The following is a 288,358-nucleotide window of genomic DNA, read 5'->3' as shown; positions in this document are numbered from 1 at the left end:
CCCTCCAGTGGACTCTCTACAGCAGTTCCCTGTCTCTCTTGGACTGGAGAGTCCAGAACTGGACACAATACTCCTAATGAGGTCTCGCCAGGGCAGAGTAGAAGGAGTGGAGAATACTCTTGTTAATGCATTCCATGGTGCCATTGGCCTTCTTGGCCACAAGGCACAGATCCTGGCATTTGAGCATTAACTCTTGCTCATTCAGACCCATCTTATGCTCTCCCTACTCTAGAAAAAATACACTGGCACTTCATGCATGTGCAAGCATCTGATAATTCTCTCATGTCATAAGTCTGCAAAATAGAAGGATAACCTGAGTTTGGGAGGGACTCACCTTAGTTTAAAGGGAGATATCTCCTGCAGCAGCCCAGCACTAGCTGCTCCATCTTGCTGAGGTCACCACTTTGGTCTGGGACCCAACAGATTGGCATTATGATAAACTTAGTACCCTGTAGCTCTGTTCATAGGTTTTAGAAAGCAGAATACATGACAAAAGCCTTAATTCATGCAGTTACTTTACACATAGTTGTGAATGGGACCATTATTTTTTTCAAGCGAAACAACTTTAAAACAGATTAATCTGACCCCTCAGCCTCATAGGTACCATATGTTGGATGAGATAACTGATTTTGGGTTCCAAGAGCCAGGTGAATTCAATTTATATTCACTTATTCCCAAAGCAAAAGGAGGTGTACAGTTTAAAAAATAAGATATTACAAAGTATGCTTTAATGGCCTAATGGCATGGTATAACTGCGGCAGACAGCCTTTACTTTCTATCACTAAACACTAGATTAATGACCAATTAAAGAATCCCCTGAACTAGTACATTTGCTGATAAGAGTTAAGCTTTTAAACCATATTTTAGAAAACTAAGTCGTTATCTCACAGAATATGGGAAAATACTGTGCAGCAAAATGATCTATGTCAGTAGTAATAAAAAGATAGTAAAGTCACAGCCATTCGCTCAGTTATACTTCAAGCAGCACTCGATGCTACCTCAGGAAAATCAGATCTGGAAAATTAAACACTTCCTCTTGAAGCAAATGACAGAAGTGGTACAGATGTGGGTAACAGAGGCATCAACGTGCAGGCTGCTGAGGGGGCTATTTATCATAAGGAAGAAACTGAAAGAACTTTCAGTCAGTCCAACAAAAGCCTGTTTTTTCCTAAGCCTTGCTTCACTGAAACAATTATGGATACAACTTATACCAGTGCCCATGTTCTTAGTCTCAAGAGTTTGAGTGATTCCAGGGTACATTGTCAGTTATTGCCAAAGTGGAAGGATACAAACAGGTATCAGTCTGAATGTAGGATACAGAGACTCATGCACTTCTGCTTTTCTAACCAAAAAAAAAAAAAAAAGGCAGCCTCAGCCACAAAAGGCTCTCAGCTACAGACCTCTGCACACCAGTTTTCTTAGAAGTTTCTTCACCCTACTGCTCTCTGAGCCCCAGAGGGAGCAGTGGGAAGCACCTTGGCTGGAGTCTCTGGTTCTCACAGTTGATTGACTGATAAACTGACAGGAGACACCTGCCATCTTAATGCAGCTCTACACTTACATTTTTGGCCTTTAGTGCAGAGCTTCACAGTCTTGACCTGCTCATCAGCACTCAGCTCGTGAGCAGCCAGCCTGATGGTTAGCAGTGGCAATGGCATTTGTTGACATCAGTGCCCAAGCCCTGACTTATCACTTGCCCCACCTCCTTTGAGCTTCTCTGTCAGTCCCCATGTTCCTGCAGCACAGCCACCTAGCCTTCCACCTCCCTCACTGTTTTGATCTATTTCCCTGCAAAGAGTAAACTCTCTGGGGACCTAAGCCTAACCCAAACCAACTGCCAGGTCAATATGAGCTGATGTGATTTCTGAAAGATTTATAGTATGGCTGTGTTCAGGTAGGGAGTTCAAGCACTTCATTGCAAAGACTCTTCAGGCTGGTATCCAGAATACGAGAACTTGCCAGTTGAGGAATTCTGGTCATCTCTTCTTCCTCATTGCCAACAGGTCTACCTTATTTCCGGAGCTTGTCTGAACTTTCTGTGGAGTCTTTTTTTTCTTTTTCTTAGAGGATCCACTTGAGGCAGGTATTTAGAAAGGAAAATGCCTGCCTACAAATTTTAGTCAAAACAAGGAACTTCTGGAGAGAGTCCAGCACAAGGCCACCAAGATGATCAGGGGACTGAAGCATCTTCCTTATGAGGAAAGGCTGCAGGAACTGGGGCTGTTTAGTCTGGAGAAGGGGAAACTTGGGAGGGGGAAGGGGAAGGGGGTGTGGATCTCATTAATGCTTGCAGGTATGTAAAAGGTGTGTGTCAAGAGGATGGGGCAGCGCTTCTGTTGTCTCCAGCAACAGGACTAGGGGTAATGGACAAAAGCTGGAACACCAAAAGTTCTCATTAAACACAAGGGAAAATTTCTTTCCTATGAGGGTGAGAGAGCCCTGGCACAGGCTGCCCAGGAAGGGTGTGGAGTCTCCTTGTCTGGAGGTTGTCAAACCTGTCTGGACACATTCCTGTGTGACCTAATCAAGGTGAATCTACTTTAGCAGGGGGATTGGACTAAATAGAGGATCCCTAAATGTTCCTTCCAACCCCTGCCATTCTGTGATTCTATGCTAGTGAACATCAACTCTTAAAATAGGAAGTTTCAGACGAGCTCAGTACTGGTGCTGTAACCACTCTAGTTGATATCACCACTGTTTCATAGGTTAGTGGGAATGACTTCACAGGAGCTGTAAAAATGTGTTTCCCCGTGAATGGTTTCATTATTTAATGGTGGTAGATACATGGAAAGTAGAACAATGCCAACCATGGGACAGTTTCTCTTCAAGGATCACTTTCTGAATAGGTTATAAAAGCAGACACTCACTACTGGCATCAGTGGTTTGCAAAGGGAGTTTGTGTGGCCATTAAATGACACTTCAGAGTACATCTGTGTCATGGTTTGACATGACAGCCTTTTCTGGTAAGGGGAAGAGCCTGTAAAGATGGCTCCTATAAGAAGTTCCTCGAAAGTCTCCCCAGCTCTGAGCCAGACCCACTTCTGGGGCTGAGCCAAGTAGACGCCTCCACGATCACTATTTAAGAAGAAGCTGGAAGGGGAGGTTTCTTCCTCCATCTTCTTTCCTTCTTCTGCCCCTTCTTTTTCTTCTGGATGGTGGTGGTGCAAGTAGGAACAGTGAGAGAAACAACCACGTGGACGCCAAGGTCTCTGATGAAAGAGAGGAGGAGATGTGCTGGAGCAGAGACTCCCCTGCATTCTATGGAGAGAAGTGGGGAAGCAAGAGATTTATTTTCATTTCTTTAAAGACCCCACATCAGCGGTAGAGACTCATTTTGAAAATGAGCCCGCATCAGGGGCAGTGACTCGTTTTGCTAAAGCTGACCCCAGATCAGGGGCAGCGATTCACTTCATTAAAGGCCCCAGCCAGGGACAGTGATTTTGGCCAGAGGAGGCCGTGTCCCAAAGGAGGGGCCTTTTATTACTATGGCCGGAGCAGGCCGTGTCCCAAGGAAAGGACCCAATATCCACAGCTGTAACTGTGGGGAGGGAATCCACAACAAAGCAGCTCATTAAACTTATCCCCAGAAGAGGCCTTGTCTCGAGAGAGGGACCCTGTAACTGCAGAAACTGCAACTGTGGCAAAGAATCCACGCCAGAGATATTCACCAAGGACGGTGTCCCATGGAAGGGAACCTGTATCGGCAGAAGCCGCAGCTGCTGGGAACAACTCACACCGGAGAAGTTCGTTAAGGACTGTGTTCCGGGGGAGGAACCCCGTGTTGGAGCAGTGGAAGAATGCCAGCAGTCGTCCTCATCTGAGAAGAGAGAAGCAGCAGAGCCCATCTGTGAGAGACTGACCGCATCCCCCATTCCCTGCCCCCCTGAGCCATTGAGAGGGGAGGAGGTAGAGATATCGGGAGCAGTGAGCTGGGCCCGGGAAGAAAGGAGGGATGGGGGAGGGAGATCTTAAAGTGCTGGTTGTAATTTTTTCATCATCCTACTCCTTTTTTTTTTTGCTTTTATTCCATTCTGTTTCTTGCAGAATAATCTTTCCTACTTTCCTCTCTAAGTCGAGTACTGGAGTCTGTTTTGCCCAGAACCATAATTGGCAGCGAGCCCTCCCTGCCCTTGTCTCAATCCACAACAACCTTGCTTATCTTTTTACTCCCATTTCACTGGGGCCTCCGCCATCCTAACGAGGGTGGGGGTGAATGGTGACACTAAGCAAGAGACTGTTGTGGTGCTGCTGTGCTAGGTGGGCCAAACCACGGCAATCTGCTACATGATGCACAGTGCTCTCTTCTCCAGGGTATGAGCACTTCTGTTTTGTAATATGCCCAACCTCAGCCAACTAAAAGGCAATAATGAAAAGACAGACATCTTTTTTGTGTTTCCCTTGTCTCTTCTCAGCTGCTTCTCCAATTCCTCGAACTTCCCTTGCCCAGAATATTGTCTCAGAGGGAATCCAAACTACGTCTGTCTTCACTATCTCCTCTAAAAATACAGTATTTTTGTAACAGGTTGATAAACCAGTGCACCATATGTTAATATAAGCAGCAGAACTGGAATTTATAGTGTGTTTCATATTCATTGTCCCTCAGCTAATGGAAATTACTTTTACTTCTCCCTTATACTAGTATGTGACACATCCAATGACCAGCCAAGTTCTGATGGAGTTGCTCTGCCTTTGTTAATCTTTACGTATCCCACTTGATAGACAAAACAGTGGCATCAACAGTGTTCAGCACAGCTGCACAGTTTCTGGGAGCATTGTCATCTTTGTGATGAACTGTAGTGCCCCCTGAAATACACTGTAAATGATAGCACATCACTTTCAATCAGCTAACCTTTCTGACCAAAGGTTTGAATGGGGAAAGAGATTCAAGAAGTGTCCTGACTCAAAATATGCCGGAGTCATCCAAACCGAGGCCTGCTGCCACTGACTTGTTGCTATAACTAACATCAGTTAGTTCTCCTTACCAGCAGTATAAAATGGAAGTAAACCCTATCATTTAAATGAACAGCAGTAATGGAATGAGGGTCACAGAATTCCTTTCTAGCTTTTTTAAATTCTAATTCTATTATTTTCAGAGAATATTCAGAGAATATTCATTACTTTCTAGAGCTGAGCTTTTTAATACTGTTGCAAGATTTTCATCTAGGGACTAGAATTTTTGAGGCTTCATTTTATACTCCTACGTACTCCTTATAGACAAAAAAAAACCCATAAGGTAAGCATCACTTGAAGAATAAACTCAAAGCAGCCTTCACACTCAGAAGCCTGGGACACTCCATCCCATAAGCTCCCTTAGATCACAGGTTTTTCAGGTGGGGTGTGTGATGTATATAAGTTGTAAAACAGCTTAAAGATAGTCTGAACATAGTCAGCCATGTAACAGCCTATTCACTGCTCTTTAAATCCTTGAATGAAATCAATTTCTCTTTCACGGTTCCATGCTGCAGTATCAGGAATCATAATTTCTCAGAGGTGTACTGCAGCTTGTCCCCAGTTGCCTGTGAGGACTGGAAAATTTTCCATTTGTGAGCTAGAATGGTAAGCTGACGTAAGAGATTTAGGCCCTGAAAGTCATCAGAGCTGCAGCTATCTCTGATGATGCCCTAATTCAAGCAAAATACTGCTTATCTGCCTTTTCACTCTTGTGCAACTTATTAACTGTTTCGGTTTTGTATTCTTGGACCTCATCTCTACACCTGATGAACCATGCTAAGCTATGAACAGTCCACAAAATAGATTTCTTTCTGACCTGAACTACAATTTGCCCTGCAAAGGTCAAATTTTTGTTATAAGGCTTTGTTAAGTCTTTTAACACACTAATACCTTTACTGACCTTTTACAATCTTTGCCTCGAGTTGAATGTTCCAGATTTACTCATACTTAAGAATTGATCACTTGTCTTTACACTGCATAGGATCCTGTCCCAATGTCTTTTACACATGCAGACACAAGAGTACTAGTAGAGCACTATGAGCCACTCAGCACAAAGTGAGGAGAAGGGCAATCCTGTGAACCACTGATTCTCTTCTGCCCATGGATCTTTCCCATCTGTATCTCCTGAGACACAGAGAACTTCTCAGTCTTCCACATTTTCTAAATGACTGTCCTGTTCATTTGGCTTTGTAGTGGGTTTGCATGGTTAGGTTTTGGTAGCAGGGGTCTACAAGGGTGGCTTCTGTAAAAATCTGCTAGAAGCTTCCCCTCTAGCCAACAGGGCCAGTCCCAGTTGGCTCAAAGACAGACCTGCCACTGACCAAGGCTGAGACAATTAGCAATTGGCAATGCAGTTAGCACATCTGTGATTAACATGATTAGGAAGGGGGAAAAGTTACTGCACAGATGCAAAACAGCAGCAGAAGGGAGGAGTGAGAATAACATCTTTGCAGACACCAAGATCTCTGCAGAGGGAGGGAGAAGAGATGCTGCAGGTGCTGGAGCAGAGGTGCCCCTACAGCCATGGAGGCCACAGGGGAGCAGAGACTCACCTGCAGCCCATGGAAGACCACACACCAGAGTGAGTGGATGCCCAAAGGAGGCTGTGACCTTACAAGAAGCCCACACTGGAGCAAGTTCATGGCAGGACCTGTGGACCCATGGAGAGACAAGCCCACTCTGGAGTAATTTGCTGCCAGGACTTGTGACCCTGCTGTGGGTGACCCATGCTGGAGCAGTCTGTTCCTGAAGGACTGTTTCTCCTGTGGATGATATCCATATTGGACCACTTTATGAACAACTGTGGCTGATGGGAGAGATCCCACAGTGTAGCAGTGGGAAGTGTGATGAGGCTTCCCCCTGAGAAGCAGCAGCAAAGTCCTTCTGTAATGAACTCCCATCCCCTGCACCCCTGAGTGGGGAGGAGGGAGAGGCCCAGGAAGAAGAAGGGGTGAGGGAAGGTGTTTTAAGATTCAGGTTTTGTTTCTCATTTGCCTACTAAACTCTGCTAGTTAATAAATGAAATCAGTTCTCCTCAAGTTGCATCTGTTTTGACCATGACAGTAATGGCTGAGTGATCCCCCCGTCCTTACCTTGACTTGTGAGACTTTTTGTTATATTTCTCTCTCCCTTGTCCAGTTTAGGAGGGAATGTGATAGAATAGCTTTGATGGACATCTGGTACCCAGCCAGGGCTAAACCACCACAGGCTTAATCCGAAATAAAAGAGTGAAATACAAAGTTATTTATCATGTGTAAAAGACATAATGAGAAGCTTTTGGCATTCTGCAGGGGCTAACACAGAGGATAATGAGTATCAGCACTCCAGAATGTTTATGCGGTCTTTGGAGCATCTTCCTCTGTGACTATAGTTCTATTCTTCTACAAAGACATATACATCCTGCCTACTTCTGACCCAACCTTATTCCACAACTAAACCTCTTGACAAGCAAAAGGTTCCTGCCTTTGACAGAGACAAGGAGAGCCAAAGTTGATGCTGCTTTGTATTGCATCCCAAAACATCTGATCCCTCAAGGAAACTCCTCACTGGCTTTCCTTCTATATGACCATTCTTAGTAAAACAAGCTCCCCATCTTTTACAATTGGGAATGGGATTCTTGAATTAACTAACTTATCTAAAGAAACATGATTTTAATGAAAGTGAGAACCAAAAGCAAATACAGTCAGTCAAACAGTCATGTGATGTTGTTCATTTTGCTTCACTAAAAACTGAGCAATGCTCACCTGCATTTTGGCTTGATATTTGCAAATATTATTTCAGTATTGAGAGAAGTTATTCTGATCTGCGAACTGCACGTGTTATTCATTTATCCTCTCCTCAGGATGGATTGGCAAATCATACTTCTTCTACCATTCTGCCATGAGCAGAACTGATTCACAGGTGGTACAAATTAAGAACTAAGATTTATACTAGCCTTACACAAAAATAAAAGATTTGTTTCATCACGGAAGCAGTGTAGTTTAGGTTGGAAAGAACCTTCAAAGATCATCTCATTCTAACCTTCCTGCCATGTGCAGGAATACCTTCCAGTGGACCAGGTTGCTCAAAGCCTCATGCAACTTGATCTTGAAAATTGCCAGACGTGGGGCATCCACAGCATCTCTGTGAAACCTCTGACAGTATTTCACCAACCTCACAGAGAAGAGCTTCTTCCTTACATCAATCTAAACCTACCCTCTTTCAGTCTAAAGCCCTTACTCCTTGTCCTGTTACTACATTCCCTTGTGAAAAGTCCTTCTTCAGCTTTCTTGTCAGCCCCTTTAGGTACTGGAAGGCTGCTGTAAGATCTCCCTGGAGTCTTCTCTTCAGCAGGCTGAACAACACCAACTCTCTCAGCCCGTCTTCACAGGAGAGGTGCTCCCGTCCTCTGATATCTTTGTGGCTCTCCTCTGGACCCCTGCTCCAACAGGTTCATGCATTTCTTGCCCAAGAGAGCCCAGAGCCAGAAGCAATACTCCCAGTGGAGACTTTCCAGAGCATCGTTTCTTCCATGATCAATACAGAGACTTTTTTTTTTACCTAGTAATATCCATGGGAGAATTGTAGAACTGTTTCCATATTGGATAAGTAAATCACATTTCAGTGTATATGTAAAGTTACAGGAATCAACATGATCAGAACACGAATTAAAACTTTAAAAAAAATCCAGGGGTACGCACTATTTACCCACACTTTTAAAACCGTGGCTAATTTTTGGGATGTATTCCTCGTGTAGAAAATGGGAGGGGGGCATTTCCCATTCATCCATGAGTCAGAGTACCTACCAACCAGTGAGGACAGATCAAACCAAACAAAACTCATCAGAGAGCCAATGTCAGAAATCCAGACATGTGCCTTCTCTGTCAAACGTGGTAGTGGCAGAAGTAGGACTCTTGGCTTACTGTACACACATAAATTTGTGTACTTTTCATGAAAAGGATAAAGGTTTGCTGGTAATATAGTGGATTCATTTTCACTTACTGAAATGTACACTTCACCGTCAGTTAAAGAGTCTGGCTGTTGCTGTTAAATGAGCAATTTCCTTCCAAAGTAACGCTGTAATTAAAACTAGTGCTGAGGTGCATACAGAACATAATGGGACTGCTTCTCCGATCATTATAGAGACATAAAGAAGCACTTGAATGGAGATTTTTGTTCATCTGCAGTTGTGGTTACAATATGGATCAAGTAAGTTACACATTGGAGGTTCATTGCACGTCTGTGTAGGTGAAGTGAGAGCTCAGTTCTACCCTCATGTTTAACTGATATACCCAGGTCTGTTCTGCCACGCTTCCTGCTCTAGCCACATTTTTGCTACATCCCTTATGTTGACATTAATAGCCATGGAGTTACAAAATAAGCAGGACCCTTCCTGGATAAGGAGCACAGGGAAGCAAAGCAGAGGCTACCTCTTAAAGTGATTCTAAATTGTACACCAATAGGCAAAATGGCTTGTCCAAAGTAACAACATGATCTTGTATTGCGTTCTATGTTTTTCTTATGTTTCTATTCCTCTGCTTTAGTTTTTATGCAACCTACTTCCAAAGCCTTGCAATTCACCCTCCCATTCACCAGCTGCCACCCTCCATCTCTAATGTTACCCAATGCTTCCTACAGAAATTACACAGTATATAGGCCTGCTGCCAACATCTCTCATCCTTTCTCTTCCCATGATGTAGGACCCCTCACACCACCACAGCAATGTTCTGTTGTACCTCAAACCACTTCACATCACTAGTCAGATATAGGGAATTTTAGACAAACTTCTACACCATACCAGAAAGGAGGAGTTACAGTTTGGATGGCTCACTAAAATATCTCCACAGCCAAAACCTTTAACTTGAGTCACACACAACACAGAGTACAGAGACATCAAGTGAAGCACAATCACAACTGCAAAAAGCACTAATATCCTCCTAGTCCTAAGGTAGGAGGCTTATAAAAATGTGTCCAAAAGCAGTGTGATTGGAGCTACTCTGGTAGGAAATAAAAGCTATGAGACAGTGTAACCCTACCCTGGCAGGGCAGTGCCAGCCCACAGCTAAGTTCTCCAGCTTTTATAATTCCATAGTTCTGGTTTGTCTGCTACAAAACTTAGCACCAGAATTTGGAAGTTTCATATAGTTTGTTTCAAGTCCAAAATGTACTGCTTACACTGCAGGAGAACATTTTTTTTCAGTAATACAGCAAGAAGTGTTTATAACTATCACCCTTAGTTTTAGAAATGTCTCTCTCAAATGTCTTCCATTTACATTATGGAACTAAAACACAAATCATACTCAGATTTGCTCATTATATTACAAACTAATTATAACTAAGCAGTTTAATGGTAATTTCTTTTACAATAGTTTAGCAAATTTCAACTCTTGTATGATTTCCTCATATCCTTTTTGTAATTAATTCATTTACTAAAATATTCAATTTTTGCTTTTTATGCATTATGTAAAAATAGGAGATGATTGTTTCTGGGATTTCAAAAACTGTATAGCTTTTGGTTTTGTCTCATCAAATACACATTTATTCCTTAGCTACTTAAAAAAAAAGTTAATACATCTTCACAAGCTACCAGCTCTTGTATATATCTCCTTGCATTTCTTTGATCATGCTCCTCCAACCATTCAGTAATCCATTGATAATTAGAACTTCTTAGCTTCTTTAGCCTAAAAGGGACCAATTTATCATAGACTGCCATGAATCCTGATTTTAAATTATCAGGAGTCCAATTACCAACAGGAATGGGGATACATCCTTCCAATTAAAGTGACTGATTTCATGTAAAACCTTGTAAGATTTCACTTTTTAATTAGGTACATCCTTAACAAATGTGAAGAGGTTCACCTTCATTTTATTTTTTACCCAGAGAATGAAATACAGTGAACATTAATCATACACCAATACAGTGCTAGGCCTAATAATGCTCTCAGCACACTTTCACAATTTCAAATCCATCAGTGTGTGTTGTCTTTTATTCCTGCTTAGTTCCAAACGCTTACTTGAAAGTCAATACTAGGCCTAAACCTTTTACATCTAAACATCCTAGGTACCTCTAACAACATTAAGATAACTACAAGTTGAACAGAAAAACAGAATTAGTTTAAAAAAGGGGGAAAAAAAAAAGTGAAAATACTGAATGTCAGCTGACACAGGGACAGGACTGTCCACATTAATCATTTATCTACACTTGTATTACTAGTTAAATAAGGATGTGGCAATCCTTACTTCACTATTTAATCCTTATTTAATAACTCTAATTCTTGTTTAATTATTTTGTGCCAGGCTTAAAGATTTAATTTAATTATTTTGTGCAGGCTTACCTCAACTGCCACAGAAAGACCTGGTCCTTGACAATTGACAGGAGTCCTCTGGAAGAGAACACTTTCCTGATGTACTGTTTTTTTCCCCTGGGGCTAAGGCCCTCCTCACCTGACAGAGCAGGGACAGAGGGAGTTGAACAACCTCCCCAGCAGCTTTCCTTCTAGGTCATGCCTGGGAAAGATGCTGGCCAGCAACTCTAATACCATAGAGAATGCCAGCAACTGCTTTTGTGAAATCAAAAGCTAGGAGATGGACCAGAGAGAACTCATTGAAACAGGTATTAAAAGCACTGATCACTGAAAAATGTCATCTTACTTTTCCCTCTCTACACATGAAAAAACTCAAGATGAGAATAGTGTTTTAGTTCTACTTTTCTAAACATTTGAGAGTCTCAGCAATATTCATATAAAACCTAGCAAATCCTTGCTTCCAGACACTGCAGTTTCTGACCCAGCTTGGAGGTGCTGACACGCAGCAAATAGGCCAGGACTCTCAGCAAACTGCTGAATCTTACTTATCTGATGAGGGGAAGGGGGATTTCTGTCCACCATGGCTCATCATCTGATTACATCTTTCAGAGATGCAACTTGGAAAGGTAACGTTGCACAGATAAGTCTGAAACAAATCTGAAGTAACTGATTTCTTCAGCACATGCTCCAGTCTTCCCAGTATTCCTGTGTCCCCCTCGTGATATTCAATCAATCACTGCCTGCTAATGGAGTTTTCACTCTGCATTTTGCTTTTACACAGTTTTTTGCCTTTCTGGGTTAAAATATTGTTTTTAATTGACATGATTCCAGGCACAGTGAGAAGCAGTACAGAGGTTCCCTGTTGGGTTTATGAATCAGCTGTCTACAACAGTACAAGCTTTCTTGCAATCACAAGTTAAAACATGCCTGCCAAGAGGAATGTAACACTATAAAAAACCAGAAAGGTTTACTAACTTCTGGAGACACATGAGCCACAGCTACTACCGAAAGAAAAGTACACAATTCAGAGGAAGAAGAATTTTAGAAAGTCAGAAAGCTTCATACTGCATCTGAATTAAGATCTTCATGATTGGCAGGGCAAAGAGGGTTCTCAAAACCTTCTCATAACAATGCTCTTGTTTCTACGCTAGTTGGAGAGATGACTATTTTCAGAAACAAAGAAAACATACCAGAGGGAAGCTTGTTTTTTTAGGGACAACGACAACACTGTAAAGCAAATTTCTAGCACACATTATGGATGACTTCTCATCCTTCTGAAAGTAACAAAACCAAAAGCTTCAGACACACTGGTACCTCATGGCATGCTGTGATTATATTTTATTTTCTTCACCCAATTTGTTTAATTACATTGAGTTACACTAAGCTGACAAAATAAATCTCAAAACAGTAGTCACAAAATGATGACTTTTCAGAGAGGAATGTAATTCAATCCTAGCACAATTTCACTGACTTGCTGTAGGGTTCCACCACGAAAGAGATGGTCTGTCATTATTAAATTGTTACCACCGTACTGGTGTCACATAGAAATTAAAAAATCCCAATCCTGTACCAAAGAGCTTCAAGTCTAAAATGATCTGCAGTAATGATGCTAAACACTGTGATGTTAACAGATAGCATCTATGTAAGTTAAAATCTAAGGAATGTGTCAATATCTCATCATTGGCAGTAAATTCACACAATGAGAATTAACTTGAGGGTACTATCACAGAAGATGTTCTTGAGACCTTTGCATAGCCACAATTTCCTTTCTAGTCCCAAGTATCAAAGCCTGGAATAAGCCAGAAAAATCAAGTGAGAAAGCTTAACTAAAAGTGGTGCCAGGAGAAGGCACAGAAGTCAAGACTGCAGCTGGGCAAAGCAAAGCCCCATGTACAAAATGCTACAGAACGGATACAACAAAAAGGCAGAGAAAATATGTAATCAACCAGAGATGGAAGACTTTTAAGAAGCACCAGGCAAGAAAGTCTCCTGCATTTCAGGCTAGGAAGTCAGTGTACAGAAAGTTACAGATCCATTGAGTGGAACACAGCAATCCAGTTTGGCACAAGGTTAACAAATTAAAAACAAATTTTTGGCAGGAGCAAATACGCATATTCCAAAATAAGAATATAAAATTAATAACCTAGAGAGGTTTAATATACAAAATGTATAGAGAAATAAACATCTTATAAATTGATTTAATTACAGACTCATGCATCCTAGCTTTAAGCCAATAAATGAAAATATGCAAAAAGGCCCAGTCCTACAGACTTTAATCACAATGGCCATTGGCACATGAAACTGTTAGGATAGTCTGCACGACAGCAGAAGTCTGAAGGCAAGGTCCTCAAGTTAAAAACACCAATATTAACTCCTAAATAGTGTTGGAACATATCTGATAGAGCAACCAGATATCCTAGAGAACACTTAATGTTAGTTATAGCTTAACTGTGCAGTCAGTTTATTTGTAAAGCATTAAAGAAACCTTATGACAAGTTTTGCCTCCTTTAGTTTACTGAAAACAAGGCATTGCTGAAGCCATTTGTGACTAGAAGCAGGAAACAGACTCAGATCTATTGCACCTCATAACACTACTCAGGTTTTAACTACATGTTAAGAGTACTGGTTTGAAAATCTTGGAACCAAATCTTAACCAGTTTGGAGGTCCTCACCTTCAGTGAAGCCAAGGCTGTCAAGTCATTGCAAGATTGGGCCTCAATCCCCATGAGTTAACTAAAATAGCTACAGGAACTAAAAGACAATATAACTTGTGCGCTATAGCTGTGCGGTACCACCGTAACTTTTAAACCCTTTAGCTTCTATTTCGCAGATGTGCAGCAAGGCTCTAACCCATAGGCATTTATGATTGATGCATCTTCATGAAGCTTTTCATGAATGTTGAAAGCTTCTCAACATCTTCTACAGTTACTGCATTATATAAAGAGGCACGGATTCCTCCAACAGATCTGAATTGAAGAGAGGAGAAAAAAAATAATAAAAAGGTTTAGGATGTTCTAAAAAAATACATTAATAGCATCCACAAACATTTAAACTTACCTCTACTCCAAAGGGATAAATTTTACATTTTATGTGAATTAAAAGCAACAGTCAATTCTTCAAGGCAAGCTTGCAATCTGGAGAAACTCTATATTTACTAATTACAGCTCTGGGAGAAGCTCTGTATTTACTGTTTACGGCTCCACTGCTGTAGCCCTATGACATCAAAAAGCTATCCTTTTTAACCTCACAGACACAACTAAACATGGGAAGGAACTCTTGCAATCAGGTACACAAGCCATGTAATGAAAAGCTTTATACAATGACAGAATCTGACCTCAAGAGTCACTTTCTATTGGCATTTGCCCAGAGCCAGATTTATGAAATTGGAGAAAAAAAGCAGAGCTAAGGAAAAAGGTCTCTGAGCCGCAGCATACCTAAGCAACAGTTGAGCCACCAGCAGTCTGATTACAGTCTCTAGACTGCTGTTCCCAAGTGATGCCAAACCAGTACGAGAACAGCTTCCAAGTGGAAAGGGCTGGTAAGTCAATACACAATGCCTGCTGCTGCATCACTGTAGTAAACTTACTCTGCACAGGAAAGGGACTTATCTGCCTAATACCTACCGATGTCCCTTCAGAGATATCATGTTAAGTTCCACAGCTTTCTCAAGAAATTTCTTTTCCAGTGCTTCATCACCCTTGATGCTGCCAATACGGAAAGGGACATTCATTCTGCTTTGGTTCTTTTTCTCTACTGGACACCTAGAAAAGTTGCAGGATGTAACAATTAACCTATTTTGTGTTAAATTTACATTTTCATCTATATACAATAATTGCATCTGTTTAGCACATACATAACTCTTGCATGGTTGAAAAGATGATTACTTTCTGTGAAAGAAAGCAACTTTCTTTTTTTTAAGCCAAGTATAATAACAGAAACAGTTAAGTGGGAGGCTTATTAACTCTTCCTGACATACTCAAAGTTTCCCTAGAGGAATCCACAGGAGGACTGTAAACAGATCTAATTAAAAAAAACCGCCATACCCTAATAAAAACCACCATCTCACCCACAAGTCTCCGTTGTATTGCCTATGGTAAGTGAGGTTAGTTACAGTGAACTTTAACTGAGTATGAAGCAACCTCTTCTGTCTTCAAAGAGTGACATACTTATTTTTAAGTAGCCACAGTGCTACCAGAATGGAGCTTGACTCAGCTAAGCAGAGACAAAAGTAAGAATAAGAACATCACATAAAGAAATGTCTATGGACATTAGAGACTTATGTTAGCGGTTTCAGTCTACCTTCTACATTAGTGTTACTCAGAATCATGAACATGTCAAGTAGAAAAGGTATATCCCTAGAACAAATCTTGCACAACGCACATGGCCATAATATATATGAGGTACACTACAGCTCTTTAGTCTCTTAAAATCATCTTTAATCTAAAGTAGAAAATTCAAGATATATGAAAAGCAAAATTTCTCAAATACTTTGCAAAGGTAAGAATCAGGCAGAAGGGTGGGGAGGTGAGGCAGCTAAAGGATTTCCTGTGTAACTAAAAGCCCTAAAGGAAAATGGAGCCTCCAGATTGACTGTTTCCCAAGGCTGTGATGTGGATTCTTGCAGAGCGATTCATTAGGAGCAAGTTTTCTCATAACCTGCATGTAAACTTTGTACCTATTATTACTCTATTTGGGAAAGAATGAGTATTGTTCTTTTTCAGTTCTTTCCTTGTTCCTTTGTACAGATGTCTCCATTATGAGGATTTAAAAAAAAATTGTAAAAATCAGTCATAATATCTGCCTTTGCAAATGTTCTGCTTTAGGTGCAATCAATTAAACATTCTTGATAAAGGCCTATGCTTGTAAGCATTCCCATATTTGGGTAACTGTAACTACACTACAGTTTTTAGAGGATCCAGTTGCTATTAGGCACTCCAGTGTAACTCAGTGCACAGACTTTGGGGAGGAAACTGCAAACAGCACACAGCACTTTGAGGAAGAAAGTTTCCTTTCACTAAAGAGCTCATCACACCGCTTACCCAGCGAAGTGTGACACAGATTAGGTGGCACATTACATCTGGGAAAGCAGCTTCAGATAAGCCTCCCTTTTCGTCATAGATACAATTAAAAAAAAATGACCAGTCTTTTAACTGTGTTGCTCAGTAAGATGCACTCAGCTCAGTTAGCAAAGCTTGCTTTGGCTTCCCAGTTGACTATTTACCATCCCATCTGCATTGCATTTCCTGCTCAGCGCTACAGAGCAGCTTTCCAGAAACAGATTTCTATCTGTCACAAAATGTTTTTTAAGGCTTCATTTGCTTACTGAGGTTTATGAAAAGCCCTCAGGATTTCAGTAGGGTAGGATCACAATCCTGATCATGGCACTGCTAAAGGCAGAGCTGTTCTCATTAACGAAATGGATAAGCAGAATGTATTAAAAGTTATGCTGAAAATATATCCCTGCCAATTAAGGTTGCAACCAGCTTTAATTTTAAATCCAGATTTACTGTGCCCTATCCTAACTTTGACTTGAAAGTTAATTAGGTCTCAAATCTGTTGATTTAACAACTGAAAGTGAAGGAAAATATTTTGCAGTTTCACCATCAATTACTAGTTTTTTAACTTTATTAGAATTATTTTGAATTACAACATCGGCTTTTAACTACACATATTTTGGATCCTGTGAGCTCAAAAATACCTCAGAATACATAAAAAGAAGATGGTTAAATCTGCGTCAGAAAACCATCAAAAATAACTGAAGAAAATAAACTGTACATAAAGAAAATGTTTTACATTTTGAATACGTCTAGGTCTGATCTTCCTCTTCCTATTTCAGAAACCATTTCAGAACTTTGTGTGATTAGCTAACAAAAAAATCTCTGCTGGACAGAGGAAAAGCAGAGTGTTTAACTACTGAAAGAGATGGCAGAAAGAATACCATGCAAAAGTGTCTCTACAATTTCTGACAAACTACTTCCTCTGTTCTGGCCCAAATTTCTGCAAGAGATTCAGTGAATTGTACCAGAATCTGCATGTCTGGTTTTTGCATCCTGTTCTCCTAGGCTCCTGTGTTCTATTACGTTTAGAACAGATGTTATTAATATGCTTCACAACTGACCTACCCAGGATAACTTAAAATAAATTCCTACTTGGATGAGACTGATCCTTGGATAGTTATCAACCAAATGGTTTGCACAATTCCTGTAGGAATCCTCAATTTTTTTATGTGCTAAAATGAATATGTTTGTCTCTGCCATCAAATACTGAAAATAAGGAGGAAAACACAGCAACTTACACATAGAATCCATTAGATTTGTCTATAATATCATAAATCATTCGTGACTTGATCAAACTGAGTTTATCCATAGCTGCAGCTCCACCATTATTCTTTATCCATTCCAGTACCAATCCCATGATATAAATACTGCAAAAGGAAAACAACATTTTTCAGTCAGATTATTTTCAAAGAGAGAAAAATAACACAGTCCTGTTTAAATAGTTCACAAAATGTTTCGGCAACAAAATGTTACGTTTGGCATTGGGGTACTTAATATTTCTAACTCCAAATCTGTACTATTTCACAAATTGTGACATCTCCAAGCAGGCAATGTCTTTTGATCACAGAAAAGCACCTTGAAATTCAAATGCTACACAAGCCTGTCAAACCAAGCACATTCCTTTGTCCCACAGGAAGACAAGTTTCATGGGTGGGGCTCTCAGACACAATGCACAGGCTGTCAGTTCTGACTACAATCAGGTCCTAGAAAAATCCATAGTGCAAACATCAGTAGCAGGCACCTTGTTGCAGTTTCCTCAGCAAAGACAGCAGGGTGAATCTCAAATGCATGTACATTAATAATGCCAGAAATATAAAAACATTTTTACAAATGATAGTAATAAAAACTGCACTCCCATTTCTATCTAAAAAGATCTGCCCACATAAACAGTGAAGTTTGGTGAAACATTTATCACACTTTACCATTCAAGTTTCAAGTAGAGATCTGGAAGCCTGCTGCATCATGTGGCTTGGGACCAAGTATTTCAAAGCTAGTTACTAAGTGCAACATAAAAAAGTTAAATCCCTGAGGCCTTTTGCCTTTGTGCTTTCACTGCAACACTCAGCTTGTTCAAGTTCAGGCATTTCCCACAACTACAATACTTTACATTAAAAAAAAAAAAAAGTTCACAAGTTTTTATGGCATATTTCCAACAAGCTTGCTTTTATTAATCCCCTCATTACATATTCCAAGGGAGTACTTAGAGAACATTATCCTACAAGTTTCCTTAACATGAATCTAGCAGGAGGCTGTTTTAAACTTCGTTACTTTTAATTTCTATGGGGATGTTAAGATCAAATCTTTGAACGCTGCAGAAAGACTGCAGAATAACTGAAGTCACAGACTGCCTTTTATACAATGCACCTTCTAGCTCTGAGAGCACAACTGCACCATATTTATGACAGCACACCATCAGGTACGCTGTGTAAAGGACTTCAGCATATAGCTCACGCCCTAGCCAAATACACAGGGCCACTTTCAACTCTTTCTCTCACTTCTTCTTGGACAAGTGAAGTTTAAAGAAGTAAGCCTTAGTCATTCACAAAACTTAGCTAGCTAAAGATTTTTCTCTTTCTTTCATGTCAGTCAAAATAATGTTTCCAGACCAATTTTAAATGCATTCTAGTGCTTGGAAATGAGACTTTTATAGCAAATTGATTGTTAAGCAGGCTAGGGTCGAAGAGTCAAGCTCTGTAGTATCAAGAAGTTAAAGCCATTAGCATCACCTTAATTTAATTTAACATGCTGCTGAAGTAGCTTTTGTAAATTCAGTTAATATTTCCTGCCTGTTTGCCAGCAAACCATTTGGGAGTGCACAGAAAACAGTAAGGAGAAAGAGAACTAAGAAGCTTTGCCAGTTTCTTGTAAAAACTGGAACAGGCATTTGGAGACAAGTAAACAGATGTGCACCCTGCCAACATTTCAATCTGTTTCATTTTGGATTCTAGAGTGTACTCCAGTGTGGGTCTGTAGCATGAAGTGAAATCTGGCAAGACAGCAATCAGAAAGTAGAAAGACTGTAGCTCAACTTCATTATCAGCTCTCAATCTCCCACTACCCCCTTAATGTCACTGACAGATACTGAGTTACAGCTAAAGCAGCATTTTCTTTTCAGAAGATCTTTGCAGTTAGCTAAAATAAAGCTGCAGAATTTAATTTGTTTTGTTTCTCAAACCAGAGAAGCAACACTGTATTCAACTGCTTAGACTAAGAAGAACATTGGCTTTTCAAATGGAAATAACTTTGTATTTGGAAAACATGAATGGCTGGATTGAAAAGCTCAGCATGTGCAAGTACACAGTGTCCAAAACAGTATGTGTGACTTGGCAGTCAGGAAAATAATTGATCGTGAAACAGGGGCTTTATCACTGGGGAGGGGGGGAGGCACACATATTGCCTATGTTAAAGCCACACACAGAAAGAAAGAAAATATCTGTAAACATTATAAGGTTAATTCTTTTCTTAACAGCAGACACTAGGTGCACCCAGCCAATTAGGCAGACAGGCTGACAGCAAGAGTACATCATTACTATATACTCTGCAGTATGTATATTCCTTGGGAAAACTAGTTCTGCCGTGTAAAATCTGGAATAGACACATGCTCGCAAGATTTACTTTTCTCTTGATAAATTAAGATAACCGCCTCTATCACTGCAACAGAGCATCCCATAGCAGGCATCAGTAGACTCAGAGATACAAATGGTGTAAGTGATGTCACTGCACTGTATACATAGGAATCATTATAGTTATGGCTACACAGTGCATTGAACATCTGTCAGAGATCATCAGGAAATTTAACTTTGGGAATTCTGGTACATATGAAAAGGCTATAAGAACTGAGACTAAACATCAATATAAGAGTGCGCTATCAAATTCTCTAAATCAAAAGTAAATCTTATGTTTAAATCATTTTCTTCAAAGTAAATTTTTAAAACTTCTGGGAAAAAGGATACCTGGATTTCCTTTTCTTTTAAGTATTAGTTTTAGTGGACACTGGTATATAAACGCTCTAGTTTAAGAACAGGTATATACTACTGGCTCAACGCATAAATATTCCAATAACAAAAGTTATTTCACTAGCTATCAGAAGCTAGGAGATAGTAGTCACAAAAGAACAAGTTGTAGTCAGTTCTTCTTGCATACAGGAAGTCACCAGATACATAAAGTTTATGACCTTGATTGCTAGCAATGACTACGAAGTGGGACCAATCTTATTTTTGGACATCAGGCCAGACACTGAAGCACTAGTAAAATATTAGAAGTTGTAGCAGAGGATAAAGTAAATCAATGACTACACAGTCTTTAAAAAAGTTTCAGTTTTGAAAAGAAACTTACAGTAGTGAATCATGTAGCTAGAACAAAACATTAAAAAACTAAAAGAGCACATAATCTTTTATTATTTTATATTACTGAAGGTTTTAATAACAATAATATTTACTGTTTTGAAGCACAGGAAACCAATAGGAATCTGGAGGTTCTATTGCTGAACAATACTGAGAACAACCTCAGGAGAAATTAAATCAAATCCATACTGAGAAGACCAAGTGCCAAATTACCTGCTCACAATGACAGAAGCATCGCCACTGAATTCACTACAGCTGTGTTAATGTGCATCAGAGCTGGACCCTGAAACTTCTACAATAGAATGAACAACATAGAATATTTACTTTTAAAAGTACTACGTCCCTTTTGACTGAGTCCCTCTAGGCAACCTCAAAGCCTACTGCCGTTACACGGCTGGACACATTCCACGTTTTCCCAGGAATCCCGTGAAAAACTCCAACGTTTGATCAGTGACTGGATGTCAAGTACTCGACTACTGAAGCTCTTCTCAGTTGCAGCAGCAGATGGCAGCACAGCAGCTTTCTGACTAGGAAATACTAAACGGCAAGGTATGTTACCTGTAGCACGGCGGAGTGTTATACAAGGAACCATTCGTTGCTTGTGTTTTGTAATCCAGTACTACGGGGCATTCTTTCAGTGCAAATCCCAGCAAGTCCTCACGTACTATCACAACAGTAACTCCAGCACAGCCAATATTCTTCTGAGCGCCAGCAAAAATCACACCAAACTTTAAGATTAAAAAGAAAAGAAAGACGTGTTACATGCATTCACTAGTACATCTTAGAACCAATCAATACACCAGTATCATTATACAACAGGTGTACAACTCAGCTGAATGGCTTGCAGAATGTGTTGAAAATGAGCAAGCCGTATGTCAAAGACGACTTAGGAGAAGTAATGATTTCAAAGTGCTCTTACAGCTACAGTTGTTACCCCATGTATGTCTTATCAGGGCCACGTATCTTCATTCAGCTGTAGAAAAACACGGCAAGTTTTCCAATGATTCCCTAAATATCTGCTCATTAGCCACAAATAATTCTCAAGACAGCCTGTCTCAATCTCACACTACTCCAACCAAGCATACTAAAAATAAATTCATACACAGATCATGGTATTTTCAACTAATTGGGTATCTTAAAACAGGCATCATAAAACCCACCTGTTCAAAGAGGCCGATCAGGAAAGTCCAAGATGAATGTACAGGAAATTGCCCCTCTTTTTGCTACCCACAGGCAAGAAAGGCCAAACACTCAGCTTCACTGGTCAGTAACACACCCCACTCATAACACACTTTACAAAAATAAGCAAGTACTATATTCTGCCTCTGTATAATCTATAAAACAGACACAGTAACTGTGAGGCACTGGAAGTTTTAACCGCACAAAGGAGTTATGGATTTTCCAAGGAATGTGCAGGATCAAAAATTCACATTTACAGCCCCCTGCTATAGCCATAAATACTATCTACAGACTAAATATGAATCAGAAAATATTTGTCAGCTACAGCATCAGTAAAGATCATACATGAGACAACCCTGAACTGCTATTAACATGAAAAATTTCAGCACAGTTCTGTACGTTTACAATGACCGAAGGACAACAGAAAGACATCGAAATATCAGACTTTACACTTTGACATTATCCACCATCAGATACTCAATTAACAAAATATGTTTTTCTTAATTTCACCGCTCAGCATCTCTGGCCATCCAGACACTTCAAAGTGCCCAATTACATACATTCAAGTTGGAAAATGCTTTGACAGCCACTGTGTCCAATACCATACCTTGGAAACATCCACAGGTCTGGATAGGAAGTTTGATGACATATCACAAACCAAGACTGCTCCTTTAACATCAGGTACAAAGTCAAACTCCACACCATGAACAGTCTCGTTAGCACAATAATAGACATAAGATGCATCTGGATTAAGATTCCAAGTGCTTGGGTCAGGAATGTCTGAGACAGACAAAAAAAGAAAACCAAAGGTCACTGGAGACAAGTCATTTTCCTGACATGCAATTTTACTCAAACATGGGACTTAAGTGCAAGCCCAGAACAATTCTGCAGTACAAAGCATTAATTATTTTGTTACTAGGAAGATGTAATTTATATGCAAAGAAAATATACCAGTGCATTCCCAAAATCCTGTCGTGAACCATCATTAAACTTGCCAACATCCTTCTGGTTTTCAGCCCTTATTCCTCAAGGGACTTCCATCAGGTTTGAAATCCCAGACTACAAACTACTAACCTAAGGGCCTAAAACAGCATTTCAGAGGCACTCAGGCATTGAGTCTGAGAATCCTTGTACCTTTGGAATCATTGAAGCATCCAAATTCTCACTGGCAAAGTTCTCTAAAGTTGTGTTACTCTGCATTTCCAGAAGCATTTCAGTCTTGCCCAAGCTGAACACAAGGTTAACTACCTACCCTCCATTTAAGCTTTGCAACTGATTTACAAAACCAAGATTTCCTCTGTCAACAAGGGAACATGCAGACATGCCCTGACAGCACAGAACAGGTTTTGAATGGAACAAATGGTTGCTCTTCCTCTCTTCTCTCCTCCAAAACGTGAGAGAGAAGACGTACTGCTACTGCCTCCACCATTATTTACTGCCTCTCCCCTTATCTACAGCTGACAAACAAACGCAGTGAATACACTACTTTAGACTGGGAAGTTGTAGGTTCTTCCTCCCTGAGATAGATACAGATACTATATGTTGATATTCTTTATCTGTGCTGTTACCACTCTTCCCAGTTCAAATGCTATGATTTGGACCAGAGAGAAGAAAAGTGTGCATGACTAGCAGAATTAAAAGCAGAACTTGAGCATTCCTGCTCCAAGGTTTTTTTTTACGTGTATCCAATGAGAAACTATATATTTTAAATGCTCTTTAAAAATATGAGGCTCACAAGAATTCCCCAGTGCCTCAATTACAGTTAACACGTTTTTTGTAATTCTAAAGTGTGGTCATTCAGATATATGCTATGTCCAATATTCTAAGCTCCAAGGGTAAGAGTTGAAAATGCATCTTCTATTCCAGAGACAACTGCCTGTTACGACACGTGGATGGTGAAGATAGGTATTTGGGAAGCCTTGAAAGTAGGTAACAATGCAAGTTGCCCATCTCCTGGGACAATAAGGTTAATAACTCAGACATACTTCTCAATTCCAGAACAACCTCACTACTGGGTATACCTGAAACTGAAATACCTCACATCCCTGCATGTAGCTTAAGAACTCAGCTAAATCAATTTTTAAAATAAACAAAAAATCTCAAAAAATCCACAAAAACCACACAAAACCCAGACACCCCAGACCATTTCCCTACTGACACACATCTTCTTATTTTCTGGGATCTGCTCAGCTTAGTTTCTCAAGTCTTCTCTAGGGGAGACTGTCTGATTTTCCAGTGATGAACATAGATGTGGCATTAGTCTTTGGAGTGCCAGTCAGACAACTCTGTAACCTTCAATAACCCAACAGCCTAGTTGGATCAATTTTCAGAAAGACTCAAAAAGCTAAGCATTCATATGGATGGATGTAATCATCAACTTACTTGTATAGGCTCCTAGTTTTGGATGGACAATATTCACTTTTGCATACTTCTCCGCTTCTTTAGCTGCTTTTGCTGACCAAGCTCCAGTAACCACATAATCTGCATGTCTTCCCTCTTTTAAACCGATAAGATTAAGTGGGACTGCACTGAACTGACCAGATCCACCTCCTTGGAGGAAAATAACTTTGTAGTTTTCTGGTATATTTCTGCATGAAAGAAATTGCCATTTATATTATTCCCAGAAGACACAGGATGCATCTCAATACCATGCATTTAACAGCAAGTGAGGAAGAATATTGTCATTATAGAAGACTTTTTTCCAAGAGGTTATACCAAATCTCATTATCTTAGCTCAGCATTGATCTTGAGTAGCAACTTAAGTATTTAGTGCTATACATTTTACCAATAAATTTTTGCTGAAAAATCTTGTTCTTCCCTTGGACAGCATTAAACAAACTGATTTATGAGTGGCTTTATCATCATAGTACACACAAACTTAAATGATATTCTAGCAGAAGTAAATGCTCATTTGTAATTTTGTCTACTGCTATCTTCACTGCTCTTCTGTCAGGTTAAGAAATTCACATTGAAGTGTTTACAGTACAATTCAGCTTTGAGACCCTTCAATTTGAAAGTGAAACTGCTTAGTACAATGTATATGCAGAGCAAGTGCCATAAGGAGCTGTTCATACAATCAAAAAAGTGACTTGTTCAAATTACTCATTGAAATTGCCCTGATAGTAACTCTGGCTGTGACTGAGAGTCAAGTTTTCATATGATGTGACCAACATCATTAAACTACTATGAGAACATTAATTCTAATACACAACATATTTATTTCAAACTTCTTAAAATGTGTCACACTACAAATAGGAAAAGGGATTCTTATCAGTGATTCTAAAACACATCCATAGGGCTTATGTTAATAAAATCAGACCAATGAGTAATGTACAGACCACCTCTGTACCACTAGAGAACTGATTTTTATTGCTTCCACCTATTTTTTGAAACAAGTTGATGCAGTTCATGAATATTATGAAGGTGACAAAAATTAAAGTTTCAGAGGAAAGTCAACTAGTCAGTGTAAAGTAAACACATAAAAAGCATCTTAACCTAATGTCACTTTCAAATACATCTGCATCAGACAAACAGAAGATCAATGTCCTCTCCAAACATACAAACAGATGCTTTCAAGGAAAGGTCTCCATGTTAGTCATTATTGGTGCTGCTAGCACAAGCATAAAATAAAAATGAGCAGGAAGTAACTCACAGCAATTCACGCAGGAGATTTTCAGCTGTATTTAAAATTTTTGTGAAATCTGAGGTCCGATGGCTCATTTCTTCGGTGGAAAGGAACAAGGAAATAACATGAAACAAAATTATAACATATGAATGTGATGTTAAAACTCAGTTAAGCTTTAAACCTTTTACACTATAGATTCAAAATACCTGAAGGCTCCCATTTCCCTTTCAAATCTTTTCCCTTTGCTGAGCCTTCCTAAGTACTCACACAAGACTTTTGCCTTCAGCCTTGTCCAGACCCAGGCAAATCCAGCCCATTCTCATTTGGCATCCACATGACCTCACTACTTCCAGGACGAACCAAATTTGCATGAAAATATATTCTCTAGAAAAGCTTTCCCTCACTCCATGAATCCATTATGCTACTAATGCAGTAGAAAGTATTGAGTAAGCTACAAGGTTTTGTTTTATTCTTTTAACAAGGCTTCTTCATGCAGTAGTCCTAATGAAACACTGAGATCTCTTAATACTATTTCCTTTTATTAAATTCAGATGCATTCTCTCCATCTGCAAGGGTGTATCATTTAAACATAAATCCCAATTCTGCAGAGACAGCTGCACATTCTACTTTTAGCAAACAATCAGTTTCACAGAGCTAGTACAATGCTGACCATCTTCTCACATAAATTCTGTGGGGCTGAAAAGCTAGTCAGCTACCATGGCACAGAAGATATTTTCTTCTTATGACTGGCAGCATAAGAAGAATGGGAAGGATGCTATACTCTAAATATATTTGAAATATTTTGCTACATACTACATAAGATTCTACATATGGTATCTCTATACATACACACACATATAGTATGTGTATGTCTGTGTATCTATGTGTACACATATACAGTATGTTATAGATACAAAATCTTTCTTGCATATTGCCTATATCTATATACGTCTATACATACACACATACATCCCTGCCCTAACATTCAAAATTATTGATGTTTTACATATGATTAGTTATCTTTTTTGTCTCTAGTCCTTTGTTTTGGATCACTCAATGTCTGTTTATGCATCACTCTATGGTCTCCAGACAAAGCATAGAAAAGCAGTACAAAAAAAAAAGTATTCTCCAGACATACATATTACCAGAACAAGGTTTGGAAAGGAAAAGGAGCTAAAACTCTTGGTTAAATATCTTCATTCTGAAAAAAACCCAGAATTTTTAAAGACTTACCAAGAACACTTATACCAAGTCCTTTGTAGTCTACCAGTTCTCTCTGTGCTTCCAACAGCACCTAACAATTGAAAAGAGCCACAAATAAAGGAATTTTCCACTGTCTGGAGTCACTGATGCACCATGCACATATGCTAGCTGCTCCATACTGCAGTAACCTGACACTTGTCCAGTGACATTTAGAGTAAGCAACAATATGATGATGTCATGTCTAGTAGCTGAAGACTGTTCAGAAGACAGCATAATTAAATCACACGCTTGTTGTAGAAGCCATGTTTTAAGTTACTGTTTCAATTCATATTTCCAGATTTCAGAATGATTCCTAGAAGTCTGATGAAACTCCCAGCCTTCTACAAAACATTTAATGTTTGCATGTGTACTTTTATAATCAAGCATCTTAAATACCCACCCTCATGCCTCCTCTTTCACTTAACTTTTACAAATAGGACAGCCAAGGTATAGAGGAAAACAAAGAAAATAATCAGCTTGGGGAACTGGGTAATTCTGACTCAAGAGGACAGAGACTGGTTCCACAGAACAAAGTCCCACATGTTTTGAAGATAAGCCTTCTCTAAGTAATTCAAAGTTAAGAAAGAAATGAAGCAAAATTTTGAGACAATCCAAAAATAAAAAGAGAGTAATCACTCCCAGGAGCCTTAGCCAGGTAACCTGCTGCTTCAGCCTTTCATTTTTCTTTCTTCTCTAATAGCTCTCAAATATCAATAAAGTGGAACTAGTTTCTAACAACTGGATCTGCAGCTTCCTACTTCAGTAAATTCTGGTGTGAGAATCGGAACAATCTTTTCTCCTCCTAAAGGACAGAGGAGGAGAGGGAGTCTCATCAGAAAAGTCATTCAAATAAATATTGTATATGCATGTGCCTCACAATCTGCCAAGAAACCACATGCTCTGGACAGCTGCTGCAGGAAGGAATCACTGACAACATATCTGCATGGCCCGTCAACTGTAAAATCTGGTCACCAACAGGTCAACCAAAAAAACTGAGCTCCTTTTGATGTTAGAGACGGTCAAGTTTCAACAATCACATTCTTTGCATGCAAACTTATCCAAGTCCGAGGAGTAGGAAGAAAAGGACAAAGGAAACACAGAAACTATCAGAAAGTGCTTGTTAAACTGCTCGTAAAATTTATTAGCAACACTCCTTATCTATCAATCTGCAAATGCCTCGCAATAGATATTTATGATATGGCTTATAATAGCCCTGAAGAGCTCTGCCCATCTTCTTGCCTCGTTGAGGCTGAGCACTTCATATGTGGCATCAGATCACAATCAAAGGGAAACAGTCAAGTGATACCATAGTACACACAAGACTATTGCATTTTCAAGAGAAAAAACTGATTAATAACCCGGAGTTCAGCTGTGCTTCCCTCAAAGCCTAAACTCTCTGTGGGAGTTGCATGCTGCAGCAGTTCCAGCAAGACAGAACAAATTTATTTGCAGCATAGTCTACAAAGGACATTTCCAGGAGAAGAGTCTAGGAAAGAAAAAAGCTCATATAAGCAAATTGGTCAACCTAAAGAAAAATTATAAATAACACATATAATAATAAAGCCAGCTATGAAAGAAACTAAGAAAATAATGTTTCCCACAATACATAACTCTTAAGTTGAAAGTCAAATGCATACCACTTGAAAGAAGCCACCCCCTCTCCATGTGTAACTGGATAATCTATGGTTGCTGATGCAATTTTCCAGAGGGTTGAGTACACATGACACTCACTATCTTGCTTTAAAGAAAGACTTCCCAGGGAACTACCGGGTTACTTATCAGCCAACAAGTAACACAGAGTTGTCCACCCGAGGACTCACTTCCCATCCTGAAACTGATACAGCCCTTGATGCACCGGAGTCAGGAAAGTTGCTCTCCGGGAGAGCAATCCCAGCGCCACGTAGAGTGCGCTTCCGTAAGGCTGATCTTCCCAGGGCATTCAACTGAGTGGTGAGCGAGGGAAGAAGAAAAGCAGCTTCGCTGCTACGTGTGTCATTCTTTTCCTTAGTGTCCTCTCGAGCCTCCCCGGCCCTCTCTGTCTGTCGGCACCCCCGCAGAAGCCTCTACGACGAGCGGTTGCGCCGCCCTGTCCCGTCCCGCCGCCTCAGCCCAGGACGGCCCAAGCCCGCGGGAGAAGCCACTTGCCCCCGCAGCGCAGGGAGCGCCAGCACGCCAGCACACCCGCCCTCCGACACGCCACGGGACCCGGCTGCTACTCACCGAACGCGGCAGCTTCGCCGGCCCGGCCCCAAAGTTAGCCACCTGCCGCCCTCGCTCCATGCCTCCCGCACTGCTGCCGACCCCACAGCACAGCCGCGGCGGCCGCAGCCCCCGCCATATAAACCCCCCGCCTCTGGGCCGCCGATTGGCTCCTGATACACACACGCCCAGGGGGCGGGACTCCGGCCGCGCCTCCTCGCCCATTGGACCCCGCCGGCAGCGCCCCGGCCGCCTATTCGGCAGCGCGGCCACGAGGAGGCGGCGTGACCAGGCCCGCAGCGGCGCGGGGCGGAGCGCGGCAAGCGAGCCTCCTTGACACAGAATGTCCATTTTTGCAACATGCAAGCGATTACTAGCTTTTCCAGTTGGAGAGAATGAAGAGGAATAGCAAAGGTCACGTCAAGAGCTTTGTTTCTATTGAATTTTCTCCTGTTTTTATATCATAATTTACTATTTTAATTACATCAGAAACCATAAATTAATTTTATCGATATTCATAATCACCAAATATAAAGTATGAGCTTTCAAAATCCAGGAATGCCTCTGGCTTCTAGCGTTTGATAGAGAACTTGATTCTTCAAGGGCCACAAATCCCTGCAGACTAATGTGAATTTGCATAGTTAACATAAGAGTAGAGAGAGCTGTATTCACTATGATGTGTAACTGGAAAACCGAAAGAAAAGAAAAGTCAGAGAAAGTGTATTTAAATACAGGTTCAGAGTTTTCAGTGAACTTTTATTGGGTTCATTGTTATTTCATGTTATGCTGAACAGAAAAACTTTCATCGCCTATTGCTGGAAAAGAATCAGCTCTCTCAAGGAGAACAAGCACACGAGCGTTCTCGGGTACAATAACTGACAAACTGATGTCATTCTCCAAAGACAAATAATGCTGATCACATAGCAATCTGGCAGCTGTTTCAATAGGTAGCTGTGATGTCTCGTCCAGCAAACTGATGAGACTAGCAAAATTTTAGTGGGACTTGAAACGAGACACAGATAGTTCAGCCAAGGATCTGGAATTCTCTTGTTTTCCAGTGATCTAGAATCAAATAGGATAGTTACCAAGTGTGAAAAGTAATTCTTGGGAAGCCCAGATGAAGTGAGAAAAAAAAGCTTGAGCTTTATAAGCAAACAGTAAAATGTTCTCTAACAGTGAGTCTATTGATTTCAGGGGCTTATGTCAAACAAGAACACAAATACGTAAAGCATTAACTAACAGCAAGAGGTTAAAACAGTTTACATCCAAATTCAGGGTAAATGGTTTCATAATCATTAAAAATGTATATATATTTTTTTAATTTTTTAATGTTTCATTAATATACGTTATTCCTAACTATAGTTCTACTTTTAAAATAACTCAAATTTACATATACAAAATATTTCGTGGAAATGTATTTTTTAAATCCTCAGTAAAAACCTTGCATTTTATGAAATATCCGTGATAGCCTTAAAAAGTACTTCTCCCCCAGGTAACTTACACCCAGTATCTCCAGCAACTTCAGATCCCATATTCAAGCCAGACAATAGCACCAGCAACGAGACCAGAGAATCAGCTCTCATGTTTCCAATTCAAAAAACCCCAAGTACTAATCTCATTGACAAATCATTTGCTCATCTAAGTGACATATAGCATGTTCAATTTTTCTTTAAATGATTATTTTTGGCACAATTCATACTATTGACACAATTCATACTAGTCATACTGTTTGACACAATTCATACTAAGCAAATACTATTAACATAAAAGGTATTTTATGCCATCTGATTGTAGGCATAGAATGCATAAATTGTTTCACGTTCTTTATGGTATTCTTAGGGACAAATATCAGATTTGTTATTCTTAACCTCACAAATCTGAACACTTTCGAATTTATAAATTTTACCCACCATTTCACAGGGACTAGTTTCAGTTTAAAAAAAAAAAAAAGTGTAATTTTACGAAGAAAGTAATTGCATGTAATTGTTCAATCAAAAAAAAATCACAAGCAAAGAATGACCGACACAATAGACCTCAAGCATTTATGAAAATATGTAAAAAACAGTATAGATTAATATATTACCTGCTATTACTCTGAAGTGACAAAGTCTGTATAAATAATGTTCTTTCATTGTGCAATCACTTGTGCAATATTGCAATAGCTAAGGTAATCTCATGCTATTTGCTCAATAGAAAATGTCCATTTGAGGATTCATGAATTTCTTCATAATTGTCAAGCAAATGGAATCAGTAATTTCTACAGATGTCCTATGTTCCAGAAGACTCAGCACAGATAACTGAGTAAAAACTTACACAGTATTCTTCTCCTCCTGCCTGATACATCCCCCTGCCCCATTTCAGCCCATATCATATTGCCCATTTCAGCCCATATCATATTGCCACTGTCCCCTTCACCCTGCAAGTGGAATACACAGTGCCAAGAAAAAAAAAAGTTCACATCAAACAGGTTAAAATACTGTGATCATTCAAAATCTCCACTAACGCTGTAAATAGAGGCAAAACATTTAAATTTTATCTGTTTAAAAAGGCAGCTTTTCATGACCACTACACAACGTGTTGAATTTTCAACATTTTAACTTCTCATGAAGATTCTACTACCAATTTCCTTAGGTCTGCTACTGCAATTTCAGAAATGTCTTTTAAATCAGGGTCAGTCCTGCACGTGAAAGTCATGGAAATAACCTATTTCAAAGAAATAAAATAGACTTTTTCATTTAAAAACAAAATTCACTCCCAGTGTTGAACCAAATGACCTAGACTTAAACCCTAAACTGAAAGTTTATTTTTCCAAATGCAAATTTTATGTTGTTTAAAAACTTTTCCTAAAATATACTTACATGTTTAATATTTTCCTTATTTCTACAACCCTTCCTAATAAGTTTAATTTTACAGAAGTCTCATTTGTATAGAAAACAGTAGCTGAAGGAAATATACAATTACTATATTAGGCTCTTGACTGATTGCCTTCTCATGGCACTCAGGCAAGTGTACAAATATAAAAACAGGATACTGCTTTATTTTTCAGGGCCATGCTGAAGTGCATTGTCTTATTCCTGGTGTAAAAACAAAAATATTTTCTGTGGCACGAGGCAAACCAAAATCTATATTACTCTGTGCCATAGTTCAGAAGCTGAAAATGAGCTGCCTATGCAAAAGGACAGAACTGAGGGCAAACCCCAGGAGTTTTAAAATAACAACAGCCTTTTAGTTTTATGATCTCACCCTTCTCTAGATCCCAGGAGCAACCTAATTTAGGTGGGGCTAGACACCCTTTCAAGGTCCCTTCCAGTGTGTATTATTCTATAATCTGCAGCCACAGCAGTAAGGAAGAATGGCTGTATTCAAATATTTCTTGTTGAGTTGCTTCTGGGCTCATTTTTTAATTTGAAATTTCCACTGCCTTTGGGAATGTCAGATGCACGCACTGTTAGGTAGGAACTGATGTTTGCCCTAACGCCATTTCTTCCACTTCCATTGCAATACACTGGAAAAAAAATGTACTCAAATTAATTTTATTAGCTCAAAACAGTTTACACTCTGTAACAAGATCTGTGATACACAATAAAATCCATACTCCAGTAATTCTTTGTGTGTAGTACAAACCATTCTACCAGTGCAATACATGTTTCAAAAAATAAAACTCTAGTGATGATTACAGATGTGACAACTCTAGGGACAACAATGCAAACATGAAACAGGAATACTAAACAGCATGCAATGCTTTGAAAGGTTACAAATTCTACATTACTTCACAAAAAAAATCACCAACTATACTGAGGCATCCAAAATTTATTATTAGTCTGGTAAGTGTAAAGAACAGTCCAAACATTTTATAATCACTTCAAATGCTGCTAAGACTTTTGATACTTTCTGGTATTTCAGAGCCTGATCCTACAGTATCAGTGCTAGAGTGGTTTACTGCCTGCTGTCTGCTTTGGTCTCCTCTTGCTCCATCATTTGGAATTGCCATTTCATTTGTTGTAGGGATGTATTTCTTCAAGGAATAATTTTTGCTGTTTTCACTAGATGCACTACTGAACGTTTTGCTACCATTACTTTTAATATGTACACTGGATTCAGGAAATGAATGTAGACTGGTAACTAATTGCCTCCCTGAGCGGTGTCCTTTTTCTTGTTCATTTTGTTTGACTCTCCTCTCTGAGAATGTTGGAGTACTATTTCGAGGCTTATCATCTTTATTTTCACTAACAGTTTGCGCTTCAATTTCATTCTGTGAGCCTGGCTGGTACTGCTGCCCAGTAGTCTGTAGCTCCTGTATTTCTCTAAGAGCAGAGAAGGCATTATTCACAACTGTCTGGGCTTGAAACATGCCAGGAAGAGAAACTTGGATGTCCCCAGCTCTGTTCTGAAATAAAAAACTCCAATGAAGTTACTGATGCAACTAGACAAAAAGAAAAACCTGTATTTCAACTGCCATATACTAAAAATCTGCACAGAAAAAAGAAGTTTTTACATAACATAGAAAAGATTCAGAGATAATATCAATTATCCAACCTTTATTACTTTTTAAAGAGAGCAAGTTTCAGAAGATTGCTAAGATGATAATGACACAGAGTACGCATATTACAGTTTCATATCAAACTTGAATTTTACTCTACAGAAATGTTGTCAGTTATATTGAAGCAGCCAAAGTCCAGTCATGTCTATCATTCTGAAATACCTGCAGTTCATTACATTTGCTCATACACTAGTCCGGTCTCAATAGCCTGTCCCACAATATCTAGTTGCTTCGAGACTCTGAAGTAGTCAATACTTGGAGATAAGGCTATCTACAAGGAAAGGCTGCAGGACCTGGGGCTGTTTGGCCTGGAGAAGGGGGTACCTCATCAACACAACTATTTAAAAGGTGTATGTCAGGAGTATGGGGCAACACTTCTTTCTGTATTGTCCAGTGACAGGACATGGAGTAATGGACAAAATCTGTAACACAAAGAAGTTCCACTTAAACACAAGAAAAAAAACTTCTTCACTGCAAGGGTGAGGGAGCCCTGGCACAGGCTGCCCAGGGAGGGTAAGGAGTCTCCTCCTCTGGAGGTTTTGAAATCCCCTGTGTGTGACCTCATCTAGGTGGACCGGCTTTAGCATGGGGTTGGACTAGATGATGTTTAACGGTTTCTTCCAGTCCCTGCCATTCTGTGATTCTGAAAGTAGTGTCAGTGTTAGTTGAAGCTTTTTGTAAATATCCTTTGCCAACTCATCTTTCTAAATGTAGCTGAATTAGAAAAACTATGATTCAAACAAACTGCATAAACAAGTCACAGTGTAGAAGAGTCCATCAGCTGAAAACACTGTGGCAAGTCACACTCTTAACAAATGGCAAAGAATCTATAATGAGAATTGTTGTATTACTCTGAATAACTTTAGGAGATTCAAACTGCAAAACTTGAAATTGCCTTTGACACCATTAAAAAAGCCACAACAGTTTTTACAACTATGCTTTAGAAGTTCATGGTATTCTTTAGGAATTTCAAACACTTAACAGGTAAGACATTGGATGTAGAAAACATACCGGAGTTATTCTTAGCATGACATCTTTACCCAACTTGGACAAAGATGTGGGCTGCCAGTATCTTAACTCTTAATTGCCTTAAAAAGTCTTTTTTTTTTCAGGGAATTTTACTATCTCCCTTGAAAAACCCCGAAAGTTTTCTATTGACTTCAGAATAGGAACAAAAACCTTATGTTGTTAATATTGCAAATTTGTGGTGGCCCGAAATTCATTTCATGGCCCACACAGAAATCTAACAAGTCTGGACATATACATTGCAATCACTTAAAAGAAAATCTGTGCTTTTCAACAGGTATATTGTACTAGCTTCTGTACAAGCTAGTACAGACTAAGCTTTTAAACCCATTATACTTCATTGTTAAATATTTGTAAAAAAATAATCACGATATTTTCCCTTTTTAATAGTTGCATGTGAGTACTGAAACTTCATATTTCAGAAAAAGAAACAATATAATTTCCATCAATACTTTCTTTAGTACATTATAAAATACTACAATTTCTGTTTAAAATGATAATTACTTTAAAAGTTTACTTAACTCAATTATTATGATCTGTATAAATACAGCTACAACAAAATATTGCAATTACAACTTCATGGATCATTTGGTAATAACTACTTTCAGTCAGAGGAGGATAAGAGATGAAAAGTACATTAAATAGCATCAAGAACATTGCCATTAGCACTCCCTCAATAGGCTTACTTTGCTGTTCTGGATACGTTCTTGTCTTTCTTCTTCAAAAGACTTCTCCTTTAACACATTAGCAGGCTTAGTGACAGTAGAATTCATTTGTGGTTGCCCCAAAAGACCAAAATCTGACTGGTTTATTCCAGCTAATACAGCAAGTTGGCCAAGTCTGTAAAGTAAAGTTTAATCGAAAATGACACAAGGAATTCTTATCCTGTGAAATACCTAAACATTCAAAACCAATGCGCTCAAAACCAATGTGTTTGAAGCTTTTTGAGTTCTCATGCTATCTTCTGAGAAGCCCAAAATAGCTTAATAGAGATGAAAACGAATACCTCACAGTATTTCCTTATCTTTGCACAAATTACCCTGCAGCTTCAAAACTGTCAGTCTTCACTCAGTGTTATGAGGCTAAGAACAAACTTCTGCCAGTTAGCATTGATCTCAGACAAGGATGCTAGCAAGCAGATTCCTTGTCAAACAGAGCAAAGATTAAAACTCTCATTCAAGAAGACTGTTGTGCAACTCCCAAACTAGCATAATTCTAACAGTCAAATCCAATTACATGCTTCACAAATATAGTTATGTTGTTTCATCTGCCAGCTGATGGCATGTTATACATAGAAGCTTACATAGAACAGTCTCTGCGACTGGGATTCTGTAACTTTCAGAGTAGCTCTCTACTAAAGACATAGGGCTCGTGAAAAAAAATTTCTTTTTTATGTAATGAAAAAGCATTCCTCTTCCTCAAAAGTTTGAAATTCATTCTTCAAGTAATGGAAACTATCAATCGACTGGTGCAAAACCAGAATAGAGCCTCAGGGTGAGTTTTACATTAAGTTACATTATTACAATCTTGAGATGGACACAAGCAGGAGGTAGGGAGTGCAAATAAAAACTTTTGTGGTCTTCTCTGAACATGCAGAGTAGACTACAATATATCTTCATATTATTCCTTCATTCTCCTGGATGAGATTGTCATACCTGGGCTAGGTAAGCTTTACAAAAGAGGTATGAGAACTTAAGCTAAAATTCCTTGACAAACCGCAGGCACTGTGGTAGAACCTTAAGACGAACTTTAATCAATACTCTCTAAAATATTCCAAGAAATAATAATCTAGAATTTAAGTACAGAGGCCAGATTAATCCACACAGTTTTCTGTGCTTAATTTAGCAGAAGTGAGCCCAAGGCAAGAGAGTATTTTCTGAAGCCAGTTCAGCTGCATTTCATTTTGAGCCTCTCATAACACGGGAACACTAACAGCCACAGGTGATCCAATAAAGACTGGGAAACGTGCATTAACAGCAGCTTTCTCCTCTTTTGGATTTGGCTTCTTGAAAGCCTTTCCCAAGAACAGATATATTAATTCACGTGGACAGTGCTTGGATCATGTATTTCCCACCAAGAAAAGATTAAAGAGTAGGTACACAGTTAATTTTCTTTCTTTGCAAGTACAGGCCTAGAGATCCAAAAGTAAGAAAGCAGCCTGCTTCATTGGTAGGATAATTTTGGGAAAGATTTCAGCAGACATAGTAAGATTATAAACTGACAACCTACCCAGCATCTTTAAGGAGGTCTAAAAAAGCATGAAACTTTTGGAAAGAGTTCTCAATGCTGCCTAGAACACCATCATCTTCCAAAATCATGTTGGTTAGTGACTGCTCATGAAGAATCTCAGATAGGGATGTATTTAGATTCCTTAGTCTTGCATTTTCAGTTTCCAGCTATAAATAAAAAAGAAATAAAAAGGTAGTAATTTCTATAGTTGTCAGAATAAAATAACCTCAAATATCCAACTCCACCTTTGCAAGATTATAAAGCAGTATCACAAAGAAATATACAAAGAAACTGATAAAATATAGAGCTTCCTGTACCAGAAATACTTAGGGCATTTTTATGTTGAGATCTGTGTAGGTTTGTTTATGCACATATTGCAGTTCTGTGCTACCATAGCGAAACTGCTGCAGGTTCTCAAAACTGTTGTCTCAGCACTCTCTTCAGTATGTACAGGATATTGCAGAGCAAATGCAAACAAAAAATTACCTTTCATATCATGTTATTTTATAGATACTATACAACACATTAACATCAAAGAATTTACTTCTCTATCAAAAAACCTTAACGAAGGCCAATGCTCTCCTTACATTCGCCTCCCTGTATCACAGGGAATGTATACTATTTTATCTCTCCCTTGCACTGTGCATCCCAGAACTGAAAGTTTAAGATGATCTGATTTTTCTCTACATTGAACATTAATCAACTTAATGACAAACTGAAAGTTGAATCATAACTGCACGTGTTGTGTTTGAGGGAAATATTAAATGATTGTCTAAGTTAACATTACAGTCATGCAATCACTGCTACCACGGGCTATCCTGCTTTCTTCTTTTATGACAGAAGGACAAAAAAATTACAGATCTGTGTAGAGCACAGTAGCTGTCAAACTAGCATCAAAATGAACAGTTTTAGAAATTATTGCTATGTGCTTTATCCCTTGTCCTTAGACAAGGTGCTAGATCTAGGCAGTCTAGAATGACATAGAAAGATTTCTTGCAGTGGGTATTTAGCCTAAAAAACATCTAGGTATTCAAAGAACAGATATCCAGCAGAGCCCAGCAATACACTTCACATGACAGCAGGATGGAGATGGTCACACCAGAGGACTACAATAGACCTTGTTCTGGGTATCTGCTCCCTGGACTGTGGGGTCATACTTGTGGCTCAAGTTCCAAAGGCTACCACTACTTCCATCCCACTGTAGATCACATCTAAGAACCAAATCCATTCATTTACACCATTGCACATTCAAATTTATTACAAGAAAGTCTGTATATTAATACTTTTTAGGTTGGTAACAACCAATGGAGGGGAAATAGACCTCAGAAGTTAATTAACACTAGCAAGTTGCTAGTTTGGTTCTATTAATGCAAAACTGCACTTTACAAATGACAGCTGTGGCCAGCATGTTATGCAAAAAAACATGCAACACTTTTATTACCTACAGAAACAAAACTTAAAAGAACAGAAAAAGCCAAATTAAATAACGTAACAAATAGCTTTCTAGCACAAGTCATGATAAATAAGGTGGGAGACCACAAATAACTACCCATCTGTTGCAAATTGTGAACATATTTAATCACTCTCTCAAAGGCAAACATCAGGATGCCTCAGAACATAACTAATACATCAAGTGAATGAAATACACTGAAAGAGTAGCTTGTCTGCCCTGGAGTTCAAGGCTCTGGAATAGGATCGGGAGAACAAACACGTATTACTAAATGCAGATTTCACCATTGCCCTTAGGCTAGTAAATGATCCATTTGACTTTGAACTGAATCTCTGTAAGCTACCACACTAGAGGTCATTGATAATTACTCCTAATTAAGGAACTGGACAGTTTGATTGGTGCTTCCTTTAAAAGCAAGGATGATTAATAGCTAAATATCATTACCTCCATTATCCGTTCCTCAGCCTTTATTCTGGCTCTTTGTTCTTCCCTTAATTTCTCCATGCATTCTTCCAGCTCCAACTACCATAATACAGAAAAACTATCATGAAATTTGTCTCAAAACACCAAATCAACATGCAGTACTACACAAAAACTTAACACGTCCATAAACAACTAGCACATGGCATTCCAAGTAATAACGTATATTCTCCAAAAATACATGACAGAAGCCTACCAGTACCTAACTTTAGGATGCAAAAAAATAATACGGGGAAGCAGAAATAACTGCGATTCACTTAACAGATTTCCAATATAGATATTGATGAAATGACAGCCCAAGTCTCTTGGGCGTATGACATTACCATCAAGAATGTATGTTCTTCTATACCTCCTGTTCTTCACCTTTACCTTTTCAAACATCATTTTAACTAAATACTACTACCTCATCAAAAGCTCATATTGGGCTCAAAAAAATCTTTAGTAGGCATATCTAGATTTTCAGAATGTGCTCACCATCCAGGATTTTGAATACAAATTTCCAAATGATAACAACTGTACTCTCTCCAATTAGTTTCACTTCTTCAGTAGAGAAAAGTAAGTTTCTCACAGTCCCGAGTTGTCTGAGTGAGTTAAATACTTAGTGTTGTGGATATCTGCTCCCTGGACTATGGGGTACCACGTGGGACTCCTAGCTTAGTGTTGAATCAACAACAAAACCAAACCCCAACAGGTAACAAATACATTTTAGTCTTATTCATAAGATACCTACACTTATATTTTAATTCTCGGATTAAGTGAACAGTAATCAGGACTTAATAAGCATTACCATATTTTCTTCTACCATAGCAAAGCATCTGAATTGGAAGAACAAATTGGATTTTTATCCTTGCATGTATTAACAATCTTCTGGTTCCAAATGTGAAAACAATTTTCCAGAGGGTAATCTATATTAATTAACACACAGTTTCTTCTTTTCTCTATACAGCTTGTATACAAGCACATACATGTAACATATGACACTGTATTTATTGTACACACCTTATCAATCAGTCCTACAGAGGAGCAAAGATCCAAATAGTACTGAAATGCTTTTGTTTACTATCAAAAGCTTATTCCAGAGCATACCTCTGCACTTCATACAAGCCATCAATTAAGACTGGTACCTACCAATGTAAAAATACTCCTACAAATGCAAAGAGATTCTCACAAGTCTTGCAAGATGTCAGACTTTTGCATCTAATTTGAAGATGCAAGTTCTAAAATATTCTAGATATAGCCCTCCCAGAAACAATCAGGGTGAAGATTACAGGTTTGTCACTACTGTTCAGTAAAGCTCACTGCTAATATGCCTAGTATCTAAATGCCATAATGTAACAAGATCACCTCCAGGCATACGGTGGGTGCAAATCTCTAAGAAACAAGACTCAACAAATACCACAATCTTACTGCAATCTACCTTGGAATGTGTGGAAAGAAGAGGAGCTAGAAATGGTTTTACAGATACAGATGCAAAGCACAGAAAGTAGTGATCATAGCGTTCAACATTGACAAGTCAACATGTAAGCTAGAATCCTGTAGCCTAGCTTTGAATATCAGTCACAGTTGCACAGACTTGAAAAATTCTTACATTCCACTTAGTGTGTGCACATAAATATATATGGGTGTGGAGGTTTTTTGCAAGTAATTTCAGAAATGTTATTTCTTTAGTATTTCTGTTGTGGACAGATTTTAGGCAATTCAAAAGGGGTCAGTATTGATCTTTTTCTTCAAATTGATGGTTCATATTTTCAAAGGGCAAAGGCTTAAAAAATACTTTTTTAGGTCTTTTTAAACCAGAATTCAAAGGTACTGTATTTTGTTTAAACTTGACATCATATTGTAGATGTACACAGTATTTGACGGTTATGGGCTGACTTAATAAAAAAAAGTGACATACATTGCCACTACCTCTCTTCAGAAGCAGTATCAGAAGCCTACCTGTAAATAAAGATCTGCACCTGTGTAAAAATAGACACCATCAAGTTAAATGTACTTGTAATTTATTTATTAATTGACTTCTTTATTCATTAATTTGCTTTTGAGGAGTTAACTAGCTTACATAATCACTTTGTGCAAAAGTTGTTTATTAACATCAGAGAGGCAAACAGTACATCCACACTACAAGACTAAGTCTTCTAGTAGTGTCATCCAGAAAGACAGCATTCACAGCTCTTAAGGCGAAGCTGAATAGCAAATATATCTGCAGTCCTCAAGAATATCGTAATATGTCTACTCAACACTAGACAGAGGGATAAAGCTAAAGTTTAGAAAACAAAGTTAATAAAGCTTTTTTATATTTTATCAGCCATGTTTTTCTACTTGATTACATAGCTGCCCTTACTCTTAAAAAACCTAGTGCTACTAAGTTTTTTATTCACCATTTCTATGTACTTTAGATGGTATTAATGTGTAGAAAGAGTTACCCTACTAACTATATTAAGGGTGAAGTTCACCGTTTCTATCCTTACAATTTCAAAATCTGGGAGTTTCTTCAACTACATTCTCCATCGGATTCAGTTCTGACACTTTAGATCCCCAGAGTACAATGAAAGAATATTTATCAGTTCCAATTTGCCATTTAAGCAGAAACTAAGCTTTTCATTGGTCAAAGGATTTTAAAAAAAATACTAATAATATTGTTTTGCTAAACAGTACACTTAAAGCCCCTTTTTCAGCAGAAGGAGGCAGAGAAGTTCTCAATGAGTCAACATGGTTTCACCAAGGGGAAATCCTGTTTGATCAACCTGAGAGCCTTCTATGAATGCATAACTGTCTGGCTAGATGAGGGGAGAGCAGCAGGTGTCATCTACCTTGACTTCAGCAAGGTTTTTGACACTGTCTCCCAGAACATCCTCATCACAAAGCTCAAGCAGTGTGGGTTGGACGAGTAGACAGTGTGGTGGATCGAGAGCTGGCTGAATGACAGAGCCCAGAGGGTGGTGATCAATGGCACAGAATTGAGTTGGAGGCCTGTGGCCAGTGGAGTTCCACAGGGGTAGGTTCTGGGGCCAGTCTTGTTCAACATCTTCATCAACAACCTGGATGAGGGGACAGAGTGTACCCTCAGCAAGTTGTCTGAAGACACCGAACTGGGAGGACTGGCTGATTCCCCAGAAGGCTGTGCTGCCATTCAGCGGGATCTCGACCGGCTTGAGAGTTGGGCAGAGAGGAACCTCATGAGGTTCAACAAGGACAAGTGCAGAGTCCTGAATATGGGAAGGAACAACCCCATGCATCAGTACAGGCTGGGGGTTGACCTGCTGAAGAGCAGCTCTGCAGAAAGACACCTGGGAGTCCTGATTGATAATAAGCTAAACATGAGCCAGCAATGTGCCCTCGTGGTCAAGAAGGCCAACGGCATCCTGGGATGCATCAAGAAGAGTGTGGCCAGCAGGTCAACGGAGGTTCTTCTCCCCCTCTACTCCACCCTGGTGAGGCCTCATCTGGAGACCTGTGTTCAGTTCTGGACTCCTCAGCTCAAGAGGGACAGGGAAGTACTGGAGAGAGTACAACACAGGGCCACCAAGATGATCAGGGGTATGGAACATCTTTCATACGAGGAAAGGCTGCGGGAACTGGGGCTGTTTAGTCTGGAGGAGACTGAGAGATCTTATTAACATTTACAAATATCTAAAGGGTGGGTGTCAGGAGGTTGGGACATCCCTTTTTTCTATAGTAGCTAGCAACAGGACAAGGGTAATGGGATGAAGCTGGAACACAAAAAGTTCCACTTAAACATAACAAAAAACTATTTCACTGTGAGGGTGAGGGAGCAGTGGCACAGGCTGCCCAGAGGGGTTGTGGAGTCTCCTTCCTTGGAGGTCTTCAAGACCCACCTGAACATGTTCCTATGTGGCCTGATCTAGGTGAACCTGCTTCTGCAAGGGGGTTGAACTAGATGATCTCTAAGGGTCCCTTCCAATCCCTACCATTCTATGATTCTAAGAAAGCTGTTAGATAACTGTAAATTCCAGCAACTTGTGAAACCTTGAAAATCTCTCTGAACAAAAGTTCTAGAGAGAAAAAGGAGAGTGGCAAAGTATATATCAGTTGAAAAATAAGGAAAAAAAGGCAGATAGTTATACCTTCTTTTGCCTTCCACAGTAACTCTAAGCCACCCTAACTCTCCCATCATATATACTCTGCAACCACTTAAATTTCAAATTCACTTAACTTACATAAAGGCAGCTGTATGTAATATTCATACACATGAACAGCTCATTCACCTAGTGTGGTGCTATATAATAACCAACACTAGAACTGGACTGACTATAGGTCTCATTTTTAGCAGTATTCATTTGGAGGCAATGCAGATTATCCAAACAAAATTCAAATCACGACACTTCAGAAACAACCCAGTTATTCTGCCCAAGAGTGTTACTTCATAATAGTGCTAACTCCCTCAGGAGCATCACTAAGCCACTGAAATACATCCTGTGTTTTCCATCCCCAGTAAAGACATTTGTGGCAACAGTCAGTCTCCCTACTGCTAGAGTTTTTTCAGATCAAAGGAGTAGAGGGAATAATAAAAAGCAAATGAAAAAATTTTGTTACCAAGCTCAATTGTAAAATGAAGTTTTAACACATCTACTTTCTAAATTATTTTTACACAACAATCAATACACTGTAGCTCTTAGAAATAACGTTACATAACATTAACAAAGGAAATATCTGTAAAGAAATACTACAGACAGTAATACTGTTCAGAAGATTTGTGAACCATGACTCAGGACTGGAAAAGAGAAATTACAGGTATTGCAGCTGTGTGTATTAAGTGAAGTTCTTCCTTATTGTGGCCCTGGACAATATGCTTATAGCATACACATCTTCATTAGATCTATTCAGAGCCTGGAAATCCAGTTTTGAAACTGAAGCCCCTGTGACATAACGCAGGATAATTAAAAATTATTCCAAAATCCTACTCCATGACTGCTTATTAGTTTAATCATAATTTTCTGAATAAAACACAGTTAGTTGATATTATTTGCTTTTATAGAGTTCACAGCTCAGAACATGCTTCCTACCTGTAGTCGTTGATACTTTCTTACATTAATCTTATCTAATGATTTTGCCATATCAAAGTGATGGATAACATCATCTGAATCCTCTGTGTCTTCGGTTTCAGATGTAGAAGCACTTTCTACTGTCACTTTCACAGGAACACCTGTCTAATTACATCCAAAAAGAAAAACACACTCACTCACAGCATTACAATGTGCAATAAAAATTAAAGATTCAATACCACCAAAAGCTTAACTTGAATGTAATGATTTCCAAAAATTCCTCCTTATAATGCATATATAGTGTCCACCTATGCAATTTTGAAATAAATTTGCATAAAACAACACTAAAAAAGCCTCATGTGTGCAAGTATTGGGTATATGTGGCAAGGATTTAAGTAGCAGTGATCTGCAGGGGCAGCTCCTGTGAGGAGACACCAGGGCTGCCCCACACAAGACAGCCAAGCCCCTCAGAGGACACGGCAGCACCTCTGTAAAAAAGTATTTAAGAAAGGGCAAAAAAAGACAGAGAGGCAGAAGAAAAAGGACAAAAAGAGTGACAAACAACAGAGGGAACATCAGGCTCAGAGGAGTGAGTGCCCTATGGTGGAGCTCATACACACACTCCAGCCCAAGGATGGCCCTATGCCACTGTAGAGGAATGGGACAAAGGCACTGCAGCTTGTGGACAGCCTGTGCTGGAGCAGCTTTTCCCCCTAAAGGACTGTAGACCATGGAGAGCTTATGTCAGAGCAGGGGATAAGGGTGCAGCTTCAGCAACCGTCAGACCCTTCTGCATGCCAATTTAATTCACTAGTACACACACACTAACGCACTTCTGCTTTTCTCTGGTGGGTGGGTGGGAGATGGAAATGAGATGAAAAGGAGAAGGAAGAAAGAGGGGATTAATTTTCCCCACTAGTATTTACTACAGCAGTTCCCAGATGGATGTAAACACAAGTATGTAGTCCAAAAGCAAAAGGAGAAGAGAAGAAGGCAAGTGCAGAACTTATCAGAAAAAAAATGCTGTTCATTCTTCTTATTGCCTCTGGATAGACTGTTCTTGTACTCCAGCTTGCTCATAAGGCTAAGAAATCACAAGTTAACAATATAGAAATGGGAATAAACCACCTATCAAAAAAGATTTAATCAAATGCTGATGTAAGCTAATAATTTGCACTTCTAGGTTTAAAAGTATGTTCCAGTCTTATCTTTTAGACAGTAAAATTATCTTGAGAACATTTTCAGTTTTTTTCAGGCATTCATCTAACTAAATAAACCATCATATGAGAAAGAGTACCTCAATCTTCCCTGGTAATTCTTCAGTACTATCCACTGGCCCTCCTCTAAAGTTAGAAAAGGAAAAAACACTTTTGAGAAAATTAAGTTTATAAAGTCACCATTGCTACTTCCATTTCCAAATAAATATTCTAGGACAGGTGAAGCAGTAAGAGTAAAAACAGCATCACCCACAGCACTGTATCCTTTTAACATTCAGTACCCTCATTTTGTTCTATCAGTACTCCTACTTAATCGTGAATTAGAGCAACATTACTGGATTCTAACATTAGTACATTTAAGCAAGATGTCTATTCATTATTATCAGCTGGAGTCAACAGGAGAATTTGGTGTTCAGTATTTTGAAAAAATAAATTTAATTAAAGATAGTTATGATAGAGCATTAAGTAATTTTTTTTTTTTAGCTTCAATTCTGAGAGGCCAAAGTCTAGGGAATACATTAAAAGAACATTTAGAATTAACCAAATTAAGCAAATCAAAAAATTGTTTCAAAAGGATGCATGATAATATTATGGCTTCCATGTGTAACTTTTTTTTTATTTCACACTACTTAGATGATCACAATAATTATGTTTGCATTGAGGGAGATGGAGCAGAAAGAAGAGGTGGAAAAAACACCTAGGCATCTCAAATTGGATGCTAAATAAACTACAAACTTAGAAAACTGAACTGCATCTTCAGCTATGGTAACTTGTATAAGTCATTAGTAACCACAGAACACAAAGCAAAGTAGTTTTGTTTGCAAGGGATTTTTTTTGCTACACCTGAATATTTCTATGGCCATCAAATTGTATCTTGCTGTGTATTTTATAAACTTACTGCAATAGAATTTACGTAACATCCTCAAAATTTATGTAACAGAAAAAAAAAATAGGGATGCTATACGAAATTCTGTGTGCAACGTTCAAATGTATGTTTTTAAAAACTAATACTGCTCTCCTCTATAGTTATTATACAGGTTTTATGCTTCTAAAATTTCCTTTGTACTGTGAAAACCTCACCTGAGTCTCTTTGCACGTTCTGCAGTACGCCAAGGAAGGAAGCCATTTGTGCCTGGTGGTAGTGGTTTTGGTGAGTAACTGTCTTTCACAGATATAGTTTTTTTCCCAGGACTTAAAGACTTTTTAGATGGTAATCCTAGATTGAACAGCATGAACGGGAGAAAAAAAAAACTCATTACACATAGCTATTGATATATAAATTCACAGCTTACTGTTCATAAGTAAAATATCCTGTGTAATAAAGGGGACTGGAGGAAATCTACCTTTCAATCTAATTTTGCTGAATAGTTCAAAAACTTACGGTTTGCTTCTCAGAAAGTGGGGTGGATAGCTTATCTGCTTGTAATTATGAGCAGGTATAATTAATTGCTATGTTAGGTTGATGTAAGAAAGGCATACTTATTCAAAATAGAAAGCAAAGTTTAGCTACAGGTTTATTCACATTACTAATTTCAGATACTGAGTAAGGTACCTGCCTCAAGTGGCAGCTTAAAAAGCACAAGTACACAATAATGATATCAATATGCTTCGAATTGCCCTCTAGTGGCTTTTAAGAATGTTGGGTTTCTAACTGCCAAAATGCTTGAAGCTAAAGCTGGTAATCAAGTTGATCACTTCTACAGAACACAGCAATATCTTCACTGAAGAGGAATAGCAATGAAAAGTCATGTTCCTTAGTTCAGTCTTTGGTTGTTAAATCATACACTATCACTCATTGTAAATTCAGACTAAATACCTAATACAGATGACCATTCTACGCCAGGTCCTGAGTAAGTCAGAAGCTAACAAGCCCAGGAAATTGTACACTCAGTATTTCATAGTTAAACTAGTGAGAACTCAGGTTATCATTTCCCTGAGACCAGCAAAACGACTAAAAACTAATGGTATAAAAACCTACAACTGTGGTACTGGGATTCCAAATTTCAGTTTGTTCTCAACGGGAGGATAGTTTTCACCTCCTGACTCCTTCTCTTTAAAAAAAAAATACAGAAAAACAAAAAACCAAAACACCACAACTACATTTAAGTCAAGCATCTTCTTCTGCCCTCACCCTGATCACCATAGTTTATTTGTACAAAAATGTCAGTTTGATTTATGCTTACCTCTCTGCTTCCAGATAACTAGAGCAAAGATGAAAGACAGACAAATATATTACAGTACTTTTTTTACTAACTTATTGAAAAATATTTACTGTATCACCATCGGTAATGAATTATAAATATTCACAGCACCTATGTTATTTAAATGTACTATTTTATGTTTACATGACTTTAAAAACTTATCTTAGAACATTTTGTGCAATCAGTCAAAAATGGGTGCTTGTTTGTTCTGTCAGAGGACTGTCTGCTACAGAAAGACTGCAACATTAGAAGAACTAGGCAACTTACTACTGCCAAGCTTCCTCAAAGTGAAAGCTTGTGGAGACAATGCACTCAGGATAAATACATGCAAACTTTCTACACATTTAATTTTGCATATCCTACCACTTTTCCAGCCACATATCTATCAGCACTAAAAACAAGAGCAAGATTCCTGCAGAAACCACTGACAGTAGAAGACATGTTATTAAATTAAGTATAAATGGATTGTTTTTTTTTTTAAAACACGTATTCTGCAAAACACTGACATTTTGACACACTGTATTTTCTGCAATTAAAGCTCTTAAACATTAGAAGATTATTTTATAGACAAAGTTCACTGCAGTCAGAGAAAATAAAGACGGTATTACCGATACGCATAGTAGCTTTTCCTTTTCGACCACTTCCTAGGACAATAGTTCTTTTCTTTGGTCTAGTTTTCAAAGCATCCTTGGAACATGGGGATATCAGCCACTTATACTGGATTTTTTTTTAAAGAAAGATAAACAATTTCAGTAATTGATATTTACAGAGGTACTCAATTGAGATTAGGGAGGCTTTTGCCAGATACATAGAAAAACATTGCTAGTTACAGAAAATTTAATTATAAACTGTAACATTAAGGAGAAACAAAAATCCCACACAGTTCCAATTCAAACACGACTCAATGTCAGTCTGAGTGCTACATTATCAGAAAGTGTCCCCAGAACACCACTATAATAACCTACCCGTTTTTATTCCTTTCTCCTGTGCAGAACTTTTCTCCTTTTATAGTAAAAAAAAGGGCAACAACCCTATAAAAAGGAAACTCCAGATTCTGCAGTTTCTCTCAGAAAGCTGGCTTGCTAGGAATGACCGTCTCAGGCCAAAGTTCTTCAGAGCAATAAAAGCTTCCCCAACATGACTTTGCATTGACAAACTAGCAAGTCTAATTTCCATTGCCTGTAATGAATACACTTCTTTACACAGTACAAACCTCCAGAGTAAAATTACAGAACAGTGATAATCAAAGGCAATGGCTGTACTTCAAACTTCATTTCCATACATGACCAGCTCTACTCTAAAGGGGTCCATTTTCTCCAACAAAATTGTTTATTATTCCAGGTACATATTCCTGAGTTCCGTTATCACTTGTTTTTCAGCATGTATCAAGTTATAGTTAGTAAAAAGTCTGTCGCTGAAGCAGCCATCATAGGAAATGCAGTTGATATTAACACAAAGCTTCTCAGACAGCCCTAAACCCCACATCAGAGTACCAGGAATAGTATGTCAAAGTTATAAAAATGTCATTGCTATGCTCCAACTAAGCAAGTTTAGTCCAAGTAGGTTTGGGTTTTTTTTAACTTTGGACTCAATCCTTGTGTAAGTTTGGCTGGGTCTAGAGTGGTTCTAGCTCCTGTAACAACTGGTTTGTTCATTTTAAACTAAAAAATAGAATAAAAATTAAGGCCTAAACTTCTAAGAGCAAAAGTATCTTGACTTTGTTTTACCACACACAGAAAAAAGCAGCTATATCAGATCAAACCTAAAGTTCATCAGTCCCAGTAACCTGTCCATTGTCCAGATGCCTGCTGTCTTTCCATTTAAGAGTAAAGATGGCAAACATATTAAGACAGTGTTGAAAAATTAGTAAACTGAGACTATGAAAGCAATTTGTTTTATAGACAGATTCAGGGCATTTTTCTTTCAAGTAATTCAGTTTCTCTCAGAATCTAAACGAAATGTCACCACCTATTACACCCAATCGTATCTACAATTCAATCCACTGCAGTAGCTACACAGTGCTGCTAGGATAATACAGCTTTCCTGATTTAGCTGCCAATCAAATTTAAAGGCATCAGTTAGCAGCAGGCAATTCCTCTTGCAAACTTGAAAACCCAAGCCAAAATGTAAGCACCTACCTGCCACTGAAAAGCAAAGGGAAATAATCTTGTTTTACACAGAACAGAAGGACTGCTGTGACTGGTATCCTCTGAGTATGTGGTGACAGAACATCACAGGCTCTTCGTGGCAGCCAAGACATGATCTTTTGTAGTCATGTTGGCTTATTATTATGAGGCCATTCAGAAGCCCACTAAGCTTCTCTTTGTAAAGCAACATGGCACCAACTTGATACATTTTCTGTGTAATCAAAACCAGACTTGTGAAACAGGTGCCATGATTAGATGGTAGAGAAGGTAACTCTGCCACTTCTCAGATACAAAAAAAAAAAATCAACAATTATACTGAGTTTTAATCATGAGAATTATGACAGCTAGCCTTTTGCAGGATAAAAAGACAAAACTAGAGGAAGATGAAACTGGAGGCAGTACTAGGAATGCTCATTCATGCAACTCTTTAGTTACCAGTGAAATACAGTAGTTAGTACAAGTTAGGCAACTTGCTGCCACAATTTGAAGTAACAGAAGTTTCCCATAGAAAACTACAACTTACACCTTTGATTCAAGAAGTCTATACATATAAGCTGACCTTATTCAATTCATTCTTCATTTTCTAACAATATGAAATCCAGATCCCTAGCAACTACAACTCCACTACAAAAAACGGACCAATATATCTTTTTAAATCTCACAGGTCTGAAGCCAGTACACAGATGACCAGAGGAAGCAATTTAGATGCTGTATTGTGTTGACAGGCTTAAGCTATAAGAAACAAATATTACTTCTTTATATTAGGTAAACTTAAGTCTACAATGGATCCTCCAATGAAAAAAGAAAATACTTGAAAAAATACTGGAAAAATAAAAAAAAATTACTGAAATTTTACTATGCTAAAGCTTGTTAAAAGTAGACAGAACTAGCGTGACAGTTACACCCAGACATTAGGACTCGCAGATACACTCTGGATTTTATTTGGGCGTTGTTTTTTTTAAAATTGTACAGCTGAATTTTATTACTGACAGAATGAAAAAGCAGTCCTTGTAGTTCTCTCTGCAACAAAGCTTAGTGTCAATTTTTTTCTTCATTAACATCTATGATCTACTATTTTACACCCTGAATTTTGACTCCTTAAAAACAAAGACACAACCAAAAAAAAGACAAACCACAAAACCACACACCACTGACACCCGTGCCCAATAAAACAAAACCCCAGATTGCTGGCTTTCAATACAGAGCATATTATGACACTACCTGAAAGAAACTCAACTGTTTTTCTCTTCATAATATCCAGGCTTCTGCAATTGACCTCAAAATCAACTGTAAATCCTAGGTTAGGGTAATAAATGTTTCAGTTTTAAAAGCATGTCAACCTCATCAAATGTTTGCATTGGTCTTGCTAAACACATGGATTATCCCTTTGAGTGTCTTCACTGTTCCCATAATAAACAGCAAATGTCAATTTACAATGGCCTACTCACACAGCTTACCAAACAAAAAATCTAGCACCTATGCTGCTTGTATCTGCAAAAGAAGCATTTACTTAGCAAACTGGTGGTCAGTCTTTTTTCATTTGTACTGTTAATGAGATATGAAGAGTTACTAGACTTCCCTGTAAGATTTAAGACACTGCACCATCTGGATGAATATAAAACCATTGTCTTAGCATATGGGAGATAACCCAAGGTGTTTATTCTTTTCATGGTTCAACTTTCCAATGATCTTGAGCATCTTCAGGCAGATGCTATTTTCATGTGATCCCTGCCAACATTTTGAAAGTGCTGACTGCATCTGGCAAGAAGAAAAAGCACTCCTTCACATCCAATCTCAATTTCTCAAAAAATGTCTGTAAGAGACTGAAGTGAGGAACTGTACTAATCACAGAATCACAGAATGATAGGGGTTGGAAGGGACCTTTAAAGATCATCTAGTTCAACTCCCTTGCAGAAGCAGGGTCACCTAGATCAAGTCGCATAGGAACATGTCCAGGCAGATCTTGAAGACCTCCAAGGAAGGAGACTCCACAACCCCTCTGGGCAGCCTGTGCCACTGCTCCCTCACCCTCACAGTGAAATAGTTTTTTCTTATATTTAAGTGGAACTTCTTGTATTCCAGCTTCATCCCATTACCCCTTGTCCTGTTTCTAACTACTATAGAAAAAAGGGATGTCCCAACCTCCTGACACCCACCCTTTAGATATTTATAAATGTTAATAAGATCTCCCCTCAATCTCCTCTTCTCCAGACTAAACAGCCCCAGTTCCCACAGCTTTTCCTCATATGAAATATGTTCCAGTCCCCTGATCATCTTGGTGGCCCTGTGCTGGACTCTCTCCAGAAGTTCTCTTCCCAGTTTATCTGATACTACCTACAGATCCACAGTTCTGACTTTTAAGCCTTTTTCAAAGGTGAGAGAGCAGTAATTTCCAGAATAAGAACTGGGATTGTTGCAATTCTGTGCAAGTGTACACTCCTTTGTTCAATTTATGTATTAGAAACAAAAGACTTGATATTTAACCAAGTGTATTTATCTAATCATAATGGTCCAGATACTCAGATTATGCACATTACTGTAAACTCTCCATAGTCTACTAGATAAAGACAGCAATGAGTACTGCACTTGAATTAAACTCTGATTTCTTAGATGGTTATCATCCAAAACAATAGTCGAGTAACTTAAAAAAATCTTAATATGTAAACTATCAACCAAAAGCACGTTTCAAGAGAAATTATGTTTTAAATTTTAAACTGTGATTTAATTTACTTTTTAATAAAGTTATTATTACCACATCAATAGAATAGACAGATGTAGTGGAAAACTTTCCTGCAGTGCAGCAGCAGTATTTACTTAATCTACAGTAATGCCCAACCATACACACACATATCCCTTTCTCTTTTCATTAAAGGGATAGCCTGGTTTTGTTACATATTACATCTTAAATTACATAAGAAAACATACAAAGTGACCAATACAATATGCAGCTGCTGGTGTTTTTAGTTTTTCCCTTCACAGTGGTTTTTGTTTGTTTTTCAAACTCCTTGAGAGTCACACTTCTGTTTTTAACTAGAATAGCTATTTTAGATTCAATCTGAACAAAGCTGTCACTCTTTTTAAAAAAAAAAGCTATAGCAGCTGCAAAGAAAACCCCAAAGTCACTCCAAAATGTGTAACACATACCTCTGAATTAGTACTATTTCCATTCATAAGAACTCTTCCAATAATGTCTTTCATCATAACGCGATCTAGAATGAGTTAAGATATCTAGTTAAGAATTTCCTGTATAAGAAAAGTATCTATGCAAACAAATAGATTCTTTAATAAGCAGTACATGTTATCTACTCTGCTCCCATCTCCCATTTTAAAAATATTTATCAAAATTCTTTATTCTATTTTTCTTTAAAAGTGGTTCATTTTTTCCCCTTAGGGTTACTGAAAAAAAACCACAAACCTTAACAACTCACACAGAGGACAAAGCCAAATACAGATACATACCAATTAATGGATTTTTTCTTATATCAAGTACCACTAATGTCGTATTAGTTTGAAGAGCCTCTAGTAATGACCTTGCTCCTTCGTTGGATATTCCACACTGCTGCAAATCAAGTGCTAAAGGAGATTAAAAGAAAAAATTCAGTGGCATAACCTGTAATCAATATCTAACACAACTAATCCACACCTGTTGAAAAACCCCATTTCCTAGAACATAAATCATGAGAAAAAAGGATATAACATCCCTGTAGAAAACCAAGACTATTTCAGAAAAGAAAACTAGAAATTTAGATCAGTATTATAGATGAACATTAAGAAATAACTGCTAAATAATTGCAAAGGCAGCATTAAAAAAAACTCTTAAAAAATATTCACAGTTAAGTCACTGTACTTGACAACTCCTAGTAGATATATAATATTCCCAGGCACCAATTAATTCAACTGCCCAAGGTAACATCATTTGTGAAAACATAAAACTTACATCTAAAAGTATGTGTCAATGCTTCTACAAGGTCACTGCATGCATCAATAAGTTACACTGTCACCTGGAAATGGCTCTGGCATTTATTCAACGTTGTACACACACAGTAACACAGAGCAGTAACAAGAAAAGCTAAAGCCCTCTTGGACTTAAATCTGGCAAAGGATGTAAAGGACAAGAAGGGCTTCTTCAAGCCATCAGCCACAAAAACAAGACTAGAGAGAATGTGAGCCACTGCTGAATAAGGTGCATGCCCTGGTGACAGCAGATACAGAGCTACTGAATGGCACCTTTGCTTCAGTCTTTAATGCTAAGGCTGGCCCCTTGGGAAGCCCAGTCCCTGGAGTATAAAGTATGGAGAAAGGAAGATCTCTTGATTGAGGATTGTGTTAGGGATCTACTAGGCAAGCTAACACCCACAAATCCATGGGTTGCACTTGATAGGACGCACCTGCTGGGTGCTGAGGGAGCTGATGGAAATCATTGCTACCTGCTCTCCATCATTTTTGAACAATCATGGAGGATGGGTGAAGTGCCTGAGGACTGAAGAGAGGCCAATGTCATTCAGGTCTTCAAAGAAGGCAAGAAGGACCTAGGAAACTACAGGCCAATCAGTCTTACCTCCATCCTTGGAAAGGTGATGGAACAACTTATCCTGCATGTCATCTCAAAACACGAGGGAAAAGACGGCTGTCAGGGGGACTCAACATGGATTCCGCAAGGGGAAATCCTGCTTGGCCAACCTGATAGCCTTCTAAGAGAGTATAACTGGCTGGCCAGATGAGGGAAGAGCAGCGGATATCATCTACGTTGACTTCAGCAAGGCTTCTGCCATCATCTCACAGAAAATTCTCATCAGAAAGCTCAGGCAGCATGGGTTGGATGAGTGGACAATGAGGTGGACTGAGAGCTGGCTGAATGACAGAGCCCAGAGGGTCATGACCAACGGAGCTAAGTTGGAGGCCTGTGGCCAGTGGAGTTCCACAGAGGTTGGTTCTGAGGCCAGTCTAATTTTTGTCAATGACCTGAATGAGGGGACAGAGTGTACCCTCAGCAAGTTCCCTGACAACACCGAACTGGGAGGACTGGCTGATTCCCCAGCAGGCTGTGCTGCCATTCAGTGGGTTTTCAATTGGCTTGAGAGTTGGGCAGAGATGAACCTCATGAGGTTCAACAAGAGCAAGTGCAGAGTCCTGCACCTGGGAAGGAACAACCCCCTGCACCAGTACAGGCTGGGGACTGACCTGCTGGAGAGCAGCTCTGCAGGGAGAGACTTGAGAGTCCTGATTGACAATAAACTAACCATGTGCAAGCAATGTGCATTCTTGGCCAAGAAGGCCAATGGCATTCTGAGGTGCATCAAAAAGAGTAGGTCAAGGGAGGTTCTGTTCCTTCTACTCTGACCTGGTGAGGCCTTATCTGGCCTATTGTGTCAAGTTCTGAGCTCTCCAGGTCAAGGAGACCTCCAGTGTTTCAGTCTGTCGCTACTTTTCCCCATGCTCTGTCACCAGGCACTACTGGAAAGAACCTGGCTCCATCTTCTTTACAGTCTGTCTTCAGATATTTGTATATCTTGATGAGACATGCCTTGAGCCTTCTCTGTTCCAAGCTAAACAGTCTTAGCTCCCTCAGCCTTTCCTGAAATAAGAGTTGCTCTAGTGCCTTCATCATTTTATAGGTCCTCTGATGGACTCTCTCCAGTAGCTCCATCTCTCTCCTGTATAGGGGAATCCAGTTCTGGCCTCACCAGTGCTGAGCAATAGGGAGAATTGCTTCTCTCAGTCTGTTCATAAGGTCTCTGTCTCAGCCCAGGACACCCTCCTTACCACAAAGGCACTTTGCTGTCTTATGGACAGCTTGTTGTCCACCAGGATGTTCAGGACTGTTCCTGCAAAGCCAATTTCTAGTCACACAACCTACAGCATGTTCTGGTACATGGAATGATTGCTTCTCATGTGCAAGACCTGGCACTTCCTTTTGCTAAAATCCATCAGGTTCCCATCAGCCCACTTCTCCAGCCTGGGAGGTTCCTCTGGATGGGAGCACATCCCCATCTTTCCAGAGCTCCCAGCAAGGCTGAATGGTGTGTAGTTCCCCAAGTCCTTATTGCCAGTCTTCTTCAAGACAGGAGTTACATTTGTTGTCCTCCAGGCCTCAGGCACCTCTCCCAACCACTGCAACCCTTGGAAGATTATTGAAAGTGGCTTCAAAATTACATCAGCCAGTTGGCTCAGAGCTTGTGGAATCCCATCAGGGCATATGGACTACTGTAGGTACAGTTTGCTTAAGTATTCTGATCCTTTGCCATTGGTATGGATTGCATCTGTACCCTGTGGAGAAAAAATGAGGGAGCATGGACATGGATCCCGGGGTATAATGCTAGGCCCACTGGGGCAAGGCAGTCTGGGCTCTAGTTATATGGATTTGGTGCACAATCAAGACCAGAGTAAGAGGCATGATTAAAGTAGTTGCTGTCACGTAGACAGGAGGCCACTTTCTATTCCCTCAAGGTCAGACTGTTCTGGCTAAAGGTGGTAGACAACTTCGAGGAAAAACAAGATGTAAAAAAAATGAGGGAGCTTGCTTATCGCAGAAACCGTAAGGAGGATGAACATAAAAAAAAATGTAACCTATCAGTTCCTGTTGCTGAGCTAGCTTGAAGCCTGCAGTGTATATAAGTTAGAGCCTGCTTTCAATAAAGTGAAGATTTCTGCTATCACTCATATTGAGTAGGACTGGATTTCTTCCCAACCAGCTGAGGATCGGACCCTAGGCTAAGAGCCGCAAAACTTCCCAACAGTACACCTGGCTCAAACTATAAGCAATTTGAATGGTTAAGTATTTGATGCCATGTACAGAATCTTATAAGTTATACCACTACCATTAGTCATTTTGTACAGATACACTGTAGAACGAATTACTTCTCCGAAATATCAGAGGACAATACCAGATGAGGCAATAGTATTCACACACTTTGACAACTCAAAAGAGGAAGAGAACACTCTTTCCTAGTTAAATAGTGATTTACTCCTCTGTCCACATTTACTATAGTTAAAAATTTTAAATTTTCTGATTGCCACTATGTCTGAAGAGTCAATAGTGCACAGTACCTTTTAGCCAAAGGTTTTCTCCTAAGCAGTCTGCAATGGCATTTGCTCCTCTATCTCCAACAAGCATGTTGCAGTTGAAAGTAATCCGTCTCAAGCCGGTCATATAGTCAAGGTCAGGTGTCCTGTAACGCAGGCTTTCAGCCCAAGCTTCACTATGTCTTTTCATAGCCTGGTGCTTTAGAAACAAAGAAGCTGTTACCAAGTGCAAAGGCAAAGACACTATTAATGACAAGATCACAAGAGTGCTGATATAAAATACACAGTTACTCCACTATCGACTTCATGAAATACAAGCAATTTTTAAACATTACAGTTAAGTGATGTTTATTCTAATCATTCAATTTGTAATGCAAATTATTCAATAAGGCTACAAAACATCTTATTACCTTCTTTAGGCAGGCAGATGCTTTCAACACATCCTGAATAGGAAATACACACTAGGAAATTATATGCTTTCATGCAAACCAATGTTAATGTTAATTAGAACACTGTACTGTTCATAAGCCTACTTAATTAGTATCTTTAAAACTATAAACTCAATTACTTTTACTCAATGGTTACGAACATTTAAGACATTTTTCAAAATTTGTGACAATGAAAGAAGTGCTCCCCAAAACAGGTGTCAAGATATTTACAGCCCTAATCATCATTTAGATTAAATGTATCATTCTGAACTGTTATTTTTTTAACTGATGTTTACTAAGAAATGCGATATTCCTTTTATAAACAAAGCTACATTTGGCACAAAAATAACATTTCAGAAGTGTCCACATGCTTAACTTCAGTATTCACATATTCTGTTTGCAAAGTGCTTTGACGGATTTAGGTCTTAAAACTAACAGAAAAAAATGAAACGTATTTCCATCCTTGTGAACATTTGGTTCCAAGAAAGGTGATTAAATTACCTTCAATACATTTGCTATATGTTCTGCCCCTCGCCATGTGAGGTTACATCCTGTGAAGTTTACAAATCTGAGAGTATCCGAATTCTTTACACTCTGACAGATTGCTGAAGAAAACAAAAGCATGCACATCATCTACACAAACCACTAGCTTCAACAGGCAAAAGAAAGCCTTGGCAAAGAACTAGTTTTGGAATAGAAAGCATATTTTAAATACATGTAAAGAATTCTAAGAGTATATATTTCTAATGCAAGCGTTTAGCAAACAAAGCATATCATATTTTTTTCTTTACTTATGTAAACATGAACAAGTCACGAAAGAGTTAGCCTCAAACAAATATTAGGACTCATGTTTTAAATAAAAGTATAATTACTTTATAAAGTAGTAAGGCTATTTACTAGTATCACCTGAAGAAATTCAAGTCTTTAAATGCTATTATATAGACTAAAGATTGTTGTTTCAATCACAACAGACAAATTTAAAACAGGACTGGAAGTAATGAAATACTTAACTATCTAAAAAGACTAAGTATATATACACAATTTTGATTCTGAACTTACTTTCTAACCCTCCATCTCCAATTGGACAGTGGGCTAAAGAGACACTTTCCAGAGATGAAGCTGTGGCCAAGCCCTTCAGAATAAAAACAATGTTCTGTTAATTGGCATGAAAAGCAAAAATATAGAGAAAAGATCAAGTCACCCAAATTACTCTTTGTGCTCCCTACAAGAAACTCTAGGGGGTTCAGACAAAGGTCAAAACAAGTAAGCAAACCTTAAAGCTCTGTTTAAGCCAGTTCATTTGTCTAGCACAGGAAGAGCTATGAGCAAGAAGCAGCAGCCTCCTTTTCTCAAAGATGAGTGTTCCAACAACACATCTTGACGGTCTGTTTTTATCTCCATGGTGTCCCGCAACTTTCCTTTTGTCATGCACATGTATGGAGTTTTCAGTCGTAACTGTATAAGTTATGTGCCCCAAATACATGGCAGAGATGTTGCCAAGAACTTTCTCATAAGCCTTGAAGAATCAGCGCAAGGCAAGGTTATGCGATTTTGACAGGTTCAGTAAGGCTAGGTTATACTAAATACCTGAGTAGAACCACCCATATGATGGATATCAAAGATATCTTAAAAGAGGAACATTCTTGTCTGTGACAAATATCTATAAAATGCAGTCACTACTTCTCTTCGTTCTGAGCATCTTTTCCATTGATTTGCATACTAATATATTCTCACCTTTGTTAAAAGTATTAGATCTCTCTCCCTCAGAAGCAAACCCTGCAGTTCTAAATTTTTTAGTACATCTGATATGCTGAGACAGCCTTTGACAGCTTTGCATAGCTGGCCAGTCAAGTCTTTTGAGCGAATTGCTGGATTTCTCCTTCTAAAGTAAGTTTTATATCTTTCAACACCTAGTAAACAACAAAAGTTACACATGAGTAAAATACAGTCCCTATTGACCCAAAAGCAATCACAATCACAGCTTGCTTTTCATAAATAGACATAATTCCTTCAGTATAACAATTCCTCCTCCCATGTATCCAATCATACAACAGTTTTACCGAACAAATTCTAACATGCACGTATTAACATACTAGTCTTTCACAGCCATTACTACAAACCTGATTCTCCAAGATCCCGTTGACGAAAACTTCTTATTGCAATAGAAGTCAGAGTCTTATCATGCCTGATAGCATTCAGAATTGGTGCCCAATCAGCAGCTTTGATGCTATCCACAATTAGATCAAGAGCACCCTGACTCAGGTTAGCCTTCACAGCTTTGAGTGGGACAGAGCCTTGAAGAACACAAAGATATTCATAATGCGAGTAGAAATCCATCATGCACTGTCTTCTTATTTTGACTGACTCCATCATTTCTTTTATGTGATAAATGTCTCTAAAGTAATGGAAGGAAAAAAAAATAAATTTTTTACAGCGTATAACTGATTTCACATCACAGCCTCAATTCAATATGCATATACTCAAAACATGACTATGTTAATGCACTGTTGAATAGCGTTTACACGTTTGGTATGGCAGCTAAAATGATGTCTTCTGATGCTCACTACCTGTGAGAGTACAGCAAAATGAATGAGGAGGTGAAGAAAATACAACAAATATGCATTTGTATTTTCTGACACGAATAAGTATAGCCAAAACACAAAAGGCCTAATGTTCAAGCACTGACTGCTGTAAAGTTCCTCTTTCCATCTTAAAATTTAATTTTGAGGTGTCAGGGCCAACAGACTTCAGAAAATCTTGGACACTTACTGTCCCAACATTAAGGGATACAAATCACTGTTCCATAGGGAACTAGCTGTGAGCTTCTCCATTACTTCAATCAAAAGTCTAAATTCTCATAATACATAATAAAGTGTGTGCTTTCCTAAATATTTTTGCTATTGGACACCTTATACAGTTCCCTAGTAAATTTAGGAAAGTGCTTTTCAGGCACAAGTTTTTGTTACACATGAGTACCCATGTAGTAAAATAGTACTCCAAGCAGAACCTCAAAATGCTGCTATGGCACAGCTATTAAGAATACGTAACTTCATGGTCTCATAAGGAACATCTGTCGGTATATTTAGAGGACCAATTTTTTAATCTATTTATTAATTACTCTATACAGCATCAAGTATCAAACATCAGATATCAAACATTGTGAACACTGAGAATATTTTTAATATTGTTTAAGACTAGAAAGTTTCAGCCAATATTCTGAAGCACTCTGTATGTCAACACGAGACTACTGGGTATGTATGTGCAATCATCTGAGGGCCGTCATTTATAAGAATATAATTCGGGAGTGAAAAAAAAAAATCACATTAGTATTTGGACAACTGAAACTGTAATAATAGTAGGAATAGAAATTAATAACCCTTCCCCTATGCCATTTTATTTTTGCTTTGATTTACTAGTATTATTTAACGACCACACTGTGGTCTCAGGAACAGAAATGACTAAACTATAATCCAACACTTCAGCTTCAAAAAGAGACCATCAACTGTAAAACATGGCTGATTTTGGGTACTGATGCACAACACATTCGACTTTTAACTCCGGAGCTTAAGCAGTGTTCTTCCACTGTGGTTTTCATTGCAACACCTGAACACCACACCTCTAACTGAAGAAAAGAAAGGAGCTCCTGGCCATAGCACTGCCTTCCAACTCAGAAACAGCTATGTAAACTAGAACTTTTCTGCATGGGAGTCAGTACATAAACCCTGAATATCTTGACTGGCTGTGAGAATGTGCACGGGAGACAACTATCGACTCTCTTTCAATGCAGAAGACACTAGCTGGCAACTTATTTAAATGTTAAAATAAACAGAGTGTATGGTAAAACTGAGAAACACACGTTTAATGCTAAGAGTTTTTAGGAAGCTGTAAGCTTACATCGATTCAAAACAATAGCTGGGTAGATTTAAAGGAGACTACAGAAATTCCTTACAAGTGAGAGACCACAGAAACTGTGACTGTGCCCACACCCGGAGCTGCACTAGTCGCTCGGGTAGCTTAGTTAAAGGCTCACTCTGTGCCTGCACAGGTTATGAAGCACGGCTTCGCGACCTGCTGGGGCTTAACACATTTTATTTGACCTCCTGGACCGCCGCATTTAAGCACAGAATACAACATCCAACTAACACACGCAAATAAATCTGGTTATAATTGGAGTTAAATAGTTTGGTACCTTTCACGCCCTCAATGAACCACCGCAGTGCTCTGCTCACCCAACAAAAGACACCACTAGACCAGCATGCCTCGGCCAGGAGCGGGGCGGGAGCAGCGACACTCGCTCCCCCCGCCCCGTACGCGCACACGCTCCCCCTGTCCCCCGCAGGGACGGCCCCACTTCCCCAGAAGTGGCCCCGCCGGCCGCCGCCAACCCTGCGCTGGGCACTCAGCCCCCTGCCCACTCCGGGCACGACCGCGCGGCTCCGGCCTCCAGCCCGCGAGCAGCTGCTGACGCCTGCCGCTGGCCTCAGCGAAAAAAACCTCACACCTTCTCCCGGGCCGGCGCGCTGCGACGCACCGTTCCGCGGCCGGGAGCCGCAGCCTCCGCGCGGCGCTGCGATCCCAACCGTCGCCGCCCGCCCGCCGCCACGCGGCGCGCAAGGCAGCCGCCCCGATTGGCTGCCGCCCCCCTGTGTCCGCCTTTATGTATTCAAAATGGCCGCGCGCACGGGCTGCCTCGCGCCTGCCGCCCGCCGCCGTCACTGCCGCCCTGCGCGCGGGGGCGGGGCATACGCTCGCTCTCGGGCCGGCGCTCGCCCCGTGCCCACGGGCCGGTCCCCAGCGGGCCGGGAGCGGCTGTCGCTTGCCGGCACCCTCAGCGGCTGGCGGCTGAGCGGGGTGCCTGGGTGCCGCCCGAGGCCGACTGGCAAGGCCGGGGTAGCCGTTGTGCTCTGTCGTTACTGCCGTCTACCTGCTCTTGCTGCGAGTAGAAAAAGTTTAATAATTCCTTTCCCTTCCTTGGACATGGTGTGTGTTTGTAGACCAGAGGTCGAGAGGAGGGGTCTAGAACCAGCAGAGGTTTTAAGTAGATATTTCACAGCTAAACATGAACTACTGTTTGCCTCTTCTTTAAAAAAACAAAAACCCTTTACACACAGCGCTGGAAGAAAGCAAACACAGACTGTCCTGCAGCGGGCTTTCATATGTACTGTGCAGCAAGCATAGGCTTCAGGGGCTGCACAGGTACCGAAACATTTTGATCTGCAGCAGTAGCTGCAGTCGGCTGGTATGAGCCGTCTTGAGATGAAATGTTCCTCTTTGACAGCTAGTTTCTCATAGTTTACTAGGTCATTTTATACAGATAGGACTTCAACTGAAACCAGAGCATTACAAGGTGTGTCGCATAAGGCAGGATGTCTCAAATGTAGGACCATGCACTAGTCCTAGAATTTGCAGTTCATTCACAGATGGGGACGCCAGCTACTTAAGAAAATTAGTGTAGTATTAGTATTGATGACTAAGAAACATTCAATTATTTTAAAAGTTAAGCTTCTAGTCTGCTTGTTGGGAGCAGGATTTAAACTCTACATCTGAACAAAGTCCAGGGAAGTTAAAGAGGTTAAGGCCCCCAGAACATGGTGAGAACATTGTACGTTCACGTAGGTGTAATATTACAGAGTCTTTAACTGACAGCAGGGCAACTGAACTAGCCTGAGTGCTATAATCAAGTGTGCCAGAACAGGAATTATTTCAGTAAGTCTGAGGTCAGTAACCCTCCATACAAGTTGTTTCACCCTGACATTTTGTGAATTGAACATAGAAGCTAAGTGGCAAGCAACTGCAGGTTTCCTTTTTTGACAGTGTGACAAAACTATTGCTGGTACTTGTCATAGCTCTGGATGCCTCAGACTAAAACAAAAGAAAATTTAAATATTATCAAGATTCTTTACTTGAAAAGATTTGCTGTTTGTGCTACTTAGTTAAGTCACTTTTTATCAGGTTGGGGGTAATGGATAGGGAACTACACTGCTAGTCCATGTGCATTTGAAATTTTGTCTTGATTAATGTGTCACAATCACTTCTGTAATTTTTTAAAAATTCATTTACAGATTTTATTTCTCTGGACGGTCAGTCAATGCTTTTCTCTAGTATAAGGTGACACACCATCTTTTATCTACAAATCAAAGGTGTAAGATAATAACCACAACTAAAACTACTTCAGGATGGAACTTTTTGGCACATCCCGGTTTGGCTTTGAAAATTAATCTAACATGCTTGATATGATATTTCAGAAGTAGCAACTTTGAATTCTATCAGTTTTAAGGTAGGAAAACCAGAAATTCATAATACTGCAGACAACCTGCTCCCAGTTGGTCCCTGTTCTTTAAAAAATAATGCTGAGTGTACCTTTCCTCAGCATTTGATTCATTGTTTTTGCTTTCCATTATATTTTCTCCTCTAAAGTTTAAGATTTTTTTTTACATCTTTTTTTAAAAATCTGATTTTGGAACATATGACACAGATCTGCCAAAAGGTCTGGGGGCTGAGGAAGTATCAGAGGTGTTGTATCTCCACGAATCTTTGTGTGGGTTCTAGATGCAGGCCTTAGCAGCAGGCAGCTGTAATATGTGTCATGATGAATCTACAGCTGATGTCTTTGTATCCCAGTTGTTCATTTGTGGGGTTTTCACAGCCTATAAACTGAAGAAATCCTGTTTTATAGCCACTGTGTGCTTTGACATTAACAAAGTTTTGGATCATTGATCAGTTGCTAAAAAATGTAATGAGATGTGGTCATTCAAGATTTGATTTCCAGGGGAAAAAAAAAGCTATATGGGCAAGCTTTGACCCCTTCAGCCTGAACCCCACCGTATTAGGTGAATGAAGTACCTAGTACACTCTCATTTTGCAAACAATATAAAAGCAGTATTCCTGTCTCTAAAAAGTATTCCTTAGCCTTTTTCGGTGACAGGCTTCCAGGTAGTCTCATACACTAGTCTCATACATGTAGAAAGATCGGAAGACAGAAAATAAACGTGTTAGAGCATTATGGTTTGCCACAGTTGACCCTCCCCAGTACTTATTCAGGACACTAGAAGAGAGGCTGATTTACAGTATGAGTGTTTGACAAAGTACTAACACAATGCATTTTTAATAGCTTTTCTTCATTTCTTGCATGCTTAGCAATGAGACCTTTTTTGCTTCCTAGTAACTATCCACATAGTTAAAGTACTATTTAAATATTCTTAGGCATGTAATGTATATGACATGCTTCTAAAAACATACATTTTAGGGTACTAAGGTCTTGGAATAAGCCACCATTTGCTACAAATTGTTCAGTCTTGTTCACTCATGCCTGCATAGCATTTCTGTCAATATTCTCACAACACTATGAAAGCTATTTAGAAAATTTTGTCTCATTCAAGCACTGAAAAATGAGACCTGAATTTTTTACCTGTAGTGTTTTCTCCTTGACTCTATTTCTCATGTAAAATGTCCTGTATTTTGTGGCTATAAACATTACTTGTTTTTTTCAGTCCAAGATAGTTTCCATTATTGTTTTAGATCTTAAAAAAGTTGAAATGATTTGGTGATATACCATATGTTTCTGCTATAGAGAAAAGTCCCAAAAGAGACCTAATTCTGTCACTTTGGCAAATCATGTTTTCTTCACCAGTTGTCCTTTTGCTGAATTTGTTGAACTAATTCTCACTGTTTTCTTCCTGTATCTCTCTAGGCCATACACTTTTTTGGATTCCATTTGTCTGTTTAATGTATACCAATTGTAATTTTTTATTCAATATAATGCTACAAGCATTTGTCAGCCTCACACCATAGCCAGCGTTAGCTTTCTTACAGGCCTTACGGACCAAAAAAAAAAGGCTTGTGTACTCTGTGCACTCTACCTTGCCAGTGTATGGGCAGCAGAGAAGGTATCCTGCTCAACTGGTATTCTTCTACATTATCCCCTACCGCACAGTACGTGTTAAAAGAACAACTAAACCTTTTGTCTTTGTTTTTTGTTATAAGAAGTTTAAATATCTAGCCTTTTGAAGTCTGCTTCCAAGACTGAGTAGCTCACAATTTTCATCTGTTCTGCAAAATGCCAGGTGGGATAGAATGCTAAGTGGCAAAAGGACAAAGACAAAATTTTCCAAACCATTTGAAAGAGTTTTTAAGAGTTGCTTCTTGAGCAGTTCTTTACTGTTTTTGTCCAGAAGCCTGAGAGGCTACCATGTTGCTAGGTGGCAATGTTTTACTTAAAGCAAGGAGACAATAATTATTTAATTGTGCCATCATTAGACAGCTTTATCATCTTTTTCTTGGAAGCTCATGATTGTGTAAAGACAAGTGCATGGTGTTGTTATTTGCATTATACTGTAACAGGACATAGCACTTTAACACACATAGAACCTAAATGTCTTAATTCAGGGCAGCCAAAGGCACATCAAGTTAAATACCAAAAAAAGAGCAATTGATTGTGAATTTTTACAGTAAAGCATTCAGAGAGATCGAAGGAGGTATGAAACTTGGTATAAAGATCTTCTGATAATAACTGATTGCACAAAGACTCTTGAAACATGGAGTGGGCACTGCAGACTAAAGCAGCTGTAAGTTGATAGGCTTTGGACAACCTGAAAGGAAAGGAGAGAGCTGGCCAAGATGAAAGTACAAAATATGGACTAAGGAGAAAACAAAAAAAAACCTGCTAAGAGTACAAGGGTAGATATTCTTTGGTTTAGAAATCTTGAGTTGGATGTAGACCAAATAGATCCTGTTCTTTTCTCTCTGCAATGGCCATCCATGCCATGGATTAGCAATCACTTCCACAGACTTGGGAGCTCCAAGTCCATGTAATGAAACCAGAATGCAAAACAGAAGTTGTTTAGTGGAAATTTATTTTCTTTTCCGTTTCTCTACCACTCGCTTGCTTTTTGTTCTCAAAAGCCAGGTTTCTAGTCTCTGGTATCATTTGGTTGTTTCTTTCTGTCTCACTGTCAGAAATGTACAAAAATCCTCTTCTCTCTTTGTCTCTGTTCATTCATTGTTGTCTTGTAATTTTTTTTTTCTTTTCTGTTTTTCCAAATTGCTGTTTAACCAAATAAAACATTTAGGTACAAAAGTCTTCAAATATCAATCGTTGTACCGAAAACTATCTAAGTTCAATTCAAAAAGTCATATATTGTTACAACTTTAACAAGACGCCATGATGAAAATATCACCCAGAAAATTAAATGTCCCAAAGTTGGGAACTGACAATAGGATATTATCAGAATGAGTGTGGAGAACACAGAAAGCAAGCATGAACAAAAATAGCAACATAATTTACTGTGTGTTGAGATACGTGATACATTAAATATCATATACACATCATTGTATACAGCATAAAATAAATATAGAAAATAAATATGTGAAACAATACATACAAAATAACTGTTTTTTTCTGCTGAAAACAGATAATGAAGTAGGAAAAAATTATGCTATAATGAATGTATAAGAAAATAACACACTTTTATCTAACTGTTCTTGCCCTCAATTTCTCTCCTACCTTGCAAGCCATTTTCTAGGCTTCACTGCACACAACAGTCATGCTGTTTTGATTCACTACACACACCAGCACAGCTTGAGCTGCCACAGTAAGTTATAGTAACAGGAGTAATTACTATATACTCATTTTAAAATATATAGTAATTTTGAATATCAGAGTTGAAGGAGGATGGAAAACGTGGTCTTTCATTAGGGTAGCTTTCAGATATGCTCTCTGCTGATGAAGCCTATGGATTAAAACAGACTCAGTCACATAGAATTAAATAGTTGAAAAGAGAAATATTGCCTATCCTTATTCCAGCTTTGTAGCATTCATGGAGAAGATGGTACTGCAAGGGCATCCTAATAACTGACAAACACTGAATTTTCTGGATAAAGTGTCTCCCAGGAGGCACAGACAGAAACTGAGACAGGCAGGTAGCTACTGCCCTTGGCACTGCTGCTCAACTGCCAGGTACTCTCTCTGAATGCCTGCCCATCTCAGCCTGAAGAAGATCAGGCAGCGGCATCCGGCAGCACAGAATGGAGCAGAATTTGGTTGTTAACACAGCATTCATTACCAGGCAAGCCTGTACTTCGCTGTACAGGGTAAGAGAGCTAAATGTCATTGAATGAAGTCAATGACATCAAATTAATTCTTCAAATATTTAGTGCATAATTACAGTAATCTGTTTCTTCAGTTCAGCTTTCCATCATTACTAGTTTAATCACTTCTGACACATCACTCAATATATAACGAATTCTTATTTTCTGTTAAGAACAATCCCCATGTGACATTAAATGAAGATTGCTCAGACTCTCAATTTTTTCATACTTAAATAGGTCATCTTCTGTCTTTAAATTTTAGTAATTTTCTGTAAGGGTAATCCACAGACCACTTTATCCTTCAAGATACAAGTTCCTCTCAAAAAGCGATAACTAAAAGATCCAGAAATGCTTTTGGAGCTGGATAAATGTATTCTTGTTTTTGGACTGAAGTAAAGTTTCAATGTGTATTTTACTAAAATGTAGGAGGCAGATAGATTTATTTTTGCAGTATTTTCCCAGAAACTCTTTTTATTAAAAGTTTGTAACAAAACTCATAGAAATTCAGATCTTTAGAAAACATTGCCTAGTCTTTGGAAACTTCATGAAAACTGTTAAAAAAAGGGCATTTACTATTTTATATTGAAATAACATTTATCTGCCTATTTCACTAGATCATTTATAGTTTTCCAAGAATTAACTACAACTTCATCTTGGTAAGGTTTTGTGCAGTTTTCTAGGTATCCATCTGTATTTGTCTCTAAATTTTAAAGTTTGGAGAGGTGTGTATTGGAAGCTTTAGATCAGGACATTTTGGGGAGAGAACACACTATGAAATCTGGGTCATGATCTATTTTGACAACAACGCTCCATCACATGTTCCCATTACATGAAAAGTTTTATTGGTTTAGTGGGCTATTTGTTGTTTGGTTTTTACATTTCCTTTGCAAATAGCTGCTTGTAAATAGTTCAGCTGAATTGAAGGCCATTTTTAAAAAACTTTTGATCAAATTCAGTGCAAGGGAAGAATATTTTTTTTATTTAAATCAAATTCTGCTTTTTCAAAAGCACTGAAATTGTCGTATGTTAGAAATTGCTTTTAAACTATTCTCAGTAAAGTTCATCAATTTCCACAAGAAAGTAAATTCTCAAAGTAAATTACTCTTTTAAATTAAAGATTTCTGCTGGTTTTACAGGGCTTTTACATTATATACATATTTACATAATAATATATAATTATGTACATATTAAGATCTTAAGTAACATGTTTTCTATTTTGAGGCTCTTACTAAAGCAACTTTTGTATCTGTCACCTGAGAAAAATGCTTTGATAGTTCATAATACATACAAATGCCTCCAGAAATATAGCAAGTCTTCCAAAGTATGCAAACCATGAGCATCAAAATCACAGAAATTCACTCTTGCAAATTCTCTTTGCAAACAGCTAGCCAAGGCACTGAATCTGACACTGAGTTTTCTAAAATGCAAATAAGATTTTGTTAACTTCCTAAAAGCTACAAAAATATAAAAGGGTAATCACAGAATCTTAAGGGTTGGAAGGGACCTTGAAAGATCATTTAGTCCAACCCCCCTGCCAGAGCAGGACCATCTACACTAAGTCACACAGGAACTCATCCAGGTGGGTGTTGAATGTCTCCAGAGAAAGAGACACCACAGCCCATCTGGGCAGCCTGTTCCAGTGCCCTGTCACTCTCACAGTGAAGAAATTCTTATTTGTATTTCTTTGGAACCTCTCATGTACCCATCGCCCTTTGTCCTATCATTGGACAGCACTGAGAAGATCCTGGCTCCAACCTCCTGACACCCAGCCTTTACATATTTGTAAACATTAATGAAGTCACCCCTCAGTCTCCTCCAAGATGAAGAACTCCAGCTCCCTCAGCCTTTCATAAGGGAGATGCTCCAGTCCTTTCATCATCTTTGTGGCCCTGTGCTGAACTCTCTCCAGCAGCTCCCTGTCCTTCTGGAACTGAAGGGCCCAGAACTGGACACAATATTCCAGATGTGGTCTCACGAGGGCAGAGTAGAGCGGCAGGAGAACTTCTCTTGACCTGCTGCCTACAGCCCTTCTAATACAGCCCAGGATGTCATTGCCCTTCTTGGCCACAACAGCACATTGCTGGCTCATGCTCATCCTACTGTCCACCAAGACCCCCAGGTCCCTTTCTCCTACACTACTCTAACAGTTGATTCCCCAGACTGTTTTGGTACATGGGGTTATTCTTTCCCAGATGCAAGACTCTACACTTGCCCTTGTTGAATGTCATCAGATTTTTTTGTGCCCAACCCTCCAGCCTGTCCAGGTCTCGTTGGATGGCACCACAGCCTTCTGGTGTGTCAGCCACTCCCCGCAGTTCAGTATCATCAGCAAACTTGCTGACAGTGCCCTCTGTTCCCTCATCAAGATCCTTAATGAATATATTGAACAGTAATGACCAGTAAAATATATTGAACAGTAAAATATATTGAACAGTAAAATATATTGAACAGTACCGACCCCTGAGGGACTCTGCTAGACAGGCCTCCAACTAGACTCTGCCCATAATGAAAGCAAGCTTGATAATTTTGTAATGCCAGTAACTTAAGTAAACCAAAGAACTTTTTTTTTTGTTTCACAAAGCCAGGTTTATTTCTCAATATCAAAACAGTTCTAATTTTTATTACATGTAAGACACAAAAGCAATAAAAGAATGAACTTGCATACTTTTAACCCAGACTTAATAAATTACACGACTGCACTGTAATGACAAGGATAGTATTGCTTTCAAATATGTTAGTCAAAGACTGCTCATATCTTCAGAATGCAAAATTCATTTCATGAGTGAAGGACATCGCAGGAAGAATGACTTTCTACCTTCTGCCTTTGAGAGTAGACCTCAAGAATGATTGTACTGCGTGAAGAGTGTATTTTGAGGAAAGAAAGTGACATATTTAAGGATTGTAACACTAAATCAGCAATATTAGAAAATTTTACTAGGTTTTTGTGTAATGAATTTGTATAAATTATTCAGAAAACTGTGCTATTTGAAATCATTCTTTACCTTTACTAAAATGACAGTGCACTTAAAGAATGAGTAATGGTAGTTCATCATTAAGGAAGAGTTCATAGAACTACATTTTTATAGTGTGAAGTTTGATTCTCTATTGAAAAACGCTTACAGAACAATGCAAAAATTGTTGCACATGAAATAATTTCAGGCTTCATTAGCAAGTTCCATAAGTTCAACACCTGTTATGCTAGAACTTCTTATTTTTACACAAAATCTCCAGGTTGCTTCATAAAATTCCTCTTAGTTCTGCAAATGTGGGATTTAATTCATAACAGTTCTGCAACCATCTTCATGATGTTGTAAACCACAATCATCCTCAATGAGGCTTAGCTTCTCCAAACTGGAGTCTAGGTCCTTCAGATTTGTTCTTGCAAAGCAGCTGTTCCACCACATGATTGGTTTAGTTACCCGAGTTTTCTCTAACTCTACTACATACTTCTTGAGATGTAGAAAACAGAACTGGACATGGTACCCACAACCCACAGGCTCACTGAGGTTTAGACCACAAGGAGATGCCTCTGACCTTTTTCAGCACCCTTTTGGTGACTGCCAACATCCTGTTGTATTCTCAGTTGCTAATTCACACTGGGATAATGACTTACAAGAGGCATCGGTGATGACTCGAAGAGCTCTCTCCTGAATTGGAAGTAAATTTTTACTGTGAGGATGAGGGAGCAGTGGCACAGGCTGCCCAGAGGGATTGTGGAGTCTCCTTCCTTGGAGGTCTTCAAGACCCGCCTGGACATGTTCCTATGCAACCTGATCTAGATGGACTTGCTTCTGCAGGGATGTTGGACTAGATGATCTTTAAAGGTCCCTTCCAACCCCTACCACTCTATGATTGTATGATAAATAGCATTTAATTGTGTGCTTAGCATACCTCTCATTCTGAGAAGAATCATGTTTTCAGTGCTGAATTTCCCTATGCTTCCTCAGCCAAAAAGAATAAACCACCATGTGTACTGATTTCAAAGCAGGAAATACCTCTTCTGTGGTAGTTTTCATCTTTGGCCTACACTTCATGGAATGCCATTTGTGTGAGTTCAATACTGAAAGACAAAATCATAGTAGAAAAACTTTTTAATATAGAATGACTTTTCTTCATATAAAAAACAAATTTCCTGTTATCTCTCCTCCAGGGAAGACTGTCCTTTTTATTTACTATTAATCTTTGACATTACACTGTATGATGCTTCAGAGGTCATACAGCACTACTTAGGACATCCATCTAATATGTGTAACTATTAAAAAGAGCCTGAAACAATATAATTTGGGAATCACTTGTCTAGATGAAGTGGCTGGAATGAAGCAAAAAAATTAAGGAAGAATTTTAATGTTACTCAAGAGCTTCAGAGAAGTGAAGTTTTGCAGAAACAAAAGCTGGTATTATTAGTAATTCACACGTGTTCTACACAATTCAAATTTAAAGACTACAGACAAAATAGATAAGGAGGCTTTATCTATTACAGTAAGAAAACTCACATGACTCACTAAAGATTCTGCAATACTGATTGAACTTTCTCAAGATGATAGTCATATAGGAAGCTGGAAGACTGGGAGTTAGACAAATACCTGCAGTGTATAAATCACAGAATCACATTCCTGGCTAATGGTCATCCTGCTGTCCACCAGCACCCCCAGACTCCTTTCCCCAACACTACTAAGAGTTCATTCCCCTGCCTATAGTATTTGGGTGTATTCTTTCCCAGATGCAAGACTCTATACTTGCTCTTGTTGAATTTCATTAGATTTCTCTCTGCCCAACCCTCCAGCCTGTCCAGGTCTCATTGAATGGTAGCACAGTCTTCTGGTGTGTCAGCCACTCCCCTCAGTTTAGTACCATCAGCAAACTTGCTGACAGTGCCCTGTGTTCCCTCATCAAGGTCATTAATATCTTGCATGGTACTGATCCCAGCACCAACCCCTTAGGCTGTGGGAACTGGGGCTGTTTAGTCTAGAAAAGAGGAGACTGAGAGGGGATCTTAATATTTACAAATATCTAAAAGGTAGGTATCAGGAGGATGGGACATCTCTTTTTTCTATGGTATCTAGCAACAGGATAATGGGTAATGGGATGAAGCTGGAACACAAAACATTCCACTTAAATATAAAAAGATCTCTTCTCCTGTTCAGGTGAGGGAGCCCTGGCACAGCCTGCCCAGGGGGGTTGTGGAGTCTCTTTCCTTGGAGGTTTTCAAGACCTGCCTGGACATGTTCCTGTGCGACCTGATCTAGCTGGACCTGCTTTGGCAGGGAGGTTGGACTAGATGATCTCTAAAGGTCCCTTCCAATCCTACCATTCTATGATTCTATGACTTCACAGGCCTCCAACTAGACCCTGCCCCAATGCATTTTTTCTCAAATTTCACTGCCATTAATGTATCAATTGGGAAGTACATTGTTCTTGTTTCACACATTTTTCCACTGTTCTCCTGAACATTGCTTCATGCCCTTTCCTCCTGCTTGCAGCTCCAAAGCTCTATTTTGATTTTCTCTAGAGAAATCATAAATAAATCATGTACTGGCAGAGAAAAGAATCAAGCAGGATTGGTGTTTCTGTATGTTCTCCAACACACATATGATGAATATAAATTTATAATTAATATAAATTTACTGTAATAAAATACACACTTTAGTATCTTTTATGTTAATTAATAGATCAGTTTGTTTATATTATGGAGAGCCAACTGGTAGTCTGCAAATCCCTATTTCCTACCCACGAGGAACACTAGATACAACCCACTGTTGCTGATGCAGTTTGAAGGTATGATGACATAACAACACAGGAATTTTTAGCTATCATTTTAACTATATAGTTGTTGCATACAGTGCCTGCTAATTTTCCATTTTCACGTGAAAAGCCTAATAAAGATAAGTTTTACAGTGGCACATGGCCTAAGACACTACACTGCCCGTGGTGGGTTGACCTTGGCTGGCTTCCAGACCCACAGCCAGATGCTCTTCTTCCTCAACAGGACAAGAGAAAACAAACTAAGATGGAAAAGACCATAGGCAAGATAAAGACAAGGAGGTTGCTTACCAATTGTGGGCAAAACAGACTTAACTTAGGGAAGATTTATTTGCTGCCAATTAAAAGTTGAGTACAATGCTAAGAATCAAAGACACTTATCTATCCACTCCCCTTTCTTTGCAGGGTCACCTTCACTCCCAGTTCCGCTACCTTGTACTCCCCCAAGCAGTGAAGATGAGGAATGAGGTTTGCAGTCAGTCTGTAACTGCTCCTCTCTCCCACTCCTTCCACCTCATGCCATTCCTCTGCTCTGGCATGGGGTCCCTCCATGGGATACAGTCCTTCATGAACTGCTCCAAAGCAGGTCCTTCTCACAGGGTACAGTCCTTGAGCGACAGACTGCTCCAATGTGGGTAAGTACCTTAGAAATGAATCCAAATGAAGGATCTGGACAGGGACCTGGATCAGAGAGTCCTGATAAATCTATATCCCCGACATGGTAAATAAGCAGCCACATTTAGGCTGATTGGAATCTGAATCCAGCAGTGGAGGCAAAAATGATTTCTGTGAATTGGAGATTCGTGTATTTATGAAAGGGGTTACACTGAATCCCCTACAGGAGACTACACAGTGATCCAGTGAGTCACAATTCTGTGAAATAACCCCAATCTACATTTGATTGACTTGGACCTAGGTAGATGCTCAGCAAGCAGGTCTATCTGACGTTAATCCTACTGTGTGAGGCTATCAATGAGAACACAGCACCATGCCCAAAAAATGGGTCTGCCTGGAGACTGGGCTGAGAAACAGAACACAGTAGAAAATGTGACTACAAATCAATAACTTAACAGTATAAATATCTGCAGCCATCAAGACCCCACTGAGCTCTCTTGCATGGCAGCTGGCTGTGCAGAGGTGATGCCTCTTGAGCAGGGATCCCTTTCAAGGTTACCCCTCATGGCTGAGATCCCTTACCTGACACCCGACATCAATTGGTAAGTAACACTTTCTGCATTCATGTAACATTTGTGTACAGTAGGCTTATGCAATAATCTTTCTATCACATGCTAACTTTAAATGTAGTAAACAATACTGATCACTAATCCACCTGCACTTACTCAGTATTTTACATACCTAAATTTAGTGACCGGAACTCAAGAGACTAAGTACTTGATTATATCTGAGTGATCTGTCTCTTCTCCTGTGACACACTGCTATCTTTGTTTCTTTATATTCAGAATTATCCTAAGGAAAGAGGTATTTTCAGATGAAGCATGACTGTCTTCTTTTTAAACTATCCAACTGGCATTTTCGAAGTGTAAAAAAACCTTTTGTGAGTTTCTGTGAGGCTTTCAGAGCCTTTTCAGAGGGTAGTTCAACATACCTGAATGCCTTTGCAATTCTGTTGAATTTTACATCTAAGTATCATAATGACTAGTCAAAGTTCATAAAAATAAATCTGGTGGCATGTGACCATGAAAGGCTGTGTGTGAAAGTAAACTAATCTCTTGATCTTTTCTGTAATTCTTGAATAACAAACTTGAATCAAGTCTCTAGAAATGCTCTTAAAAACTGGATATCATACAGAGCTTTACACAGCATGTGTCTACAGAATACGGATGCTCCTTCAAAGGAAGAGAGCTTGTTAGAGGTTGTGAGGGTGGTAGGTGGTAAAAAGAAATTTAAAAATGCACAGTCAGAAGCAAAGTGGATCCTAAGTGCTGACCAAGGAAACAATGTCCTGAATCAAACAAGTCATATTTGCTTAGTAATAAGGGTGCTGATAAACAATGGTGACATTTTACTAATAGTGATGCATATAACTGCTAATGAGTTACTGTGTGTTTATTTGCAGCATAGCTGAAGTTTCCTCTGTATTCAGTTCTAGTCCTGTCAGCATGGTATACATGATAAAAAGAGGGCTTTGCAGAGAGAAGGGAATGTACCTGTTCAGAGAGCATCTGTTGTTGGAATACCTACAGTAGCATATATGACTTCACATATGTATTTCCCTTACAACATCTACTATCAATCAGGACTGGAATCTCAATGTTCTAGGTGCTTAACAGAAAAATCTGATGCTCCAAAACTGCTGACTGCTGTCTATCCATGTGCGTTACACAACAGATCTGCATAACTAATGCAAAAAAAAAAAAAAAAGCCAATAAGCAAAGCAGACAAATGGGGCAATGGAGAAAAAAAAAGGAATGTAACAGAGATTAAGCAAATGGTAGTAACTAGGATCTACAGTTTATAACACAGAATTCTAGTAACAAACAATATTCTTCATCTCACTGCTAGAACTGGCTGTTCTCAGCATGGTCAGCTGTTTAAGTGTTGTATCAGATGTAATCCTCAAGGAAGGATTTAATAAAGCTTTTGTGGAGGTTAAAGAGCTTGTTTTTTTCCATTCATGAAAGGAAGCAAGAGGGAGAGAGTGAGCAATCATAAAGGTAAAATAGAAAGAATAACTGAGTACTTTAGCATCAGGAAAACAGAAATAAAACTGCAATTAAACTGTACTTTACATAACCTAGAGGACAGAAAAATAGTGAATGATCTGAAGCTGAAAAACAAGTGTCTTCATGAAATCTTGGGGAGTTATCTCTCTCTAATAAGGCCATGAAATGGGAGCAAAAAATCAACCACTTTGGTTTAGCTAGTTTGTTTTTTCATTAACTATCACAAATGCCTCAATGAGCAACATAACTGCTTTGAAAAGAGTGCAAGATGATGCTGTATTTGGAGTCTTGATGAAGACTTTAAACTTGAGGAGTCAGTGATCTTGAACAAGCTGTGTCTGCCCTATTGGAACTTTACTTCAGAAGCCCATATGTTATTAATACAGTCTGTAAATTTCAATATATATTTGGGAAATGCAAACTGTATGTAGATCAATGAGATCAATATATTGATCCTGACTAGGAGACCACTGTACACTGCAACTAACCTCAGCAGGCCCCCACACAGCCAGCATGGCCATGACGTTGGGCTGTGGCATACAGACCTGGCCCGTGTATGGTGCCAGAGGGGCACATAGGGGCAGCTTCTGCTCAGCACTGCAACTGATACCACCTGTGTGGCCCTGCCCTGATCTAACAGTGAGACAATAAGTTCTCATAAGACCTTTAGAAACAGCATTGCTATCTTGTAAGAAAATGATACATTGCCTCAAATAACCGCAAGGGAGAGCTTTCTGCCACAGACAGGATCTACTCTGCCCAGTGCACCATAGGAAAATCTATCAGGGCTCCATCCAGTGCCATATGAACACAGGGTGCCAAGCATCTGAGGGGACATATATTACTGTCTATACTCCTCTTAGTCTGTCTTTTTGAAGCAGTTGTCTTGTTAGGCCTTTCTTCTTGAGATCCAGAAAGATCTGGATGGGATCCCTTCCAACCCCTACCATTCTGTGATTCCGTGTGATTCTGTGATCCCTGTACCAGCTTGCCCTTACCTCATACCCCATTGCAGAACAGGTTGTATTTGGTGTTAAGAGGCCAAAGAAATAAGGGTTTGCTGAACTATTCTTTGGAAGTCAAAAAGAAAGGTGATTTCATTAGAAGAATTTTGAACTTCACAGAGAAACTTAAGCGTAAGTACCAATATATATGATATACTTGAGAATTTGACCTTTTTGTGTGTGTGTGTACAACACTACCACCTTAAGGTCACCCATGAAGAGCTTAGTAGAAACTTCATGAAGTTTCATCAACAAGGACATTCATGAAGAAGGACAACAAGAACATTTGCAACCTTAAAAAAATCTTTAAGTGAATGATATGGTTTCTCACTCTGACTCTCTGCTTGACTCTACACTATAATTTCCTCACTGTTGGGTTAGATGTAAAGAAATTACTAGGGTTGGTATCTCCACTCCTATAGCACACCACAAAAGCGAACTCACATTTTTCAATGTTATGGTTTTTATCTTTGCAACTTGTAATACACCACAGTAATTTTGTTAAATGCTTAAATGGACAGTTTAATTATTTCTTCATCTCCAGAACCCCTGGTAGTATCTGAACTTCTCAACAAGGATTTTCATTTAATTTTATGTTGATCTATGACAATTTTTTCCGTTTATAGCTCAGCTTCTGAAATAATTTTCTATGGAAACAAGTATTTCTAGTCAGGTGGAATTTTAAGCTGAATTTGAGCTGAAGATTGTGACATATTTGTAGAAGATGTTGATGAAACAACTACTCTTTCAGAAAAAAACCCAAAAAACAAAAAACCAAAAACGTGTAAGTTTAGGTCATGGCAATTACAATTTTGAATATTTTATATTGAAATACTAAACACCATTTTTCTTACTCAATGACCATTGAATCTCTAATCAAGAAAATTTGATCCAAAAGACACTGTCTGGTCTCATTCATGTATCAGGACAGACAGGAAGTACCCTTCTTCAGCTGTTTGTCTCTACAGCTTTTCTATGATCATCCACATACATACAAAGTGGCAATCATTCATATCTTTAATTTCTTATTTGGTTTTGTTTGAATTAATTACATTTAGGGTCTAACTACTAAACAATTTATTTGAAGTTGTTACTTAGGCAAGGGACAAAAAGTGTGACACTACAAAAAATTTACTTGGGTCTGAATACCAGTGCCTGGTACCAAGTAAGAAAAAGACTACAGATTTTGGCTTCAGGATTTTGTCTTTGAAATATACAGTGACACTAACACATTTTTCTGAATGCCATTCATCTATGAAGCTTTGTATGCTTGCTTAACACATCAGATGGCACCTTTTATTTATCAAATGAAAACAAAATGCCACTGATAACATATTATAAAAGGCTTATCTTTCTTTCACATGTTTTTATATTTAATAAATAATTTCTCCTGGCAACAGTAATGTTTCAGATTAAAAGAAACTCCAATTAAACTTGTTATTTCACTGTGCCTTATAACTTCTAGTATTCTCAGAATTTGGTCTGAGAAAAGGAAGAAAAGGAACAGTGACATTGCTTATACATACTATGTTCTCTGCATCTGTATAGCACTGTTCCCTTAGGACATTGAACTCTACTTAATGTTCTTTATTCTACTGTTTTCTATGCTGTTTACATTTTTATTAATTGAGCAGTTTGGTGTGTAAGTTATGGGTAAAGATAGGATGAAATGCAGGCAGTAGTGAAGTTGCTGAGTCGGCTTTTTTGATCTTTAAGCTGTTGTGAAGATCACGGTATGTTACGTTTTCTTTAAAAAAGCAGTATAATTTGCAGCACTGAAGTTTCCATCTGATACCTGTGCTTATACATCTGTTGCAATTTATACCTATGAGTGCTGAATTTGAAGGGCCTATCATCATATGAATAGTGGTATGACAACATTCTTGTTACCCTTTACAAAGTGTAATTGTATTACAATCAAATAAAATTCATTTAACTCCAACAGTAAATCAATGGGTAACTATTCTTTACTTCATGTTTGGCTTCTAGCTGAGGTTTCCAACTATTCTGAAACATAAGAGACTTCTGCTTCCACCAATAAAGTCTCCTTTAAATGGTGAGACAGGGTATTTGACCCTTACTTTGGTAATAAACCCAAAAAACCCAGAAGTCAAGGGGCTGGGGAGACAGCAAGAACCAAAAAGCCTTTGCCAAATTTAAGAAATATAGCTAATAAACCTAACATTTAAACAATCCCAGAAAATTAAAAAGTCCCAGGAAAATGTCCTACCAGGAACTCTAAGGCTAACAGCTCATCAGGATTCACATGAAAATGGAATATTCACGCTAATGCCTGTTAATCCCAAAGCATGGTATCCCTGTAATACAATATTGGTGTTAACAAGGCTTCTGAGTCTCTGATTTCCATGTGAGTGTGCATCTAGATGTAAACATGGGGGGATGAAGGGAGGAGTCTCTGGTTTGCAATATCCAGTGAAACATGTACACTCCCAGGCATGCAATTCAGAAGCACTTTTTCCCCTCTTATCTGTATGTCTTTTTGGCTCTTCCATGCATCTACAAAAAAAGCTATCAGTGCTGCATAAAGTGAGAGAAATAATGGCTTATCTTAAGGCAAGGGAAGTATCTATCAGTGTTTAGTATTTAAATTTATTTTTTCATTCTCTGATTTTCCACCTTGCAATACCAAACATATAACCATGTTAATTTCCTATTGACTATTTAGCTTTGTGACATAGCTAAGCATTCCTTCTGGAGGAGTAAACTCTCCCTTGTTCTGAGGCAAGCCCAAGGGCTCGGTCTAATTTATTTGATTTCTACCCAAAGCATCTGTACAGAGAACAACATTACTAGTCTATAATCAATATCATTTAAGCATCTGTATGTGCAAATATGTTGCCAGATTATCACAAAGCAGAGATTGTCATAAGCTTCAGAATTTGCTATTATATACATGCCATTAATTCTTAGAACAACTCCTTATAACAAAAAGAAACCACTGTGAGATGTACCTTTTTTTCTTTAGCATTTAGGAGTCTCTTTACAGACATATAAGTGGAAGAAGATTAACTACATGTATGCATGCACAAACATTAAATCCTATCTTTGCACAATGAACTTGGAAAACTGCTAAATATAGAAGTATACATGTTCACATACATTATGCTATAAATACCCAAGAAATTGAGCATATTAAATACTTGGAAAGCACAATAAATACTCTTGTTCTCTCCACACATTACCAGAAAACTGAAAAACAGTACTTCTTTATTGTTGAAATTTTCCTTATGACCTGACTGGCATCTTACCTACCAGCACAAAATCCAGGCTTTCCAGTTATTTGCATGCAGTGGAACAGTAGAGGGAGCCCAGCGCTTTTTTTCCTGGGGAATCTCACAGATTCATGACAACTTTCTTAGCATATGCAGATATGAATGGCAAAAGTTTTCCCCAATACATACAAGAGGTTTGAATATGCAATGTAATTCAATACGTAGCTAGAATTATCCTTAGTATCCAACCTAAAATCCAACCACTGATTCTTCTGAAAATTCACCAGTCTCCTCAAAGTTGTAGATTTAATGGATCTACTTTCCCCACTTTTGAGTAAAAAAATAACTTCTTGCAATCTCATTAAATATATAACCACAAAAAAACCCACCCCACAACAGAGTATTTTTATGCAGATTCCGTGTAAGGTAATGCAAAGTCATAATTCAAAATATAACTGGGTTAGGAAACAGGCTAATAGAAATACAGCACCATGACAGCCTTCCTCATGTTGTATCCACACCACGGTAATAAACATTTTTTATTCAAGTGTGCATTTAAACCACCTAAGCACTCTATGCAACCCTCTATATATGTCCACAGTAGCAACTCTGTATGTGTTCAAAAATCTATTATCTCTCTCTCTTCAGACAAATTACACCATTTCCCTACTAATGAATTTATGTAATTCCCTCAAATATTATAGGTTCACCAATCTTCCTTAAGAGAATAGAGCGCTATCTAAACACAATTGACCACGTCATAATTTTTATCCTTAGGTCACTTAAAACTCAGACATTTCCTTTTGGTTTTCATTAAGAGATCTGGTAGTAATGTGCAAAATATATTTATGCTCTTATTAATACAAGACATAAAGCAGAATTCACTGCTGAAGCTTCCAAATTCTAGCTGTGAATTTGTGTTTGTATTGCATATTGAAATGGCAATTTGAAGAAATACTATTACAGAAAAGAAAGTATTTATTTTTTGTTCATATTCACTGGAAAAATATAATATTGACTCATGATTTTACATACTCTTAAACCCTATATAGAAGTTCTGTGGAAAAAAAGGTATTTGCTCTTTCCTATCTGTGACTAGTCAGTTTGCAATCACACACAAATTAATTTTCACACTGAATTGTCTCCATTTGTATTAATTTCTTTCTAAGTTTGCTACTTTTTAAGACCACCAGGTGAATCTGAGAACTACAATGCATTGCCCCTTTAAATTTTGCTACTGGTGGCCTCTCTTTGATTTACAATGTTGAATGATACCCAAAACTGTAATGACAATGTGTGTTGTCTGCTGGAATCACATCAAGAGTATCTAGTTATTTTTTATGCTGCTATGGAATTATTCAGGCAGAATAATGCAGAAATATTTTTGCTTCTGGTGTTGCTGTAGTGGTGATCATTTTATATTTACAGTTACATAAAATGCATTTGGCATTTTAAGTACTTGATACCAGCTGGAACACTTTGCTTGCACTGGAATGCAAAAGTATTTCTGAAAAAGCCAAATCTTTATGCATGCTTGGTCCTTTGAGTAGGTACTGCTCAGGTGTTTTAACTGAAAAAAACAACATAATGCAAGATGACAATTTTTCTCTTTACATACTACACTTTGGTGCAAGGTTGTGAAAAGTATTGTCACATGCTTTGATTTTGGATCTGTTTTCCATTATAAAATGATAGCCAATCAGATAGTTATCCAGTTATCTAGATATTCTAGGGACATATCAGCTCTGCTGATACATTCTTTGGATGATAAAGTGAACTATGAATAATCATTTCCAATATTACACTAAAAGAACTAACTCTATCAGGGTACTGTGTAACTCTTGTCTGTGACACAGAAACAAATAAGGTGTGAACGATTGCCTACCAGATTGTTTCAATGGTTATACTACTTCTGAGGATGTATAATGAAATATTCACTGAACAAACTGGAGGATTCACACCATTACAGTATGTATGTTAAACATGTTAAAAGGAGCTTAGGGTCTGATACTGCTACATATAAAAAACAGTGTTAATTCCATGAGACTGGAATGAAATCAGAATTAGGTGGCATATACCCAAGAGCAGACTGCAGAAGAGTGAAAATTAGAATACAAAGCAGAATGCTTGAGTTATTAAGATACTCTAAATATCTAAAGTCATTAGCACTTACAACCCAGCAAAGTATGAGATGTCCTACTGACTACAAATGAACTAGATGCATAACTAGATGTTATGCAAAGTCTCTGCAGGTTAATAAGAATGCATGACTAAATAGCTTAACAGCAACTTTTCGGAGTTGCACAAAAATAGAAACCCCGTAAAGAATAAAAGCTGTCTGCTAAAAAATACTACTAATTCAAGAAGCTGTAAGAAAAATATACTTGAATGTGATAAAATAGTAAGCATGAAAGGTATCTAGATAGAAATGGCAGTATCCTTACGCTACCAAAATACAGATTTGTAATGTAGATTACAGAGGTGGATCCCACAGACCAGACCCAGGGAGCAACACTTTATCGCAGTCTTGGCTAAAACTTCGGGGCGCAGATTTTAATCTATGTAGTTAATAGACAATAAAAATATAACCATCTGGATACATGATTAGAGTCCATGGTAAAAACAGTAGATAACAAGAAGACAAAAGTCATCACTGAGACAGCAGGTGCTAATATTGAACACCAAAGTATTTTCACTGGGCTGCTGTTGTATGTACTGCACTATCAACTCATACTCTACCAATAAAATAACGTGTCATGTGTCACCTATGCCATATGTTAATAACGTGTTGTATGGCTGCATCAAGTGGGGTTTTTTTCATGGCTGAAATTTATCATCCTGTTCCACCAGACCTGTGAAGACCATATGGGAATATCAGCTGATGCAGCTGATCCAGTGGCTTACTCCCACAGCAAGAGTGGTCTGGACTACTCTGTGTTGTTACCCTTGAGCAAGCTTAAAGGTTCATCTGAACCCTGGGGAAATCAATGAAATTCCTGATTAGCTTGGTCAGCAAGCTAACTCAAGAAAACTGAACAACAGGAACAGTTCCATGGAAAGATGAGGAGTTAAATCAGCTGGAGAGGTCCAGGGTTGCTAGAAAAGAAGGCAGAGGACAAGATGGTGCAGTGCAGGAGATAGAACTGCAGGGTGATGGAGAGCAGAAGTCTCTCTCTGCCTCGTCTCCCGTCCCACTTTGCCTGCACTATGTGCACGGGGACGTTCTGCCCACAGCGGCCATCTCACTGGCAGGAGCTATGTTGCCCACAGCGCCTGGCAAAGGGGCCTCGATGTCGCTCGTGTCCCTGCCGTTGCTATGGCACCTACCCTCCCCTTCGGCCTCTCCCTGACCTCTCTCATGAGCTCCGCTGGAGACTTCAACCAGCCCCGAGCTCAAACTACCCTTCATCAGCACTGACAGACATCTGCAGAGAAACGGCAGGCCCCTAGCTGACGGGTGCTTTCTGGAAGCGGCTGTGTGGTGGCTCTGGAAAGCGGCATGTCCACGCGCCGGGCTGTCGACGGACCAGGAGGTGCCGCGCCGCGCGCAACGGCCGAGGCCCTCACCGCACCAGCGTCCGTAAGCGAGGCACGAAGCCATGAGCCGCCACATCCGCCTCGCCGCACGAAGGAGCAGGAAACGGGCAGTGCGGCCCGTCCGCTAACCACGGCCCTCCGCGTTCCCTCGGCCGCGGCTGCGCGGGCTGGCCCGCAGCCGGGTAGCCCGCCTTCCGGCCGCCAGAGGGCGCCACCACCGCGCCGCGGGCGGGAAGGAGGGATGCGGGGCGGGCCCGGCGGGGCTGGCGCGCAGGGGCAGCGGCCGGCGTGGATGCGACACCGCCCGCGAGGAGCGCGCTCCCTGCCGCGCGGTCCGCGCACACGCCCGCACGCAGGCGTACGTGCACCAGCGCGCCTTCCTCGGAGCGCTCTGTACCGCCCTAAAGGTGCGTAGGGGGCAGCTGTGCGGCGCGCAGCTGAGCTCTGCGCACCACGTACGAGGCAGTGCTTGGCAGCTTCCTGACGGCTTCCACCTCCCGCTCTGTCTCGCCTTCCCGCTCATGTTGCCGGCGTGGGCTAGGCTGTTGTTGAGGCCGTGGCAGCGCGTCGGGGTTTATAGTTAAAAAGAGTTCCCACTGGAGTTTGGTAAGCTGTGGCAAACACTTGAAACTAAGTGCTTAAGACCGCAAAGGAAAATATGAAACAATGCTGAGGCCTTTGATAGCGCGCTCTATTGTGCTATAATGTGTGGCGTGTCCCGCAGCGATGCTACGCGTGCCATGCTTCCCTGCAGAACGCCCCTCCACTGACACTCAGAGCATTAGTAGGACCAAGAGAGCATTTGAAGAATACTGAAAATTTCAGAAATAAGTCCTCCATAATAACCTGAATGTGCATATGCAAAAACAAGTACTTTTTAAAAAATTTACATTAATCAAACAAAAGGGGTTTAACTCTTCCTTCAACATTATTCCATATCTAAGGACCTGGGAGACAGATACTGCTTTGAAATGACACTGGGAAACTCAGGAGATTGTAAAAACAAGACATACAGGAACAAACGTATCAGTTGAAGGAAATTACAAGCACTGGATGTTACTCATTTAAGAGTAAAGAATCATCAAATACAAAGCCCCATCCTAACAAAAAGCTGGAAGGGTAATTTGCTCTACTCAGACATACTGATAGCCTCTAAACTGTAAACATCCACAAACACAACTGAGATGAACTTGTCCTTAGCACTGTGAAAACACCTTCCTAATACACAATGGCCATCAAAAAGCACTTGCAAAATACTCGGTTGCTTAAGATGAGATGCTGACTAACTACAAAAATCCTATGATGTAGCTGTATACTATCTGCCATTTTACTGTCATGTGAGAACCAAGTTCAGATACTGTTTGAAATCTCTCAGAACACCACAGAAAACATAAGCAGAAGACGCTGAGGAGACAGACAATAAGTATCTTCAGATATATAGAAGGAAGAAATTAAAAGCTGGGATAGGTCAGTGCAAAGAACGATAGAGATGGGGTAAAAGAATTGTGGATTCCCAGTCTTTGCTGGCCTCTGACCAAGATGCAAGGTATTTAATATCATACCTCACTCACTCCCTCTGTCACTTTCACTTTTAATTTCCTCTGGTAGTAAGCAACATTAAAAGGTCTCACAGGCAATGGGTTGCTATGAGCCATGCACTCCACTGGAGACTGCTTGGATAGAGGGATATGACATTATTAATGCGACAGTAGAGGCTTATCAGCAAGTATCTGTCCAGGATTAGGTAACAGTATGGATTGTATCTATGGATAATAATTATCTGTATGGACCATAATAGTGTCTATCATTCAGAGATAGTTCTTATAAAGTATTTATAAAGGATGTTTCATGTTTCAAACAAAAAACAGCCATTATGGACTTGAGGGCTGGAAAGAAATGTCCTCATAGGTTTATTATCACGTAATTGTTCATAATGGGGTTCTTCTGACTTCCACCAAGTCACAGAGCAAAGGGGTGAACCAGTGTGTTATGGCTATCTCCTGATGCCAGATTCTGGACTAGGTGGCTTATCCATTAAAAATCTGCAGATATTTATTCAGTGGAGATTCAAAATCCAATTATGTCAATGGGAGAGGTGCATACATTTTAAATTTATGGTCCCTGGCGTGTCTTTTTCTGTTACAAAATTCAAAATTAAATGACAGTTCTGCATTTGAGGTACACTGTGTGCATGCTTGCCACACCAAGCATATAAAAACATTGGTTAAGAAAGTTGAGTCAGACTTCATCTGTTGTGGAATGTTAGGGTATTGTCTGAGGTATATAGTTTTCAATAGAGTTGCAGTGCCCTCAGTTTGGGGGTGCATTTTTATAGCCCCAAAGGCTAAAAACTCATTGACCTGTTCATACCCTTTCTTTAGACGTGATGCCAGAAGATGGTTGCAGAGTACCTGAACTCTGTGTACTGATGTTCTAGGCGCAGAACATCCATTGAGTATCTCTTGTGACCTAAACCAGAAACCCATCTTCATCCTTTTGGGCCACAGCTTTTACAAGAGAATTCTGGTACACTGAGAATTAATTGCATGAAAAAATTCCCCTACCCCTGCTTTTTGTTATTCACATTTTTATGTAAGCAGTCTCTATAATTCAATCTTTAGAAACCTCTATTTGGTGTAATATTAACGCATTAATCTGGGACCACAAGACAGACAGATCACTACCTAGATGCACTTACACACCTACAGTTTTTAAAATAGAGTGGATGCTTTGAATGAAATATAATTTATTAATAACTAGAATTACACAATTTTTGTGAAAACTCATGTATTCATTTAATAAATAAATGTAATTATTAAAAACTTTCCAAGTCATATTAATCATTTTTATACATTATATATACTAACACAATATAGAGCTATGTGAAAATCATGGGAGTTTTAAAGCATTTTTCCCCGATGCTCTAAAAATTGATTGAATGTATTATTTTCTTGATAATTTTATTCTCATTTTTATATTCCTCCTTGATCTTAATGCTTTATGGCATTCCTTAATTCATATTGTCAGTACATATGAGGAGTTTTAGGAAAGAGCTTGTGGATTTCAAAACAGATATAAACAGGTGCTGGAAAGCACATCGCATCCCGTGCTGGAAGACTGACAACAATACCCTCCTGCACAGGCTAGCGCAAATTTACCAGCAGATTTCACACCATTCTCAGATACCAAAAGTTTAATATGGAGGTGGGAAAAGGAAGGGCAAGTGTGGGACTTTCTGAGTCCACAAAAACTAGAAGCTGCACCAATACATCTCGTCCGTTTGCAGCCACCAGCCTGGGGGCTACAGGAGGCTCTGTTAGGACAGCTTTTCTGGGAGTGGGACTAAAAGCAAGGGGTGCCAGGGCTGAATTAACAGGCGTGGCAGCTCACAGCGTTGGCTGAACAGAGGTTTCAACAGCGAGGTACGAACTGAGGGGTAGCGGTGCCTTTCAGCGACGCAGACAGGTATCCTACCGGTTTGGTGCCGGACGTCTGGTTTACCTAGCGTACTATCGAACCCCTGGGGGAGGGCGTCAGGGCTGCAGGCGTAAAAACTCGCTATCGCCCGGTGGCGTACCTGTGTCCCGCCCTGGCTTTCCATTCCGGCTGAAGGTGGAGGAGGCAGTGCTCCTCTGCCCAGTCCCTTCCCTCCTTTTACTTGTCACATTTTCCCTCCGTCCTTGCCAAGCCCTGTCCTCCCTTCTAAGACGGGCAAGGAATAAAAACGTGCGTCCCCGCGACCAAAGACAAAGGAAGCGCAGGCGAACGCCCCGGCTGGCGCTAGGGAAAGCTCTGCCCCGCAGGACGGAGCGGCACAGGCTGCCTTCCTCGCGGCCATTTGGTGTGAGAAACCGGGCGGTCTTTTTCCGTACCTCCCCTCCGCCACCGCCGCAGGGCGGGCAAGGGCGGCCTTGGGGAACCGAGCCCGGCTGGGGGCGGGGGCCGGCATCCTGCGGGGGGCGGGGGGGGGGGAGGGGGCTGGCTCCCCCGGCCGCTCGCCCCCGGCGGGCAGCGGCACTGGGGGAGAGCGGGAGAGACGATCCGCCATATTCCTGCCTCACCACGCCCGCTCAGCCGAACCATTGAAAAGCCGGGCGAGCCCGGCCCCTGTCTGCCTTCTCTTCCTCCCCGGAGGCTTGCTGAAGCTCTCTCCCCCTCCCTCGCAGGGCAGGGGTGGGTCGCGGCAGCGGCTCTCCCCTCCAGAGGGGCGAGCGGCCGCTCCGCCGGGAAGGAGGCTCGGCTGTGAGGAAGCTCTTCCCGCTGGAAGCGCGCTGAGGTCACCGGGCAGCTGCGAGCTCAACCACCCCGCGGGAGCCGAGCTCCCGCTCGAGTGCGCCGGGAGCGGCAGGGAAATGTGTGTGCGGAGTCAGAGGAGGGATTAGCGGGTATTAGCATTTCCACAGGGGGTGGGGTGGTCGCGTCGGTGGGCGGTGGGGGTGTCGTCCGCCAGGGACACTCGGGGATCGTGCTGGCTGCGGGCGGCGGTGAGGGAAGGGAAGCAGCAGGGCGAGGGGTGGCAGTGGCCAGCGGCTCGGCTGGGTAGCGCTGCTGCTGCCGCGGTGGATGTTTCCATGTTGTTTGGTGCATGATTTAGGGGAAAGGAGGAGTTGGCAGCGGTGGGTGTCAGCGGCAGGGAGCGGGGATCCGCACCGCCAGCGGCCCTGCTTCTTTCTCTTCGCCCCTGTGGTACTCCGAGGCAGCTGCCTGCGCCTGCCCTGCGGTGCCCGGCGGGGGCTCCCGGGCAGAGAGCGCCTGTGCCCCCCGGGGCCGGTGCGGCGGGGTGCGTGTGTGAGAGTGTTCGTGCGATTTTAGGGGAGGTGGGGGTTGTATCTGAACCAGTTGGGAAGAATGACTCTGGAGTCCATCATGGCGTGCTGCCTGAGTGAGGAAGCCAAGGAAGCCCGGCGGATCAACGACGAGATCGAGCGGCAGCTGCGCCGGGACAAGCGGGACGCCCGCCGGGAGTTGAAGCTGCTGCTGCTGGGTGAGTGCGGGCTGCCGCCTCATGGTTCGGCCCGGCCGCTTCGCTTAGCCCCGGGCCGCCGCCGGCATGCACGCCCCAGGTACCGCTGGAGCTGCAGCCCAGGGATCGCTGCCGCCGCTCCGAGCTCCCTCCCGTCGGCGCATTATGTGGGGGGGCTGAGGCAGCCGGCGGCGAGGCCGGGGCGGCGGCGGGGCCGGCTGGTCTGCCTCCGGGCTCTCGCCGCCTCCGCCGCGGGGAGCCGCAGGCCGTGGCCTCGCCGCCGTGGGGCGTGTGTGGCTGCCTGCTGGCATCGCCGGCGGCCGGGAGAGCAGCTCAGGCTAGTGGGCTCGTTTCGGAGGGGAACAGCGTTCCAAAATGGAGAAGGGAAGGATGGCGGGTGAGTGAGGGGGTGCGGGGCGAAGGGCAAATGTCGGAGGCGGTGTGTATGAGAAAGCAGTGCCAAAGAAGGGATCATCGGAGGGATTCGCAGGGGAAGTTGCTCCCCGATCGGCAGTGGCGGATGTAATGCTTAAATTGTTCTGCCAGCCTCGGGAAGGTTGTTGGCCCGCTGATTACATTTTCTATTTTGATTTCTGTTTAATGAGGTAAACTGGGAGAAGAGGGTCGTTATACTTAGACTTTAGGCCAGTTTTTAGAAGGAAAAGAGAACCGTGAAGGTCCAGATGCATGTGCAGAGCTAAGAACTAACCTGAAGTAGGCAGGAGGATGACAGGATCTTAAATATCTTTTGAATCCACCCATTGGTCAGGAAATAAAATTTATTGTGTCACTTCTTTTTAATTAAAACAGAGGCTGTTGTTTCAGAGCAACAAGTATGCAGAGGCAGTGTTTATCTCGGAGAAATTTGGCTTGTGTTTAAGTAAACCTTTTGAATTAAAATATATCTGTCCATATCCAGTATGCTTTACTATGTCATGTAGCTCCTGCAGTAATACAATTTCTGCCTGGGACTCGCAGGCCTTGAATATGTCTGCACCACAGTGGTTGAGCGGATGAATGGGTATGTGCCAAGTGGATGCGGGATGTTTATGCTGGAGATTTTTGTTTTGGGTCATGTATATGAAAATAGTGATTTATAGTGGGGGAAATAAACTGCGTTTTCAGTGAGGTAAAGAGAGTTGAAAGGAAAAGTCACAGTAGCGCTGTGTGTTTTAGCGCTTCCATATGAATATGGTATTTCCTCCAGCTTATCTTACCGAGAAGAGTGTTGTGATCTGTAACTGGTGTGTGAAGGGAGTAGTGGAGACTAATGCAGCACTCTCCAAAACAACATTCTGTCTTATTTTGGCCTGGTTTTGGTTTGTGGAATTGAACGTTGTGACTTTTATCAAGATTCACAAAGAAAATAAAATAGAAAATAGCTAGCTAGCTTGCCTTTGCTTAATTTTGTGAATGTTTGAGTGTAATTATTTAAAGATACACATTTGCTTTAGGAGGGGCAGTTGACATGTTTGAATTATTACTTGGGTCCAGATTTTCCTGATTTTTCTTGCACTAGTGCTAGAGACTTCTCCTAAGTTTTGAAAAAGATAGGAAATTTATATAATGATACCAATATATGTTACTCAGAGAGGGAGTTCAAAGATCTGCTTCTGCAGTCAGTAATGCAGAGGTTGTTCTGCTTTGCAAGTACCAGTAAGGTGAAGTGTAAGGGCAGTAGGCTGGGGTCCAGTTCTGGTGTTGCCGTGGGCCAAGTGGCGTGTAGTGACTTGAGGAAGAACAGGAGAAAAGCCAACCCATAGAATCTGTTGGGGGAGGGAAAACTGTTGAGTGTGTGTGAAACTTTTGCATTCATCATCATCAGTGCAAACTGAGAGTTCTGACGTGCTTGTGAAGGTATAAGCATAGCATCATCAGTACACTCAAGTAATGAAAGCAGTACAGAAATTGTTATTGTGAACACATTGATCTTTTGCTTTGTCAGTCTCTTGTATATTTGACTGAAAGCGTGTGTGTATGTGCAGCTGTTTGGATTAACACTTAATGGTCTCATAGAGTAAAATGCAGTATACTTATGAACAACTGTAGGACTTGTGGGATTTAGAGATTATTGTTTCAACTTTTAAACAAATTTTGAGTATAACTTTTTTATTAGTTGGTTTATTTTAGGTTTATGGCAACACTTATTTTGTCACTCTTGCTGCTTCTACAGCATAGGCAGTTGCTCAGTTATGAAGTTAGCTTGTGTGGGCCATTCGGAGGGCTATGAGTTAGACAAAATCATTCTAAAATAGAAGACCAGTCATTAAAAACGATGAGATGGATAGCACAAAGACCATGTGAAATAACTTGAAGTAATTTTTTAAAAAATGAAATTGAAAGGACCCATTATATGTCTTTTCTCCTTTAAACTTGGATTACTACTGTTGGTTAACTTTATGTATATCTAGGCAAACATATTTGTTTTGGTTGTTCTGTGGGTTTTTTTGGCCTTTTTTTTTTCCCAGAAGTTCTGACTTTGCAGTTCAACTTTGTAAAGCATTATGAGACTTAAAACCCTAAGGGGGTTAAAGGCTTTTGAATATGGGAGTGAGACATACTCCGTGGCTGGTAAGGGGAGTACATGCACCATTTAGGATGAGCCACGTTAATTGACCAGGAGTTTTCTTCAAATTTGTTGCAACTGTAAAACAAAAACTTTTATTAACTCACAAGGTTTTAAGGCACAAGTAAAGTGTCTATGGCATGTACTGTGCTCCATACACTGTTGTTCTGTATTTAAGATTATATATTTTTACTTTTCATAGGATCAAATGGTTTAAAATGCTGAGACATTTATGGAAAACCTCTACTGCATGCTAAGGTTATTTTTAAGTATTAGTTTAAAAATAAAGCCTCTCTGTGATTAAACATTAAAATACCACTTTTGTGTATTTTATTGTACATAACTGTAGAACAGGACAAAGTAATTTTTTACTACTGTAATTCTGAAAAGCCAGAATTCAGAAATAGATGTTGAATCTTGTTAACATAGTGTTAGTTGAACTAGCACAACTTAGCTGTAATGTTGTGAGACATACTTGAGCAAATTTAGTTTTCTCTGAATTTGGTTTTAATCTCATTTATTTTCTGAATTCTTCTGGATTTCATTATTGGTGAACGCTTTGTAAAACCCTATGATTGTTCTCCAGAGCCTGCAGTTCTTAATATCTATCCATTGTTTGCTGTTAGCTGTAAAAACACATCGTTTTTGTAATTTAAAAAAAGAGCTGTTTTAATGCTTTATATTGGTATACGCCAAACAGAATGTACAGTAGTCTGCATGGTTATAAGCATATATGTATATATTTGTTTTTAAGTAGTAAGAGCCACGTCCTCTAGTTCGATGTGTATCATTCCGTCTGTCATCCTTGGAAATTTTGCATGGTCTGGGAAAGCAGCATTTAGTTTGTAGCCGTAAACCTTTGATCCTGGATAACTTCTGCCTGTACACTATATATTATACACTGTTTTCTCAGTTGGAAATGCCTTGAGTGTCTAAGAAAATAATCTAGCTGTATCGTGCAAGCTGGCTAGCTGTGCCTATATATCTATAAACCTTGGCCAGGTTAACTTCTGGAGGTGTGTGATGCTATTTACTGTTTTGTGGGATACTTACTGTCATGTGCAAAATGTGGGGTTTTTTTGAAGGGTAGATGTTTCTTGTGTTTAAGGTAGCAGATGTGTCAGTGAAGAGGGTTGCCTGGTAATGAGTGCCCTTTTATTCTCTGCACGTTACCAAAGGAAGCAGGTGGAAAATAAGCATTTGAATTAGTGTGAACATCAGCCAGTCTTAGACTTTGAGCATAAGGGGAATAGCCAGTAAGCATGCGGGATATATATGCAATTGTTTTCTTGTACTTGTGTTAGCCAAATTAAAGATTTACATGCAGAACTTGATAAATTAGCAAAGGCTTAGGCATTCTCTAGAGAAGTTAAAGGGGAAGTGAGTCCATTAGGCCAACAATGGAGGATGCTAGTTTTTATGTAACTTTTCCTTCACCTGAAGAAACAAGCAGGCTTCCTTACTTTTCCCGTAACTTGTATTTGTATTGATCTCTCCTGTGCTTACTGAACACTTTCAAATAATTTTAGGTAGTTACCACAATAAATATTTACAACTGTAAAATGAACAAATAGTTAAGGTACACCTTGATGTATATTGTAAGTAGGATGGTCAGTATCTTGTATTAAGCAGAAGCTGTTTCTTTGCAAATATAATTTCATTCTGGATGCAGAACACCTTTGTATAATTTTTCATAGATTTTTATGGAATCATAGAATAGGTTGGCACTGTAGAATTATGTCAGTATATACTTTGGTATTTTTTTTTTTTTTAGGGAAACACAAGTAGTCATCTGGATATTGGTGTGATACCATATGTATTTAGAGCATATCAAAGAACATACTTGTTAATTTCTAGTGCATCGTGAAGGGATATTTTGTTTGCTGCTATTAGAAGTTACTGCTCTTCCAGTTTTGTTTCTTTAAAAGTGATCTACATCCACTGGAGTTGATAGGAGCTAGCAGAAGGCCCGAGTAGTTGAAGAATTTGCCTAATTTCATTGTAGTCATGTCAGAGACAAATGACAACAAATTTGCTCCAAATATTATATTCACAAACAACATTGAATTAATTCAGAAGTGAAGATGCTGAGCACAAGAATCTCTTGAGAATGGACATTTGAATGTATGCTGCAAAGATAAGAGTGATAGTTCTGCTTTTTAGCCAAATCAAATTCTTTTTGATGATGTATAATGGCAGTGTCAATTTTGTAGGAAGTATTTCTTTTGAAATAATATGGCAGTATCTACAAAATTAATCCCAAGAAAGTGCAAAATAACACTATAAGGTAGATGTGTGGTTAATGGTAATTCGGCTTTGTTGCAGTAATAGAATGCTGTGATCACTTAGCATTTTTTTTCTTGGCCTGCTGAAAAGTATCAGACTCAGGAAAAATTATTTTCTTGCACATGGATGCTACTATGTATGAACAGTGATTATGGAAATTTTTCAGCATTCACTTTTTATGTAGTCTAATTATAATACCTCTGACTGACAAGAATGAGGAACAGAAAAGCAGTAAAAAGCCAAGAAAGAATTAGAATCTAGAAGATACTAGGAAGCCATATATGCAGTGCTTTTAGTGTTAAAAAAAGAACCATGCAGCAGACTCTGCATATTATTAACTCTGGCAAAAGTTACATGCATTAACACTGGAGGGAATGAGTCTAAGAGATACTACAATTTTAGAAGTTGAAAGTTTTGAAAGTGCGGGGAGAGTTCCAGGAACAGCACAAACATTTTTTTCAAGCTAAATTTGAGATTAAATCTTAAATGTTCTGAAAGGACAGTGTTTCCCCAGTAAGTAATGACAGAGACTAAACTGTAGAGTGATTGCAGATTTTTGTGCTCTGTGGGTTTTCAAAGGTCAAATGTCATTGAATAATCAAACTGCTTGACTTGCACACAATACTTAGTGTTTTAACTGTACTGTAGCATTTTATGTCAGAAACCCTATGCAGATCAAGTTGCCAACAGAAAACTGCTTTTGTTGATTTCGTTCTACATTTGACAAGGTGGTGTGTCTATTACATAAACCAAACCCACCAGACAGGATCCCTCCTTTTTTTTGATCCACTCAGGCAGAATCATATACCACACTACTGATGATGGCTGATGTGGTTTAGGCAGGCACATCATGGTGGTTCATCTCTAAGGAGAAAGAAGGTGGTCTGCAATATATGCATAGCTTGAACAAAGCAGCAGAACATGGAAAAGTTTCTGAAGGTGGAAACACAAAGTGATTCAGTAAATTGCAAAGATACTGTAACGCTGTTGTCTGTATCAGTACCTTTATCTACAAGCTGTATTGTTTGAGTTAGATTGACCTTCTCTGCATGTGGAAGAAATACCTGTTAGAAATGGGACCAGACAGTGTTGTCTAGTGCCCAAGTCCAATTTTGCCGCAGCAAATAGTTGGATTCAATGTCTACCCAGTGTCCTCATTGATTGTCAATGCCTTTTGTTTCATACCTAGGAGAATGCTGTGATACTCCTTGTCAAAGTGCTTTGGGACTCAGCTTCAGCTAACAAAAATCTGTTGAAGCAGGATTTGATTTTTCTCTAAGGGAAGCTGTGGAAATGACAGTTAACATTTGAAATACGTTATATTTCTTTTTTTTTCCCCTCTTTTTTTCCCTAAAATTTTCTCTGAAGAGATCAATGTTTAAAAGTTAACCACAAATAGAGCTCTAGAATTGGTAAGTATCTCCGAATGCAAATCAGATTTTTTTTTTTTTTTTCCCAAATGAGATTAGCCACCTCCAGGTTATATTCAAGACAAGAACTCGGGCTTATTGTTCTGTAGGAATCTGGTGTAATTGGATACGGTGTAAACCTGGCCTGTTAAGAGATTTTTTTTTTTTCAGTAACATGAATAAAGAGTTTAGAAATTAATATTTCGGTTTTGATGTAGCCATGAAATTGCCCCAAATAAATCCCTTTCTTGATCAAAATTTTGTAAAATTAGATACTAGATAGTGAACATGTCTTAAGTATGTTTTAAAATGCTCCACTAGGAAAAAAAATCCAATATTTGCTCTTACAGCACAGAATAAACATTACTGCCTAGTCCTCTTAGTAGATGTGTCTCACTGGTTGCTAGTACACTCCTGCTTGGTGCAAGTATTGCTCTACCAGCTGCAGACTCAAAAGAAGCAAGATAATCTTTGGCAAGAGTCTTTGTTCTGAGTGAAAACATTTCTGTAAGGTGAGGAAAGTTGCTTTGTTCTCCTTGTTCTGTAAAATCATCACAGGAGAGTTTTTGACTTCTAAGTCTTCAGTGTTAATTATCTTGCTTGTACTAGAGAATATTCAAAGAAAATGCTGAAAGCTGTTCCAGCCCAAGTTTCTGGGTGAATAGAGTCCAACAGATGGTTTCTGGAGCAGCAATTGCTAGCTTAAAAGTCCAGAAAAAATCAAATGCATAGCAGTTGAGAAAGATACCATCAGTTCCATAGGAACAAATCAGATTTGGGAAATGTTCCACTTGTTGAACATTCATTTAACTAACAATGAATTTACTAAGCACTATATGTGCCGTTTTATCTCAGACAAGTTAAAACAATGGAAATTCAACGCTGAAAACTAAAAGCATCATTCATGTATCTTCAGTAGGTTTTTACCTAGCCATCCTGTTGCTTGGATAAATTTGATGTTTGCCACTTTGGAGTGTCTAGGTGGCATTGAAATCAACATTTATGTTCATAGTGAAGGTGTTTCAAAGATGGTTCATAAAAAAGAAATCTTAAAAAAAACCTCCAACAAGCCAGCCATTCCCTCCTCTCCCATAAGCACTCCATTAATACAAGTGTAATTGGCTTTGACTCAGCTGATCTTTTAGGAGGGAAAATAACGATTCTTACAATACTTCCCACTTCTTTTTTTGCTTGTTTGTAAAAAGAAGATAACGGTAGTCTAGAAACTAAGACACTATGATTGTGCTGGAAAAAAAAAAGCCCAATGCATAGAACATATATCTTATGTGTATGTTTCAATAGCCCTGGTTAAATTCCCTTTTGCTCTTTTTGATTTCATGTTTATGTGTTGATTGAATCATCGAATGGTAGGGCTTGGAAGTGACCTTTAGAGAGAACCTGACACTTAGAAGTATTTTCAAAAAGAGTGACAGTCTTCGTGCCAGTTTAATTTTTCCTGTGCTGAGGCTGCCAGTTTTTATTAAGGATGGTTATGATGTATGCACCTGGTCATTGTGAATGATTATGAGATCAGTAGCTTATCTCAGAGAGCAGGCCACCGAGCAGCTGTCTGGCTGACTTTTGAATGCTGCTGACCTGGACCATTATTGAAAGAGATTTAGATCAAAGTCCCTTTATCTCATTATTGGTCCCCTAATCCATCAAGCCTCCTTTTAAATTAATTTTTTGTGTAGGGTTTTCATCTAGGAAGTTATAGGTGTTACATGTAACAACAAAAATATTTAGTGTAAAACCCCTGTAAGAAACACTTTTAATGTGTAGAACTGCCAAGATGAGGAAACATCTTTGGCAGTGCTAAAACTCATGGCAAAACTTCGGCTATAACTTAGCTTCAGTGTTAAGATTACTGAACTCTTGCAATATATGTAAAATGTGTCAAGATATGTCAAAACATATGGAAGACAAGGAAGTGCAAACATGGCTTCACAAAGGGCAAATTGTGCCTGTGTAATGTATTGGTCTTCTATGATGGAATATGCATCAGTGGACAAAGGAAGAGTTAAAGGTGGCATCTATGTAGGGTTTTGTAAAGCCTTTTATATGGTTTCCCACAACATTCTTACTGCTAGATTAGAGACATACTGGTTTGATAAATAGATTGTTAGATGAATAAGGAATTGGTCTGGTGGCTGCATGTGAAGAGTTATGGTCAGTGGCTCAATGTCCAAGTGGAAACAGTGATGAGTGGTGTCCCTCAAAGGTTTGTGCTGTTTAGTATCTTCATTGTGACATTGATAGTGGAATTGAGTTGCACCTTCAGCAAATTTCCAGATAACACACAGCTAGCAGATCTTGACAGGCTTGAGGCATGGGCCCTTATGAACCTCAAAAAGTCCAGCAAGGCCAAGTTCAAGGCCCTGAGTGTATTGTCCCTGGGTTGGGGAAACCCTGGACAGCAATACCGACTAGGATGAATGAATTGAGAGTAGCCCAGTGGAGAAGGACTTGAGAGTAGTGGCGGATGAAGTGAACTTGAGCCGGCAATATGCACTTGTAGCTCAGAGGCCAACACAAAAGAAGTGTGGTCAGCAGGTTGAGGGTGGTGATTCTCCCCTTCTGCTCTGGTCTCATGAGATGCTACCTGTAGTACTGTGTCGCAAATACAAGAAGGACATAGTGATTTGGAGCAAGTCTTACAAAAATGGTCAGAGGAATGACACACCTCTTTTATAAAAATGGCCCGAGAAGGTTGGGATTGTTCAGCTTGGACAAGACAGTACTTCAGTGAGACCTCGTTGCAGCCTTTCACTATACAAAGGACATGTATGAGGAAGATGAAGAAACTTTTTTACCAGGTCTGTAGTGTTAGGATAAGGGGAAACGATTACAAGCTGAAAGAAGGTAGATATAGATTGGACATGGAATACATTTTTTACTGTGGGAGTGGTGAGGCACTGGAGTAGTTTGCTCTGAGAAGCTGTGGGTGCCTCATCACTAGAAGTATTGAAGGTCAGGTTGGACCAGGCTTTGAGCAACTTGATCTAGTGAAAGATGTCCCTGCGTGTGGCAGGGGCTTTAAGAATAGATGATCTTTGAAAATCGCTTCCAACCCAGACTATTCTGTAATTCTATGATCAGACTGCTTTAGGAGTAAGTAGTTTACTGGAATTAAAGATGTACCTCTTCTCAGCTCAATTGCTGGATGCAGCAATGCCTTATTATTTCCTTCTGAAAGTGTAACATAAAATACCTTTTGTTATGGAAAAGGGAATATTGAGAAGAAGTAATGTGAGATTTTTTTTTTTTGGTCCTGTGTCCAGTTACCTCATGGTATCTGTCTGTCTCAGCATTGAAATGGTAAAGAAGCTAAAGGAGATAGTAAACATACTCCCATTCATAGAAAGACAGGTTTCAATTACATGACAGTGTCCTCGTATTTAGTATCTGATTTCATAGAAAAGCAGAATAGACAATTCAGAAGTAAATTTGCTTTTAACAAATTGTAAAATAGAGTATTTTCTACAAAAAGAAATAAGATTACTTAAACTCAGTAATTCCAATGAAATTGACTAGTGGCATGTTTGATGAAATTTTGATATTAGTGTCAGTAATATTTTACTTTTAAAGATGTCTTGTGTTAGAATCATCTAAGCCTGGCTTTTAGTACCTCTGTGATGACAAGAATCTGGAAACATTCTTTGTCCAGAGTAATTTTTATTCTCTTGGGGTTTATTTACTTAATTCTGTTCACTTTTTTGTCTTATCTACAAGACATGATAATAACAAATTCCAATTCACTGTTGTTTTGTTCTATGTTTGTCTGTACAACAGAGTAATACACTACTATTAATGATTAAATCTAGTTAAGATTAAAAACTAAACTTACGCTACTCTCTAAAGATTTTAGCCTTTGAACCAAAACCAGATAAACAACATGAACAGAATTTGCTAATAGCTTAATTGTGGCTGTACTCCCAATGACAAATGCAAACCTCTGACGTTGAAAAGTAAAGTTAATATGTATGCCTTTAAGGTATTTCACTTCGACAAATTTCTCACAAGTACTCTCTGGGTAATAGTATTTTTGTGCCTGTATTTTATTATTTTTTTAGTTATGCAATCATGTTAGTTTTATTAATGCAGTTTTCATTTGGTTATTCTCAGAAAGTAATTCAGCTGAATCTTCTGATTTCCAGACATTTTTTGGTCTACTATTTCATGTAGTAAAGTGAGGAGCATGTTATTTAACTTTTTATATGGCATTTTTTTATTTGTGGAGTTTTCCCTTTAAATAATAGAAAACCAGTGAAGCAGGAGGAAATGTGTATATCGATTTTGTTATTTAAAAATAAGGCCAAATAAAGTGTCAGGTTTTTTGTTGGTAATTGTGCAAAGTTACTTTATGTATGATTTTTTAAGCTATTAGAGCACATTCTTATGTTAGAATAGCTTAATAAAAAGATAGCCCCCTTGCATGACAATAGTTTGTAATGTCTTTGCTTTATATTTTAGTTGTTTCTATCTCTAAGGAGAGACCCTATTTTCTGGAATAATTCATAGGTGGAGAAGCAGGTCATCACCTTCTGTGCCTGTGTAGGTTTGCTTTGTCTTGTTTATATGATACCAAGCTACTTCTGCATAGTGACATGCAATTCTCTAATACCTTCCCATTTCTTTGCAAAGTTTTTTATGTGCAGAGCTGAAATTCTGGGAAGTGCTCAGAACACAGCCATGAGCCAAACAAGTGTTTATTTGTTGATTTAATAAAAGTTTTTTTAAAGTAATATTTCAACTTACAAGTCTAGACTGTAGTTTGGGTGTGGTGACATTAATGGTACCTGTCACTGTGCTTAGTAGTTCTCAGATTGCTTATGTGGGTTTTGTGGGTTTGTTCATTTTTTTTGGGTTTGGGGTTTTTTTGGGTTTGTTTGTTTTTTTTTTTTTTTTTGAGGGGGCAGGTGATGTATATCGTTTTTGGAGGTGGGGTGTTTTTTGAACCAAAATACATGGCTGTTCCACAAAATACTAGCAGCCTGTCTGGTAACCTGTTTATTTGTTGTGGAATTTATTTTATGACTTCAGATAAGAAAGAAAATAACTACACTGCTCATGATTTAAATTTGTCATCTTCTTGAACATTACATTTATTAACAATTTCAAGGACAAAAAAAATAGTACAATATCCCCTTCTTATGGCTCAATCTGGATGACTTGTAGTTAAGTCCAAACTTTGTAACTGTAGGATGAATTTTCTGATTTTCTAGTCATTCTTATAGCTGTCTCTTCCAGCTATTGATCATGATTACTCAAATACAAAGAATGAGAATTGAACATGGATATGTATGTACTTTTTACTGCCAGTACCCGAATAAAGTTTTTCTTCTGCTAGTTGGGATGCTTCTGTTGAGCTGTACACAAAAGAGTGGCCTTCTGAGCCATGACATTAGACTGTTTATGTTTAGGTGATTTTCTGCTGTAACTCCAAATACTCTTCTGATTGTTTTTCAGGATATGTTCATTCATTGTTTGACAAGCTTACATTTAACAGTATTCAAATGCACAATCTTTGCCTGATTTGTATTACTTACAAGTACTGTCAGTAATAATTTCTTATTCGGTGTTATTCTGTCTTGTTGGTGAAGATGTTTTTCTTACCCTAGTCTTAATGTTGCTGGGAACCTGTTTGGAAGACAGCTGTCTGTTGAGGACTTTCACCTATGTAATACTTACTGTTTAAACAATTGTTGTTTAATGCATGTTATGTTGATTTGTTGTGTGATCAGTTGCTTAGCAGATGCCTAGTTCCTCAAAACCATTGACTTTGTACAGCAAATCATCTGAAGTCTTTTGACTGCATAGCTCTTGATTTGTATTCTCTTTCTGTCACCCCAATTGCATGTTTTAGGGAGTTTTTTTGGTGATATTTCAAGAGTTACAAGGCAGTGTAATTTCCTAGCCAGCCCTGCTAAGTGACAGTGTTCTAACTTCAGTGGCGCCTTTGTAACATTTACCTTCAGTGAGTGCTACAATGAAAATGCTTTCATTGTCCTTGCAAATATGGTATGTGTTTCCCTAAAACCAGACAGAAGTATTTGCAAATCTAGGAATGTGTTTTTATGTGTTAGTATTAAGTGTTCTACAGCAGCAGTTTAGTGAGAGACTAACATATTTTTGGGGGTCTTGTGATTTAAAAAAAAAAAAAGTGAGGTCTCACGTGAAGCTGTAGTTATCTTCATTTGATCCTTGTTCTGATAACAATTTGTGAAATTTGACCAATTTTTGGCTTACCTATTCCAATTCTCTCATTTTACCTGCTCTCCTGTCCAGGTTGCTTTTATTAGGGTTGGAGTTTTATTTGTTTTGTGAAATTGAGGCTATCTGGGGCTGTTTAATAAAAGTATTTTGAAGTGACTGCCAGTTATTTTCATTTTAAATATAAATCCAGTTGTTGACAGTTGTAATTCCATTAGTTTTTTGCTGAAGTAGCTCTCATGAAACATAGTGTACTTATACCATACCTGTGCTACTGATGTTGGACTTCCTTTGTTTACGAACAGTAAGTGGTATACAGTTGTAATCACATGCTTCTGCAGTTACTTTTTACTATAATTCTGCCATACTTTCTTTTTCTTAAGAGTTACTTGTGTGTCCTGCTTTTCTGGTTTAGAAATTACAATTTGTAAACTTGCAGAAATACAGGGTTAATTCGATTGATACCATTAGTATCAGTTACATGGCTCTGGGAGTTGTTACTTACTTCCCTTTTCGTTAAGGAAGGAGCCCCAATCATTTCTCTCACATTAGCTGTGCCTTAGTCATCTGCTGTGGCACCAGCTTTTTTGATGTTTCTTCTTTATTAGAATTTAAACTGAAAACATTAAAGATCACTGGCTGCAAGCCAATTCTGAAGTATAAGAAAATCTAGTCACTATCATTTGTGTTAACCTTTGCTTCATTTATACCTCCCTCTTAAAATCTTAATCTGTATATTGGCAGTTCTTTGGGTTCATCATGTAGGCACCTAGATTATTTAGTTTCTTCATTTAATTTTAATCTTATTTTGTTTTTTCTCCTAAGTAAATGCAATGGCCCACACCACCCCATTCTTCACTTTCAATAATGCAGCAATACTCTTACCTCTCTGGCCAGGCTGCCTTTCAGAATATTTTTTCACCTTTTCTAAGAACAAAATCTGTCCAAACTCTGCAACTTCATCTTCCACAGATATCCAGGGACTGAACGCAGAATGAAACTGTTGTGTATTACCTATCTAGGAGTTCACCTCCAGGTTGTTTTGTTTTATTCTGGTGTGGAACAGAAATGTTTTTCAAACTCAGTGTCCGGATAAGAAATGTGAGGCATTTATTTGATTTTCAAGATTCAGAGTAATCTCTCTCAATGTAGTGTCATTTAGGGACACATACAACTGTGCTCTCATGATTTCTGTTTGGTACAGTCGAACAAGCACCTTGATTTTTTTCAGACGCTTAGTCCAAGTGGAGTCCACTCTAATGGAATAGCTATCTCACCTATCTGTGCCTGTGCCTTGAGGTACCTGCATGCTGCTCCTGTGTACTGCATGCATGGTCTTCACAGCTCATCTGCCTTACAAATACTGTGATTCTACACCAGTGCTTCTGTGTAAGGGTCAGTGCTTGGTGAATGCTGTTAGCAGCTGCTTAGCACTTCTGTGAAACAGGAAGACAGCTTCAGATTGCATCTTGAGGGACACTGTCTTTAGAGGCCTGCTGTAAGTAAGGAATTCTGTATCCTCTCTAGAGGGACTGGGTCTATCGTTATCTGTGGAGTGCTCCTGGTTATGAAGGAGTTGTAAATGTTCCAAGACTTAGCAGCAATTCAAAGACTCTGGGATGCTTACAGGATACTTTTTCCTGCTTACTGTTTAACTCTCAGACTGTTACAAACAGACAGCTGAAGGGACTGGACTCTGCATTGACACAGGTGCTACCTGAGCTCCTGTATGCCCTGGAAAAAACGTTCTTCATCTAGTGGAGTGTGTAACCTCTTCTTATTCTGCATGGTGGGTAATGAGTTTGAGGTTAGGCTTCCCAATAGATAGACAAGAGAGACTAGTATAGGACCAGTAGTGATATGCTACCATGCTCTTCTGGGGATAGCTGCCTTTCTTGCTTACATCTCTCTGGTGGGCAACACAGCAAGTTAGTTTGTTACCCTGGATTATGTGCTGTGTTGGGCAGTGTAGAGCTGTTTTTCAGGTGATCCCTGACCATCTACAGGACTGAGGCAGTCTGTAGCTTCAGGCAGTTGATTGAAGATGAGGGACTTCCAGACCAAATCCAGTGTCAGTCTCCTCAGCATTGCCAGCATCGTGAGGCAAAGTAGGGCAGTTATGCTTTCAGGGGTTTGGCAAATCATCATCAACTGAGTAGACCCAGCAGGACTGAAACCCTCCAGGTTGAGTACACCCACTCTGGCAGTGCCCTAACACCATGTGCATGCATGGTGCTAGCTGTGCTTGTAAGCCCAAACCAGTCCCAAAGTGTCCTGACAGGTGACACTTGGGTGGGATCACAGACTTGATTGCTTTCTGCAGTGCTTAGAAATGCCCTCTCTAGTGCCAGCACTTTCCTTTTGCAGAAGACAAATTATTTCTAGATTAAAAACATGACAGATTAAAAAAATGCTCTCTTCTCCCTTGTCAACACTCATCACTAACAAGAGTGCTGCAAAGTCAGCAGATCATTTGCAAACATAAGGGTTAATCCTCACTGTGTGTACACCCATGAAGAGATGTAAAAGATTGATGACTGTCTACAAGAGTACTGTGCACCAAGTATGTTTATTCTAAAATGCATATCAATAACAGCCAGGCTGTCTTTTCAAAATTACCCTGAAGTCAGGGGAAAACAGTGTGGATTAAGAAGTGCACAGGCTGCTGGTCTGTAGCTCTGCCATGCTCAGGCCAAGTGCTGAAGTAGCAGAGCAGCTGGCTCTTGCTTTGGCTCCCAAGACAAGCTAAATCTGGTAGAACGTCACTCTGGAGTAAGTGCATACCTGCTAAAGGGGCTGCTAGTTTCCCATAGAGGACTTGTGGTAATGTTGAGTAGGAATGCAGTCACCAACTTTCAAAGCAACTGGTAGTCTTATTCCCATTGCTTTCTTTAGGAACCCTCCTCCTAGCTAGAGTTTGAAGGTAAATGAGTACCCTCTAACTGACAGGTGTGGTGCTACACCACATCTCCAGTGTCCCACATCCAGTACCCTAAATCATCCACTGTCTTGATGTCCACTGATGACTATGACTTCTGGGAGAGAGAAGTGTGAGACTGTGACACACACCTTAGCTTTTTCTCTATTTGCTGTGCTAGAGGGAAGAATGAGGGTAGAACATCTCATCCAGTTCAGTTTGGGAGAGATGAGACATTTGTCAGGCTGCACTTTAATAAAAACTTTGGCTTATCAATAACTCTCTTTTAATGTAAAACTACTGCTCAGTTCTCATCTGTTAACTAGACAGTGAAATCCTTGAGGAGTTCTGGACCTCAGTAGGTGAGAAACATCAGGTAGTTGTGCTTGGCTCTTTGTTGTTTTCTAAAAATGAAATTTTCCCTTTTTTCATAACCCCATGTGGGGTTTGTTTTGTTTGCTTTTTTGTTTATTTTAAGTAGTCTTCAGAGCCCTCAACCGGTATAATTTCTTTGCATCTTTACCTGAAAAAGCAGTTGTTGATAAGTTGTTTTGCAGACTCTCTTTGAGTGATACCAGTAATGTCTGAGTCAGCTCTTTGGGGCTATATACTTTTCTTTCTTTCTTTGTGAAAAGTAGTAAAGGAAAGGAAGACAAAAGCCATTTGAATGCTGGATTATCTTTTTGTCTGTTCTTAGTAACCTGTTTTAATTGTATTAAAGCCTTTGCTTCTTCCACAGATTTGTCTTTTGGTCTTACCCTTCCCCTCACAGTATTCAGTATGTTTAAAACACAACAACAAACCAAACAAACCCCAGAAAACAAAACACAGACCTTTCCATGTTACAGAATAGAAGTGATGAATGCTTAGAGCTTTTGGTGTGCATTCCTCCTACAGCCAAGTATAGTGAGCGTGTTAGTTTTCTAGTGTCTTGCTATATGATGAAGTACCTTGGAATACCTCAGATTTCCTTCATTGAGAAGACTGTAAGGGTGCAATCTACAGATTAATTTTTATGTTTAGATTTGCAGTAATAAGAGCTTACCTTTCTGCCTGTCACTTAAGAATCTTTCTTCACAGAGAGTAGAAATCATGCTCTCACCAAGATTTTTTGAAGTAGAAGACCTCTTTGACCTATTGATAATGCAAATTTACTGTGTTCACAGTAATCTTTTTATGATTTTCAGACAGCTCTTTAAGTCCATCAGCAAGCTAGGTAGATTGTTCTAAAGCTCTTCTAGGATTAAACCTAGCCAGGAAAGTTAAGGGAAATAAGAAGGGTTTTTTCAGGTACATCAGCATCAAAAGGAAGATTAGGGGGAATGCAGGCCTGCTGCTAAACACAGAGGGTGCACAAGTGACAAAGGGTGCAGAGAAGACAGAACTACTGAATGTCTTCTTTGCTTTAGTCTTTACGGCCCAGTCCAGCAAGGACAGTAGGATGGTCTGGACAACAGAGAACTTGCCCTGAGTGCAAGATCTTCCTCTTGTTGGCCAAACTTAATACTCATAAGTCAATGAGTCCTGATGGGATGCATCCCAGAGTGCTGAGGGAAGTGGCTGGTGTGGTTGCTAGGCTGCTTTCCATAATTTTTGAACAATCATGGAGGATGGGTGAGGTGCCTGAGGACTGGAGAAAGGCCAGTGTCACTCCAGTCTTCAAAAAGGGCAGGAAGGATGACCCAGGAAACTACAGGCCAGTCAGCCTCACCTCTATCCCTGAAAAGGTGATGGAACAACTCATCCTGAATGTCATCAATGAACATATGAAGGATAAGATGGTTATCAGGGGGAGTCAACATGGACTCACCAAGGGGGAATCCTGTTTGATCAACCTGGTAGCCTTCTACAAAAGTGTGACTGGCTGGTTAGATGAGGGGAGAGCCTCAGATGTCATCTACCTTGACTTCAGCAAGGCTTTTGACACTGTCTCCCAGAACATCCTCATCAGAAAGCTCAGGCAGTGTGGCTTGAATGAGTGGACAGTGAGGTGGATCGAGAGCTGGCTGAATGACAGAGCCCAGAGAGTGGTGATCAATGGCACAGAATTGAGTTGGAGTCCTGTGGCCAGTGGAGTTCCACAGGGATGGGTTTTGGGGCCAGTCTTGTTCAACATCTTCATCAACCACCTGGATGAGGGGACAGAGTGTACCCTTAGCAAGTTTACTGATGACACCAAACTGGGAGGACTGGCTGATTCCCCAGAAGGTTGTGCCATTCAGTGAGATCCTGACCAGCTTGAGAGTTGGGCAGAGAGGAACCTCATGAGAGCCCTGATTGATAATGAACTAAACATCCGACAGAAACACCATAGCACATTGCTGATATTTTCAGGATGGTCTCAATATAAAAATGATTCTGAAGTTTTTGGGCAGACTGGAAAGCTATTAGAATAGTATGTGTATACAAACACAAGTGGATGCAACTCAGTAAGTCAAGATTAATTTACTGTAGTGTTTAATGTAAAATCTGTCTCTGATAGAAATGCCACTTTAAATACATGAAGAGTGGAATCAAGTTGGAGCGCTGTGGCCAGTGGAAGTATGGGGCCATTTTTATTCAACATTGTCATTGGATGAGGGGGCTGAGGGTACCCTCAGCAAGTTGACTGATGACATCAAACTGGGAGGACTGGCTGATTCCCCAGAAGGCTGTGCTGCCATTCAGTGGTATCTCAACCGGCTTGAAAGTTGGGCAGAGAGGAACCTCATGAGGTTCAACAAGAGAACAGAGTCCTGCACCTCATGGGGACCAATCCCATGCACCAGTACAGGCTGGGGATAAAGCTTCTGGACAGAAGCTCTGCATAAATGGATCTGTGAGCCCTGGTTAATAGTAAACTAACCGTGAGCCAGCAATGTGCCCTTGTGGCCAGAAGGACAATGGCATCCTAGGATGCATCAAGAAGAGTATGGACAGCAGGTTGAGCGAAGTTCTCCCCTTCATCCCCCTCTCCTCTATCTGGAGTGCTGTGTCCAGTGCTGGGTTCCCCAGCTCAAGAGGGACAGAGAACTTCTGGAGACAGTCCAGCATAGGGCCACCAACATGATCAGGGAACTGGAGCATCTTTCTTATGAGGAAAGGCTAATGAGGGTGGGGGTGAATGGGGGACACCAACCAAGAGACTGTCATGGTGCTTCTTTGCTAGCAGGGCCAAACTACAACAGCATCTCATCTGTACTCCATGATCATTGAAAAACAATGGACAGTGGCTTAACAATAATGTCAGCCAGCTCTGTTGGCACTTGTGGGTGCATTCCATTAGGGCCCTGGGATTTATGAGTGTCCAGTTTGCCTAACAGGTCTCTAAACCCATCCTCATTTACTGAAGAGAAGATCTTCCCTTCTCCAGACTGTCGCTGTTCTCCAGGGTCTGGGCATCTCAGGGGCCAGTCTTGGCTGTAAAGACTGAAGCAAAAAATGTGTTCAGTAGCTCTGACTTCTCTGCATCCTCTGTTACCAGGGCACCCTCCTCATTCAGCAGCGGGCCTACATTCTTTCTGATCTTCCTTTTACTACTGATGTGCTTGAATAAGCCCTCTTGTTTTTCTCTACTTCCCTTGACAGGTTAAAGACCCAAAAGGGCTTTAGCCTTCTTGTTTTCATCCCTATATGCTCTGGCAACATTCCTGTACTCTTCCCAAGTGACCAGGCTCTTTTTCTACATTCCATAGACTTCTTTCTTCTACTTGAGTTGCTCCAGTATCTCCTTGTTCATCCACACAGGCCTCTTGCATCCTTCTCCTGATTTTCTCCTTGTGGAGATACACTGATCTTGGGCTTGGAGGAAGTGTGCACTTGAAGACTGACCAGTGTTCTTGGGCATTCCTACCATGTAGTGTCCTGTCCCATGAGATTCCTCCAAGCAGATATTTGAAGAGGCAAAAATCAGCTTGTCTAAAGTCCAAGGTCACAATTGTGCTTTGTGTCCTGCTTCTTCCATGCAGGCTTTCGAACTCCACCATCTCACATTCACTGCAGGGCTGCCTGCAACTTTCACATCCCCAGCCAGACCTTCTTTAGTTGACAGTATGAGGTCCAGCAGCACACCCCTCCTCTCTGGTTCCTCAACCACCTGTGACAGGAAGTTACCATCAACAATCTGTAGGAACCTCCTGGACTGTGTGTGCTTGGCTGAGTGGCTTTGCCAGCAAATAGCAGGATGGTTGAAGTGCCCCATGAAGACCAGGGATTATGAAGCAGCTCTCACTTGTTTGTGGAAGGCCTCATTCACTTGCTCTTGCTGACCAGGTGGCCTGTAGTAAACTCCCACAACAGTATCACCCACACTACCCTGCCCCTTAATTCTCACCTATAAACACTGAATCTGCCCCTCATCCTTGTCCAGGCAGAGCTCAGTGCACTCTAATTGCTCTCTCACATATAGAGCCACTCCATCCTCTTGCCTCGTTGGCCTTTCTTTTCAAAATAATACATAGCTACCTGTAGCTGTGCTCCAGGCATGTGAGCTATCCCACTGTGTCTGTGCAACTGAAGTGAGATCATGGCCCTTTGTCCACACCTACATCTCCAGCTCCTCATGCTTGTTCCCCAGGCTGCATGCATTGGTGTCTAGGCAGTGCAGGCTCTCACTGGAGAATACCGGGTTAACTGCGTGGGTGCAAGAGTATCCTCCACAGTTAGACACTCCCTCTGGGCAGCCAGCCTTCTGTGTCTCATCACAGGGTGCAGCTGAGAAGCCCTCATCATTGCATTTCCTGCTCTGACCTGTCTCCTTGTTGGATAGGGTGGCACATACTTTTCCATTTTGCTTGCTATCCCTCAAGTCCTTCAGTTTAAAGCTCTCTTAACCAAATTGTCAAGCCTATTCCCAAAGATACCAGTGCACTCATGAGAGAGGTGTATTCCATCCTGCCCTAACAAATTACCGTCATCAAAGATCAAAGTCCTCTGATGGGCAAGATGGAGTAAAAGATTTTTCATTGGAGGCTGGTACATGATTGTGGAACCATCTGTCAGTCTCCATCAATGTTCCTCTAATGCTATGGAGCCTACCAATGGTTTCTTGCAGCTCTTCCACATGATACTGCAACTCTTGTACTTGTAGATACTTATCACGTATACTTGCTTTAGTAAGAGATATACCTGAACATCTGCTGCAGTCCACCTGCACTGAAGCATCCTTGCTACCCAGCTCTATCTGGGTGGATGGACATTCTCGTTCTGGGCCCTATCTTTAGCTTGCAGATGAGTGCTCACCATCATGTTATCTTGAGGCTGGAGTGCTCTCCTGGGTTGTGGCGCTCTGTGCAAGTTATTCCCTGCCTGTCCTCCCTGCTCACCCTGCCTGCACCAGCTGCTGCACCAGGCCCTGTTTGCCTGCTCACACTCCCTGGGGACCCTTTAAACCCACCATGGTTGCATCAGCTCCACCTCTCAGCAGGACCGGCCCCCTGCAAGAGCTGCTGTTCCTGACTGATCTCCTCTTCCTTCCTTGCATTATTGTTGTTGAGCAAGAATAGATCAGTAGGAGATGAATAGAACAGCGACAGGTACTTGTTGCTTTATTGTATGTAGCACTGACATTGAGGTTTCAGTTAATTTTTCATCCTAAATGATAAATATTGAATAACCTTTTAAAGCCTAGAAAAGCCTTTACTGTATAAAAGGCCAGATGTCAACAGAACAGCATCCTAAAATCAATGTACGTGATCTTAGTGGGCGTGTCAGATTATTATTATCTTCTAGGAAATTAACCTGATGTACTCAGAATGGCTTAATCAACTGGAGCTAAATTTTATTGTAGAGAAACCAAGAATGTTCCAGATCAGTTATTTTTACACTACTCTCTTGTTGGATGGTAACAGCACAAGAGTATTTGCAGTAAGAGGGAATAGTTACGTAGCACTTCACATTTTCAGAGTGCTGCACACCCACTAGGTAGTCAGTCACTCTGTCATATCCATGAAGGAGAAAGTAGTTAATTATTATTATCCCTATGATCATAGGTGGGTTGTTGGAGATAAAGGCTATGTTGAAGTTATCAATAGTGTGAATGTAAGAATGGGTCTGTAGGGCAAAACAGTAGGTGTTGAGAACCTGAAGTCTGTCTTCCAGATTTGGTTTGGATAGGGTTGTTTTGCGTTAAACTAGTTCTAGTCTGATCCCAGGGACTAAATGCCTAGTTGTGTCTAGAATGCAGGAGATGTGGACCTTAACTTTTGTTTTTATTGGTTTCTTTATGAAAGAATCCAGCTTCTCACTTGGGTATATTTTGATGATAATGAAGGTGAGAGCACAGTGAGCAAGGGAGATGAGGAAGTTTGTTCTGGAAGTGTTCTCCTGAGCCTAGCTTAAAGACTAGTGTGTGTCTGCCTAGAGGGATACCCAGGCAAGTGGGAGTTTTGCTGTGCCTACAGATTGGTTGTTCAGTCTGGAGAAAGGGAAGCTGAGGGGGAGACCTTACTGGTGAACTCCCTGGAAGGAGCAAGGTGGGGATTGGTCTCTTCTCCCAAGTAGTAAGTGATAGGATTAGAGGAAATAGCCTCAAATTGTACCAGGGTAATTTTAGATTGGGTGTGAGGAAAAATTTCTTCACCAAAAGGATTGTCACACATTAGAACAGGCTGCCATAGGAAGTAATTGAGTCACCATCCCTGAAAGTATTTAAAAACCTGTAGACCTGGTGCTCAGGGACATGGCTTAACAGTGGATATGAGGGTTAGGTTTATGATTGGACTTGATGATCGTAAGGGTCTTTTCCAACCTAAATGTGTCTGTGATTTGCTGATCGTCATAGCTGTTAAGCACAGCTAAACTGGAAAAAAGCTTATGTTTAGAGACATCTCCACATAGCATTTGTGTACAAAATTTGTGGAAAAATAACATGGCCTTGGTGGCTGGCTACTACTTTGCACAAGAGTAGTGGAACTGGCATTTCACCTCAGGAATTTTCACTCCCTGATAGTGCTGAGAGATAACGTAATACTAATCGTTTGAAATAGATTGGTTTACATTTAGAAACATCTTTTAATTAAGCTTGATTTTCATGAAGAACATGACATACTTATATTTTTCTGTACTTAGTGCCGTGGTAATTTGAAGTCATTAGTCCATTACATGAAAAAACTTTGAATATATTGTCCTCTTTATGACATTTTTAAATTTCGACTTGTCAGAGCCATTAATGATATTTCAGTTGTCCTTTGCTTAATTTTTCATGTTGGACCCTGCAGAAAGTTTATATTGCAACATAATTGGTTAGAGAAGTGTTTATTCTTTGATTAGACATTGTAAAAACTCTAGTTATTATTTGTCTTTGTTAACATCTAAATGTCTAGTCTTTTTTGTTTGATTTGACCTCTTCTTTCAGTTAATGGTATCCTGGTTTGAGCCAGGATAGAGTGAATTCCCGTGAGGAACCAGGAAAGGGCACAGCCTGAAGAGCTGACCCAGGCTGGCCAGCAGGTATTCGATACCATCCTAACGTCATGCCCAGGGTACAGGTGGAGGCTGGCCGCTCTCTTCCGGGGGCGCGGGCTCTCGGTCGCCAGTCCGGAGCGGTCGCTCAGGTCGGGTCCCGGGTGGTGGGCAGCTGCGTCACTCACCAGTTTTCTTTGTAATATCCCCTCGTCTTTGTTATAGTTGTTCCTCTTCAATTTTTGAACAGTTTTTAAACTGTTCTTACTTCAACTTACGTGGGCTCTTTTACTTTTTTTTCTCCCTCTCCGATCCCCTCCGCATTCCGTCGGGAGGGGGAGGGGGAGGTTTTGCTCCGGCTGGGCAAAACCACGACAAATGGTTACAGCTTCTGTCAGTTCACATCAGTCTTCTTCAACAGAAGCATAGAAAGAGAGAGAAAGCTGTTAATATTAAATGTTTCTGAACTTAAGGAACTGAGCTGGGAAAAATGGAAACCTTTTGTCAGGAAGAAGTGAAAGAAATCTCTCCTTATGCCTCTCTTTACATATGGAAATCTATTCCTACAGCCTTTAAAATATCTTTGACCTATGCAGTGTGTGCAGCTGCACAACAGTGTTGTTAGAATGAGAGGTTTGTTGCTGACTTTCTAATATGTCTACCAAGATGACCCTGACTTGAATTTTTTCGTGCTTAAAGTGACCAACATGTCTAACTTGACATACAATTCTTTTACACAGTTCTCAGAAAGTTTTTGACCACTACAAAAAGCAGAAAGTAAAATTTAAGGCAGAAATAGAAAGCTTTTGATCAGGTGGTTGATGGAGCACGTTTACAGTGTTGCAGAATTATGTCTCAGAAATTATCCTGCACTAACTTGGAGGAAAAAATGAGTCTTAGTCCATTAGTTGAATTTTAAGGGAGCAAGCTATTACACTGTAGTGTTACCAGAGTCAAATACTGCCCTAAATGTCATCATATGTAATAGTGAGAGCAAAAAGCTCCTAACCTTATTGGGATTATAGTTCACCACCGTGGACTTTGTATTATTCTTGATAGGAAAAATATAAGATGAGGAAGAGAGAGCAAAATGTGTAATAACTCCTGAGACTTGATTGAACCTGAAGCCATATAGTCTGCAATCTGAATTCGTGGGACATGGAAGTAAAAACCATTGACTTCCTTATTCAACTTCACAAAGGGAATTTTATGGTTTAGGCCCATCAGGGAACAAAAGACCATGATTAGCTGCAAGTACCAAAGACCTGAGGATTGTCAAAGGGCAGGGAGGGCTTAGTTGCCACTTATGATACAGGACAAAACAGACCAGGCTACTTGGCTTGGGGAAGAAAACAGGAAATAATTTAATCCACCATCAACCAAAACATAACCATAAAACCTCAAAACATAACAAACATAAAACAACAGAGAGTGGTACAATGATGGTCAACCAGCCTTTGAAGACCACCTTCTCCTCACCCCTTCCCTCCTCCCGCGCTTGGAGCCCTGATCCCAGTGTCTTTATCTCCTCCCCCGATGAACGGCTCAGGGGGACAGAAAATGCAGGTTTCAGTCAGTCTTTTCCTGAATGGCTCTTGCCGTTTATTTCTCCTCAGGGCAAGTGGGCTCCTCACCAGTCCTCCCTGCTCCAGGTCCAAGTCTTGCATGGGCCATGCCAACTTGCATTCATCCCAAAGGCTGCAGCTCCTCTCTGTCTCTCGTGTGGGTCTGCTCTGTGGCCCACAGGGTCTCCAGCACGGCCTGCGCCACGGCCGCTTCCTCACACAGTCTCCTGCCTGTCCAAGGTGCACTCACCCAGAGCTGCTGGTGGCTCTCAGTCCTACCATTGCCCTCCATGGGTTGCAGGGGCACAGCTGCATTCTCGCCACAGGTTGCAGAGTGGTCTCCGGTCTGGTGCTCCCCCTTCCTTCCTCCTTCTCTGACTGTGGGGTCTGCATGGTCACCTCCATCTTGTACCTCTCCTGCACGTCCTCCCAAGCACTTCAAATTCCCATCCTTAAATAGTGATGGCAGAGGTGCTAGAAAGTCCCAGAACTCTTGACTGGGTCTGTACTGCAGCCCCATCCCCCTTTTACCAAGCAAAAGTAGCTCCTCACAAACCCGTGACAGAGAACCACAGACTATTTGTCATGACCTCTCAGAAAAATAATAAATGTCTCATAAATTTGATTTGAAAGATGATCAGTTCAAGTAAATCACAGTGTAATTGCATGATGGATTAGCTTCTAACTAAGGTTTCTGGTAAAATGCATAAAAAGACACATCTATTCATGTAGTGCTATAATAGTGTTTCTCTGCAAAAGGAAAGACAGTATTTTTGTTTAATAAGAGAATGTTATATTATTGTATAGTCTTAAGTCACATGTACTGTATTGCTGGTAGGATTCCTCCAAACCAGCTGCTCCACACCAGTAGTTGACATAAAGGAGTTTTCTCTTTGCCTAAGGAAATCATGTTGGTGATTTAGTATCTCTCAGTAATGAGCTGCTGTTGCAAGACAGAAATGCCTGTCTGTAGGTGCTTCAGATAGGATCTATGCTTCGATCTAAAATGAGTTCATTACAGTGTATCAGGGTGTTAAGTACTTAGACTCATTGGTTTTGAAGTTCTGATGAGATTCCAAATGGGATGGTTAAAACATTTGCTCTTCTGCAGAGTACTGGGTTTGGGAAGTTTTAAAATGCTTCACAGAGGGTTATTTAATGCATAAAATAGTGCAGTAAATGAAGGTGAGAAACAGAAACAAAGATTATATTTGCCAAAACTTACCAAGTCAGAAAACGCACCAGAAATAGAACATATTACCTGGATCCAAGTTCAATTCATTTTCCAGTGAGCCTTTGTAGTTCACAAATCAAAGAAAATAATTTACAGCTAGTTAGTGAATTGCAGGGATGCTGCTCCATCCTAGCTCCAATTTGTACAAGCCTTGGCTACAACAAAGCTCCAGGACATCTCCTTCCCTGCATACTTCATCTAGATGGCATTTCCCAGCATGAGAGAAACATTACTGTTTAGTACTACACAAGCAACCATTTAGGAAGCCACTGTGTCTTCTGTTTGCTTGAACTTGTAGAGCTTCAGTAGTGGTCAGTGTTTCTACTCATTTGTTATGCTATCCAAAGTACAAGCACATTTCAGGAGTAGTATGATTCAACCCAGGATTTTATCTGTAAAAGGCCCTCGGGGGAAGGCCAGTGCTATGAAGAAACCTCTTATTTTCTCATTGGTAATTCAGGATAGTTCTGCCTGGAATAACTGAGAGCAAACATAGCTCAGGACAGTCTTTTTGAAGTGCAGATACTTCAAGATGTTAGGGCATATTAATCTGGACTCTTGCAGGGGCAGTCCAGAGATAATCAGCTGGTCAGTTAATTGCCATGCAAAGAATTGCAGCCTGTGAGTGTTCTTAGAGGTTCACATGCAAGTAGTGTACCCACGTACTTTAGTCACTGTGCACATGCTTAGTAAAGCCAGTGCTTTCTGGCAGTGCCAGGCTTCCTGCATGCATGCCAGCAGTGGAGTTGCATTACGATTGTGAAGAAAGCCCAGTGGTTTTATAAATGTGTCAGGCATGTGGACTGTATAAAAACCTGGTAAATGACAGCCTCTGGAAAGTTCTGCTTTTACTATTTATTTGCTGTAGGTTCTTCCTTGCAGTGGGAGAAATGTCATGTCCAGCAACCCTGTATAAGTGGACAGTAAGTGGCCTACCAACATAAAGTGTCTTCTGCATGTCTACAGAAATAGGGATCATCGGATTTCAGGCTTACTGACTTGGGAAATATCTTTGCAAGGGAAGAGAAGAATCTAAGACACTTCCTTTAGGCTTCAGACTGCAGTATTTAGTGCTACAAAAGTGTAGAACTTTTTTCGAATTTCATATACCTTCCAGAGTTTGTCAAATACTAGATTGTCTGCAGTCATTTGTCGTTCAAGAGACAAAAGTGCACATGTAATTGGAAGCTGGTATACAGAATAAAGTACAAGTCACCATATCTGCACTTATTTTGTCCCAGGTTGTTGTCACAGCATTTGTGTTTTACTGTAGACAGATAATAGCACCTTCTAGTAGGGAGTATGTGGTCTAAAAGAAGTATGTAAGGTTGTGATGCATTAGTAAGCACAGTTTAAAATAAATCCATGCAGTTTGAATGGATAGCTATATTCCCGGAGACTATTCTTGGTACTGGTTGCTGTTTTAAAAATTTCTAAAGATGCAAAGCAACAATGTAGGAACCATTTTATTAACTGTGATTTGAAATGGGTAGCTCATATAGAAAAATGTTGTGTGAATTTTTTTTTGTCTTTTAGATCCCAGTAAAATCTAGCATGCATAGATAGATTTATAGAAGAAAATCTCCCAAAACAACTGCCTTGAAATTGGTTCTAAATGGTATTTACTAATTGTTAAAGTACCATTAACTTTAAAGGTAATCCAGGACAATACCACTGATACGTGTTCTTTTTGATTGTTTAGACATTAGTAGACAGGGGGGTTTTTTTGTAACAAAAATTAACAATAATAGCGTAGACACCTTGGGGAACTGTTCTGAGGACTGGTAAATCACATACTGCACGGGTACCCACACTAAGCTCAAATGTGTTCTCGTTCAGGTAAATGTACGTTTCATCTCTGAGTTAGGAAGGATATCACGACCAGTACACCTGGTTTTGTAATGTGACAAAATACCTTGCAAACAATTATTTCTCAAATAGAAGTATAAAAACCACATTAGAACAAGTTAATAGTAAACTTGTAAAATAGAGCTGCAGTAGAATAAATGTTGGGAATTGGTGGGAAATGGAGTGTTTATTTGCTTTCATTTCACAATGAGTTCAAAAATACAGTGGTTACTAGAAAATATAGAGTGAACTCTTTAATTTAAAGTTTGTCTTCATTTGTTGGTATATTGTAACACTGATGATGTAACTTTTCAGGCCAGTATTATAATGTTTGATCTTCTCATTAACTACTGATTTCAGTAGGATGTACTGAAAAAAAGGGGACTAATAAATTTGTTTGGTAAAGCTTAACACTTGCACATGAGTACCTGTGCAAATACCATTGTGGAGCAGCTGATGTGTAGCAACTGCTCACACCATGGTAACTTTGTTTTTTAGGAATCCTCCCTCCTAAGTTAAAAATTTGGGTTAGTAATTAATAGTCAGAGAATTTTTGAAAGCATGTAGTGCCCCTTTTTTTCAAAGAGTGCCTCTAAAATGATTACAGTACACATTGGAGTATCCTCTCTTTATATGTGCTTTCAGATTTTTACCCTTATGTATATTAATAAGGCCATAGTTTGCAGTAATCTTTAGGGACTACTTAAAGAGTAAGGATGGCAGAATAAAATCCTTAATAAGGGTCACAGAAAAAAGGGGTTTATGATTAACCTTTCCTGAGGTCATTATCACTGTCTTTAGTTTCTTTTTCCAAGCTATTCTGTAACTTATTTTTCTGTGTGTGACTGTATCTTTACTACTGATATAAGTGTAATCAGTATGGAAGATGTTTGTGATTTGGTTTGGTTTTGTGGGGTTTTTTTTCCCTTTTGCTCCTGAAAATGGCCTGAACGTAGTTTGTTTGGCTCTGCTTAGCTGCAGCAAGGTTTACAATTTATTGTAGCTCTGGTAGAGGAACTCTGGTATTTTTACCCTAGGATGCATATTGTAGAGATCCATATTTTTATGCAAATACAGTGTGAGTTTTGTCTTGCAAACTCATATTGCAAAAATAACTTCACACTCAAGACTCAGAAATTTATCTTTTCGAGATTTTCACATTTTGGAAGTTTCTTAGTAGAAATTCTTATTTTCTGTCTTTGTAAGTTATTTTGTTGGGAAAAGAAGTACCATATGATACCTGACAAAAGTGCTAGTCTCTGAAAACTTGGGCAGAAGCCTTTAAAATGTGTGTTTTCTTCATCTTTAGACACCACGGAGAGTGTCATCCTAATGCTTTTTGCAGTCACCTCTTGCTGACCAGTGTGACAGCCACAGCTTTGTGTTTATGCTATAAGGCTTGGAAGAGAGCTTAAAACATTCCACAAATAAATTCTGTGGCATGAGCTTTGTCTTGCTTGCTTCTGGTCTGTGGGTAGAAGAGAGGCTACTTCCCTGTTATTTCCTTCCTCGCCATGCCTATACTGGAGGAAGCTGACTGGCAGCATGCACACAGTCATGTTACAGGTCAAGTTGGATTCCACCACATGCAGCTCTCATCCAGTCTTGCATGGTGCAGAGACCAGCAGGTAGAGGTGGGCAGCTCTAGGTGTGTTCATGAAAAGAAGTCCTATCTGGAAGGTGTGTGCAATCACTGGTGGCAATACTTCTGCATTGGTGATTTTGCAAATTCTGCAGAATGATCCTGAAAGCTGTATGGAGGGGTCTGTTGGTCAGAAATTGTGAAGTTAGTGGAGGAAAGTATCTCAGTATTTTTCCTTGTTTTGAAAAATGGTAGTATTTGCAACATTTGGACTCTCTGTAAAATGAACTTTTATTAAACAAAATTGAAGGCTTTTAGGGCAGTAGTGGTGGTGCACTGGTTCCCTATACATCTAAAAGGTCTAGACTACATTTTAAATGTTGTAAGCTATTATCTGTACTGCCTGCCTGCCATCCTTCCTGCCTGCCTTCCTGCCTGCCTGTCTCCCTCATTCACAGACCAAGCCTCAGAATGAACAAAACGTTTTTTTAATAACTTCTATTGTGTTTCCCAGAGTTTTCTATTTCCAGACAGGCTAATCCTGTATAAAAGGGAATTAGAGACTACAGTTTATCATAAACAGTCTTTTAATTTTTAACTTGAATATTGACAGAATTTCAGATCAATGGTTTCCTCTGCATGTTCACAGACATCGGCCTCCTTACAGTTGCAGACTGGTGTAACTCTAAATAAGCTGGTTTGTTGGGGGTTTTTTCGTTGTTTTATTACTGAGGTTTTTACAGCAAAGGTATAAAAAGAGTGATGCAAAAGCAGAAGTAAATACAACGTGTCAAATATAATCACCTTTCAGCATCATGCTGTTGTTGTTGGAAGTAAGTCCTTGTTTAGCTTTGGATGGTTAAGTCTGTGGTTTGTGCTGACAGATGGATGTGCACTTGGATGTTCAGTTTGGTTTTTGTTATTTTTAGCTGAACTGAAATTACGATACAAAAAAAAAAAAAAAGACTGTTGACTTACGTGGATAACTTTTTAGTAGCCTAACACAAACTTTAAAAAAAAGGAATGAAACAGTTTTCATTTTGCTATTGTGCTAAGGAATTATATGTAAAATAAATGTTTACTTTCTGGAAGTAAAAGTATCCTCTAGAAATAATAAAAAAACTAAAAGAAACTAGATATCCTCCCCCCACCTCACCTCTGTGCAAGCTGCAATTGCATTATGGTTCTTTGCCCTGGCAGTTAAATTTGCATATATATTTTGGTGTGCAAAATCAAAGTAAGAACAAATTCTGAGCATGAGCATGTTCTTGAGTGTCTTGCTCCATAGCACTGAAAATGACTGTTATCCAGGGACTTATGTGAATGTAATTGCCCAGGGACTTAAGTGAGTTTAGAACTTTGTGACATGCAGAGATGTACCAGGATTTATAATGCAAATAACATAACATTCATGAACAATGAATGAACAGCACATGGAATTTCATTAAACAGAAAGCCATGTGTCGTTTCAGGATAGATCAGAGCTATACGGAGACTAGGAGAGAAAGAAGGTGGCCTTATCAAAGCTACATAGCTGCATCTCGGTGGTACATGTTATTGACTAGAGTTGATGTTTGAGTAAAATAGTAGCTGTAATTCAAAATGCATCTAGTTCATGCATTTCTTAAGATGTCTTCTCATACTCTAAAAGTATCCAGCCAACGGATACTTTTTCTGAGAGGCATTAAGTCACATCCAACACAAGCCTGTCCAACACAATTCTGTTGTGTTCTGATTGATGGTATTTTATGGGTTTTATTAACTTCATAAATAAAAAAGCTGTTATTTATTAATCTAGCTATTGGTTGATATTTCATTTGTTTGTTAAGTAAATAGAAATATGAAAAAAAAAAATTAGGAACTTTCAGAGGAAGTAATCTGTTACATACAAGGTTACATCATCAACTCTAAATAAATATTTACAATTCAGACTATAACAAAGTAATTATGAAGAGGTTGCACGATTTCTCTTGGAGAGATGATGAGTCCTGAAGCTGTCAGTTTTGACTTGTCTGATCCATGGTGGCAAACTGTTCCCTTGACCTGTTAGAAGTGTTCAGTTGAGCAGGTTGTCAGGTGGTTTTCAGGGTCCTCAGCCTGAAGAGGCTGCATGAGCAGTGTGTGCCATCTGTCCCAACAGTGTAATACTCCACTCTGCAGCCTCCTGGCTGCTTCTCAGCTGGAGAAGCAGAACATTAAAAAGTTACTCTCTTCAGCCATAGGAAAGCCATGCTGTAAGTGGCACAGTGTGGTTGCACACTGTGCAGTTAGAAATGTAAATGCAAAGTGATGTGATTGGATGTTTTCACCAGTAAAATCTGCCTCCTTGGCCCTGGTATTTTCTCATATCATGTTCTTTGTGACTCACTGTAGCTTTCATTGTTCACTTCCCCCAAGCTTAAAATTTTTAAACTTTTCAGTTATTTTCGTGAGTAAATGGTGCATCTGAAAATGATGTTGCATTTCTGGAATCATGAAATTACGTATATGATGTAGTGTATAAGGGTAGCAAGGATGTCCTCTCAGAACTTAGCTATTCAATTTACTTTCTAATTTTTTTCCTTAATAAAAACCAGGATGGGAGGTTTTTTTCTTACGGAGAATCTAATTATATTTTTTTAATTATAAAATTGTTCTTTGGTGATACTACCCTTGACCTGATTTCTTAAACTCAGAGAATACCAGTGGTATATTTATGTCTGCAGACACACATGCTGTGTGTGTGTACATGCGCATGAAAGTATGCACATAGGTGTATTTACGTCAAAATAAGCAAGGAACAGTACTAAAACATGAATTTATTCTTTCTTTTATTATTCAAATCTTTCTAGATTTGACATGGTTGAAGCTAGACATAGACTGTCTTTCCTAAGTCAATATAGCACTGGTGTCTCCCCTGTCCAGTTAACATGGTGACTGGCCTGGTCTCAGCTCTCCTTGCAGGGGCAGAAGGTGTGCAAAGGGGTGAGCTTCGTTTTGAAGGAGACACATAATTAGCTCATGGCTCCTTGGAATGGCTGGCAAGACAATAAATTGCAAGATGATGGCAAAAAATAAATAGCTAGTGACTCTCTCCAGGGGAAGTAGCAGTTAAAAAACACTCTCAAGTTAAGGACAGTCTGCTGTAAGCTACAGGAAATGTGCCACAATATCTGGAACTGTGCTTCCCTCTGGGTGGATTTATAATGCTCTTGGCCTTGGAGCCAGTCTGACTTTTGCTGTGTGTCTGTGTGCGTGCACACACCCATGCCCATGTGTGTGTGTGCTGAGAAACACGTAAAGCTGTGCGCAAAACTAAGTGCAGGAAGAAGTGGAACACAAATCTGACACTTCAACCTCTTCGATTCTTTGAGAGATGAAAATAAAAATGGAGTAGTGTGTTTTGATTGTGTTGCTGCTGTGCCAGAGCTCCTTATCATGGACTGTCAGCTCTGCTAGGCTCTGCATGTGTCCTGGAGGAGAAGGGATAAAGGAATACTCATAAGGAACTGATCTTTCAGGGACAGAGCCTCTTTCAACATTGCTTAATATTCTTAGCAGCTCTGTGCCCAATGAAGTGTGCAGGCTGGGCAGGAGGAACCCTGCCTCTGTAAGGAAAGGGGAAAGCATTTCACAGGCCTTCTCATGGCTGCTGATTTGGAAGTAATATCTGCATTGGCCTTGCCCTCCCTACCCCCTAACTCACCTCCCTTTTGCTCCCCCAACAGTAGTTGTATCTGTTGAGGCTCCCTGCCCTGTTCTGTGTCTAGTTGGGTTTTTGTTCTTTCTTCCTTATAAAATGTCTAAACCACTCTACACCAACCCCAAGCTAGTTTAATGCTATGATCAGCTGTATTGGCATTGAGGCTAACCCCAGACAGAGCAGCCAAGTTGTGGTGCATGGAAGTGAAATGGATGCTCATTCAGAAAAGTGGTTATGAGTGGTCCTGAAATTATTAAGTGTGGCTTTGGTTCACCACCACCCCTTCAGACTCTCTGGGGAAGGAGGAGTGTGGAGGTATCCCTTTCACACAGGCATGAGGGAAAGGGGTTAAATAAAAGGCAAAAATACTGTTAAGACATTGCCTTCATGGTACCCCCAAGATGTAATACATATTGTAAGGTATGTTATTTGAAAATGATGCATTCTCCAAGAAGATTCTTCACTGCAGTCAACACAGGGCTCTTCTGATGGGACCTTGCACTTTGTGCTTGTTTATTTGTAGTTTGATTAAAGCAAAAATTACGTTATTGTTTTAGTGCTAGGGATATATTTGAGGCTTGAAAGCATCCTTCTGTCTTGGGTCTAGTGCTGCCCGAGTGAATGGACCAGGGAAACTGTCCAACAGGTATCTACATACCAACATTTGATATGTAGTTCCTTTATGTTTCTAATGTAAATTTGGCAATGATACTGGTAAGTTGACTTGTTTAATTACATTTTCAGAAATAGCTATCACCTTATCTTACTAGTACAGGGGATGTAGAGCACTCTGAAGCATGAGAACAAAAAACACACAAGCAAAAGATGCTGAGGAGACATGATGAGTTTCATTGTCAGGAGTAAATAATCTAACATAGTTAGCTCAGTGGAAAAAAATAACTCTTCATCTGTTAGAAGAATGAGCAAAGTCTACTCTTTTTTTTTTTTTCTTTTAAGAATCATCTAAATCCATATGAAAATGTTTCTTCTTTGTTATGAATAAAGGACGTCTCAGAAGGTTGAAAACCAAAGGGGGCTTTTGTTTAGTTGGTTGGTTTTTTTCTCCCAGAATGAGTGCTCTATGGTTTGTAGACAAAAGCCCAGGATTTCAGTGAGTATCTTTTCTGGAAACAGTAGCCTAACATTTCTGAGGAAAAAAATGTAACAAAATATTAAGAATGCTTTTCTTTGTCGATAGTGTAAGATAGTGATATTTAGTAATAGCAGAAATGCCATTTGATATAAATATTGCACATTAACAAAAGTGCTCCTATTCCTGTGACACTTGTTTTGACTAAATATATACTAGTTTTTGTGTAGCAAAGCTATTAACTTTGGAGTATTTCTACATTCTAAGAAACAAAATGTTCTAGTGTATCCTTTAAAGCTCAAATATTATGTTTGAAAATAGAAATGAGCTATAGATTCTTCTTTTCCAGTTATAATGGAAGGCAATTTCATTCAGGTAGAAGAATGTCAGCCCTTATGAGCAAGGGCGAGGAGGAACTAACAATAAATCATGTTACTGAATCTTAGATATGAAGACCACTTCTTCAAAAAAGACAGAGGTATTTTTTGAAGTAGTAAAGGTAGCTTACTCCTGGAAATAGTAAAAAGAAACGAAAAATACATTATAATTTTGAACAATATTTGTCCTTTTCATTAATTAAAGAAGTTATTTATTGGATGCAAACATGAGTGCTGAGGGAGCTGACTGATGTTATTCCTAAGCCACTCTCCATCATTTTTGAACAATCATGGAGGACAGGTGAAGTGTCTGAGGACTGGAGAAAGGCCAGTGTCAATCCAAAAATGACAAGAAGGACGACCCAGGAAACTACAGGCAGGTCAGCCTCACCTCCATCCCTGGAAACATGATGGAACGACTCATCCTAGATGCTGTTGTGGTTTGGCCCAGGTGGCACAGAAGCACCATGACAATCTTTCGCTCGGTGCCCCCATTCACCTCCACCCTGGTTAGGATGGCAAAGGCCCCAGCAAAATGGGAGTAAAAAGATAAGCAAGCTTGTTGTGGATTGAGACAAGGGCAGGGAGGGCTCACTGCCACTTATGGTTCTGGGCAAAAGAGACTCCAGTACTCGACTTAGAGAGGAAAGTAGGAAAGTTTATTCGACTACCTACAAGAAACAGAACAGAATAAAAGCAAAAAAAAAGGGAGTAGGATGAGAAAATTACAGCCAGCACTTTAAAATCTCCCTCCCCTATCCCTCCTTTCTTCCCAGGCCCAGCTCACTGCTCCCGATATCTCTAACTCTTCCCCCCTCAACAGCTCAGGGGGGCAGGAAATGGGGGATGTGGTCAGTCTCTCACAGATGGGCTCTACCGCTTCTCAGATGAGAACGACTCCTAGCATTCTTCCCCTGCTCTGATATGGGGTCCCTCCCATGGGACACAGTCCTTACTGAACTTCTCTGGTGTGGGTTGTTCCCAGCAGCTGCGGTTTCTGCCAATACAGTGTCCCTCACACAGTACCCAGCCCTTAGTGAATAACTCTGGTGTGGATTCTTCTCCACAGTTGCAGTTTCTGCAGATATAGGGTCTCTCCCTTAGGACAAGGCCTCTTCTGGGCATAATTTCAATGAGCCTCCTTGTCATGGATTCTTCCGCACAGTTACAGCTTCATAGAGTATTGGGTCCCTCCCACGGGACACAGCCTCCTCTGGCCATAATTTAATGAAAAGAATCACTGCCCCTGGCATGGGGTTTGCAGGAAAATGAGTCTCTGCCCCTAATTCAGGGTTTGTAGCAAAATGAGTCTCTGCCCCTGATACGGGGTCATTATCAAGATAAGTCTGCTGCTGATACAGGGTATTCAGCAAAATACAAACAAATCACAGCTTCACCAGTCCTCTCCGTAAAATGCAGGGGAGTCTGCTCCAGCACACCTCTTTTTCTCTTTCATCACTGACCTTGGAGTGTGCATGGTTGTTTCTCTCACTCTTCCCACTCCTTGCACCACCACCAGCTGGAAAAGAAGATGAGACAGAAGAAGAAAGAAACAGAAAGAAACCTCCTCTTATGGCTTCTTCTTAAAAAGTGGTCATGGAAGCATCTAATTGGCTTCACCCCAGAAGTGAGTCTGGCTCAGAGCTGGCAAGAGTTTTGAGCAACTTCTTACAGGAGCCATGATCTTATAGGAGCCCTTCCCCCTTACCAGAAAATGCCGTCATGTCAAACTATGAGAGATGCCATCTCAAAACACATGAGGGAAAAGATGGCTATCAGTGAAACTCAACATGGACTCACCAAGGAGAAATCCTGCTTGACCAACCTGATAGCCTTCTATGTGGGCATAACTGGCTAGATGAGGGGAGAGCAGCAGGTGTCATCTACCTTGACTTCAGCAAGACTTTTGACACTTTCTCCCAGAACACCCTCATCAGAAAGCTCAGGCAGTGTGGCTTGGATGAGTGGACAGTGAGGTGGATCAAGAACCGGTTGAATGACAGAGTCCAGAGGGTGGTGATCAATGGCACAGAATCGAATTGAAGTCCTGTGGCCAGTGGAGTTCCACAGAGATGGGTTTTGAGGCCAGGCTTGTTCCACATCTTCATCAATGACCTGGATGAGGGGACAGAATGACCCTCAGCAAGTTTACTGATGACACCAAACTGGGAGGACTGGCTGACTCCCCAGAAGACTCTGCTGCCATTCAGCGGGATCTTGACTGGCTTGAGAGTTGGGCAGAGAGGAACCTGATGAGGTTCAACAAGAGCAAGTGTAGAGCCTTGCACCTGAGAAGGAACAACCCCATGCAGCAGTACAGGCTGGAGACTGACCTGCTAGGTAGCAGCTCTGCAGAGACGCGAGAGTCCTGGCTAATAATAAACTAAACATCAGCCAGCAATGTGGCTGAATGTGACTAAGAAGGTCAGTGGCATCCTAGGATGCATCAAGAGTGTGGCCAGCAGGTCAAGGCTGATTCTCCCCCCCTCCGTCTACTCTGTCTGCCCTGGTGAGGCCTCATCTGGAGTCTTGTGTCCAGTTCTGGGCTTCCCAGCTCAAGAGGGACAGAGAACTTCTGGAAAAAGTCCAGCACAGGGTCACCAAGATGATCAAGGCACTGGAACATCTTTCATATGAGGAGAGGCTGCAGGAACTGGGGCTTTTCAGGCTGGAGGAGATGAGAGTGAGGAAGGACCTTATTAATACTTAAAAGTATTTAAAAGGTGAATGTCAAGAGGATGAGGTAGTGGGGTTTTTTCTGTAGTATGCAGTTACAGGACAAGCTGGAATACAGAACATTCCACTTGAATATGAGGATAAACTTCTTTACTGTGAGGGTGAGTGAGCCCTGTCATGTGCCACCCAGGTATATTGTGGAGTCTCCTGCTTTGGAGGTTTTCAAAATCCACCTGGACAGATTCCTGAGTGATCTGATGTAGGCAGACCTGCTTGAGTGCAGTGGTTGGACTACGCGATCTCTAGAGATCCCTTCCAACCCTTACTGTACTGTGATTCTGTGATATCTGAAATAATGTCTCAAAGTTTCTAGGAACAGGAGTTAACTCTGTCCATTCATAATCACTCTCAGTAACAGAAGATGAAAAGAGACTTGAAAGGAATTTAAACAATGACCTCCTGCTTATGAAGTACTCATAATACTCTGAAGCATCAGCTTAAAAATTAGATGCTGTTATTTAATTTTTAAATCGTACGTGGCAGAAAATGCAATAGTATTAAAATACTTAGTTGCAGCTTTTTATAATAAATTGATAATACTTAGTATTTACCATCAAACCATCTTGAATGCTTTTGATAACATAGTTTTAAAATAAGCCTTAATTCAATTAAAACTTTGATTTCTTTCTCACCTGCCCTGCCCTGTTTTCCAAAATATCTGATTTGAGATATTAGCTAACTTGTAAACATTTTTTTTAAACATGATTGCACTTTTCCCCATCTTTATTTTAAAACCCTTTATTACATGGGTTTAATTAATGGCAAGAGTATTTAATTTTCTCCTACATTTTAGATAACTATATCCCTTAATAAAGTTTAGAGCTAACCCAGGCCTTATCTTGCAATGAAGGACATGAAGGTCTTACACCAGAATTCAACTCCTGGAGACCTGCAGGATGTGGTCTATTGCAGCCCCCAGTGTTTTCAGTCCAGTTTATGTGCCCTGATGAAGCATCATAGGTGGAATATAAGAGATTTGCCGCAATCCCACTCTTCATCGAATAGTGGTTAAGTTAGTTTTCCCAGGAAATCAGCCAGTGATCAGCATATTAATACTATTATCTACTTATAAATAGCTTACAGAAGACATACATGTTGGCTTACAGGTAATTGTGTTGATACTGATCTCCTCATAGAAGGTATATATTGAAATAAAAGATGGATATTGGTTTATCTACAGGGATTTTTATATCAGATCAGGCTTATGATGTGAAAACCAGGAATCTTTCAAACAGTGATCAACTCAAGACACATTTGTGCCTTGGAGTCTGTTTAAGAGTCTGCTTTCCAAGGCTATATTCTGCCTTCAGATTTTGGTACAAAAAGCCATTTGAAATTAATTGCACACAAGTGTCCAAACAGGAATTTACTCTTTCCACTCTGCAAGGAAGGTAAGAATTTACGTTGTACTGTCTTTTACTAATGCTAGTGTTCATTTCCAATATTGTTCATATATTTTCCATGGAAGAACGTGCAACAGACTGATTTTCAGCAGTTTCCTGTCAGTTACTGGTTTGAGTAGCATAAAGTATTTTTGAGGGAGAAACTTCATTTGTGGCACTTTTCCTGCACAGATAAGGTCGTCAGGCAGAATTTCTTGATGTTGATTCTAATAATAGAAAATGGAGAGCTAAGCACAAACTGTGAAGAGTTGTTTCTCTTGAAGGAATTCCTAGTTTTTCAGATGGATTCTTTCAAGAGGAGGGAGCTCACAGAAGGTGGGGTCCTCTCCTGCTCTGAACCTATTTACAAAGCTGTCTAAAGTCTTCAGGAGTTAGTTTTCCTCTTTGAAGGCAGCCTTCCTTTCTTGCCTCTGAGTGATACCTAGACCATGAGAAGATAGCTCTACAACTGGGAAAATTATCATAGTGTGAAAAGATATGGAAGTGGTTCTGCTTGGTTGGATGTTTGAGGGGTGGCGGTGGTGGGTTTTTTGGGTTTTTTTTGGTTGGTTGGTTTGTTTTCAGAATTCAGGGTGGAAAGAGGAAGATGCTGACTTCAAGTTACAGATTGTGCCTAGCAGCATAGTAGTACAGTGTGGTTTTTATTGTAGCTTTGTGCCAGATATTTGATTAACTGGATTTCTTGTGAAGGAGTTTGGGAGATGCTGTTTCAATAAAAAAACTAAATTAATATTCATTTAAGAAGCTGCAGAACATCATCAGAATTTAAAATTTTTCTTCTATCTTGCTGATTATTGGCAATTCAATGCCTTACTTAGGCATTATTGGAGTAGCCGCTGCTTGGACTGTTTTAATTGTCACTGATAGAATGAACATTAGTTTAATGGTTTTTTTAGTTTAGTGGCTGAATTAGCCTGACAAGCGAAGTTTATTATCTCCTCAAACACAAGCAGATTAAATTTGTAAGAGGATTTAGCTGCTTTAAAAGGCTTTCAAACTGCCTTCATAATGGTAGGTTTTAATTTCCTTTTTTAAGGAAGTGAGCAAATTCGACTCCCATTTTCTGCTGTGGAGAAATTCAGTAGTACAATGTGATATTTATGCATATAATAATCAATGAGAGGAAAAAAAAAAGTGGTTCATACAGTTTTTATAGTCCAGGTAAAGAAAAGATGCAGCTGGCTTAGTAATATTTTGGAATGCATAACACTTGATTAGTTTTTTATGAACATTTAAGATATTCAAGACTGTTCTTAAACAATTCACTCTGGATTTATGTAGATGTTTCATGTTACTTAGTTGATCTAATTCTCTACTTCCTGAGCTGTATTCATAAAATTCTACCCATTTACTTATCTTGCCAGACTCTTCTTTGTTGTTACATGAGTCATTCATGAAATGATATTTTTTTCCTCTTAACTAAATGTTTATAAATTGCTAAAATGATACAGCGGAGGTAATTTGGTGAATGATAAAATGATTATATGTTTCTTTTTTGAAAGTAAGTGGAATATGGAGATGTGGATTGTAAACAAAATGATTTAAGATGATGATTATATACTGATTTTAAATTAAAGCCATTCTGTCTGTGAAACAAACATTTGACAATAGAATAGTATGGACACCTCTCCCATTAATGGCACTTAATTTATACCTGTACTTTGTTAAATGTCAAAGACACTCCCTTGAGTTTTCTCCCAACTTAGCTTTTTGTAGTTACTCCATTCAATTCTTAATGTAAATACAAAACTGTCTGCTATTGGTGTAGGAACTGACATCAGGAGACCTTAGCTCTATTTTTGTCTTCTTGTGTTGCTGCACTTGAAACTTTGTGTACTTTCCTGTTCCATTGCCTTTTCCATTAGTCTATCTGAAATGCTATAAAAAATGTTTCCTAACATCAAATAAGTCTTATGAGGTCTAATATATTAATATTAATTAAGGTGTTAAATAGTCACAGAAGAAAGATAGTATAGTACTGCTGTTAATGTTACAGAAAAAATAACCATACCTAATACATTAATTATTAGGGCTCATTAGGTTTCCTTAAAGAAATTCTACTAATGTCTGTACATGAGTTGTCATTTAAAATCTTTGATGTTATACCTGAGTTTTTATGACCGAGACGAAAATGGTCAGTGCCAAAACTTAATTCACAGTTGTATAAAATAATTCGAGTTATTGGCTGGTACTTAAATATCTTTCAGGAAGTTAGAGCAGAGTATTAGGTAATAGTTGTACCAACTTGAAGCTGCTGCGCAACTGTATAGTTGTGGCCACTGTTGACAGAGGTGATGGTCAAGGCTGCAATGATCTATTCATAAGGCATCAATATTGTGAACCTGTCTGTGTAGATTCTTGATCACATCAGCTGGACAAAGTTGTTTGTTTAGGAGCCTGCTTGTTTCACTAGCCTCACCACCTTCTTTTGACGGAGAAGAGATATGCTAGTTCTGCTCCAGAACTTGCATGGAGCTGTAACAGGGTGAGCTGGTCAAATTCCTTCCTGACAGTGGCCTTCAATGGTGAGCCTGAAGGCTGCTGTTCCAAATAGTGGGACAGGCAAGCTCCTTTGCTTCAGCTCCCAGGATGATCTCATGCATTTTTTAATATGTTTCGGATACTTTGGCAGCTATGAAGCCAGGCCAATTCGAGGCTTGAATTCTGCAATTTTTAATGTTTTCATATAAGACCATACTGGGTTTTGGAAGAAATGTGATCCTGCTGCATTCCACTGCTGGAATGGAAACAAAAGAAACTATATTTTTGGTTTCTCTATAGCTGAATTAGTAGTAGAAAAGAGGACATAAAACTATCTTCCAAGTGAAATGCAACTTTATAGTTGTAACTGAGTATCTTTCCTTTCCTGTGTCACCTCCTTATTACTTGTTTTAGCTTTCACTTCTCATAGGACTTAACCTCCTACTGATACCTGATGAGGTTGATTTCTGTGCTGTTTTTCAAGTATGTAAATCAGTGCACAACAGACTGCTTTTTCTGGGTGAACGTTTGATGAAACAGTGTATGTATAAAAATACTGCCAGTAGAAAAATGGTCAGCAACAGAAATGTCAGGCTGTTCCCCACTCTGACATATGAATCTTCACTTTCCAGGTGCCTCTGGGCTTCTTTCTACCATGATGTCCCAAGCTAAAAGCCAGTGTTCTGGGAATGTACACAAGGCTGATTTAACAGTTCATAGTAAATGTATGTGTGTAGCGAATATCAGGGTAATGGATTTCGATGCATTTTTCCGCCTTACATATTAACAATGTCTTTTTCTACCTAATTTAAATACTAGATTTCAAACAGTATTTTTTTTCTTGCCCTTTTATAGACCAGACTTAGGAATAAACACAGAGAATCAGATGTAGTTTAGCAACATTTCTTTTCTTAACAGATGCCGGTGTGGGTTTTGCTTAGAGAATAGTATCTTTGTTGTTTTAGTTCAAAAACAGCCTTGTATTTGGTCAGTCAAGATAATGTTTAAGTTACAATGCAGAGAAATTCAAAAACATATAGATGTGTTGCACATCCATGTGAGATGGGGAGACGTAACTGAGCAAATCTGTAGTGACATGCTTGTAAATGGTGTTCTATCACTGTTCAGCAATTTTCACGGGATTTTTTTTTCCCCCACATTGAGATTTGATGGCACTGTTACAAAAAAAAAATCTGTAGTGAAAATTTAGTTCTTTTTTCAGCAATACTATATAAATGTTTACTTTCTGCCCTTGATCAAAACAGTCTAAGAAGAAATGTAAATGTGAAGTTGTTATGATTTCCTGTATATTGTGCTAAAAAGTCATGTCTTAGTAGTTTTTGGACAATCCTGTAAATTTTTTTGTTGTCATTCATGTTTTTATCCTATTGTCGTGCATCCTGTGCTAGAAATTTTTCATACTTTCCATTTTCATCAGCATATATTTCACACTTTGCCCTTGTGCATGTTACCCTCCATGTGTTTAAGGAAGACTACAAATGTTCTCATCTTTGCTGTTGGCTTAAGCATAAAATTAGCCTGTGGTCAGGCCCAGGAGGTAGTTTTAAGCATTGATCTAGGGAGTGACAGACTCCAGGAAGCTTTGAGATGGCTTTCAAAAAGGCGGCACACCATTTTCATATATGTATGGTTGTTAAACAGATTTTATATGTATACACAGTATATATTTTGGGTATACATGTGTATATAAAAATATTTTAAAATATACATATTTGTGTGTGTGTGTGTGTATCTACATCTTTAGGTCTACAAATATAATTTGTTACTGGTCTTTTGTTGATGAAGTGTTAGTACACTCAGTTACAGAATCACAAAGCTAGATAAAATACAGACTTAAATTTTTTTTATTGTTATTTTGTTGTCTTACATAATGCAGTTTTTTTGTATACTCAATTTCAAGGTGTAAGTAGTCTGAAATAATCTGCTCTAATATAATGCAAATGCTTTACCACGATGATTTCTTGTGTGATTATCGTGTGTAATATTTGTTGCTACACATGCTCACAATAAAGAACTAAAATAATTAGAAGCTTCAGGATTGAAAATAGAGTAGATAATACAAGCATCTTCCTCCTATTTCTGTGCTTAATTTGCATTGGTGGATTTTGAGGGAATCTGGATTCCCATGTAGGGAAGAATCAGGACCAAAACTGGAAGTCACCGATTCAGAGGTGTTTGGTGGAAATGATTTTCTTAGACAATAGTTAAAGCATAATCTTTAGCAAAAGAGTTAAATCATGTCAAAAAGGCATCTCATGTTCTGTTCTGTGCTTTATAAGGTTCATGTTGGGCAGATTTTTGTGGTAAATGTGTGGCCTATCACAACAGAGAAGATGGACAGTATTACAGAATTACTAAAAAGTGTGTGATATGGCACTTTATTTACCTTTATGTGTAAAAGACATGACAATATTTCATAGATTTTAGAAAATGAGAAAAACTGGTGGTCTTAAGGGTAGTCTGAAGTATTTTTTACTATGCAGTAGTTCTATATTGTCTAGGTTTGTAATTTTGTACAGTTTTAAGGACATCAATGCTTTCTTCCTTCTGCTAGATTGCAGAAACAAAAGATCTCACCCTTGATTCTGATGAAATGGAAAACAGGCAGGTACCATTGACTGGAGATGGCCTGTAGTACTTCCTCTGTTGCAGAGACCCATGCCTGGCTGGCATGAGTTTGTTGGATTGTGTGGGGCAAGTTCTGGCTGGTGCCTAGGCAGGGCCCTGCAGAGGTGGCCTGTGCACGTGGTGCTGCATGTCTGACCACAGTGCAGGCCTTGTACTCCCAAAAAGACTGAGAGTAGAAGCGGACTTGACCTCACCTTTCAGCTTCAGGGCATGTTCTTCTTCATTATAGTGATAACCACTTTCTCTCTGGAGAAATAGAATTAGTCGGTATGTAACATTGTACTTGTTTTTTCTGAGAATGTAGGTACTAGGAAGACTTGTGTTAGAGTTTTGGTTTATGCTTGCGAGAAGCAGAACTGAAGGTTTCAAAATTCTGCTCATGGTAAAGATAAAAGCTTTCACAGACTTAGAAATTAGATTTTTTGCAGTGTGTGGTACCTGAGAAATGCTTAAGTGTTGCTCCTTTAACCTTGCACTGCACTACTGTGAAATACCCTTCTCTGACAAAGCACCTAAAACTTTGTGTAAGGGACATTTGTTCTGGAACATCAGTATTGTTGTGTGAGCTGTTAAAGCTTTACAGAAATGATTAAAATAAAACCCAGACCTTTAAAGGGCTGCTTATAGTACAGAGACGTGAAGAAATTTAGAAGAAGGAAGAACTGACTGCTTATTAATGAATATGGGCCAAATTTTAATTAACATTGATATCACGTGTTTATGAGGTTAAAGTTTGTAGGGCTGTAATTGTTACACTACTTGGTTGGTTTACTAAAAAACAAAACCAATGGAACAAGAAAACCAAACTGAAACACAAGCTAATCTTTTGTTTGTACATGGCTTACTATAATGTCCTGAAACTTGGCAAGGAAGATTTTTCTTTCTGAATTTTTGTGATAGAAAGTCTCATAGTAATCACTTAAGTTAGATATTTTGGACAATTATATTTTAAAGAATGGAAAATTTTAAGATATGCATTCATATATTTATATTTTAGAGTTTTGTTTTGCTCTTAATTTTTTAAATGAAAACACAAGTTGTAATTCAGTGCTACTTCAGTTGCTACTGATGCTGCTGTCCGAACTGGTCCTCGTAGTTATCTTCTAAGCCCTCTTGACACTCTTCAGCCCTGCACTAAACAAGCTGTCAGCATTTTACCAAAAAAGTTCTATTTCATCCAGTGACTAAAACATATCTTTGCTATTTGTCTTGTAGGCACAGGAGAGAGTGGCAAAAGCACGTTTATCAAGCAGATGAGAATCATTCATGGATCAGGTTACTCTGATGAAGACAAAAGGGGCTTTACAAAACTGGTGTACCAGAATATATTTACAGCAATGCAGGCCATGATCAGAGCCATGGATACCCTCAAAATCCCGTACAAATATGAACATAACAAGGTGAGATTTTTGTTTATTTCCATAGCTGAAGCTCTTCCTTTTGTTATTTTAGGAATTTTACTGAAGGTCTCAAAGCAATTACATCACACGAATTATACTCAAACCTCCAATGAAAAGGGCATCTTCCAGTCCTTCCTGTAGTTCTCTGCACTTTTTGCTACTTTGAAAAGACAAAGGTGCTGTTTTTAACAAGGTGCGTGGGAGGTTTGTCACAGTGCAGAGATTTAATGGCAGACTGCAGTTTGACTGTGACTTACTCCTTGTCTTTTCCTCCCTCTGGCCAAAGTTAAACAATTCGTCAGATCTGTAGCAGAATCTTAACAGCTTAACATTTGCCTTTAACATTACATGTGGAAAAAATTGAAAATACTAGAAAAATATATGGGCATACCTGTAAGAGTGAAATGCTTGACATTTGTCCAAGTACATGATATAGCACAGGATTACATGGCTATATCTTCTACTTGTCACAGGAGTGTTATGACTTTGATAACAGGTCCTGAGAACTTGTTCTGATTTTTCCTGTTGAGCCATTATCAGTAACTTTGTCAGGCAGAGAGTTTAAGGTCTCTCATAAGTGGAGGACTCACCTTTCTTTGAATCTTGTAAGGGAGTATTTAATGATAATTTAGTAATTCTGGATGAAAATAATATTTTCTCTGACTAAATACCAGAAGCTATCAAAACCCAAGGACATTTGCAATAAAATAGTTAACTTTTTGTTAACTAGGGACGACAGGCTGATATAAACTTGTGTTAAGATGAAAATCTTTTGTGCCTCCATATATGATGTTTAATTATGTGAATTGACCTGCTTGTATGTGTTTTAAGGTATCTAATTTAGAAGTAGGACAGACAAAGCTTATGGCCACGGTAAGAGAAGCTTTGTTTTGCTATTTGCATCTGCCAAAGTCATTGCAGGTGGTTGTTACTTTGTTAGTGATATAATGTTGCAATAACCAGAATCTTGCAGGAGCCTGGGTTTATGTAGTGGGAAGTCAAGAGGATCCTCTCTGTGAAAATACCTGTTGTTAACCTTCTTTAGTAGTAGGTGGGAGGTTTTGTATATATGAAAAAGACTGAAAAAAACTGCCGTAATTTTAAAAAGACAGTCGAACTTCCTAGTCTTAGTGCTGGAGCTTTCTAGTTGCCTCCCATCCCTCATGAATCAAAATCAAAGGTGCAGGTAGAGTTAAAAGGAAAACTGCATTTCAATGTGTATTTCAGCCTTTTGGCTCAGTATTTTTGCTGTGCACAAAACAGACAGCATATTGACTTCAAAAGTTAGTTGACTGTAAAACATTTTCTTCAAAATTGGTATTACTTGTCAGTTTACTGTAGTATCTGGAAGTCCTAAATGTAAGTCAGAACTTTTTTTCCTTGGGAGTGTATGTTCTATAGTTACTGTTTAAGTTGAAAGTGCTGATTTTGTATCATGCTTTTATATAGTTGGAGTAAGTTGGTTGCTTTTGATGTATTTTTGTACACATGACCAGAGGCTGTTCACTTTCTCTGTATAGAAATAACTTTTCTGAAAGTAAGAGTCTGTCTTTGTGCTCAGCTCCTCCACAAGCATTCCCATCAGTTTCAAATAGGGCTACATACAGAGGAAAACAGAAATCACAAACTAAAGAGTCTCAAGGGAATTCCTTTGCAGATTCCTTTGGAAATACAGTGGAAACCAAACTTGATACAGCCAAAATAGAAAAGATCTACTACACCTCTGCTTTATAAGCAAGGTAACTTCACATTAAAACAGTGAATACCAATCAATTGGTTAATCTGCTACTTTTTTTAAAGGCGATTGAAAGCAAACTCATTAATGTAGCAGCCTAGAAAACACAGGAAGAGAACTTCCTATTAATTTGAATCTCCTATCAGGAAGTCCTATCTCTGGAGAGAATATCTCAAAGTTTGAGTAACAAACATATTTTTAGCACAGTGGTTGTTTTGCACAATAGTTCAGAAATCTGCAGCTCAAGCTGTTATTGATGTGGTAAAGGCCTAAAGAAAAGTGATTTTTTTTTTTTTTGTCAAATTCTTCATGTTCTGTGATAAACTTTGGGGAAATTAGAAAGGCTTTTCTCTTGCTGTACCAATTTTGTTATCTTTACCTGGAAACAGCTAAAATTGAGGTCTTTTGGATCTTGGAGTGCTTCTGGAATTTGTAATGCTTTTGTATCAAACAGTTAGGGGAGCAGTTGCAATCTTTGTGTAGTATACAACTTGACAGTAACATTGAGATTGGATTATTTTAATATAATCCATGTAGCAAGAAGCAAGTTTGAAGTTTAATGAGTTAGTTCTTCCTGTGAAGTTGTGTTGACATCATAGTCACCAACAGAACTAAAAAGGCAGAGACTGAAATGTTTTGTCCTGTGTTGTAATAATCTAGGCTGTTCTGAAAGGTTTGCTATCAGAGTGGAGAAAATCAGTTCAGAAATCTAACTATTAGAGTTTAAAATGTAATATCCCAGAACTAATGATAGAGCATTATAACATGAAAGATATTTATTTTTCATGTTAAGCTTCAGAATATGAGCTCTTCTGAGGTTTAACGTAATGGCTGAGGGTGTTGCCCTTTCCTTAAGAATTTCTCTGTTGTAGGAAATAGTATGGACTACTTTTTAATTTTCCTTTTGGGTAGATGTTATTGTGCTTTCGTTACTTATTTTTAACTAGAATTCATGAAGTTTTCATTTGGCTATTGAATTTTAGATTAAGAAGTATTTTGTGAAGTATGAGGAAGAGAAAGCCCTCTTTTTTATTAAGATGTTCATAAGCAATTCTCAAAATTACCTGTCTTTGCAAAGTCTTGTGAGTGTACAGTACTACCTCATGTGCAACCATAGATATTCAAGTTAAAAACGTTAAAATAGTTTGTGGCTTTTACAGTTTGTCTTTTTAGAAAGCTGAACTGTGTATCTATGCTTCTGTCATTCCTTTTAAGTACTGAAATAAGACCATTCACTTTAGTCTTTTAAATTCTCACATCATATTTCCAGTGCTCTTGGTAACGCCTTACAAACCTTTCTTTTGTAATCCAACATCTATTTTCCCTTTCTCTCTCTCTCTCTTTTTTTTTTTTTTTTTTTTTAAATTACTGAGGGTGGGGAGTATACATGGCTGGCTTTTCTTTTTCTCTCTTGTTGCTAAGAAGTTCTACCAAATCTATTAATATGCCAAACAGCAAGTACCACTGTTACGCCATACTATTCCCTTTCAATGTAACATCCAAAACACAAGTTGTCTCTCTACTCCAGCGGACAGTATTAGGAAGGTGTCACTCCATGGTGATCAACAGGCAGGAAATCTTACTTGAAACCCTTGCCCATAATTTCCTGTTAGACTTCTTAAATATTCATAACAAGATAGCTAAAGTGAGTAATGGAACAGGCTACAAGAAAGTTTTTAAAGAGGTTGAAAACATAAAAGCAAGATTTATTGTAGACTTAGGTATTTGCTGTTAAGTTTCTGAGAGTGTTTTCTACTGAAGTTGTTTATATATTTGTTCCTGTTCTCTTTGGGGAATGTTTTACAGTAAAAATTAGGCAGATATGGGAAATGTTTTCAAAGTCCAGAATCTTGCTGGTATTATGTTCAAGTCCATGTTTACCTTGTTAGCTCATTTCTTGTAGGTTAGTCAAATCCATTGATGCAAACAAACAAACAAAAAAAAAACCAGCAGAAGCAGGGCAACAGGAACAGGTATGGAGTCAGATTGCATACATTTTTATCTCAAGTGTATAGTTGGGGGTGTTAAGTGTTCTAGATCTCTTTTATGAAAAGTGATGTTGATGTTCAACAAACGTGCTTTTGAGGAAAGAGCCTCCTACAGACACTTGGAGGATTGTTGACTGTCAGTTGATGCGTAACGTGTGGGATTTTTGTGTGTTTAAAGGGGTATATTTTTGGGTTTTGTTGTTTTGTCATTTTTTTAAAAGAATTATGTTCTTGGAATGGTGAAATGAAATAAATGCTTACTGGTTTGTAACAGAGATAATCAATCAAATGTCTCTTCAAGCAGCTAGAGAAAGCCAAGTGAACTGTGTTCTGCAGCAGGCTTAAAACAGGTTACAAGAAAAAGTTTTATATTAATAGTGTTAATTGGTATTTAATTAGAATTGAAGTACTCTCAAGTGTTCTTTTCCAGGCATTCAGAACCAAAGAAAAATTACGTAATGAATGGGAGCCTTATGGAAGAGTTAAATACCAAAAGCTCCAGATACGTTATTTTGGCAAGAAACAGATTGCTGCAGAGCCAGCCAGCATGGAAGTGTATAGTTAAAGTATCATGGTCCTTTAACAATATATATTCAGATACAGGAGCCAAAAATAGCTTGCTTTCTTTTTTTGTTTTTTACAGGAGCTATAATGCAAGGTAAAACCCACCTACCTGACAGATGGGTTTCTTCCCATGAGGATGTTTATGTGAACTTTAGGGACTCCAGTAGACCCATGAACAGTTTCCTCCAGAGTGCTTTGTGAAGAGACCTCTGTGAGGTGTCTGATGATCCTAGATCCCAGCCTCTCCTCAACTGTCTTTCTCATTCTCCTTCTATTAGTCATTTACTCTGCTCATGCCCTGCCTTTCTCTCTGGCATCTCTCCAGTCTTCTGTACATTTGACCTCAGCAGGTCTTTATCTACTTACTCATGCCCTTACCGTTTAGTCCTACTCTCTGCTGTTTTCTTTCTCCTCATTTATATATTTGAATAAATTCTGTAAACCTCCCCCAAACCCCGATATGTTAAATAATATAACATTTTGTTGTCTTTCTGCCAGTTCACTCATTTGCTTGCTCTCTGTTTGGAGAAGAAGTCTCTTGCATGTGTCTGCATTGCGCCAATGGAAATGTAAAAGAAGTTGCTTGTTTCCGCTGCTCTATCCTCCTCAGCTTTTTCATAGTTTACCCCAAAAGAAGTGTGAGTTTTAGTTGTTTTTCCAACTGTGGGGGAAAAATATAATTGTATATCAGAAGTAAGCTAGACAAGCAGGGTTGAATATTCCCATGAAGAGCTGAGAATATCTTTATTTAAAATAAACATACAGATAAATGAACACTTCCTTTCCCCAGTAAAATGATAGGTAATTTCAATATGAAATGAAGAAACTGCCTTAGCCTGCAGTTCAACACAAATTTGAAAAGTAAAATTTAGCTAGTCTTTCTTGGAGCAATAAAATATCTTCTTTCCTCCTATTACGTTTCATTTTTAAGTGAAGCTCATTATTTTTTTGAATATGACATTTTAAGTGATTAGCTACCCTTTGCTAACAGGAAGTGATAAATCATGTAGGAAAACACTCATGTGGGGCATGATATCCGTGTTTTATCTGTCCAGTTCCACCATTTTACTTTTTCTGCTGGTGTGGAGAACAAAATGGCTGCTAATAATGCTGGCAGATTCTTGTAGATTTTGTGATCACTCATACGCTGCATAAAGGATCATAAATATGGGAAAGCAGGCTTCTGGCATTTTTTTGTTTCCCTTATTTCTGACTGTTCTGCTTCAGATATGTTTATTGCTTAGTTATTCTGTTTGCAGGACATACTGTACCTCTGAAAATAAATATTCACATGAGCATGCTCTCTGACAACAAAGATGTGAGATACGCTTAGACAACTTTTGTATGTGTAGGAGTTTGGCATTTATTTGAAGGTAATAGTATTTTGTACTCTTAGAATGGTTTTGACTTTATCCATAATCAGCAGCAGTTAGGTAAACGTAGGTATTTATACAGGAACTGTGTAAATGAAACCATTTATAAGTATTTCTTAGCGGAAAATATTTAAAAGTAATAGCTTCCTAGTAATTTCATTAATTTCTACAGAAGACACACTGTGAAACTATCTCACACTTATTTCTGAAGTAATTTGAGAATGAAATATTTTTGTCTTATTTTCCTCTGTAACTTTATGAAGATATTTCCTTTCCACAGTGAAATTTTCTGGAGAATTTGGATCTATTTATGTGATGTAGAATGACTAAAAGTTCTCGAAGTCTCATGTCTTCATTGTTCATTTCTAGTAACACAGAAATGTTGCTTGAAATGAAGTTTACTGCAATGGATTCAAAATCTTCAGCTAAAATGGACCATATTTTTCTACAGGTTTTTTTAGTCTTTTGTTCATTTTGCACTTCCTATGTGGTACAAGTTACATCTGAGGTACAAGAAGACTATCTTACAATGAAGTTCAGCTTTGGCTTAGAAAATAAGGTAATGTTAAAAAAAAATTGTTTTAAAAAACCAAGAAAAAACTCAAACACACCCTTTTTTTCCCCTCAAATGTAATTTTTTTGTACTGTAGGATATATTGCTCCTGGTAGAAGTATTCACATCATTCCTTTGCTTCTCTGCTTTTTATGAAAGATTATTTTGAACTTTTCTTTTTCCTGATTAAAATAGGTTCAAAGTCTAAACATGGAGAGGCGATTACATATTCATGCTTCATCAGTCCAATCACATGCCTACCTGTTTTCAGAGTGTGAGCTTATGTGGATTCATCCATTTGTAGACCTTGTGTTCACTTTGAGTGATTTCATAGAGGTGAGGCATGAGACAAGTGTCTAGTGTTTTGCTTCTGGAAGAGGCTATTGGCAAAGTGAGCATGACATTATTGGTGTTATGTTTTGATTTTTTTCTAATAGTTTTTCTAAACAGTCAAACACAAAGCTATGGATGCATGTTGCAGCTTTAGCAAAAAAGTATGCAGACCACGAATAGATTACTTAATGTTGTGATGGACCTAAGATACTGGGTAGGTAGGAAAATCATTTATTACAGACAAGCCACTGCTGTGAACTGTCCCAAGCTTGACAAAAGAGAGTTTAATATTGTGTTGGAGGGGTAGTAACTACAAGAGGTTTTTTTAATCCTTCCTGAAGTGTCTCTCACTTACATGTCTCCGCATTTCCTCAGTCTCTATGGCGTGTAAGAGTTTGTGGATACTTGCCTGGGGCAAATTATACTCTATATTTTTATGTATTTTTTGTTTGATGAACTGTGACTTCAACTGTCTGTATATCTTGATGGTTGTGCAAGAAGGTAGATGAGTGCCCTTGATGTGTGAAGACATTCTTTGCATCTGGTCTCCAATCTTTACCTAGCTGTATTTTCTACTGTAAGCAAACTGCTGCCAGTTGTACAGGTTGGATGAAAAGGTGATTGCCTATCACTGAAGCATAAAGAAGCCTTGGGTACATCTGCCTGCCTCCTGGGCTGCAGCACAGCCATATGCCAGATAGAGGAACAGTCAGGATATGCCACAGTGGAAGAGCTATTGACATAGTCATTATGTGAGCCTTATAAATCCTATCATGGCATTCAGGGTTAATTACACATAGCTATTTTGATGTTTGTTTCTGTTTATCCAAAGACTAGACAAACACAGGGATAGGATTTAGTGTTGAGTCGGTATCTAGTTGTAATCTGCAGAGATTTTACACTTTGTATTATAGAAGAAAAGGTCTTTTGACTTTGGAAAGTCATGACTGCATACTTGTTTTTCTAATTGTACTGTTTGTAGGGCCACTCTATGTAATATTGTGTTTGTGAAGAGCTTTAGAGCAAAGTGGAAATTAGATTTTTATGTGTGCCTTTATATTAGTGCTTCTTCAGTCAATTATGATTATTTTTCAGGTAGCCCAGTAGTTTCTCCTTTATTGCAAGTTGTGTTCAAGTTATGTTGAAATTGGAGAAATACGGTAGCACCTATCATTCAAGGCTCCTTCAAGCATCATTTGAAGCAGAAATCTGAAGAGTAGGAAACAGGCATTCAGTAGTTTTTACACCCACAGGATTGACTAAAGAGTCTTTCAGACTACACTGGCAAAATTGTGGTTGTGCAGAAAGATTTTGTGCCTCGTAATAATTTTTAGAGTTCTTCTGATTTAATAGCAGTTTTCTGCAGTTTACTAAAATACTGCTTCTGAGCTGAGTGTAGATGCAAAGGTAGTATCAGTTGCCAGTCCACTGTTTCAGTAACAGAAAAGAATGTGTAGTTTGTATTGGAAAAGGTTTTCTTTGTTGCTTTTGTTTTTGACTGTTTGTTAATTTTTACTAAGGGTACCTATCAAGATGGTATTCCATGAAAAAGCACATTTCTGTTTCTTAAGCCACAACAGCATATGTACAAATATGATTTGACAATAGAACTAACATTAGACTTACTGTATCAGCCTCTGAAAGCTAAACTCACTTTGTAAAGGCATGCTTCACAATCAAATAGGAAGAATCTTGTGCAATTTTAAGCTCTTAGAGGGCAAACTGGTTTTTTGAGGTTTTGTATTTTTTTTTAACTCTCGCACGTAAACTCAAGGGATTCTGGGACAGAATGTTTTTGAGTAACTTTTAATGTACTTTTTTATGTGATTCCTTTAACTCTATGCATTTTCTTTAAGTTTCTCCGGATTGAAAAAGAACTTCTTGAAAGCTGAAATCTTTTCCAGTATAGCTTTAATTACTTTTTCTCATAAACCTAGAACTTTATGGACTTTGTTTAGTTATTTTTTTTCTTCTTTTCTTTATCTTACTTCGTCACTTAAATACTGCTTTGACCTTTTAAAAGTTGAAAGAGTAAAAATGAAGGATTGAAAATAAAGCCATCCAAAACCCTGCAAATGTATACCAGATACTATGAATTCTTTTGCAGCCAGTAATCTGTAAATAAAAAGAAAGGCACAGGACAGAATAAAATGGGGCAGCTTTTCTCAAAAATGCATTATAGATTTTTAAATTTAGATGTGCAGTAACAATCTGGGGAAGAAAATAACTTCAATATTTACTACCTTTTTGGAAAAAGATGCATTTTGTTCAACCAATTACCTCTTTGTAAGCAGCTTTAGAGTACTCTTCTGCAGTAAAAGCAGTGAAGTGGTTCTTTGGTAAAAATGGAAAAGCCATTGGTATTGGACTGAAAAATCATCAAAAGATATGAAAAATGTTTGACTAGTGCATATATGTACTGTGGCATATGCAGTATAAAATGGGGTTTTATTAAAGAAAGTGGGAGCTTCTGATGTGATTGAAACTTGCATATAAGGGAGGGTATTTAAGGAATATGTATAAGGAAACTGAGGAATGCATGAATGGACAGATCTTCTCAGAGGCTGCAAAAGAGCCTGCACATTGAGAGTAAGTGAGGTATTTCTTCCAAAGGTAACATAGACTATGCAGGTGGTTTCTAAAGTATGTCCAGGAATAAACTAAGCATGAGCCAGCAATGTGCCATCATGGCCAAGAAGGCCAATGGCATCCTGGGATGCATCAAGAAGAGTGTGGCCAGCAAGTCAAGGGAGGTTCTGCTCCCCCTCTACTCTGCCCTGGTGAGGCCTCATCTGGAGTCCTGTGTCCAGTTCTGGGCTCTTTAGCTCAAGAGGGACAGGAAAGTGCTGGAGAGAGTCCAGCACAGGGCCAACAAGATGATCAAGGGACTGGTACATCTGTCATACAAGGAAAGTCTGCGGGAATTGAGGCTGTTGGGTCTAGAGAAGAGAAGACTGCAGGGCTATCTTATTAATATTTATAAGTATGTAAATGCTGGATGTCAGGAGGTTGGGGCATCCCTTTTTTGTATAGTGGCTAGCAATAGGTATTGGAATGAAACTGGAACAGAAAAAGTTCCATTTAAACATAAGAAAAAACTATTTTACTGTGTGGATGAGGGAGCCTTGGTACAGGCTGTCCAGGGAGGGTGTGGAGTCTCTTTCCTTGGAGATCTTCAAGATCTGCCTGGATGCATTCTTGTGCAACCTGATCTAGGTGAACCTGCTTCTGCAGGAGGGTTGGACTAGATGATCTCTAAAGGTCCCTTCCAACCCCTACCATTCTGTGATTCTGTGATTCTAAGGACCTTTTTGTGATTTAGAAGCAGTATGTCTATTTGTGTAGGCTTGTTAGTTTTCAGAAGCATGTTCTTTTAGAATTTGTTTAATTATACTGTGTTGTGAATAGTTTATTTGCTGCTTGCAACCCAAGTCTTGCCACTCTTAGAGAGGAATCTAAATACTTATTGGCATTTTTCCAAGCCAAGTCTTGGAAATCTGTAATTTCACCTCTGGGTTGTTGTAATGCCACTGACCAGTAAAATGTGACATCAGTATTAGACTCCTTGTGAAAGACCTAATTTTAAAAAATAGTTCTTCTGCAGGGCAGTATTTATAAATAAACCAAATCTAATCAGAGAAGGACATGGCAGCACAGCCTTATAGCTCATGTCCTTCTTGTGTGATAAATGATTTGCACTGGCTACCCTCGCCATAGTGGAGTACTCATTCAGCACATTGCAAAATGTTATAAATGGCAACTCCCTCCTCTGAAAAAATTACATAACTTTTCCTCATCTCTCTTTCAGAAAAGAAATGCACACTTTAAAGTAGATTTTTGAGGATCCTAATGCTAATAACAAAGAAGTTGTAGGGTGCTTGCTCACTAGCTGTCATTTCCTGATTCCAGTGATGTGTATGCTCTTTCTGCTATGTTTCTGCCTATCTATCCCTTTTTGAATGCTCGTAATTTCTTGTGATCTTCCTGTAGAGCTTCCTGTGCATGGCTGTCTGATGATGCCATATGAGTCTGCAATGTGGGTAGTGTTTGGTCCATCTAACAAATAAGAAAACTGCTGCAACAATATTCTGAATTTTTCTCCACTGAAGTCAGTTCTATACAGAGATTAAACTTTCTTAATTCCCTTTGGAATGCATATCTGTGATCTAGTAAGTCTTTTTTTGGTTTCCCATCTACTGACTGGGTTATGCGGTAGACGCCAGCCATTTACGAGCACATCCTAAGCAGATGTTATAGCTGTCTGGATATACTGAAACAGACACCACCATCTACAGAAATCTTGCCAAGATAAAATGGAATCAAATTCTGTCAGTTCAACATTTTAATGCCATTTTTCATTGCACCCTACATCACTGGTCCAAACTACATAGAAATTAGATTTTATAAATTCTTTCCTCTTGGGAAAGGAATGAAAATTAGATTTCTCATATGAAGCCACCACAACGAGAGTAAATTTAAATAAATATGCCTTGGAGGGGATTTCATTGAAACATGTGTAAAGGGAGTAATGTAGTTGATATGTAGGCTCAGTTGCCAAGAATCTACTTTTAAGGTAAAGATTAATCCATGAAGATAGGTTTTTAGTAATGCTGCATTAGTGTTTCAAGTGGTCTCATGAAGCCATTATTCTTTGACCGTAACGTATTTCTTTTTCAATAGGTAACAAATAAACACTTCGTTTCCTTTTCTTTTATTATTTTTTTCCTGGCCATTCTTGATTTGGCAATTAGATCTCTTTCTTCAGTTCAAGATTTGTGGATGTTGTTTTTTATTTTCAACTTGGATATTCTCTCTATCAGGTCTTGTGAGGTTGTATTCTAATGAAGAGTCTAAGAGGAGAATAATAAACAGAAACTGCTTACACTGTTTGGGGCTTTTTTTTATCAAGTTCCTATATCCCTTTTGATCTTTTGGACTTTTTGTAATTTGTTGAGTTTCTCAGGAGAGTCTTTTCTCCATCAGTATGGACCATAGAATTAATCAGATGCAGTAATTATTTGGCATAAGTTTATATGTCCAAATGAAATGTGGTTAAGATGGTTGTGGAGTACAGACTTCCTGATTAATTTGCATTTTCCACTACCCTCTTTTCAGAGACAGGGTTATAACAGCTGGAAAGTTCCAAGGAATTTTACTACAATGCTTGTTAAAGATAAGTATTTCCAAGTATCTGAGGAACCAAACAGAAAACAATGCCATAATTTTGGGTCTGCAGTTAGAAGCATTGCACAAAACATAAAACACTCCTCACAAGCTACATGAAAAGTAGGGACGGTAACTCTCTCTTCCTTACAATAAGCAGAAATGGAATGCATGCTTTTACTATGAAGTAATTTTGTCTTACAAACTGTAGTTCATAGATACTTTGAAAGGCTGAATAAAAATATGCTTAACCAGAAGCCTACCACACCCAACATTCAGACATCTGTATTTAACTTTGTCTCATAATTATGCCTCACTGCATCAGCAGATGAATGTAACAAGGATAAATCTTCACCGTTAAAATTTGTTACAGGTGCCAGCATTGTTACAGTTTATAAATAAAATTCAGCAGCTGAGGAAAGCATTTTCCTCTGCACTTTACAGAACTTTTTTTTTCCGCACAGCCAGTTCTAGAATAAGGGAAGGACTTGGTCCCTTTAAAATGTTTCTTGTATTTTGAAAGATTCTTTAGATTGTTAGCATTAGTCTGTGCTGTTTTTAATCTTCTTACATCTTGCCGTGCAGTGACCTGTGCTGTTAGAGACCAATAGGTAGGTCTGAAATATTAATCACTTAAAATGAAAAAACAGAGCTGGATCAAAGCCTCAAAGCTGTTGTTGAGAGACTGGTTAAAGGAAGAGCTTTTCCTCCCTCCTTTCCAGCATGCTGCACTGTGGCTCTGTCTAGTGCCTCAGCCTATGCACCCCTTTCCCCACTTGCAGTGCATTCTCATCTGTATCAGGATCACCCTGTGTCTGATTTACAGCACTGAGGGATGAATGGAGAGCAGCCCAGCACATGGTGCCATAAATCACTGTGAGCTACACACTGTTGAGCTAGGTTCTCTTGCCTCTGTGAGTGAGTTAGGCTGAAGGAGTCTTGTCTTTGATCCCTTTCAGATTGACTGGCTTATACAGGCACAAGAAAATCAGTTCTACCAGAAGTGTTGGAATATGCTTGCTAAATCTGCAAGATTTGATCTATATATCCTATAGTAATATCTATATCTAACAAAATATTTGTTTTACTTAATTTACGTAAATTTAATAGGTAGCATAGCTGCCAATAAGTAAATTGGAGGATCATGTCCAAGAACCTAAATGTGGATCTTAAAAAGGATTCCACAGCATTTAAATGAACATTAATGTTATTTACTTTAAAGTTCAAAAACTTTAAGTGAATGCATATTAATTTTTTTTCCTTTTTTGTTCGCTTTGACCCCTGTATGAAACAAAACTGTTCCTTCCCTTTATAACATCACTGTACTAACGTGTTAATCATACTAGTTCAGGATTGCTTCGAAACTTGTATTACTGCAGAAGTGAATACTGTTATCGTGTTTGTGGGTCAGTGCCTTGTGCTACTGTGCTGACATACAGAAGTACATGCTTTATAGACACAGCAGCTGGTTCAGGTAATTGACTGTAGGTTTTTTGGATATATGCTACTTGTGCCCAGCCTTGGGATCTCCATACTTATCTCCAATCCTATGCAATATTCATGTGATGTGTGTATAAAGATGTGACTAGACCACCATGGACTTTTGAGGTAGAGAAAGCTGTGCATTATCCATCAGATACTCTAGCTGCTCGTCAGCCTGGAGGATATTCTGACTTGACTTGAGTAGTGCCTGAAGATAAAAGCTTCAACAGTCAGGAGAGTATAAAGCTGAAATACCACTACCTTATACTTAACTCTGTCTTGCCTCACCACCACCTTGTTAAATGTATTGCCCATATATTGCTTGGCTAGCTTTCTGAGCTTGACTCTGACCTCACATACAACAGTAAAACATGCTATAAAATGTCAATAAGTCATACCAGAACCTTTTGTTGAATACATTTTAGTGTACTTTTATTCACTGTCTTCTCAGATATTGCAGATAATTAAATATGCCATCCACTGGCTAAAGCAAGCAACAAACAATTTCCCTAAGCTAAATCAGAAGGTGGTCTACCTGAGACTAAAATAAGCAACTGCTGTTTTGCTGTCAGGTTTAATTTTTTTCAAACCTGATCCCTTTTTATTTTTCCCGGTAAAATATGATGTACATTTCATCTTTGTTTTGAGATTGAAGGTATAAACTGTTGCCTGTCCAGATTCTTTTTCTGTTCCCTAGTCTCTGAGCAGGAATTTCACATTGTCAGCTGGGAGTTTTTTGAGTGTACATATTTTTTTCTGGGTTGTGTTGCTGGTTGGTTTTTTTTTTTTATATAGTAGCAAAGTTACTTCTGAGTGAAATTCTGTATTCTGGATATGGAATAGCAGTGATTTAACTACAGTTTGACTTTAAAGAAATTTATAAAGAACTTTGCCTTAAAAATACTTTTATTTTAATATTGGCTGTATAAAAAGCAGGAAAAGAGATGTTAGCTTCAACAAATGCAATTCTTCTCTGAAGAATCAAAAGACATGCTTTAGTACATTTCCTTTAATCTGAGGAAATTAATGCTGCTTCTTCTTGCATCAGTTCTTTTAAATATTTTAAAAGAAATTTTCCTCTTTTAGCTAAAATACGTCTCACAGCATTTAAAAACTGGTTTTTAATAAGTTGATAATTGTACTAACAGTTTCTAGACACCAGGAAGGGCTTTTGACTTTAATATTTTTATTCTTAAATCTGGATTGTACAACAGGATGCATAACTGAACTGCTAATTCTGCTTTCAGTGACTCTCCCTTCTTTTTGGGGGGAGGGAGTGGGGTGATCAGCAAATCTTTCTTCTCTGAGAAGTTGTAACAAATGAGTCTTAGTTTTGGAAGTCATACATATTCAAGTCATAAGAAAAACTAATGTTTTCCATCATCATCCTATTTTTTTCCCCATATTACCACCTTTTATTAATATAATTAATATTAATAACTGTATTACCACATCTTTATAATGCACTTACTTGCTCTTTAACCTTCTACTGTCACTGTTTCAGTTATATGAAAACAGAAGGATAGATTTTTGCAACTGAACAGAAGTCAGACATAGCAATTAGGAAGGGAAAGCTTATTTGCCTCCTCTTCCAGCCATTCTAATTGAAAGCTGTTAACAGAAGTGAATTTGTGAGTAGTAGATGGAGAGTGAAAGCACAGTGAGACTTCTGAGAAGATTCCTCTTTTTAATTGCACCACCAGTCTCACTAGGGAATCTGAGTCAACTAAGCAGTGTTTTCCTCCACCCCTTTCTGTCTTACCAGTGTTGGTATGTAGTATGTATTGATAGGGCATGTGGCATCCATATCCATACAGATTTGCATACACTTGCACAAACATCGATGGTAGACCACAGGTCAGCACATTAAAGAAAGCAGACTAAGCTGCCTCTGGTAGGAAAATAGCTTGAGTCAAGAAACCACCCATCTTTTACATCTTTAGTCTGCAGTTACCTACTTCTCATATATGGGTCTTTTTAACCAATACCCTGCTGTCACCTTGCTACTAGACCAGCAGCCTGTGGTTCAGCTGCCATGTTGTTTGCACTTAACAGGAATGGGTAGTTTACAGATAATAGAGCTCTATATACAGAGACAGGTATATATATATATAGGTAGAACTCTGTATCTCCTGGAAGCCTGTTTTCCTCTGATTTTACACAGATTATGTACTATAGGAGTTACTCTTGGCAGTTAAGTAGTATTTAGCCACTCATCTTGGAGTCAAAGTACCTGCATTTCAGATTAGACAGAGATGGTAAAAGACCTTCCCTACTCATAAAGCAATAAAGACGAAAAACAATAGCTGAAATTGTAACGAAAAATGTCAGTGCTCTTTCCATTTATTCACTCTGCAGGCATCTTCCTCTTCATGGGAAGGACTCTTCCAAGCATGCTTTACAAGTCTAGTGGAAGTCCTAATGTAAAAACTGTCTTGAAAAAACTCCCTTAAACAAGTACTCAAATCTTTAAAATTTGTAGTATAAATTGAACTACATCTGGCTCATAATTATTTTTCTTTTCTTCCCCAAGGGCATTTATGGCTCAGCATTAATTATGAGTCCAGTGATTGTCCTCTTAATCATGTTGCTGAGTACTTGCTCAAACTAATACCAGATTATTCATGTAAGAATCCATGAAAATTAATGAAACTTATGTGATTTGCCTTAGTATATTTTAAATATTTAAAAGGTGTGTTGCTAGCTGATTATCTTTTTCTCACAATGTATGGGACTCATTAAAGCCCTCCTTATGGGACTAAAGTATCTTTTCTGTGCTTGGTGTTGAGTCTCAGTCCATGATATGCAGAGTGTTGTCAGTAATAAAATCTGTTCAAGATTTATTTCTACAGTCTACCTTTATTATATAGAAGCCAATTAAAATTAGGCTTCAGACTGTGCTTCAGTAAGTCATTTAGTGAGCTGCATGAATACTGTTCTTGTAAGACACAAGCCTTGCCTGCTTTCTGAGGCTTTTCATTGTTGAGCCTGTGAGGAACAAGAATTCTTAATGCTACTGAGTAACTTACTCACCAAAATGAAAACTAAGAGTGAAGCAAACACACAGAGAGAGACTGCCAATAGTAAGTGACTAAAATGTGGTTAGTGTTGTCTTCAACAGTGGAATATTCTGTGTTTTTTGTCTGACTCAGTGTATTTAATGGGTTTTTTCCTTAATCATATAAACCCGTGATATGGTCCTTAAGTCTTGTGCTACCTTACTCCCTCTTTTCCCTTGTTTCTGCTGCCTCTGGGAGGGGAAGAAAAAGCATCTCAGATCATGTTCCTTGAACTGATTCATTTAATCCTCTTCCAAGGATGTAACTGCCAAAATACTACTTCCTTTTTAATGAAAGAGTTTAAAAAAGAGTTTCCTGACGGGATGTAGATGTTTACTAATGGATGGTTTGTTGTTTTGTTTTTTTTTAAAGTCTATGCAGACAGCAACTCTTTATGAAGATCTTTGCCCAGAAACACACTGCTTTAGGAATAATCTTGAAGCAATTCATCTTGGGTTTAGTTTTGGATACTTTGATGACAAGCAAACTAGGAATAACTAATATTATTCAAGGCATAGTTGTGTGGTTGATGAGTTACTATCCAGTTAATTGTATTCTTTATTTTGTCTATTTCATTCATTGCTTTTCCATCTCCAATGTGCGAAATGAAAACTTACTGTAGAGCTTGACAGAATTAAATCTTACAATGAGCAAAATATGTAATTTCAGTATGTTCATGCTTTTTTTCTTTTTGTTACTCCTGTGGCTCAAAATAAATCATAAATCTATGCAGCCATTAGCTGAATTCAGTGGGAGGGATTTACTGTTTACCTGGCAAAGTCATGCACTTCATGGCAGGCAGTCTCCCAACTTCTGTGTCACAGTCATTCACCTACCAGTTCATTTTGGCTCTTATCCTTGGAGAATCGTCACACCTATTCCACTTAGCAGGGACCCTAAAACTAATGAGCCAGAATTAAACAAACAAATAATTAGAGGAAAAAACCTCAAGCATAAATCTAAAATGGGAAATATTTTTCTTTTAAAGTCTTGGCAACACACAGTGCGTAGCTGCTTGAGGAGGAAAGGTGGTATTCTATTAGTTATTTGTCACATATCTTAAATATGCTAGACTGGAATTTCTGGGACTCGCCTTTACATTATGCTCTGATTATAAGATAATGACCTCTTCAGTTCTACTCAATGTAGGAAGAGAAGAAGGAGCTTTTATTTCTGAAAGCTCATGTGTCTTGATGTCTGTCTCAGATGATGTTTTAGATTTTCTTCCTCCTTAAGAACTGAAATCTGGAAGAACAACAGTTCTGCATTTCATAACTTCCCCTAAGTATTTGCAGCAGAATAGAATTAGCAGTATTTTAGTTGTATGACTACTGCTGAAAAAAATAACGGGGAGTCTGATTGTAAACTTGTTAATTCCTTCTGTAAGTGTTTCACAGAGGTGTTAACTGCAGCACAAGCACCTCATCTTTCTGGTCATTAAGTCAGGAAGACAGGACTATTTAATACGTGTGTGAGTCACTCTTAGTATCCCTGTAAATATAAAAGGAGGAAGCAAGTGAAGTAATAGTACTTCACTTGGAGCTTAAGTTATTCATGAAACAACCTTAACAAACGAACCAAAACAAGCAACTCAAAGAAGTTATGGAAGTGACTGATCACTAATAAGCCAAACAGGTTTTCACTGTAATCCATGGACACGATGATGTAAATTTTGAGATACAGTCATGGAGGGAGTGGGAGGCTTTTCATTGTTCTGCTAATTAAACTGATTTTACAACAGAACAAATCAGTGCAACTTTCTCTGCCTAATAAATTGCTGGTGTTAATGAAACTGCTTTTCTACTTGACCACTTTCCACTTGTTGTAAATGAAATAAGCAGAAAATACTTCATCAGTTACTTCCTTAGTTCAAAATTCCTTCTACCTTTCACAGAATCATAGAATCATAAAATGGTAGGGGTTGGAAGGGACATTTAGAGATCATCTAGTCTGACCCCATGTCCAACCCCACGTCCAACCCCACGTTGCTGCCTCATGGTTAGTTTACTGTCAATCAGGACTCCCAGGTCTCTCTATGCAGAGCTGCTCTCCAGCAGGTCAACCCCCAGCCTGTACTGGTGCATGGGATTGTTCCTTCCCAGCTGCAGGACTCTGCACTTGTCCTTGTTGAACCTCATGGGGTTCCTCTCTACCCAACTCAACTTTCTATAAGCTCTACTTGCTATGTGTTTCAGATTCAGATAAGCCTTTGAGACACCAGCTCTTCTCATTTCAGTGAGAGGTGAGGAGCCCTACAGAAATCAGAAGCAAGGTGTTCTGAAGCAGGGGTCTAGTATTTGTGATGCTGATGTGAGACACAGTAGTGTGGACGAGAAGGCAGTGAGCTGTGTGAGCATTAAGTGTGACACAGCACTGAAGGGATTCACTGCAGTGGTCTGTAATATTTTTACTTCTTAGCTTGACCACAACAGTGTAGTAAATCATTGCAAACAGGCAGAGGTCAGAAAATTCTCTGTACAGGTGACCAAGCAATCATTAGGCTGTAACAATATAGGTGTTTTTATGACTAAGATGGGTTATAATAATGGTCACCTTTCAGGGTAGGGTCTGTCTCAGTGCGTGCAGAGGACTGTGCTATTCCTTGCTTGTCATGTTTTGCTAACACTGATTAATGCTGACCTTTTGAAGTTTTATAATGCTGGGCTTCATTAGGATAGATGTGTGCATTTTATAAAGAGAATGTGATAATAAAATGTTTACAGTTCTTCCACAAAATGTTACGTGCTATTTTGAAAAGCTATGTTGAAAATATGTAGCAATGATTGTGTATCTACTGATAAACCTTTTTGTGGGTTTTTTTTCCCAATTGTTTTAAAAATTTGTGGTTAAAGTAATTTTAGAGCAGACTGGATAAAACCATGACAATCCTGAGTGATCTATGCTAAAATAATTCTGCCTTAACTTGTTTCTAAATGTGTCACTATTCTAATTAAAAAATCTAACATACTCAATGATGTTAGTTTAAGAGCATAGAGAAAGCTTTCAGTGATGTATGGGAGAGCATAGGGAAAGTAAAGTTAGGTCCAGATTCCAGTAGATGTAAAAAACTGCATGTTGGGTGACACTGGGAAGTCTTCATATATTACAGTGTGCATAATATGTATTAGTGCTTAGGGAATGTATGAATAACTATTGAGGAAGTAAGAGAAAAAAAATCATTACTTCATACAAGTTTAGACATAAAATCGATGAGAAAATTTTGAAATTTCTTAACTTTTACACAGTCCAGCAGCCATAAACACTAAACTCACTCCTCTTCAAAACCTCATGAAAATAAGCCTAGTCCATATTATTTTATGTTTTGAAATGCTAAGATGACAAAAAAGAAGGGTGAAAGGTGTAATTAGAATTCTTGAAGGAGTTTGTCAGTTTGTACTGTACTATACTGTAAGCTTGTACAGTCATATCACTAGTGTCGCCTGCTCTCCCACAGCCTGGTAGTGAGGTAGAGTAGAGTGAGGTGAGGTAGAGCAGAGTAATTTGTTATCCATCATGTCTTCTTGATGATAGTTAGGTTATTGTTCATTATGTTAATGAATATTAATGCTAATCTTATCCTCACATTGATTTGCAGCCAAACAGCAGAATCTGTATACTTAACAAAACAAAAATAAAGTTTGACTGTGATTCTCCATGATGCCGAAAATAAAAGGAGTAGGGGGGAGAAAGCAAGAAAAAAAAATTTTCTTCATACAATCATTGCAGCTGGAAGAGATAGTAAAACTGTTTTGTATTCTTAATGTTGTATTCAGAAGTTGCTTAGATAATACCTAGTATGTTAAATAAGTTTGTGCTATTATGTTTAGCTGTGCAGGTTTACTGTCTGCCTTCAGTGAGATTAACAAGTAACAACTGGAACTGTAAAACAATTTCTATATTGTTTATTTGTCCAGTCTAGAGATTTGTATAAAGGCTTACTGTACAAAAAGACTAAGATATTTGTTACTGACATTTAGCAACTGTGATAAGCACTAAGACTCATAGGGTTGTTTTTTCCCCAGTTTCTGAAATTGCAATACAAGGGAACAAATGCTAAAGCAGTGACACTCACTTATGCATCCTCCATTTTTTCACTTCCTTTAACTTAATCTGAGTTACTGCATTGTAATGGCTTTGCATTTCCAAGTGCAAAACCCTGCAATTGTCATCATAAATCTTAAAATGGGGAAGTATTTGAACCAAATACTATGAAGATTGTTTGAAATAAAACATTTCCTTTAAGAATCACTCCTTGGAGAAGAAAAACAAATTCTCTCTTCTGGTGAATCTAAATTCAATAGGAAGTAAATAACAAACACTCCCAGTTTCAACAACAGAACACATTCAGACAACAGACATAATGTAGGAAACTAAAAAGTTACAATATCTGTGCCAGTGAATATTATGCCATTTATGAGACTTTTGTACGTGAACACATGCACCTGTTTTTGTTGAGCTTTATTTAAGTACTTAAAGGGAAAGCTGTGAATAGAGGAAAACCATATGCTGATTTTGTTACTTTCTCATAGAACTATTGGCCAGGATATTACATGATGAACCTTTTTTCGCTTCCATTTGAAGAAGCTTTACTCTGTTTTTCCTGCGAGTGAGATAATTCTGTGCTGAACACAATGTTTTTATTATTGTGCTGTATACGTTTTTGAGTACAATTAGTTACTAGTTACTTCTGTTTTCAAAGATTTGCACTGGATGAATAATACTTCTGCAACTATATAGATTTGGGGAAATGGATCTGTTGACTGTTTTGGTAACTGCTTCGTGAAAACATTTAGATACCCTTCTTTTTCCTGGTTGGATGATCTGTTGAGAATGATTTGTTGTAGGATTACTTTGTAATGTTAGTGTGTTACAGACTATTAACAAACTTAATTTTGCTCAGATCATTTGCCTAATTCAGAATCTTGAAAGGATAAAGATAGCTTTGAGTTTGCTGCCTTTACTTGCGGTAGTGGTACTATTGTGTCATATTTCATTATCACTCTGTTTCTGTTTTAAGGCTTCTTTTTTAAATATATGTTTTTAGCAAATAGAAAAAAAATAGCTTTGCATTCCCAAGTTTTCTGTTGTTCAAGAAAAAATAGTTATTTTCTAGCCATTTCTTCCTTTAAATAATTTGCATTATTATTGGAAAAAATCAGTTTTTTTAAAAGCTCTATGCCTTTGCATGCTGCAAAGCACCTCTCTCACAGTTTATTAAGAAATTTTTTTATGGATCATGAGTCACAGTTTGAGACTGTCATCTGGTAGTTCTCAGAAGAGCCTTACCTACCCTTCTACCCCAAACGTCTTCCTGGTTGCCTTCTCTCCAGAAGGTCCCTAGAGCTTTGTGATTTTCCCCTTCCCTTCCCTTCCCTTCCCTTCCCTTCCCTTCCCTTCCCTTCCCTTCCCTTCCCTTCCCTTCCCTTCCCTTCCCTTCCCTTCCCTTCCCTTCCCTTCCCTTCCCTTCCCTTCCCTTCCCTTCCCTTCCCTTCCCTTCCCCTCCCCTCCCTTCCCTTCCCTTCCCCACCCTTCCCTGCCCTTCCCTTCCCCTTTGCCCTTGCCTTGCCTTTCGTTTGCCTTGCCTTGCCCTTCGCCTCGCCCTTCGCCTTGCCCTTCGCCTCGCCCTTCACCTCGCCTTTCGCCTTGCCTCGCCTCGCCTTGCCTTTCGCCTTGCCTCGCCTTTCCTTTCGCCTTGCCTCTCCTTTCCTTTCGCCTTGCCTCGCCTTTCCTTTCGCCTTGCCTTGCCTTTTGCCTTGCCTTGCCTTTCACCTCACCTTGCCTTTCCTTTCGCCTCGCCTTGCCTTTCCTTTCGCCTTTCCTTTCGCCTTTCCTTTCGCCTTTCCTTTGCCTTCGCCTTGCCTTTGCCTCGCTCCTCTCCTCGCCTCTCCTCGCCTCTCCTCGCCTCGCCTCGCCTTTTTCCCTATATTTACATATGACTGCAATTTGTCCATCAGAGCTTTCCTGCTCAGTCTGACTGAAATTCAGAAAGTCTTCTGTGGGGCAGTTGGGGCACTGTGTCAGCTGTTGGACCCTTAGGCCACCAAGAACTCTATGGGAATCGTAATTTCTGTGGAAACTCTATTTCAGCAAAATAAGTCCTCCATTCTCAACCTTACCTAATGCACTTGAATTTCATGCCTGAAAGTTCTTGGGATGTGGGTCACAAGATCCTTCCTGAATGGATTGTCCTAACTCTTTTAGATAGGAGGGACTCAAGGAGTTGAAATGTCTTTGTTTTTCTCAGTGAGCAGAAGCAAGACAACCCATGGTAATCCTAAGAAATTTTACTAATTTCTTTTCCTGTTTTTCAAAAAGAAGTTTTATATTCGCATTCCATAAACTAGCTGAGTACATTTTTGACCAAGGAGAACAGAAAACAACTCATTAAGTTGTATCAACTGTTTACTGAATGTTTTTAAGAAAACAAATGTTGATATAATTAGATCATTTTTTTCTGAAGCCTTCAGCGTTTCCCAGAGAACCATCTGTAAGGTAACAATTGAAAAAGATTTTTAAAGGAAATTTTTGCAACTTTCCTATGTTTAGGTGAAGCTAGTGGAAAATTTGTTTCAGCCATAATTATTATGAAATGACTGTCCCTGTCTCGTTCTTTATTTAATTCTGTTCTGTACCTTTCCTGGCCATTTTGTTTGAGTTTTGTTGTTCGAGGGGTTTTATGCTTCTTGTCCAGGCTAGCAAATTTATTTTGTGTTAGCTGCAAATAAGTTTGGAGAGAGCATGGGGGGATAACCTTTGTCAATCACAGATCAATCTAAAAGGAATTAAAATGGAAATTAACCTAATTATATATAATGTCAGCCTGAACTGGCATCTTATTGTTCTCATAATTGTCAAACAGCTCTTTTCATGCTATCTTTTTTTCTTACCTTTTTTTCCTACACTTGCTTTCTCTTTGGTAAAACATAAGCCTTCTATTAATCTTGTTGTACCCCCACATTAAAGTGTTAAGTCCAGGCTTTACATATATGCAAAAGTATCCAAACTCAGAAGACGAAATACTATTTGTCAGCTCAGAATAAAAAAAATATAGTTCATTGGGAAAACTTTTCCTGCTGGGTTGCAGGGAAGTAGGCAAGAGTTTAGCTTCTTGAGTTGGACTTTTAAATGGATCTTCTTCACAATGTTGCATATAGTCTAGGATATAAAAACTGATGCACTTTGTTTACATTTCCCATTTTAATTGCATCTCCTATGTTAGAGTGCTTCAAAGTGAGTAGATCAGTTATGCAGGAGCACAAAACTGATGATAAACTGAGAAATATGCAAGGAGCTAAGTAAGGAAGTCCAAACTGAGTTATTTCCTTTAGTTTCCCCCTGAGAATATCTGTCCTTGCTTACTATGTATGAAGAAGTTGTGGCTATTTGAAGACCTGGTTCTGTAATTTTCTCTTTGTCCAATTGCAATTTTGTATTCTGAAGAAATTAAGCACCTTCCCATTTCTTCTTGTCTATATGTGATATTTCTCCAAATGCCTTGAATAAACAGTATTTTAAAGCCTTACTATACTAGTGACTGTACAATAATTCCAAGTTATTTCATTTTTGGTTTCTGTTAAAATAGAAGATTATGTGTGGCTCTGGGAGTTGTTAGCCTCTGGTCATCTGCCTTTTTTTGAGGGAAAAAAACCATAATTGAAACAGACCAGAAAGAAGAAAACTCCCTATGCATGTGGATTTTTTAAATTCTCTTAGTGAAATATTTAAAAATATGTAGTAAAAGGAATAGCTCAATTAGTTCATTATTTCAATTTAAATGCAACTGTTACAGAAACTGAAAACTGAAGCTTAGATATAATTATCTCAGAGCACTGTTATGTCCTGTGCCAATGATTTTAAACTGCATGCAACTAAAGATGTGAGACTATGGAAATAACTGGTGTCCACAGATTTGCAAACAAATAATGTTTTTAAAAATTCAGTGTGGGACACCTTGAAATACGTGAAGAACTTGAGTATAGTGCTCTCTTAAGGTGATGCCATCCATGAAGCCGTAACTTTCTTTTTTAGTGGTTTTAAATTCTTAGTACTGTATTAAAACCCTGCACAATACAACTGATGTGTAATTTTAATAAATTGACTTTGTTTTGAAATAGTGTTCAGCATTTACAATTCCAATAAGCTGGAGGCTAAATTTACATCTGGTCCTCATAGCTGTACTAAGCACATTACGGTCAACTTATATGAATATAACATGTTCATTTCTTTCTTTTATTTTTTTTTCCTAACAATATGGTTCTCTCCTTATTTGCACATAGCATTTGAGCTCTGTTGATTTGCTACTTCTGAGCCCATTGACTGTTGCTCATTTAATTTATGGATCCGACAGTAGGGATGATTTCTGTTGTCAATACTTTTAACTTTCTCTTATTTAGATGTGTCATGAGAAGCGAAAGACATACTACAGTATACTGTTCTCTTCTGGCTCTAAAAAAAAATATATTTTATAGCAAAGCAGGTATAATTTTACGTGTTTACTATTTAAATTGTACTTAACACTTTTTTATTCTGTAAGAAGTTAATACAACTATTTTAACAAGGAATTAGGTTCATATAATTTACTCTTTTCTACATATTTTATGTTTTCAATGGGAAGAATATCCTTTTTCATCTTTGAAGTGTTTTGTCTGTGTGATGCAATATTCTGCTGAAATCATGTTGAAAGAATACGTTTTTGTGTGTGTTTTCTTAGTGTTTGTTTTTGTTAGTATTCTATCTATGATAAGGCTAAAAATTTGGTTTCCACTATAAATTTACACCCTGAATTAATTAATTAAAAAAGTTATCCAGAATCAGTTTTTGTGGATTGCAATATATATCTTTTGATGATGTAACATGAAATCAAGCATAGTATTTCATACCTGGCAGAGTTTAGGTAGATCAATATCAGAGGAGATCTCCTTTAATGAAAATATTTACTTGTTATATCATGACCTGTCTTTAACTTTTAGTTTCAAATACACAGTAAATATTTTATACCTCCACAATGACTGTAAACACCTAAAATACATTTGACAGAAAAGGTTCTGAATTGTACCATCCATAGGTCTGCCATTTGTTGGCTGCGAGTAATATTCATAGAAAGACAGTGCTTATTTGATGAAGTAAGACAAGGTTTTGAGTAAGAGGTTGTTGAAGATTGAAAAATCCTGATAAATCCACAGTGCTTTTAGTGAACCTATACTGATTCATATCAGGTTGACTCTGCATATAACAATTACATTTGTAAGATAAATTAGTACTTTAGCAAATTTTGGAAGATTTTTTTCTAAACTGCTGTACTTCAGCACAGGTGAGAATATTTTTCTTTCATTGCTCAAAGAAATTTCAATAGAACTGTGACTTCTCAATGAGAAGAAACCATTTCATTTAAAAATGTACTTTCACCATAGTTTCTTATTTTCATTGCATTAACAATGTCGCCTACGTAACAGTGCATGTAAACAGTATATCACTATGTGTTAAAGCAGGCAACAGTGACTTAAGTGTCTCATGACTTAAGTGTCTCATGATAGTATGATGAAAGCAATAATCGTTGCCACCAAAGTGCTGCTTTGTAGAAAGGTAGTTACAGGGTTAATTTTACTTCCATTCTGCAGTTTTGTTATGAGGCTAGCACGGAACTCGCAAAATAGGGCTGTCAGATAAGAAACGAGAGAGTGTCACAAAAACGAGACTAGGATGGAGAGAATCCTTCACTCATCCAACACTGTCTATGTGTTGGCAGTGTTTTTGAACTGTATTTTAGGAAGATACAAGTATAATGTCAAATCTAAATACTGCTGAATGGTCACAAAAGTCACAAACCACTTCATCTCCCTCTTTCTTTATTATATAATGTACTATAAATAATGTTTATGATATATGTAAGGGCAGGATCTGTTTCAGTTGCAGAATTTTTTAAGAAACCCCAGTAGCTACTATGAACACCTCTGTGGCATTTCATTCAATAAACAACATCTGGAAGAGAGGTTAGGATTCTTAAAGACTCATACTGATTTAAAAAAAAGAAGTTTATCTTAAGTTCTATAGAACTGTAACTTATGCTGTCATCTAAGATTCTAAGATTTTAGAGGTGGAATAAATACATAACTATTGTTCTTTGTTTAGTAAAATAAGAGCAATATCAGCATGAATGGATATCAGAATACCTATGGGATCCAGCTGAGGATTGTGCATTTTGAATACATTTGGGTCTGTGAAATCTTTTACAACCTAAACAGCCCAATTACATTTCTGTAAGAAATCTATGGGTGTTTTCTATTGCCATTTGAAGGCAACATTTCTAGCAGATATCTCCTGAGTAAAACCAAATAAAGGATATGGACACCATAGATGTTTCTTAGTGTTCTGCTTATTAATGTTCCATACAGTCATTTTTGTATCTTTCTTTCTCTGTTGTCACTGAGTGGGCAAGGATTGCTACAGTGGAGGTGGCTGCAAGGGCTTGCAGTATGCCATATATTCCCAGTTACCTGCTTCTCCTATGATTTTCCACAGTGAAACAGAGTTTGGCATGGTTTCTGCTGTTGATCCCATCTACTTTCAAACCACTTGCCTGTGGCCTCCTATCTGATTAATTCTCATTGCAGAGAATGTAACTCAGGAGTATATATAGTCCCTTGAGTGATAAATCTGAATGACCTAATTTAGCTACAAACACATGATCATTTACTGTAATGTGCTTCTCTAGAGAAATAAGTCTAGCTCCTTGAAAATTGCAATAGTCTGCCTTGTTCTCAAGAGGCAAAAAATCACCTAGAGGGCTTTTCTAATCTCTTATTCCTCTGCCAAGTAATGGAGAAAATTATAACTAGCAGTCTCCATTAACACGTCATCTGTGAAAATATAAAATTCTCCACAATCAGGGTTCAGACTAGGGCAGAACTCATATAAGATCAACTTTGAGAGGTCCTGATACAAGCAGAGTCTAATACAGCCCTTTTTTGCCTCCCTTTTAGCCTTTTTTTTTTCTTTTTGTTAGCTTTTAGGAGCAGACTTAGTTTCCAAAATAAATTAGGCTGATATGAATGGAGGACTATTTACTGAATGAGTATGTTTGCACTTCAGTTAATTCCAGTTAATTCTCCTGAGTGTTTATGTGTATACATATGGAGAACCCATTGGTTTGGGTAGTGTGGGGCACCTAAAATGTGCTGTAAAACTAGAAGAGGCAGTTAAAACTAGAAGCACAGCAGTTAGAGCAATAACCATGATGTAAAACAACCTGTGTAATGTATCAGAGAGAAACTAAAAGCAACTATTTCAAACCCAGTTCCTCAAGAACTGCTTGACAAATGCATGTGGCTTTGGAATCCACTAAAGCTTGTGAGTCAGTAAAGGCTCTTCTAGTGCCAAAGAATGAGCTCAGTTTAAATCTCTATTCCTTATGCTCAGAAAAGAATTGGCTATTCCCATATAAGTCTCTTTTTTCAAAAACTTTGCTCTTTTTAATACGGCAAACCTATGCTGAGAACCATAAAAGCTACCTGGCTTTCAGGCGTTCAGAAAGAGCCCAGAACAGTTTGACATCTTGAAAGGAATAAAGGCTTAAATGTCTGATTCTTAAACTATTCCAAGAAAAAGTGGTTTGTTGGTTTTTTTTTTTTCCAAAAGGGAGGCGAATTTATCAACCTAGCCACAAGGCCTTCAACAAACAAAACAGTTAAAAATACAGTGTGTTAATTAGAGCTTTTCATAAACAATTATTCATGTATATCTAGATAAGTTTTAAGTGCCTAATATGGGATAAAAATAAAGTAATGGCCAGTAGAAGGTTGTTCTGGGGGAAAAAATAACAGGATCCTGGTGTGGATGAAAAATATGAACAACACTGATAAGGACTCTGTGGTGACAGATACACGAAGGATGAGTTTGTGTGGTTTTGTCTTGTTTGTTTTTTTTTTTTTCTATACGGCTTTCAGTTTTGGTAATTTGTCTGTTTAGTAGTTTTGATTTCAGAAGTTTTTTGTCTGGCTCTAAAGTAGCCAGAATGCTGTCTTCCAGCAGCCATCATTGCATTAACACAATTATATATGTTTTCTTGGTAATTTTTATGACTAAGTAAGTTTTCTTTTTGCCAGATGAGCAACTTTCATAATAGGTTAGACATAGTCTACTGGGTAGGTGTGATAGAGGCAAGGTGACTTATTCTGAGTGTGTGATCACTAATTTCAGATTTTAATTAAAGACATAATTGTTTTCGTTTTTCATAGTAACATCATAGATTCTAGTTACAAGAGGGAGAATGCCCTTTCACCCATTTAACGTGTCTCGGGGAAAGCAGTTATTACCTCAGAGGTTTTTGCTTAACTCTTTTTTTTCCCCACTCTTCCATTATTTCTTTCCTTATCATTTTGTCAGGCATTGGAACAGGCTGCCCAGGAGGGCAGTAGAGTCACTGTCCCTGGAGGTGTTTAGGAGATGGGTGGATGTTGCACTTAGGGAAGTGGTCTAGTGGTTGATAGGGTTGGGACAAAGGCTGGACTCAATGATCTTAATGAATCTCTCCCAGCTGAAACGATTCCGTGTTTCTGTGCTCTTCTTTAGACTACAAATGTGCATATTTCTGATAAGTCAATAAATACAGTTCACTTTATGGTCCCGCTTCAAGTCACTGAAGCAGCTTTCTGTCTTTCTTTTGGAGACATTCTAACATATTCATATATTGAGATGTGATGTAAGCATCTTAGGTTCTCTTCCACACCATTTCATCTATTTGCTGTTTTCTAATGGAGCTCTAAGAGTTATGAAGTATTTCCAGCTGCACTCTTTTAAAGTAGTGAAACACATAAGCTGTATCTGGCATTTGTTCTCAATGTTAAGTCTTGCTTTTCCTTTTGTCTGTTTTTTTATGTTCAGCACTTCTTGAAGCCTTACTGGCTTGACACAGATTATACCACAACATCTAGCAAACCTCATTCAGATAAATGATATCCAGAGCAAGTAATTTCCACGATATTTGACTTCTGAAAACTTAAGAGTTGTAGGAATTCAGAAGGATTAGCCTGTTTTAAATTTTGGAGAACAGTCCACACTGTTGCAGCTTGAACAAATGGTAGAAACAATTTTGTTACCTGTAGTATACCTAACACAGTGACTCCTTGGAATTGATGTAGATCTGAATTACCTTTCAGTAAAATATGTTCATATGGTGATGTTATTTAAAATGTTTCTGAAATGACTGAAATTCAGGTCATACTGAATTACTTGTTTCTCAATCATATTTCTGTGTATTGTTTTAGCATGTGACTGTATAACCAAAAAGCTGATGGTTTTGCCTTGAGGATCAGCTGAATGGAAGATGTATCATCTGTTTGGCAACCAGCTTTTTTTATTTAGAACCAAATAAGCCTGTTTGTTTAGTATAAAACCTAAAGATTTAATGTGTGCAGTATCATTGTCACAGTTTTAAGTAAACATTAAGATGGGAACTGTTAGTGTTGCCTTTTGTTTTGCAGTTGGTTTCGAACTTCTTAGAAAGGCAGTCTAAAGGCAATGAAAGCAAGAATGGGAAAAGGAAGATTTCTTTTCATTCATAAATTATCTTTTCACCTGTCAGCCTGCTTCCTGATTTTTTTTTTTTTTGCAGTTACTAACCTCATCAGGTTCTACAATTTCAGTTTTTCTTTTGCAGCCTCAGACAACATACTTCAGGGATTACCAGATATTTTGCATAGTCAAGTTCAATTCTCAGTATTCAGCAAAAGAAAGTAACAATTTAATTACGAAATTACAGGATGTATAGACATGCTCAGCTTCTTCTGTTCTCTAGAAACCATTAAGTATCTCCTTCATTGTTATGAAGGTTACAAGGGACAGCTGTCTGCTGCTTTGCTTGATGCCATTTCTGTATTGCTTACAAGCTCATGGCAGGCTGCCATTATGACACTTGGATGAGTAATTAGGTTTCTTGCAGATTACTTGTTCAGTTTGTTGCTTGTTCTGACATCTTTATTTACTCATGTTGGATGGGACTGAACATCATCTGGTTTCATTTGGATGCGGGGCTATGAATCTCTAGCAGTCTTTTAAGATTCAGTGGTCAAATTCCTGTGTTGGTGTGGTTACTATTGGTACATCACTTGAACATTTAATACCGAAACTGGATTTATCTTTAATGAGATGCTGAAAGGGTCGATATAGTGGTGTCTTTACCATGAAAAATAATAATAACATTATTAGAGCTTTAATTCTCAGTTATTTTTGTTAAATAATATATTCTTTACCTCAGTCGGTGAATCTCTGTAAAAACAGGGAGACCAGTATAGCAACATCCATTTGAATACACTTCTAAGGTACTATTTCAGGATTTTAAAAAATATTTCCCTTGCTTCAGGGTATCCAGCCTTCCTTTTATAATTGTAATCCTAGAAGAGTAGGAGATTACACTAGCCACAGAATATGATCTTTAAATATGTCATTTCTTTGCCCGTTGCTGCCATCACCTTTTTTTAAACTATTTTTGTGGCACATGCAACAGGAAAGTGCACTCAGTAGCTATACTTCATAGAAAAAAAACACTAGATTTGTCTTAAGACCAGTGAATTCTCAGTAATCCTCACAGAAGACCTGCAGATGGTTTTTGACATGCAAAAATCTGTAATGAGGCAACACAACCTTTAGAACCACTTGTCATCATTGATAAAATATATGTAGTGATTAGATTTCTGGTATGGTATGATACGAGGACAAAGCAAGGAGAGCAACACAACTTCCAGGTCTTTGTAAGACCCTAATGGAGTATGCCTAATTTATCTGGGTCATGTAGGGATAGTGATATCTGCAGTGCTCATTCAGTCAGTCTGTAGGGAGGGAAGATGAGGCTGCTAAACAGTTTAAAAGTTGGAGAAATAGTTGTTGTTGTTCTTTATTCCCTCTCTGTTTTGTTTTTTCCCCCTCATTTCTCTCTTGATAGGAAGTATTAGTGTCAGACTGAAGGCATTCCCAGTTTTAGAGGTGAAGACTGGGTACATTTTGAAGCTGATAACAATCAACCACTTTAGTTTATTCTCTTTTTTTCTTGATCAAAGGCTTTACTTACAGTAACAACACTGCTGTTGCAGGGAGGTATGATATGTGTGGTATCAAGACTTACAGACAGAATTATTGGATTCCTATTAAAAGAATAAACGACATGGAAAAAGAACAGAGACGTCTCTGAAAGCGTAGAGATGCCAGCGACAGATGTGTGCTTGCATTCATTTTATGGTGCTGTTTGTCAAACCTCTCATCTGTTTGGGCTCAGAATATGACTTCTAATTAAACTTACATTTCCTGCTCCTGCATTGTAACAAACTCAACTTTTTTTTTCCCCACTAACATGTTTCCGAAGTAGTGTGCAGATAGACTGCTTTTCAGAGCTGAAGCAGTGTTTGTGACCCTCTCAGGACTATGAAGTACCTGTGACATTATAGTATGGGAAGCTGAGATGGCTTCTGCAGAGCAGCAGCCACAGAAGCATGCACAGACGGAGCCTCCTGATGTTATCCAAACTGTTTTGTTCTTTATGTGAGTTTTTTCCCTCCATTATACTCAAGTCATGTGCTGACTCTCAGGAGAAAATACTGAAAACATTTCTGACTTTTTGCTGCTTAAATGGAAAAGAAGGTGACCTAAAAAAAGCAAAAGACTTGCTGACCTCAAAGTGGGATCTTACTTTCTTTTCTTATAGAATGCAATGATTTTACAGCTGTATGTTTTCTAGTTTGTGAAAAGTAAATATAATTGCTGATCCAAATTTGCCTTTACATAAAAAATTCTTCAGGTAATAAATTACTGGGGCTTCTGGATGTACTGGTAGCTTTCTCTGTCACAGAGCTCCTAAGGGAGATTTTTCTGCATTGTCAATATGTATTGTAAGCTGAATTTTGGAAAATAATAAGGAAGACTGCCATGGGTTTGTGTGTAGCCACCTTTTGCCTGGTAAAAGGAGGAGGGAGCTACAGTGTTAATCCCTGTAAGCAGTTCTCAAAATATCCCCCAGCTCTGAGGTGCACCCACCTCCAGCCCGGTCAGGCTCATCAGGTGTCTCTGCTATCACTATTTAATAAGGAAGGGAAATCTGCAGCAGAAGAGGAGGTGTAGGAGTGGTACAAGATGGAGGTAACCATGTAGACCACACAGTCAGAGATGGAGGAAGGAAGGAGGCCCCTCTGCAGCCCATGGCGAGAACGCAGCTGTGCCCCTGCAACCCATGGAGGGCAATGGCAGGACTGAGAGCCACCAGCAGCTCCAGGTGAGTGCACCCGAACAGGTGAGAGACTGTGTGAGGAGGCGGCCATGGCACAGGCCGTGCTGGAGAGCCTGCAGGCCGCAGAGCAGACCCACATGAGAGGTAGAAAAGAGCTGCAGCCCTCAGGACAAATGCCGGTCAGAGGGGCCTGTGCTGGAGGTCCAGTGAGGGGTCCGTCTGCCTTGATGAGAGATGAACAGCAGGAGGAAAGGACTGACTGAAACCCCCATTCAGGGATGGAGAAGATAGAGACACCCGGATCAGGACTCTCATCTTGGGAAGAGGGAAGGAGTGGGGAGAAGGTAGTCTTAAAGTGCTGGTTGTGCTCTTCATCGCTGTACTATTCTGCGTTCTTTTCTGTTTGTTATGTTTTGGGATTTTATCTTTCTGATTGGTGGTATTAATTTCTTTTCTTCATCAAGTTGAGTAGTCTTGTCTGTTTTGCCCAATACCATGAGTGGGTAGTTAGCCCTCCCTGTCCTTAGGACATTCCAAGGGCCCATGGTACTTATGCCTGATCATAGTCCTTTGTTGCTAGATGGACCTAAACCATGACAAAGAATATTCACAATTTGTGCTAAAGTTTTTCATGCTTACTGCATGAAAAAAATCTCATAGCAGAATTTGATATGCTATTTTCTAAGATTTGGGGTGAGGGGGTGGTGGTTAAGAGCTATACTCTAAAAATTAAACACTTAAATGTGCTACAATTTAATAGCTACAGTGGGCTATAAACGTAAATTACTGAAAGGGAGAAGATACAGAGGAAACAGCACTTAAATCTTCTGGGGCTCCTTTGTTGCATGACACAAATAACAGAAAGCTTATTACTTTCTTTGAACTGTCCTGTGAATTTCCTAGCTTTCCATTAAGTGATTTTTATTTAATTTACAATTAAAAATAATTTACCAGTTAAACTCAATTTTGACAGCATGACAGAGATTGCAACTGAGATTATTCCTGTAGAGTAAGTGGTGCACCAACATATTTGCCTTGTTTTCTGAACCAATATGTGATTGTATTTTGATAATAAATTTAAGACTTTATTATAAGGATCAGTCCATGCTACATCCCATAATTGCATGGTTATTTTGCATTAAGTGTCCCACCTATATCTTCAGTACTGACTTTTAAAACTAAATTGATTGTTTAAGTCATTAATTTGAAAATATATATATTTGTTATATTGTCATAGTAACTGTGAATGGAAGTACACCAGTGTTCTGAGTAGGTGGTAGACCCATGTCCTTACTATATGTTCTCAGAACTTTACAGTTTTTTAATGTTTCACCCTCTTCTGAATAATATTTCCAAGTAGGGTTTGTTGATCATGCCAATAAAAGAAGACTATCTTGTCCTTCACAAGTGTCCTGTTGCTTTTTATGTTAGATTACAGAGGTTGTAGAAGGAGAGCTGTGGTTGCATACCTAAATGCACAGACTGCCAGGGGCTGACTGTGGCACGGGTTGTCAGGTCACTAACTGTCATCACATATCAGAGAGACTGTGGGGCTGCAGTGCTTTTTCAGGACATTTAGTGGTCAGCACTTCCTAAGTGTTAGGTGGCTGCAGAACCAGTGTAAAGCTTATTCTAATTCCTTCTCTCTAGGTGTGCTCTCTTTAATTTAATTAATAATGTCCTGGCCTGCCTACAAACATGCAGAAATGTTCTTAGTCTGAGATGTGTTTTGTAGGTGGGGTGATTACATGAAATCAAAGTACTGTAATTATCCAGTGAAGCTAAATATGATTCATGTTTAATCCAATTTGTTTTTCATTTTGGACCAGAAGTCAAAATACTTACCTATGCTGTCCAAAAAGTAATTAGGGTCATTTTCACATTGAGAGAAAGTTTAAAGCCCACTGAAGGAAACGGAAGTCTTGATAATAACATAATTTGGTGCTTGATCAGGGCAATAGTGCTTTGCTGAATTTTTCAACAAAATCGTTTTCGTATTTCTTAAGGTGAATTAATGATACCTTCTGTTTTAAAGACTAGTTATGAACTGTTTTTGTCAACTGTCTAAATAATTCCTAATACCAGCATTTGTATTAATACTGTAATTCCAATTCAAAATGTTTGTGTGTGTGTGGTAGCTGCATGTTGATATCCTAAGTAGTTGGCTGTCTCTGACAGTACTTGTGAACAGCATAAATAAGGCCTATTAATACGTGTTTTTTCTGGATAGAAGAATGTAACACTAACAGCTTATATTTTCCTTACCAGCAGCTTCCCTAAGTTAACTTGATAAATTTGTCTGCAAAATTATCTGGGAAACTGCCTTGAACATTTCTGAAAAAGAATTAAGAAAGTAGACTTGGAAATTTATGGCAAAGTGGAACCTGTTGAGACTCCAGCAGACTTGATATGATACATCAGTATGTAGCTGTTAGCTTTATCCCTAGATCTTCATCTCCTTGCTGTGTCCTAGAGAATAACTCAAGTATATTTTACAGCAGGATTAGGTGACTGAGTATGAAAACCTTGCTGTACTAATAATGATGATATACAGTTTTTCTCAATAGGTTGTGTTGTCACCTTTCTACTAGTCTTACTCAGTTTGCAGAACTTTGTTCTAGATACAGTTTAATCAACATTAATTTAAAAAATACCTCAGTTTTGCTTTCCTTCAGGTAGATTTAACTTTTACTGGAAACATGATCTTTCATAAACCGTTTAGATTACTAGAAACATATCACAAGCAAACAACCGCCTTCGAAAACCTCTTTCCCCTCATTTGATGACTAATGGTATGTTTCTAAGGACTATGCCTTATTTTGGCTGATGTCTCGGGAGGATAATGTATTTGCACTTTGGCAGATAAATAAGCCTTCCCAAATAGTTGTTAAAAAGCCTGTGACCTCTCCCTGCAAATATGAAATAGTTAGCAAACATAATTAATAATTTAAAAATACATATTAATTACATTTTCGTTCAGACTATGAATCAATTTTACACACCAGGCAGCAAAGGAAGAGGCTTTTCAAGCTCTTTTTTTTTTTTTAATTAAATCTTTATTATATTATTTCTGTATAGGTAAGACTGTTACTAGTTTGCTTCCTCTTTCCTAATGATGGAAGTTGGCAGTATGTTGTAGGAGCCTGGTATTTTGCCTGAAGCCTTGAAAGAGAAGTCAACAGTGCTGTGCCGTCCTTTAAATAAGCTCTTCTTGGCATCTGATCAGACCTAGTAGAAATATGGTATGTTTCTAGGAATGAGAAGATTATACCTAATTTATAAAGAAGCTATCACCTTTTTAGGTCACACATGGCATAAAAGTTTTTTTTCATTCTCCCTCAAGGCATGTTTCAAATAGTTACTCATCACTATGGTATAATGTGTCTGTAGTTTCTCTAGAGAAAATAATGTTGGGTTGCTATCTTTAACATCTTGGGACTAAATTCATTCTCGTGTGACCTTGTTCTAAACAACAGCATTTCATCTGAGATTACATTTTGCTCCCTTAATTCAGCCCTGACAGTTCCTTACTGTAGACATAAATGGATTGACAAAAGCACTCGAAAGAAGTAGATGATAGGATATCTTGTAGCTTTGCAAGCCTAGGATAAGTCTAAAGCTCATTTTGAGAGTTTGCTTTCAAGAAGTGAGGTAATTGTTTAGAAAGACAGTCTTCTTGGTTGGACAGCAGACAAATGCAGCCATTTAAGTTAGCTGCAATTCTTGCAGAGGAAAATTCCTACCGGAATAATTCATTATTTTGAAAGGATCCCAATCCTCTCATACTTACAGAAATACCAGTTTGGAATAACTGCTTTTGCTGTTAGGTTTTAATCGGCAGAGGGCACTTTTCTCCTTTAAAAATGAAAGTATGACTTAAAAATACAGAGGTGAAATGCTTTTCTTTTTAGTGTGTCGGGATTTTTAAACTTACTAATTATAATTGGGAAACTTGATATGATAGAATTGTATATAAGATTGTGTTTCAAGTAATACTCTTCAGAAACATAGATAAGATGACACAATTCTGTTAAAAAGATTCTGTTTCTCTGTGCCCATTGTACATTTACTGTAGGTTCTTCTCCAGATCATAAATGCAGTGAAACTTCTGCAGTTTCTTTGTGTAGGCAAGTGGATGGAATGGCTGAATTTCTGAGTTGCCTGAATCAGCTGGCCATAACCTTTACTCTGTGAATAGGCATACAATCCTTTCCATTCTAGCTGTTTGAATCCATGAAGCCAAGCAAAGTTGTTATTCCTCTGATCCTTAAAAACATCTGTAGTGCAAGACTCCTTCAGACTTTGTACAGGAGTGAGTCTCAGCAGGGATTCTGTGCATCTGTATGTTGCCTGAGTGAGACTTAACATACCGAGTCATTCTCTTTTTATTTATTTTTTTAAGTGCACTTACTGTTGTATTGCAACAGTTGGCTGAGGTTTAGGATTCTTATAGGACTGTGAGGTATTGCCAGTTATTTTGCTTGAAAATTGAATGAAAAATTGCTTGAAAATGGAATGAAAATTCAACTTGTCCATGTTTTCATAACATTCTCTTCCATAATTTTTACTGTACCACTATATAAAAATCATTGCAGAAAAAAATTGCCATTATTTGCAATACTGTTATTTAGCACCCTTCTTCAAAAACAGGTGCTAGGACATGAAGCCGACTATAAAGCTCTTAACACCTGTGATGCATGTGAAGTAGGATAAGGACTAGTTAAAATTTCAGTGACTGATTTATCCTTGCTTTTTGAGAAGTCACTGTAGAGAGACTGACAGTTGAATTTTCTTCTTCCCTCAAATTCTGGTTTGTGGGGAGAGCAGGTGGAAGATGCTGAGGGAGCACTTTTGGTTAGTTACCACATGGTCCAGTACTTGGAATACTCTTTCTTGATGACGAGCTTGTCAGGCACATGCTATTGAAGCATGTACATGATGAGGAACTATGATGAAATGGAAAAGGTGTCTCTGAATCTGGAGTTTGTGGTGTTCTCTTCTCACAGCTCTAAACAGCTCTGCCCCAGTTTATTCCAGCTGAATACAGAAAAGGAGTTCTTTGAGTTTACCAAGTGCAAGTACACCACCTGCCACCTCTTTGTTTAGTGCATGTAAGCTTGATGCGGTAGTTTTAGTGATGCTTACCTGGAGTTTTAACTGGAGTAACACCAAGCAGCAGTCCAGTAGCTGCATTTTTGCTCTGCGTATATGAGCTGGTTTAGCTAGCTCAAGAAACAATGGTATATTTTCCTGCATGTACATACAATCAATTAATTTGTAGGATTATAGTACAATGTTTGTTAGAAGATCTCTGATTAAAAGTGATCCTCAGAGTGGGAAGAAAGAAAAGCTTGAGACATGGGTGTTTTTCTGAAAACATGACTGTGTATACATGTTTGAATGTGTTTTCAAAAACTGTTGGTAATACTGTCTTTCTGTAGATAGTGATCAGATAATTCATGTTAGCCACAAAAACTTGTGAGGAGAGATCTTGTTACCAATTCTTGCTTACACTGGTTCAAATTTGAAGTATTTTTGTTAATTTCTGTCATTGCAGATTCAAGTTGAATTTGAAAATATGTTTTATTGTGACAAAAAGTTTTTACCCACCTATACTTGCCAATTATTAATTTTGAGATCTTCGTGAAGATGTAAATTGCTGCTAGTGACTACGTCTAAGAAAAGAAGTTTGGATTTAATTTTATATTCAGATCAACGGTGTTAGAACTGAAATTCTACGATTCATTATAAACTATTTAAAAATTTCAGTAGCAGTCTTCTACTATTTCCTTGGGAATCTTAAGGGTTTATCTGAACCAAGGTGAGGATCCCAGAATTTTGACACCCACTGAAAACCTTTGAAAATTTGACAGTAAAAATAACATTTGGAAACCAAGGTAAAAGATGAAGTTCTGAGAGTATTTCATTTTTAAACCTGGTGGTGAAGTACCTTTGCAGTCCAGTGCTCTGTATCTATCTTTACTTACATAGCCTTTATTTTACTTATTGGCTATTTACTTCAGAGCAAAATTAGACAAAATGTGGAAAAAAAACTGAACGTGCTGAATTAATGTAATACAGTCCTAATCAAGCGGTTAAATGTATGTAAGTGAAAGTGGAATTTGTTGTTCACAATAACAATGTGATTGAATGTACAATTAAAAAAAATAGGAACAGTGAATGTAATTGAGTAGGATGTTTAGGCAGATTATCTTGAGCAATTTCAACATCAACAAGACAAAAGCAATTCTTTGGAAGTGAATTGCTAAAGCAGTTGGAAAGAATATTATTGGTTGGCTGACCCTTAGACAGGATTCTGAAAGTTAGCAGTATAATTTTCCCAACTCTTCAAAATAGAAGTTGTCCAGAGAGTAAAGCAATTTCTGTTTCTGGGTTCTTCAACAGCAAAAATTACTTCTTCTAGCATGTCAGGAAAATTTTGACTACCTACACAATTTGGGACCAGTGTGTAGAAAATTCAGCTAGGGTGATACACTTATTACTAGCAAGAGATGTGAAAGTGCCTACTTTATAATCCATTACAAATGTAACATACCACATACTCAAGAGTAAGTATTAAGTACAGTGTTTTTCAGAATAGGTCTTTGAAACTTGCTGTTCTATTTTTCGGCATTGATGTAATCTTCTAGCTCAACTTTGCTGTCCATAGCAATATTTGAAGTGTAACAGCCTATGCAGTCATTAACAAGCAAAGTTGTAATGCTTAAAATGATCTGACCTCATAAAAATGTTATCTAAGAGGGAAGGTAGCCAAAAGTCTCCTAGATGTCTTGAGGATAAAACCAGGCCCGTTAGAGTTGAGCCTAAGGGTGACAGGCCAGTGTCGGGGGTGAATCCTACACAATCGGCTTCCTTTTTGAAACGCCTGCACGCCAATGCACCAGTATGAGGAATAAACACAAGGAGCTGTAAGTCTGTGTATGGGCAAGGGGTTATCATCTGGTGGCTATTGCAGAGACATGGTGGGGCTGTTCACATGACTGCAGTGTGGTCATGGATGGCTATGCCATTTTTGGGAAAGATAGGCCAGCCAAGTAAAGTGGTGGAGTTGTTCTTTATGTGAGAGAGCAGTTGGAATGTACTGAATTTTGTCCAGGTGAGGAAGAGGGGCAAGTTGAGAGCTTGTGGGTTAGAATTAAGGGGCAGGCTAGCATGTGTGACACTGTTGTGATGTCTATTACAGGCCACCTGATCGGGATGGGGAAGTTGGTGAGGCCTTCTACAGGCAGCTGGGAGCAGCCTCAAAGATCACAGGCTCTGATTCTCATGGGGGATTTCAACTACCCAGACATTTGCTGGAAGGCCTACACAGTTAGTCACAGTCCAGGAGATGCCTTCAGTGCATCGATTATAACTTCTTGATGCAAATGGTAGATGTGCCAACTAGGAGAGGAGCACTACTGGATCTGTGCTCATGAATAGGCAGAGCCTGGTTGAAGCAGTGCAGATTGAGGGCAGCATTGGCTGCAGCGACCACAAGATGGTGAAGTTCAGGATCTTGTGTGGTAGGAGCAGATTACCAAGGAAGATCACAACCCTCGACTTAAAGGAACAACTTTGGAGCCCTTTCAAGCAATTACTAGGATACATTTCGTGAGATAGGGTATTAGAGGATAAAGGGGCCCAAGATAGTTGGTCTCTGTTTAAAGATCACTTTTTTCAGGCCCAGGATCAGAGCATCCCAGCAGGTAAGGAATGAAGAAAGGGAGCCAGGAGACCCACATGGATAAACAGGAAATTGTTGGGCAAAATCAAGTGGAAGAAGAGAGTGTATAGATCATGGAAGGAAGGGGTGACAGAGAAGGCAGAGTTACTGAATGCCTTCTTTGCCTCTGTCTATACTGCTGGAGACTGTCCTTAGGAGCCCCAGACTCCAGAAGAAGACAGGTTAAAGGAGGAGTTTTGTTTGGCTGATGAGGACTGGGTTAAGGATCACTTGAGCAATCTGGATATACATAAATCCATGGGCCTCGATGGGATGCATCCGCAAGTACTGAGGGAGCTAGCAGAAGTAATTGCTAGACCACTCTCCATCATCTTAAGTCGTGGAGACCAGGAGAGGTGCCTGAGGACTGGAGGAAAGCAAATGTTACTCCAGTCTTCAAAAAGGGCAAGAAGGAGAAGCCAGGGAGCTACAGACTAGTCAGCCTCACCTCCATCCTTGGAAAGGTGATGGAACAACTTATCCTGGGTGCTGTCTCCAGGCATTAAAAGGACACGAGGGTCGTTGGGAGCAGTCAACATGGTTTTACCAAGGGGAAGTCACATTTGGCCAACCTGATAGCCTCTTATGTAGTTGTAACCAGGTGAATAGATGGTGGTAGTGCTGTGGATGTGGTTTACCTTGATTTCAGGAAAGCATTTGACAGCTGTCTCCCCACAGGATCCTGGCAGCAAAACTGAGAAAGTGTGGGCTGGATGATCAGGCAGTGAGGTCGATTGTTAACTGGTTGAAGGGAAGAAGGCAGAGAATGGTGATCAATATGGCAGGGTCTAGTTGGAGGCCTGTATCTAGTGGAGTCCCTCAGGGGTTAGCACTGGGACCAGTACTGTTCAATATATTCATTAATGACCTTGATGACAGAACAAAGGGCACTGTCAGCAAGTTTGCTGCTGTTACTAAGCTGTGGGGAGTGGCTGACACACCAGAAGGCTGTGCTGCCGTTCAATGAGACCTGGACAGACCGGAGGGTTGGGCACGGAGAAATCTGATGACATTCAACAAGGGCAAGTGTAGAGTCTTGTATCTGGGAAAGAATAACCCCACGTACCAGAACAGTCTGGGGAATCAACTGTTAGAGTAGTGTAGGGGAAAGGGACCTGGGGGTCTTGGTGGACAGCAGGATGAGCATGAGCCAGCAATGTGCTGTTGTGGCCAAGAAGGCCAATGGCATCCTGGGCTGTATTAGAAGGGCTGTGGGTAGTAGGGCAAGAGAGGTTCTCCTGCCCTTCTACTCTGCCTTTGTGAGGCCACATCTGGAATGTTGTGTCCAGTTCTGGTCCCCTCAGTTCAAGAAGGACAGGGAGCTGCTGGAAAGAGTTCAGTGAACGCCCACAAAGATGATGGAATGGAGCATCTCCCTTATGCTGAAAGGCCTAGGAGACTGAGGGGTGACCTCATTCATGTTTACAAATATGTAAAGGGCAGATGTCAGGAGGATGGAGTCAGACTCTTCTCAATGATGTCCAATGATAGGACAAGAGGCAATGAGTATAAGCTGGAACATAAGAAGTTCCAAAGAAACACAAGGAAAAATTTCTTCTACTGTGATAGTGTCGGAACATTGGAACAGACTACCCAGATGGGCTGCTGAGTCTCCTTCTCTGGGGACATTCAAAACCCACCTAGATGAGTTCCTGTGTGACCTAGTGGAGAAGGTCCTGCTCTAACAGGGGAGTTGGACTAAGTGATTTTTTGGGGTCCCTTCCAACTCTTAAGATTCTGTGATTCTGTGATCTACCTGAGGAGGTAGAGATAAGAAGCTTTCAAAAGAGAGGATAAAAGAGCTTACCCTTTTTATTTAACAGATCTGATGCTATAAAGTGCAAAATTTATTTTATTTTTCAAAATCAAGCAACTAGATCTAGTGAAAAATATAGAGGGAGAGTTAATAACTAAAATTAGAAGTTCAAATTTTGGTGTCTCTCACGCTTCCATCTGAGAGAACATAGGGCCATTGAGAAGATAATGGGTTACATCCTATAGAACTTAGATCTTGTGTAACGAAGACAGGGACTGAGAAGCTTCCCCTGTCCCCTCTAATGACAAATATTTTGGAGTTTAGCAGTTCTTCCTTCTCAGGCCATGATCACAGAAAGTAAAAGATGCTTAGAAATTATTGTGATGTTAATAATTAAATGTTGTCAAATACTTTCAAAGATCAGAAGACATTTTAATTTTGTTTTGCTTTTGAAAAATGTATGCCTTTAATTTTCATCAAGTCTGAAGTTTCTGAAATTCCACTCTATGACTCTATATCTTTAGTAAATTGCCAGCCTCAGACAATGCTCTGCAAATACTTTGGTAATTAAGAATTTCATGACAGAGAACAAATGCTCCAGCATGCCAATTACATGTCCCCTTCTAGACAACCTGGAGCTGTAAGATTTTTTCCTCAGAAGTTGCATACCGTTTCATATCTCCATGGATAAGTTTGCCAGCAGAGCTACCATTTGTTCATTCTATGAATTACTACTCAGTGATGTATTGCTTCATAACAGATTTATTGTGAATCATTAAAGGATGCTTCAGTGATGAAAGCTCAGAGTTATGAAATACAGTCATAGTGAGTAACATGTATGTTCTGTTTTGCACTGTTTCATTTGAGAGTTTGTGTTATGTTGCAAACATTCTATCAGCCTAGTGAGTACATTACTAAGGTGATTGGTGATTATAGAGTCCACTTGACAAGTTGTCCCATTTGGACAAAGTAATACTAAGATTGTTGGAATATATTCTACCACGAGTTAATAGTAAAAATTAATGATAGTATAAAGTAGTATATTGGTGCTGTATTAGTGATATTACATATCATATCATGGACTAGAACTCTCTAGTCCATGGTGTGCTTATTTGCAATGTAATGGCTCTCTGTAAATTAATCTTTCTAATGGATTTCAGCTTACTCAGCTGTAAGCTCAAATTTTCATTCAGCTTTCATTCACTGTGAAAAAATGAAGAAGCTATTAAACACCCTTATTCCTCTTTTTGTGCCTGCATAGTTTTATTTATGTTGTAAGTGGACCCATGGTGATGAAGGTGCTGCTCTAACAAGTTTTGTGAGTATCTGGCTGCCTTCTTTGTAAATGACGATACCATATACTGGCTTATAGCTGCAGCATTCTCACTCTTAAGTATTGCAATATGCATATTTAGTTTCCACATTTAAATTCAACCTATGAGAAAACACTGATATTATTGGAAGCTGTGACATTGTCTTTTTGTGTTTGAGATGTTGGAATACATAGGTGAAAGAAATGTCTTCGTATGTTTTAATAAAATGTAAGACATGCTAAATTAGAGATTTTTTTAATGTAAATTATTACATGTTTTTTAGGCAGGAACATGTAAGGCTTATGTTTGTGAACACTTACAGTAGCATCTGCATTTTAATATAATAATATAAACACAAGATCATTGCATTGTAGAAATGACAGGAAGCATTTACCTATCAGTTGAGTTATAAGCATTTTGAGTCAGGAGCCATTGCAAATCTCTATTCTGAAAGTGTCTGTAATTTTTTTGATGTTATAATTTTAGACACTTGCACATGTAATTCTTGGAAATGGACATACTAAATATGTTTTGCAGGTAGGTCTCAGCTTTTTAAAAAAACTGGCAGAGAAAAGTTGAATTTGCTTCATGCATGAGACTGAAAATTTTGCTTTCATTTATATTTTTATGTAGTAGAAGCTAAAGACATTGCTTAGGAAAGTGATATTATTACATTTATTTATGTCTTTTTCCCATTGAAGTGTGTTGATCAAATTCTCTTTTTCCCACTTTGTCTTGTGACCTGAACCTAAAGAAAGATAGGCAATGAATGATTTTTAGCAATAAACAACAGTATAACAAAACAGTAAGATACTTCTTCACTGTACTTTGCCTTCACTGTCCGTCATTCCATTAAAATGTGTTCAGTCTTTTGATGACTTCACAAAAGAGCAAGCAGATGGCTTTAAGAAATAAGTTTCTGCTGTTTTAATTGGGAAGATTAAAACCCCATGCAGAAGATACTGTCGTGGCTTTGCCCAATCAGCAGTGAAGCACCACGACAATGTCTCATTTGGTGCCCCTCATTCACCACCACCCTCATTAGGATGTCAGAGGCCCCAGTGAGGTGGGAGAAAAAAGATAGCCAAAGATGATGTGGATTGAGGCAGGGGCAGGGATGCCTCATTGCCAATTACAGTTCCAGGCAAAACAGACTCCATTACTCAAGTTAGAGAGGACAGGAAGGAAAGTTTATTCTACTACCTGCAAAAAACAGAACACAACAAAAAGCAAAGACAGAGTCCTGTTGCAGAGCTTTTCTGAGAGGAGTTTCAGACTTGAAAGGAGTTGCTGACTCAGAAGTCAGATCACTGATGGGACACTAGTAGTCTGGAGTAACATCAGACTTTCTGAGTTTATCCCCTCTGCTCTGTCCCTTAAGTGGTACCTGCTCTTCACATGTAAATAAGTCTTTTAATTCCAAAGGTTAGATTGTGAAACAAGAAAGGGTGACAAATTCTGATTTACATAGTTTGATAACTTATTAAGCATTGTCAGCAACTGAAGGATAATTATTATTGCACCAAGCCTTGTTTCAGCAATTCACAACACATTTTATGAATTTAAATAGTTCTTTGATGTAGTGTACAATGAAACATGTTTGCTTAGTTTTCCCTCTAAAGGTGCATGTCCTGTTTATCCCAATCCATTCTGTGCTCTAAATTTGTTCAAGGTATGCAACATGCTCTTTACAGTTACGTTACGAATGATTTCCTGTGGACTGCTGTGTAAAAACATTTTCCTATGTTTGATGGATCATTAGTCAGATATTGCTGCTTTCTGACATTGTCTAATTTTCAAGACAGTTAAATTGATTAATGTTACTCTCCTTGAATGTCTTACTTGCTTCAAATATCTGAGGATTTTCAGGAGTCTCCAAAGCAACCTATCTTGGTATATAGCCCTAAAAGATAAGATGTTTGTATGAACAATGCTTGCAGATTACCAGTCAACAGGATCTGAGTCTGTAAATGACTCATGTTGTCAGGATAGCATAAATAATTTCTGGATTTAAGCTGCATTATCAAGATACCCATCCGCGCTCCAAGACACAAATCCATGGTAATGATGATGACTTTATAATGGCTTCCATTGAGTTCCTGGACTGCTTGGACCCAATCATGTTCCATTAATCTCAATTTTTCAATCAATGTCTATTATACTGTCCAGACCTAACTAATGTCACTGTGTCTAATCCTTCAGTTACTGACAGCCAAGCACTACAGCCACAAGAGTTTTCTGGTTGGTATGCAAAATCATTTTACAAAACAAATGTTCCCTCTCATGTAAGAGAATTCTTTAAATGGACACCTTAAAATCAGGTAGTCTGGAGAGACCATTGATACGAAGCAACCTTACTTACTGCATCTCAGGCATATTTATTTCTCCTGTGAATTTAAGATGTTAAAGGATTTTCTTTCAAAATAGACTCTGCATTTCTGCCTGATCTCCTTCATAGAAACCCTTTTTCATGTTTGCTGCTTTGTTTGTAGCTACTGTTGTAAGGCTGCAAATAATTACAGAGTGAATTGACTGGCCCAATTTGTCCCTAAGAAGCATCAGAGGTTTTAAGACATTATGAATGTAAGAAGTAAAAAAAGCCTAAAGATTAAAAAAAATATTATTAATGGACCGTGGCCAAAAGAGTATTGCCAGAAAGACCAGCGTGAAATCATTTGTCCTTGTCCTAACACTGCACACTGTGATAAAGAAAGAGGCCTTTCTCATCTTTCATGAAAGCCCCCTTTAGGTACTGGAAGGTTGCTCTACAGTCTCCCTGAAGACTTCTTCAGGCTGAACAACCCCACCTGTCTCAGGTGCTATGAGGAGCACATCATAGGAGAGGTGCTCCTATGGAGGCCTTCCTCTGGACCTGCTTTAACAGGTCTGTGTCCTTCTAATGTTGAGGGTCCTAGAGCTGAATGGAGTACTGCAGAATGGGGCCTGAGGAGAGCAGAGTAGAGAGTGAAAATCATCTCCCTTAACCTACTGGCCATGCTTATTTTGATGCAGCCCACTTACAGTCCTCCTGGATGCCATCCCTTCCCTTCAATGGATGAATGGCAACACTTGGCTTGGTGTTGTCGGCAAACTTGCCGAGGGTGCTCTCAATCACACTATCCATGTTCTCAACAAAGGTCTTAAACACTGACAGCTGCAATACCAACTCTTGAGGAAGTGCTACTCCTCACTGCTCTCCACTTAGACACTGAACTGTTGACAGCAACTCTTTGACTGTGACCAATTGGCCAGTTCCTTATCCACTGATCCACTGGCCCATCCATCACATCCATATCTCTTCAATTTGGAGACAGGGATGTCATGTGGGACAGTGTGACATACTTTGCACCTAATCCAAGTAGATGATGTCATTTGCTCTTCCCTTAGCCATTACTGCTGTAACACTGTCATAGAAGGCCACCAAATCTGTCAGGCACAATTTGCAGGAGGATATGCTCTGTGATCTTGACAGGCATAGAGGGAAGACTTCACTGGCCTTTAGTTCCCCAGGTCTTCATTCTTTTGGAAGTACACAAGGGGAGTAGAATACAGAACTGAGCTTGATGCTGTTTCATGTGAACATTATCTTGTTAGGTGCTGTGAGAAGGTAGGGACCCTTCATGATTTGTCCAGATGTTTGGGGAATGCATGGACATAATCTGGAAGAAAATACTCTCTGTTAGAACTTTGGGGATTTAGGTTCTGGTAAGAGAGAACATATGTCTCCTTATCTCCAAGATGCACATTTTTAATGTTGAACTTGAAGGTTTTTATTTCATCTTGAGAAAACAACAGCTGCAGGTATACTTTGTTAAGTAATGAGCAGTAGCATCCTTCTCCTGGACTGACAGAAAAGGGGAATGGGGATTGTATTTGTGTAAAAAGAGTATAAATTTCTTTAAATAGGAAGAACACTCCTTTCAGTATACCTTCATCTAAAATAGAAGGAAGTTGTCTTTCAAAAGCAGACTGGATGTGAGAGTTGAATCCCTCTTTTCTTTGTTTCACCGAGTTTTCATCTGTTGTCTTCTCTGCATATGTCTGTGCTTATGTTTACATGTATGTATAACTCTACGGAGATAACATACATTCACATACTTGTTACTGAAATATGTGCATAATACTTCCAGGACAAATTGGAAATTGTTTGGCTTTATTTACTTCTGACTCCATAGAATTTAACTAAAGTATTTTGGAGGGTGACAGGTTAGTGATTCTCAGTTTTAGACATTATAAATTGTGGAGAGTCTTACAAAGTACTACAAATTGAAATTAGAGACATTTTCTAGTAATATTTTTTTAATAATAACTTCTGTTATATTTCTGATAACGTAAGAACTCATTAATTAATGAAAGGCAGAATCCTCCCCTCCTTTCCATTCCCTCAGCTCTGTTAGGGCCTAAATATATCAAATTGGTTAACTAATGATCATTTTAAAAGCGTGTTTTATGTACTTTAAGATTGTACCTGAAAAAATAAAAATGAAGGCTTTCTTTCAAAGGTGCTTAATTAAATACCAGTTTTAATGGGAATGCTTAATCCATTTTATCTACAGAATCATAGAATGGTAGGGGTTGGAAGGGACCTTTAGAGATCATCTAGTCCAACTCCCCTGCAGAAGCAGGGCCACCTAGATCAGGTTGCATAGGAACATATCCAGGCGGTCTTGAAGATCATCCCTCAATCTCCTCTTCTCCAGACTAAACAGCCCCAATTCCCACAGTCTTTCCTCGTATGAAAGATGTTCTATACCCTTGATCACCTTGGTTGCCCTGCACTGGACTCTCTCCAGGAGTTCCCTTTCCCTCTTGAGCTGAGGAGCCCAGAACTGGACACAGGACTCCAGATGAGGCCTCACCAGGGCAGAGTAGAGGGGGAGAAGAACCTCCCTCGACCTGCTGGCCACACTCTTCTTGCTGCATCCCAGAATGCCATTGGCCTACTGGATTGGTGTACGCATAGTCAGAATTGAGGGCCCATATACATGTTTATTAATTCACTTTCTATCGTAATAAAATGTGTAGTACCGTTTGTCTTTGAACACACAGTATCATCACTCATTGGTAATTCACTTGTTGGTAATTTACTCAATTCTCTTGTTTACTGTTATTCATTCACCATTTACCTTAAGATCTTCTGCAAGAGTTCAACATTAGCATTTCCTTCCTACACCATCATTAAGTTTGTTCACATCAATACAGGTTTTGGTAAAAGATCCATTTTTTAATATTTTGGGGGTTTACTGTGTTTTTTATCTTTATGTTATCAAAGTATCTCGGGTTCAGTTGCTGATGAATGGTTCAGTCAGTAGATTGGATGGTAGGTATTCTGTTTAACTGTGTCATTTAGCATGAAAGGTAAATAATATGCCCAACCACGTTGAGAACTATCAATAATAAAGTGAAGGAGTTTTTCTGTTCTTCCCTCATTTTTCTAATTCCCTATAGCTGCTGTCTCCATTTCTCAACCTTCACAACCTTCTTCATGGTACTTAATATTTCAGATTGCATATACATTGATACAGTCTGTTCCCGTTAATTATGTTCACTGCATATGGGCTATTTGCAAATAGAGAAAACTAAGTTTTACTGTTGTGTTTGTTTTGAATTAGGCTCATGCACAGTTGGTTCGAGAAGTCGATGTGGAGAAGGTGTCAACTTTTGAGAACCCATATGTAGATGCAATAAGAAGCTTATGGAATGACCCTGGAATTCAGGAGTGTTATGATAGACGACGGGAATATCAGTTATCAGATTCAACTAAATAGTAAGTACACGGTGGCTATAAAAAATTACATATCATTTTCTGTTTCTATCAAAGTGATTTTTACTTTTTCTTATACTATATGTCTGTATACATGTTTGTATGCATATACAACACAGACATGAATATACATTTACTGAATTGAATTTAAGCGGTACTTTAAGGAGTGAAATACGTCTAGTTTAGGATTATATCTGTGTTTGTTACACCAAGTGATACTCAGTAATCTTTTGAAGTCCTAAGTAAGATTCCGACTAGGGATAGTTAATCACTAATGTTTTTCTTTTGTTAAACCTGTTCAAGCCCTTACTCTACTCTGTGATACACTCTCAAATGCAAGCTAAACAAAAATACTTTAATTTGTCAGCAATGAGTACTGGAAAGTGCAATCAAGGTAGACTTCCACATAATTTGTAAAAATTGTAATGCCGCAGAACTTCTGTTTTCCTATTTTCCCCACAGAGATTGCTTTTGCAGTCCTGATGGTGAGACAAATAACACTAAGCAAAGAGTTCTTGTGTTTTATTGAACTGCCTTTCTTTTATGGAAACAAAGCCTAAATTTAAAGAACGTAGCTGATAGGAAGAGAACACCGGAAAAGACTTTAAATTAAACCCTGTTTGTTATCAACAGTAATAAAAACACATATGTGACTAAACTATGTCTGAATTGTTACATCTTTAGTTTCTTGGGGCACAAATGTGACAAAATAATGCTGTGAAATTCATCATTGAAATCTGGGGACTCCCTGAGTGAAATTCAGTTACTCTTGAATAATGTAACATATAGGTCAGGTAAAATTTGTCATCTGTTTTCAAAGAAATGGGTGATGGTAAAGGATGACAATCTTTTGGTGTTGACCAACACAAAAAAATATAGCATAGTTATTCAAACTCCATAGTCTCTACATCAATTTTTTGTATTAGTTATCAAAATTATTCTGATGATGTCATTATAGTCTCTGTCAGGTATAGATGAATGGAAGCTTCTTTTTGAGGAAAGCATAGAGGAGCAGAAAGGCACCATAAAGTTCCCATTAAGCTCATTGGAATGAGGCTATAGACAAGAGAGGTCTGAGATGACATTTGTCTGCCTAGCACTCTAAGGATTCTTATCTAGCACAATATTTTATGTGTGACTAGTCAAGTCAAACTTATTTTAAGCTGCTGTTGTAAGATGTGGCCGTTGTCAGATAGGCTTTGATGCCATTACCACACCATGTTCGTTTCCAGCTATATTTGCCCCATGCATAGGCATCCAGTTGTTCTATGCAGTTTACTGTCTTCTGTAGCCAATGACCTTCCCAGCCTATCAGTTTTATCATTTGTGTACGCACATTTTGATGCAGAGTGGTGCAAAGCACATTAGTGTGTCTCTTGTGTTTTTTGGATTCTCACTTTCCCCAACGATGCTCTTAGTGGTAAGAAAACAAGTTGAATATTACCTAAAGTGAAAAACATTGTGGGTATATAAATGGTGAAAATAAAATTTGAGAGTCAAGCTGCTGGCAGTAGTTTTGTGTTGTTTCCATACTGAAGTAAGCAGCAAGTTTGAGTAAAAGGTGAAGCAGAGCTTGTCTTATACTTTTAATTCCTTGTATTTGTAGGTCATACCTTTTTTCTGCAACAGATGTGATACTGTTTTTGAAGCTGAAATAAGTGTAGGTATTTTGTGTGCTTACCTTAGAGGGTAAAAATAGAATTGCTTTCCAAAGTAGGAAATAATAATCTGATGCTACTTCAGATGAGATTGTGCTGAATACCATAGTTTTGACCTAGATCTAATGAAATAATCGCCACAGTGGATTTTTTGAGAAATGTTAAAAATAATAGGGAATAATTCATTAAATAGCTGTAGAAGCAAATTGGTCGTACATTGACTTACAAAAGGGAAATGCAATAGTTGATTTGCTGTTTTTCAGATTCCATGTGTTTAGCAATTTAACATAAGTTTTTACAGATTTGACAACTACATTACAGTTCACACTGGTTTTATGCAAAATCTTTTTAAAATTAGAAATGTGAATAACTGTATATATGTTTTCAGAATAACTTCTCACATATTTATGCTTCAAATAGAGTTTTTTCAGGTATGAATGTCCAGTTAAAGCAATTAGCAGAAACCAAAGAAACGTAGTTTAAAAAAAAAGCAGTGTGGATGTTTAGCAGTAAAACACCCAAAGATAATTTGATAGCTTTAAATCCCTGTCACAAAGTAAGAAAACAAAGTTCTTAAAAGTTACTAGAGGGATTCACAAAGTGGTAAGGCAGAAATGCACTACTAATGTTTATTGACTGGGTGAGTCTTCGTAATTTCGTCTGACTTGAATTATAAACCAAAATGGTTTGCTGTCCACCAAATCCCTTGGAAGCATTATGTGTCAATATTTTTAAGTAGATATGTCAGTGTCACATATTCGTCCATTGAATGAGCCAAGGATCTTCATTCATACCTTACATGAGCCTCTTATCTTCTCAGTATTTTTCTCCTGTGTTTTTATAGTAGTAGTATTTTCAATCTGTTCGCTGTATTGCTTTTTTTGCCCTCTATGTCTTTACACATTGTCTTCCTAAATTTCTTCCTCTGTGTTTTGTTTCTTTTGTTCTTTCTGCTATATCCTGTTTCTATACTTCTGCTTTCTGTCATCTTGTAACCTGCTTTGTCATTCTTAGCTACACTTTTGATGTTTTTATACTCACTTCTAATACTCTGGAAGAATAAATACATCAGAAGTGTGGTTACCAGGAGAGGTTACCAGTGTGTAAGAAAGAAAGTTTCCTGCATTCTTGGAGTTGATTTGAACCTCTTGGAGGCTCAGCAAATACATTCTCTTCTCTTCTCTTCTCTTCTCTTCTCTTCTCTTCTCTTCTCTTCTCTTCTCTTCTCTTCTCTTCTCTTCTCTTCTCTTCTCTTCTCTTCCTCCAAAGGTTGGGTGTTTATGTTGTTTTTAAAAGAAATTTCTCATCTTCTCTTGATGAAATCAAGAGCCCATCAAAGTAAACAGAGATTATTCATTTCCAGTACACACCTAGCCACTTACCACTAAGCCACTTCACTTTAAGATACTGTTGTAGTGTGAGACAGACATAAACCAAAACTACGGTGTGGATTGCCTTAAGTAATAGCTGTATGAGATGAGATCATTCAATATGTACTGTACAGGTTGTCAAGACCTTAAGAAAAATGTAAACAAGTTACTAATCGACAGTGTAATTATATCATGGCTATTCAAAGCCTGAAAAAAGGATAGACAACACAACTGTTGTCAGTAGGAGAGACAGTTGACATAAGTAACATTTCACATTTATGTGACAATTTACAGAATTTGAATTGCAACTAGAATTTGATTGATCACCAGTTGTTCCACAGTATGACAGTAAGGGCTTTCCCTTCATGAAGAAAAAGAAGGAACTGTTTTAGAACTGGAAAGTGTCCCAGAGCTTTGCTGAAAAGCTTCGTCTTTCTCTATCCCCATGAAATGGAAGCATTATGTTATTGTGTACCTCCAGACAAGGACTTTCTAGATGCTGCAGAAGATCCAAGGGTATCCATTTAGTTTATCTTCCATGGCTGTGTTTTTTAGCACTAAAGATAATTCATTATAATTTCCCCTCAAGTTCATAGAATCATTATGGTTGGAAAAGACCTTTAAGATCATCAACAATTAACCTCACACTGCGAAGCCCATCGCTAAACTAAACCATATCCCTCACCACTTCATCTGCGTGTCTTTCGAATATCTCTAGGGATGGTGACTCCACCACCTCCCTGGGCAGCCTGTTCCAATGCTTAATAACCCTCTCAATGCAAAAGTTCTTCCTAATCTCCAATCTAAACCTCGTCTGGCACAACTTGAATCCATTTCCTCGTGTTCTATCATTCATTATTGTAGAGATCAACTCCCACGTCACTATAATTGCCCTTCAAGTAGTTGTAGAGAGTGATCATATCTCCTCTCTGCCTCCTCTTCTCTAGGCTGCATGTCCTGAGCTCGCTCAGCTGCTCCTCATAAGACTTGTTCTCTAGACCCTTCACCAGCTTCATTGCCTATCTCTGGACAAGCTCCAGAACCTCCATGTCCTTCTTGTAGTAAGAGGCCCAGAATTGGTCACAGTATTTGAGAGGCAGCCTCACCAATGCTGAGTACAGGGGAACAATCACCTCATTGATCCTGCTGGTCACACTGTTTCTCATGTAGGCCAGGATGTCATTGGCCTTCTTGGCCACCTGGGCACACTGATGGCTCATGTTCAGCTGGCTGTCAATTAACACCCCCAGATCTTTTCCTGCCAGACAGCTCTCAAGTCACTCTGTCCCAAGCCTGTAGCATTGCATGGAGTTTTTGTGGCCCAAGTGCACGACCAAACATTTGGCCTTGTTGAATCTCATGCAGCTGGCCTTGGCTCATTGCTCCAGCCTGTCCAGGTCACTCTGAATGGCTTTGCTGCCCTCAAGCACCCACCCAGCTTGGTGTCATCTGCAAATTTACTGAGGGTGCACTTGATCCCCTTGTCCAGGTCATTGGTAAAAGATGTTAAACAAAACAGGCCCCAGCACTGAGCCCTGGGGAACACCACTGGTGACTGGCCAACTGGATTTAACTCCGTCACTGACTCTCTGGGCCCGGCCATCCAGCAGTTTTTCACCTGTTGCAAGGTAGGTCCATCCAAGTCATAAGCAGCCAGTTTCTCCAGGAGGATGAAGTTCTTACACCTCCGTGTTAGCTATGCCAGTGGATATTTAAGACCTCATTTTGGTATTATTTAATGCCATGGCATTCTTTTACATGTGTGAGAATCCTCCAGGCTTTGTTTCTGCATTTGCTTTCTCCTTTAACAGCTTTGTTCCTACAGTTATACAGCCGTGTGTATATCTGTGATTATGTCAGTTGAGTGAGCTGAACGTTTAGTATAGAAATACGTATTCTTAATATTTTACCATGTAATAAGAGCTCTAGGGTATGACTGAGGACATCTTTGGAATAACGCTGATAGTGAAGAAAGAGATGAATCCTAATCATGTCTGCTTGTTAAAGTTCATGTTTTGCCTTTTATGAAGCTATTGCATGAATTTTAGTGCTTTGGTTATCAATAATTTTTGTATGGCAGTATTCCACCTTAGTTTGAAGGGGTTTTTTTAACTTCAGTTGAACAAATAATTCCTTCATATCTGTCAATTAAAAATAACAATTGGCTTCCATATTCCACTTTTGAAACAGAGGCGTTTCAGTGGAATTACTATATGCTAAATAAGATGTGCTTAGGGCACTTACGCAGAAACATCAGTGAATTAGCGCAACTTTTTACTACAGTAGTTTATTCCATTTGCTAGTATTGCCTCTAGTGATCGTTGATTCTTCCATACAGCTGTAGGGAATTCTTAATGCATCATGGGTCTGTGTGACCCTTTCAGAAGTCTTAGTATTGTCCTAAACTGAGACCTGCTATGTGGCTGACAATGGTATAACAAATTAAGGGCAACAAATTATGTGATATCTGTATAAGTAATTTGTTGGGAGTAAGAAAACCATATAATTCATAAGATAACTAAGCATGTTAATAAACAATACTATTCATTGATTCTTTCTTCCTTTCTGTCCTGATTTCAGTGAGGATAGAGTTAAGAACATTAACTAGTAGCTACTACAGGGGTATGTTTTAGATTTGTGCTGAAAACAGTGTTGCTAACACAGGAATGTTTTACTCTTTGAGGAGCTGTGAAAGCCTTTTGTGATTTTCACCCTGCTAGCAAGTGGGCTGGAGGGGGCACAAGAAACTGAGACAGAACATGGCCAGGACAGCTGATCTGAACAAGTCAAAGGGCTGTTCCATACCATTGTATGTCATGCCTGGTATGTAAACTGGGGGGAGCTGGCCAGGAGAGAAGGGCGGATCACTGCCCAGGCATTGGTCAGTGAGTGATGAGCAACTGCATTGTACATCACTTGAGTTTTTTCCCTTTATTTTCCCCTGGGTTTTATTTTTCTCTCTTTTTATTTGGATTCATTTTCATTAAAGTTTTATTAAATTGTATTTTATTATTATATTTTATTTTAGTTAGTAAAAGGTTCTTACATTAACCCACAAATTTTAAATTGTTCATTATTCCCCTCCCCATCCCACTGGAGCAAGGTGGGGAGTGAGCAAGCAGCTGTGTGGTGCTTGCTGGCTGGGGGTTAAACCATGACACCTTCATTTGTAAAAATGTACTTGAAGGTTCTAAAGCTACATTGGGAGGCAATTTGTGTTGCAGAATGATAGATTCTACCCTCATGTGTTCAGTTTACACAGCTTACTTGCATAAAGTTTAGAGTAAGATAAAACCAGCAAATACAAATGAAAGTCTTAAGATGAAGATGAAGTACTAACAGTGGAAACATGTTAACCCCGTCTTGGGCTTTACATATAGTCCCTAAGGCCTGAAGAAAGGTAGGACATGAAATCTACATACCAAAGCACTGCATCCTGTTGGGTTTGGTATTAAGGCCAGTGCTGTTTATTGGGCACATGGACAGTGTGATTGAGCATACACTCAAGTGAGTTTGCAGACAACACCAAGCTGAGTGGTGCAGTCAGCATGCTGGGGAGAAGGGACGGCATCCAGAAGGACCTTGAGAGACTGTAGAGGTGAGCCCATGCTGTTGTGTGAAGAGTTAGGGTTTGACGTTTGCCTTTCAGCGTCCCTCATGGAGACTTTCACTGAAAGCAGTTTCACAAAGTCAAAGGATAGAGTTTGATTTATCAGTCACAATTTCAGAGGCTTGAAAAAATATATAATTTATTAAGGCAACAGACAACAGATTTGGGATTGCTCTTGATACATACGTGTACTGCAGTAGCACTAATACATGAAAAAAAATGGCAACAATACTTACCTAGGGATTTCTCGCCACACAGCAAAAAAGCACAATTCTTAACCAAGAGGGCATCTGTGTCTTGATGGGGAAAGAGGAGTACAGCCTATCAACTGTCTCATCTGGATCTTCCACCTCTTTCTCCTTTCTCAGCCTTTCTCTCTCTAAGTCGACTTGAGAAAAACTGGAGCAAAAATACTGAAAAGGCTAAAAGGCAGCTAGCATTAAAAAAGCTCTATCTCCCTCTCCCTGGGGACTTGTATACCCCAAACTTTCACGCTCCCTCCTCTGGATGTTTAACATGATTTGGGTGGAGAGCTGAGGAACATAGTCATGCATGTTAAGCATGTACCACTTTTTGCTCATTATCATACTTAAGAGTGTCAAAGGGGTGTTAACTTTAACATTAATATTACAGTTAATTAGGCAAAGGTCTCACTCTAAGAGCACTGTGGCCTCACTGATGCTGTTTTGAAGCTGTCTGCTTGATCCTGCAATTTCTAGCCAAAAAAAAAAAAAAAAGGAGCATCTTGCCTCCACAAGGCTTCCTCCCTCAACTGCTTCTCATACTGATCTCTTAGGCTTGCATCTCCCAGGTCTGCACAAGACATAAGGAGGCATTGGGTCTTTTAACCCTCTGCGCGCAACTCCCACATGTGCACTACTCAAACTTTTTAAACAAGGTCAAGTGCAAGATTCTGCAACTGGCTCAGAGCAATCCCAAGCACAGATACATTCTAGGCAAAGAATGGATTGAGAGCAGCCCTGTGGAGAAGGTGGCAGGGGGCCCAACATGAGAAGCATATGGACCTTTTGGTGCAGATCCAGTGGAAGGCCAGAAAGATGATCAGAGGGCTGGAGCACCTCTCCTGAGAAGACAGGCTGAGAGAGTTGGAGTTGTTTAGCCTGGAGAAGGCTCCAGGGAGACTGTAGAGAACAGCCTTCCAGTACCTAAAGGGGGCTACATGAAGGATAAGGAGGGACTCTGTCAGGGTATGCAGTGATGGGACAAGGGATAATAACTTCAAATTAAAAGAGGGTAGATTTAGATTAGATATTAGGAAGAAGTTCTTCACTGTGAGGGTGTTGATGCACTGGAACAAGTTTCTCAGAGAGGTAGTGGATGCCTCCCTGGAAGTATTCAAGGCCAGGTTGGATGAAGCTTGGAGCAACCTGCTCTAGTGTAAGGTATCTCTGCCTGTGTCAGGAGGGTGGAATCTAGAAGATCATTAAAGTCCTTTCATATCTGGTTCTGTAGAAAAACTGGAGATTATGCAACAGAACTAGGGAAATTCAGAAAGGGAAGTGAGATTATATGAAGCAGTATACAGTCCATATTTATTTCAGGATCTTTTTATTGCATGCAGTAATGATCACGTTTTTAATGTCTATGTAATTTTAAAACCACGTTTCCTATTAAGAAGATTTTGCATAAACATTCTTTATTTTATTACTTTCTTTTTTTAGTCTTTGCTAAGGTTGGCTTTTAGCCATGTAGGAAATTGAGCAGGTGTGGAAGTTTGAGCCTGGCTGGATGCCAGGTGCCCACCACACTGCTCTATCCCCCACCTCCTCAGCAAGCCAGGGAAGGGGAGAAAATAAGATGAGAGTCTCGTGGGTTGAGATAAAAACAGTTTAATAAAGAAGCAGCAAAGCCGCGCGTGCGGGAAGCAAAGCAAAAGCAGATGAAGCTGTTACTCTCTACTTCCCATCAGCAGTGATGTCCGGCCACCTCCCGAGAAGCAAGGCTTCGGTATGCATAGCAGTTGCTTTGGGAAGGCCAGAAATGAATCTTGCCTCCCCTTCCTGCTCCTTTCCCCCAGTTTATATTACTGAGCTGACGTCATATGGTATGGAATATCTCCTTGGTCAGCCTGGGTCAGCTGTCCTGGCCGTAGTCCCTCCCAAGATCATGCCCACCCACAGCTATTGGTGAAGGTAGGGGAAGGAATACTGGAGGGACAGCCCTGATGCTGTGTGAGCGGTAGTCATAATATTGATATCAACAGTAAGCACAGCGCTGCAGGAGCTGCTGTGCAAAATCACTACCATCCCAGACCCACTACAGTCTCCACCCCTTATTCCTTACCATTTATGTCATGCTCAGACAAACCATCTTAACAACCCATATGCATTCTTATATACTCTCATTAACCAATACCCCCACTCTTCAACAGACAAACATCATTCTTGTATTCCCTCTTGCATCTTGCATCAAACAAACAAACAACATTCTTATATCTTTCATCCTCTGTAGATGTTCACTGGAGCAGGCCATAACTTCTGTCTCATCCATCAAGATGAATATCCAGGCCAGGGGAAACAGTATGTTCAGTGTTGGGCACCAGCACCAGCTTGGTTTGTCCACTTGTCCGGTTTTTCTTGCAAAGTTCATCTACAACAGATAACTCACATAACAGGTTATTTTTCCCCCAAGGTTAAGTCTCCTTGAGGTACACATTGAGTTTCCCCATCCTTTCTCATCACCCACCAAGTACACCCAGGCCCTTGAGCAAAGACAATCCCACGGATGGGTTTGCCCTTTCCCATGGGAGGTGCAACCCATACTGTCTTCCCCAGCCATTTCCCTGGGTGCACTACAGGCACCTTATCTCCTCCCACAGTATGTAGTGGTTTTGTTTGGGCAGGACCAGGACAGTTAGTTGAACCTCTGCTGTTAACCAGCCAAGTGGCTTCTGCTAAATTTTTATCCCACTGCTTCCATGCCCCATTGCCCAGTGCTCTCAACATGGTCTTTAGTAATCCGTTATATCTCTCAATCTTTCCAGAGGCTTGTGAGTGGTAAGGGATGTGGTATATCCACTCAATGCCATGTTTCTTTGCCCAGGAGTTTATGAGATTATTTTGAAAAAGAGTTCCATTATCTGATTCAATTCTTTCTGGAGTGCCGTGTCGCCACAAAACTTGCCTTTCAAGACCCAAGACAGTATTTCGGGTAGTGGCATGGTTTACAGGGTATGTTTCCAACCAACCGGTAGTTGCTTCCACCATGCTAGGTAGGACTTGGGTGGGATAAGGATAAAAAGAACACAATGCAGAGTTCTCCTACCTCACTGCAAAGATCTGAGGTTTACTGTGTTTGCTTTAAATTAAGATTAGGTACTTCTGGAAATGGGTAAATGTGCCTCACCTTTTCACCAGTAGTACAGAGGCTCAGAAATGCAAACCTTTAGAGAAATTCTGAAGATGCATACAATACTTATTTGCCCTTGGCTTTGTTCACAGCTTTGTTTGCACACTGAAAACTTATTTTATTTTCTGTGCTGCTGCACATTACCAAGAGGGCACTTGTGTCAGTTACTCTGGCAGCTCCATGAGGTGGCAAAAATCCCGTTACACCAATTTCTAACATTTTGCAAATATGAAGTTGAAAAATAAACAATTTGTATGTGATTTCAAAAATTCAGAAAAAACATATTTCTCTTCCAAAGCTTATTTTCCAGCACATGGCCAAAATTACTGCTAGTTTGGAGTAGTCTTAGTCAGTGAAGAGTTATGCAAAACAAACAAAAAAACTGCAACCCCAAAAAACCACACCAAACCCTAACAACATTATGGAGGGTAGTCTCATCCAATTCCAGAATAGCCATGGCCTAAAAGACAAATATACCAAATCTTATTAAAGAATTTGCCTAATTAGTCTTAGTCTTAGATTTTGTTTAGGGTTTTATTTTTGCTTCCATTGTCACTGTATGTGTATGAGAACTATCCTAACTTCAAGGAACGCATTTTTCGTTTGGCTTTCAGCCTCAAAGCTTTAGGGTTTGAAAGATGTAACAGTTCATGGTTACTATCATACCTGGAAGAGGTCAGCCATGTGGTAACTTTCTTCTGTGTGGTTGAACACAGTTTCATTTGCATATGAAACATTGCTAGTAAGCTCTGCTTTTATAGCTCTGGTTACACAGAAATCACCCACAAATTTTATGGCAAACACAAAAGTTTCTTGGGTTTGGTGAGGTGTGTCCCTTCCCTCTTGTTCTGTATTCTCCCCATAAGAAACAGATATTGTTTAATGGCTGGGAGGTTAACAACTCTTCATTGCTGGTTTTAGACTGATCCTTTTCTCATTGCCAATAATTACCACTATCTCAACATGTTTTGTTTTGTTTTCTCTTGGAGTGTTTCTGGTGTGATGCCAGGCAGATCCCATCTTCTCAGCAGTGTGTGTTTCAAAGGCACTCTGTTCACAAGGGACTTCTGTGCTTGCAAGGTCTTGCAGGTACATACAAGGTTTTTCAGTGTGCTAGTGAATATGAATTCAGCATCTTGCTACAACAGTTTTGTGTACTGAGTTTGGGAAGGGTTTTTAGGCAGTACTGATGAACAGAATATTTTTAACCCTGGAAAGGGAAATGACTAGATGAAGGCTGTAGCATTTCTACCTTGATTTGCCCATGCCTTAATGCCTTCTCTTGGTTAATTAGGCTAGACACTAAATTTAATTTGGAGGTAAAGAAATTAATCTTAAGAGTTTATTTATGAAGAAATGCTACTTTATCATCTGATTACTTTCACCAGAAATCTGATGTTGAAGATGCTGGAAAATAATAACTAGCGTCTACAGGAGGGTGTTTGACGTACCTGCCCCATGTGTCTTCATGTTGAAGATGATTGAAGACCTCATTCTCAGAATGCAAATTCAAATGAGTTTTGATGGTCTGTCTGCATTAGGTGATGTAGCTCTGGGAAATGAATTAAGGCAGAACTTCAAGCTAGCCATTCATGGTAATGGAGATTATATTTAACTTCTTGAAGAAGGTTACTCGTTAAAACAACCCTGCTCTGTTTATTAAGATTAGGAGTCTTCCTTCTTTGGGTGCCTCTCCATCTTTCTATATGGGAAAGGCATGTAGGAAAGTACAGAGCCAGTCAGTTTACTCCCATGATCCTGTTCCTGCTGTTTATGTTGAAATGTGGACAAATAGTACCTTTGAAACATGCTCTCTATCAAGGGCATCATTAGCACCTCTTGACCTGGCAGCTGCCCTGAAGGTGGCTGCAGGCTTGGACCTTGTCGTAGGCAACATAAAGTGCAGCAAATATACCTGTTTGTCTTTCTATGCTGACTGGGAAACAAAAGGCTTCCTCCGCTTCTGCTCAGCATGTAGATCACAAGCGTGCTGCGAGATGGTGGCAGTTGCTCCTGACGTCAAGTGAGGGTCAATGCTAGCAGCTCATTACACACGTATTACCTCGGTAATGGGCCGTCTGCCTGTCACCATAGTAACCTCCTGGAAATTTACCTCAGCAGCTACTAAAATTCATTTTCATAAAACTAATTACAGGTATAATTGGCTTTTCAAACTTGGTCTGTACTATGAAGTTACTCAGGTCTATGGGGTCTTGACTCCCTCCCCTGCACCACCACCCCCCCCATAATTTTAAGCAATTTTCCCTTTTTTTTATCCCCTTCATATAATGCCTACTTAAGTAGGTACTGTTTGGATGAAGGGCCATATAGCTACAGTCTGTCCCATCAAATTAAGACATTTCTTAAAAGGTGATAAAAATTAACTCAAGAGTGCTGTATAGTTGAGACCTAAATGGCTTGCACAGTTGCTGCTACCTGTACAACTGAATTCCCCATGGCAATACTGATGGTTACCTGCTTTTGGACTAGCCCTCAGAACAGCTGCCAGAGTATTTCTGATACCCTTGTCATTTTTAGAATTACTTTAATTTTTGAAGTTAATAAATTGAGGAAACTCTGTTTGGAGCAATTATTGGCAACACTTTTTTTGTGGAAGTTCAGGCTTAAGACAATTCTTGTGGGTTTTTTGCAGGAAGGAGTGCATGTATAGCCATTTTTAGTATATGCTGAAGTGTCAGTTTCATTGCAAAGGCTGATTGCATTGTCTGTTGCATCCATTCTGAGTTAGGCACCTATCATAAAATAATTTGTGCTTATCTCTAAGGTGTTTAATTTTTTTGTATGTGCACAGGATTTGGATGCTCAGGTGAGCTAGGTATTTGTCAGTACTTTGTTTAGCACTTTGTTAGATATGTGCTTAAAAGTCATAGTGAGTTGGGTATTTTTAGTAAGCAGATATGCAAACAATAAAAATAATTTCCTTCATTCCTCACCCATCTGAATTCAGAGACCTGAGACACATTTCACATAACCCTAGCTTCTTAAGTCCTGTTCAGGTTGCAGATAAGTCAGTGGAGGAAGTAACTCCACCCTGCTTTCCGGCTGGAGCTTATGGACTTCCCACATCCAGGGGGTATCCAGCTAATAAACTAGCTTCATTTGAACAGTTTCAATAGTGTTTCTTCACCATTGCAAATCATTTTGACAGAAATATGTTATCAAGCCATTGCACAAGTGAAAGCGTTAGAAACTGGGATTGAACGGAGGTGCAGCTAGAGTGGGGCTTGAGCCAGCACAGTTGAAGGGGAAACAGAATTGGCATTATCTAGCACATTTTGATGTTTTTATTTAAAGTTGCTGCTTACCAGATTAATTTAAAAATAAACAAATGTTAGTTTAATAAGCTGTAGGATGCCTGTGCATGCAGTCCTGCATTGCCCTAGTGGTCAAGAATTTCTTTAAACCCCAGCTTTCATGTAGAGGGGAAAAAAACGTTACATTTCCAGACTTTTTGTTATGAAAAGATTTGAAAATATAATTCTTTATTGTGACAGCGAATTAAACTATGACAAACCAAATACATTCAAAATCTTCACTGTTAACAGGAACAACTGTAATAGTAATATATGAAAATTCTCTGTGCTGGTGTATGTCTTTAAATATTAATGGTATTCCAGTTGTCTTTTCTTTTAAGGTAGATAAAATAGATAGTCACATGTGTTCATTACATATTCCTTCTCAGCAATTTTAAGATCCATTATTCGGAAAAATCAGACTGTCACCTAACTCCTCCTAATGCAATGCAAAAATCTGTTATGGCATTTCAAGGGTAGAAAACATCTTGTTTTTTGTCAGTGTAGAACTATGAACATAAAGGTATAGTGTTAGGCAATTAATACAAAAGTCATCATAATATATTAAGTGCATGTTGATTTACATGCACTGGCATTTTAGAAGGATTGCACCAAACTGAAGAGAGACAATTTATTTATAAAATATATTAAAAAATCTTCAGATGTGATGTAAAGCAGTGGGCACAAGGGAAAAGAAAGACTCTGATGTCAATCCAAATGATCCCTGTTCTTACCTAAAGGTAATACGGGGTTCTTTTCATTAATTGTGTTTCTTTCTTTTAGAGGTTTTTAGTGATTTTAGAGCATCTTTAAGGGAACTTTGCTTTGCTGCTGCAGGCAAAGTTTTCAGTCTCATTTTCAGAAACATGTTTAGTCCCTTTGAAGCTAATAGCAGTGTCTGAAGTTACATATCCTCATATGGTAACAGGAAGTGTAACCAATATGCAGAACTGTTGGTAGCAGAAAACAATCTGCTCTTTTAATCAGAACAACAATGCACAAACTTCACTAAAATCTGAATTCTAGCAAAAGTTATTCTTCAGCAGAAATGTCTCTGTTAAAAAAAATCAAAAAACCTTCCGAACAAATAAAAACAAAGACTTTTTTTTCTACTTAAAAAGAATTTGATTGACTATTTGCTGCATGCTTACTACACAAAAATAGCAATAATAAAAGATTTTAAAATAAGATTGTACAGCAAAGAACTGGGGCATTTTCATTTAAATAAATGGATACAATGTGTTTATTAAATTTTAAGTTAGAAGGAAAAGTGTTAGAGACTAAATAGGAATATTTGAGAACAAAAAAAAAGAAAAATGTATTCTAAATTGCTTTTATTGGACTGTAGATTCTGGTCATGGTTTGTTAGTATCACAGGTATTTCAATTTTAAGGGATTTTGTGCATGCTGTCTGATTTTTTTGTTTGTTTCTCCTGTGTGGTACTCTTACTGGTTCTGACATGGCTTCCTTGAATCTGAGTGTGTAATTTAGGACACGCCCTAGAGACACCAACACCCTTTGATGCATTAAATGGAGAAATCTAGGGAAAGAAATAGGACTCATTGAGGATGCATAAGGACTCTCCTATGGACAGTATAGACTCTGTAAGGTACTGTGGGTGAAATGAGTGAGAAAGTTGCTGTTTAGTAATTGAATGAGCAGAACTTGAGCAGAACTGAATGAGGGTGAGGAGAATTATTCTTTAAGGATAAAGTAATGCTTCTGGAACTTAATGACATCAGTGATTTGTGTTAGGACTAAAAGATACTCATCTGCCTGTGTAATGGCTTCCAGTAACATGAATGAGATTTAACTCTTTAGTAGTAATACCCTTTGCATTGTTGCTTTTTAAAATCAGCCAGATGTGCATTACAGCATGTCTTAATAACATGTCCACTGGGCTCATGGCTCAGAGGTGTGGTAAACAGCTTCATGCTGGAGACCACAGCTGAAGCTTGACACAGGAATGCAACAAGACAATTGTGTAAATGGGCCACCTACTAATCTATTCAGTTAAAATTCTCCTGTTTTTTGTGAATATCACTGTAGCATGTAATGACCCACAGTGTTTCTTTGTACTCTTTCAAAACAATCACAAACCAAAAGCAAAGCTTTGGCGAGTGAGAGAGAAAAACAGTTTAGGGTTTCTGTCAATTTGTTTTTGTGGTGGTTGTGGATTTTTTTTTCATGTACACTCTTTATCGCCAGCAAATTGGTCATGTGTTGGTCCATTCTGCATTTTGTGTAAAACACCTGAGGGCAGATGGAGTACTCAGACTCTTTTTCTTGTTGGCAGAAACTAATATGTTCTCAGAAAGTATTTTTAAAGTAGGAGTTTCTGAATTATCTGAGATATATGGTTCAGTAAATCTAACTATGTCTAACTTTCTCACATTCAGTGTTTGCTCTCAGATTAGTCTTTCATGAGTAAAGTCATAGGGAGGGAGATTCAATAATGTGTTTTACTCCCTCCCAGACTTAACGAATTAATTCTTCTGTGTTTTTACTGTAAGATAGAAATGAAACTGCATTGTTCAGGATAAAATTGCTTTCATTATTTCAGTAAAAAAACATTTAGAGCATATAGAAGAAGTCTTAATTATTTCTTCATGCATAACTACAGAAAAAAGAATGTTTTCAGACCTTAGTGATGCTTCATCATCATTTGATAAATTACAAGACTATTGCTCTCCTCCCCTAGAATGAATGAGAGCATCCATAGGTTAATTTATCTTCTTAGTGGCTAGCCCTAGGTCATTCTTATGCTGAGAAATAATCAGCCTCCCAAGAACTCCCATTTCCTGCAGTATTCTTTCTCCTAGATGACTACCATGGGAGAACCCAAGCTATCTGGTACACTGGTTTCATGAGATGTCAGGTTTCTGGACTCAGACTATCATAAACACTTTGGTACACTTCTTATTTGAAGCATCTCTTTTATGACAATTAATTAAAACCTCCAGTACAAAGGTGCTTTATAGTTGAAAGCCATCATTAAGCAATAGCACTTGTAGTTAGTAAACCTTTACAAGCAATTCTATAACAACTCCAGGTTATTTGCTAAGTGGTTGATGTGTATTTCATGTACTGCAGGCTTATTAACTTAATCAGAAGTTTCACTGTGAATGCGGGGCTTTCAGGTGCCAGAGGTCCGACTAAATAATTAATGCTGCCTTCTGATAACAAGATCCAGAGTTTAAAAATGTGTCAGTTAAATTTTTTTTTTTAAATAAAAAAGCTTGAATGTATGTTTCATGTCCAAACAGTAGCATTCGTCTTCCAATTGTTTTATTACTGATAGTGATCTATTCTATAGCAATTCAGTGTTCCTTGGGAGAATCATATTCGTCTGTCTACGTATCTGTATAGACACTGTAGAATGATTATCAGGAAATACATTACATATTCAAATAAAACTGCATTTTTGTATTTATCACACATTTTATAATAAACTGCCTAGAATTATGTAATAGATAACTTTGAATCTTTGGTGAATTTACTTGTGAAGGCTGGGGAAACTTGTATGAAAAAACCCAAAATAATTATGCAACTCTGTAGAAATTACTTGAAGCTATGAAAGTGCACAGGAAGGGAGGACAGAGCACAAATATATACTTTTGACCCTCTTTTATGCTGATAATGCTCTTTTTTTCTATTATACTTGTTCCTATCCCATTTCCATTCCCAAGTTATCCTTTCTCTCTTCCTCAGTGGGATGATAGTGTCACTGTCTTGCATTCCTGTTGTTTCTCCCTGTCCATAGCTATCTTAACGACCTGGACCGCATAGCGGATTCCACCTATCTGCCAACCCAGCAAGATGTGCTCAGAGTTCGAGTCCCAACAACAGGGATCATTGAATATCCATTTGACTTACAAAGTGTCATTTTCAGGTAAAAAAAAAAAAAATTCAAAATATACCCCCACTTGCTTTGTTTCTTTTGTTTCTTTTTACATTTGTAATACTACGTGTAGGATATTTGTTAAAACGGCATAAAAAGTAATTATTCTATGCTTTTACAATTGGAGCTTGGCCATTGTATTTTCATGTAATTGTCACCATATAATGAGCCAACATTAAAGATGTCAAAAGGATGAAAGATATTTAAATTATTGGTACTGACAGAAAGCCTGCAGTTTATCTTTTCAATAATATGTATTAAAGTTGAATGATTCTTAACATTGTTAAGAATAATAGCCTTAAAATACAAACATATGTTCTCATAATTCATGTAAGTTATGGAATACCAAGTTACCGCTTCTGTAGCTGATTTTTAGATAGGAATCACTCTAGAGAGAAATCACACTACTTGAGTGTAAGTACAGTTGTTTAAAAAATATCTACACATTTGCAACTGCAAGTGAAGATACCCATGTTACACTGAGACATGGGATGAAGTGAGAATTCACTGTGAGCAAATTTGAGTCTTAATTTTAACTGTTAAAAATTTTTGTATATTCATATTGTAATCTATGTTCTCTTGAAGTGTGTAAGCTTTAACAAGATGGCAAATTTCACTCAGGTAGTTTTTTGGGGGGAAAAGGCAGACTACCAAGCTTGTTCTGTTCACATATGTTTCTGCTGAATACACAAGGCTTATGTTGTAGAATCATCACTCATGAGATCTCTCTACCTCTGCAGTCTTAGATGTTTGAGACCTACAATAATTTAAATTACAGAAAACACATCAGACTTACAAGCAAATAGGATTAACTGTCTTCTTACAACTGATTCCATTAATTATCAGTGGAAAAAAAATCATTAAGTAAAACAAGCAAACTATGTTTTCAACTAAATTCTTGAATTTTATCGTTGTGTGTGTGATTGTGTTTTTATCTGTTAAGGTATTCATAGAGTTGATGTGAATGTTAATTTTACAGAATGGTGGATGTAGGAGGCCAACGATCGGAAAGAAGAAAATGGATACATTGCTTTGAAAATGTCACATCTATCATGTTCCTAGTAGCTCTTAGTGAATATGATCAAGTGCTTGTGGAGTCAGACAATGAGGTAAGCAACCAAAAAGCACCAGTTTTAAAGAAAACGTAACTTCACTTGTCCAATCCCAGGTATTTTTCAAATGTGTCTACCAGCAGTCATACACATCTGCACTCAATGGAGTGAGAAGCACGACAGGGCTCAAGAGGGGAAGAGAAGAGGACAGTCTTTAAATATGGCAAAGCTGATCCACTCTGTGGAGGATTCAAAGAAATCTATTTTACATTTAAGGGGAATACGATTAGATAGAGAAAAATGTTCTTAGTGTAGCTATGTACAGGTAGTTTTTGCAGTTGTGTAGCAGAGCTACAAAAATAAGCAGTGGAAACAGAGACAGAACATAGAGATTCTTTGCTAGAACAGATCCTAAAGCAGTAAACTTCCTTCCTTTGAGTTAAAACTCAGTAGATATATTGCATTTTTATTTAAAAAAATAACAGAAGTAAGAAAGTGGATGAGCTGATGAGTCAGAGCACACTAGTATCCGGTATTTTGAATGCAGTTTTAGAGAGCAGGGAGATGATACAACATTTAGATTTATTTTTACTTTCCTGAGGACTATTTTAAGTTGTTCATCAAACTTTTGTGAGTTACTCACTGGCACTCTCCTATGCAAGTCTTCTAACACATACCTAAAAAGTTAGATGAAACAAACAAAACACTTGAATGTTTTTCATGGTTGCATACAGATCAATTTCACTGTTTAAAAGAATGGTTGAAATAACAATGTAAAGCAAGTGTCCCTGGACATTTGTGTGTGTTTACTGAACTTTCTTCAGGATCCATTTTTTAGTAAAGTCAGGGGGTTATCAGGGGGAGTCAACATGGCTTCACCAAGGGGAAATCCTGTTTGACTAACCTGATATGCTTCTATGAGAGCATAACTGGCTGGCTAGATGAAGGGAGAGCAGCGGATGTCATCTACCTTGACTTCTGCAAGGCTTTTGACACTGTCTCCCATAACATCCTCATCAGAAAGCTCAGGCAGTGTGGCTTGGATGAGTGGACAGTGAGGTGGATCGAGAGCTGGCTGAATGACAGAGCCCAGAGGGTGGTGATCAATGGCACAGAGTCGAGTTGGAGGCCTGTGGCCAGTGGAGTTCCACAGGGATTGGTTCTGGGCCAACCTTGTTCAACATCTTCATCAACCACCTGGATGAGGGGACAGAGTGTACCCTCAGCAAGTTGTCTGATGACACCACACTGGGAGGACTGGCTGATTCCCCAGAAGGCTGTGCTGCCATTCAGCGGAATCTCGACCAGCTTGAGAGTTGGGCAGGGAGGAACCTCATGAGGTTCAACAAGTGCAGAGTCCTGCATGTGGGAAGGAACAACCCCATGCACCAGTACAGGCTGGGGGTCGAACTGCTGAAGAGCAGCTCTGCAGAGAGAGACCTGGGAGTCCTGATTGATAATGAACTAAATATGAGCCAGCACTGTGCCCTCATGGCCAAGAAGGCCAATGGGGGCATTCTGGGATCAAGAAGAGTGTGGCCAGCAGGTCGAGGGAGGTTCTTCTGCCCCTCTACTCTGCCCTAGTGAGGCCTCATCTGGAGTCCTGTGTCCAGTTCTGGGCTCCTCAACTCAAGAGGGACAGGGAACTGCTGGAGAGAGTCCAGCGCAGGGCAACCAAGATGATCAAGGGTATAGAACATCTTTCATACGAGGAAAGACTGTGGGAACTGGGGCTGTTTAGTCTGGAGAAGAGGAGATTGAGGGGTGATCTTATTAACATTTATAAATATCTAAAAGGTGAGTGTCAGGAGGTTGGGACATCCCTCTTTTCTATAGTTGTAACAGGTCAAGGAGTAATGGGATGAAGCTGGAACACAAAAAGTTCCACTTAAACATAAGAAAAACGTATTTCCCCGTGAGTGACAGAGCAGTGGAACAGGGTGTCCTGGGGGGTTGTGGAGTCTCCTTCCTTGGAGGTCTTCAAGACCCACCTGGACATGTTCCTATGCAACTTGATCTAGGTGAACCTGCTTCTGCAGGAGGGTTGGACTGGATGATCTCTAAAGGTCCCTTCCAACCCCTACCATTCTATGATTCTATGATATGCACCAGTTTCATCTCTTGTAATTTTGGAAGTTAGACACATGTAGATAAAAAGAGAGTTTGATCAGACTTGGCTCATTTAAAGCCAAGCCAGAAAGTCTGGCTCTATCCTTTTCCGTTGCATTATACTTTTATAGCCACAAAATCAACACAATGATTAAACATTTTAATTAGACAAATCAACTCAAAATCTACTGGAAATCACATGAAGAAAAATTAGTTATGATAATTTTCCAATGCAATTCTAGCTATCCAAAATAAACTTGAAACTTCCTGATGTTAGCTATTTATCACTATGTTTTCATACTATTTTTCTTACGGAGACAAGCTGTTCTAGGAACTGTTTTATAGGGAGAGATTTACCAGAATCTGGTTCCCTGGTAAGTGTATGCTGCTCTGGTTAGGTGGCTTCCTCAGATGCTTGCTCTGGTTTGTCAGGTAACTTCGTTGTGCAGGTCATGAATACAGAGCATTTCTACTGTAGACAATGGAGTAGTATCTCCCTAGGCTCAGCCATTTGGAAGGTACCGTCTTACTCTGTCTTCTTGTAAGCTGAAATGGTTAACGTGTTATGAACTGAATAGAACACGTAGCTGAAAACTGATTTCCTTTGTTTTGGGCCCTCCCAGTGACTGAAGTGACACCTAAAGTTGTGATAGCTTTTCTGTCACTACTTTTCAACTCTTAGGAAAAAGATCACTTTTAATCATAAAGCTGTTTTGATTTTTTCAAGTTTTTACAGAATTGCTTTCAAAACGCTTCATGTTTTCATTTTCAAAACACTTTATCGAGGCAAAAGCTGTAAAACTTCTCATTGTCTTGCAGATAGTTCTTCCACCTCACTGCTAAACTATTTATGTTTCTTATTGACAACAGTGGAAAAATTCTGAACCTTCTTGCCTTTCAGTTTAAAAGGTGTTAATTAAAGACAGTTTTTGTTTTCAAGTCATACATACATACTCTAGGAGTGCTTTCCAGCAGCCTTAGGCCTGTGCTGCTCTAACTCTGGGATGGATCCAAGGCTGTCTTAGTGCTAAGCACCCATCTGGGCTGCTTAGTTTTGACTTTCAGCAAGCTGTAGCCTGTCTGTCTGGATTTTGTTGGTGTCCCAGAGCACTACTTTTTTCCCTTGCTTTTCCCTCCACTGTGTTGCAGTCCCAAAACACGTGGGAGAAGAATGAGTTTATTTATTCCATATAAAGCAAAGCATAGTTTGTCTGAATGTGGTTGTGGCAGAATTATGGAAAAAGGTTTTAAATGTGTTAGTTGACACCTTGACTTAGGAAATTTACCCCCCCCAGAATTTTTGTTCTTCAAAAATTGTGACAAGCTCAGCAGGGAAGGTGGTAATTTAACTGGAATCTTTGGTAGTCAGCCAAGAGCTACTTTTTACACTTACCTTTTAATTGTGAAATAGTATTAAAGTTTTAGGACCAAAGTGACTAAGTGTGGTAAATGCCCTACTTTCTTCATATGTATGCCATCAGTGTGACACTGTGATAGAATCTAATCCTTCTTTGATCTGTATACCCCTTACTGAAATGAAAAGATCTTACTCAACAACTTGAGATTGTTCTGCTACTCCCTTTGCATTGCTTTCATGGCCTGATTAAACAGTGTGATTTTTGTAAGATGGCCTACTTTTTCTAATTAGTCTACTCAATGCTATTGCCTTCAGTATTTTTCCTTGTGTTACGTTTTTATTAAGAAAACTGTGCTTTTTAATCATCTGTGCCATTCGTTTTTAAAAGTTAATATATTTTTTCATTAATCTCAGTTTCATGAGTAAACACAAATCTGTAAGAATTACTACTGCCATTCTGTGCGTGTGTGTTTATGTGACCCTTTGTGATTACGAAACTGATTTAGAGCCCTTAAGACTCTTCATGTGTATTTTAAACCATGATGTCTGCTTGTAAATCCATTTCTTCCAACATTCAGGTATTCAAGATAAATACATTTGGGTTATAAATCAGATGAGACTATACTGAGTGGAAAGCCATTGGTAGTGTCTCTCAAGGGCTTTTGGAGTATATATGAGATTGGATTTGAAGCTGTTTCTGTCTTCATGCCCTTGGAGGAATAAAGTATTAAAAGTTCTGAAGAAGGTATTATAGCTACTCTGTAAAGAGACATCTTAGATAGAAAACAAGATGAGTGTTCAAAATGTTATTCAGAGTCTCATGTAGGATGACTCTTAAATGATACATCCATGAGACTGCATTGCCATGTCAAAAATATGCAGCTAAATAGTTGAGGGCTTCAGTCCCAAAGAAAAGCACGTCTGGCTGCCCAGGTGTATTTTAACTATAGTTTATGTAACCAGCAATACTCAGAAACAGCATCATCTCTCCTAAGTGTGTGTCTAGATTGTACATAACTAAGCATCTGGTTTTGGTGCATAAATACAAAACAAAAAGAGTTGGCAAGGGCAACATATTTAAAAAGTACCTTTCAAAAATTTCATATGTACAGTTTTGAAATGCCTTCCTCTTCTTAAGTACGGGTGAAAGGAGAGATAGCTAGCTGTTCCAAATTCTGTCCTTAATAAAACAGCAAGTCTATCTAGATTTATTGGTGGAAATGAGGACAAAATTTGTTACAGAGGACATAATATACTAATTACATTAATAGTACTGTACATAAAGTAAATTGCCCCTCGGTCTGATATGGTGTGGTGAAGGAGAACATGTTATAACTTAAATTATCAGATTTGACCTTTCAACATTTTCAGAAAAGTCTGACAGAGATGAGATAAAAAAATGAAGGAATCTTGTATCTGGTAAATTAATTTGTGATGTATTACATTTTTTAGATGCTCTGAGTTTTACAAGCAGATCTGGAGAAATGTGCAGTTTTATCAAAAAGCACAGTTTAGAACTTTTCCATTTTTAAAATCAACCTGTTTTCTTATGTAAAGGATTTTTTTATATATTCCAGGATATATTGCATTTAAATATATATCACAGGTAGTGTAAGTTACAGCTTTATAAGAGAACCAATAAACGCTGTAAAATCTACTTTCATAAGGAGGGTTTGCATTCTTTGCAGAGGATAAGAACTTTAAAATGGCAAAATAAGGGTCATTTCTCTTTGTTAAAATATCAACTTTCATTTATAACTTCAAAAGCTTGTGTTTCATAGGTGGTTTATTCGCTGAGTTTTCACTGACTTTGGATAACAAAGCAAGTAGAACCAGTTTTATTTTCAAGGCCTAATTCATGTATATATTCTATCCAGACGGGCAATAAAAAATGTTTCTCTTTAATTAGGAAAAGCAGGAGATTCTTGTTAGGTAGAGCGCTGCTCTTTATAAAATGAAAGGATTCTTTTAAAAGCTTTTTTTAAAAAGCTTTTGTTTTGTATTTTTTAAAAACTTTTACTGTGTCTTCAAAAATTATTTGATTTAGCTACAGCCAAAATTGTTAGTTTTAAAACTATAATGTATAACCAAAGTTCTCTTAAACTGGTATTCCCTTCCCTTCCCTTCCCTTCCCTTCCCTTCCCATCAAATCAGCAGAGTTGTCATCCAGTTTCATTGTAGTTTTAGATAAAGTATAACCTCCTTATAATGCATGTATTTACAGATTTTTTCCCAAATGGCAGTTCTTGCTGAAAATGTTTGTAATATATGAAGCAGACTGGAATGGCTTAAGAACTTAAGGTTTTGATTCCTTTTCTTAAGAAATCCTAGATCTATGCCTTCAAGCTATGTCTAATAATACCATCATTTCATCTGTATCCTCCTTTCACATCTGTTAAACTGTTATCTTGGATCTCTCTTTTCTGTGTTCTTGGCAAATACCATATCTCTCAATCAACATCCACAAAAATTATGCTATAAAGATAATCTTCCCAACTTCTTGTTTTTGCCTAGTGTTCATCCGTCTTTCACTTCCTTGCCACAAGGAACCAAATGTTTTGTCTGTTTTAAGGATCTGCATCAGTTAACCTAGTATGATAACCAGATTGAATCTTTTTTGTGCCTGTCTTGATCAGTAATTTCTGAAATATTCCAATAAATACTTTTGTGGCTCCTGCATTTATAACTTTTTAAGCGGCCTGCTACTTAGGAGCAAAGTGCAGCTGTGATTCCCCATCAAGTCTTCTAGGTTTCTGAAAAGGAGAATAGCAGCTTCTTTTACCAGTAGTAGCAGACATTTGCATGACACTTAGCAGTACAAAAGCATAACATTTTTGAGATGTGAACAGACCAGTAGATCTGGAAGTGACCCAAGCAACATGTCCAAAATCAATTGCACAAACCTTGCAGGAATTCAAGGGGATACACAGACAAATAGGACGGAAGAGATGGAAGGAACATGTAACTGGTGGAGTGTCTTTTGGAAACAGTGTAAAGCTAAGTAATCTGTGAAGAAAGTTGTTCTTAAAAATGCTTTGTCCAAACCATTACCACCAGGGGATCATTAAAACTGTCTAGTGACTTAAGTAGTCTATAAATACAGCAGCTAACCCTCAGTAAAACTGAGTTTAACTTGGTATTCATAGGTCAGGAGGGCTGAGAGGTGACACCTACATATGAGTGAGTGAATTAGAATTAGTTGTTTACAAGAGTAGGATTTCCATCCTGCAGAGAGGTGTTCAAAGCTCAACTGGCAATGGCCAAAAGCAAAGCTAGTCCTCACAGCAAGGAGTTGGACCAGATGACTTTCACTGGTCATTTCCAACATTAATTCTTCTGTGATAAGTAGAAAAATCAGTGATGTGTGACAAGTGAAAGGAGAGTTTGTTTGTTTCTTTGGGGAGCATCTTTGTGGTCATGATGTAAGATTTGCCCTGACTTCTTTAAAACCCTGAAGAACTCTGCCTTATTTCATGGTGGATAGCTGAAGTAATGTAGCTACCTTTGAAGTACTTAATATACACTGGGGAATTGTCTTGCAATTTTATCAGAAGTAACACTTGCATGAAGGCTAAACAGAATATCTAGAAAATGAGGGCTTCAGTACCTCAACCACAAGTTCAAATAGAAACTAAGGAACTTTGTAGAATGATTGTCTGTGATGCCTCTGTGCCTCAGGTACTGAGTAAAGCTACTGTGCAAGGATGTCTCTTATTTCAGTTGATGGAAAATATTATTTTTCTTAGGTTATCCCAAGTGGAAATGATCAACACTGTTTGTTTTGTTAAAAGTATTCCAGTTAAGGTATAATGGATTAAAATTACAGAAAAATAACGACATGAAACCTAGGATAAGTATTTTTCCTATGAACTCACTATTGTGTGTGTACAGATACGTAGATGCAGGCATTCATGCTTATATTTTTAATCTGGACAAAATACATATGCAAAATAGATAAGTATCCAGAGTCTAGGTGGAACTTTTATGTAAGTGTTCATGTATGTGATCTGTTAATGGGTGACAAATTGGTACAGTGTTCCAGTCACACTTTCTTTTGATGTGGGACAAAAATAAGAAATTACATGAGGCCACAGAGTTCAGAAGACTTTCACTGTTAATGGAGGGAATTATCTGAGGCATATATTTCATTTTTTCATCAGAACTATCTTGCTGTTTACATCTGGGCAGGCTTCCACTTCTCTTCCAGCACTTTATGTTCCTTATTCACAGGCTAGTCCTGCGTGGCTTAGCATGAAGGCTAAAAGAAAACAAGGTTGTGATTACAGCACTTCTCTTTTTCTCCATCTTGAAAAAATGTAATACTTTCATTTTTTGGTTTTTTTTCATCAACATTCAGCAATCCAGAATAATTGACCATAGGGCAGAGGGATAATAAAAATTCCCACATAGAATTGAAGTCCTTAAATAGTCTTTGTAATTATGAAGAATATTATTTCCAGGGGAAAATAAAATCCCCGGAACCCATTGTTTACTTGGAAACTAGAGAAAATAAAACATGAACCACCTGTACCATACGTTGTTGCTGATTGTATTGGATCTGTTCATACCTGTACACATGCATGCATATGCATTTTCTTCTTGGTTTGTGGATGAGGAGCTTCTCTTTTGTAGAAATGGGTGGTTCATAATGAAAATTGGAGACTGAACGATTGTAAACTTGCTTGCAGAGGCTGTCAGAAATGCTAGTGGTAAATGTTGCTATTGGCATCAATTACTGGCAAAGATGACTGCCACTTACATATTTTTTTAATAATCAGTGTCAAAGCTCTCTAGAACGGGGCCTTTTATGATGCAAAATTAAATTTTAAATATTTTCACCCATTTTTATTAAAAATATGTTGACATTTGTGAAAAACTGATTATTCTGGCATTATTCTGTTAAAACAATCAAAATTGTTTTAACAGCCATTTTTTAAATTTTAAAAATATCTGCCAGCACTATTTGGACCATGTTTTTAGGCATATTATTTTTTGGACAGTATTTTTGTGTTTTGGTGGTTGCTGAGCATATTGATTTGCTGGATTTCAGATGTCGTTTGGTTCATCTTGTCCCTCTGCTGGATATCTAAAATTGCCATATACTTGCATATGCAGTGTTGTAAATTTAAGTTGTTGGAGAAGTAAGAGTTCTTATCCCAGGTGATTTTAAAATACAGTTCTCATCTACAGAAATGTCTTCTCAGTCATCTACCAGCAGCATTTTTTTCTTTCCTTCTTTTTTGTGAGGCCACTTTGCAGGAAAATTCAAGACCAGTGAAGAAATAAAGGAATTATTCCTGAGCTCTGTGTTTGAAGTTGTTTCTTACTGTATTTGAGATATTCATCAAAATATTTGTACAACCGTTGCAGTTTTTCATTAGATGGCTAGTGACAGAAGTACAGCTGCAAGATTATTGGTAATAGTGGTGGCAAAAATCTGAAGTGCTTCCAGTTTTGATACTATGTTTACTTACTGTACATAGTGGAGGATTCTGCAGTTACCTCCCACTTCCTGATTTCTGCTGTTATTTCACAGCTTTCTTGTAGCGGCTCTATTAAATTTCTAGTCAAGGAATACACTGTAGGTGTTTCTGTGAAGCCAGACAGTGCTTCTACCTAAGTAATTGCTGGGAGTCTTACTTGGAGAATGGAGATATTCTTAATTAGAGACTTGCACACAAACTCCATTCACATGGACAAGATTTTGTCAGGTAGAATAATAGACCCTGTTACTATGAAACTAAAACCTTCTGAAATATTAACCCCTGCTATTTTTTTCTGAAGCATCAGTACCTCATCTTCTACAGGTATCGTCTCTGAATACTCTCTCACTCAATATACTTTTTACCAGCGTAAATGTAGTGTTATACATGGCGGCTGAAAAAGGCATCTTGTCTACCTCCTCGCCACCTTTTCTGGCATCAACGAAATTCAGACCCTTAAAATTCATGGAACCCTAGTTTTAACAGACACGATTTAAATTATTAACAATTTTAAAGTAAAAAATTACTCTTTTTCGTTCGGCATGTAAGTTACAGTATGCCCACTAGATGACACTCCAGACAATCCAACAAGCAGTCATGGGTGAAATGACCACTGCTGCTTCTGTATTGTTTCAGATTAGCATTGTACTAGGGGGTTTTTCTGTCAAGTGCTGTGTTTGTTAGCTGGGAAATGTTGCTTTCTCATCACTGGTTGCCAGCTGATACAGCTTTTAAATGCTATTATAGCGCTTTTGGGATATTTTTCAGGATTTGACTTCTTGGAATCAAGTGCTTCTGTATTACATCAGTTCTATTATTTTTGTAATTGCATAAGTAGTTGAATATTTTTCCAGAGCATCAGATAGCAGAGAACATTTCAATACATAAAATCTAGATACAGAAATCCAGTCTAGAAATCCATCAATTTTATGTGAAAACTGAAGGTATGGGATTAAAAAAAGATAAAGTATAAGAAAGTGTACTCTCCCTCATTTGTGTTACATATGTGTTAATGTTTAACTGTCACACAAAAGCTTATCAGTGTAGAATCTTTTCTATACTAAGAGATACATGGTAGAAAGAAATTGCATTTTGTTTTTGTTTCATAAAATCACATTTCTAGTCACAAAACTGGATAGCCCCATTATTCATTAATAAGTACAGTGTTTTTTCTTGGTTTTTAATAAGAAATTGGAATAATCTTGTCCAAGATGTTATGATCTGTTTGTAGTTAATAAATCCTTGAATCATTCTAAAATAAAATAGAATGTGTAATCTTCTAGGGTAAACTCAGGACCTATGTTGCTTTATCTGCTCAAGTAGAAAAATCTACCTAAAAAATCTCTAGGCCATCTTTCAGTTCCAGCAAAACAGATACGGTGTATACATCTGAGTGACAAAATGTCAGTTCACCATCTTTAAAACAATTCCCTTCCATTTCCCTCTGAAATAATTGCAAAGGGCTTGTAAAGGCAACTTCAGGATCACATAAATTATTGGGAAAGATATTAAGTGCCCAGAGCCTCGTAGCCTCTAAAGAAGGAGTGAGACCTGAGCTTGTTTAATGTAGTGAAGAGGACACCTAATATTTGGCAACAAGTATTTGAAGAGTTGCAAGTGTGCCATTGAGCTGAACTTTCCTAGGCAGATAGTAGAACAAGCTTTGGCTTGGGAAGGTTAAGGGTGTATGTTAGGAAACATTTTTCCTTTGGGCATTAGTTCAGCAGTGGGATGGGGAAAACAGAGAAGTATTGAAATCTCTGTCTATATAGGCTTTCAAGATTTGCCAAGTAGTCCTACTTGAATGAAAGACTAGACTAGATGAACTCTAGACATGACTTGCAGCTAACATTGTAGAGCCAGAACTCTGCCGCCATTTCCGTGAAAGATTTGTGAGCTGTTTACCCAAATTAAAGGTGAGGCTGTTATTCATGTTGTGTGGTACTGAATGGTATCAGTAGTGCAGCAGTATCCCTGCCAATGTGCATGCCAAAGTCCCTACATTCTCTTCATTTATAATAGTAGCTGCTGTCACCTAATTGTAGTGGTTTTACCACTGGTAGACTTAGCCCTTATTTAGAAGCCATCCAGGTAGTCAGACCCTTAACTTGTATGTGGTAGGAGTGGTATTAATGTTACATGAAGAGTCTGATTTTGGAACTACACTGTGAATTAATGTTTTAAATTTTATAATGAGAAAATTTTTTGTGAAATAAAGGCAAAAACCTTCTCCAAATATAGGCATCCCAATGTCTTAATGCAGAGACTGTAAAAGGTTGCTTCTTGGGAAGAGCTACTTAGAAATGGGAAAACATATGATGATGCTTTCCTGCTTCTTTACTAACAGAACATCTGACAGCAAGGTCATGACTTAAGCCTAAGGGGTAGCTTTGCAGAAGTGCATGCATATTTATAGTTAGAATCACGCTGAAGTGTTTCACTGAATTCAGCTTCAAAACATGTTAATAACATAAGAAATCAATTCTTCTCAATTGATTCTTCTCTTAAGGTTCAGAGCTTGTGTTGGATATTTATCAGCTACCCCCACATCAGTTGACTGCACTTGCTGTTCATTATCATTACTGAGCTCTTTAGTAACAAGTTTAACAAATACAGTCTTCAAATTCAAAATAGAGACTGCAGTGTTTTCCTAGGAAGACATTATATTCCTTTAGTATCAAAGCTATAACGTTTCATCTGGGCACTTCTTTTGTTGTGCCTTTGTGACCTTTTAGACTTTGACTCCTCTTTGTTAAAAAAGATACTCCTGAAAAGCAAATGGTTTGATTCAATATGTGGAATATTTTCTAAAGGAGAAGCCAGAGGTTGATTGTTTTTCATGATGATATATATTCATTTCAAGTTTACAGTGTTGCTTGTGGGACAGTTTTTAGAACATGCTGAGAGTTTAGTATGTATTTAGTTAGATCCTATCTACCTTCCTCTTAAGGACAGGAGACAGGAAAAAGCCACTGCAATTTCCTGTAATTCAGACAACCGGTAAGCATTTTTACATACTTGCAAAGGCAGGGCTAGGTTACAGAAAACCAACGCATCTAAAAGTAGGAGTTAAAGGGAGAGAACAGAAGAGACAGATCCTTTAGGTTTTAACATGTTAAAATTACATCCCAAGAGCAGACACAGGTATGGTTACTATAGAGTGAGTATCTGTCTTCTGTTTAGGGCACCTTAAGTATTTTGTGTTCTTAACACTTCAATAATATTGTCCGTACTCAGTTTGTGGAAGTAACAAGAGGTAGAAAAAAACAGTGAAAAACAGTACACTCCCAACCTGAGTGTGAAGTTAAGACATCTATTTACTAGGTTATTTCATCTCTTTTGAGCCACCTTTAGTTTTTATCTGTGATGTAGTGATTAGATCTATGTGTAATAAAGTTATAAAAGAACTGAAAAAACCCACCAAAACTCGGAGTTAACATTAAATTATGAATTTTGGATTTCTCTGGTTTGATCTTTAGATATCAAAGCTATGATATTAATGTGACGTGTGACTGCAGTAGCAACCCTGTAATTCATGATGTGGTCAGATACAACTGACATTTTCATTCAGAGGGTCTGCAGACAAAAGAAAAGCTAAAATAAGCAAGGAAGAGGAAATTATTTTATTAGACCAGCTGATAAAATCAGAGAAAATAGGCAAACCTGTGGGCAATTCCATCATTATATGATTGTATTGAGATTAAGGTTTTTGTCCAGTGAAATAGCATTGACCCTTTAGCAGTAGGTACTTTATAGTGTTGTGGATATCATGCAAAGAACTGAAAAGGAATTTTCTCAATTAATATCTTTGTGAGGCTTTACAAGACACTTATTAAATATATAGATGAGATGAATTCTGTATGCAATCCCTGGAATCAACTGATCTGACGTTTTAAAATTCTAGTAGTACCATATTATTATATAGGTCTTTTGTGAAGGCATATTTTTATGTGAATTGTTCCACTGTGACATACATTCAGAGAGGATAACCAGTGATAACCGTAGTCTTTTTTTTCCCATGCATCTGTTAGAAGGGCAGAACATAGCATAGTGTGGTCTTTTTACCTTGAGAAGGATCATGGAAATTCGTAGACCTGTTAGACAGATTCATAGACAGATTCAGATTTAGCATGGCTCTTCTGGAAGTGTAGGTAACTGGATGACTTTTTGAAGTAAGTTGTTTCTGGAGGCAATCTGACTTCTGTATGAAACTTTAAAAATACCAAAGAATACAGTGAAAGGAATGGGGATGGGATAATCTAGTGGTGTTTTACTGACTTTCATGTCCTGAGCTACATGTTTTTTCTAAAGCAGTACACTGTTTCTTTCAGTTGTGTTAGACTGCATATATTGACCACTCCTGAAATTTTTTCAAGATTGTGATTACTTCCTTTGATAAAACAATATTCCTTCTGAAGCGCTTTTTTACACTGACTTCTTGGTAGTATCCCTTTTTGGCATCCTAAATTAGTTCTGAATTGAACTATCTTTGAAATAATGGAAAACTGCTTCATCTCTGAGCTGTCTGTTGTTCCTTAGTAGATATCTTGCCTCAAATCAAGTCCAAATCAAGTTTGAAGAGACTTGAGGGATATTTGTAAATATATAATAGGAAAAAAGTGACTCTATGGACTGCAATTCATGTCATACAAAATTCACAATCAACATAAACCACAAGATATCTTTTTACATTGAAGACACTATTTTGTTCTTCTTTTTGTATGTCTCCTGGTATTTTCATGATACACAGCAATTATAGAATTAATATTTTAACTGATAGGATGCCAGAAATTGTTTTAGGCATTATGTCAATGTAACTTTTGTCTGCATGCCTTTTCTGTTTCATCATTTGGCATCCCTTTCAAACAAAAAATGAAAATGTCCTTCAAGTCAAGTAACATTTGTAAAATGCAGTTTTCTTGAGCTATTCAAGAAACAAACCAATTAATTTACTTTGTCTTTGCAACCTGTTGTTATATTTATGAAAAAAAATTAGCATGATAGACAAAATATTGCAGCCTTTTTGAAAGGCTTTTGCGAAAAGCAGGAGCACTTGCTCTAGGTAAGTAATTTCTTTTTGCTTTCTTTGCACATTTCTTACTGAGAAGTTTTCAATAGTCTATAAATTTAGTGTGGAAGAATACTGTTTATTGTGACATTGTTTCACGTTCTGACTGGCACATTAGGAGATACCAAGTTTTAATGAAAATGTAAATTAATTTAAACAGTAGACACAACAATGTGCCCTCTTGGCCAAGAAGGCCAATAGCTTCCTGGGATGTATTAGAAGGGCTGTGGGTAGTAGGTCAAGAGAAGTTCTCCTTCCCATCTACTCTGCCCTCATGAGACCACATCTGGAATATTGTGTCCAGTTCTGGTCCCCTCAGTTCAAGAAGGACAGGGAGCTGCTGGAGAGAGTTCAGCACAGGGCCACCAAGATGATGAAGAGAGTGGAGCATCTCCCTTATAATGAAATGCTAAGGGAGCTGGGGCTCTTCAGCTTGGAGGAGACTGAGAGGTGACATTGTTAATGTTTACAAATATGTAAAGGGCGGGTATCAGGAGGATGGAGCCAGGATCTTCTCAATGATGTCCAATGATAGGAGAAGGGGCAACAGCTACATGCTGAAACATGAGAGGTTCCAAAGAAACACAAGGAAAAGTTTCTTCACTGTGAGGGTAACAGGACACTGGAACAGGCTGCCTAGATGGCTTGTGGAGCCTCCTTCTCTGGAGACATTCAAGACCCACCTGAACGAGTTCCTGTCTGACCTACTCTAGGTGGTCCTGCTCTGGCAGAGAGGTTGGACTAGATGATCTCTAAAAGTCCCTTCCAACCCTTAAGATTCTGTGATTCTATTTGTAAGTCTACATTGCGTTCTCCTTTTCATCAAGCTGTAAAAGTGAGTAGTATCCAGTTTAATTCCCATTGCCTTTCTGTAAAGCCTTGTTAGGTAAGAAGAAAACTGATTAACAGTTAATCTAAGGACTTAGGTTTTATTCTTGGCTCTGTTGACTTTTCAGTTTTTCTCCTTTCTGAATGAAATCCTGGCATCTTTGAAATCAATATGAGTCGTAAGAACTGACTGGAAGAAAGCTAAGGTTTTATTCCTCTGCATTAGTTTCCCAATCTAAAAATTCTGCTGTTTTTCTTTAACTCACCACTCCAGCATGCAGTAAGGTTTTATAAATTAATTGCATAAAGATTTTGTGATGACATAAGAGACCAAACCATAAATTTCTACAGAACAGGGGTTTTTTAGGCTTTGGAGATTTTGTTTGTTTTTTTTTTTTAAGTTCCTATTAATTTGTTAATTTGTTCTGACTCAGTATTAACCATGACATGTCAGCACAACAGTTCTTCAGAACTGTATCAAATTGTAACATAGTTTCACAATGATAGAAAAGTCTTACAAATGAAACTGTAGGCTTCACTTACATTTCAGCTGTAATACAAAGTGGTTTTCAGGAGCAATTAAAGTAAAAGGTAACCCAATGATGTTAGAAACAAATTTAGCAATTTACGGATTTTTGAGATTTCATGTCATAAGGCTTTGGTGTTGACAAAATGTTCTCAGATTCCAAATTTACTTCCAGCTATTTTAAAGCTGATCTCTTTCTAAGAATTATTTAACTCTGCTTTTGAAGTTAAGGAAAAGCCAAATGGCTTTCTTAAATGTTCTTAAACCTGGAATTGATTGTTATGTTACATTGTGGTACACTGAATCACATGTATTTTGATACCCACCATTTCATTACTGTTCACACTTGGACTTTACAAAACATACCTTTAACAGCTTCTGTGTTCATGACCTGTCTTTTAAAGAGTGTGTAAACTTGAGCAGTTTCATTTGCAAAAGGAAAATGCCTGCCTGTTTAATAAACTGCTTATTTTATAATTTAACTGCTTGAATGTTTCAAATAGGTAGGAAGGTGCCACACATTAAATGGATCCATTCACCAAATGAAGGGAAACATCAGGAACTGATTTAAAAAAAAAAAAAAACCACCTTTTCATAACCACCCAAATTTCTCTCTTTTTTCATTCCAGAATCGAATGGAAGAAAGCAAAGCACTCTTCAGGACAATTATCACATATCCGTGGTTCCAGAACTCTTCAGTCATTCTGTTCTTAAATAAAAAAGATCTTTTAGAGGAGAAAATTATGTATTCCCATCTAGTTGATTATTTTCCAGAGTATGATGGTAAGTATAATGACATCAGTGCTTATGCTCTGTTTACACTGCAGCAATGACAAATTGTAACAGCCATGTCCAAATGTCAGGCTGATCCTTTTATACATTTTACTCTTAAGAAAAAAAACGGCAATGTGCCATTTACAATTGTCTGACTGCCAGGGTTTCTTTTTGTACCGTATTATGAGTCAAATGGCAGAACCCTTCATGGGAAGCTGTTGACTGTTAGACAAGTATTGTGATATTAGCAGTAAACCACATACTGTCCTTTTCATAAGTTAGAATAGGTGCTTCAATGGAAGTATAAAAGCTAAAAAGAAGTAAAAGTGCACTCCTCACTTTTACACATTGTCTGCTGTACTCTTTGGTTTTTTGAGGTTTTGTTTTATGTAAGGCTGAACATCTGAGTGGAAGTCTGATCAGCTCTCTCTGGGAAAAGGAAAAGGAAAATAAAATCTGTTTTGGCCCAGCAGGGATTGTTCAAATATGAAAAGTAATAATAGGAAAAATGTACATTTTGTTTCCTGTTTAAGGAGAAGGAAACAGCAAGCAACTTGCAGACCATATTATTATTAGTGAGTCAGTATAAGCTTAGTTTCAGTTTCCTGGAGGTATGCAGAAGAGAACTGACAGTTGAACAGAAATTTCCTTGTTCTCTCGAATTTACCTTGTATGACTAGTTGTGTAGGTAACATCCTGAAGACGAGACTGTACAGTCTGCTCTGTTATCACCACTCAAATGACAGTAAAGCCTATGTTGGATGCTTGTCTATAAAAAAAAAAAACCAAACAAAACTCAACCACTCAGCTAGGAGTAATCCTCTTTCTCCTGTCCTTTGCCATTGTTGAGGGGGGAAAGGTTTACAGACTGGTAGGACTGTTGGGAGTCAAGACCTGAAAGTCTTGAAGAGTATTTGTCTCTTAATTCTGCTGATCTTGCTGAACTTAATTCCATGGACAAGGTTATGGTTTGATCTGATTTCTTCTGGTGGCAGGGTGGGGTCTTTGGCTTGTAGAGGTCACCGTGTCGTTCCTTCTTCTGTCCCAGCATGCTGATGATACAGGGCGTGGGAAGATCCAAGGAGAGGATCAGACTTAGGTATTTTTCAGCTGGATCGCTTTTCCCAGCCATTTTACTGCACAAAGGAGGAAGTAGCATAGGGATGAGAATCGCTGGCCAGGATGGACTGCTGCTGCACATTGTATTATAACAATATTGGGGCACTGAGGACTGCTCAGGGGTCAGTGTCTTTGTATGAAGACATCCTTGCATGGCTAGTATTAGAAGACTGACTCTAAGACTGCAATGAAGAGAGAGAGAGGACTAAGGAAAAAAGGAGCCATGGTTGAGAGGAAGAGAAAAATATTGATGTAGTACTTCTTATATAGATCCTGAATGTATCATGGAGAAACATTCTTTGAAAACTGATTAGGGAGCAGTGGACAGGAACCCCACTGGTTAATACTGTAGTTCTTTTCCAAATCTCTGTATTATTTACATCACAATAACTTTGCAGTCTAAATTTAACATTGACTCATTCATTTTTTTCCCAGATTCCTGAGATCATAAACATTCTTTCTAACATCAATTTTCCACACTTGAACTTCAGTTAAATGAAAATTTAAATTACGCAGTAGTCAGTAGAGGTGTGGTTAGGTAAGCAAATGTGGATAAGGGCTTTGAATATTGCAGTAGATTTTGAGAGCATGCTGTGTCTAGCTACTATGAAACTGTTGTAACAAAATTCTAGGAAGCTGTTTAAAACAGCAAGTGGTTTAGTTTGAAGGACATGGCTGCAAATAACAGCTGGGCACTGTTATTTATATGCCATGTGAAAAACAGAAGTAATGAAGAGAACAGGAGGAACAGCCAGCACAGAAAACCTGCGTGATCTGTAGAAACTCACATTCCAGAAACAGGAGACCATAGGAATAATGACCTTTGGAAACAGCACTGGAATAACAGAATTCAACAGAACTCAACAGCTAATGTGGCTAATGTTCTTGCATCTGCACTGCTCTTTTGGCTGTGAACATGAATGAATCCTCGCTGTTCCAGGCTGGAACAGTTACCTTCTGCCTTCTTTAAAGCCGAACATGTGAACTACAACCTTAATTTAGATCTGATGGGACCACACCATACGTCATTTAGATAAAAAGTTGGTTTGTTAGAGCCTTTTGCAGTCAAATAGCTTCAGCTGAAGAGCATGTGTACTTTATTGTCACTAGAGTAAAGGAAGTTCTAACGGTGACAGTTGTCAGTCCAGTTGAGAATATAACTTCATTATGCACCCTACCAAAATCCTTGTAAAACTAGTAAATGTTGCAGTGCTAAAAGAACTTAAGTACAGTAGGTGTAGACTAAACATTCACCAATTCTATTATCCTTTTTAAAGGTTTATGAGTACAGCTGGCTTTCTGGTTTTCATTCTGTGTAGTTATAAATCACCTGTTTTAAACATTAGCTTCTTGAGGACAGTCAAGGGAAAAAGAGGAGCTTTGACATGATAGCTCTGACTTGATGAACTTCTGAAGTTTTCTCCCATCTTTATTTTTCATAGCTCCTACCAGGAAGTAAGTAGGCAGTATATGGTACTCTTGATTAGTAGAATTTCCCTCACATCTCTTATGTGAGGACCACGTACTGAGCCATTCTTGTTTTCTGTTAAAGAAGGTCAAATATTGAATGGACTTTAAGAAAACTGACTTTCTCACCTTAATTATCAGGACCACAACGGGATGCGCAAGCAGCACGAGAGTTCATCTTGAAGATGTTCGTAGACCTGAATCCAGATAGTGACAAAATTATCTACTCCCACTTCACATGCGCTACAGACACAGAGAATATCCGCTTCGTCTTTGCTGCTGTCAAGGACACGATCCTACAGTTAAACCTGAAGGAGTACAACCTGGTCTAACTGTGCCTAGAAGGCCCTCCGAAACCAACTTTGTGTGATTGAAGATAACACGAGAGGGACTGTATTATCTGTGAAACAATTTGCATAATACTAATTTATTGCTGGCCTGGACTCTGTGAATGTCCACAGAGTTTGTAGTTAATATTATGATTTTATTTAAACTATATGGAGGAAAAACAAAAGATGCTGAAGTACATTCACAGCACATTTCCTCATTTTTTAGGCAAAACCTTGTGACTCAATGTGTTTTAAATTCTCAGTCTAACATTTACACAGGATAGCAGTTTTTTTGCTAATGAAGCAAAATCAAGCTGGTTTTCTCCTTCCCTGACCCTTTCTCTCTCATGCCTTCCCCTCCCCTCCGATCTTTTACCAGGTACAATGGCCTTTTTTCCCAGTTGCATTCCTGGGTGAAATATTTTCTGTTGAGTTATTTGGTCAGGAAAATACTATCAATCAGAATTTAAGTCATCAGTCATTCTAGTTCTACCTTATGTACTCTCTCTGTAGGATAAAAAGCATTGCTACTTTGTTTTTTTAAATTCTTGACATGGGTGTCTTTGTTCTGTCTTTACTTTGAGACTGGGATATTGGGATTGCAAAATAGAATTACAGTTGTCTGTGGATATTAAATTTAACCGTATTTTCACAGTTTGGAAAGGTGCACAGAAGACAGTAATGAAATAATTTAAGACACAATCTGGGGCATACATGAAATATGTTAGAATCTTTTTAATTGTCATGTGCCATTTTTTTCTCTTCTTTTGTTCACAAATGCCAGATTGACATGTCATAGACACTACATTTTCCCCAGTGGCTGCAGCCTGAAACAGTGGGGCTTTTTTTCAGTTGTGTGGGGATTTTTTTCTTAAGTTAGAGCTTGTTTAAGTGTTCTTTTTCCACAGTAGAAAAATCCTTTTTATTGTATAAAATTGATGTTGCCAAATCTGGCTTTTTATAAAACCAGTGCTCTTGAAATGTAAGATACTGATTGAAATGCCAGACTGATGGGTTAGGAAATGACCTGCTTGAGTCAACTGCCAAATGATAAACAAATACAGCTTCAGCTTGTATGTTCCCTTTTTTAGAAAGTATTCAATTTTCTAATGCCAAAACCAACAGTGTGAGTGGCTAAGCTACAAGGTGCACCATGCACAGGCTTGTGGTCTACTAATTTAAAGGCAGTTTAAATCTCTCCATAGAGATTGTTTTCTGTAACACTATCAAGGCACCTTTAGTTGTATAACAAGAAATTATTGATGAGAGATCACATTCAGGAATCTTTCTTTGTAAGGTTGCTTGTTAACTAACTAATTCACAGACATTTGATAGGTATTCATGCAAAATAGCCTCTCTCAAAGTTCTTCAGAAAACATTTTTTTAATGTAAATGAAACAGTGAGAAAATCATTCTTGAAATTTTAATGTGCAATTTTTTGACAACAAAAACGCAGCACACATTGACGAGCCTTTATTCTGCAGCTTAGGTTGAAAGGTGTTTTTTGGCTAGGTGCATGACTGCTAGCAAGCTATGGAAAACTCTGGAGTTCAGATGTGTAATTGGATTATCTGTGGCACTAGAGTGCACTTAACACAGAAATTGCTGCCTCATAGCAGTGGAAGGGAGATGAAGAAAAGAATGGCTTATTAGTTGTTTACTGAAGTTAACAATAAATACTAATGACACGTTTGTCATCCATAACCCTCCCAACTCCAAAACAACAATACAAGCAGTTGCTATTTTTGCTCTCTCTTAAAACACCTTGTAATTTAAAACTGGTTGTAGGTATAGTGCAATTATGAATGCTATAATCATTGTACATACATCTATATATATATATGGCAGCATCCATATTGGCTTTGTAATCATTAATTTTTGGCAAATTGAATGTGCTGTATTGATATGTATCTATGTAATTGTATTGTATGTCTTATACCTAATTCACATTTTAAATAATGTTATTTTATTTACTTTTTTAAGAGAGAAGAATGTAAATTTTGTCAGTTTATTTCTGACTAGGGATTTGTTGTTGTTTTTTATTTACAAATCAAAGAAAAAATTTACTATAGTACAGAGCGGTACTAGCATTGTGCTGTGTAAAATCATTTGCACATTCCTGAATAGACACCCAGACAGAGGCCATTCACATTCAAAGTATCGCTACAGTCTTGTGAGGGCTTTATACAGGTGTAAAAACCAGTTTTCTTAGAAGAGTGTAATGCCGTTGTATCCAGGATTGGAACATCAGCTTTTAAATATAAAGTTAATTTATGTTTGGCAGATTCACGTTAGGTTACTTCTGCTTTTCTAATAGGCTTTATTAGAAAAGTAAGATTAGTTCAAACCATTGTACCTAAGTACCAATGAGTACACGCTGTTGTCCTAAACATGCCATGAAAAATTACAGAGCATCAGATCAAACAGTCCTTCAGAAACCTTGGATATAACAACAACCTAAAAGTCACTATTGTTAATGAGTTTAAGGAGTTAACACATTTTATTTAATAAAGCGAAAGCAGTTAGAACTAGGTTATAAAAAGTGACACTGACATTCTGAATAGGGGATCAGAGCAGTGACTCTTACATGTACAGCATAACAAAATTGGTCCTGATCTTGCTATAAACGCAACAGAACTTCTGTTTTCACAGTTCCACTGTCAGTAATATTCCTTCTCCTAACCGGGGGAATGCATTAACCACACTGGATTCCGTGCTTTAAATGGAACTGTAGCCAAAACAAAAAAAAAAAAAAAAAAAAAAAAAGAAAAAGAAAAAGAAACCAAAAAAAACCAAAAACCCAAACCAGACAATGATGTCTAACAAAGGGTTGGGCTTGTTTGGATTTTTTTTTTTTAATTTGTTTTCTTTACTTAGGAGATATTGGGTGGGGGGGAGAAGGAAACATGGTTCTGAGATTTGTAGAAAAACAAAAGTTTACTCATGCTTTACAGTTACATTGTCAGTGCAAAAGTTTTCAAGAGCGCGTGCCACTGGGCTGCTTCCGGTATATTCTAGGTAAGTTGAACCTGTGGCAATGTTCAGATCATTTGGGCATGTTCTGCAGGAAAAAAAAAAAAGAAATTGGGTATGTCAAGGCAAGCTTTACATGAATCACCTGACACAGCATTGCAGTGTGACAGTTTACAAAAACATTTCCTTTCTAAATGACACAGCTGTTCCCACTTGCAGTATATTCCATTGTGGTGGTAGTGGTGGTGGTGTTGCTGTTGTTTTAATCGGTGGTTTCTACTATGCCTTATAGTGCTTGAGTCCACAAGTTTGTGCCTCCTAACATGAAACTGAAGGCAAAAACATCCAAGACAAGAAATCCTTTTAACTTTGCCAAAATTGTGTGATTTCTTTGAATGTCATAAGTGGGGGAGGAGGGAAGGAAAACGTCTTGGGAACCTGTGTATTCTAGATGTTCACTAGCACAAAAAAGCTGTAATACGTGTTTTACAGAAACCTTAAGCTTGCCTTTTTCACAGAGTAACTGGCGCTGTCCTTACATACATAGGATGATGCAGCTATAAGGGCAGTTTACTTTTTGTAATTCAGACTCTTTTGATTATCAAGGTGTATGGACTGTAATTTTTAATCATACTGCCACATGATTGTGAATCACATTTTTAAGTTTCAAAGTGGAGAAGAGACTTTTTATGCTGGATATCAGTCAGAGTTGACTGCATGACTTGCAAAAACTTTAAGCAGGGGGAAAAGGGCTGCATCTAAAGACATTGCTAGACTCCCAGCCTTTGGTCGTAAGGTGCAGAAGACTTTCCGATTACTCAACCTCACGACCCTTTCCTTATTACATATTCGTCACAAAAGAATGAAATATTAGGAGAAAACAAAGACATATTACCCACATAAAAAAATATAAAATTTAGCCAAGTAGTTTATTTTATGTGCTGCTGTTCTTGGAACTCTGTGCATGATTATCCTGCAGGCTGTTGCGATAGTGACCTAACGAAGCGTGCACAGCATATTAACAAGGCCTACAAATGACCTACCTCTAGCTAAGAGACCAGTAAAGTAGCTATGTTTTGGAGAGACGATCACAATTTAGGAAACTCAAATGTCCTGGTGTAGGTAATAAACTATGGTATTTTAGAAAGTCACACTTTTGTAAATATGGTCCCTCTTTGGACATAAACCGTAAATTCTCAATTCAGTGTACATTAAACAACTAAAGCATCTGTCCCTGTCCAGTTTGTTTGTTTAGTAGAGATTTTGCAAAAAACATACCTTTAGTTTGAGAAGAGGAGCTACCAGTATTTCCTCTTTTGGGCTTTTAGTTACCCATAACATTTTGAGTTTTAGCAGTCAAACCAGAAACATTTCTGCATAGTCAGGAGTACATTGAGGGTCACTATTTAGCTAGTTAAAGGAATTTTCACTCAAGCTTTTTCACAGCAGCTGTGCTGCAGGGAAGGAAGGAAGGAATAGAAGGGGATTTGGAAGAGTGTGAAAAATGTAAAGTCAAATGGATCTTGCTGTAAATCTGTTGGTTTGTTTCTCTTCTGTCAAAATACAGTCTAAGCTGAAGTCTGTTGCTGGATTCCTCATTTGCCATGCTGCAGGAAATCCTTATTTGACCTTTTTTTTTCCTTTGGGCTGGGCAGGGATGTCTCAGATACATTTTTAAACTTGCAGTATTTAAAAATAAAGATCATATTTGCTGTTCTTAAAGTGTCATTTAAATGCATGTACTGTGTGTTGTTTGAAGGATTGCAATAGTTTGTTTTTTTAAGAAAATATTGTACAGTTACTGCCCTTCAAAAATGTGGCAGGTTAAAAATACAATATTTTTGGCCATAACTTCGTACTATAGTATCTTCATTCCTTTAAACTTGGCTTTTCTGAACTATTATTTGGGCTCATTGTTCTTGCAAAGTGCTTCTTACTATGACAAACATTTGATAGATGTAGTATTCCATTATTACTTTTTAACTATATGTGCTTTGTCATCATTGTTTAAATATTAAAATTTCCGGAATATCTACATTACACTAAGAACATTCAAAACATTTAAGGTTTGTTACAGTGGAGACAGTTGTTTGCCAGTATTAGGAAACAGAGTTTTTTGGCAGTGTACAATGGAAATTGAGAAGCATGGGGAAAAAGAAATAATAGCCCATATCTCACTAATAGAAAACTTCAGAATTTGTAGACAGCAAGGTGAGATTTTAAGCATTTTGGCTGATTGCTGTAGTACTGCAAGAGAACTTTTTATTTGATCATGTTTGCCTCTGTGATGATAGGAATAATGGAAAGATGCATACATGTGGCTTTTCAGGATTCTGGCTTTTATCTGTGGACCTCAAGTCTTCATTACTGAAGAAACAGAATTTTAGGCCAATTACAAACATTAGTTTGTTCTCTATTATGTATTCACAACAGTTGAAGTAAAATTCTGGGAGTCCAAACAGTTTGCCTAAGCAAGGACTTGACTGAATGGTTCCTTGTTTTTCTTTCCTGTTGCAGAATGTGAGAGGGATCAATGGGGAAGGATTTATTTTATCATTAGGTCTCAGTGAAGATAGTGTCAACAGAAATACAGTGTTAAGTGGCAAACTTTAGATACGTTACATAGATGTAGAACCTTTATCTGTGTGATAAATTGTGCTAAAGTTGTGATAAAACCTTACATCACATAATAGGTCGTGTCAACCTGTTGCCAGCCTCTTTGTAGGAGGCTGTCCCAAACACCTGGAATTCTCCATAGTATTTGTAGACTGCCACAAGATAAACAGTTGCCAGCTACTCAGGAATGTGTCTCGTATCAGTATCTGGTACCAAGGCAGCTGACCCCATCTCATAATTCATTGGTACTAAAAGGAACCACCTTCCAAGACCTTCTCAGTTCCTAGTTCTCAGCCGTTTGGGGTTTTCTTTCTCCTTTACATCAGCCTTGCCACTTGGCCAGACAATAAACAGTGAAAATCTCCACCCATTTTTGCTTTTCTTGTTTAGCAGTCCACTACACAGGAGTTTCAGCCAGCTTGGCTAAAGAAGGGTTCAGCCAAGTGCTAAACTGCCTAAGTGGAAGATGCAGGATTGTGTAGCCAAAACACTTAGCAGTTGGGGAGAAAAAAAGGAGGTGCACCCTTTAAAAACTGTAGTATCTAAAACCTTTTTTTTACAGGCTTCATGAGCTATTAGCTATTCTGGCTTTGAAGGATTACTCTGCTCACTTTGAAAGGTCTTGACTGCATTTTTATCCTGGGGAAAAAAAAAAAAAAAAAGAAAAAGAGGACAAGGAGAACTCTTTTCTGCTCCCTTTTAAGAACATCAAGTTTGTGTATACATGGACTAAACTCAGCCGTGGTCATACAGAAGCCAAGTCACATTTGGTGTTAGGGATGGGGAAATACAAGAATTGGGTTTTCATTTGTCCCACAAGGGAGGAAAAAAAAAAAAAAAAAGTTAATTTCCAGTAAGATCTTAAAAAAAAAACCCTAAACGCAATGTTTTCCATCTTAAGATACTTAAAATGCATGTGCACTGTGCATGATATTCAAGGTTTGCTGTGTCCTGGCCCAGGGCACTCCTTCCTTCTCCATTCACATTTGTTTATCACACTGATTAGTTGCTTCCTGACATCTAAAGAAAATATTTTTACACTGCTGCTTTATATATGTACAGTCTGAAATACTTTTTGATTCTCGTGAATGAAATGTAAATGAGTCTGCTAAAATTGAACAACTGATGAAATGTAATAGAGCTGAAGAAGACCAGACTTTTTATTTAACCTTATTTCATGTTCCTCCTGCTATCTTGTTCTGATTATTTTCCCATATCTTTCCTTTTCATTTTTGCCATAAAGAGGAGGTTGCTTGACGTATCATATTCAGTTCTGGTAATCATTACAGAACTGAATATACTGAATTGAAGGCAAATTGTGAATAGGAGTAGCTTCAGAAAGTTCTTGTCACTAAGGGCAGATCCAATTAGCCTTGTGGACAGACATTTCAGAAAGTTAAGTTCTACACTGTAGCTGCAATACAGTCAACTGAGAGATATAGGAGACTAAAATGAGCTAAATTGGGCCAAAATAACCACTTTAATACGACATTTCACATTATCAATAGAGAACTGTGTTTGCCAAGATGTTACTGAAAATTTGCATTTTTTCCTACAGTTCTGTATGAGGTGGTTAATGCAACAATCAGACTAGCACTCAGCTGAAGAGACGCATTAATTCGACAGTAAGTTCAGATATATTCTTGCAGAGATAAATGTAATTGAGAGGCAAAAGGTGGGATATAAATGTAATCAAATTGTATACTTCCCTTGCATAATAATCTTTTAACACATACATCAATAGTATCTCTATAATTTAGCTGATTGAGCTGTTCCTCTTCAATTGCAACAGGCTACTGTTGTACTAAGACAGAAGAAATCTGTTTTCCTCACCTTACATATGTAGTTATATTATTCAGGTTCTTTAACAGATGTCAGAAGAGTTCAAATGATGTTATGACTAGTATTTGTAAAACCCAGCTTCTTTTATTTTCAGTAATATGACCTAGAAATTGATTGTTTCTCTTGTAGAAACGTATAGAAATAGCAGCACAAGAGGAAGAGTTCTGTGGCTATGGATTAAAAAATTCCGTTCATACGTAATCACTCTGGTTTCATTTCTGACAATAGGAAACAAAAGCAATTCCAGTCAAGATAGCAGGGTGTAATTCTCAGTGTAAAACCAGAAAGGCAAAACATTATATGGCTCTACAAGGTGAATAGAGGATGAGCACAACAGATTTCATAAGCAGAGAAAAGCTTAAGTGAGAAAACAAATTTTAAATCATATGAGTGTTCACTTGTTCAAGGTTAATAGGAAAAAACCAAACTGGGTGTGGGATACTTTGTTAGCATATCTCTAGAAGACTTCTTTAAACACTTGTCACAAAAATTACAAAGTTATGCAGGTTAAGAGTTATTTCTGTGTTACTCTGATGTTCAGGAGTTGAGAAATACATACTATTGCAAAGCGCTTGAAATGAAGGACACCTCCATATTGCAACAGAGAGCAACAGTGTAATGCTGCAAGGCACCGAAGGTAGATCTTATGTCCCCAGTCAAGCAAGTGAAACTGATTTTACTAGTTGACCTGCAAAATACGTGTAATTCAATTATTTTTATGTCTAAGTGTTAGAAAATGTCATTGTGGCTTCAGTGGCCTAGTGCATAATCTTTTCCATTTTTCACTCTTCCTTTGTTCCAATGCAAATAGGAAAGAACATTTGTCTTGTGCTAGGCTGAAAAAACAAGGTGAACTGCTTTCCTCAACTATCAAGCACTGAATGTCCTGGTTTGCTTTCTCAGAGAGCCAGAAACATGATCTTTATTTAGTTGTCTGTCACACAGCAAACAAAAAGACAGGTCTCTGCCACTAGAAATTAGTGAAGTGGCAAACAGTTTTAGTTGCTGCAGACTGCATTTTCTGCAGTCTATTAACATGATTTAGTTTTTACTTTCAATTATTTTGTGCCTAGTACATTTTAGTAGAAGGAAGATAGATTCACTTGTCATCCCAGAGATGTCAGAGTAAAAATTTGACTCCATTGACATCCATGAGAAAGCATCTTCGCAAAGGAGGATTCTGTTAAAGCTGATCACCTGAAATTTGCCAACATTAACTTACTAGTTTAATTTTTGTAAATAACAAAGTTTGAAGAATTAGTGTAAATAAATTATGCATTTCCACCACCGACAGCAGTTTGTCCTGAGCAGACTTACTCAGGCCAGCATGGCATTATTTAAAATGCTCGTGGCTCCATGGAAGTTCCCATACAGTCCATTGCTGCCACTGACACACTATGCCACCTGTGATTCCACAAGGCCGAAGTGCAGAAATTTTAACAAAGTCTTAGTGTCTAATGCTCCTGCATTCAAAGCAAGGGCAATTCTGCTTTTCCTTTGCCGGAACAGAATTTCTCTACCTTATTCACTTTCTGATTTTTTAACACTTCTTCTCTCATTTTTATTTTTAAAAAACCACTTGTGAGGGCACCAGGTAGGCTAATGACATCCTACACTCACATTCCAGACAACAGCTTTCAGTAGTGTTGTTTGAGTCCACAAGAGACCAATAGGTTTATGAATGATCACTGGCTGTTGACTTTGAGCCTGTAATTACACCATCGATATGTAGATACCCCTTGTTCTTTAGGAAGATGCCTTTATGGGTACCATGGTTTCAAGTTTAGGATTTTAAAGCAGCCAGAAATGAAGTAATTGATGACAGATGGCCATTAACAAGGTACTCAGATCTACAGGGAGAACAAACAGGACACTAGACTCAAGTATGCACACATTGACAGTTACTGATGCAGGAGGGGACTTTCTTTTTTGTCAAAAACTAATTCCGTAACTACTTATGTGTGGGCCAAAAGTACATGGAGACAATAGCAACTTGGAAATCATCACACCACTTAATTACAGTTCTTTTGAAAATAAAAAAGGTAAAATCTGAGGCACTTTGCCAAGGCTTTAAGCTTAAAGAAAACACAAGTTCAAAATGAATCTGTACATTCTGTACATGTATCTGTTTTTGTAAATGTACCTGCCTATAAATGCAGGAACTGTGACATTTCAGAAATGGTATATAGAAACAATAACGTAAAGAATTTAAAAGAAGCCAGTGCCAGACCACACAATTTTACATCTTTCATCACAGACAGGTACAAACACTTTTAAGTATCTTTGTCTAAGTGTTTGTATGTGGTTCTATGGGCATAGCAAGCACATCAGGCATTTTACAATGTCTGATAGGCTTACAGGTAATGCTTACTTACTTTAAAGAATTTCCAGAAAAACATTGTAAAACCATTGTAATTTCATAGACTTTAATGAAAACTAGGTGTCATCTTTTGTTACATTTCTTTTTTTTTTTTTTACTTTAAATGAAACTTTTCTGCAAAAGCCTGTGTTTATTGGTATCTTATGTCTAAGTGCAGCAGTGATTGTTCTAGTGGCAGAAGGGTATTAGGTTTTCACAGACTAAAATTATGAGAAAATCCTGGATGCTGTGGTAGTGTGTCATCAGGAGACCAGAAGTACCTTGTGAATGTCTGAAAAGAGAAATAGTCAGAACATATCTATTTCCCAGATCTTTTTGTATATTTCACCATTTCAACTTCATCATTTTGGATTTTAAAAGTTTCAGATGTGCTTCTCAATGTCTTTGGTGTTAATACTACATGTACTGGGGTTTAGCTTTTTTAATTTTTAAGAACTATACTGAATGAAATTGGAACTCATCAATGAAATTGGAGTTAATCATTTTTTAAGCAACTTAACATGTATTAGCATTTACTACAAAATTGCATTTGAGTTCAATGAAAAAAATTTACAGAGAGAATTATTTATGTACCACAGAAATCAAGGAAGACTGGTTTTGTCATCCACGTTCTAGCACATCAAACACCGTCACAGTGGATACTATATAAACAAACAAGCACTAGGCAGATTCTGGAAGCTGTGTAGTTCCCATACATGACTTGGCCCTGGCAAAGAGTTTGCACCTTTCCCAGACTTAAGTCTTAGTTATAGGACCAGAGCATAGCTGAATATCAAATTCAGAAGAACAAAACAAAAAATATTGCCTATTTCTTGGTCAATTTTTTATCCTTCTTTGACTAGCGTTCAAGCAAACAACTTGCATTTAGCATTCATAGTGGGCAGTACTGCAATTTTGGCACATAAGTGCGTTGACACTGACTTCATAAGCCAGCCTTCACTGTTGCTTAACCTGAAAACCAGAGCCATTTTTGGCCTATGGGAACTAAGGGAGAGTACCACAGTTCAAGGATTAGTGGTGGCCTTCTGAACGATATCTGTTCACCTTGAGCCTTTGCTTCCCTCTTTGTTGGGGTAAAAATCTGAACATTTAGTACTAAGTCCAAGATATAAGGACTGAAATTCATTGTGATTCTCATGTTGGAGAACCTGTCCTTCTGCATCAGTAACCCTTGCATGTTTTTTTTAATATCTGCATTAGTCTTGTGAAAATCTGATAGATTTAACACTCCCGTAGAGATTTACTCTTTAAAATTTATTAATTTAAGACAATTCTCTGTTTCCTCAGTTCCTAAAACCCATTAACTTCCTTATGTGGTTCCATTTGAAGGCTTCATAGACTGCAAGAGTACCTTACCTGTACAGCGTGTGTATTGGTGCGGTGTTTCTCTGTAGTCTGCTTATGTATGGATCTGACTAACTAACTAACCAACGTCCTATCATCTGAAAGACTTCCTTTGCTTCTCAGTAGCACTATGTAATTCTCCACTGAGTTCTGGAGAAGCAGAAATGCAGAAATGGAGGTGCAGAAATGCACCTCTAGCTAGTTGGGAACCAATTAAAAAGCCTCTTTGATGTCACAGTGCACACCACTTTCTCATTAGAGTTGTCACACACCATTAGTTGTCGAAGCCTAAATCTTTGTGGTCTCCGAGATACAACATTAACATCCTGCTATTATGACACTTGGCAAATATTATCTGGTGAATGCTGTACAAACCACTATTTTACCAGCTGCCCTTAAGTGAGCACTCTTGATGATCCTGAATTGATGCCATTTTGCTCAGAAAGGTTATGCTTTTCAGCCTCTGTATCCTGTGGCTTGATGAGTCACTGTATTTGCTTTGTTCAGTGGGATGCCTTGGCTCCTGAAACAGGACTCCGCTAGGCAGAACAAGCTGGGCAAGTGGGTTTATTTTTTGACTTAGTATGTTTCTTAGTTACCATCCCTTCAGATGTCTCAGCTGCAGTGACTTTAGGGCATTTATTGACCTTGAAGGCGCAAGTGCCTAAGCAAGGCACATCTGTCAGCCAGAAAAAAATGGTATTCTAAGTTCAATAATGTTGTTTCCATTCTGAAGAAAGGCTCCATTTTGCAGTGGATTTTTCTTGTTCCTCCTCCTTGCACTCCTTGAATAACCACACATCAAAAGATTAAAATTCCAGTGCACCTTTTTTTTTCTGTCTTGCACATGGTAAAGACGGTCAGTTAGTCTTTATGGCTGTTCAGGTCAATTCACTATACTTTGAAAGACAAAAGATATTTCCAAAAGAAGAATGTCTAATTTTACGACAATTGGTAGCACAATAACCAGACCTTTAGTGTAGTTTGATGACAGTAATTAGAGTGTACAGAGCTTCAGGGAAGTATATCAGGAACCCTGCTAAAGAACAACTGTGCCTCACCTGTCCTCAGCACTGCTGCAGTGTCAGGTAGGTTCTGTCTGTTGCATCCAATGAAGGAGTCCCAGGTTGACATATGGTCAACAGTACCTTCATATTATTATCAACATCAGAGATAGGATTTCTTGGAGCTGATCAATGTGACTGTATGTATAACCACTCTACAAGAAAAATGGTACTTTGCCAGTAATCACAGATATAGTCTGCATTCTCGCCACGGCTTGCAAAGGAGTCTCTGGTCTGTTGCTTCTCCTTCCTTCCTCCTCCTCTGGCTGAAGGGTCCATGTGGTCATCTCCATCTTGTATCACTCTTACACTTCCTGCCAGCACTTCAAATTCCCATCCTTAAATAGTGCTGGCAGAGGCACCAGATTGGTCCAGGAGGTGGGTGTGAAACCAGGAGCCGGAGGATTGGGGGGGGAGTGGGAGGGTGGGGGCGGTCCGCAAACTCTTTACCAGGCCTTCACTGCAGCCCACTCCCCTGTTACCAAGCAAAAGCTGCTCCGTGCTAAATCATTACAGGAACATACCTGCATTTTCTTCCCCATCTCAATATGTGTGCCACCTTTGTATAAGCCAGATGACAAATGAGGTGGAGTGGGATGTGTGCATGGCCAGCAGGTACTGGCTCAACCAAAATGTCTCTACTTGTGTGTTAATACGTTCACAAACAACACATCACAAGCTATCATTTCATGGCCTCCCATGATTTGGTCAACCAAACTAATTCTTTACACTTCAGATACCTTGGCACAGTAACACTGTGTATGCTTCAGCTGTATGCAGTACCCATCTCTACTTGGATTCAGAGCTTTTAAATGAATGTTTAAAGTTTGCAACCAGAAGGAATAGGAAAAGCAGGGTGAAGTTTTTCACACTAATGTCACAATTTGTTTGAAATGGAAGTGAATTTTGCAAGTTAATAGGTGAAGGATTTCCTTCTCGGGATAGATCAGGACCTGGAACCCAGGTCTTTATTCAGTAAAGTACCTGACATCACCAGATGTATTTACTTTAGTACTAGAAAAGTCACACTCACCAGGAATTATGTCAGAAAATGATAAGGGGAAAAGGTATGAAAATAAATGAGTGCCACAGGCAAGTTCATTACGTAAAATCTAGGCAGAGAGACAGCAGTCTCCTACAGTTCCAGCACTGACACACCAAATTGACTTGTACCCTAAGCCTTTGTGCAACTGTAGTAAATACAGTGATAAAATGCTTTACCACTTCAATTTTTTCAGGTATCTGTCTCACTCTGACCTGTTCCTTCACCACTGAGTCTTCTGTCAGACCTCAATATGTCTTCCGATTACCTGTCTCTCAATTCTTCTAGCCCTTTGAAAACAAGTCACAAGTTTCTGAATGCCACCATGTCCATATATTTTGCCTGCTGCTTCTGGCAGAAAGCACTTGTTGCAGAATTAGAATGAGTCAAAAGCAAGAACACAGACCTTGGGAAAATGACATAAACTACATTCACAATGGTTTGATTTGTTGCCTTTATAGATTTCCAGATTGCTATTGAAAAGAGGATTAGTGAAAGTCTTAGCAGAATGAAAGATTTTCAGAAACTGAAAGCCTACAATTCTGAATAGAAAAGGTAAAAGACTTGATTAGCGTTCCTTCCAAGGAACAAGGGGGAAAAAAATCACTTTTAGACACAAGTGTACATTTTTTAAAAATTCTTTTCAATTATAAATAACTTTGGAAAGTCGGGCATGTCCTGGGCTGCGTCAGAAGCATGTCCAGCAGATCAACTGAGATATCTCTCCCCTACTCTGCTCTGGCGAGACCCCACTTGTAGTGCTGCATCCAGCTCTAAGATCCCAACATAAGGAGGACGTAGAGCTGTTGGAGCAGGTACAGAAGAGGGTCATAAAGATGATCAGAGGGCTGGAGCACTGCTCCTATGAAAACAGGCTGAGACAGCTGCAGTTGTTCAGCCTGGAGAAGGCTCCAGGGAAACATTACAGCAGCTTTCCAGTACCTGAAGGGACCAACAAGGGACTTTTTACAAGGGCATGTAGCAAAAGGACAAGGGTAATGGCTCCAAACTGAAAGAGGGCAGATTTAGATGTAAAGAAGTTCTTTACTGTGAGGGTGTTGAAACTCTGGCACGGGTTGCACAGAGAGGTTGTGAGTCCTTCATCCCTGGAGGTGTTCAAGGCCAAGTTGGATGGGCCTTTGAGCAACCTGGTCTTTCCCATGACAGAAGGGTTGGAACAGGATGATCTTTAGTGTCCCATCCAACCCATGCTATAATTCTACATTTCCATGATAAATGAATAGTAGGAAGAGGTGTAATTTTTGAAGTGGAAGGTCAACACAAGGGAAAAGAGTACCAATAATTCTGAACCAGTATGGTTCAAATATTTTACATGCAGTATTATAGGAGAAAGGCCTTTTTCTTCCTTGCTTGCCACCATCCTTCTGCATTAAAAATAATCTTCCTCTTCCAGATCCCTTACAGTCAAACCCACTGCATTAATGATATTCATGGTAGTAGACCTACAAACTGGAACATCATGATGATAAAGTCTACCTAGGAGCACTGAGCTCCTAGGTGGAGACAGAGACAAAACAGCCAGCACGTTCTCATGACTAGACATTGAAGCAGTCTTTGATAGGTATGCAGTTGATGTTTTCTCTAATTAACAATTCCTTATAATACAGAAAATATTAACTTCTGTCTAGATGGACACTCATGCCAAGTAGCAAAAAGACATTAAGGAGACACTAGCATGTTCTCCTACTTTTATTTTGATTTTCTATTTATTGAAATGTATTATGTTTTGTTGATAACCTGGATTTGTATAATTCTATGCACAATCATAGTTGTTTTCAACAATACATACATTTATTTCAAACTGTTACAGGTGAAATTCACTGTTGCTGTTTCTTTACCAGTCATCACTAATGCTGAATGTTTCTCCAGCTTTGGCTGCTGTTTTTTGATTAAAAAAAAAAAGTTACTTCCTACCTGAAAATATTTTTTTAAACTTTACATAAATTAGCCTTTTTTTCTCCTGAAGTAAACCAACATGGACAGCACTTGGCATTGCTGATGATATTAGCAGCAGCTCTAATGTTCTCCATGGTACAAAATAATCAGAATGTATTATAATCACTTTTACCTGTATATTTTAATTTTTAAGTCAAACTTTCTTTCACTTATTATGTATAGTTCCTGTTGAATGTTTGCTTCAAACGTTTTCAGAAACTTTGTTACTAATTTCCCAGAGTGTTTTCTTTTCTTGTTTCTGGTGAGGGAGTCCAAAAGCCTGTCTTCATTAACATTTCTTAGCCTTTTCATTACTACAATGGGCAGGCAATTATCTGCTCTATTTCCACTGCCTGGTTTGCAGAACTTCAAGTATTGAACATTCAATCTTAAATTCATCAATGGTCTTTCAGAGACCAGGCTGTATATTCATAAAAGACCGCATTGGTTTTAGAAAGAATCTGTTTACAGCTGCTTAACCCTGTTGTAAGCTCTAGGACTTGACTCTGTCTTGATACTGTCAATCACATTCATTCATGGTTACTATCCTCATAACTCATGTGCTAAAGACAGGATTTGAATTCTTTTCCCAATATTTGATGCGGGTTTGATTCAATGAGGATAGATGTGATTTTGGTTTGCTCCTAACCTGTTCCTTCTGAGTCTTTGAAGATACTATGGGATAGAATTTAAATCCCACTGTGGTATAAAATTTCAGTAGTTCCTTTGACTGGGATTGTACCTTAGATTTTGTTAAAAATTCAATCACTCAGTAATTCCGACTCTATTTAGAATTTCAGCTATCCCTGTTTAGTTCCCTCAAATGCTCTTCTTTACCTTTATCCACAAGCACAATTTTATATTTTAACATTAGCATTCAGAGCTCCTCATTTAATATGGTTTAAACCTTATATATGATGACTTATGTACCTTGGCTTATTTCTGATGGAGTGGTTTGCAGGAATAGAGCAGATATACCTGATTATAACCTCTGCACTAAAAAGTGTGCATGAACCAGACTGTTTGGTATTCTTAATTGAACACACCTTTTCTCTGTCTTTAGTACCTTGTAACTCAAAGCTTTTAGGATCTTAAGTGAACCAATGCATTAAGTAAAAAAAAAAAAAAAAATTAAAAAAACCCCAAAGCTGGCAGAATTAAAAAGGGAGGGAGGAAGGATATTATAAATCATTGAATTAAGAAGAATACAAGTAACTGCTCATAAATCTCCTGGCAGTAACATGAAGAACATTTTGTTCTCAGGAACATGAACTTAGCCAGTAAGAAACCGTAATTTATTTTTATAAAAATTATTTGTCTAAACCACAAAATCCTTGGATACATTCTAAAGTAACCTTTTTAAAACCTAAATTATTATGAAGATTAGTTATCAGACCAGAGACCAATCACTGCAAAGAAACCTGTAATAAAAATCTGATCAAAATCATAGAGCCACTTAGGTTGGAAATGACTCTGAAGATCACTGAGTCCAACCATTAGTGTAGCACTACCATGTCCACCACTAAACCATGGCCTAAATGTCACATCTGCATGTCCTTTAAATACCTGCAGGGATGCTGACTCCACGACTTCCCTGGGCAGCCTGCTCCAACACCTGACAACTCTTTCAGTGAAGAAATGTTTCCTAATATCCAATCTAAACATCCCCTGGAACCACTTGAGAACATTTTCTTTCATCCTAGCGCTTGTTACTTGGAAGTCGAGGCTGAATCCCACCTCAATACAATCTCCTTTCAGGTAGCTGTAGAGAGTGATAAGCTCTCAGTCCCTTCTTGTCCTGGCTGAACAACTCTGGTGTCCTACATTTATTACGGGCAAGAGCTCCTGGAAGTAGTCTATGTACCTGATACTTCAACAGTGTCCATTTAGCAAAGACAGGGAAAAGTATGAGTGAGGTACTGAATAAAAATAAGCACAAAGTACTGCAAAGAAATGCTACAATTTTTAGTTTTATTTTTATAAAATTTACTAGATCAAGGAAAAAACATTCAGTAACAAGACAGATTTGGCTAAAAAGTTCATCCTGACTCAGTAGAAAACAGAAGGGAAAGAAAATGCAACACACAGAAAAAAAATTACAAGCTAATCATAAATCATAGGAATGCAAAGGTAAGAAGTACAGAGAATGTTAAAGGGAAGCTTAAATACCAATAGCTTTTAAGGATAAGGTGGCACTTAAAAAGGCAGCTACTTTAAAGTACCTTAGAATACATTAGCAGTGTTATAGGTGGTTTTATCTGAACGGTAAAATGTGAAGAAATTAGCAGGCATGCCAGATGCTAAGATCTGGTATTTGTCTGAGTGGAACACAGTGAGGTGCTGTCACATGAGCATGATTAAATACTTTCCAGTCCATTAGTAACGAGGCATAATTGTGAATAATACTGAGCAGGAATTAAAACAGGCCCAGATAACTTGCAGCCAAAAATTCCAAGGAGATCTTCTTCTGTTATGTGAAACTTTAATAAATCATGAACTCCAAGAGAAATACCAGAAGACCAGAACAGTGTTGCTGCTGTGCTACCATCAGCTGTAGTTTAATTAATTAAACACTGCCATCAGTCAGCACATGTAAACAGCCTGATAATTTTTCATAAACATTTGCCTAAATGTTACTGAATGCTTTATGATAAACTGAAGAACAGGACAAGAAGTGATATGTCAGGCTTCCTCTTCCAGCTCTGCCATAGTCACCGTGTGATTCAGTGAAAATAGATGCATTGCACTCTTGCCTTTTAGAGATCAGTGGTGGAGCACAAACAGTAAAATCAGTGCATCCAAACAGGCTTTTGTGGGAGGTAATGCATTAATTTTAGTGAAGTTTAGACCACACAGTAAAAGATAACATAAAAATGCAAAAGTTTATTGCAATTGCCAGCAGCAGAAAGATGTCTTTTTTCCAAAGCATCCTGTAATCCAGTACGTTTCTAAGTCCCTCTTTGAACTGCATTTATCTAATGTGTTTTATCACCACCACCAAAAAAGACTTGAACCTGGTGGAATTTAAAGACTGCTGTTAGACCTCACTGCTGTAATGGGAAAAGATGGGTTTTAGTCCTCCATCAGTACAGAAACATTTATCTAACACTAATTAGTGGTTTTAACAGTAAAAATAGGAGATTGTTTTCCTCATGTAATAGGATTTCAGGCTTGTTGTCAAACAAGCTCCTTTATTCCTGCAGACCACAGGCTTTTATAAAACACAACATTAGTAAACTTTAACAGCATTATGCACATGTGGAGTTATGAAAACTTTCCTATGTAGACAATTTTTTAGAACTTAACAGAGGAGTCTCTCTCTCTCCTTCCACTTCATTTTCTCATCTTCCTTCATATCTCTTCTATTTATCTGCTGCAAACCAGCAGTCATATTTTACATGCATCATTTTTTCTCTGTTTGCAGTGTTAGGACAGTGGGTAACTTCACATTGCAAAGATGTGCAATTAACCATGCAGTTAAATTAGCAAAATTTGGCTATAATAAGTTTCAGACATCTGTTAGAAAGCCACCTGAGCTGCTGTTAGTCGTTTTCAACATATTCACACTGCAGTGATCAGTTTTGCCTTTTGCAAATTGGAATGGTTTGTGATTTTTGACCCAATTAGTTTTTCATGTTCTAAATGCTACTTTAATCTGTGTCCTTTAATACAGGCCCTTCTGTTGAAGGGTAAGAGTATATTAAATAATATGCACTTGGAGGGTGATTGAATCTGAATTTTTCACTTCACCATTATTTGGGGTCATTGAACCTGTCAAACTTGTTTGGGCCAGTAAGAAAATTTCTCAGAGTGTAGTCCTTTTAAGGACAGCAGCTACTGTGAGTTATTGAGCAATAACATCCACAAAGTACACAGACTGGCAAAGAAAATAAACAAGTCAACTGGAGTGAAACTTTATCACTGGGTAAAATAACAGAACAAACAGAAACTCAACCACCCACCCGAAAGAGAAAGCCACACATGATTGTTAGTACAAAACTGAGTTTATTTTCTTCTCCTAATTTCAAAATATGATTAGCATTTAAGGTCATTTTCTCTTTGAATCTCTGTATCCTACATTGCTGTTTATTCCTAAGAAAACTGGATATAAACCACTGGTTTCATGATTTTGTTACAAGATACTCACTGAAAAGGACTTCTGACTGTCCTCTATCAGGTCAAACGTAATTACTACCCCACTTCAGCAAAAAGAGTGATTTAAAACTTTTCCCCAATGCATGTGAGTTTCCAGCTACTTTTCAGCAACATGGGCACAACAGACAATCAGATGTTTGTTAGTTCCAGGCTTTTAAAAATTTCAAATCTAGCCTTAGCAAAACATATGCTTTTCTCAGCTGAGGGCATGATTTCCACTTCCGATAGTTATTTATATCGTAACCAGCTCTCAAGAAAAAAACTGTTCTGATGCCAACCTTTTACCACCTTTTGGCAGCTTTCTCACAACTGTTATGAGTTAGATGCCTGCATCTGTGGGAGCAGACACGTCTGGTTAATGGTGGATCAGCCAGAAGAGTTAAAGGGAAATGTGCTGGGTGCTAATAACTGGTTTAGAAAATACCACGACGTCTTTAATGTTCTGCACAGCCTCTTGGGAGTGTAATTTTTAACGAAGCCTAGAGGCTGCTACAGACACAAGTGGCTGCCATGGTTCATTCAGCTGCATAGAGAGAGATGTAGCAACATTTAGGATAAACACAGCACTCAAGAACTCAACAAAAAAAATCCATAGCCTTGTAATCTGCACAAGTCTGTTACTCAGCTACAGCATAATCAAAATGTTAAGCACTGCAACTTTATTCAAGAAAGCAACAAGTAAGTTGGAAAAAATAGCACCAGTGATTTGAAAAAAAGCTTAAGTGTTATGACATAAATGTTAGTTCCAGGAATAAACTGCCCAAAGGATTTTCTACATTATACAAACTTCTTAGATGAAGAAATAGTTGAAATACAGTGTAATACTCTGGGAAGTGTTCTTCAGCCTGTTAAAAAAAATGCAGGTAGGTAACAGTCACTGAGAAATTGTTAAGAAATTGATTGCATTATGGCACAAAACCCTTTTATCTAAGAAGCCTACCCCTGCCTCCCATAAGAGGTGTGAATCTGTGTAGCTTCCCTTTTCCTCTCTCTTCCTCGGGCCGTTGCATTGTGATGCTTTTTTGTTAATACTGTTGTTAAAGAATCACTGATTAGGGAACTGGGACTCTCATCCACTGAAAAAGAAACTTTTCCTGATGTTTCTTAAAGGAGTTAATGTTCTTCTGTGGAACAGAAGTCTTCTGTAGGTGCTTATTTTTGCTTTCAAATAATCCTAATAAAAGTAAGACATATACAGTAAGAATAAATTTGTAACCTTGCTTTTTTCCTTGGAGAGACAGCCCTAATGTGGGAACAGAGATACGACATGAATTTTCAAAGCTGTTAGCGTAGTGGTAATCGTACTGCTGTGTACACCTTTCTGTAGGCCATTATAAAAAAGCTAACATTTATCTCAAACTCTATGTACTGGTCATCAAATACTATTAGACAATGCAAATATTTACTTGCACTGAATAACATTATTCATAAAATAACCACGTTTGTATAAAACTCCAGGACTGGCAACCTCAGAGAATCCCGACTCCTTTAAAACTTGCCTGAATTCTTTCTTATGTCAGGAAGGCATTCTAAAAAACTACCGCCACTAAAAAGTACAAGAGTATTTAGCTTTCAAATTATGATGCGTAATTACTTACTCTTATACATTTACTCGGTAAAGGTGAAGGCAGGCAGTTTTCTGTATTTTCTTTCAGATAACACTGTTGCATAAAGTTTGAGTCAAAAGCTTGTGGCTTGTTTATGAATGCATTTAAAAATCTGCAAGTTCAGAAGTTCAAGTATCATTGCAAGGTTTGTTTTCTTTAGAATAAACCAGAGGAGGGAAAAAAATGACAGGAGGCTGACAAACAAACTCGAAGGACATACTGAACAAATGCACAGAGAAAGCATAAAATAATTAAATAGTCTTGAAAAGATATTTTAAAGTCATGTCCTGATTTTGCAGACCTTCAGTGGAGTCGGAAGGTCATAAATATCATATTCTCTGCTGTTTGCAAACTTGTAAATGGGTCTGGAACCCCGGGACACGGAATGTGCCGCAACGCTACCTTAGCAGGTGTGTCCCGAGACTGCCACGGAGATGATTCCGGCCAGGGGACAGATGGGGCTGAAGTACATACACCTTCTGTACTACCGCTGCGAATTGCTAAGTACCTGTATTCCTGCAGACCTCGACGCACTCGCAGCAGGCAGAAGGCGGGTGCCGCCTCGCTGGGAGGTCTGCGGGGCGACGCTGCTGCAGCCGCCTGCCAAGGCCTGCCGCCTGCCCCGACGGACACCCGATGCCGCAGGCATGGCGTGGATGCGGAAGGCTTTTCAAGATTGTGTTTCGTACAGAATACAAGCCACTAAGTTAAAGAACGGCTAGAGTCAGCTACGTAAGCAAGGGATGATACAGAGCTACTTCCAAAAAAACGCTCTACAGTGACGACCAGCCGACAACGAAGGCAGGCGTCTTCCCTTTCCTTTCACAGCCTCCATCCCTACTTCGAGGCGAAGGGGTTAGGCGGGAACAGAAAAGCCCCAGGCACCGAACGCTGAGCGGGGCGAGAGGGACGGGGAGCTCGGGCCACCCCGCCGGCGCCGCGCCCCCTCAGGGTGCACCCTGTCGCCGGCCCAAGCTGCCGAGGCTGCGCGAAGGCGGTCATTCCCGCTTCTGCAGTCGTTATCCAGCTGGAAGGAGACGGCACCTGCCCGCCCCGGTCCCGCGACCCCACGGGAGAGGTGGCTGAGGGCGGCTTTCCTCTGCGGGAGCCGGGGGCCGCGGCCGGCTGCCGCCTCTCTGCCATCAGCGCGGAGATCGAGCGGCAGCTGCGGCGGGTCCAGCGGGCCGGGAGCTGAAGCTGCTGCTGATGGGTGAGTGCGGGCCGCCGCCGCCGCGGCCGCGCTGCTCCCGCCAGCCCCGGGGGCGGAGGCGCCGCGTCCCGCCGGGCCCGACGTCTCCGGCTCGGCTCGTCGAGGTTTCGTGCGGGACTGCCCGGCGTGCGGCTGGGCTGGCGCACAGCGGCGAAGTGTCGTGGCGCCGTGCGCGCAAGGCTGCTGCCCGGCTGGTTTCCGTTGGAGAGAAGCCAGCTCAGACCCGGACGTGCCCGGGGCGGTGCGGGGAGGCCGTGGTGATGCGTGCAGGGAGTGAACGGTAACGCAAGGTCAGGAAACGATACTCACACTCCTTACCCTGAGGCACCTGGCCCGGGCCGTGCCCGCACGGGGCAGTAGCGCCTGCCTGCCCCTGCCCACGAGCGTCTGCTCTGAGCGTCTCTTTGGAGGCACCCGTGCCTTCACCCATCACTTGGCCTTTTCCCGTGAGTGCTGTTGCACTGGAGGAAAATTCAGCTCGACGGAGGCGTCGATAAGAGCGCTGGTCGACAGCTTTAAGCCCTTCTGGCTCTCGGTGCTCCATGCAGACTGCACGCAGCCTTACGACAGTTGCTATCAGCTTACTTCTGTGTCAAAACTATGTCCCTTTTTTTCCTTTTCTTCCAATTGGCCTATACCTCTTATTTAAGAATTCTTTATATTTGTTTCAGAGACAGCAGAATGTTAGTGCCTATTTGTTCACCTCCATGTTTCTTCTGTCTATATAGACCTGTGTTACCTTTTTTCATTCATCTTTGTTCCAAGTTGATGCAAATCAGGGATTTTGTTTCTTCACCATGCCTGTGCTGGGATTGTAAAGGGAGGAGTAATGCATTTTGAAATCTTTATTCTTCTTGACAAACATACTGGGAAATAGCTAATGTTTTGTTTTTCTACTATGTTTAGGTAGAGAGAGTGAGCATGTGTGCAGGTTTTGACAGGCTGCTAACTGCAGCAGGAAGTCCTGTGGAGGCTCATCTGATTCTGGGGACTGAAATATATGATAGACTCCTTCTGTGGGATGTGTCTTCCCAGTTTTGCAAAAAACCAAAAAACATTTCTAAACATACTCAACTACAATCTAGTACGAAACAGTCCAGTTTTACATTTTCACTTATAGTTGGGCCTGGTAGGCAGCATCACTGTGTTGAACCAGAAACTTTAGATGAAGCGCTGTCTGGCGTTCAAACAGTAGTAAGACAACTCTTGGGACCATTTGTTTCCCTAAAAGAAGTCATTACATTTCTATGAGAAGCACAAATTAATATCCCTGAGAATAGGGGAGCTATAGATGTGTCAACACAGTTGATTTTTTTGGTATCACGGGGCAGTCTGACATACATGAATGCATTGAAATACAACTTTTTATGTTTGAGTAGTAGCATAGGAATAAGAAACCTGTCAATGACAGAACTCATTTGAATTTGCAGAGCTCATAAAGATATGGAAAAAAGAAGAAGGAAATATATCCAGATCAGTCTAATGGTGGTAGAGGCCATCTCACAAAAGTCCTTAGTAGATCCATCTACGTTAATCCAAACCAGCAGACTGTATCAATTAATCTAAAATAAATGTATTTGGATTTAATATGAGCTCCAAGAGGCAAGACTGTGCATTTAGAGTGAATAGGATACTCTTGTCAGCACACGAATGGCTTAGCATGTTGGTTTGACAGTTTTCTGCTGTAGTTCACACTGGGTTGAAATTACCAGAAACATTTTACCCTTTCATGTGGGGTGTGGTTTTTATGCTTAGGTTTTATTACTGTCAGTAACTGATCTGTCTGTCGTGAAAGACAGGCTGGTGAAAACTTTAGGGGCTGAGATAGAGCTGACTTAATCGGTGAGTATGCCCATACTTCAACCTGTGTGGGTGTTGGAGAGCACAGTCAAGGCCTCTTACCCTGTGCAACTTGATAATTCATTGCAAATATAGACGTGAGAAAAACTGCTGCTGTGCCTTAGCCCCTTATTGTTAACCGGCAGTAATGGCTTTTGGTTTGTTTATCTTCCTGGAATATGTGAAGTAGAGAAGTGCTTGCATCCTAAGTCATGAGAGTGTATTTGATAGCAATTGCTTTTTTTTTTCTGCAGCCTTCCTACTCCAAGCGGTCTGCTTGCCTTATCTGTGTTGGCTTCTGTGAACAAATTTTATGAAAAAATGAGGGATCTCTGCATATCTACCCTAAAAATTTGTTCTTTTTCTTTATGATCTGTTTGAAAATTAATACCAAGAAGAAATAGTGTGGAAGTAATGTAACTTGAATAGATGAAAATAGAGGAGACTGTCTTAGTTTGAAGGTAATATTTTGACTTGGTTAGTTTTTGTTCATTTTGTTTTAGTAGTTTACTAACACAGTATTCCCCGAATTTACACTAGAGTAAACAGGTGCAATGAACAAAGGTTGGTTATGCCTTGAGGTTTTGATTGTGTAGTACAGGTTTTAAGAGTAAATGAGATAATCCATTTCTTTAGAAGCTAATCTGTGCAAACATTTGATAGAAACCAATTTCAGTAGCCACAAGCTTCATCATGTTGGGCAGTTGTAATAAATTGTTTGGATTGTGTGTGGATGACTGATGTCATGAAGTCCAGAGGTCATGTAAGCATGTGTAAGAACAATTCTGTCAATGTACAAATCCATGTAAATTCTTCATTATTTCTGAATCACATTACAGACAGTTGGATCAAGATAATATCCCTTTTTAAATTAGAAAACTCAATGTGCTTTAGTATTGAGAACTTGATTTTGCAGATCTGAAGGTAGACTGGTCTCTGGATGAATGTGCTAAGTTCCAAAACCAATCAGAATTTACATCAACTAACTCCAATTTTTGCTTGTATTTTTACCCATTGGTATGTGTGGCAAGACAATAATTTTAGCTGAAATGGATTTTATTTCTGAGATAGGAATGCTGAAGCTATCAGATTATAATTCATTAATTTTTCCCACTTGCCTTTTAATTAAAACAGCCTTTTTGCTTTTTGAGCAACAATAGTGTACTTCTTTTTCTTGACATTATCATTATGCAGTTTTAAGTGGTTTTAGGATTGTATTAAGATAATATTTGTTTGGAAGCTTAGCAAAATTGTCATTAAATGTCAGTGCTTTGTGCAAAACCATTTTTTTGTCCTCCCTAGCTGTTAGTTGAAAAGCTAGTCATTGTCTAACTCTGACTCTTTCTGCTCTGTTTTGTGAGAATTTAACTTTTGTTTCTACTTGAGGCCATTATTATCAAAACATCAAATCACTATTTTTTTAAATGTTCAAAGGGATAGCAGTTACTAGACATGTAGTAGCAGTTGTTGTAAGACAGAACAGTGTTTTTAGGAGGAAAAGGATCACAATGCTTTGTTGCCTTTATTTTTTTATTACCTGGCGTGCAAAACAAACAAAACAGTACCTTGAAAGGGAAGAAATTATTAGTGAAGAGATGAGGACACAATCTGTTGAGAGTCTTGCTACCTGTAAGGTCCCCAAAAGGTAATTCACTGAAATACAAAATGGCATCTCCTCCAATTTGTCTATCAGATGACTTCTTACTGTTGACTATTTTGGCATTTTGGCGCACTGTCATTTTCCGAGAGAGCTAATGTTCATCCTTCATGGTCCTTGAAGAAGCAATGCAACAAAGAAGAAGATGCAATTGTTTGGGGGTTTTTTTCTGTGACTGCTACCATAAAGGAAGATAATCCAGTATTTTTTTTCATGTCATCCCATCTGGCCTGGTTTCCAAAGGAAATAATAATAATGTAATAGGCAAGACAAAATAATAATTTTCTGAAGTTATTATTTTACTTAAAAGGTAGGTTAGTGAGTAGTATAATGTAATCATCTTTACCCTTCTGAAAGGGAAAAAAATAAGAAATAGTTATGTTTTTGTGGTAATGCTATTAAGTCTTCTGTACCTTGTCAAGTGATTGTTGTTAGAATTGCCTTCGCAGTATTTTTTTTTACTGTATTTGCTTTGTTGCTGTTTGTATAAGTTATTTTGCCTGATATTAATGAAAAGAAGATAATGGAGTAGTATGTCCTTCTGCTTTGAAACTGACATACAAAGACTAGCTTAAAATAAGTACTCAGGATTCCACACCATGTATGAAGTACTGGTCACTGAGCTAATGTAAACAAACATGGGAGCTCACTCCTCACAAGCCTTTTTGAACAGCTGAGGAGCTACAACTTAAAACTTTTGGTTGAATTTTGCAACAGTAGCTATGTGAACTAAGCAATACATTGTTTTGTTTGAACAAATCAAACCCAATAATGTGTATGTTCATTTTATCTATTTTGCTTTGATTCATACAGCCTCTACTTGAATACAAACCCTTTCCAAGTGAATGACCTGTTTGATTGTTCAAGTCATAAATTGACCTGTAGTATCACAATCACATTTCACTGATGTAGTTTAACTACATCTGTTAATATTATATTCTATACTGTTTTGATGTTCCATATAATACTCATAAATATGTCTAGCTGGCTAGCTTCCCATTTTACTTCCAGAATACCTTGGTACAAATTAAAGCACCCAAAGAAGGCAAAGCTGTAGGCTTTTCTGTTACTTTCTTTTAATAGCTTAAGAGTGCCTGCACCACATCTTTATTGATTCATGTGTACTATTAAGCACACTTTTTTTGGTCAAGAAATATTTAGCAAAATCTGTTGTGCTATGTGCTTTTCCAACCACATAAACAGAAAAAACTCTCTTAGTAGCAGATGTTGATTTTATGTCTAGAGAGTGCTGATCCATGACACGTTGGTGCTTGGCTTCCACTTGAGTGTGAGAATCATGTAATGTTTCTCCTTTTTGATTTGTAAGAGCTGGAGGTCCACGCAAACAAACAAATGCTTCTGAAAGAGTACACCTGTTGGAAAGAATAATGCATATAAACTGAAATGGTGTCCTGCGAAATAGTCTAGCTCTAGGTTTTGCAGTGAAATAATAGCTAAAGCCTGTATTTACTGTGTTTTTATTTTTCTTTTTTGCTTTCTTTAAATTGGTTCCAGGTCTAATGATTTCCTCCACTGAGGAATGCAAGTTAGCTATTTTTTTGGTGAGTAGTAGTATACAAATTGTTGCCTCAAGAAGTCTTTGTTTACAGTGTACCTTCAAAGCCTGTGGGATTGATTTTATCACATTCTAATATTGTAAATGTACTGTATTTAATCTCTTTAATGGGGTTAATCATCTGTTGTGATTTGTCTGGGATAAGGCTGCCAGCAAGAGGGCTGGAGGGAGCACAAGAAGCTGGGAGAAGGCACAACCAGGACAGCTGACCCGAACTAGCCAAGGGGCTAATCCGTATCGTAGGACATTGTGCTCAGTGTGTAACTGGGGGAAGCGGTGGGAAGGGGGGGATCACAGCTTGGGGATGGGCTGGGCCTCAGGTTCTGGGTCATGAGCAATTGCGTTGTGCGTCACTCACTTCGTATATTCTTCTGTTACCATTATTGTTGTTATTTATTCTCCTCCGTTTGTTGTCCTATTAAACTGCCCTTATCTCAACCCATGAGGTTTTACTTTTGTCTTCCAATCCTGCTCCCCATCTCAGCTGAGCAAGGGTGAGCAAGGGGGCACATGGTACTTAGTTGCCATCCAGGCTTAAGCCACAACATCATCTAAGCTTCATACCACTTCATTTGAACATGAACAAGGGATCGGAACTTGTTTGGAATTTGCTTTCTGAAAGAGATGGATGTGGCTTGCTTTGCGTGGCGAAATCATGTTCTACTGCCCAGCATGTTTGTAGCTTACCTTGACTGTTACTTTAGACTGACTTCAGTATGTTTTAATGTGTTTAGACTCTAACTTAAAAAAAAAAAAAATTAACTCCTTTGAACTCCATTTAAAAACTGTTTCATGTAGCTGCCTTTGCAGGGTGAGTCTTTGAGTCAGTATGCTGAAGGAGGAAATTCTGGAAAAAACTTTAAACTGTTTTGGGTCTGGGACCAGGTATTTCTCAATTATAGTACTTTACAAATGCTTGTGAATATTTTCTGCCTCAGAAGGGTTACTTTTAGGCTTGTTTTGGAGAGAGCGTTCACCTTGCTGATGCTTCCTGAAGACTCTTGTTAGCCCAATTGTTCATAAGCCGGGACACCGTGAAAGCTTATTTGAAACATGCTTTTGGGTTTCTGTTCAGAGGGGTTCATTCACAGATGACAGTATGTCACTGCAGGTTGGCACTTTCAGTATGCTAAAAACAATTTTATTCACGTAAATAAAATCTCATGCTAAAATTAAAACTCAATTAGGTTTTCATTTTAAACAGTAAAGTGCATAGAAAATTTGAGGAAAGAAACTACTGGTAATAAACAGGCAACATCTAATCCGTTTTACCAAAGTACTTTCCTATTTTCAGTCAGTAAATTGATTTAGCCTGTGATTTGAAGGGCTCTGAAGAAAGATGATTTTTTTTTTTTTTTTTTTTTTTGCTTAGGAGGTGATAGAAAAAACCCCAAACCTGAAAAACTAGGTTGCATCAATAACTTTTGTCACTGAATTTTCCATTATTTATCATATTTAACTGCTGAAACTGCTGAAAACCTGACCAGCTTTTGCTAGTTATACATTTTAAACTTTATGTTAAGTGTCCTTTGAGCTGCCTTGATCTTAAGGCTTTTCTGGAGTTACTATGCTTTGCCTTGCATTTGTTACACGAATAAAATTCTGTGTAAATTTAGATAAAGGTTCTGTATATAACTTTATCTACAGTATTTCTTGAAAGAGTAAAATGGATTTTCAGAATTCCTAGTGGAAGGTGAGTTTCTATGCTTTCATTTTTTCAGCATTTCAGTATTTGCTTAATGATTGACTGTTGACTGAATCTCATCGTTTCTTTTTTAAATAGAGACGGTAATCTACTTTTATTTATCTGAAATAAATTTTGTGTCATTTGAAGTTTTCTATCAGTTTCTGTGGAAGGCAGCTTGCAGTATCAGCACTAAAAGTACAGTAAGATATGGTTGCAAAAGGAATATGCCAACATATGGCCTCCTATGAAATAGCTGTAAAATGAGAGTTTATTCACATTGGAATCATATAATATTACGATTTCTTGGATGTTGCAATTTCCACTCCTGTATAGTTAACCTAGCATGATAGTTGCAACATAGGAAAATTTGAAATGATTTTTCCATTGCTTCTCTTTGCAGATTTTTCACTGATATAGGAGATGAAAACAAAACAGACAGGGAGCATTTTTTACTGAAAACATAGACACTTGAAGCAAGTAGTATCAAAAGCAGTGTGGAAAAAACCTGTTACATGGTAAAAAGGATATTATGCAGGGTTTTTTCAGTCTGTGCTTAGCACAACAATGTTCATGTTTCCAATTATGTTGAACTTATGCAATTCTGCACAAAAAAGAAGAATATTTGGTAAAGTGTTTAGTATCTCATTTCTTTCAAGTTTTGTTTTAGGAAAATTAAATTTGAAGCCTTTTTATCTCAGCACAAATTAAGTATACCTGCTCTTAAACAAAAATGAAAACATTAAGGTGGTCTTCATTAACTGTGATTTCACTTCTCTTTTCTCAGTTGTTTGTTTAAAGAGTTTCCAGTTGATTGAACAGTTGCTGGTTTGTACATTTCTTCTAATATTCATACTCTTCTAATACACTCATTGTGTGAAATAACACAGGGACAATTAACTTTCTCTAGATAGCATTCTGAACTGCAAGTGGGAACACAACCTGTGCCTGAAAATGAATTGCTACCTTATTTTTCTTGGTGGCTAGAGAGAGTAGGGTTTATTGTGTGAACATAATGTCTTCTGCTGGTAGTAGTAATGACCATATATGTATTTTAAACTGAACTTAAATTCATTTATTTCACAAATGTTTCCACTGGCTTTATTTAACCTACAAGTTACCAGCCCAAGCCCGTAGTTATGAAAAAAATTGTAATACAAATGAAGTTCTGCAGCTTTAGTAGGAATCGGTTCTTTCAGTGTGAAAATGCATTGTCTTTCTTTGTTTACAGGCAAAAATTTCTGGAAAATTTCATTCACTTATTCACTTACTTTGAGGCTTTCAAGCACTGATACACTTTCTGCAGACAGAGGTCTTGTCATGTAATGCAAGATTCTGTCTTGAAAGCTATGCTTTCCATATTATTTGGGTTTTAGGATATTTTCTACATCAGTAGTGTGGGGAAGCATATCCTCTCAAACACCTTTGTGCACAGTAACAGTGCTGTTCTTTATTATCTTCTGTCGTCACTATGAGAAGCTGGATTTAGCTTATAGATCTATGTTTTGAAACAATATTTCAAATTTCTAAGAGAAAATTGGGTGCATATATAGTGAATACCAAGTGCAAGTTAATAAAAAATCATTAAATTTCAAGAATATATTGAGGTATTTAATCATTGGAATTCTGTTGGTTTCATCAGTAGTATTCTCCTCAGTACTCCATTTCTACTACTAAAGGATTAATTTGAGGTTTGAGACCTGAAATAGCTTATGGGAGATTCCTTTGTTTGCTCTTTTCAAACCAAAAGAATTCTTTTGAAGAAAAAAATCATTATAAAATTTAAATAAAAAGAAAGATCAGGTTTCTAGATCTATCACATGCTTGTAATGTTCTATGGTTCCACTGCAAGTCTCAGGTCTCCTGTAATTTCTCTTAAATGCGATTACTTTTCCTAGTACTTGTACTTGTGCCCATCTTTTGCTGAAAAAGCCTTAGAATTTCATGCAGAACATCTTGGAAATATTTGTAGTTAGCCACTAGTTAAAAAATGCATGTAACAGTAACTGCAAAGTAAAAGACTTTAGGTGAATCACAGAATCTTAAGTGTTAGAAGGGACCTTGAAAGATCATCTAGTCCAACCCCCCTGCCAGAGCAGGACCACCTACAGTCGGTCACACAGGAACTCATCCAGGGGGGTTTTGAATGTCCCCAGAGGAGACTCCACAACCCATCTGGGCAGCCTGTTCCAGTGCCCCGTCACCTTCACAGTGAAGAAATTCTTCCTCGTGTTTCTTTGGAACCTCTTATGTTCCAGTTTGTACCCATTGCCCCTTCTCCTATCACTGGACATCATTGAGAACAGCCTGACTCCATCCTCCTGACACTACTCTTTACATATTTGTAAACATTAATGAGATCACTCCTCAGTCTCCTCCAAGCTAAAGAGCCCCAGCTCCCTCAGCCTTTCATCATAAGGGAGATGCTCCACTCCATCATCTTGGTGGCCCTGTGCTGAACTCTTTCCAGCAGCTCCCTGTCCTTCTTGAACTGAGGGGCCCAGAACTGGACACAATATTCCAGATGTGGTCTCACAAGGGCAGAGTAGAGGGGGAGCAGAACCTCTCTTGACCTACTGCCCATGGCCCATCTAGTACACCCCAGGATGCCGTTGACCTTGGCCATGAGGGCACATTGCTGGCTCATGCTCATCCTGCTGTCCACCAGGACCCATAGGTCCCTTTCCCCTACAGTACTCTCCAACAGCTCGATCCCCAACATTTACTGATACATGGGGTTCTTCTTTCTCACATGCAAGACTCTGCACTTGCCCTTGTTGCATTTCATTAGATTTCTCGCTGCCCAACTCTCCAGCCTGTCCAGGTCTCGTTGGATGGCAGCACAGCCTTCTGGTGTGTCAGCCGCTCCCCCTAGTTTAGTATCCTCATCAAACTTGCTGACAGTGCCCTCTGTTCTCTCATCAAGGTCATTAATGAATATATTGAACAGTACTGGTCCCAGCACTAACCCCTGAGGGATTCCACTAGACACAGGCCTCCAACTAGACCCTGCCCCATTGATCACCACTCTCTGCCTTCTTCCCCTCAACCAGTTAACAATCGACCTCACTGCCTGATCATCCAGCCCACACTTTCTCAGTTTTACTGCCAGGATGCTGTGGGGAGACAGTTGTCAAATGCTTTCCTGAAATCAAGGTAAACCACATCCACAGCACTACCACCATCTATTCACCTGGTTACATCTTCATAAAAGGCTATCAGGTTGGACAAATGTGACTTCCCTTTGGTAAAGCCATGTTGACTGCTCCTAATGACCCTCTTGTCCTTTTAATGCCTGGAGACAGCCCCCAGGAGAAGTTGTTCCATCACCTTTCCAAGGATGGAGATGAGGCTGACCGGCTGACCTGGCTTCTCCTTCTTGCCCTTTTTGAAGACTGGAGTGACATTTACTTTTCTCTAATCCTCAGGCACTTCACCTGTTCTCTGTGACTTACTGAGGATGTTGGAGTGTGGTCTAGCAATGACTTCTGCCAGCTCCCTCAGCACCCACAGATGAATCCCATTGAGACCCATGGATTTATGTACCTCCAGATTGCTCAACTGATCCTTAACCCAGTCCTCATCAGCCAAACAAAACTCCTCCTTTAACCTGACTTCTTATGGAGTCTGGGTCTCCTGAGAACAGTCTCCAGCAGTATAGATAGAGGCAAAGAAGGCATTCAGTAACTCTGCCTTCTCTGTATCCTCTGTCATCAGATACATTGCCTCTGGTGTTAGTTGTATCTGCAATGTATTTGAAGAAGCCCTTCTTGTTGTCCTTGACCTCCCTTGCAAGGCACAACTCCAATGAGGCTTTAGCTTTCCTGGTTGCCTCCCTACATCCTCTGACAACAGCCTTATATTCATCTCAAGTGGCCATCCCTTCCTTCCATGATCTATACAACTCTCTTCTTCCACTTGAGATTGCCCAATAGTTCCCTATTTAACCATGTGGATCTCTTGGCTCCCTTTCTTGATTTCTTACCTGCTGGGATGCTGTGATCCTGAGCCTGGAAAAAGTGATCTTTGAACAGAGACCAACTATCTTGGACCCCTTTATTGTCCAATATCCTGTCCCATGAGATGTCTCCTAGTAATTGCTTGAAAAGGCCAAAGTTGTTCCTGCTGTAGTCAAGGGTTGTGATTTTGCTTGGTATTCTGTTCCTACCACACAAGATCCTGAACTCCACTATCTTGTGGTCACTGTAGCCAAGACTGCCCTCAACCTTCACCACTTCAACCAGACCCTGCTTGTTCATGAATAAAAATATGAATCACAGATCTTGAGTGGCTGGAGAGTTCATGAGGTTCAACAAGGACAAATGTGGTGGCCTGCCCCTTGGGAGAAACAAGCCCATGCACCAGTACAGGCTGGGGGTGACCTGCTGGAGAGTAGCTCTGCAGAGATAGACCTTGGAGTCCTGGTTGACAATAAACTGACGCAGGCTGCCCAGGGAGGGTGTCAAGTCTCCTTCCTTGGAGGTCTTCAAGACCCACCTGGATTTGTTCCTGTGTGACCTGATCGAGGTGGACCTGCTTTGGCAGAGTGGTTGGACTAGATGATCTCTAAAGATCCCTTCCAATTCCCATCATTCTGTGATCCAATGAAAATAAGCTTTTTTTTTTTTCTTTTTTTAAATTAAAAGCCCTTAGAGGTAAATACTTTTTGGACCTACAAACTTCCAAGGTAATTGTGCCAAGTGCTTATCTGTAATCATAGTATATATATTTTTTTTAAAGCATATATGTTGCTAACCTGGTGTATTTTCTTTGGTAGGAAAGGCCAAATAATTCCCTTTATCCCTTAGAACATATCCATTCACAATTCCTAGTTTTGTGTTTGAAATGAAAATGTAGCTTTGTATAAAAACTTGGCATTCATTACCCAAGCAGGAAGCTATTTTATGCTTAACTTTGTTTCATTGTTACTTTGCAATCTGAGAGCCACATTTCTGCCCGTGTTTCCTTTGTGGTAGCACATTCTGTGACATTGTGCTATGTAACCTCTAAGCAGTAGTTGATACCTTACTTGACAGACACTTAGGAGTCCTGATTTCCAGCTGAAGTTCTTAAACACTGGCATAATGGATGTCAAGACAAGAATTTGCAGACCTATGTTTGGGAGGTGTTCCTGGCAGTCTCGTAATGCAAAGTTGCCAGACCTTTACTCTGCATGTGTATTATTGTACTGTAGATTTTCCTTTTTTTTTTTTTTTCTTTCTCTCCTAGTCACAGAGCAATGTGAAAACTGAGTAGATGAAAGCAAACTTTGTTTCACTGGAAGTTTTCACTGGTTATAAAACTTTTTTATTTTGCTTTGATAACTTTTCATTGTCAGACCTTTTACATTCTTTCCCAGTGCTTTACCTGCAAGTTCTTTCTCTATAAGAAGGATGCTGAGGTGATGGAGCGTGTCCAGAGATGGGCAGTGAAGCTGATAAAGTGTTGGTAGAACAAGTCTGATGAGGAGCAGCTGAGGGACCTGGGGATGTTTAGCCTAGAGAAGAGGAGGCTGAGGGGAGACACAATACGTATCTACAACTACCTGAAAGGAGGTTGTAGTGAGGTGGGTGTCAATCTCTTCTGCCAAGTAATGAATGATATGACAAGAGGAAATGGCCTCAAGTTGCACCATGGGGGATTAGGTTGGAGATTAGGATTAATTTTTTCACAGAGAGTGCAGTTAAACACTGGCACAAGCTGCCCAGGGAGGTGGTAGAGATGTTTGAGAGATGTGTAGGTGAGGTACTGAGGGACAGGATTTAGTGATGAGCTTGGCAGTTTGAGGTTAGTGGTTGGACTTGATGATCTCAAAGGTCTTTTCCAACCAAAATGATTCTATGATTCTTGCCATTTGCATGTGTACAGTCACCTTCCAGCACAGCTGTATTGGCAAGTTGCTGTAAAATGGCACCTGAAGGGTCCAGTTCGTGTTGCTAGGAGAAAGAAGAAAGGAAGTGAACATTTTGCTTAGAATGATGAGCTGACCTGAGCACCAGTAGTTTGCTGCTGAGATTAAATCAGTCATAACTTGTCATGTGAAGGAATTGAGGGCTGATAGAATCTCAAGATGGCAGTTCATTTTGAGTAGAGCTGCCTACCGTCGTGTTGCCACATGAGGCGGAGATTTCAAACCCCTGTTCTTTTTTTGAAATTGTTTACATGCTGAAACTCCAGATAGGTGAGTTAAAGCCAGTCTTAAAAGATTTAGGAATATGTCTTCTAGCTAATGCTAGGGGGTTCAGTGAAACTTAGGGGAATTTAGATGTTCAAGTGCCGTGAGAGCTTTTTTTTACTTTAAGGTATGGGGTTTCTTTTAAATAAAATGAATCATTACATGGGTATGTTTTTAGAGGGCAGCAGTCTCTTTGTTTTCCTGAGATGTACTTACCTCTGAAACAATAGAAGAAATTAGTTTTGAATTTGAAGGCTTTTTTTTTTGCACTATTGTATAGAGCTTGTTATCTATTGTGTGAATTGAAAAATCCAGGAAAATAGGGAAATTTGGCTCAAAGAAAAGATTAGTATACCTTTTGTTCTTCCTTAAACACACATTTGTTCTGTCAGATACATAGTCACAGTTCAGTGTAATGGAATGTGAAGCCTGGATTATCTCTGAAGGTCTAGTAGCTCTCGAAGATTTTTTTAATAATCCACAACTACTTCTTCATTGACAGCTGGGGAAAATGCAACGTATGGCACTCATGGAAAACACAAATTGCAGGCTGGCCCATCCTGCTTCCCTGCAGAAAGGGAAGAAAGGTAACAGAATTGTGTCTGGGAGGAAGGTGGAGTAGAATTAGGAAACTAAATAGCAGTATAGGCCTGTTACATGATTCATTGCAGTCTATGATGATATTATGACAATTAAAAGGAAAAAACTTCTGTTTGCTAAAGTAAAAAAGTAGAATGTGCTGACTTTTCAAGAGGAACTCAATTTAGTGTGAATATTGTAGATAAAAATAGCAAGCAGATTTAGCTTTTCCAAGAATACAAGTACAGGTATGTTTGGAAGCTAATAGCCTTCATCAAAAAAGAAATGGAATTATTTTTTTTTTTTGATCTAATGAGTGAAAAGTATATGTTAACTGTCATTGGATGAGTTTGGGAGAAAGAGGGAAGGTGAGAGAAGACCTGTGAAACTTCAATATATGTAGCTCAAGTTATTGATATTATTTCTCTTTCTTCTTATTATTCAGTAATATTTTAGCAATGAAAAATAACTTAGAAATAAGCAAGATTCCTGCAGAGTAGAGGAGCACTTCTGTGCCACCTTAGGCAGTTTGGTCAGCCCTACCTATTCCCTGCATACTTGTCTCTGTCTTCCTGTGTAACTCTTTTAACTATAAACTATGGCAGCTTTATAATTTGCATTTTCAATAAGCTATTCACTAATGTGGCATTTAGATCATCATATTCATATAAGAGTTTTCAGTTTTGTTTCATTTTTTAAAACATTGGTCAGTGTTGATAATCTCGTTAGATTATTACTGCTTTTTTTCACTTTTTGGCTAGTTTTTCTGCATTGTATAAGAAATTGTTCTACCATAGTGTAACTGCCAGCTTTACAGGCACAGCGTTTTGCTTTTCCTATGACCAAAGCCAGCTGTAATCCATCCAGAAAAGAGTGACAGAGTTTTTTTAGTTCTGTTCTGGGACTCAACACAGACTGTTTCCACATGCCGTCACCATATTTTTTTGCCTCTCACAGAAGTGGTAGGATTTCTTGGTTTTGGCTGGATACTTTTCTTCAGTCTACCTCAGTCTCTGGGGGAAGGGAGGAGATGCATGAACATATAGAAATGAGAAAAGAAATGCCATCTTACCTTTCTACTATCTATTTGAACCTGTTATGCACAAATGCATTAGATTTTTCAGCATAGGGGTCACTTGATACCAAAAATGATAGAAGTGGGTTGCTCCAAGCTGAGTGGCAGATCAAGTTTTGAAGGTTTGAAGATTACAGGAGAGGTGAGTTCACTGCCTTGGTGCAGCAGGAGGGTTAATTTGAGAGGGTAAAACTCAGCTGAACCAAGACCACTTTAACTCTGAATACCAGCATGCTATGTTAAGATTTAGGGTATTTTAGAAGCATTTTCATATTGACTCTTTTTCACCATATCTTATCACATTAACTGATTCTCCCAGTTTCCATACTTACATAAGAGCTGGTGTTACAGTGTCCCTTGCGTGGAAGAGAACATCTGGGCTTTGCAAGAAGGGCTCAGAATTCCAAGTGTGGAGAATGAAATCAAAGAAAGAGGGATCAACACACAAGTGAGTGCTGAGCTTTGAAAGATGATGTCTGTCTTCAAATGTGTGCCAAAACTTTTAATTTGCAGTTTTTCACCTGGAGGCTTTTTGATAGCCAAAAAAAAAAAAAAAAAGTGCAATACACTATAAAGAATTAGAGAGTGATCGCTTGGAAAGTTATAGGAAAAGAAGCTGTGCCTTTATGTGTACTTCATAGAACACTGTTGAAATAAGATTTGGGGTACTGCATCAAGATTACTGAGTATTAGACCTGTCAGAAAACAAAGCAGTTGCAAAGCTGTCCTATTAAATGTTCAGATATGTTGCAATCTAGATAAGGTAAACGAGTTTCCCTTCATCACATACCTTGGGATACCTTGGTTGTCAAGGTGTTTTAATCATAATGGTTTTATTTGATGTCTTCATTAAATTACAGATTTATTTCTTGGGATTAGTAGTAGTTTGTGATATGTATTTGCCTGGAGGATTGCACAGAAATGTAGCTAGAAACCTACAGATCACAGAAATACAGAGTCTTAATAAAGAAAAAGGTTGAACTGTGTGAAGAAAATAATCTAACCTGAAAATATTTTTTGAGTTTTCCCTATTTATTTAGTTGTTGATGCCTTGATTTTTTTGTAAAGATTCTCTTTTCCAAAAGTGCTAGGTAAAATGAAGTAAAAGGAAGAGAGCTGCGGAGGAGACTAGAAGGGAGTCATGGGGAACATATGAGAGATGGTGAGACTGGAAAGGGATAGAGAGAGGATGGAGAGAAAGGAGATATGAAAGACTGTGAAGGCAGAGAGGAGAAAATGGGCTCTGGAAGGGCACTGTGCCAATTACTCTGTGTGATATTTGCTTTCTTTTTTCCTTTTCATTTGGAGACACAGATATTTCTATTTCAAATCACATGACTGTAGTTCTTTTTTTAAGCTTCTTGATTTCATTTAATATGTGGTGCTGAAGCAAAGCTTCTTTCTTGAAAGAAATCTTTGGATTCTTCTACCAGACTTTCAAATCTCTGCTGTGTGAACTTCATAACAAGAACTTTGAGGGTTTTGCCATTCTGTCACTTTCTAATTTCATGAGATGATGAGTTAATTAACTGCAATGTCAGCTGTTTTATGTGATATAAATGAACCTTCATATTCAACATTAATTATTTTAAAAATAAATACATAGCACTAGAACATGTATTACCTTTTTAATAAGTATTTGCCCCATTTTGCATTTCTTTATGGTAATCTAGTTACATCAGCTCTAGCATGCCTGAAGTGGAAATTTCCTGTCATTTACTTCCTAGTATCTGCAGGAACGGTCTGAAGTGAGGGCTAGATGAGCTGTAAATTCTCATAACGCCCCTGTTTACACAGTGTTTGTCAGTCAAAGATGAGTTTTCAGACTACAGCTTTCTTAAAATATTTATAAACAACATAGTCTGCATCCTGTCCATCACTAGATAGACTAAATTCCCTTTGAAGTGAATAGGAGCCACCTTTTATGTGACTTATATGAGTGAGGTTGCTCTAAAGAGACCTGCACACCATGGGGTTTAATGAAAGAACATCTCATGCCTGAGCATGTTTTGTGGTCCATCACAGCTTGAAGTGTGTGTACTGGCTTCCAGTGACATTTTTACTGGGAATTTTAATGCAATTCTGTTAGGGATAGGGTAAATTGTGTACTTATAGCTTTGGTATGTTGGTATTTTTCAGAGGATTAATTCAGATGACTTTAATGAGTCATGAGTGATTAACATTGGTGTAGGAGAAACAATTGAGCTGAACTGTTTTCAATCACGTCCTTTCAGAATAAGATGTTTTACACATTTGTCGTGATGGATTACAGTTTCAGACTCAGCTTTGCAATTGTTGAATGCATAACTTTAAAAAAAATTCTAACAGCTACAGAAATTTTCTTCCAGTTCTCTGTCACTGAAAAAAAAGGTTTCCTTTGTTTTCCCATTCTGTGTAAATGATTTGTATGCTTTGTGTAGCATTTCTTTATGTAAATGTATACCTTCAGTCTGATTTATTGGAAGTGCATAATGTAGATGGTCTTACCTGATACCAAAATATTATTCAAGGAAAGCATGATTAAGTGGCAGCTGGACAGCTAAAAGTAGCCTCATATTTGCATTCCCTGGCCCTCGGTGAGGACCTCAGTCATCCTGATACCAGTTGTAGGTACAACAAGGCATGGCATAAGCAATCTAAGAGGTTTCTGAAAAGCGCTGGTGACCACTTCTTGACCCAAGTGATAGAGGAACTAATAAAGAGAAGTGCTCTGACAACAAGAAAGCTCATGTTGTCGACATTGAGATGGAAGGCAGCCTTGCCTGCAGTGACCATGGTGCAGAGTCAGGATCCTGAGTGGAGTGAACAGGTCAAAAATCTGCTGGGGACTGGGATAGCAGACTTTGGCCTCTTCAGGGATCCACTTGAAAGAGCAATGTAGGATAAAGCCCTGAAGGAAGGAAGGTTGCAAGAAAACTAGTTGATACTCAAAGATCACCTCCTTCAAGATCAAAGGTGGTCCATCCTAATTAGCAGGACTTCAGGCAGAGGCCTGCATGAGTGGAAAAGGAGCTCCTGGCAAAATTCAAATGTAAAAAGAGTTGGGCAAAGAAGAGCCTCATGTGGTTCAACAAGGGCAAGTGTAGAGTCCGTCATCTGGAGAGGAACAACCCCCTGCACCAGCACAGGCTGGGGATTGACGTGCTGGAGAGCAGCTCTGCAGAGAGAGACCTAGGAGTGCTGGCTGATAACAAACTGAACATGAGCCAGCAATGTGCCCTTGTGGCCAAGAAGGCCAATGGCATCCTGGGATGCATCAAGAAGAGTGTGGCCAGCAGGTCAAGGGAGGTTCTGCTCCCCCTCTTCTCTGCCCTGGTGAGGCCTCATCTGAAGTCCTGTGTCCAGTTCTGGGCTCCCCAGCTCAAGAGGGACAGGCAGCTTCTGGAGAGAGTCCAGCACAGGGCCACGAAGATACTCAGGGAACTGGAGCATCTTCCTTATGAGGAAAGGCTGTGGGAACTGGAGCTGTTTAGTCTGTGTGACCTGATCTAGGTGGACCTGCTTTGGCAAGGGAGTTGGACTAGACAATCTCTAAAGGTCTCTTCCAAACCCTATCATTCTGTGGTTCTATCTAGGAGGCAGAAGCAGAGACAGGTAACCAGGGAGATGTATAGAGATGCTGAGAATGCAGGGATGAGGATAGGAAGGCTGAAGCCCAGGTGGAGTTGGGCCTAATAATGAGTGTCAAAGAATAAAGGTTTCTATAAATACATAAGTAGAAAAAGGAAGGCTAAGGAAAATGTGGGCCTGTTGCTGAATGGGGCAGGGACCATAGTGACACAAGACATGGAAACGGCTGAGATACTGAATACCTTCTTTGCCTCAGTCTTTACTAGTTAAGACATCATAAAACTCTTCAGAAACCTAGTGACCTGGACACCAGGCAGAAACTATGGAGCAAAGAAGACATACCCTCAGTGGAAGAGGATCAGGTTAAATAATAATTAAGCAAAATGAGCATCTTTAAGTGCATGGTATTTGGATAGGAATTGGCTAGTGGTGTTGTGAGGCCACAGTTTAATAATCTTTGATCAATTGTGGTGACTGGTAGAAGTGCCTGAGGATGGGAGGAAAGCAAATATCATCCCCATCTTCAAGAAGGGCAAGGACCTAGAGATCTACAGGATGATCACCCTGTCTTCAGTCCCTGAGGATGTGATGGAGGAGCTAATCCTGTAAACCTTTTGCACAATAAGAACAAGAAAATCAACAGCCAAGGTGAAGTCATGCTTGACCAATATGATAACCTTCTGAAATTACTGGCTTGATAGATGGTGAGCAGTGGATATTGTCTATCAAAAATCCTACTGAAATGTCTGTCTGCTACTGTTTTTGATACTTCTGCTCACGGAGAAGCTGATAAAATGCAGTCTGGATTATCAGATCGTGAGGTAGACTGAAAACCGATTGGATGACCAGGCCCAGAGTGTGGTCATCAGTGGCAAAGTCTAGTTGGAGGCCAGTAACTAGCAGTGTACTCCTTGGGTCAACACTGGGTCCAATCCTGTTTGCTGTTTAACATCTTCATTAACGGTCTGGATGATGGGGCAGAGCGTACTCTGAACAAGGCTTTGGATGATACCAAACTGAGAGGAATGGCTGATAAACCAAACGTTGTGCTGCCATCAGACACTAAAGACCTCAAAAGCTGGAGAAATGGGCTCATAGGAACCTCAAACAAACCGAAGTGCAAAGTCCTGCAGCTGGCTGGGAAAAATCCAAGGCACCAGTTACTGTGGGCTGACTGGCTGGAAAACTGCTTTGCAGCAATGACTTGCAGGTCCTGGAGATCACCAAGTTGAAGATGAGCAAGCAATGCACCTCTGCAGCTGCAACAGCTAATTGAACCCTGGCTGCCAGCCTGGATGAGTTCCTGTGTGACCTGCTCTAGGTGGTCCTGCTCTGGCAGGGGGATTGGACTAGATGATCTTTCGAAGTCCCTTCCAACCCTTAAGATTCTGTGATTCTGCACTTGGAGGAGTGTTGCCAGCAGGCTCCTTTCAGCACTGGTGAGGCCACATCTGGAGTGCTGGGGTGAATTCTGGGCTCCCCTGTGCAAGAGAGGAAAAATCACAGAACCATCAAGGGAGGTTGTTCCTCTAAACTTATTTTGTTTTTGCTGTAGAGCCTGTCTGGGTGTTACTATCAGTTTTATAGGATACAGACACATGTGTGTGCAGGCATATGTGTGCCTGCATTGTCTGTGATTGTCTTTTGAAGTTATTTTAAAAATACTTTTAGTATTACTATTTTCAAGAGTAGCAGACTCTTATCCCCTGGACTCTGCCCCAAATAGCTTTTGCATATTAATCATGTGAACTATTTTACAAAGCCTCATATCCCATGTGCAAAACCTTGGAGGATTTGACCAGAGGTGGTAAGTTTCAGTTTGAATGTCAATTCTGCTCTGATGCTTTCATTAAAGGTGTTTGAAGTGACTTAGAATAACAGAATAAAGACTAACTTAATCCTGTGCTTTTATAGCACAAAGGACTGGAGTGAGCTATGCAATTTCTGTTTTACATAATTGTTCCTTGCCAAAATTGTATGTATTTAAGCTTTTTGTTTGTTTGTTTTCTAAGAATGCTATAATTGAATGGCTTATTTTCAGATGTGTTGTCACTTCCACCTTATACTTAGCAGCAGAAGTAGCACTGAAATAGTGAGTTACATACATGTCAAATAAGTGGTGCCAGTGCAGAACCAGACATTCATCTGTATGCATAGCACTAGTCCATCTGGACTTACAAAATAATTTTTTTATAAAGTCTACTTTTTTTTTCTGCAGAGCTTTTGATGATGATTATTAAATGTGTTAAATGTGATGATTATTAAATGTGCAGGAGCCCCTTTGTAAATTTAACTTTGGAAATTGCAAAACTCATATTATTAATGATGTTCACTGTCATCAGAAAAAAGTCACTAGAATGTGGTTTTAGAATGCGGGATTTTAGAATGAATGAGAGCTGTTTCCCTGGTAACAAACATGGAAGAGGGTTGTGAATTCTACAGAACATGAGCCGAGTATCTGAAATAGCTGCTGGTTTTTTGGGACTTGTTTTTTTTGGTTCCCCCGTCTGTGCTGTTCTGTTGTCATTCCCTACCCTCAAATTTCTTTCTTTGTACATTTATGGAGAGGAAGGTTTGTATTGTTAGTAAAAACCAATGGATAGTACTTAAAGTTCACCGAATGCTCATTGATAAATGAGCAGGACAAGTGAGTAAAACATTTTATTTTTGGGTTACATTCCTATTGGAAAACAAGAACTGTATGTGAGACATAGAGACAAAATATGCTTTGGCTTTTCCCCAGGTCATTAAACACACTGTCTTGTCCCTGCCTTGTAGTAGTGGAAACAGTTGTGGCTTTGTTTTCATGTAACTATGTACATTACCCTGTGAATCTAATTTCAGCATTTAATATGGTACCTCCATGAATGTAGTTAACAGAACAGGCAGAGTAATCCTTCAAGATTGCTGAATGACTCTAAAGATTTTAGTTTCTGATAAACCTCAAAAATTTATTTTCTCCTGCTTCAAGTATCCTTGAAATAAACAACTTCATTCTGTATAGCTTTTCCGTCTCTGTTGTTTTTGAAACATAATATTTTGTTGCTCCAACATTAGAATTTTTCAGTAAGTCAAGTTTATTTACCTAAAAGCCTCCTTTGTTAGTTTCTTGTTTACACACTAGCACCACTTACTTATGTGTATCAAACTGTTAATCCTATAGTTACAGAAAGAAAAAGCCTAACAACTGTAATACAAAATATTTCAGATCCTGTTTAAATATAGTTAGGTTTTAATGCAAGCGGCAAATCTCCTAATTTAATTAGTAAATATTGATGTCTTTATTCTCATAATTCTTTCTTCCCATGAATACTTTTCTGTAAAGAAAGTCAGAAGTGTGGCCAGTCATAGAGACTTGAGACCAGAGGCTCGAGGCTACACAGTTCAGAGTTGATAAGTCAGCTATAGCTATAAACATGACTCTGTCAGTGTGCCTTTCCCAATGGACACTCTTAACTTGAGAAGAGGTTTAATACTAGATTATGATCTAAGGTGGCATTGAACATAAAGTCATAGAATCATAGAATGGTAAGGTTGGAAGGGAGCTTTAGAGATCATCTAGTCCAGCCCCCTGCCAAAGCAGGTTCACCTAGATCAGGTCACATAGGAATGCATCCAGGCGGGTTTTGAAAGACTCCAGAGGAGACTCCACACCTTCCTGGGGCAGCCTGTGCCCAGGGCTGCCTCACCTGAACAGGAAAAGAGTTTTTTCTTATGTTTAAATGAAACTTTTAGTGTTTCAGCTTCATCCCATTACCCCTTGTCCTGTCGCTAGATTCTATTGAAAAAAGGGATGCCCCAACCTCCTGTCATCCCAGCATTTATATACTTACATATATATACTTTATATGTTCAGTCTTCTCTTCTTAAGACTGAACAACTCCAGTTCCTGCAGCCTTTCCTCATAAGGAAGATGCCCCAGTTCCCTGATCATTTTGGTGGCCCTGTGCTGGACTCTCTCCAGAGTTCCCTGTCCCTCTTGAGCTGAGGAGCCCAGAACTGGACACAGGACTCCAGGTGAAGCCTCATCAGGGCAGAGTAGAGGGGGAGCAGAAACCTCCCTTGACCTGCTGGCCACACTCTTCTTGCTGCATCACAGAATGCCATTGGCCTCCTTGGCCACGAGGGCACATTGCTGGCTCATGTTTAATTTATTATCAATCAGGTCTCTCTCTGCAGAGCTGCTCTTCAGTAGGTCAATCCCCAGCCTGTATTGGTGCATGGGGTTGTTCCTCTCCAGATGCAGGACTCTGTACTTGCCCTTGTTGAACCTCATGAGATTCCTCTCTGCCCAACTCTCAAGCCAATCGAGATCCTGCTGAATGGCAGTCCTAGGGAATCAGACAGTCCTCCCAGTGTGGTGTCATCAGCCAACTTGCTGAGGGTACACTCTGTCCCCTCATCCAGGTCATTGATGAAGATGTTGAACAAGACTGGCCCCAGAACCCATCCTTGTGGAACTCCACTGGCCACAGGCCTCCAACTCGATTCTGTGCCATTGATCACCACTCTCTGGGCTCTGTCATTCAGCCAGCTCTCGATCCACCTCACTGTCCACTCATCCAAGCCGCACTATCTGAGCTTTCAGATGAGGATGTTCTGGGAGACAGTGTCAAAAGCCTTGCTGAAGTCAAGGCAGATGACATACTCTGCTCTCCCCTCATCTAGCCAGCCAGTTATGCCCTCGAAGAAGGCTCTCAGGTTGGTCAAACAGGATTTCCCCTTCGTGAATTCTTGTTGAGTCCTCCTGATAACCATCTTCTCCTTCATACATTTAGTAACAACATTGAGGATGCGTTGTTCCAGGGGTGGAGGTGAGTTTGACTGGCCTGTAGTTTCCCAGGTTGTCCTTTTTACCCTTTTTGAAGACTGGAGTGACATTGGCCTTTTATGACCCTACACCTTACCTTTTTGGTTTACTTGTGACATTTTGACTTGTTATGCTTGACAGCAGGGACAACTGGGAAGGTAGTTTTGACTTCTCTTGCTGGGACCAGGGGAGTTGCTGAGGCAGACATCCAGTGACTTGGCTCTTACCAGCACCACAGCTGTTGAGTGAGACACAGTAGCCAAGGCAATGCAGCAACAGACAAAATATATTTGTGTACTAAGTGAGTTACATCTGTTCAGGTATGGAATGTGGAAGTGAGGGTATGGGTAGGGCTGTACTGTAGATGAAGTTATCATTGCCATTTAAGAGCTCATAATGGTGAAGTGCAGGCCAGTTCTCATTTGTTTGCACTGCTGAAGTATCGATCAAGGATTTACAATAGGCTTTATCACATCTGCCAGAGCAGGTCTTCTGTTGTTCTTTTAATGGTGGTAGGGTTAGCAAAAGTAGGTTTGTTTTGTCCCTAGTAATTGCAGCCTTTTAGTTTTGTTGTGGCTGTATTCACAGTCATCATAATTAAATTGCACCCACAGAGTCTTTAGCAGAATGAGAGCATAGAGTTGTGGTTTTCTGGGGCTCTGGTTTTTTTTCATTTTTTCATTGTTTTGTTTGTTTGTTTGTTTTAATAACTTATTGTTTCCTCTGTAAATAAATGAGACATTAGACTTGGAAAATAAAGCTCGTAGCAAAGGGGTACTTAATTAACTGGCAGAATTCTGATATTTCTTTTAATTGAGAAAGGGATTTGGGTAGGTAACTCCTATGTGGCAGTCAGTAGTTGGAAGCAGAGGGAAAAAAAAAGACTGCTTGAAGTAACTGGAAAGAGGGTAAATATGTGACATTACTTAATGTATTTAGATCTCAATTTTTGAGAATATTCTGTACATATTCAGTAGAATATGTTTGCCATATTTTGGCATGATTTAACATGTAATGATTCAACAGATTGTTTCCTGAAGCTAAATGCACTAGATATAGTCTGTGCAGATGCTTACCACAAATGACATTGGGAAGTAAAACACAATTTGTCTAGGTTTTTTTTTAGTTTTGTTGGTTTGTTTGTTTTTGGGGTTTTTTTAATGCAAATAACCTTTTCAAACTTGCTTGTAATAACAGAATTCCAACATCTTGGAATTATGTAGCCATGTTTTAACACCCACCTCCACGCCCTTCTCTAATGTTTCTAGAAGGGATGGAATTAAGATGTGAATATATACCTCCAAGGTGAGGTATATAACATGTCAGTGCTTTATTGTTCTGTTACCTACACTGTCTCTGTACCACCTGCTTTTTATTACTGTATTACCATTTTTGTTATTTCTAGTGTAAAAACTGTACTCTGTTTTTTTAAGCCCCATCACATGAAGTCTTAAAACACAAGTTCCAATCTATGTGTCTCCATTTGTTTTCCAACTATTTTAATTAAAAAGATGCTCAATCCAAATTTGATTGTGTGTGGTTCCATCTTGAATTGCAGTTATCTTTAGCTTAATATCTCACAAACTTGCATATTGGCACAACTACTCCGTATTCAATCACTTTTTGAAAGCCTTGCCACTTCTTAACATGTGTTAAAGTGATGCTCTGTCAAGATGTTCTCCAAAGGCCTTGTTTCATTTGAGGCTAATGAGCCCTGAAGATTTTTTTTTTAGAATAGGGGAATGGGGGAACAAAGAGCATGTACTGTTGGATTTGTACAGAACCCCGTATTCTAGGTTGGTGACAAGAGGCACAGGTAGGCACATAATGAGTTGCTGGAAGGAAGAATACAGAATACTGTGCACTCTACCTAAGGTCAAGCTTTTAAACCAGCTTATGTTTAGGATTATGAGAGGTCAAGGAGTAAAGAAGGATGGCTGTGTTTGCTATCCACGCATTTCATACCACTTAATAAGTAACTTGAATAGACAATTTGCATTTGCTGTATGTTGATGTTGGAACAAATCAGATAATAATAAAACATTAACCTTAAATTTCTTTAAAAATTAATTAAAAAATTAAATTGCATACATTCAGGAAAGAACCATAGCTTGAATTACAGATAATTATTTCTTCAAACCTGGCTTCATCTGTCTTTGGTGTTTGTAAGGCTTGGAAAAAAGAATCTTTAAATGCTTTTTTTTTTTTTTTTATTTTGCTACAAACGCCTGACAGTAAAGTTAACAGTTAGTCCTGATTTAGGCCCATCAGGGTACAAAAGACCATGATTAGCCTCAAGCACCAAAGACCTGAGGATTGCCGAAGGGCAGGGAGAGCTTAATTGCCGCTTAAGGTTCAGGACAAAACAGACCAGGCTACTTGGCTTGGGGAAGAAAACAGAAAATAATTTAATGTAACATCAACTAAAGCATAAACATAAAACCCAAAACAATACAGAGTGGTACGACGATGAAGAATCTGACCAGCCCTTTAAGACCACCTTCTCGCCACTCCTCCCCTCTTCCTGGGCTCAGAGCCCTGATCCCGGTGTTTTTACATCCTTTCCCCTTGAACTCAGAAGGTCAGGGAGTGGAGGTTTCAGTCTATTCCTATTCAGTCAGTCTATTCCTGATAGTTTCTGCTATCTGCTATCAGTTTGTCTCTCCTCAGGGCAGGTGGGCTCCGCTGCACCAGTCCTCCTTGCAAGTCCGCAAGTACCACACACACGGTCATCCCAAAGGCTGCAGCTCCTCTCTGCCTCTCGTGTGAGTCTGCTCCGCAGCACGCAGGCTCTCCAGCACGGCCTGTGCCATGGCCACCTCCTCACACAGGCTCCGGCCCACCCAGGTGCCCTCACTCGGAGCTGCTGGTAACTCTCTGTCCTGCCATGGCCCTGAATGGGTTGCAGGGGTTCAGCCTGCATTCTCGACACGGCTTGTAGAGGCATCTCTGGTCTGGTGCTTCTCCTTCCTTCCTCCTTCTCTGACTGTGGAGTCCATGTGGTTGCCTCCATTTTGTACCACTCTTACACCTCTTGCAAGCACTTCAATTTACCGTCCCTAAATAGTGATGGCAGAGGTGCCAGATTGGCACAGGTGGGCTGGAGGTGGGTCTGAACCCAGGAGCCAGGGGAGAGTCCAAACACTCTTAACCGGGTCTTCACTGCAACCCCCTCCCCCTGCTGCTCCTTGCTAAACCATGACACAGTTGCAGAGTGCGTTTTCTTTAACTCAAATATTATTAGAGAGTACTGCTGTAATGTGATGACTGTTTATTCTGAATTGTATTTAAATGTATGCCAGCAATTCAACCTGGATTGATCTGAGTGGTTTTCTGTCAAATATAAGAGTTCCACTGGCAGCGAAAACAGCTGGTGGTGGGATTTTGTTTAGTTTTAAAACTAAATTGTATTTGAGTTGTTTTTATGTTGACTTCTTAAAGTTCACATGCCAGGACTGCTTTTCTGAGTGCTTTGATAAATAATATAACATTAGCATTTTGCTAAAACATATTCCTCTAGGAATTAGTTTTCAATGTATTCCAGCATATCTCTATGTTCCATCTCTGTCAAGTGGACCAATGCAATGCCAAAATTAAAGAAATCCAGAATATTTGTTGAAAGAGTAGCTGTATCAGTCTTCTTTTTGCAGACAAAAATATTAAGTACTTGTTATTTTTTGAATAAAAAGGTTCTTTACTCTTCTTCTGATGAGTGCTATAGGTCCTGTTACCTTGCGAACACATCTTAGCTATCAATGTCCTAGACCACTCTCGAACAACATGGGCTTGAGTAAGGACAGCTACGGCTTTGAAAGGATGTCCACAATGGATGATGCTATGTTTTGTTTTGTTTTGTTTTTTTGGTCCTGTACCATCCTTGAGCTGAGGAAGAACAAGAAAAGGCTGTCCATGACCCTTTCATATGAAAGTTCTGTTGGATAGGCATAGATTTGTCCAATCATATAACACTGATGCTGAGTAATAGGAAATGCAGAGAAAATTAAAGGTACCATGGGAGAGGGGTTCAGCAGCTACACGAAATTTTTCTCCTCAGTGTTAGTCAAGTTTGTAAGAATGTCTGGAAGCAAAGCAGATTTAGAACCATTATAGAGCATGTGCACTGGGTCTGAGAAAGCTTCAACAGGGGTCAAAGGGATGATAAAGCTATGAAGTATCTTTCAATGGGGAACTGAACTGACCTGATTAGGACTTTTCAACCTAGAAAAAGTACAGCTGAAAGTGAGTTGGTAGGTTGTGGTGGGTATGTGGTGGGTTGACTTTTGATGATATCCAAGTGCCCACCAAGCTATTCTGTCACTCCTTTATGCCTTTACAATATCTGTTTTTTAGGGTTTTCTTTAAAAAGATTAGAATCAATAACAAATCTGAGAGTAGCTGACAGTAATTAATGTCTCATAATTTCACTCAACACGTTTTCAGTCAGTATTTATATAAGAATCAGTAGAAATGTGAACCAGGTAATATGGCCAAATGATAAAATTATTCCACAAGTTCAAGATTAGTGCAGGTTTTGTTGTTGAAGTATAAATAGTACATAAACTTTGCACAATGTTCTCTGTGTTGTGGAATTTGATCCTTACACAAACCAATTCTTTTTTCTTTTGCACTCACATTTGTTGCTTAGTTTGTAATCTGACTTCTACATACAAAATGCTTAGATTAAACATTGTAAGTTGTATTATGATTACATCTTTTACCAAAAAAATCCTCTCAAATCAATGAAAAACTTTATACTAGAATGACATAGATAATGGAAAATGAAAAATTCAGAAATGGTATTACAGTTAATGGTGACTCTTAATGTGTGCTCAGATAAGGTGCACATCCTTGTATTTCAACCATTCTCAACAGCCAGGATTTGCAAGTACAATACTTTTTGTCTCTGTCTTCCTCTGCCCCCAGGCACTGGAGAAAGTGACAAGAGTACAAATGAGGATTATCCATGGATCAGGTTACACAGAAGACAACAGGAAAGGCTTCACAAAACTGGTTTACCAAAACATATTCCATGCAAGTGATGATCAGAGCCATGGATACTCTCAGGATACAGTACACTTCCAAAGAGAATGCTGTAGGCCAGTACTAAGAGAATTCTAGTTTTAGCCCATTCAGTTTCAGTTTTTACACAAATTATTAGGCTCATATCCTTCTGCAGACAGAACCTTAAAACTCCATATGTCTTGTAGGGAGTTTGGTGCCCTACAGTCTGATTCTACAGAACCATATGGAGTTTGTAGCGGAAAGAAGGGTAAGGTGAGTGAGGATGTTATGGAGTTGACTAAGGGAGAATTTTCCAAGTTTCAAGCTCATGGTACCAAAAGTCCCCCTAACAATTTCTAAGTTCCAAAATAAGACAGGAATATGCAGAGAGAACCTGATTTGTTAGTAGATTTTTTAGTATATTATAGGAAAACATCAATTATAATGCTGATATGCTTTGAAACATACCATCTAGAGGTCTTTTATGTATTTGGAAGTGACCTTTGTATACTTCAGTAACTTGAAAATGTAGACTATCTTCTCCAGATATTTTAAAGTTTCAACGTATGTTATAATATTTTTATTTTAGTGCTTATGATTATAGAGCTATAAAAAAAAATTCTATGTCAATTAAGTCAGTTACATCCTTTGCATCAATGTACTGCATCAGTTGCTCAAGTATCTTGAAGAATATATGTGCAAGTTATTGGGTGATATTTGTTTAAACTGAGAGAGATTTCCAGTTGGCCAAATTTTAGTGTTAGAATGGGGAAGACTGTGTAGGAAGTAGCAAGGCAGAAAAATCTGTAGAATTTATGGGTTTGTATGCTTGCTGCTAGAGGTGAACTAATGTTATTAATCTTACTGGCATCAATACTATAAATAGATGAGAACCGATCTGATAATGAAAAAGATGGTGATGGTGAGAAAAAACAATTAGTGATGTAGAGCTTTTAAGTGAAGAGTCCAGTCTTAGTTTTGTACTTTGAAGTGAAGGATTGTATGTAAGTGCCAATACTAGAAGGATAAGTACAAGTGGTTAAAATTTTTTGGCTTTTCAGAGCAGAATTTAATGTTCTGCAGATGAAATATTCTTTCTGTTCCCCATACTCCTTCCTTAGTAACAATTGAGTAATTCCATTGCCGTCTTTGTGGCTGCAAAAGCATAATTTATTGGCAACTGAAACCAAGAGCTTGGTGAACAACTCTGCTAATGGTACAGAAGATGGAGAGGAGTCCAATATTCTCTGTGCTGTGGGCTAGAGAGTGGCAAAAAAGAGGCTGAAAAGTCACTGTACAAAGGCTGCTGTGGCTGAATGTGATTTTTCTCATCTGGCTTCTCTGTCAGAAATTGCTGCTTCTACATCACAGTCAGGATGGAAACATACGCCTCTGGCTCTGTCACCCGAGTTCAGTTTGAAAAGTTCACAGCTGTAGTTGTCACAGCAAAATTGGCCAGGGTTCGTCTCTCAAAGCCCTTGTTCATCAGAATGAGGAAAAAATTACTCTCGATAAGAAAGCAACAGTAAATTTTAATTTTTAAGTGAAAAATTTGTCAAAAGTTATAAGAAAATAATATTTTAGCACAAAACTTTTGTGTTTAAACACAAAAGTCTGCATTTTCAGATTTGGCATGAGAAGCCAGAGGTTGAATCTGTCCTGAGAAGAAGATACTTGAAAATGTGTGTCACAGCTGGAGGCTTTTGATATCCGCAGACAACTGGCTGTATAAAAGACATGTTCTCTGTGTGACTATTTTTGCTGACAACTTTTTCCAGTTCATTAAGTTTTCTAGTGTGGTCTTCCTTGCATACTTTCCTTTTTTATTAAGATAGAAGTGAGTGAGTGCATTCGGTTGAAAGCTCCTCATTCTTAGAAGAAAGTTTTATAGAAATATTTACTCTAATATGGGAATAACTCATGCAATGGAAAATCTGAGAATTCTTTTCACGGAAACTTTAACAGATATTTTTCTAAAGAAAAACTGATAAATTTCTATGTTGCTGCAATTAAATCTCTTAATGATTAATGGCGAATGAAAGGATCAGCTAGTAGCAACTCAGCCAGAATTACTTATATCAGCATCTGCTTTTATGTTAGAAATTAAGAAGCCATTTCAGAAAGAGAAGTGTCTAGAAAACTCCTCTAGGCCTGCTCTTTCCTTAGTGCTAAAGCTTGTGCCATGTTTTGTAGATTTATGATCTGCCGACAGAATTATTCCTTGGAATGAATTTGCTACAACGAAAAAGGGCTTTAGTGTTAGTCTATTTCCTAGCAAACACCATGGTGTCCTTTTTTTTACTTTTTTTTCCCTTCTTTCTTTTTTTCCCATCAGTATTAAAATGCAATGTGTATTGTTCTTTTCATTAATTTAACTTACCTGTTAAAGTGTATAAAGTGGTTGTTGGTCATTATATTAATGCTGTCCATCCAGCCTGTGTATCTGACCCTCTTTCTTGGAAGGATAAAGAGCATTTGGATGGCAGAATATGCTGCACTGTTATTGGATGTCTCTTTGCATGCAGTCAATTGTTTTTTCTTGCAGGACATTTCTGCATCTTTGTGTTTGACTAGGAGATTAATTTAGAGACATGGAGAAATGCCTGCTGCTGCCAGCACAGCAAGGAGCCTCCCTGAGTCTGGTAGGGTTACCTATTTGCAAGAGCTGGACAATGCTGAGTAGGTGGTGTACTGACTAGCTGTCAAAAAGAGTCTGTAAAAGTCCTGTTTGCTTATGTAAAATAAGAATTTCAGTGGCTTTGGAATTTAATTGAGTATTTATTTACTCATCCATAGAATAATAAGAACACAGTAAATTTAGGCCAGGTGGATTTTTATATGCAGACTTTGTTTGCTCTGCTTCATTGAATTATGATGGCAGCACTCACTCTGAGTTTAGCTTTCCTGAGAAGATGAGTGAGTGTGATAACAGTGGGGAATAAAAGCTGGGGATGCACAGATCAGCAGCCTGTTAGGGCAAAGGGAAGCTTGAGTCAAACATTTGTACCTTTAGTGGGAAAACTTTTTTCCTGTCACTTGATTTTTATCAGCTTTATTGAAAATCTGCAGTAATGTAGAATACATTGTCTTTGGGTACAAGATAGTTTTCAATTTTTGGTGTACAGTGGAAAATACCGTTTCTTAGAAGTAAAAAGTATTATATTTAAGCACATATCTACTCACTAACTAAATTCATGTGACATTAAAGAGTATATCTTATGTTTCTGAGGTGTTTGCTGCTTGAAAACTGGAGTCACTTTGCCCTTAGGCTGCAGTGTACAGCAAATTTAAAAGCAGCAACAGAATAAATTGAATATAGGCAATTCATGTTAAAGGGGAAAAGGATGGGAATGCAAAGAACTGTTATAACATAAGCAACTATGGCTTTAATGAGCTGACTTCAGGTTAGATTTCTTCTAATATACTCCTTTGAAGAGGCTTGGTAAAGCAAAGTCTTAAACTAAAAATTCTGAAGAAAATTCATTACTATTTGAGAATTAAATTTGATCCTTTTTCAATGGGTTATTTGGCCTCTTAAAACTACAAGCCTGTCCCTCTGAATCCATTTCTAGATTTTGTTCTGTTTCTTAGAACATACATTCATCTAAATGGACAGATAGACTATACTAAAGGAAATCATACTAAAGGAAATCAGTATCATTTTATCCGTAAGTCTCTGTTTGAAGCTGAGACTGCATGGTAGGCAGTACAATAAAAAACAGTGTTTCTGCGTGCTTTGTGTCTGGTATGGTTCTTTCTTGTTCCTGCTGTGTTTTTGTATGTGCATATGCTGCTCTATTTGTTCTTCTTTCCTCTTACCTCTTAGTCATCTGTAAAATCTAATCTTAGTTTTCTAGACAGCTCTGAAATTTCTAATACTCGAGCCAGTTTTTGTAATTTGCAACAGTTTATTAAAATATTGGCTGAAATATGTTGTGAAAATTCTTGGGAGCTGGCAAGTAATCTCTCAAAACCGAAATCTAAGTGTAAGTGTCTGAAGATGCTGAAAAGATAGAATATGTAATAGTATGGATTGTTCAGTTTAATGCAGTGTCACAAATTGAATGTGTGGACTAATGACTAATGGCTAAAACTTTTAATTTAAAAGACATCTAAAAACTCCATTCATTGCCAAGACTCTCCTGAAAGAGGAGCTCCAGTCACACAAGCTGTTAATGGCATTATAAATGGAAGAGTACCGGTGCTAACTATGAAGCACAAACAGTATTTATTTCTCCACATCGTTGCAGTGAAAACACTGACCATTTGCAGGCTTTCTGGCACATGTGCTAGATGGCAGTGACCCTGGTGCAATTTCACATAAACACTTTCATTTGCACACCAGTGCCAGGTATTTCAGGACTTCAGTTAATGTGTTCAAACCATGTGTGTTACTGTGAGCTAAAGCCAGTGCCAGGGAGAGTTTTATGGAATGGATGGGTGATGACTACTGGAGTTAGAGACAATAGTCAGAAAAAAAGTTTTGTAACTGCAGATGATCTCCAGAGGTCTCTTCCAAACTCAGCCATCTGCAATTCTGTAACTTCTACAGGGATGGTGGTGGACAGGTAGGGAAAAGGACGCAGCCTTTGGAGCAGTGTGGGAAGAGGTAGTCTGGAAGGCAAGTAGTGAAGAAGGTTCAGCTACAGTTTTACTGAGTTTTGTCAGCAGATACCAGAGAGCTCTTACTGGTATTTGCAGGCCTTGCCTCCATAGCCATGAGCTACAAAATCGTGTGTGTGACAAAACCAAGACTATCTAGCACTGAGTTTCTTAGTCTTAAAGGAATATCTACCATTAAGTTTGTTAGTCTTACAGAGACTTGTCAAGAGATCTAACAAAATACTAAGGTTTTCTCATTTTATTTTTTAATGTGTTTCTTTTGCTTCTACTTAAAGGAGCAATTATTGTCTGATGCACAAAAGCAAAGAGAAGGTAATTATACAATGTTACAGACACTGGTTGTCAAAAAAAAAGTTGTGAAAGGTAAAAATGTGTTTCTGCTTTAGTAGTAAAAACCCATTAATTATTATAACTACACTGATAAGACTGTTATTTCCTTTTTATGCCACGAGTGAAGGAAAGTAGAAGAACTAACCCCTGTGACCACAGGGAGTGTTGAAGTAGTCTTGAACTAAAATAAATCATTGGGATAAGGAATCAGAAAGCAGTTGGGGAAGCCTAAGGTGTGGGAAACATAAAGAGAACAGAGGACAAAGAGAAGTAGCAGATCCAAAAGTGAATAAAGCTTAATATTTTATAAGTTAGAATTTTATTTCTAGTTGTCCTTTGAAAATTCCTAAGTGGCTTCTTTTCCCTTTAATTTTAGATATCTGCTTGTAATTCTGCTCTGCTGGCTTCTGCTGCTTGTTCCTGCTAGGAACAAATTAAATGAAATACATAGAACATAACAGAGAGTGTGTAGAATTCCAAGAGATAACATCTCAGAAGCTGACTGCTGTTTTTCTGTTATGCCGTGAAAATATGCCCCAAGAGTGCTTGGCGCAATGATACATTATAGAATAACTTAATAGACTAGAGAGAATAGAGTACTGTGATTATCTGGTCTGATTTCTTGTGCAACACAGACCATAGGACATTCTTGCATTCCAACTTGCCTGTTTTCTAGAAGTTATGCTCCAATTCAAAATAATATAAGAATCACTGTATTAGTAAATTCATTTCAATTCTTGGTAAAGTATTCCAGTAGTAGGTTTCTTTCATAGGAGTGGACAGAAAGATGCCTTGCTCATGACAAGCTTACTCTTTTGGCATGTGGATATTGTTACATATCTGCTGGTTATCTAAAAAAGTCATCTATTGCTTTCTCTTCCCCACTCAAAATGTTGAGTTACTTGTGCTTGTTCTCTTTGATCCCTTATAGTTCAAATTTTCTCATGAAGGCACATATTAGGCATGTCTCCAGTCTTTTAATCAGGATCAGTTCTAAGCTTCTCCATGGTATAGGCTTAAAATCAAGAGGATGGGTGGCTAACCTGGCCTTTCCCCAAGTCTTAATGTGACGTGATGCCTGGCTTGGATGAGCACAAGCAATTTGGAAACTACAGATTGTAAGTAAAATATGGTTTCAGAATACTGTAATTTACTATGCATACTACATCGTAGGAGTTGATTTGTTTTTCCCATCAAAAGTATGTATAGTATGAAATTTTGTCTGTTGCTCTTGAAAAGCATTTGTGAAACATCTCTAGTATATGTGCAATGAAAGTATCCATACAAACCAAGTTTCATCGTTGTATGAATTCCAGTAAAATGCAACACTTAAATATTTTTCCTTAAAAATTCTTGTCACATTCAAGCTACACATGCCTTCAGTTTCCATTACTGGTTTTGGAGTTATTTTTTCTTAATAACTGTAGGTTTAGGCATTGGTATTTGCTTGTTTTATCCAAGAAAATATGGAAGAAAATTAATCCAAATCATAATAGGAAAACATTTTATTAAAGATCTCAGGTCTTTGTTTACCTTGTATTCTCTACAGTCATTTTGAAGTGGTTCAACTGTGCTAAAGCAAGTTTAGGTTGATAGTTGCTTAAGCTGACTGAGTGTTAGGGATTTTTAACATGATAAGATTTCATGAGACCCCTCATAAAAAACAAATTGCTGAAATACTTAAACATACAGAATGTATTTCAAAAGAAACTAGTTGATAAACAGCAAATAAAATAATGCTTTTCTCACTGTAGAGGAAGTAAGAATAACTTGCGGAGTGTGTTTAGACTCATGCTGATATCTCACAAAATGGAACACCTCTCTAGTCCTTTTGGTCCTTTCAGTTACAGAATTATGTTGATAGAAAATGTCTGTAAGTACACATTTGTGAGTACTTACAAGGGCTTCACAGAGAGAAGCAAAAATATGTCAGAGAATAAATTTGAGTTTGATGCTGAGCATCATTGGTTCCCCATGAATGTAAAGTCTAGGTGCTGGACAATTTGTTCAAATTGAAAGTAATAGACTTCTATTTTTGACTCCCAACATTGTTGAGAACACTTATTTCTTGGCAGAATAACTTTGATCTCTCAGGATTCTTCGTACTTGATATGAAGTATTGCTCAAGAGCAGATATTTCTTTCTTAGCTATAGTAGTTGACTGAGACACATGTCAAAGCTGCATCCTCATTTTTAGCACATATACTTTACTGGGATTCTGAGATTTAGCCAGTATTTTCATTCAGGTTTAAGTATCACACAGAGATATTTTTGCATTCAAATTCTCAGATTATTCTCACTGAGTAATCTCATTTTAATGGTTTTATGGTACCATCATTGGATAGTATTGATCCACTTATGTTGTCTAATAATACTGTCTCCTATTAAGTGTTGGATGATGCAGAATAATTTCAACTGTTGATGATGTTAGCTGTTAACAAAACATGAATAGTGAATGGTACCAGCATTCAGCATTGTTATTCATGAATCAGCATCCTATTGTATTTAGCTATATAAAAAAGCTTATTTAGAAGAGTGGGTGATGACCAGGAAGTTGAAAATCAGCAAGATAAAATATGTAGTGCAGACAGTTGTGAGAACATGAGAAGCAATGGCCCAAAGCCCACACTGACATTCTAGGTTTGTGAAATTTTCTTAGACATGTCATGGTCAAGACTGATTTTTCTCTAGAAAATGAAAAAAAATGAAGTTGATTTCTGGAGGCTTAGAGAGAGCTCTTTCTAAACTTGCAAAGGACTTGGGAGAAAAATAGACAGGACTGGAACAGGATGTTGTGTGGGCACAGGAGAGATCAGGGTAAGAGTGTAGATTTGAGTCACTGATAAATATAGACAGATTAGATAGGCATCAATGTCTTGTGCCGTAGAAAATAAAGATAACTCTGGGACAGAGCTACTTTTCTGTCGTGACACAAATTGTAACATCAGATGTGCTGGCATGCAATAGTAATCTGTATGTCCTGATCTTCTTGGATCTCTGATAAACTCTTGAAATGTTTGATAATGTCTCCACTGAGCAGTTTTCTTTTCTGTGGGCAGAAATGCTGAAGCCATCAAAGTAATCGTCTTAGTTGAGTGCTGCAAATATGCTTTGTCCACTCACAAAAGATTCTGCTCAGTTAGAAGCAAAAGAAAATATGCTCTGCAGTGGGGAATTAGAAACAAATATTTGACAAAGCAAAGTTACTATTTTTTAAAAATGAGAATATCATTGGGCCATGGCATTCAGAGATGTCAGATGATTGTTGCCAATATTCAGTAATTAGCCTTTCTTTTCTTTAACATGAGATACCTTGCTTTCATCCATTTCATGAATTTTCACTTGTCTTTAGTCAGTTTGAGCTATGTTACCGCAGTCTGCTAAGGGAGGAAATTAGTGTGCAGATTGTTAAAGGAAGGTAGATGAGAGAGTTGAGAAGCAGATAGATGTTGTTCACATAGCAGTAAGATTAGTAAATCAGGTGGTTGGTGAGATGTCTTCAGGAAATACCTACTCTGGACTCGCTAGTAGTTACCCTGGCATCTATCCAACTGGACATGTTCCTACGCGACCTGATCTAGGTGAACCTGTTTCTGCAGGGCAGTTGGAGTTAGATGATCTCTGGCAATGCCTTCCAACTCTACCATTCTATAATTCTATGATTCTATGATCTGCTGGCAAACAGACTTCAGATTCTAGGGCAGCCAGGCATAAAACTTTGAGTCAGCTTTGAGGTACTGTTTTCCACATCAGGTGTTCAACTGCAGATACTTGATGTGAATACTTCAGTCTGGCAGATACTTGATGTGAATACTGACTAAAGCATTGCAGAGCTAATACTCTAAAACAGTTTCCATCTTTAGTCCAGGGGAAACTGGAAATTCACTGGAAAAGAATGATAGGGTCATTAATGCAGCACGCTGAAGTGTCTGGTTCCAATGTGGTTTGTGAGCATTAATGTTCCATCAGAAGTCTGTTCCCTAAGCTGAAGAAATTAATATGCCCGGAGTTTAGCTCAGAGAAGAGAGCTGGAAGTTGAGTGAGTAACAGCAGCCTCTCTTACTTCAGGAATGCAAGCTTATCTGTACACAGATAGTGAATTTGATATTCTTACAGTCCAAGAAATACTCTGCTGGGAAAAGGTCTTACTTTGTATGATGTTTATTTTCCTCTTGCAACTACTTCTTTAATAGTGTCAGGAAAAAGGACTTCAGGTGACATAGTAAGTTTGTAGATTTGTAGTTTATGCTTGTAATTTGGTACATTTGGTTTTATTCTTTCCTAATACAGAAAAGCTTGTGATACTGCATTTATGAGACTTTTGACTCTCTATGGCTGCATACATTTAGAATCCACACTGGGAAGTGCAGCTTTGTGGTGATGCTAGTGTTTAGATAACATATTAAAAAATAAGGAAAATCATAAACCCTTCTCATCTTTTCCATCCTTTGCTCTGGATGTAGAAGTCTGATGGTTTAGGAAACAAATGGATTCATTACTTCAGCATGAAACGCTATCTCAGTTTGATACCAGAAACATTTTCATGAGTATACAATAGTAAGTCTGCATACAATAGTAAGTCTATGCTGAACTATGTTCACAGGTGTTTAGAAACAGATAGAGGCTTTCCATAGAAACAGATGACATGTAAATTAAAAAAGAACTTGATAATGTTTTTGTCCCGGGTTTGGCCAAGATAAGGCTATTCAATCCCATGTGAAGTCAGGCTCACGATATAAGGGCAGCAGAGGCAGTGCGGGAACTGTGGGCTGCGGAGTGGCACGTTGGGCTGAGCGTGGTAGGCAGTTGCACTGGGCATTGCTCGTTTTTCTCCTGTGTCCTTAGGCCATCATTGTAACTGCCTGCTCTTTGTGTTGCTCTATTAAACTGTCCTTAACCCTGAAAGTTCTAGAATTCTCTCTTCTATGCACTCTCTCTTGATTCTCCTCCCCATCCTGCTGAGTTGGAGAGGAGTGAGTAACTGTGTGGCTTGGTTATTGTTCAGATGTGTTATTAACATTATTTTTGGTGCCCAGCGTGGGGCAATATGAAGGAAGTCTTTCTGCTTTACAATCCTGTATCTCTGCTGTGGAAGAGCTATCCCGTGAGTTCCAACAATTTAAGAAAGATATCGCCAGCTCTCCTCCTGTACGGGCTCATGTCTCCGCTATGAGGAACCTGCGTCTCTGTGTGTTGCCCAGGCTACGCTGCAGTGGCTATTCACAGGCGCGATCCCGCTACTGACTGGCATGGGAGTTTTGACCGCTCTCTCTCCGACGTGAGCCAGTTCACACCTCCTTAGTCAACCTGGTGTGCCTCGGCTCCCCGTGGCTCACCATATCTCAACCCTTCATGCCCCATGTTGGGTGACAAAAGGTTCCCGCACTGGCCGCAGTGCCACGGCGGCCCGGCTCCTACCCTTATATCCTGAGCTTGATCAGCCTGGCCACGTCCCATGGCGGCAGCTAGGGAGGGTTAACTCTGTCCCGGCCAAACCCAGGACATTGTGTGCTGCTATGAAACAGGCCAAATGGATGAAGCCTCTATGGTATGAAGGACAATGGCTCAAGTATAAATACGGAGAGGCCTGACAAATTGATTACATTACACTGCCACTGACTCGCCAAGTCATGCACTACGTCCTCACCATGGTGGAGGCAACCACTGGATGGCTAGGAACATATCCCATGCCTCATGCCACCACTTGGAACACGATCCTGGGCCTTGAAAGGCAAGTCCTATGGTGACACAGCACCCCAGAAAGAATCGAGTCAGACAATGGGATGCATTTCAAAAACAACCTCATAGACACCTGGGCCAAAGAGCACAGCATCGAGTGGGTCTGTCACCTATCATGCTATGGCTATATTTGTTGTCTTCAAGTGAGATTACTTACAGTCATATGCCACATTCAAAATATTAATAACTTAAGAAATTTTACTGGTATTTTATGGTTTTCTTGAGGTTTTGGAAGTGAAATTATTATGGGATCTTTGCTTCTGTTGCTTAGCTGTCATGCTGTGTAGAAAACTTGAGTGTATGTCTCAAGCTCATTTTAAAAAGACCAAATTTAAAAACTGATACTTAAAATGCAGCCACAGCTTTAGGTGCAACTTCTGATTTGTGGAAGTTTGAGCTCCACAGTGGTGAAAACAGCATGTTTCTCTTTGCAAAGCAGAAGTGCACTTTGAACCTGGAGTACTGCATCCAGTTTTACATTCTCAAGTACGAGCTAGAGATTAAGAAACTCGAAAAAGCCCAGTGATGGGCAACAAAGATGGTGAGGGACCTGGAACATGTAACAAATGAGAGGAGACTGCGGGAGCAGAGTTAGATGGAGTCAGGCTCTTCAGAGAGTTATCCTGTGAATGGACAAGAGACAAAAAATACAAGCTGTAGGGAGATAGTGACTTGCTAGAAATATGAGTCAAATCATCACAGCCAGAGCAGGCAAGTATAAGCACAGTGTTCCTGGAGAAACTGTAGAATCACCTATCCTAAAAGAAAACCTCAAAACTTGCCTGGAGAAGACACTGAAGAACTTTGTCTACTTTTAAGTTAGTCCTGTTTTGAACAGGGGTTAGAGCTGGTGACACCAGCCTGCCTTATTCTGTATGTGCTTGCTTCTCTTTCAGGCTCCTTAATACAATGGGACACATGATGATAGCATCTGACTCCTCTAAGAGTGGGCATTTTGTCTTCAGTTTCTACAAAACACATCTGAAGGGTTGTAATGTGCTTTCCAAACCTTTGTAATGAATGTTAGCCACACAAAAACATAATAAATAAAAGGGAAGAATAAATAAAAGGGAAGATGAGAAAGTAAGATTATGTTCTCTTGTTCAATAGGTCTGTGGTGGTTTAGGCCCATCAAGGGACAAAAGACCTCAATTAGACTCAAGTACCAAAGACTTGAGAATTCCCAAAGAGCGGGGGAAGGGCTTAATTGCCACTCTTGGTCCCAGGCAAAACAGACCAGGCTACTCAGCTTGGGGAAGAAAACAGAAAATAATCCACCACCAGCCAAAACATAATCATAAAACCCCAAAATATAACAAACAGGAACAGACAGAGTGGTACAACAATGAAGAGTCTGACCAGCCCTTTAAGACCACCTTCTCCCCACACCTCACCTCTTCCCAGGCTCAGAGCCCTGATCCAGGTGTCTTTATCTCCTCCCCCACTGAATGGCTCACAGGAGGCAGGGAATGGGGGTTTCGGTCAGTCTTTTCCTGATGGCTTGTGCTGTTTGTCTCTCCTCAGGGCAGGTGGGCTCCACACCAGTCCTTCCTGCACGTCCGTGGGGTACCTCACACCCACGGTAGTCCTGCATGGGCCACATCAACATGTGTTCATCCCAAAGGCTGCAGCTCCTCTCTGCCTCTCATGTGGGGCTGCTCTGCGGCCCGCAGGCTCTCCAGCACTGCCTGCGCCATGGCCGCCTCCTCACACAGTCTCTCACTTGTCTGGGTGCACTCACCCAGAGCTGTTGGTGGCTCTCAGTCCTGCCATGGCCTTCACGGATTGCAGGGACACAGCTGCATTCTCGCCATGGCTTGCAGAGGGGTCTCTAGTCTGATGCTCCTCCTTCCTTCCTCCTTCTCTGACTGTGGGGTCTGCATGGTCACCTGCAACTTGTGCTGTTCTTACACCTCCTCCCAAGCACTTCAAATTCCTGCTCTTAAATAGTGATGGCAGAGGTGCTAGATTAGCCCAGCTGGGCTGAAGGTGAGTCTGAACCCAGGAGCTGCAGGAAAGTCCAGGAACTCTTTACTGGACCTGCACTGCAGCTCCCTCCCCCTGTTACCAAGCAAAAGCAGATTCTTGCTAAACCATGACAAGATCCTAGCATGGACATGATGTTTCTGTGCAGTGTCTTTGATTAGATGGTTTCGGGTTTTTTAGCTTTTTGGTTTACTTTTTTCTTCCGAATTTGCCTGTGGATTGTTTCCCTCATGATGTTAATCAAATACATAGGCTATTATATTACAGCTCTCTACATAGCTTGGACTTAGACTTCTTTGGACTACACTCTCTGGTTACAAACTAGGAAGAAGAAAATGTAAATTGACACTAACTGAGACAATTTTTGAGATGGGAAGTCCAAGCAGGATGTATTCCCATTTTCACTGCATTTTCCTACCTGAGAAGTTCCTTACTCAGAAGTGAAGAAGGGAATTGAATTTTAACAATAATGATGTTTAGAGTGCCAAAGTGTCTTTGAAGTACAAACTTTTTTTGAGGCTTAGCTTTGCAATATAACTTTACAAACTAGAATTCTTAACTGAGGAAAACCCTACGATAATTTGTGGTAATATGACACCATTGTTCTATATCCTTGTCAGTTGTGTCAATTGGAATACAAACAAGTGCAGGATGATTAAAATTTGCAAGAGAATTACACTTCAATTTATCTTGGAACCGTGTGCATCTAAAATTTGTTACACTTATTTATTTGCAAAAATTTCTCCTGAAACATTTCTGACTCCTTTCCTTGTGAATAAACTTCCAGGTCGTCCAGGAAAGCAGATTGAAACCCTACAATGCAGTTTTTATTGGAAAAGACATTCTTAGGTAATGAAAGTCTATTTTGAACAGTAATGAGTAAGTGATTGGAAATTAGGAATTAAAAGTCTTTGCTTATGTGAATTCTTCAGAACAATTTTGTTTCAGAAACAAACAAAATAATCCAAAGAACACTGAGGATAAGCTAAAAGATTCGTTATATCTTTGTAGCTTTGAAGAAAATAATTTTAAATTTGTTTTCCACAGAAACGAAGAGATCAGTCAAGCAGAGACAGATGAATTCCACTCAAGATCATAAATCTTGTTCTGCTCAATAAAACCAAAAGTCCAGACAGACCTACTAGTGAGCCATAGGGCCCACTAGTGAGCTTTTGAGCTTAGGGAAAGTCTGTAAGAAATAAGGTGTCACGCTAATCCCTTACAATGACTCCAGTGCCTGGATGAAAGGGAGGCCAGAATCAAGACATTTGTAGTTCCGGTAATGAATGATCCTCTTGATTTATTTTTTACTTTGTTTGTTTTGTTTGATCTGTCACTTTATTCTTCCAGTCACTCAGCACTGAAATGCTTCTACATTTACTCAGTGTCAGCTTTAACTTTTCCTGTCTTAATTAATTTTGAGTTATCTTCAGGCTCTAACCTCAGTAAGGATATAACTTTCATGGATTATTTGTGGAATGGAGTATAGCAGATACCTGATCAAATCTGCTACTGAACCCTCTCCTCTATGAGGATGGATCATCTAAGTCTTCAGTTATTTTTTTGTCTTTCACCCACTTCTTAATCCACAAAATGACTGTCCCACCCTTTGGCTGTGATAAATCACTGCCTCTAACAGCATTTATTTAATGGCTTTGCTGAAAGCATATTTAGGTATTAATAATAGCTGTTCCATGCTTCTGAATGTACTTGATGACTTACTTTCTTAAAGGGGTCTGGTAGGTTTGTGAGCTAGGATTCCATTTACAAAAACCTCTTCCTCTGGGCTTTAGAGGATTCCAGCAGACAACAGAAAAAAATATCTGCTGAAAACTGTCATGGAAGCAGATACCAGTGAAAAGAAATCATTTGGGCTGAAATTGTTAATGTTGACTTAGGCATCCTTGTGTCAGGCATTTCAGGCGTTTCCATGTTTATCTGTAACAAAGTAAACACATCATAATGAGAAAGGTATCTTAAATGATTGAGCCTCTCTTGGTGATAATGTGATATTTTACATATGGTAATAAAAACCAACAACATTCAGAAGTACATATCAAAGCAGAGATAAACTTCAGGTCTCCATTCTTCAAGTGAGTGTTCTGACCTCCAAATTACAAGATCCTTTTTTCTTTCTGCTTAAATAACTTCGATTTTGAAAAACTGTTTCTGTGCTTTTTAGACTGTTTTCATGAAAAGTCATATGGAAGGTGTGTGTCTCACAACTGCCCCATCCCCTGACTATTGGTGTTTCTGCTCTGCTGGATCTGCAGGAGGTTGTTTCACATGGAAAGAGGAGATTCAGTCAAAGGTTATTATTGGATGAAACAGCATGAGATTCTGTCTGAGGCAGGCTGTGTTGGCTCCCAGTTGGCTCCCAATTGGAAGTTATTACAATGATGTTTACTTAAAGCAAAACTGATTTATCAATAAGTAATAAATGAGGAGACATGAAACCCAACTATTAGTCCAACAGAATTCTTTTAAAGTTTGTAAGGCATTTTCACTTTCAACAGGTTTTTGTATCTAACGCAGTGGAGGCAGAGTGAGAAAAGGGTCTGGTCAAATCTTTTCTACTATATTCTTTTCTTGAAAAATAATATTACATACACTGAAAATAATGACAGTGAAAATGTGGTATTCTTCTCCTGTTCTCATAAATGTAAAAAAAAAATAATTCTTGCTTTAAAATTCCATGGCACTTATATTGCTGACATATTTATTTAGAAAGAAAAATAGGATCATACTGTCCTATATTTGTAAATGCAGTTCCTAAAGCAATAATTTATCAATAATGACCTCTGTCTCTTTTACAAGCAATATTTAATTCCTGTTAATGTGTAAAGGTGAAGTTTACTGTGTGAACTCAGCAGTTAGCATAGAAATTATGAAAACTAGTCAGGTGTGTTTGTGAAATGTTTTCTAAACAGTTTGCTTGGAAAAGCTTGCAACTCTAGAACACAGACATTGCCACAGAGCAAAGTTCTAACAAAATTAGAGCCTACGCCTAGGATTTAAAACACCTATGACAAGGCTGATTTGGGTGAGAAATAAACATGCCTTCACTCTCCACCTCCTGGCCCAATGTAAATAAAGCATCTGGAATTAATTACCAACAGCAGTACATCAGAACATATCATGGAATCGTAGAATTATAGAATGGTAGAGGTTGGAAGGGACTTTCAGAGATATGATCCCACATGTCAGTTCTTTTCTTCTTCCATTCATATTTGACATCTTTTTGTGGTAGGCGTGTGGAAGATCTCGGGTTGTAACGTGAGAGGTGGAAGGTACAGAAGAGGTGGGCACGGGGTGGAGTGAGAGGAGGTGCTGGTGGTAGCAGATATAAGCACATGGTGTAAACAAAGGCTGAAATAAAGTATCATCAATGCTGAGTGTGTGGTGATCCTTGTCCCCTCAGCGGGGGGGAGGGCTGAGTAATCGGTGCAGGCGGCCTGGTGGTGTTACCAGTGGCGACAACATATGGTGACCCCGACATGATCAGCAGAACACAGGACGTTCGCAGCCATGGCGCAGTTGGAGCAAATGATTGAGGGACTTAAGACGATGGCATCTGAGGTGGGTGAACAGATTCAGCATGTGCCCACAGTTGCTTGCATCATACAGTTGCAGGGGCGAGGTGTGATATGGGCACCCGTAGAATTATTAAATGTGCAGAAGTGGATGGTGGTGGACAGGGAGTTGTATCAGGCTTTTGTAGAGGGGGCCATGGGAATGGGTCAGCTTTTTGATGCATGGGGAAATATTAAAAGGGTTCTGATAAAAACAGCAGAGAAAAAACAGTTTTGGTTATTGGTGCTGGAAGCTCTCCGGGGGAAGGAGCGGAGAGTGCGGACAGAGGAGAGAGTTCATAGTGATCAGAAGACTCTGACGAGCGTGGAGGTAGAGAACCTGGGAGAGCAGACAGAGAATGTGGAGTAGACGGGGAATGCCGAGCGGGCAGAGTCAGACGGGAGTACGGTGCAGGAGGATCAGGGGAGATTGGGGAAGCGTGACCCCATGTTAGACTGGGTACCACTGGGTACGCGAGGGGAAATGGAGAAAACGCAGGAGAGAGTGATACCGACTGCGGCGCCGAGAGTAGTGCCGAGAGTAGCACCGAGAGCAGCACCGAGAGTAGCACCGGGAGAGGCGCCGAGGCGGGTGATACCGAAAAAAGTCAGCCCACCCCACGATCTGCCAAAGTTGGCGCCTGACGGAAATGGAGGCGGGAGAAAGGGGAAAAGTCAGCCGCCTCATTGGCCACCGAAGATGAGTGGTCTACGTGGAGAGTGGCAGAAATGAGAGCTAGAAGACGGAGTGTGGTGCGGAGATGGGGGGTGGTGTGGGTACGTGGAGGGGGAAAAAAAAAAGTGAAGACAGTTTATTAAAAAGTGGTTTGTATTTTAGACGTGATTAGTAATGTAAGTAGTATTAGCCATACAACTTTGCAACATAGACCTGCTATTTTTACTTTTAGTTTTAGCACAAGTATAATAACTTTGTTTGTCAGCTGTGCTTTTGTTTTTCAGTGGATAAGAAGAAGCTTACCAGACATGAGTTGCTAAACTAATGTGCAGATTGTCCTTGAGCTGCTCTCTACTGTGAGAAATGAAGAAGCAAAATACTTATGAGATAACAACTTCGAGCAAGGAGGAGGCTGAGGCAGCGTGTGAAACCGCAAGGCTTATCGCAGAAAACTACAGCTGGCTTTTAGAGAAAGCACCAATTAGAAGTACTATAAACACGCTAGCTTTGCTGCTGATTATAAAAGTCTGATGCTTGTTAGTAAAATTTGAGTTATAAAAAAAAAAGAAAAGTGGAGCAGGCTGCCCAAAGGGGTCATGGACATACCAGCTATCCCCATGCATTGAGCCACGGTATCCCTCACACTAGCCAGGGACAGGCGATCGTTGAACGCACTCACACTACTCTAAAAGTACAGCTCAACTGTCTTAGGGAGGGGGAGAACATGGGGCATAGAAGATATGAGTATAACGGTCTACTGAGTCTCTCTTGCAGATTGACATGTTTCTCGGAGTGCTCAACATGAGGCAGATCAAGATGGAGTCACTCAGCTGTTGGCGAGATTGAACAGTGAAGTTGAACACGACCAACACCTGTTCATATCTTCCCACAATTGGCTCAGCTAGCACATGTGCTGGGCAAACACGTTATGTATCTACCCGTGCCACAGGACACTGGAGTCATCGGGCATAGGGAGGGGGAGATGTGGTAGGCGTGCGGAAGATCTCAGGTTGTAACGTGAGAGGTGGAAGGTACAGAAGAGGTGGGCACGGGGTGGAGTGAAAGGAGGTGCTGGTGGTAACAGATATAAGCACATGGTGTAAACAAGGGCTGAAATAAGGTATCATCAATGCTGAGTGTGTGGTGATCCTTGTCCCCTCAGCGGGGCGGCTGAGTAATCCGTGCAGGCGGCCTGGTGGTGTTGCCAGTGGCGGCAATATCTTTTAAAGTAACAGTCATCTTCCGGATAGAGGAAAACTGGTTTTCCAATGTTCCTTGTCAAAGTAAATCATTGACAAACTGGACATGCATTGAATATGCATCTTCTGTCTTGTCGTATTGTTCTTAACAACCTAGAGTTTTCAAACAGTACAAGTGAAAGTGATAGTGTTTCATAATATCCATTATTTTCCTCAAGAGATGTAAAAACATCAAGGTGTGAGTGAAGAAAATGGGTTTCTCTGTTTGCTAGAGTCCATATATTTGGATTATTTTTGTATTTTAAAAAAAGGATTGTGATAGGAATTTAAATGTGAGAGAAAACTCCCATTATTCGGTGCTACTGCTGGTAAAGAGAGCTGAGAGAGGAATCAGTGTGCAGTTGGGAGTTGTGCCATAGCCTAAAAACTTTGATTAGAAGGTTTCACCACTTAACAAGGAAATTACAGCCAATCTCATTCCTTTACTTTTGCCTTTCAGAAGTCAAAGGCGAAATGCTAGGCGTCTCAGTATTTTAGCAAACGATGGGGAAAAAAAGACTGATATTTTGTGTCTATCAGTTTTATAAAGCTCAGTAGAGAGCAGTTAACAGGAAATGGCTTTCATGAAAATGTGTAATTAATTTCTTGACTAAAGTCCAATCAGTCTGTTCATTATTTAAATTGACAATTTAGTAAATTAAACAGAAGCTGAATGCAAAATATTCAGAGACTAAGAAGACAAATTGTATTAACTGAAGTCTAACTTAAGGTTCTTCGTATCCCTGTTTAACAATACAGGGATATCCTTGAATATAGAAATATAACAGTAACATTTGTGCTTTGTAATAATTTTCACTTGCTTGTTGCTTGGTACTGGAGTGAATGGTGTGTCTTATGCCCTACATGAGTTGAAGGGGTTAAGGAAGAAGCATCTCATACTGGTATAAATCTGAAGCCATGGTCACATAGGCTGTGCTGTGAGGTGTCTGGAGTGTCTTTAGAATGTAGTCTCTCTG

The 288,358-nt window shown here is 39.0% G+C and overlaps 3 protein-coding genes across 3 annotated transcripts; 1 reads left to right on the top strand and 2 right to left on the bottom strand.

The window, feature by feature from the left end:
- Nucleotides 1-12,172: 12,172 nt before the first annotated feature.
- On the bottom strand, nucleotides 12,173-28,978 carry PSAT1 (phosphoserine aminotransferase 1). Its single transcript, XM_062018030.1, has 9 exons — nucleotides 28,901-28,978; nucleotides 26,672-26,732; nucleotides 25,466-25,535; nucleotides 24,196-24,401; nucleotides 22,421-22,593; nucleotides 21,193-21,362; nucleotides 17,530-17,658; nucleotides 14,858-14,995; nucleotides 12,173-14,200 (listed from the first exon to the last, which is right to left on the bottom strand). Exons 1-9 carry the CDS (start codon nucleotides 28,958-28,960, stop codon nucleotides 14,095-14,097), a joined length of 1,113 nt encoding a protein of 370 aa, XP_061874014.1. The 5' UTR covers nucleotides 28,961-28,978; the 3' UTR covers nucleotides 12,173-14,094.
- A 3,728-nt stretch (nucleotides 28,979-32,706) lies between these two features.
- On the bottom strand, nucleotides 32,707-58,996 carry CEP78 (centrosomal protein 78). The gene is made up of 15 exons (XM_062018474.1): nucleotides 58,744-58,996; nucleotides 58,358-58,533; nucleotides 57,683-57,755; nucleotides 57,125-57,228; nucleotides 56,220-56,394; nucleotides 52,632-52,745; nucleotides 52,317-52,381; nucleotides 47,634-47,742; nucleotides 45,905-46,040; nucleotides 44,905-44,950; nucleotides 43,629-43,772; nucleotides 38,569-38,646; nucleotides 36,675-36,841; nucleotides 35,132-35,285; nucleotides 32,707-33,266 (listed from the first exon to the last, which is right to left on the bottom strand). The coding sequence occupies exons 1-15, from the start codon at nucleotides 58,994-58,996 to the stop codon at nucleotides 32,742-32,744; spliced, it is 2,319 nt and encodes a 772-aa protein (XP_061874458.1). The 3' UTR covers nucleotides 32,707-32,741.
- Nucleotides 58,997-87,198: 28,202 nt separating this feature from the next.
- On the top strand, nucleotides 87,199-223,794 carry LOC104556352 (guanine nucleotide-binding protein G(q) subunit alpha). The gene is made up of 8 exons (XM_062017534.1): nucleotides 87,199-87,281; nucleotides 87,740-87,911; nucleotides 132,524-132,708; nucleotides 181,576-181,730; nucleotides 198,813-198,941; nucleotides 199,930-200,059; nucleotides 216,003-216,156; nucleotides 218,875-223,794. The coding sequence occupies exons 2-8, from the start codon at nucleotides 87,776-87,778 to the stop codon at nucleotides 219,063-219,065; spliced, it is 1,080 nt and encodes a 359-aa protein (XP_061873518.1). The 5' UTR covers nucleotides 87,199-87,281; nucleotides 87,740-87,775; the 3' UTR covers nucleotides 219,066-223,794.
- Nucleotides 223,795-288,358: the final 64,564 nt, after the last annotated feature.

This window comes from Colius striatus, chromosome Z (assembly GCF_028858725.1).
Source record: "Colius striatus isolate bColStr4 chromosome Z, bColStr4.1.hap1, whole genome shotgun sequence".
Taxonomy (NCBI): Eukaryota; Metazoa; Chordata; class Aves; order Coliiformes; family Coliidae; genus Colius; species Colius striatus.
The sequence above is the reverse complement of the archived record's forward strand: the minus strand, read 5'-3'. Positions and strand labels throughout refer to the sequence as shown.

Excerpts from the sequence above, each read along its gene's own strand:
- LOC104556352 (XM_062017534.1), top strand. The coding sequence starts at position 87,776 with ATGACTCTGGAGTCCATCATGGCGTGCTGCCTGAGTGAGGAAGCCAAG. Across the intron at positions 132,709-181,575 it reads ACAAATATGAACATAACAAG|GCTCATGCACAGTTGGTTCG; the intron begins GTGAGATTTTTG and ends GTTTTGAATTAG. Across the intron at positions 216,157-218,874 it reads TTATTTTCCAGAGTATGATG|GACCACAACGGGATGCGCAA; the intron begins GTAAGTATAATG and ends CTTAATTATCAG.
- CEP78 (XM_062018474.1), bottom strand. The coding sequence starts at position 58,996 with ATGATGGAGTCAGTCAAAATAAGAAGACAGTGCATGATGGATTTCTAC. Across the intron at positions 57,229-57,682 it reads TGGAGATGGAGGGTTAGAAA|CAATCTGTCAGAGTGTAAAG; the intron begins GTAAGTTCAGAA and ends TGTTTTCTTCAG. Across the intron at positions 47,743-52,316 it reads GAAATAGTACTAATTCAGAG|TATAAGTGGCTGATATCCCC; the intron begins GTATGTGTTACA and ends AAAAAAATCCAG.
- PSAT1 (XM_062018030.1), bottom strand. The coding sequence starts at position 28,960 with ATGGAGCGAGGGCGGCAGGTGGCTAACTTTGGGGCCGGGCCGGCGAAG. Across the intron at positions 24,402-25,465 it reads AATCTCCTGCGTGAATTGCT|AAATATACCAGAAAACTACA; the intron begins GTGAGTTACTTC and ends TCTTTCATGCAG. Across the intron at positions 22,594-24,195 it reads AAAACTAGGAGCCTATACAA|ACATTCCTGACCCAAGCACT; the intron begins GTAAGTTGATGA and ends TGTCTGTCTCAG.